Genomic DNA, 259,883 nt, shown 5'->3' on the forward strand with positions numbered 1-259,883 from the left:
AAGGGCCAGGATCTCTTCTCGACCATCCCAGAGTGCAGGACACGGACTAATGGGCTCAAGTTACAGGAAGCCAGATTCCGGCTGGACATCAGGAAACACTTCCTGACTGTTAGAGCAGTACGAGAATGGAACCAGTTACCTAGGGAGGTTGTGGGCTCTCCCACACTAGAAGCATTCAAGAGGCAGCTGGACAACCACCTGTCAGGGATGCTTTAGGGTGGATTCCTGCATTGAGCAGGGGGTTGGACTCGATGGCCTTATAGGCGCCTTCCTACTCTACTATTCTATGATTCTATGCTAGGAGCTTGCCTCCTCTCTCTCTGTCTCCCAGCCAGAAAAAAAGCACGGCTCCAGTCTTCCAGTTGCCCTGCGATTGAAGCGAAGCACACTCTGGCTTTGTCCAATGGACTGAGTGCTGCTGGAGGAGTGGATGTATGTTTGGGCAGGGCGTGTGCATGTGTGTTTTGTATTATCACAATCCATTGTAACTGACATTTGTAAACGACTTTAAGGGCCACTAGCCTGGAAGGTAGGGCTTGCATGTAAATAAACAAAACCAAACCAGTGCCACATCATCTCCTGACCATGACCCTACATTCTTGATCTGAGAGTAACCCAAGGCACCTGCTGTGAACCTTCCTCCCATTTTAATCTATTAGGACAGAAAGAGCCCAAATGTGTGTGTGTGTGTGGTGGGGGGACATACATCTCAAAACCTTAATCTCATTCCTTTCAGGTCCCACAGAAGCAAATTCTCTTCCCTCTGAAATACTTAGATAACCTGTGGCTATATCAGACATACATATGCCTCTGAGTATCTCTGGTTCCATGCAACAAATTATTATTATTGTCAGAATGGAGGTGGGGGAATCTGTATGGATATTGTAGTCAGGGTGTCCACATGATCAGAGTCTTAAGAAGATGTGGAGGAGGAGGGTTTGCAGACATTCAAATTCCATTTTGCTTAAGAAATGACTTGTTTGCTTCCTGGGAAGAGTAAGGTTTCCATTCAATTAAGTGTTTCATGATATGTTTAAATTCCTCTTTTAATGCCAGTGTTTAGGGCAGATGCTGCCCACTGTGTTAGTCATTTATGTATGTATTCATTTATTAAATTTTTGAGACAATTATCATCCACCTAGGTGGCTCAAGCCAATCAAAAAAGAGAGACAGGCCCTGCCATCAGGCTTACAAACTAAAATGGTAAGAGACACAAGGGAAGGGAAAGGTCAGGGAGGAAGATCAGTTTTTCGAGGCCAAAATTGGCTGGTGAGTTGTAAGTGGGCATTTAAATGCACTTCCCTTGCTGGTGTCGTTGCTTGAAGAAGGCTCTTGTTCTTTAGGCCGATGGATGAAGCCGGAGCGTTCTTTCTGCTTGCCTCTGCAGGCCCGCAAAGCAATAGATGTCAGTTTTGTTCTAGGAAAGCTATTGATCATGGTCTGAATAAATGGTCTTGTTTTGCAAGACAGGGCTAATTCTGATGTTGAAGTGCTGAGGAGCTACTTCCATCACTCGCAGTCGCCCCCTTCGGAACATCAGAACCTGCATCAAAGCGGCCTCCTCAGAGAGAAAGTCAGACTTGATACGGAAAACAATTAGGGAACCTCAAACCAGACAGGCAAAGATGGAAAAACAATGGGAGGTGAGTAAAAATATTTATTGTAGTCCAACACGTTTCAGACCCTAATGGTCCTTCATCAGGGAATATTGGAAAGAATAACATTTTGAATTTGGAGATGCTAATTCTTCAACCTCCTGCACTGGGAAGCAAGAGGTGCAGCCTCTTCATAGCCCTATATCCCCTGTTTGATGGCAGAAGCCAGAGTGTGATTCCCTTCTGTTCTCCAGTCTCACACCAGCAGTATGACTCATCTGGCCTGCTGATGGCTAGATCACCTTTGGACTCAGGAAGATGGTCCTGACCACCCTAGAGCTTAGATCTTTCTGAAAATCCAAATTGGGCAGAGGGAGGATGAGTTTGTTTTCCTGCTGATATCACAGAGATATTCCATTCTGGAGGAACGAGAAACAAATCTAAGAACCAGGTCCAGAAGGGAGACCCATGCCTAGAATCCTGTTTTCGCATACAGATCACTTTTACTGCATACACATATCCAAGAAGCACCTGGTTGTATTCTGAAATCCATTTCAGAGAGGCTCTCAGGGGCTGCAATCCAGTGCTGGGTGGGGCTGAAGGTGGAAGAGGCATGGCCAAAGGCAAAAGGGGTGGGACTAAAATACGCCCCAATATTGCCATTTTTAAAAAGTTTAAAGCTCTTACTGCCAGTAACCTAAGCTTTAGGGAAGGCATTTCAACCAATTAGAATGTTGAAAAAACTCATGAAATCCCAGACACCACTGAACAATTGGTTGAGGGGAAAGACTGGAACCCCAGGAGGAACAGAGTTAGGGCAGCCACTTGTGTATCACCAAGAAATAAGGCAAAAGAGCACACCATTTGCATAGAATTTTACATGTGCTCATTCCCAAATATAGATGCAAATTTAGAAATCATTATTATAATTTAAATAGAAATGCAATACATCTCAATGTAGCATGGAAGATTGTGGCCAAGTGACCTGCCCAGGTGCTGCTGATGGGCATTCCAAGGCCTAGCTCTTCCTCCTGTTGGTTCTTTGTCTTTATTTATTTATTTATTTATTTTATATACCGCCTCATAGCCGAAGCTCTCTGGGCGGTTTACAAAAGTTAAAAACAGTGAACATTAAAAAGTATACAAAATTTAAAACCATCAAAAATATAAAAACAACAGTATAAAACAACAGTATCCATTTAAACCACAACAGTTCTGGGGTCCATTAAAAACAAACTAACTTAACATATGTTGTTAAATGCTATTAAATGCCTGGGAGAAGAGAAAAGTCTTGACCTGACACTGAAAAGATAACAATGTTGGTGCCAGGCGAGCCTCATTGGGGAGATCATTCCATAATTTGGGGGCCACCACTGAAAAGGCCCTCTCCTTTGTTGCCATCCTCTGAGCTTCCCTCGAAGTAGGCCCTCGGAGGAGGACCTTAAATGTTGAGCGCAAAGTATGGATAGGTTCAAGATGGGAGAGACATTCTGTCAGGTATTGTGGTCCCAAGCCATATAGGGCTTTATAGGTTAAAACCAGCACCTTGAATTGGGCTCGGAAACATATAGGCAGTCAATGCAAGTGGGCCAGAATCGGTGTTATATGTTCAAACTTTCTAGTTCCAGTTATCAATCTGGCTAATGCATTTTGCACAAGCTTCAAAGGCTGCCCCACGTAGAGGGCATTGCAGACTTGGTCAAACCAGACTTGGTCTGGACAACCCTTCAAAGGGAGGACTGTCTTCAAAATAGAGGACAGTCCCCTGGCAGCCCTTCAAATAGAAGACTGCCCTCTGTAAAAGAGGACATATGGCCACCCTAGGATTTGCCCCTGGGCTTGAGGTTCTGCCTCCATGCTTTAATGAGAGTGTATATTGGCAGGGGTGTGTGGGATCTCCCTGCAGTTCTGGATCCATGCCATGTTCTCCAATGTGAAATCTATGGCCTTTCGTACCATTCCAGATGAGGCTTTTACTGGGCAATTACCCTGCCTAATTCACGGAATTTTACAGGGTGCCCGATTTATACCCCTTCACACCACTTCTTCCATCTTTTTTCTTACCAGAAAAATAAACTTTTAAGGAATAAAAGACAGAATAGCTGCACAACGCCATCTAGAATGTTAGAGTTCCATCAGACAAGCATTTTATTGCATGCTTGTTGCTGGGCACTCACAGATTTTTGCGGGTCCCTCTCATGTCATCGTCTGCCTCCCGTGTGCCTCTCACCCCTTCTGGCTTTCCTCATGCCACAAAAATACCCCACCCAGAAAGTCCAATATAGTTTTTTAAATGGTTGCTGCTCTCTCCTGCTGTGTGCAGGAGAAGCAGCGTGATCAGAACAGTCCACTGAACGGGCCATGTGCATGTTGTTTACTTCCTCTTTTGAAAAAGTATCAAGCAACGAAAGCGGGGTTGGAGAAGCAATGGTAGGGAAGTGTGATTTCTCCTCGTCTGATGGAGCTCTTAGTGTCAGCTGCCCTCCGTCTGAAAGCACCTTAAATCGATAGAGCAAGTAAGAGGCCAAGGTCAGGTTCTCAGAAGTGTACTATGAAGGTGGTGATGAGCAGTCTGGCATGTAAATCTAGTATCTAACTTACAAGACACAATTATTAAAATAACTACTCTCAGTGGGCATCTTAGTGGATTGAAAGGTGGTAACTGAAGAACAGAATTCAAATGATTTCCAGTATTATTTTAAATGAAGACATTGCTGATTCCCTTTAATGTTTGCCTCAGTGGAGAAAGGTAAAGGTTAAACAAAGATTTGACTGATTTATTTGAAATACCTGCCTTCCTTTTAAATCTATTGTGGTTTGTAGAATGTTCATAAATATCTTTCTATTAATGCATTATTTTTTTAGAGCAAGGTTTCCTCTTCTCATTTTGAAATCCTAGGGTCATTGGTGCTTTGCATCAAGTATGATGTCTCAGGCCATACTAGATATCTAGGGCTAGAATCCAACATAAGTCCTACTTAGAGTAGATGCATTGAAATAAATGGAACTTAACTTAGACATGACTAACTTAAGTCCCATTCATGTTAATGGGTCTACTCTTAGTAGGGCTTATTTTGGATTCTAGCCCTAGTCCAGATATCTTGCTCTTTCTGGTGCGTGGAAAGTTTCTATATGGGCTAGGGCTAGAATGGAGCAACTTGTACCCCTCCAAACATTGTGGCCTACAACTCCCATCAGCACTAGCCAATGCAGCCAATGGTGACATGCCCTGTTAGGACAGGCTGAAGGTACTTGGGATGTTCAGTCTGGAGAAGACTGAGCAGAGACATGTTAGCAGTGTTCAGGTATATAAAGGAAGCCACAGGGAAGATGGTCAAGAACTATTTTCCATGGTCACAGAAAGCAAGACCCAAAATAATGGGATAAGTTACAGCTATCTAGATTCCGATTAAAAATAAGGAAAAACTTCCTGACTGTAAGATCTGCACAACAGTGGAACGGTCTACCTATGGAGGTTGTGGGTTCTCCATCTCTGGAGGTTTTAAAGAAGAGACTGGTCAGCCACCTCTCGTGGATGGTTTAATTGGTTTTCCTGCACTTTGCCAAGAGTTGGACTAGATGATCCTTGTGGTCCCTTCCAATTTAACAATTCTATGCTTCTATGAGGGCTGATGAGACCTGAAAGCCAAAACAAATTGCCCACTCCCAGGCTTGGGCATTCTCGGCATTGGCACCAACACTTTTCTAGTATAGAAAGTTTTCTGCTCCTCTCGCTGAATACTAGGATATTTTTCTTTATTTGTGGCTTTATTACAGTGCTCCCCATTTCTTGCGATAAACTACTATTTTAAAGGATTCCAGTTTGGGGAGTCTGGTAAGCAGCCTTTTCACAATGGGAGACAGTCCCATAGCAGAGCCCCAAATTGCATTAGTCCATCCGTAGCTTACTTAACATGCTTATTAATACAGTCCGTGGCTTGGCAGTAATTCAGCCATATCATTGTTTCCCAGCGTACGTTTTCTCCACATGCTAGTTTGGCAGTACGTGCCTTGATTTTTTAAAGAACGTCTGCAAACTCCAGTTTAGCTCCACTTCCTGATACCTTCTCAAAAGCAAGGCTGCCCTGTGGTTCAATAACGTGCTGTTTGGCCTCCAGCTACTTCTGTGGGATCCTGCAGTATCTATTCTGGCACAGCAGAATTCATGGGAAATCAAAACTTGAAATAATGTCTTATTTTCTAGTAGTGTCATAAGCTGCATCCCCAACTGATAGGGAATGCAATTGCTTTGGGGAGGACTCAGATGAGCATACACAAGAATGGATTTCATAGCAGAAAAGGAACTGGGGGGGAAAAGCATGTATCAGACACCGGGCCAGTTTGGGGGAACATACAATGTAAATAAAGGGACTAACCATTTTTTTGCAACAATGCGCAATGCATTAGGTTAACAGCGAGTGCATATCACTGGAAATTAAACTGCCCAAACTGACACCAGTAACAAATTCTATTAAGGGTGGTTTTCTAACACCGTAAGAGAGGTCGAAGACTTTATTAGGGTAACAATGGAGCGGTGAATGGGCTGGAACCCTGTTAATAGAAACAAGATTTTGTATCATTAAGTCAAAAGTTGTTTTAATCTGTATTTTTTGATGCATCTAAAAAGACATTCTGCAGGGTATGTACGTGGGGCCACGTTAACATACTTCTTGGGAGAGATTAAACCGAGCTCCACCGTTTCTGCTGCTATATTCAGCCAGTCCTCGTATTCTACCCCAGAATCCACAGCATAAGACAATGAACACTCATGTACATGTGTGTAAATGATGTTGTACATATACATCCTGATAGTAGAAAAACTGGTTGGCACAAGGTTGTACTGGGTTCTTTATAATACAAGCTTCATTAATGACAGTAGCATTTATGGTAAAGATTTCTTCATGTGATACATCGTATCTGTGTACTTCCCTAGGCCATGAATATTTATGTTGGTTGGATATGTTGATCTCACCAAGGAACCTCCTCCCAATAAGGTGGCCACTTGTGAATTGTGTCCAGGGGGCAATCTACATGCCAATGAGTTCAGAAGCGTTTCCTGCTTTTATCCAGATTTTCATGAAATAGGCTTTGCTCCATTAGCGGTATAAGAAGCAACAAAAGCTGCATTTTCTCTACCCCAAAAAAATGCTTTCACTTGTCACACTGCAATTTAAACTGCTGTACTTTGGGTTGGGTGGGCGGAGTAGTCCCGAACTTAATGTCATCAACAGCATAGAGGATCTGCAGCCAATAGTAGAGGCTTGTTCCCACCCCTGTACAGGCTCCTGGAAAGTGTTATGATATCCTTACATAAGACACTGTAGTTTACCCCCTACCTCTCCCCTGGGAGATGTGAAAACACCAATATATACAGGGCTCTATCACACTTTTTTTTCCCCCTTCTGGGGGGATTCTACATGTCGTACTCAGGGCGCTTCCATCCGCCCCCAGTGCACCCCGAAAACGATCGTGTAATTTGCCTGTAAAAGAGACGAGGAAGAGGCGTCCTTGCCAGCGCCGCCACCCAACTCCCTGCCTTCTTCTGCCGAGCTCTCCGTCCCAGCCGTTGAGGAGGGAGTTGGGTGCCGGCGCTGGCGCCGGCAAGGACGCCTCTTCCTCGTCTCTTTTACAGGCAAGTTACACGATCGTTTTGGGGTCGCACTGGGGCCGCATGGAAGCAGCCTCAGTACGACGTGTGGAAGTGGCCCTGGTTTACCTTTGCGTTTTTTACCTCCGTTTCTGGCGCGTCAAGGGCTCCATCACACATGGTCCCTTTCATGTGGGTTTTTGCTTGTTTGCTCTTCCACTCCACCCTGCCCCTTCTCCTTCCTCCTCCAGTTCATTGGTTGTGGTACTCTGATGGGTGTGGGCTTTTTCCTCCCTCCTCTCACTCTGGCTTTGTTATCTAGTGATTACTGATTTAAGATTTCATCTGGGCTCTGTTTCTACGGGCAATGAGGGGTGGGTGTTGGAGCACTAAAAAGTCCGTTCAACCAACTAACAAGTCCCTACAATGACGTGCTGGAGGAGGAGAACTGCTCCGCCCTCCCCTTTCATCAACAACACTCCATTAGCGCACACACCCAGCAAAAGAAAAAGTGAGAGGGGAAAATAATCCAGACTTTCCCCACACCAAAATAAAACGCAACAAGGGGGAGAAGGGGCGAGATGAGTGCAGGACAGGGATGACATCATGTGAGTACCGTGCTGCAAATCCACATACCAGGCATGGCGAGTGTGATGGAGCTCACATACTATGCTTACAGCAGTATTACAGCAGGGATTACTAACTCTGAATGGAAAACCAAGGAAGCCACAAGTGCGGAGTGGTAGCCAGTAAATATGTGAAATGCACAGTAAAGGGGTGGGGGAGCAAAGATGAACACAGGAGAAGGGAGCAGCAGGGGAAAGTGCCTAAAGCATTGCACCCCAAGCACATATATACTGCAAAGGAAAGGAAAATATAGCACCACCTTGCAGTGTAGCTATTGCTATATACTGAAAAGAAAAAAAAATGAACCTAAGAGCAGCATAAAGGGGGGGCAGCACTGAGACCTCCCCTTTGCTGCTCCTCTGTGTATTCCGTATTGTCCTTTATAGCGCAGATGTAAACACTGCAGTCTTCCCAATAAATTACCCTCCACTCTTACTTTTTTAACCATGCTGTGTTATCCCACTATCACAGGATTGTGGTATCCGAATCCCAAGTTTCTTTTACTGATTCTCTACTTTGGTGTAATGATGGAAATGGAAACAAAGCAGCAAAGGGGTGCTACTGTGATACAAAGCGAAGTAAGATTGTTAACGTGACCAAGCACTTAAAAAGAGGAGCAGCAACCCAGGGAGCACAGTGGTGAGAGCCTGAAATCGTGCTACTTTCAAAGTCGCCCAACCGTGGGAAAAGAAAAGAAGAGTGAACTGTATCCCACAATAATGAAAATGGCCAAGGAAATTGGGAAGGGGACAACGACTACCCCTTCACCCAGGTCATAGCTAGGTCAGAGACACACCGCTAAGCACACCCAGACTTGGGCCAAATTGAAACCTGGAGGGGATCTACACTAGTACATGAAACATTGTTTTTACAGTCATTGAACGTTTTGTTTTTGAACGATTTAAAACGTAGCAGTTTTTAAAACGTTTACTTACTTTTCTCTTTCCGTGGGAATGCATTCCTTTTGGCCACACTAAGAAAACAAATCCATTTGTTCTTCCCCACCCCCACCGTCTGCCAATTTCCCCTCCCACTTCCTCTTCTCTCCACCAGAAAACAAACCAGGAAGCAGCCTCTCAAAACTGAAACTAAAAAAAGGCTGCAAAAAAGAGGCTTGGGGGGAAAAACGGCTCCAACTTTGGGCACGGAAATTACATAAACATGCCCCCAGGAATGCGATTGGCTAATTAAGATTTACAGGAAACCCATTTAATACAATGAAATCAGCCACATCATACCAAACAGAATGACTTATTTCAGAGAAGTTCAAAATAAAAAATGGAGAACAGACAACCATAAAACGTCTCAAACTGAATGTCATGTGGTGAAATACTACCAAATCCACACTTAAAAGCGATAAGACACGTTCTAACTTGACTAGTGTAGATCCCTTCCTTGTGTCATATCGATATAATCCCATCATGGTGACTCTATAGCTCTCTTGTGCATTTACAACTCATAGGACACACAGTGACATCTGTTGTGATAGTTTGGATAATACAGAATAATAAATGGGAAATAACACTAAAAAGGGGGATATGGAATATGTAATGTGCCCCAACACTTATCAGTGCATTTCAGTATTGGTCTGGACAGCTCTTGAAATAGAGGATGCCTTCAAAGTAGAGGACTGTCCCCTGGCAATCCTTCAAATGGAGGACTGCCCTCTGTAGAAGGGGCCACAGGGCCACCCTACCTCCCAGTCTCTTTAACAGGTGTAGCATTATTGTTATCAGTCTGTTTCAGCTCTAATGGATTCAGGCATAGTCTATTGGATTCAGGCACAGTGAATTAACTAGGCACTGTTCCCTAAGGCCCAACCCTGATTCCAGACTGTCATTTCCGCTTCTTCCCTTGGCCTAGGAAAAGCCCTGCTCTTTGGGGATTGTTTTAAGAGCCCTTCCAGGGCACTAGCTTAGTCAGATAATACACTAAGGAGTAGTTTTCTTAATCTCTACAAATCACAGGTAGGCAGTCCATGGGCTGTACGTGGCAGCCCTCAGCAGGGCAGTGGGGAAAACATCACCGGTCCCACACTGCTATTAGCAATCATTAACGGAAAGGTAGGATAGAAAGGTAAATAATGGGCATCTTCTTCAGAATAGTTTTATTGGCCTGCTGCCTGGTAGCCTTTTCCCATCCAAAACTATCAGGCTATTTTTGCCCAGATTTACATATGTGATATCACCTCTGCAATTATGCAGTCCTGTCTTATTCCATCTTGATAATGTACTAGGTTAAGAAATATTTTAATGCTATGTTTTCGTACGTCTAAAAAATAATAATAGGAGCAAGCCACATCCCATTGATGTGAATCGTTCTGGATTATCCCCAGTAGTAGGAAATGCTTGTCACATATTTAGATACTGTTAATATGGAAAGTATTTTTTCCTTTTTTTTTTTTAAATTAGCTTAATCACTATCTGCTTTTATTCATTTCCTCTGCCTTTGCCATCTGGTCTATGGCTCCCTGCTGGAAAAGAGGATAAGAACCAGGCCAAGATGATGAGTCATCATCTTTATACACCGCCACAAAGATCTTTACATCTTCAATAATCCATGGATCAAATTTCTGGATATCCTACTTTTAAAACTTAAGAGACCTTATATATGTCATTCTCAAACAAAGTTTTAGATGTTGTTATTGTTTTAAAAGGCATTGTTATCTTGTTACTTTTCAGTGTAATATAAACCATGTTTCTCAAATTAATGCTATGATACTTGCCCCAAGCAATGGCTAGGACAAAGGTGGCAGGTACAGAACATGCAGGTTTAAAGTCCCCTCATTCTCCAAGCTTAATCAAAGCACAGTCAGGCAGGGAAACAGCCCTCAACCCACAACACACTTTTCTTGCTGGTCCAGTCTCTGTCTCTAATGGTGGCCCTGAAATTTAGCATGGAAACTTTCCCTGCCATGGAGATACTAGTTTGGAAAAGTGTCACCTGAGGCACTTGAGGCACAGGTGAACTCAGTGGCAAAGAGCACCTTTTATCAGCTTAGGCTGATATACCAACTGTGCCCTTATCTGGATGGAGACAGCCTAGCTACAGTTATCCATGCTCTGATAACCTCTCGTTTGGATTACTGCAATGCATTATACGTGGGGCTGCCTTTGAAAACGGTCCGGAAACTTCAGATGGTACAAAACAGGGCAGCACAGTTACTAACAGGGACTGGCCAACGAGACCACATCACGCCAGTCCTTTTCCAGCTTCATTGGCTGCCAGTCCAGGTCTGGGCCTGATTCAAAGTGCTGGTATTAACATTTAAAGCCCTAAATGGCTTGGGGCCAGGCTATCTGAAGGAACGCCTCCTCCCATATGTACCTGCCAGGACCCTAAGGTCATCCTCAGGGGTCCTTCTCCGCGAGCCCCTGCCAAAGGAAGTGAGGCAGGTGGCTACCAGGAGGAGGGCCTTCTCTGCTGTGGCACCCCGGCTGTGGAATGAGCTCCCTAAGGAGGTTCACTTGGCACCTACATTATATGCCTTTAGATGCCAGGTGAAGACGTTTTTACTCTCCCAGCATTTTAACAGTCTATGCATTTTAACTTGGTATTTTAAATTTGTAATTTTGCATTGCTGCTGTTTTGATCTGGTTGAGCTTTTATATTGTATTTTATATTATGGTTTTATACTGTTGTTTTATATTTTGAATGGTTTTAATTTTTGTGAACCACCCAGAGAGCTCCGGCTATTGGGCGGTATAGAAATGAAATAAATAAATAAACAAATAAATAAATAAGCTGATCATATTTAACTCTCTTGATTGTTAAAGTAGCTAATGGAAGGATCTCATAACTTAGCAGAATGGCAAACAAAATTACAGATTTATAAAACCGCTCTTCATCTTGAGTACTATGGGCATTTCTGGCAACTATGATCCCAGGGTGTGGTTTGAGGGCATCTAATGCAGCAACTTTAATAAAGGTAAGCTGGTCTGGTCTGGTCAATGCTTGGATGGGAAATTGCCTGAGAACCTACATACACTGGAGTTCCATCATGGAAGAAAGGTGGGGATGTTAAATAAACAAACTTTGGGGTAAGAAAGAACTACACAGAACTGAACAAAACTGGAGTCAATCCAGAGTCCCCTGTCTTGACTGTCTATAGAACAGAAATGGCAGATTCATACTCCTTCGTTTTTAATTTTTTATTGGCAATCCTGAATGGCATTAAGAACTTGAATGACTTTGAATGAATGCCATTTAATGGACAGACCAAGGTATCTCTCTTCTGTATGTACTGTTGCGCTCTCTCTCTCTCTCTCTCTCTCTCTCTCTCTTAAATTTTTAAAATACGTTTTGCAGAAGATACATGTCATCTGACAGGCTCAAACAATACAAAAAAGTACAAAATAGCAGAATTTGGCTCAAAGCTTTTGAGAGCCATTTTAGGAACAAGTTAACTGTCACACACAGATGCTCCTTTGCACACAGTATTTTCATAGACCCAACATTAATACCTCCTAACAACACTCATGGCATACTCTTATGGCATAAATCAAAGAAAACGAATGATGCCACTATTTGCTTTTCCTATCGGGTTCTATCAAAGTGAGAATGTTCATACAGTTCTACTGGAACAGATGGCAGGTTCCCTTTCTGATTTGATTGTTCTGCAAATACCCCTCTGCCAACTTGTAGCATTGTTGTTTGTGTCTCTGTGATGATTGCTATGGAAGAATAATAATGATGAAGTAGCAGATGCACACAGTAAAATATATGGATGCCTGTGAGATCTATCTCTCAGTATGCCGGAGGCAGGATCCAACTAGAAAATATCCTTAAGAACTACATTTCCATAGATCGCAGAAATTGTTTTAAAAACAAACAAACACTTAATAAATATAACAGTCATGTAGCTAATGAGTCTTAATCCATGTCGTTCTAATTGCAGCGGGTGGAATCCAAGGGGAAAATGTATTTGTAGATCATTAGTACTGTTAAAAAATTGCCATAGTTTGCAATGAATATTATTTGCAACAAATCACTCAGCCAGCTCAGCTTCTAATGAATTTTTGTATGCCCTTAATCCTAATCAGGTTCCCATCCACCCACCACTACACACCACACACAATCTCAATTACATGGTGAGTCTTTCAGAGTGTATTCAACAAATAATACAGACATCACATAACACATACAGTGTGTCTTTCACCGTAGTCTTCTCATTTGCTTGTTGTCACAAAATATATTTATGGTCACAAAATAGACATTTTAACAAGACATTTTCAGATACTTGGATTGTACTCCTAAACTGCTATCTAGCCTGATCCATACAATAACAAAAGTAGCAAAAGAGTAAAATAGTAGAACTAAACCTGGGGCGGAGTATCCCCTCCTCTTTGTATGGAGGAGCATTTGACCTGGGCCAGATCTAACACCTTGTGTCCTATCCATATGATCCCATCATGGTGAGGCTATACCCCTCTTGCAGATTTATACCTTGTAGCAAACACAATGACATAAGTTGCGGCATTTTGGAAGCAGGAAATAATGGTAGAAAAGCAGTATATGGGATACATAATGTGCCCCAACAGTTATCAGTGCACTTCAATACCGATAAAAAGCACTAGTGTAGATCTTAGTCTACTGTCATTATCACCAGCTGCTATTACTCCTTATCCTCTTTCTCATCATTGCTACTTCTTGCTTGGCACCTGGAGAGAGAGAGAGAGAGAGCGCACAAGTAGGCTGTGGAATCTATTGCTCCTCTTTCTCACCACCACCATTTAGGCCAGAGAGAGAATGAGCAACTCCAGGGGGCTCCTGTCAGTGGCTAGGGTGACCATATGGAATGGAGGACAGGGCTCCTGTAGCTTTAACAGTTGCATAGAAAAGGGAATTTCAGCAGGTGTCATTTGTATATATGGAGAACCTGGTGAATTTCCCTCTTCATCACCACAGTTAGAGCTGCAGGAGCCCAGCCCTCTTTTGTATCTGGTCACTCTTGTATAGCTTTCCATTTGGTCACGCTAGCCATTGGGCCCCTACTGGGGTGCCGGCCCTCAGCAAGTCCCCAACCGTGTCTGGCCTTGACACCAACCCTGACCCTCCTAGAACACAAGTATAGTCTCAGCCCTCTGTATTTCCCAGCACCATCCCCAGGAGCAAACAAAGTGTTCCCTGTCCTCCATACCCCACCTTGGTAAAATCAAAGATACACATGTCACCTATGGGTCAAACCTCATTCATATTTTATTTACAGTTAAGGGCACTCTAGAAATACCTATAGTACAAAAATACACCAATGAGCCACACCACAAGGGAGATGAGGCTGAAATTTAATTACTTCTCTGGAGAGGAAGCACCAGCGGATGGAAGAAGCCCAAAGAGTTGCATACTTCTCTCTGTGGGCCTAGCTTTAACTAGAACTAGGTCTGGCTCTTTCATACTTGTTGACCATTTTGCTTTAAGCTGATACTTCTTCATTTATTCTATGTTAGAGCAGCAGCTCCTTCATGGAGGGTGGGGGAACAGACCGATTATCACTTTGCATTTTGTAGTTGTACATCTGATGAGTACACACACGTCTCACATGAAGGGCATGTCAATGTAAAATTGAAAGTACATCCCAAAGCGGAGCCCAGCTTCCATGAACAATAAAGGGATACATACTCAATTTTATGCACACACACACACACACACTTCAAATAAGTTGAGAAATATTATTTATTTTACTTTTAAACTTCCTAATGACAGAAATTCTGAGTGGTGTGTACAATTAAAAATATTAAATACAAACCTTAAACAAACATAAAAACAGCTCAGAATAAAACTAAGATAAGGCAAGCAGCAAAGGAATAAAACCATCTCAGCACATAAAGCCAAATTAAAGCCAGTGTATTACTGGTGTAGTTATAACAACATGTGTGTATTTTATACTTACATAGCCATACCCATGTACAAAATGTGAAGTGAGAACCGGCTGTCAATATGCTATACGTATTGGGAATTTTTATCTTACCAGTACTCACAATAGCTCCATGAGGTGGTTAATCTGAGAAAGAGACCTTCACAGCTGAACAGGGATTTGAATATGGGTTTCCTGAAACCATACCCAACATTCTTTTCAATACACTTCTCTGATCCTTCTCTTAAGCCTCCATTATAGCAGTATAATTTCAGCATTTGCTCTGTTGGATTCAACCGTACAGATGCAGCATCCCTTAAAGAGAGTTTTGAAAAAACACCCAACAACCACCATGGATCAGTTGAGCATAGCATTGCTTTTGGCATGCATCATTACCCTGAAAGACCCCTTGGGTTATTGGCAAGAGGACAGAGAGTTCCGTAATTTGCTGGATCCATGTAAAGCAGTCAGAGGAGGGGCAAAGCGCTTGACCAAACGACCAGATGACTCTATACTGGTTGCAAAGAAAAAATACGGTTTTGTTTTTAATTGCAAATAAAATTGTTGATTGTAGAAAAATATTACATTTCTAAGCTTCAGTGTCCGCATGCAGATGGTGAAGATACAAAACTGGGCAGCTAGAAAAGGTTTTAAAAATGCATCTTTTCTAATGCTAGATAACACTCACCTCTTCATAACCCTCTGTGGCTTAGGGTTATTTACTAAATTAATTTATATCCCACCTTTCCACTACAAATGATGCTCAATGCAGCTAATAACAATAAAATACAAGATAAAATACAAAAAGGATAATCAAACATTAAAGCCAATTTGTTAAAAATACATCAATAAAATAAGGGTTGCCTGTGTGTACTTCTATTAGGTATAGGACTGATGGGCAAGGTGTTTTGCTGGCTGAGAGGAAGTGTTCTGTTGTATGTTTCCTCCTTCCAGCACTGTGGGCATAGCCGGCCCTCCCAAGAGGCAAGGTGAGCCCCTTGCCTCAGGCAATGGAACAGGGTAAGCATAGGAGGATAGCGGAATGGGTGCACACACCATGCAACAGGCACCACCAGCTGTGCTGCTGGTAGTTACCTGGCCTCCTCATTGCCCAAGGTGAAGAAAGGCATATGGACCTGCCAGGCCTGATTGTGGAGCAGCTATCGGAGTGGCTGGCTTTTCCCCCCCCCTCTTCTGACTTGATATGCAAAGAGAGACAGCCAGACTGGTTCAGTGCTCCATAGCCTTCAGTCCCAGCTGGGCTGGCTCTCATATGCAGGCTGTGGAAACCCTATGATCCATGAGAAGAAGATGGCCCTAACAGCCGCCACTGTCTCCATTCCTTCTTTTTCTTCTTCTGTCCTTGCCTGCATCATAGGATGGGGAGCAGTAGAGCAAGAGCAAGAAGCAACCCACCAGATTTACCTCTCTGAGAAAGAGAACAAAGTTGTGCAATTGCTGTGACTGCGCTGTGGGGTGGGTAGGAGAGTAAGCACTGCTTGGCCAGCCACTGCTCCTCCTCCTTCCTCCACCTCATGCCACCACTTAAGAACATAAGAAGAGCCATGCTGGATCAGACCAAGGGTCCATCTAGTCCAGCATTCTGTTCACACAGTGGCCAACCAGCTGCCCACCAGAAACCCACAAGTGAAATAGCTCATGTTCTCCAGCCGCTGGTATACATAGGCTTACTGCCTCTGATACTGGAGGTCGCATACAGCCATCAGGACTAGTAGCCATTGATAGCCTTCTCCTCTAGGAATTTATCTAACCCTCTTTTAAAGACATCCAAATTGGTGGCCATCACTACATCTTGTGGTAGGGAATTCCATAATTATGAGATGAATTACTGCCTTGCATTTGTCCTGAATCTCCCACCAACCAGCTTAATGGGATCACCTCAGGTTCTAGTATTATGAGAGAGAGAGAAATGTCTCCCTATTCACATTTCATTCTCCACATCATGCATAATTTTGTACAACTATAATGTCATACTTGTGGATTTCCCACAGGCAGCTGTTTCACCATTATGTGGATAGAACAATAGACTAGATGGCCCTTTGCTTCGATTCAGTATGGCTGTTCTTATCACTCTTGAGTGAGGGCAAAACTTTGTGGACTGGTCAAATAGTTGTTGCTGGCCATTCAGGAGTAGGAGTGCATGACAATGCTTCCTAAATGGGTAAAATTTAGGTAAAATTCTATAACAATCCCTGAACATTCTCCATGGGGGAGGAAAGTAGGAAGAGAGATCTCCTTTTCATGCTGATTTGTCAGAATAGCAACAAGGTCTATATAGTCTGCATTCACAACAAGGCATTCGATTCAACATGTGTTAAGATCAAACAAATCTAAGTATTGCCTTCCAGTAAGGAGTCCTTAAGTATGCAGTTTACTTTACAAAAAGCAAGCCATTTACTACATTGTTTGTGTCAATTAGTGGTTAAATAAATCTCTTCATTATGTTATCTAGCAGCACTGTTTGTCTTTCACAGTACAAACAATATATATTCTTCTTTAAGTATTGTTAGCTTGGAGGTGGTGGAATGTAGAACCAGCAATCAGTGCACATTTGTAGCACAGTGTCTGAAACAGGAATATTATTACATCGTGTAATAATAAAGTCAATTCAAGTGGAATCTGTAAGAGGTTTTGCACATTTACTGAAGTATTATCTGTTAAAATATGTATATGCTGCCTTTTTGCCTGACAACTGGACTCCAAGGTAGCAGACAATCAGAGAAATGTAATACACAATAAGCGTAAGGCCTGTTGTTGCTTTTTAAAAGGATTTGGTTAGTCAAAAAGGCACCGGTGAGGCAATGATGTAAAGCAGGGATAGCCATTGTGATGCCCGTGAACAATAGTGCCCTAGCTAAGATGACCATATGTCCGGTTTTGGCCGGACTTGTCCGGACATGGGGCAGGCAAAACGTGTCCGGGGGAAATCCCAGTTCCCCCGTTTTGTCTGGGCATAGTGAGGCTCAGTTATCAAGTGTATTGGTTGTACGTATATGCAGTCCCAGAGGTTGATTTTTCTATTCCATCTGCCTATTTGTTTGAGGGTGATGAGCAGAATAGAGCTGTCCTATATCCAATGACTGAAAAATACACCAGCTGGTCCAGGATGTCTTGTTAAAATGTTCATTGGAAATAGAGTTGTTCTTTTCCCTCTAGTGTAGAAGAGCCTGTGCATGGTACAAAATAAGGTAAAGGCATCAACTACCACTAGGTTGACTGTGTGTTATGGAGGCTGAGGTAGCTCTGTACAAAAGTCTAGGGTCACTGTTTCCCAGGGTCCATTTGGAGTTGACACAGGAGGTACCAGGCCCTCTGCTTTTCCAGCATAATCCTTCACATGGACACACAATTCACAGGAGGTAACATAACATTGTGTGTCTTTCTTCATGTGTCTAACCACCAGAAGTCTCTGGTTATTCTGTGGAGTGTTTTAAAGAGTCCAAAGTGGCCTGACAGAGGCCATCCTGACAGAGGTCAAGGACCTGACAATGAGTGAGACCAGCAGGGAAACATGGGCAAGAATGCATAGATAGAAGCCCATCAGATACATAATTGCCCACAGGAGGGCTGTCATCTTCTGCCGGTGCTTGAAACTGCACTTGAGTGCAAGCATCTTTTTGCTGCCAATGGCAGACAAGGGTTAGCAAGTCGAAGTCTTAGATGGTGGCTGAAAAATTCTGTGGATACAAGAGGCACACCTGAGGCTTTCTACAGATCTTCAGGTTTCCAAGAAAGAGCATCAGCCCAACGGATTTGGCTGAGTGGAATGCACAACAGTCTGAAAGTTGATCAGTGGGAAAAGCAGAGACCACCGTATTTGTGCACTGGTTGAGTTTTTTAGCTGTTCGAAGGTGCTCAAGATTGCATGGATCAGTAATATACTCCTTCTAAACAGTGGTGCCAGGTTTTGAAGGCTCCCTTGATGGCCAGTAGCTCCTTTTACCAAGTGGTGTAGTTGCATTCCTGTGAAGTCTGTTTTTGAGATAGGCCAGCACATGGGTAGGGAGGTTCTGTGCCACACTTAATGCATCAACCATTTCTCAGGTAATGGTAATGAGTACTTGAGCTGTGATGAGCTGTCTTTTGAGATGGTCAAAGGACATCTGAGCCTGAAGGGTCCACTTGAAGGCTACCTGGGTTCACAATAGGTCTGCCTAAGGAGCAAGTATTCTCTATTGAAGGTCCATCTCCACCACGATTATCTTTGAAAAGATGGAGCATCCAATTGAAGAAGGTGGAGTGGGGTTTTCCATATTTTTCTCTATATTTGTTGACTTGTAGTGAATTTTGGTATTTCCCGTTTACATTGTGCTTTCCATCTTGGTCAGTGCTGGAATCTTCTTGCCTGCTTCCCCTCTTGGACAGGGAGGTTCTGTGCCACATCCTAGTTAATATAAAATGACTCCAATGGCCACACAGGATGCATCAACCATTTCTCAGGCCCATGGCTGCTGCTCTGGTGGGTGCCTCCCTCCTATTCAAGGCCACAAGGCACCAAGGGCTGGAGAGATAATGGCGAGGAACAAAGCAGTGTGGTGTGACATCACCTGCAGGGGAGTCCAAGTCCAGGCCAGCAAGGAGAGTGGGAGGGGGAGGGATTGATCCTGAAAACTGGCAGTAAAACTGCTCCATTGGGAGAGTAGAACCAGGGCTGAAGGTAGCAATGTTCTTGGTTGGTGAAAAAAGCAACATAGATCATAGGGTCATATCTGGTAAATGGAGCTTTGGTCTGATCCAGTATGGCTCTTCTGATGTTCTGATCCAGCATTAGAGGCACGAAGCCTTTGCACACCAGTTGCTGGGAGTCATGAGTGGGAGGGTGCTATTGCACTGTGTCCTGCTTTGTTGGTCCCTGGTTGATGGCTGGTTGGCCACTGTGTGAACAGAGTGCTGGACTAGATGGACCCTTGGTCTGTTCCAGCAGGGCTCTTCTGATGTTCTGATGTTCTTAAGGGGGCCTTTAGGGCTTAGCTCAAAGCATGCACAGGTCTCCCTAATGCCAGGGTTGACGATGGAGTTTTAACACGGGCAGCTTGAGGCCTTTGAGAAATCCTAGGGCACATTGAGCTCACTGCAGCCTTCCCTGTTGAGGTGAGATGTCTTGAAATGGTCGGGGATCTCTTGACAGGCAGACAGAGCAAGGAGATAGAGGCAGGAGAGAGAGGCAGACGGGCCAGTGGTGGTCTTCTTGTCTGTTGTGCCTTTTGCTTCTCAGGCTCCTGTCATGTGTTCCAGGCCCTTATTGACGGCCCTCGCTTCTGGGTCCCTGGCACAGGGAGACACTTTCGAGGAATCCTCCTTGACAAGGAAGAAACTCCACGGTTCCTTTCTGTTGCCCAGATCATCTACATCGAGAAGAGGTGTCCTGAAATTGCAGGAGAACTCTTGACAGGTGGGAGCCCTAAGGGAAACGCCTTGGGAACATGGGGATGGGTTGGCGAGTTGCTGTCCCCCAACTTTTTTTAAAGGAGATGCCTGGAGAGGCAGGATTTCAGCACTCTTCTCTGTTGCCTAGATAACTCCCTGGATCACTTCTGTAGAATCAAAAGGGATGGTTTTTTTAAAAAGAGAGAGAGAGAGAACAAGAAAGCCAGCAGTCCCCAGCAGTCCCAATCTTCAACTGGTTTTTCAAGTGCCCAGCTCAGCCCCAGGAAATTCCATTGTGACCTGCACAGCACAGCTCACAATGGCATGTGCCATTTCACAGCTCCCCCTTACTGACAGAGAAATATACATTCCGAAGAGGACTCCCCACCACTGGTTTTCCTCCAGTTGGTTATCCTACATTTCCTTCTGCCCTCAAAATGGGGGTGACTGACACCAATGCCAAATCCATCACCTTGCAAGCAATATTCTAGCTTGGTGAAAAAAGCAACAAAGATCATAGGTTCATATCTGGTAGATGGACCTTTGGTCCGATCCAGCATGGCTCTTCTGATGTTCTGATCCAGCATTAGAGGCATGAAGCCTATGCACACCAGTTGCTCGGGATCATGGATGGGAAGTGCTGTTGCACCGTGTCCTGCTTGTGGTTTCCTGGACAACAGCTGAAATGGTCAGAGATCTCTTGACAAGACGGATAGAGCAAGGAGCTGGAGGCAGGAGAGACAGGCAGACAGGAAGAAGAAGAAGAAGAAGAAGAAGAAGAAGAAGAAGAAGAAGAAGAAGAAGAAGAAGAAGAAGAAGAAGAAGAAACAACAGCAAGGGAAGCAGCAGCAGCAGATAAGACCAAGGTGTGTGTGTGCATGCATGCTGGCAGTGTGTATTCATGTCTGAATGGGGTGCAAAGGGTGTTTGAGTGAATGTATGTGTACATGCATGTGTTTTTGGAGTGGGTGATCTGAGTGTGTATGTGGGAGGGGTGCACGCGTGCTGGCAGTGTGTGTATTCATGTATGAATGGGGTGCATGGTGTGTTTGACTTTGAATGAATGCATGTGCATGTTTGCAGTGTGTGGTGGGGGAGGGCTGTAGTTTTCAGTGTGTGAGTTGGGAGGGTGATTTGGAGGTGATATTCCTATTAAATAATGCATTTTGACCTATAGACCTTCCTCTCCAATTTGTTTGCTATAATTGGCATGACATATATTTTGTAACAATGGCTGATAATTGTTCATCCTTCTTTAAAATCTTTTTTAAAAATTACAAGGTATCCATTATCATCATCATCATCATCATCATCATCATCATCTATCTCTCTTTTCTTGGTCATGGTGGTTTTTCTAGATGAACATGATGGGCTTTGCCAAGTCATGCTGACTTTTACTGATTCAGAAATTTCCTGACTATTGAACATGTTTCAAGTATGACTTCTTTCTGGATGTTGGTGTAGATGTATTTTAGTAGGCCTAGTTTTTGACGGTTTTCTGAATAATAATGATAATAATGTGATGCTGGTGACTGATGTGACTAATGGAATAATTGTGACTTTTTCCTGCTGCCACAGTTCTTTAATTTCTATAGCCAGTGATGTATATTTTCCTCTCTTATTGAAATCAATGGGACTTGTTTCTGTCGTTTCTTTAGGCAGTTTTCTTTGGGTCCCTGATTAGGATTTCTGTTCTCTGCACACTGAGTCAGCGTAAATTCAGGAAGTATTTGAATAAATATGGCTAATGAACCAGAGGCACAATGACAACTTTTTAGAATAGTTTCTCACTGATAAACCAGAAATTGAAAGAGGTGCTAGTGAGAAGTGACTGCAGCAAACCTTTTAGTCCATTTTGTTCCATGGCTAATGTTTGCAGGGTAATAGTATTTTATACTATTCCATGGATGTTTTTTGTCTAATGTTTGCGGGGTAATAGTATTTTATATGCTAGTTTGCTTGTTCATTGTACCAGATTTTTCTGCACTTGTCAACTGCTTCATTTGTTCAGTGGTAGCAGTATGATAAAACTATGAGTATGGATATGAGAAAGGTGATGGGCAAAGAGTGTTAAATGTTAGGAAAGGTTAGACTATGGTCATCCAGTGAAGGATTTGCAGTAAGAAAAGATATTTGAGGGAAGGGGGAGACTGTATCACACAGAATATAGCAAAAGGTTCAAAGTGCAGCAAAAGCTACAACAGTAGGAATGACTGTAGTTAATTTCAGATAGATTGAATGTCTCACTTGTTCTTTATTCCAATGATTTTAACATTAAGATGTTATGTAGAACAGGTTTGTCTTAATTGTGTGCTATGAAATCAGACATGTGACCAAGGCCATGTTTGGATGGGAACTCCCCCTTGGGGGCCAGGCATGTTGGTGGGCACAACCCCTTGGGGTGGCCATGTTGTCCTCCTTTTTGGTTGCCGAAATATGGTCACCTAACCCTCCCACAACACATTATGTTACTGGCAGCTGAGATCACTTTAAATCGTCTAGCTGCTGCCATCTTCATTTACCATGAATGCCTCTGGGCTACATGATGGGGCCTGTGAGAATACAAATAGATGGGGATGTGTAGTGGGTGTGGGTGTGGGTGTGAGAGAGCCCATGCATCTATGGGTGGATGGTGATCCAGAGAGAGGGGGAGGAATTAGTTGGCTGGCAGATAGTGGGGCAGGGAGAAGAAAAAGAGTTTGCCTTCCATTTTGTCACTGAAAACTGTGAATTCTAAATAGTTGTTTAGTGTGTTGGGGCTCAGACCACCCTTCCAATTCAGAGGTAGGTATTGAGCTACTGCCTAGCCTCCAGGAATACCAGTACCAAAAGATATAGGCAAGGATGGGGGTCAGACAAAAAATGGCTGCTTACAAAAGAGAGCTCCTCATGAGTAAAGGGCTCCTTATGAGCAAAGCTCTTTTCAGGAGTAGGGCCTCTTCCAGCATACATCTGATGATCTGCAGCTGAGCCCTGGGTAGGGCTTGGGTTGTTCAGGCTTAAAAGCTTCTGAGCTCCATTAGATTAGTGTTTTTTTGCACATTTGTTACTGGGCACTCACGGATTTTCATAGGTCCCTCTCATGACATTGTCTGTCTCCTGTCCTTTCTAGTCTTCTTTGTGCAACAGATAAACACCCCAGTAAGTCCGACTTATTTTTAAAGGCCGAAGTTGCTATCTCCTGCTAAGTGCAGGAGAAACAGAGGGATCAAAATGGCCCACTGAATGGGCTGCATGCAAGTTGTTGACTTCCTCTTTCAAAAGAGGAAGTAATGAGGGACAATCATGCAGGCAGAGAAGCAAAGCTAAGCAAACATGATTTTTCCCTGTGTGATGACATTCTCTGTCTCAAGCAGAGCATTGCTGGAACAATATGCAGTAGCAGAGCTAGGGCTGGAGCTCAAGTTCAGGGCCCCACTGAATGACAATTCAAAGAGCAGCAGGTGATGGGGGCAGCGCTGGGACCTGCCCAGGTTGCTCACCTTAGCATCCTTCTTCTTCTTAAACATTTTAGAGTTAGGAAGCAGTTGGTTGGGCATGTACGTGGTTGCAGGTACTACTTTTCTTTCTTTATTTTACTTTAAAAAACTATCATTTTCTACAACCAAATGGTGCTTATCTCCAAGTAATTGTATTTGGGATCAGGGCAACAGAAGCAAGCTGCATTTTATTTCTGGAGTTGAGATAATGCTGTGATTTAAGTGAGTTTTTAAAATGCAAAACTGCTCATGCTCAGAGTATTATTTTTTTAAAAAAATCAGAGTTGACCAACAGGTTTTTGTTTTGTTTTTTTTGCTCTAACATATCAGGAATGTAGAAGCAGTTATGAAGCGTGGAATGGCGGTTGGGGTAGGGAGACAAGACATGTTAGTGGTGTGCTTCCCAGTGGAAGTCATACATACAGCTATCCAAAAGGGGCGGGGGTAAGTTTGAGTCCATGGCCCAAAATGGCCTAGCAGCGGACAGTGTTTATGCAGCAGTTCCTGCTTGTGTATCCCCTGACTGCAAACCATGACTACATGGTTTGGGCTCAGGCTACCTGTGGGATCGCCTTCTCCTGTACAATCCGCCCCCCACACTCAGGTCCTCTGGGAAGAATCTACTTCAGTCAGTCAAAGTTAGGCTGACAAGTATTACCCAGAGGCCCTTCTCTTCTGCTACTCCCAGACTGTGGAATGGCCTGCCGGAGGAGACTTGTCAACTTAATAGTCTTTTAGTATTTAAGAAAGCTATAAAGACTGATCTATTCCAGCAGGCCTATCCAGTGGAATTTTAGGGTGTTTTTAGGATTTTTTAAAAAAAGTATACTATGTTTTAAATTCAGTTTTATGTATTTTATACTTATTGTTGTTCCCTGCCTTGATCCAAACGGAGAGGCGGGTAAGAAATAAACGTGTTATTATTATTTCACTGGAGCCCCTCTGTGCTTGGACTTTCTTCAGGCCTGCTTTTGGATTTTCCCTTGCTTTGTTACAATGTTCTCCGTTTGGACCCTGGACCCTGTCTACTCAGACCTCAACTGCCTTCTGACGTTGTGAACACAGACGCTTCTCTTATTTCAGTTTCAGGAAAAAATAGGGGAGGGGGTGTGAAACCTTCCCTCCCTGTGCACAGTGTTCCCAGTCCAAATTGGGGCTGTACATGCTTACATCAGAACAAATAAGAAGCTAGCCTTCAGCAACATGCTATGCAATTAGTGTAATGAGTATTTTGGCTCCAACGACTCTGGCTGTGTGAGTTTTTAATCTGGGGATCTCTCAGTACTGACAGATGTTATTAGTATCCTGGATAGAAGGGAGATGTTTTTATGCATGAACAAGTATAACTGATCTCATCGTTCAATACTTGGACTTTCTCCACATAGCCATAATTCTCAAGGGTACCCTGAAGACCCACCAGGAGCTTTTAAGTATGGAGATGTGACCTACTGTGATCTGAATCCTACAGTAATTGTCACCAACACAGGCCAAGCCACAGCTTTTAAATATATGAAAGCTTCCTTGGTGGTGGCCTAGGGCCAGCAGCATCAAGGTTCAGCCACCCCAGGGGTTGTTCCTCTTCTTCACCAAGGTAACTTCCTTGTTCACCTTCCTCTCACTCTGGCCCAAACAATGGGGGTGTGAGAAGGGAGATACCACTTCCTCTTTGTTTCCTGGATGTTTGTCTGTCAAGCAAGCAAGTGTTGGCAGTGATGAGAAAGAGGATGAGGAGCAAGAGCAGCTGGTGGCAATGGCAGTAAGAAGGTAAACACACTGAGGGAGGGTCCCCCATTGAAGGTGTCTTGCCCAAGGGCTCTCAAAAATCTGGAGCTGGCACTGAGGGTGCCCGCATGTTCTGGTTTTCCCCTCAGTTAATTCAGATTTATTTATTTATTTATTTATTTATTACATTTTTATACTGCCCAATAGCTGAAGCTCTCTGGGCAGTTCACAAAAATTAAAACCTTTAAAAACATAACAAGACATCCAACAATCTAAAAAACCCAAATACAAAATACAATATAAAAAGCACAACCTGGATAAAAACACACAGCAGAAATTGATATAGGATTAAAATACAGAATTAAAACAGCAAAGTTTAAATTTAGGTGTTAAAATACTGAGAAAATAAAAAGGTCTTCAGCTGGCGATGAAAAGAATACAGTGTAGGCACCAGGCGAACCTCCTCAGGGAGCTCATTCCACAGCTGGGGTGCCACAGGGGAGAAAGCCCTCTTCCTAGTAGCCACCTGCCTCACTTCCTTTGGCAGGGGCTTGCGGAGAAGGACCCCTGTGGATGATCTTAATGCCCGGGCAGGTACATATGGGAGGAGGCGTTTCTTCAAATAACCTGTTTTGGGAACAGTAATCCTACACTTACATCACACTGGTGTTCTACTGCAGTAGAAAGCAGGTTTCTAGTCAACATGGGGAAGTCACAGCTGGAGTTCTGGTTCCCACCAGCTAGGCCTTCAGGAAAGACAGCTCTATGTGTGAGCCAAATTAGAACAAGTTTAGAATGTTGTTTCAGACTCATACAATTCTCTATACAGCTATAGCTCAGTCTGAGGGGTTAGCTCCACTCCCCATGGGAGGAGCTCCTGTAGTTAAAAAGGCCTTGCCTACTTCACCAGCCATTGACTCCTACAGCATTGGGGAGATTGTAGTTCTCAGCTAGAGTCCTCAAAGTCAGAGGGCAGCAGTGTGACATCACTAGAGAGATGTTGGCGGAATAGCCTTCTGCTGTGCCAGAGCATCTGGGATGCTGGAGACTCTCAGGGCAACCCTCTCTCACCTTCTAATTCTTCCCCCAAGTTCATGGCCTCATCCCCCATTGAGGGGGTGTCAGATCCCTGAGTCATAACAGCCAGGTCTAGCTGCTCAGCCAAGAGAAGAGGTGAAAACACTCCATCAGAAAAGACACTCATGAAATTGGCATTAATGATGTGTTCAAGTTTCCATGTGTGTTGTTGTAAGATCAGGCTGTTCTGTCCAAAGTGCTCTCTTTTTGTACAAAAGCGTCCTTTCTTCATAGTCCCACCTGCTTTTGACTTCTCTGTGTGCATGACCAGTGAGATATACCCCCAGGCTACATCCACAACATATTAGGGAGGATGTGATGAAACTGACGCCTACTTTCGTATATGGTGGCTTTGCTTCTCAGTTAACTAGTTCTAGAGAAATGTCTTCAAAGAGGTTGAAAACCATCCAAAAAAGCACCACCACCCAAAAAATTAGCCGTATTAGCCATTTTCAAAGGGAAAATAAAATGAAAACCTTGCACATGAGGAACGTCTTATTTTCATGCAGGTGACTGCTAGAATGATAATAGCATCTTCATGGAAAAAGAACCATCAGCACCCTTTACTATATGGAGGAATAAACTCTGGTCTGTGGCATTGATAGAACAGCTTACAAAACTGGTCAAGCAGTATAGAGCTGAGTTACACATCAATAATTTTTATGGATTTGGAGTCATTTATTGACTATGCCAATAGCAATAAAGACATTACTGCACCTCCATCAACTCATGGAACATGCTGGAAAGACCTGTTAAGATAAGACTTCAAGAAAAAAAATGTTTTGAAATACTTTCTTCCAGTTTGAATATACAATTACAGTCAGTCCACCATGTCCCCTGATTAATTTGATTTGATGTACATTGTGTGTAACAAGTGTATTCCATGTTTGATCATTGTGTTCTGTTTAATGTGTGTGGCTGTTACATCCTTTTGTTAGAAATGTAAAATTCAATAAAAAAATTTTTTTAATAGATATACCCCCTCACTGTGCCCTATCACCTGAGTTATTGTCTCCCTGTGTGTGTGTGTGGGGGGGGTATACTAGTGGGAGTGCATTGTGATTGGGTGGTGAGTTACACCATATCCTGGCCTTCTCCAACCTGAATACCCTCCAGATGTTTTGGGCTTCAGTTTGCATCAACCCCAGCAAGCATGGCCAATAGTCAGGAATGGTGGGAATTATAGTCCAATATCTGGAGGGCACCAGATTAGGTAAGGCTGACATATCCTACACTATGTTGTGGTGATGTGAATGGGGAGGCTGTCAACACAGGGGCAGCTATTTCTTTTTATTATTATTATTTCCCTCCCATTGAACTCAATGGGGGTTAAATTCTTTGCTGGTGCAACCTTGTGCTGTCAATGGGGTTGAGGCATGGATTGAAGGGGTGCTCCTCCCCTGTGACACACACAACACACACACAACTTCATCTGGTTTGAGCTGTTCCACCAGAACAGCTTCACCAGTGGAGTGTTCTGTTGGTGTAACTGAGGTGCTCTGCTAGAGTAAATGTCATGGTGTCATATTTGGCATTTCACCAGCACCGCAGGGCTTCCACCAAATCCTATAGCCCAGGGTGGGAAACTTCTGCAAAATCAAGGCCTTAGACTAGGCTAAAATCTCCCCACTGGCTGCCAATTAGTTTCTGGGTGAAGTATAAAGTGTTGGTTATCACCTTTAAAGCCTTACATGGTTTGGGTCCAGGCTACCTGCGGGATCGCCTTCTCCCGTACAATCTGCCCCGCACACTCAGGTCCTCTGGGAAGAATCTACTTCAGCTAGCAAAAACTAGATTAACAACTGTTACCCAGAGGACCGTCTCCGCTGCTGCTCCCAGACTGTGGAATGGTCTGCCAGAGGAGATTCGTCAACTTGACAGTCTTTTAGAATTTAAAAAAGTAATAAAGACTAATCTATTCCGGCAGGCCTATCCAGTGAAATTTTAGGATGTTTTAAGGATGTTGTAAAGATGTATGGTACGTTTTTAATCCGTTTTTAATGTGTATTTTATATCATGGTTTTTATACTGTTTGTTTTATACTTTGAATGGTTTTAGTTTTGTGAACCGCCCAGGGAGCTTCGGCTATTGGGCAGTATAAAAATGTGGGGGGGGGTATACTAGTGGGAGTGCATTGTGATTGGGTGGTGAGTTACACCATATCCTGGCCTTCTCCAACCTGAATACCCTCCAGATGTTTTGGGCTTCAGTTTGCATCAACCCCAGCAAGCATGGCCAATAGTCAGGAATGGTGGGAATTATAGTCCAATATCTGGAGGGCACCAGATTAGGTAAGGCTGACATATCCTACACTATGTTGTGGTGATGTGAATGGGGAGGCTGTCAACACAGGGGCAGCTATTTCTTTTTATTATTATTATTTCCCTCCCATTGAACTCAATGGGGGTTAAATTCTTTGCTGGTGCAACCTTGTGCTGTCAATGGGGTTGAGGCATGGATTGAAGGGGTGCTCCTCCCCTGTGACACACACAACACACACACAACTTCATCTGGTTTGAGCTGTTCCACCAGAACAGCTTCACCAGTGGAGTGTTCTGTTGGTGTAACTGAGGTGCTCTGCTAGAGTAAATGTCATGGTGTCATATTTGGCATTTCACCAGCACAGCAGGGCTTCCACCAAATCCTATAGCCCAGGGTGGGAAACTTCTGCAAAATCAAGGCCTTAGACTAGGCTAAAATCTCCCCACTGGCTGCCAATTAGTTTCTGGGTGAAGTATAAAGTGTTGGTTATCACCTTTAAAGCCTTACATGGTTTGGGTCCAGGCTACCTGCGGGATCGCCTTCTCCCGTACAATCTGCCCCGCACACTCAGGTCCTCTGGGAAGAATCTACTTCAGCTAGCAAAAACTAGATTAACAACTGTTACCCAGAGGACCGTCTCCGCTGCTGCTCCCAGACTGTGGAATGGTCTGCCAGAGGAGATTCGTCAACTTGACAGTCTTTTAGAATTTAAAAAAGTAATAAAGACTAATCTATTCCGGCAGGCCTATCCAGTGAAATTTTAGGATGTTTTAAGGATGTTGTAAAGATGTATGGTACGTTTTTAATCCGTTTTTAATGTGTATTTTATATCATGGTTTTTATACTGTTTGTTTTATACTTTGAATGGTTTTAGTTTTGTGAACCGCCCAGGGAGCTTCGGCTATTGGGCAGTATAAAAATGCAAATAATAATAATAATAATAATAATAATAATAATAATAATAATAATAAATGGCCATTTGTTAAGCTGGCAACTGGCTGGAGATAGATATTTGAAAAAGGAATGGCCAGAGCAAGAGGGGAGGAGCCTAAACCAAAGGCATGTGGCCTTGTTGGGAGCAAGATCTACCAACGCAGTACAGCTCCTCAGCCAGTATAACTCAAGTATAGGATTGGGCCCTTTGTCTGTTTTCAATTTCTTGTTACCTGTGTCTGCTTGTGCACTCATTAGTGGTGGATGCAAGATTAGAATTACACCAACACACGAAACCCATATTTTAAATGTTGCCCAGGATCTCAATCTAATTCTCAATCCAACAAAGTTATTTTGGCATTGTCCGTACTAGGACTGGCACTGAGCCATGGTACCAGATGTCGATGTGTTTGTGCAGGGGTGGGGAGGGAGTTATTTCTCTGGGGCAAAAGAATATGGTAGTCAAAATGAAGATGAAAGGACTTAAGTGGGTTCTGTGGGGATTTGTCCCCAAAGCCTCTGATACTGAAGGAACACTCTCGGCTTCACAATAGGTGTATATGCAATGACCAAATGGAGTAACCTCCACTGATTACAAGAACTCTGACCGCTTCACAGGAGTTAATTCCTCTTTGAAACCTCAGCCTTGGGTCAACGACTTGCTATGTTAACCACCCTTTCTCAAAAGCGTGCTTAGTACTTCTCCACTTCCTTTTTTTTTTTTTTTTTTAATGAAAAGTAGGTATGCAATGGGAGGGAGTTTAAAACTCTTCCCCATCCTGTTTTCCCAACAAAAATCCATTTCCCCACCCCCAGCTGCTATTTTCTTCCCAAAGTCATGTTTATAACAAATAACACCTTTGAGGTCAAATAGCAGCTGGGGAGAGCAATTTTTGACAGGAAAATGAGGGCAGGAATGAAACATTAAACTCTCTTTTGACAGTCCTAATCCAGGCCACAAGACCAGGCTGCAGCTGCTTTTTCTCAAAAGAGAACATGGTTCGTGCTAAGCAGGCTTTTTAGAAAGCATCCTTCACGTAACATGTCATTTGACCCTTAATGAGACTTAACTGAAAATTCAGACACAGTTTTGCAGACCAGTTTTCATGCCCTGCCCTGTGAGAAACATCCTGGTTCTTCTTTATCAGTTAATGTCAGCTTACAGATTCTGCCAGGGGTTCCTTGCAAGACAGAGGGAACAAGGTGAGAAGTAAATGTAATAATAAATAAATTAAAATACGGGGCATTGATGCAGTTGAGAATAGATTATCATTCTGGAATCACAATAATTCAGGCAGTAACTGAACAATGCAGGGCAACTTTTCTCTCATGATCCAGAAATCACATGCTGATAGCTTCAAGCATTCTAAATAAACTGGGAAGGTGCAAGTGAGCTGTTTATTTAGAATACCCGAAGCTGAACTTGGGCAGTGGGCACACACAATCATAGAATAGAGTTGGAAGGAGCCTATAAGGCCATCGAGTCCAACCCCCTGCTCAATGCTGGAATCCACCTTAAAGCATCCCTGACAGATGGTTGTCCAGCTGCCTCTTGAAGACCTCTAGTGTGGGAGAGCCCACAACCTCCCTAGGTAACTGGTTCCATTGTCGTACTGCTCTAACAGTCAGGAAGTGTTTTCTGGTGTCCAGCCGGAAACTGGCTTCCTGTAACTTAAGCCCATTACTCCGTACCCCATAAAGAGAGTACAGGGCGTCAGGAGACAGCACATGTGCCTCCCTGCAGGAATAAATGCATCTTCTGTGTCTTAATATTAGTCTGATTTCAATCAACACCCTTTCTTCCCATAAATGCATATCCCCTAATAATGCCTTTTCCTGAAGTCTTCTATGGCAGTCTGTTGCAGAGAGAGGAGAGGAGACTAGGCTATATATTGTACACCTCTGTTATAAGTAAATTGAGCCTTCCCCTAAGGCCAGATTTCCTGCCAATTGCAGTGCCTCTTTGCAGCTACTATTCTGACAGTGTCTTATATTTACAAGAAACTCTGCCAGACAAATCTTTTTATCATATACTAGTGTAAGGCCCATGTCTTCATAGGTGCTTCTCCTTCCCACTTTTTTGCCCCTTTGTCCCCTCACCATAGAGGGGTTCATGAATAATGCAAATGTGGCTCATGCATAGTGAATTCCCCCCCTCCAAAATTTGCATGTGGTGCAGCCTCAGCCCCTCCATCCCATTCCCCCTCCTCACTGGCGGTGATAGCCTAATTGCCTGGCTATGAACAGAGCCTGCCTTTGCCACACACTGATTGGCTGAACAGGGCTGTCCACCATCCTGCTGGTGGAGGGGCTGCCCTGCCTGTTTGGTTCTGAGGAAATTAATTGCTATTACAGCTCAAGCTTTGAACTTTTTCAAACTTTCAACATTTTCTACACTGCTTAAGCTTCAGTTTAAAACAAAAATGAGCAAAATCAGTTTGGTAGATCTTGAGTAATAAGCCTTACACTATCATATTCTTATATAATATACCAGGAGTAGACAACTGGGTGCCTTCTGAATGTGCTGTACTACAACTCCCATAAACCCCAGCCAGCTTGACCAATGATGAGGTATTATGGGAGTTGGCATACAAAACATCTGCAAGGACATCAGCTTGCCTTCCTCTGCCAAAGGCTTACACTCAGGAGGCCTCAGGCAAGCCATTATGCTTTCAGCCTCAGAACCCCATAATAATACTGCCTTACTTTACAGGAGTATTGTAAGGGATGCGAAATGATTAGTTATTATTGGAATCATAGTTGGATAGGGGAGTTCAGCTCAATCAATACAACTCCACAGTCATCAATGATGCCTGTTGCATGCAAGGCTTGGCTCTGCTACAGATGGGCTAGCGTCCCACGGGGTCCTCCAACCTCAAGAGACTCGCCAGAGACACAGCTCATTCTATTAGAAAAGACTTTGCCATTTCTTTGCACTATATATATATATAGAGAGAGGGGGGGTATCCAATGTTAGTCCTTCTTAGCGTAGACCCATTGAGATTAATGGGACTTTGTAAGGTAGCGATCCAAGCTCGCTACAAGGTGAGCATTATGTGTGCACAAGTTTTGATCAACAAGCCCACTAATTACGAAATTCGGTAGCATCACCAAGGATGATAAGTTGATAGGTTTTGGAGGCCCCTTGGGCACCTTTAGTGGCCCCCTGCCCTCAATGGAAGTGCTCTTGCTCCTCATCCTCTTTCTCATCATGGCTACTACTTGCTTGTTTGACAGGCAGAGAGCCAGGAGGCCAGCAGGCAGTGGCATCTGCTGTTTCTCCTCATGACCACTGTTGACTGGGCAGGTGAATAAACAGGTGCAATGATGATGATTTATTATGTATGTATGTATTTATGTATTTATTTATTTATTTAAAATATTTATATCCTGCCCTATATCATTAAGATCTCAGAGTGGCGTACAGATAAAAACATACAGTATAAAACAATAAATATGCACAAAAACAAATTAAACTATGATCCAAGTTAAAACAATATATAATATAAAAGCAGTTAAAACAATGTGCCCGTAAGTTTAACCATCAAAGTCTTTGTTCAAAAGCTATGTTTTTACTTGGTGTCGAAATTAAATCAATGTTGGAACCAATCAGGCCTCCAAGGGGAGGGCATTCCACAGTCGGGGTGCCACAACAGAGAAAGCCCTCTCCCTTGTCCCATCATAGCGTATATGTTGCATTGGTGGGATGCGGAGAAGGGCTCCTCCAACAGATCTGAGGTCTCGGGCAGGAATATATAAGGAGAGGCGCACTCTCAAGTATCGAGGTCCCAAGCCGTTTAGGGCTTTAAACATCATTACCAACACCTTGAATTCCGACCAGAAGCATATAGGCAGCCAGTGCAGTTCCTTTAAGACCAGTGTCTTGATTATGATGATGATGAACTTCAGGGAGCTCTTGTCAGTGGGCCCCTGGTTGGGTGGGGGCCCTTATCAGGAGCCCAACCATACTTACCCGTGACGCCTGCCCTGAATGTTAGGACTTCCCCCACTTAGCTTCAGCTCTGGTTTGATTTCAGGAGTAACTAGAATGAAAACGGAGCAGATACTTTTGTACAAAATTGCTACTATCAGCCATTAAGACTATATGAGCATATTCCCAGATCTGTATGTCTGCCGTAAGGGCAGTACAAGATTAAGATCTATACTTTTAAGGCCAGACGTTCTAGGAAGTGAACCATGTCTTTTAAAATCCCTCCAGAGAAGTTTGCCAGAAGAATGTGACAGCAGCTCCTCTTAAAAAGCAGTCATATCAAACCTTAGTTTGAGGTAGTTGGAGTGTCAACACATAATTTAATCATGTCTTCTAGGTGGGTGGGGGGGAGCTACATTAATGTTCCATAGTGCAAGCACAAAGTATTACAAAGCGACATTGTTATGGCAAGAGGTTTAAAATTAGACTTATCAGCCAGGAGTTATCTGTTTGGATGGCACTTACAGATTTCCTCAAGATTCAAACAGCAATATAATTTTCTCTTCCTGTATATTTTTATCCATTGTTATCATGCAAGACACTCCACACAGAAAGATGCATCATGCTCCATTGTCTTCAGAACCAGGCCACCTGCTATCCTTGGCAAAGTACAGCTAAGAGGATCCTATTTACAGTAGAGTGGTGGCCAATAATAATAATAATAATAATAATAATAATAATAATAATAATAATTTGTTACCCGCCTCTCCCCCCGGATTGAGGCAGGGTAAAATACAAATGCAAATGCCATAAAATACATATAATTAAAACATTTAAAACTAATACATTATTAAAAGCAGCACATTATTAAAAGGCATCTTAAAATTCAACAGGGTAGGACAAAGGCCCTTCACCACTGCTTTCCCCAATCATCTCCCCCACATAACAACCACTTTCTCCCAATTAGAAGTTCTAGACACACATGTTTCTGCTCAAACAGTTTTGAAAGCTGCAGTGGGGTGGGGGAGAAGAGTAGGAGAAACAGGAGTCAAAGAAAGGGTTAAGTTAGGGACCCTCCTCCCAGGAACTGAGTTTCTCCTGGAACGTGTGCCCTTTGGCTCTATTTTGCAAAGGAGAAGTGGGGACAGCTTTTGAAGATGCATGTTGGAGGCAGAATATGTAAGTTCGTCTTTAGGTCCAGGCTTAATAATTTCAATACCCAAAGAATATTCTAAGACCTAAGTGAAGGCTTTGTTGGATAAGACCAAAAGCCTATCTAGTCCAGCATTCTGTTCCTATAGTGGCCAAGCAGAAGCCTCTGAGAAGCCCACAAGCAGGACATGAGTGCAACAGCACCCTCCAGCTCATGTTCCCCAGAAAATAGTATACTGCCTCTGATACTGGAGGTAAGCCATCTGGATTAGTAGCCACTGATAGCTTCTTCTCCAATTCCTCTCCCTGGCACCCAATGAGCTGTCTTCTTCCAGTGTGTGTGTGTGTGCGGGAAACATCTCCAAAACGATACCAGGGATGGAGGTTGCAAACACGGCTCCAAGGTAAAACTTCTCTAGGAAAATACTCAACATGTCTTTCGCCATCTTGGAAGCAAACCGTCTGCCATCTTGGAAGCAAACTGCACTCACACCATTAACCTCACCTTCTATTCTGGCCACAGTATTTAATCTACCATCAACACTATCTAGACTGCCATCAACTGCCCTCTAGGAAGAATTCCGAAGAAGAGAAGCAGATGAAGGAGACCTCAGGGCCTGTCTCAGCTGGACTCCCCCTGACCCCACAATAGGTCCATTAACTGCCCCGTAGGAAGGATTCCAGGAAAGAGGAAGGTAAATGACCCCAATCACCTGCTGATGTTCCAGCTGGACTCTCCCTGACCCAGAGCTGTCTTCCACCAGGGGAACTGTCCTGAAGACTTTTAAAAACTTGTTAATATTGTTTATTGTAGTTGTATTGCTTTTATGTTACTTATAAGCTACCTTGGTCATATCTGCATTCTGGAAGACAGCACAAAAATTACTTAAATAAATGCCATGGGAAGTGGTATGGGAAGTAGATGATCCTTGGCTTCACGTTGACCCAATGGTTCTTCTATTACCCAAATGTATGTTGCCATCCTGAAATTTCACCAAAACAGGCCTCCTAGTAGGGCTTTCATCTGGCTGATTGAAGTTTACATGCTGATTGTGACTGATGGGTTTCAAATTACCCTATTAAATCCCGCATGGAAACAGCCCTTCTTCTCTGACCTCTAGCATATTGGTCCTTTCTCCTTGTGTTTCTCTCTGCCAAATAACAACTGCAGGACTGAACAGCAACCCCTTGAGAGCTGAGCCACAGAGCAGCCTATAACCGTTTCTCCATTTGCACAGCTCCTATGTAAACAGGGTGGTGGGTGTGTTCCCACAAAGTGAAATCACACCCTTCTGTTCTGTTGCATAGGCGTTACTAAGGAAAACATGGTTGTAAACCCGAAGCAAACATTTGTCAAAGAAGCCGTTTGTATCTAGATATCCTGGAGTGCAGCCAAGAGCTACTGCATTGAGAAGGAGTCCATTTTAATGCTTCTGCGTTAAAAATAAAATACAGAACATAAACTGCCATTACGGCCAGCAGAATTGCTTGTAAAACATTTTATCTTGGTGTCCCTATATTTCTAGCCCGCCATGAATCTGCCCTGCTCTGAGAGTTGTACTTGACCGATTCCTCACAATATACTTTGTAAAGCAAGTGGCTCTCCACATCTCACAGAATCAGCCATGAGTTTTCCCGAGGAAGCCATTGTAAGAAGGGCTGCCAAGTTTTGATGCCAAAAATGCTGGCACTTGGGCAAAACCAGATGGTGGAGCTAGGGTGGGTGAGCAGGTGGGTAGATAGGCAGCAGTCAGAGCCCGGCAAACTTCAGTGGACCCAATGGCAAAAGCTTCCCGTTTGCTGGGAGAAAATGGAGGATGGAATTTGTGCTGATGGTTAAGTGTGAGTTGAAGGAACTGTGTAAGGAAGTGGGCATGAGAGCAATCCTCACAGTTACCATTGCCAAGACGCCATACTGTTCTTCTGATGAGGAGTGGGGGCAACCACAGAGGGAGCAGACAAATACACCCTGCAGTCTCTCCTGCAGCATATAAAATCTGGAGCTACAGCTGAGGTCAACAGTGCAGCATCTCAGGCCCCAGACAGATCTTACTTTAAAAATCTTTGACTAACAGCTACATCTTTTTTCCCCTTTAATTTTTCCTTTAGGGTAGGCGCAAGGCTTCCAAACCAAATCTTAAAAGGCCCTATCCTCATACTGTGGGCTTGATCCAGATCAGGCCTGCTATACTTATTCTAGAATTAAAAAGGTGGGGAGGGGGAGCATAGTTGCTAGAAACAGATTTAAAGCAGTGTATCTTTTGGCCTTCAGTGTATGTGTTCAGGCAACACACTGCAAGGATGCTCATTATGTGAAAATGAAGATGATGCCTTCTGCTAAAAAGAAACCCTCTCAGTGTCTATTAAGGACAGGATACAATGCAACATGAGTGCTAATGTAAATTATGTTGTGCTAGCTAGCACAAGGTACCTTTAATAGCAATAGCTGATGGAATGGATTTTCTATTGGCATTGTGCTGGTGGTCCCTTACGCTGGCACAACCTAATTTATAGCCTCGTATTGTATTATATAGCCCTAAATGTGTGTGTGTGTGTGTGTGTGTGTGTGTGTGTGAGAGAGAGAGAGAGAGAGAGAGAGTAAACACACACACACACATGATTTTTAAAGCATTAAACAGCACTTCAGATAAGTTCTGGTTCCCAGGATGTAGTTAGTCATATATGATTTATGCAGTCACACACACACACACACACACACACACACACACACACGTTACAACCAGCTCCAAATACTGATTATCATACAGTTTTGGCAACCACAACAAAATAGAAAGCACAGGCCAAACCATTTTATTCCTCCTTGGTCAGTTGGCAACATTAATTTCAAGCAGGATAGCTTAGAGACTATCATAGCAAGAACGAGGCCATGTTCCTCTCTCTCCCTGCTACAGGGCTTGCTGCAGGCTAACAGTTTCATGCTAACTCTTTTGTGCTGGAGTTTTGATTCACCGAAGGACAGGTTATGAATTAATTTCTTGCTTGGAGAATACACGCAAACACACACACTTACTTTTGTACAGGGGGTTGAAAGGCCCTGTATCAAATGCTGTTGTTTGAGGAGGCACGCACATCAGATGCAGAGTGTTTAAAGCTCCAGAGTCACTGTGACTTTTTCCAGGCATAAACAGAATTATACACAAGGTTTTAAAAGAGGCCTACTTAGATGTTCTTGAATTCTGTTCCCTCAGGAGCCACTCAGTTAATGGAGAACATCCTCCCTTTTCTGAAGCACTATCGCCTCTCAGCAATTAACCATGCTTCGTGCATCCAACGGGCTGTACATGAGTCTATTTTCTAATTCACTGGTAGGCATCCCCAGTCATAAGATTTTGAAAGAGAGCGCCTTGGCAAGGTGTTGCATGCCAAGTTCATTCATGGTTTCACCTCTACCAAACATGGAGAAGTTTTCACGACCCATCATATTTCGCTATAGCCTTTACAAACATTGTAGTCTTGCAGAATGAACCAATGTAAATAGGCAGGGAGGGAATGACATTGGCCTGGTTCGGACAACACGATAATCAACGGGGGGAGAGAAAAGGCAACTGTCCATTGAGTTGATTTTTATGTCTTGGGGTGGGGGACACACAACTCACAGTACGTTATTTTGTTCATTTAAACAATGCGGAAAAACAATGGGCTGCTCTGTCGCTTATCAAATAATCATTTGATTAAAATGTCATGTGGAGGGCTTCTAGTCTTGTTCCTTTCTGGGTCTCATCGCTCAACCTCCCCCACCCCCATCTTCTGGAAGCACCATTCATTTTAAACATTTAAATAAGCCAAAGCACCTTGAGCAGGCTTACGACCAAGTAACAAAAACAATATTGAAAACCTAAATCTCAAACACAAACAATACAAAAGGTTGGAGAAATTGTGATCAGCAAGGTTTATATATTCATATTATGCGGTGGTCATGTCCTGTTTTTGTTACAGATTTTGAACATGATATTTTCAGAAATGGCAAATCTTACATATTAGTCTATATTTCTTACACCAGCCTTGATTCTATTAACAATATAGGAAGAACAAAATGCAAACGTGGCATCTAAGGAATTAATCATGTTCATGCTGATGGCGGCTTGCAGGGTATTAGGGAAAAGCTGCAAAACTGAAGAAGTTTTTTAACACAGAAGACTTTGTACATGGAACTGTGGCAAATAGCCGTGGCAGAAAAATTGACTTACCAAATGAAAATAGCTAAAGTTGAAGCCAAAATACCTGTTAGATATATTTTTATAAAATATGACATGATTTTATTGTATATACATAGCAGGGTCATATGCAGCAATATTTCTCAAAGACTTTCCTTAGATTATGGAAAAGAGACTTAATAAAATTTGTTATTATAAAAAAACCTTAAAGAAAACTTCCAAAAAGTAAACAGCCAATTATACCACCAATATTTTTATGTGTAAAGTAAAGGGGGGAGTGTAATGTTAAATATACTACAAGTGAAATATCAACAATTAAATTTGATGTTTGTTCGTTTGTCATTGTGAATTTAAAAAATAACATACATTCATCTAACGAACAATGAAATACAAGTGGTGGTAATATTCCTGTCTCCAGTGGGAAAACATAAACCTCAAAACAGCAGCTCAAAGAGCCACATTCTCTCTGAAATAAAACCATCTTTACTTGCAGTCAGATGACTAGGAGTGAAGAAGCAGATTGCATTTTGTCTGGAGAGGGTACTCCAAAACTATGGGGCCACCACGGAAAAGACCCTGTCTGGTCTTTTCTCACAGTAACCTCTCCCTCCGCTGATATTAAAGGTAGTCTCTTCAGGTCACAATCTGTCAACCCTAGCCCCAGAGGAAAAGCTAGCTGCCTTCCTTAAACCATTTCTTTGGGAACTATTACAATTAGCTCAACATCCTGATGACTAAATAGTTTGACAGTGAATGTAGCCTCCTGGTTAAACCAGCTTAACACAGGGTGTTTCTGTACATTCTCTTTACTCCTATTAACACACACCTTGCTAACAGTTCTCAAGCCACACAGGAGAAGAAGGCACTCCTGCTGATTCACTGGAGCAAAAGAGACTTTTAACTCCACCCGTTCTAAGTGACTGGGGTGTTGCCATTTCAGATGACACAGAGAATTGCTCTTCGCACTAAAGTCCTGGCTAATGAGAATTGTGTGCAAACGAACATGTATTAGGAGCTTGGATAGCAACAGAAGTACCAAGGGAAAAGTGGGAGGGTTTCTATTAAATACAGTGTGTGCAAATACTATTCAGGAGGTGGGCAGGAAAGCCAGCTGCTCATAGGATCATTATCTTTTCATAGCAATGTTGTGCAAAGAAAAGATGATGGTGACAAGCCAGGGCAACTACGTATGGGCAAAAACACAAGAAAGAATCCTGTCTCAAGCTCACTGCTGGTTCCAGAAGTCAACGCTGAAAGGCATAAAGAGAGGAAACAGCAGGGGGCTAAGAACCACTAATTCAAGCATGTCATCCATGGCAATAGGACACATGGGATGAAGTGGGGAGCTACCCCACCCCCCCATCAAGCTCTGCAGAAGGAAGCAGCTGGCTTGTTCTGCTGGTAAAGGGTTCGATGCTTGCCAGTTGTCTAGGAAAAGTTGAAATCGCTTAAATGCAGGCTGGGATAGTAACAGGCTTTAGAAATGTAAGGGTGTGAGGGACAGGGAATATTTGGAATTACAGGCACTAATAAAATCTAAACATGTTTTTTTCTCTCCTCCAGAAAGGTTTGTGAGAGCCAGTGTGTTGCAATGGCCAGAGTGTTGGGCCATGGTTCGAGGATCCAGATTCAACTCTCTGCACAGCCATGAATCTCAATGTGGGTCTTTGAGCCAGCCTAACCTACCTCACAGGGTTATTGTAAGGATAAAAGGGGGAGGACTTGCTCTGAACTCCATGGAGAAAGGTTATGATAAAAATGTGTGTGTGTGTGTGTGTGTGTATGTGTGTGAGAGAGAGACAGAGAGAGAGAGCAAGTGAGAGAGAGAGGGGGGGGGGACACACCAAAACTTAGGGAGAAGCTTTGTGGGGTAAACAAGTGTATCACACCCTAACACCATATTTTCGAGTGTCATGACAAAATAAATATCTGTTATTTTTCTCATTAAAAAACAAACAAACAAAACTATTTCTCCTGCCTCTGAGCTAAATGTTCTTTTCATAATAATATCCATATATTTACATTTCATAAATATTATAAGAGTAATGTCTCACAGTGCAGATTATAGAATCATCATTAGGTTCCCACCCACACAAAATACTTACAACTTTAAAGGGAATTAATAAAATTTAAAAAAGCACGGGAGCAGCTTTAAAGCATCTTCCGACTGCTGTGATAAGAAAGATGACTACAATTGTGTGAACGACACCACAGCTCAGCAATTATAATCTTAATTAATAAAGACTGAGTGCAGTGCTTCTCAATTCAATCTTCTTTTGAATTCTGGGAGTTCAGTGAGAGGGCTAAATTGATTTTTTTTCAGGGGGATGACAAAAAATGTCTTTTTGTCAGTGAATGTGAATGTCATGGTTCAACTTACAGTACTGCTATGATATCAGTTCTTCACTTTTTGCCATTACCACTTGCTGCATTTCAACGCTATCTGCATTGGCACTGGCAAGGTCCCACACAAGATACCAGTCCTCTTGACTACTCTGATCCAGAGGACTGGCCCTGCTCCAGAGAAAACATGCTCTTTGCTTATATGTGCTACCTTTAATTCATCCCCATCCTCATTGACCTCCTTAGCCACGGAGAGAGCAACACAAAGAGGGAATCTACATGTCGTTGTGAGGGTGCTTATATGCGCCCCCAGTGCGCCCCCACAATGACTGTGTAGACCGAGAAAGAAGAGACGGAGGAAGAGGCGGAGGAGGCGGCAGCTGGGGAACCAGCTGTGTCCTTGCCGCCACCGCCGCCTCCCCGCCGGCCTCCTGCTGCCGGGCTAAGAGCCACCCAGGTCGGAGAGCTCGGCGGAAGCGGAAGCCGAGCTCTCCGACCCGGGTGGCTCTTACCCCGGCAGCAGGAGGCCGGCGGGGAGGCGGCGGCAAGGACGCGGCCAGTTCCCCAGCCTCCTCCTCCTCCGCCTCTTCCTCCGTCTCTTCTTTCTCGGTCTACACAGTCGTTGTGGGGGCGCACTGGGGGCGCATATAAGCGCCCCCACAACGACGTGTAGATTCCCTCCTGATTTGGATTAAGGATCACACTGGAACAGAAAAGTCAGAAGGGGGTTACTTTTGCAGGGGAAAGAGTCCACTATCTAGCCATAATGCATATTTGCATTAAGGGGAGCAACAGTCTCCCTCCTCAGTGAGAGTGTTCCAATTCCAATTCCCTGTGCAAATGCACTTCTGCAATCATAAGGGCAAAAACAGTGTGATCCTATTGAATGGGATCACACAACACAGTAACCCACAGTCAGTGGTTGTGCATGGGTTGGGAACTGTGAGTTGTTGGTGAACCTTGAGTGGTTGTTGTACCATGGGTTATTGTGTTGTCTGAACACAGTGTGTTAACCATGCAGTGTGGGTTATTTTTCTCAAACAAGCCACCTTGAAACTCCATGGTTTGTTGTTGCTTTGCTGAGGGTGATTAACAAATCACCCTGAAGAAAACGTGCTGCATTCAGACAACACAATAACCCACACTGCAAAAAATGCATTACATTCAACAACATGAAAGCTCACAATTCAGCAACAACCTATGGTTCAACAACTACCCACACTCAACCACTGAACATGGGTTGGTGTGTTGTGTGAACCCAGCCATTATTTTAAACCCGTGCCTATCAGCTACATCTTTTTTAAATTTATACTCTAGAATAGGTGAAGACTTAGGGCCTGATCTAAATTGGGACCCTAGTATGTGGAGGTTTGGGTTGGGATTGGGGCCCTGCACAGATGTAAGGTAATGTCTATTTTGGCCCTAAGTCTATCCTCCACAAGCACCAGGAAAGCAGTAGGGCCTAGGAGTATAGAAAGGGGATTATGCGGACTCCAGGATCAGCACACTGGGTCCTTCCAATATCATTGACTCATCTTGCTGAGTGCTGACCCTGTTCAAGCTCATCACATTTATCTGCATGGGATCAGAAATAGTTGAACATGGATTCCTGTGAGGATGGCAAAGGATGGAGGCACAGTATCCTATTCTTGACACATCCCTTCCTAGTCTACACTAGGCTGCATTGTGGTCCATGCAAGGATAATGGTGTTACCGCATTGCAAGCCACAAACTGATAACACTTGGCCTAAAAGTTAACAAGAGCCTTGTTATTAGCCTGCAGTGTTTGCCCAGGAAAACCAAACTCCACAAACTTTGTTATTATCACTAAAGCACGTGGAAGTGTTGGAGTTATTTAGCAATGTACATATTTAGACTCAGATGTTGATCTTACACTCCAGTTTGATGGACATACTCAGCTCTCCTAACAGTTTCAAATTAAAGACCCTGATGCTCAAACATTCCCACTGCACTAAAAATACTTTCAGTACTGCAAACCTAGTAGATATTTCCCACCTAGAATTTCACAGCAGAGGGCAGTGCAATGAACCCAAATCTTCTCCCAGCGTATCTTCTCATTGCTTTTTCAAGGACATGCTGTTCTATTCTATTTTGATTTTTACACCAAAGCTGTCACCATGGTATCTTCACTTCTTGGTGACTTCTCTACCCTTCATGGTAACATGTTCTTCCATGATGAAGAAAAAGAACAATGCAATGGGACCACTGTGTACAGCCAAGGAACCGATGCCAAGGCTTGTTACTCACAGCTCCCCAGTACAATGAGACCACCACATGTGGTAAAGAATGGAAGCCAAGACTAGCTACTCATAGCTCCCCTGCCTACCTAACTCCATGAGTAGGAATCTTGGTCTATTGCATAAAACAGGGCTCTACAGAAAAACTCTTACCAGGTTTCTGTTCTCCCTGACAGCTTCTGACGCATGCTCCACCATGCCTCTGTCAAAGTTACTTTGGGCATCCAGCTGACGGCTATCCTTTTCTTCCTCTTCGCCACTGTCCATCCATACCCAATGTTCCTTTCTCAGCTTCAGTCTCACTTATTTAGTTTTCAAAGGAAGTACAAACTGCCCAGAGAGCTCCAGCTATTGGGAGGTATAGAAATGTAATAAATAAATAAAGTTTTCAGCCAGAATAAAGGCTCCTAATTTCTTTGATCGCATTATTTAGAAATGTATAATGCCTGCTGGTCTAAGTAGTGAAAAGTTTAGGATCACCATTGGCAGGGTCACCTCCATCCAGAGTGGAGAGAGAGCTTTGGAGACTTACTATGTGTAGGATTCACCCAGAGATTCTATTTTAGAGGCAGTGGCTGCATTTGGATGTCATGGCAAACCAGGGTTTATTGTGACAAAGATGACCCTATGCGAATTCACACATGCCCCCTTCCTTCTCCCCTTCTACTAGCATAACTGGGAGGAAGACAGGGTCAGAAATATCTGCTTTCATGTCTATTATTATTATTATTATTATTATTATTATTATTATTATTATTTACTCATAGCTCATTATTTTGTTCAAATCTAACAAGCTTTGCTTAATCTTCAGCATGATTTGTTTGCAACAAGCCAACTGAGACCTCAATGATATAGGGTGGGATATAAATGTTTTAATGAATGAATGAATGAATAGGTTTTTGAAACTGATTTGTTTCAGATTGTTAGCCAGTATGGTGTAGTGGTTAGTGTTGGACTGGGAGTTAGGAGAACTGGTTTCTAGTTCTCACTTGGCCATGGAAACCCACCGGGTGACTTTGGACCAATCACAGACTCTCAGCCTGACCTACCCCACAGGATTGTGGTTGTGAGGATAAAATGGAGAGGAGGATTATGTATGCCACCTTGAGTTCCTTGGAGGAAAAAAGGTGGAATATAAGTGTAAATAAATAAAATTAAATTGTACGGCTGTTATTTCTAACCATAATGTAGTTTATAATCATAAAATTAAGCATCACAGTAAAGGACAGAAGAAACATGTAGATAAAAAAAATTGGTATCCTCAGAATGCTATCATATACACACTTGTGATGGAGTAAATCCCACTGAGGCTTATGTTGGAGTAGACATGTACAGGATTGCACTGTCAGAAGGTGAAATTATCCTTGAGGGTGATTTTAATGGGGTATTAGATAACAGCCATTATGCCATAGCTCTTTTAATTGAAGGAATTAAAAGAGCTATTAGCTGATGGACCTCTGAAGATATATCGTCCCAAAAAAAAGGTTGAGAAGCTATCGCTCAGTGGTGGAGTCCCTTCTTTGCATGCAGAAGGATCCAGGTTCGATCCCTGCCATCTCCAAGCAGGTCAAGAAAGACTGGAGAGCTGTTCCTATGGCAAATAGGAGCTTCAGGTGTTGGAGACTATTTACATCTGGACAGTGGCATGAGGGAAAGAGTGAAATACCCTCCTCGGTCCCAATCCTGATTCTACTCCCACCCTACCCCTGTGATTGCTGTTTAATTTGGGGGCAGGAGAAATAGATAAGTGAAATATATTCATGCATAATCTCTAGTTTGGTCCTCAGTACACATACATAGGATTGGTCTGAAAAGTGCTTAACAGTGCAAGTCCTATACATGTCTACTCACAAGTAAATCTCATTGAGTTGAATGGGGTGTGCTCCCCACCATGGGGATATAGAATTGAAGCCTTACTTTGGTTGGATCAAGCCTTGAGGAAACAGTCTTTAGAATGTTAATTTATGAGCAAATTCCACTGAACTCTGTTGAACTTGTTTTAGAGTAAACAATAGAGGTGGACTCATAAATCTATTAGGGTGCAAACCAATGCAAGTTTTTACAGCAACCCATGCTGGGGCATGCTGGAAGTTGTAGGATTTTTTTCCTGTCTAAATATGCCCTTAGTTGAGGAAAAGGACGTAGCAAAATTTGGAAAAAATAGAAGAGTGTTGGTTGTCCAGCTTCATAAAAGAGATAGCTTTTAGAAAACGGGGAATGAAATTCACATTTGTTAAGAGGAACAAACCTTTTGAAGAGCAAACAAAGAGAAAAATTAAATATAAATATTCTTCTAGTGTTTTTTATATATATATTTATTTATTTATAGCAAAGTTGGTATTTGCTTTGGCTTTACTCATTTAAAATGAATTTCCTCAGGGACTGGTTCACATGCAAACTCTTCCACAACACTCCCATTTTATCTCCTTTAACACTTAGTGTTCTTTCTTCATAGGCAGCCCACACAAAAGTCAATTGAGAGGGAGGCAAGAAAGTGGTGATAACTTTGGAAATATGTACACACACTTCTCTTAGTAATATGATCTCAGGCTTTAATATTTAATCATCAGTTCCATCCTAATTCCAAAGTGTGTAAAACCAAATAGTGGATGTAAATATGTAGTGCTGTGACCTTGTCACCAGATAAGCCCATCAATTTGTTTTGTACAATTCCTGATGAAGCACTTGACTCTTATTCCCAAACCCATGTTGGATTTGGTATTTTCAAAAGAGACTATTGAAAGTAATAGGGAACATTCAAGCCTAACAGCAGTCAGCCATGGTAAGGTTCTGGGTGAGGAGACATAGAGCCGGTTTGCATATAATTAGGCAGACCATATGAAAAGGAGGACAGGGCTCCTCTAATTTCAACAGCTGTAAAAAAGATTGGGGATTTCAGCAGGTGTCATTTATATGCATGCAGCATCTGGTGAAATTCCCTCTTTATCACAACAATTAAAGCTGCAGGAGCCCTGCCCTCATCATCATCATCATCATCATCATAAATTCATTTATTACCTGCCCCTCCCTCTGGATCAAAGGGGGAACAACACCAAACAAAATATAATACATAAAATTAGTTAAAAGAGCATATAAAACCAATACAATATTAAAATAACAATCACAGCATCTTAACGTTCTTAGGTTTAAAATTCATCTGGGTAGGCCTGCCGGAAGAGATACAAAAGAGGGCAGGGCTCCTGCAGCTTGACCAGATACAAAAGAGGGTAGGGCTCCTGCAGCTTTAACTGTTGTGATAAAGAGGGAATTTCACCAGGTGCTACATGCATACAAATGACACCCGCTGAAATTTCCTTTTCTATACAACTGTTAAACATACAAGAGAGCCCTGTCCTCCTTTTCATATGGTCACCCTACATATAATGGCAAATTATATGTCATTTGGAAGGATGCAGAGGGAACCCAGGAGACTGATGTATAAAAAGCAGGCATGAGAAAGAAAGAAAGAAAGAAAGAAAGAAAGAAAGAAAGAAAGAAAGAAAGAAAGAAAGAGTTACAGCGCTTCATATGAATAGCTGTTGATAGCTTTTCGGTTTTATTATTGTGATAGATATTTTGTGGAGTACGCAAGCCTTTGGAAAGAAATGAAGGCTCTGCCAAAACCAACAGTCATATAGTATTGCCTACTTTAGAAATAATGATTTAAGAGATGTCTAATATTGGGGCAGAGCCTTCTGGGTTCAGCAGGGCGGAACCCAGCTCAGCTGTTCCGGGTGTGGAGCCCAGAACAAAAGCTATTTCTTGACTTACAACTTACAGTTTTAAACACACACACACACACACATAACCAAGGGGTAATAAAAGGCCTTGACCCCTGATTTTCTGGCAACTGGCCTGAAAGCAAAGAAACTGGCCAGGCTGGATTTTTTTCCTGGTCTCTCAGCAACTGTAACAACGCAAGGATTTCCTCAGCTCATATGCAGCCCTACAAAACCTACGCATATAATTTTCTTTTAAATAATTAAAAAATGGGGGGGAAGTATTCAACAAGAGCAATGTAATAAAGTGCAGAGGGTTCCCATGTTAGTCTGCGTTGCAGCAAAAGCAACAAAAGAGTCTTTGTGGCACCTTGAAAACTAACACATTATGCCCAGCTTAAGTGTTCATGGACTAAAGTCCACTTCATCAGATTCATTATGTCATAATTATGATAAATTAATTTGTAAAAAAAATGGTTAGCCTTTCATAGCATAACCCTATGCAAGTTTAGACAGAAAAGAAACCCTACAACTCCCAGCATTCCCAAGCCAGCCATGCTAAACCTGCACAGGATTTTGCTCTAAGGTGCCAGGAGACTTTCTTGTGTGTGTGTGTGTGTGTGTGTGTGTGTGTTTTAATGTAATAAACAGTTGAGATAAGCCTAATAAACCACATCCAGTCCTAAACAGTAGGCAAAATAATTCTTAAGTGCTTGTAAATATCAGAAATCTAGAAGTTCCACAATTGGAGAATATATCAACAATCAATCCTCCTGCCACTTCATGTCAGGTATAACTCCCCTAATTTACTGTTCTGAGACCATATTGTTATGGCTCTAGTCAGCCATTCCTTTGTAAGGGAGATTGCTTGTTAATGGCCCAGGGTAGGTGGGTAATGTTTTCTTCATTAGACAGCAGCTAATATGGGAGATGCCTGGAGATCTCTCTCTCCTGTGTTAGCCCTCAGAGCTTTGAGGTTATTAGTGCCTCTCTAAGTTGGGGAGATGGAACGTAAGTTAAGTCTATGGGGGTGTTCAGACAATCATAGGGGTAAAAGAAGCCATCATGGCTTTGTAACTCTTATGGAGTAGATGGTTTAGTCCCTTGGGTGGGGCCCTCACTCAGAAGGAGGGTAGAGAAGAAACAACTAAAAAATCAGAATGAGTCGTTCTGCTGAAAGCTGAATGCTAGAAGATTGCTGTTTAATTATGGGCTCTTATCACCTTGGAGAAGGTAAATTGAACTGTTAATTGTGTACAGTAGAATTTCAAGGGGATAGGGAATCATTTTTTTCTGCATCCTTGATATTTGTCCTAATTATATTATTGCAGGGCTAATACTTTGAACTACAATGTTGAGTTACTGATTGGGGATTGCCCTGTGAAATTAAAGTTAAGAAAAATCTACAAAAGGGACTTCCGAAATACTTAGCGCCTGGAGCTACAGAACCACGTACAAGCGAGAGCTTTATTTTATTTTTGCACATAGAAGGACAATTTGCAGCATATTTCTGTAAATTGATATTTACTAAAGACATACTTTGTCCAAGCTACATAATCCTCCTCCTTTCCATTTTACCCTCACAGCAACAACCCTGTGAGGTGGGTTGGGCTGAGAGTCTGTGACTGGCCCAAAGTCACCCAGTGAGCTTCCATGGCTGAGAGGAGAATAGAACCCAGTTCTCCCGACGCCCAGTCCAACACTCTAGCCACTACTCCACACCACTTTTTATTCATGACTTATTCTAAGTGGGTGGTTCTCTAAGGTCCCTCAATACTGCATTTCAGCAGTCCTTGCATGTATGTGACTCTTTTATTTATTACATAAAACCAAATGGGAATGATACTAAATGCAACAAATGAATAGAAGAGAAATTATTCTCAGAACTGCCAAAATATATTTAGGCCCAATATGTTTTGGGAGCACAACTTCCTTTTCAGAAGCAATTGGCAACTTGCAAAGGCGACCTCCTTGGCTCTCCCATGTCTCTGAAAAAGGAAATGTTTCCGAAATGAATTGGACCTGCAGAAATTCAGGCACCTTTGAGAACAGTTTCTTTCCTGGTCATTTGTACTTTCATTTATTAGACAATTATATTTATGACTTTGACACTTTCTTGCATGTTTTGGAAGCAGTTTTTTCATATATCAAAGTAATAGTGCTGAGCACTATGAGAGCAGGGCAGGCTATCTTGAAAACCATCCGGTGCCCAGTGGCTGATGGGAAACCCTTGTCTTCTGACCTTGGCCTTGTCTTCTCACAGAAAGGATCTCCTTTTGCCACCTTCACAGGCTGTTGAGATTCAAAGGTCTCAAGCTAGAGGCTTTTGTAATTACAAGAGAAAGGTGAAACATGCATTCTGTGTTTGCAGGATACACCCTTTACCTTTTGTACAGTTGCTAGAAAACATATCAAGTCCTTTCTCCTCCAATTTATAGAAACAGTAGGCAGACTGTGGCCGCTGGTTATCATGCCATGGGGCAGGTCACATGTAACATCAGCCCATGCTTTGGTGCTATGAGTTCTGCAGGTGTCATTTGTATATATGCAGAACCTGGTGAAATTCCCTCTTCATCACAGCAGTTAAAGCTGCAGGAGCCCTGCCCTCTTTTGTATTTAGCCATTCAGGGCAAGGCTCCTGCAGCTTTAACTGTTGGGATCAAGAGCTATTTTTACCAGGTGCTGTATGCATGCCAATGACACCTGCTGAAATTCCCTTTTCTATGCAACTGTTAAACATACAAGAGAGCCCTGTCCTCATTTTCATATGGTCACCCTATGTAATATGTCTAAGTAAAGATGATTAAACCTTGCTGGAAATCTTGCCCATCCCTTACTTGAAATCTGAAGTGGCATCCCCTCTCTGTGTGTGCATGGATCATCCCCCTGCACTTGACTGTTGGCTCCCAAAAATCTACACTACACATTGTGCGAAGATGAAACATATAAAACAAAGAAGCAAAAATGCTGCCTTAACCCCCTCCCCTCCAGCTGTCCCCTTTTGCATTCTGGCAATCTCTGAGCGCCCCAGACTGTCAATAAAACCACCAAGAATTCTGGCAGTGATTCCACTGAGCTTGTCATGCAGGAGCAACTCTTAGTATACAGAATAAGATTCCCAAGATACATAAAGAGCTCTTGAAATCAACGGATTTGCCCACCTCTACCCTGCTCCCACTTTATGCAATACTTTTTAATGGTGCATAGTCAGAGACTTTAAGAGGAGGGAGAAAAATGGAGAGGAGACCTGTGCTAACTGTAATGAGAGATGTGCTGTCAAAGCAGCACTGGAGCATAAAATGTGTGTGCTGCCTCCTTTAATAAGAGCTCTTTCTATTTCAGCTGCTGCATGCCTTCAATACCCAAGCCTTGTACTTGACTTATGATCACAGCAGAAGCCTTTCATCTAATAAGCCCTATGTTTCACTCCATTTTCCATCTCAAACTTCTAATGTGACCTCAGGCAAGACACTGACACTTTCTGTACTTTAGCTTTCTTGTGTGGGGGGTGACAATAAAAAAATGCCCCAGCGGATCATTGCAGGCTTTAATTAATTGCTTAGTGATCAGTGATCAGAGTTGTCAAATGGCACCAGTATTTGCAGGAAGAGTCACAAGGCAGGGGCCACAATCCAGTGCATAATTATACACACTCAGTTGAGATCAGGTTAGTGAAGGACAGCGGAACATCACACGCAAAAGCCCAGTGGCTGCTTTTCACAGGGAAAATTGCTTTGGAAGCAATTACAAGTGAGCTGAATTTGGCCACCGGTCCTAAGGTTCAACATCCCTGCAACTAGGTGCTATATAGTTTTTATTTTATTATTTTTTTTTAAAAAAAGTCCTTGCCTGCATGCTTTCAGTGTAAAAAAAAACGTGAGACAAAACCAGAGAGGGTTAGGAGGGCATATGAGGAGAGGGGAGATAAAATGAGGCACAGCTTTTTAAGTGGTGCATATATATACCCCCTACTTATCAGATTTTCTTGAAAGCTGCTCAGTTCCACCAGATATTTTTCTCTAGAGCAATAAAACATACATTGCATTTCGTTTTGAAATAAGTCCTTTTCAAACAATGTACTGTGAAATGTGTATATTTCAACTACAAAATAACCATTTGCTAACCAGGAAGACAAATCCACCTTCTGATGGATTTTTAAAAATTCAATAAATTCCGTAGTCGTTCAGTGTTGCTTTCCTGGCCCTTTCGAAGGCTCTGTATTCTTTTGATAGTAGCACCAAATCTTTTGACAGTAGTACCAATGTATCTGTTGTTGAACACATGGTGCTGAATTGCTTGGCCACACGGGCAACAGCCAGAGAAGGCAACACCAAGTGGCTTTCGTATGGTGGCTTTTTACATGTGAAACAGCCCTCAGTGGAAAAGGCTATAATTCTGCATATAACCCCAGGTGTACTCTCTTTGTTATTATTTCACACACGTTCTAGGGCTAAAGTGCTTGTAGAGTAAACAGATCCTGGGGCCAGGGCCTAAGCTTTTTTTTTACCTCAGTGGTTCATGCCACCCTGTTCTTTGAAGTGCTTTCTCTGAAGGGCTTTCTCTGCTGTGGCACCCCGGTTGTGGAACGAGCTCCCCAGAGAGGTTCGCTTGGCACCTGCATTGTTTTCTTTCCGTCGCCAGCTGAAGACCTTTTTATTTTCTCAGTAAATTAGTATTTTAACACCTAATTTAACTTAAATTTAAACATTGCTGTTTTAATCTCGTATTTTAACCTATATTAATTTTTGCTGTGTGGTTTTATTCTGGTTGTGCTTTTTATATTGTATTTTGTATGTGTGTTTTAAATTTGCTGGTTGTTTTTATGCTCTTCATGGTTTTAATTTTTGTGAACCGCCCTGAGAGCTTCGGCTATTGGGTGGTATAAAAATGTAATAAATAAATAAATAAACCAAGATATCGTGCAGGTGTTCCATGTTTTCCTCCTCAACAGATTTTCTCTGTGTGTCTATGAGTGTGTTTGCTTTAAGTGTTAATAGCAATGGCAGAGGGTGGGATCATAGCAGGACAGTGGCACTGAGGAAAGAGGTGCAACTCTTTCTTTACCAATCATTTTCACAATTAACATTTCCACCTGAAGCTGTTCTGTGCCCTGTAACACAAAACACATAGGCACTCGTATTTATTTATTTATTGCATCTCTATCCCACCTTTTTTCCTCCAAGGAAAAAATCCTTTCCACTTCCATTTTATCCTTTCCCCCTCCATTTGATCCTCACAACAACCCTGTGAGGTAGGTTGGGCTGAGAGTCTGTGTCTGGCCCAAAGTCACCCTGTGAGCTTCCATGGCCTAGTGGAGACTAGAATGTGGATCTTCCAACTCCCAGTCCAACACTCTAACCACTATACCACACTGGTTCCCAATATGATGCTGGTATGTTCTTTGATCCTTCGTACAAATAGCAACCTTGAGGCAGATTTAAATTGGGAAAATAGTCCCAATCCAAATCTCTCTCCCCTCCCTCAAGTGGCTGCTATTTAAAATGGTGGGACATTCTTCTTGGGGACCTACGTCTTTCTTTCTAGTTAGTTTTCCTCAGAAGTTTCTTTAGAATGTATTTTTCATTATTATTTTTTTGTGCATTGCACAATTTAGAAAGATAGGTTTATAGAACAACCTTAAAATTAAACCTACTTGGCGACAATGGAGTCAAGGGGATTAAATTGGTTTTAATACAAGTATTCTATCATATCTGGGTTGTGGGTTTGACTACAAAGCATTTATTCTAAGGTTTTGAAGATTATATATTTTTAAAAGCCTTATTCAGCATTATCAAATCATTTCCAATTAGATTTTATTACAGAAAAGGGGCTCAGATGAAAAGTCCTTTTGTAATCTCACATTTCTTTCCTAAATATAGATCAAAAAAATGAAATTAAAGACACTGCAAGAAAGAGCAAAATATAAAAATACAGTGGTAGCCGGATCTTATGCATATTTATTCAGAAGTAATTTCCACTGAACTAAATAGCATTTACTCCCAAGCAAGTGCGTGTAGGATTTCAGCAATGCTATATCTTATTAGGGTTGAAATTATTATTAGTTGAAATTAGTGTATCTTATGTCTGAGTAAATAAGGAATATGCCATCAGCTGAAGCTGGAAACAGCGATAGCAACTATCTGGGGTTCCAAGCAAAGGTGGATCCAGAATTACCCTGAAGCTATGAACTTGGTCTTACAGGTTCCATCCAGTCTACAGAGTCTTCCACCACCACCACCACGTACACATAGATGTGTATATAGCATTATGATACTGGCAATTTTCTTTTTGATTTGGCAGTTTTCATTACGATTTCCCTTAGATAGAGAAGGAGAAATAAAGGTTTGGTTCACCCGTAACGCTAAGCCATGATGAGTTGCTAACCACTATGTGTTGTAGATTATGCCAGCTGCTGACTATGGCCATTCTGCAGAGCATGGATTCTCAGAGTGGAGTGTTTGGGCAGATTAACCCATCGTGAATGGTGAAAACATCCCACAGATGACACACAAACCCATCATGGGTTCCACCAGAAAATAAACCATCATGGCTTAGCGTGTTGTGTGAACCCAGCCAAAGCCAGGTATCATTAGCATTATTGATGATACCACACTCCATTTCTCTAGACAACCTCATCCAATGGCTTCATTTAGATTTGGGGGAGAAAAAATGGAACTCTAAAGTAATTCCCACAGATGGAAACATTTTATTACATTTCTACTGCACCATTCTTTCAAGGAGCTCATGAAAGCACACGTTGTTGATGTTATCCTCAAAACAATTTTCTGGGGTTGGTTAGGTTAACATTGGTTCAGGGCCCCATCTGGATTAGGACCCTATTATATGGGAGTATTGGGCATTTTAAAAACCTGGATTGTACCCCCCCCCCCCGAATTACACTAGATTATAAATGAGAACAACAACAGCACATAGGTGCTAGACACAAATTTATAGTAATGTTTCCTTTGGCCCTATGCAGCCATGGACTGATGATTCTTAGAGGATCTAATGGTTCCACTTCTTCCTGGAGCTGTCCAGGGCCAGGTTCTGGAGCACTCATGGGGCTTTCCTCCTCTTATGTAGGCCTGATAGTGAGGAGGCCTTGGACTGTTAGCCAGGCACTGCATCACTGGACCTGCTTTCATCACCGCACCTGAGATCCTGGAGGTGGGAGGAAGATCTAGAGCTGTGATGGCAGTCCCAACAAAGGGATTCTCACTACTGGAGTCCCCATGCGTAGGGTGTCTTCTGTGGAAACAGCCTGTGGCTTTGCCTCAGGGTGTATTGAGTTCCCAGAATCCACATTTGTGCTGGGAACCACCACAGGATCCTGCTACTCCCCCACCACCTTAGTAGATGTCTCACTGGGGCTGAAGTCTGAGTCCTGGTGGGTCCTGACAACAACTCTCTCAGGTTGGACAGATTGGAGACTGCTATTAAGGTTAGTAGGGTCTATCTTTCTTCCTCATTATTTCTAAGTGTAAAGCAGTAGAGAAATGAGTACATGCCACCCGGTGGGGGGGAGCAGGGAAAACATGCCCTAACATGAAGGAGCTCATTTGCATACAGTGTTGTGCATGCAACAGTCTCTTGCTGCAGAAGGAGGAGCTGAACTTTGACATGGTTAGTGTTGGAGGTGGTTCCTGGTTTGGGCCTACTGAATCAGCTCTCTTTTGCAGCGCACCCCAGTTCCTGGTTTGGGCCTACTGAATCAGCTCTCTTTTGCAGCGCACCCCAGTTCCTGGTTTGGGCCTACTGAATCAGTTCTCTTTTGCAGCGCACCCCAGTTCCTGGTTTGGGCCTACTGAATCAGTTCTCTTTTGCAGCGCACCCCAGTTCCTGGTTTGGGCCTACTGAATCAGTTCTCTTTGCAGCGCACCCCAGTTCCTGGTTTGGGCCTACTGAATCAGTTCTCTTTGCAGCGCACCCCAGTTCCTGGTTTGGGCCTACTGAATCAGTTCTCTTTGCAGCGCACCCCAGTTCCTGATGCTGCTGAATCAGTTCTCTTTGCAGCGCACCCCAGTTCCGGTTGCTGCCACCTACCATCCACCTTATTGCATGCCTGGAGGATCCCTATTCATTCACTGTCTCCTGAGCTTGTGAATAAGGCTAAAGGACACAGGCTTCCATCGGCCTACCTAGACCTTGGGAGGGAAATGTGTTAATCAAAAGGTTGTCTCCCATGTTCTATTTTTGTTGCTTGTCATCAAACTGAATAAATACCAGTACTTATACCTCAAGTGTGTGGGTGAGGTTGCTATTCAGACATCTCTAAATTGGTGTCCCAGGTTTCCTGGGTGGGGGCTTGAGCCTGAGCTAACCTTAAGGGAAAAACAAACAACCCCTAGACATAGAACCCGGCCCTGGGTACCGACCCAAGGGTTACATAAGTAAATAAATAATGAATAGAAATGTTGAGACAAATGTGTGATGCAGCAAAATTTAAATAGATGGTTGAGGAGTTAATTTATCTCTCAAAAGGAGGCTTGTAATGTTTAAATATGCATGTCTATGTTTCTATTTTTGTTTGCTTTAAAATTAAGGGATAAAAAACAACAGTGCAATCCTATGCATATATCTGCTCAGAAGTAAGCCCCATTAAGTATAGTGAGACTGACTCCCACGTAAGTGTGTATCTGAAACACACCTGGGAGTAAGCCCCATTGAACTCAATGTGATTTACTTCTGCTCAAACATTAATAGGACTGCAATATTAAGCATCTTTGAAGATGCCATATTTGTGTTAGGAAAAGAAAAAGGGGGAAGGAGGCTTTTTTTTTTAATGAGGCACAGAATGTTGAAAAGTGAAATAATGTGTACCAGGCATAAAATAAGTCCATAAACTATTGCTTGGCATATAAATTGATGAACCGAATAATATCCACATGGGCAAATAAAAAGAATGTCACAATGCTTTTCCCCCCCAGCAGATGCTTTTCACGCTCCTAAGCTTGGTTACACACAGTGATCTTGATCTCACTGCAGTCAATGAGAACAGAGCCCAAGAAGGCAATTTCCCATAAAACAAGTCAAGATGGGGTTTCTGAGACTTCCTGAGACACATATCCAAACAGTCTTGTTGGCATCACTCTGTCAGGGCACAGTTCCAAAGAGGATCCTAATGCTTCCCGCTTGTCACTTGTGAGGTGTTTCTTAGTTTATCTTGTTAATGTGCCACCGGATTTTGTGATGGTAATGATGACGGTAATGCTGCCAACCTCATGCCCATGGCAGCCAATTATGTGGTGATGCGCACAACATTACTTCAAAATTCCAGATGTGCCCACAAAGGTTGGTCTTTTCTACACCTAAGGTTTATCCCAGGAAAATGGAGGGATCATCCCTGCCTGTTCCCAGGACACACTGTGTGTCATTTGGATGCCCAGGGATGATCCCGGGACGATCCTGGAATAAAAGGCAGGTGTAGAAACGGCCGTTGCTTACTCCTGGTCTAAGGAAAGGAGGGGTGGAACAGGGGGTCAGTCAAAAGCAATGAGGACAAGATGAGAAAGCCAGTAGGAAGTGTCTGAGAGGGGAAGACAAGCAAACTGGCAGACAGATTAAGAAGCAAATAAAAGTACATTTGGAGTTCAGCTGCAAAGAATGCTGAACTTCAGGTATTGGTTTGAAAAAACTAGTCAAATACTTGGCAGTGCAGATCTCTAGATTGTTGCCTATGTTGCAACACCTTCCTTCTACCTTTATATGTTAGATAATGTAACCTGTATCTAACGGATGTATGGTGGCAAAAACAAGACAGAAACAAAACTCTAGGCATAACTTGTTATCAATTATAATCTATCAAATGTCATAAAGGTTTCGGTCAGGACCTGGTGAAATTCCCTCTTCATCACAGCAGTTAAAGCTGCAGGAGCCCTCCCTCTTGACCAGATACAAAAGAGGACAGGGCTCCTACAGCTTTAAGTGTTGTCATGAAGAGGGAATTTCACCAGGTGCTGCATGCCTACAAATGACACCTGCTGAAATTTGCTTTTCTATGCAAGTGTTAAAGATACAGGAGCCCGGTCCTCCTTTTCATATGGTCACCCTAGTTTTGGTTCCAGGTTTAGAATGCCTTGGCCAACATGTGGCTGCTGGTATACCTGCTCAGCTACCAGTACTCTTTCCTGGTCTTTCTGGATCTCCTTTTCCTATGTGTGTGGTTGGATGGTTGTACCTCCTCCTCTGGGGCACGTTGAGATGAAACCACAGAGATGAATCAATAAGCCATGTGTTGCAATAATGAGTGGTGGTGTGCCTTGGGCTTGTGTACTCCTTCATCCACTGCTTTATGTATGTAGGGAGGAGATTAGAAGCTTGAGGCAAAATGGAGCTTGTGCAAACAATACTTCTCAAACTGTGATATGAAAACACCACTTGAATGTTATCTGCACCCACAGTGTCTGTATTTGAATGTAGTGCTAACTGTCATTTAATGCAGCCTCATTTAGTGCAGCTTAACAAAATTGACTAAATGTCACTTGAGGCTCAGGTGGCCTCGGTGGCACGGAGTGCTTTCTACCAGCTTGGGTTGGTGGCCCAGCTACACCCCTATCTGGACAGGGATAACCTAGCTTCAGTTGTCTGCGCCCTGGTAACCTCCAAGTTAGATTAATGAAATGCACTCTATGTGGAGCCGCCTTTGAAGATGGTTCGGAAGCTGCAGTTTGTGCAAAATGCAGCAGCCAGCGTGATAACAGGGACCAGAAGGTTCGAACATATAAGACCCACTCTGGCTCGCTTGCATTGGCTGCCTGTCTGTTTCCGAGCCCGATTCAAGGTGCTGGTTTTAATCTATAAAGCTTTACTTGGCTTGGGACCATGATACCTGATGGAACGCCTCTCCTGACATGAACCTACCTGTACACTGCACTCAACATCCAAAGTCCTCGGTGCCTACTCCGAGGGAAGCTCGGAGGGTGGCAACAAGAGAGAGGACCTTTTCTGTGCTTTGTGCAAAGGAGGGACAGAGCACTTTATCTATTCTTTCTAGCTTGCTCATGCACCTGCATGGAATTCCTGGTCACCTAAGTCTACCTGGCTTGTGTTTTAATACAAATTTGGTTTAACATTACTTGTGTGAGCCTCCAATTCGTGATTTCCCAGCACAGCTGTGAGGAGATTGAAAGCTTACCTCTGATGCCACAGGTGCACCTTCATCATGATGGCTTGACATCACTGTGTGTGCTACTGGATTTCCACTTTCCTTTGGTGTCATTGCCTCTGCTGCTGCTGCTTGCATACCAGTTTCTCCTAGTCAGTTTGAACCCATGAGTAGGGGGAATATGTTCCTCTCTTCCTGGGCAAAAGAAGGGATCAGCAACCACATTAAGGCTGCAATCGAATATACACACTTACCTGGAAAAAAGTTCCATTGAACTCAATAAGAAAGACCTTACTTCTGAATAGCCAGGGATAGGGCTGCTAAACACTGTGAAGTTGCAGTTCTTTAGTTACTCACCTAAACAGAAGTCCCATTGAACTCACTGGACTTCCTTCTGAGCAGACGTGCATAGGATTTCACTCTTAGAGTAACTCAGATTGCAATCCTATGCATAAATATTTGGGATTAAGTCTCCTAGTGGGTGTCCCCAGATGCCATTTTTATGGCACCTGTGTGTGCCTGGCCTACAGTGTCTCATTGTGCTGTGCGAGCCCAGGAGGTGGTTGTTTGAGGATTAGACAACCCTCAAATAACCCTAAAACAAGCCATGGTTTATTTGAGGCATATTTAAGGATCTAACCCTCAAACAACCCCTGCCGCCTGGGTTTTCATGACATAACCATCCGCATCAAGCTGGGCCCCATGCAAAAGTGGCACTCATGAGTCCTCGGCATGATGCAACAACGACCACAGGAAAATTAAGCCATGGTTGGCGGTCATATCATGAGAACCAGGTCAATGTCTGTAGCTGTTTCTTTAAGATTAGTTTGTTCTGCAATAGTTAGCTGCTGATCATATTTAGTTCTGTCTCATAGAAGGCTTCACTGGCTCATTTTTGCATATCAAGATTCTGCTAAAACGAATGTACAAAAGCAGCCAGGCTGGGACAACCTTTCTCAGATATTAAGTGCTTTGGACTATTTAGAGCATATTTAAACATCTCAGCTCTAATAAATGCGATGGAAGGTCTTCCACAGAGCTGGTAAATCCAGTGAAATCATTGAAATTTCTCAATAATAATTTCGAGCTAAGGTCGTAACCTTTTACACCCACTGACTTGGGAGTAAGTTCCGCTGAACTCAATTTGACTCACTTTTAAGTATCTACACTGGGTTGCCTGAAAAAGAGGACACAGGTTTGCAAAACGTTTGTATATGCTGATTTATATGTATAGTTGCAGATTTAGAATTGCTATAGTTTAAATAGAAATATAATACACCTCACCATAATAGTGGGGGGGACTGTGACCCGGTGACCATATGGAAAGGAGGACAGGGCTCCTGTATCTTTAACAGATACATAGAAACTGGGATTTCAGCAGGTGTCATTGGTATGCATGCAGCAGCTGGTGAAATTCCCACTTTATTCCAATAGTTAAAGCTGCAGGAACCCTGCCCTCTTTTGTATCTGGTCACTCTAGTATAGCTCCTGCAGCTTTTACTGTTGTGGTGAAGAGGGAATTTCACCAGGTGCTTTATGCATAGAAATGACACCAGCTGAAATTCCCTTATCTCTGCAACTGTTAAAGATACAGGAGCCCTGTCCTCCTTTCCATATGGTCACCCTACCTGTGTGCCTATGCAGTCAGTCCGCTGTCCAGATGCTAACTTGATGGGAAATATCAAGGCCCCTGCTGCTCTCCCTTCTTGAGGTTCTTTATCCTTAAATCTCTGGACTTGGATTGGACAGCCCTTCAAAAAGAGGATGTCTTTAAAAAGAAGACTGTCTCTGGGAAATAGGAAATATGGCCACCTTGCTCATGGGACAGAGGAAATTATAGCATGAAAGGAAAATGGAGCATGTTTTACTCAATATTCTCAGACTGGTGATCGCATCATGCTCTCATTTTGTTGGCTAGATTTTTTTTTTATGCTACAATGCCGTTCCTGTATTTATGTAGGTGATTCGCCTGGATCTAGTCACGCAAAAGTCGATGGTGCAAACTGACAGCAACAAGTATGTAAACTGTGCAAAATCACAGCCTTTTTATACTAAGGGATAAAAAATTAATATTGGCAATGCTTGGGCTTTGCTATTTGCAATTGCAAAGTTATACAAAGCTTACTATAATGCAATAACCATTTCCATCAAACCATTAATGTAGGATTTTGCTCTAGCTTGAAAAGCAGAAAGTGAGGTTCAATATATAGACAAACATTTTGATAGGGCTGAATGCAGTATTTTTAGCTTCTCCCTATTATAAGCATCGACACCTGTGCTTTTTACAGTAACACACAGGGACAGGTGGTCTCTTGGAGCCATATGCACTGGGGAGGAAGCTGGGCTTATGTATAAAACATGACTTCATCTATTCTGCCGGGAAGCAGAATGCTTCATGGTCAAAAGCATTCAAGGATGGTGACAGGAAGAAGAAAAATTCTTCATTAGAAGTAAATTGTAACAGGCACTTGCCTGGCAAAATATATATACATATATCCACCTGAAGTGGCGATCCATTTACTTTAGAAAGTGGAGTGCAGCATATAATGCTTGCCAAAACTGTCTGTCTTAGGGCACAATCATATGCATACATAGTGGGGAAAAGGCCCTAAAACTCACAGCATTCCCCATCCATCCATACTTTTTTTGGTCTAAACATACATAAGATTGCACCCTAAGCAGCAAGATAACTAAGTTGTGGGCCAGTGAGTGAATGTCTTGTCTTGTTTTTATATTCCAAGAGCTGTCACGAGAAGACAACCACATCATAAAATGTGATAACAGTACAAAATTATGTGTTAGAGTAGCATTTTTTGTTTATGGATTCTGAAGAGGCACTTCGAATTCCAGCTGCCACTTTAATTCAGACAAGATCACCTATCTTCCTACATGGGGTTTATAAATGTTTCGGTGCTCTTGTTTTTAAACCACTCAACCAAATCACCATTATGCCCCCTTCTCCCCAGTAGATCTGTGGAAGACTAGGTATGCTAACTCAGCTATGTAGTAGCATTGCAGGAGAAAATTCCTTATCTAAAAACAAAATACTAAATACAAAAAGCAAAATAACCTTTTGTAGATGGTCTGATCAATCTGCATCTTAACAAAGGCCAAATAAGGTGGATGGGATAATGTCAGTTGGGTTGAAGCAAAATGAACACACTGGCCATATTTGGATGCCAAAATAGTCAATGGTGGGTTAATAGTCAACTCACTGATAGTTATTTTGAAGGTACTCCCCACACAATCAGAGAAATAACCAACTGCGAGTGGGTTATAAGCAACTGTGAGTGGATTATTAATCCATGGTGGCTGAGTTCGGATGACATGCTAAACAATGGGGAAGGGAGTTAATATGAACAAAATGGAAAACAACCATTGATTATCGTGTCATCCAAACTCCGCCGGTGTATTGACTAACTCGTCCCCCACCCGCCCTCCTCTCAGCCCTCCTGCTTGTATTCCATCTTCCCTTGCTGCTGAAAATAGAGTTCTGCCAGCTCAGGTAGAGTGGCAGCCGCTTTTGCCCAGCAACTCTGTAGCTGATGAAAATAACTAATGGTGCCCTCTACATTACATGCTAACCAATGGTGGTTTAAATGTATTGTATTATGTATGTATTATTGCATTTATATCCCACCTTTTTTCCTCCAAGGAACCCAAGAAGACGTACATAAACCTCCTCCTCTCCATTTTATCCTCACAACAACAACCCTGTGAGGTAGGTTGGGCTGAGAGTCTGTGATTGGCCCAAAGTCACCCAATGGGTTTCCATGGTCGAGTGGGGACTAGAACCCGGATCTCCCAACTCCCAGTCCGACACATTAGCCACTACACCACACTGGCTCTCACCACTCTGCACATTGTTGGTTATTTGCATGGGTTATTTCAGCAAAATAACCCACCATGGGTTAAAAAAATCCCACCACATGACACGATAACCAACCCACCATGAATAACCCACCATGGATTATTTAACTCATCGTGGGTTATCGTGTTGTCGAAACCCAGTCTATGACATACAGTGTGAATGTCATAAGTATTTCTTCCAATACGCTTCTCTTTTCTTCAAACATGATCAGCAACATTTTCTATATTAATGCAAACCCATTTTCCTGATATTTTCTTGCTGTTTGCTTTCTAAATGAACCATAAGGTTGCAAAAGTCTTTGTGTAATGATCATTAGTCTTTTTATAAGCAACGACAACAACAAAGTGTAAACATGTTAATTTCATGCTCTGGAGGAAAACAGATGATAGAACTCTCACCCCATTCATAATTGCTTGCCTGTCTGCCTACAGATGTGTGGTACATTGGATTAAAATCTTCTTTAACTTCATGGAGCTTCTCATTTCCTTTTTCAAGGTGATATGTTATTCAAGGTATATTTTATGACTGACATTATATCAAAGAGTTTAACAAGGAACTTAGTTGATTCACCATATTTATGTCCTGCGTTTATATGCAGAGTGATTTAAAAAAATTAAAACAATAGAAAAATAAAGCATTCAGACAGTAAAAACATAATATGAACAGAACACAAAACCAATATAAAACAAGGCATGACAGGCATTGCAGATTAAAAGCCAGCTGGAACAAAAAGTTCTTAGCTGCCTGCCTAACTGTAAGCGGAGAAGGGACCCCAGAGACATTATTCCACAATCTTATACTATTTATAATAGCATTTTGAAGGCTAATGTCATGATCCAATATTAGTTTGAAATTTTTTAATACTTTTGTTTTAACTCATAACATTTGTATCTATAATAGGAGGAACTCAGATTCGTGCAGACAGATCAATAGGCAAAGGTGTTTTACTAGCCCAATGTACTCTTTCTTTATTTTTCAAATTAGTTTGTAACCTGTTATATCAAAAGGAGAATCATGAATCAGGGGTTAGCTTTATTTTAGCAGTAATTCAGCCTACTACTTTTAAGTAATCTTCAGACTCTTGTCTCCCTGTTCTTAATTTGGCTTTCTTTTATAATTACTGTATTTCTAGCTATTTCTAATTGCTGGTCTATGACTGTAATTTTTTTTATAAATGACTTCAGTTATATCAGTATGACTTTTATTTTCATCAGTTATGTGGGTTTTGGATCAAAATACCCTCAGGGTTCAAAAAGTGAACTACGTGGGCGGTTGTAAAAGGTTTAAAAGCATTCTTAAAGTTCAATCTGATACATGTTAGGTTAGCCCATTCAGGACACATGAACAGTATAGTGATAAATCAGTATGAAATATTTTTAAGTAGCATGGCTTTGTCTCCCAAAGTATCATAGGGATTGTTGATTTGTGACCCTATTGTAAAATCTCTGATTGCCATGCTAAGGATCTTGAACAGAATTCTCAGAGCTTTAAAAAGTTACAGTTCCCAGCACATTTTGTGCCAATTTTCTTCTTTTGTTTCAGCTCTTGTACCTTTAACACCTGTAACACTGGGGTGAGCAACCTTTTTGGGTTGACAGCTATGTTGGTGGCTGAGGAACTCTGCGGAGGCCGCAGTGGTGGGGCCAGTGTTGTGTGATCCCAAGACACACCCATTCTCACAGACAGACACACCCACCCATTCACACACACACACAATTCACATACAGACATGTGAGCAGCAGGGAAATAGTTATCTTTTCTGCAAGAACTGCTGGAGTGGGGACTGAGATTAAACCCTCCCCCTCGTGAATCTGCTAAAGATAGCTGTTCCCCTGCATCATTTGACAGGCATATATATACACCCCAGTGGGGGCAGGTGGCTCCAGGGGCAGTGGGTAGTATCCAATGCTAGTCTTATGTGGAGTAGACCCAATGAAAAACACGGGATTTGTTAGTTGTGACTAAATTAAATCTCATTCATTTTAATGGGTCTACTTCATGCAGGACTAACATTGGATACTACCCAGAGAATCTGCTCTGGGTTCCAAAGGAGCAATCCAAGGTGCTGAACTGGATTTCAGACAGAATCAGTCCGAACTCTAGTGTTCCTGTAGAGTTCGGAGTGGTCCTGGCTGAAACCCAGAGCGGATTCATTGCTCCCATGAGATTGCAACCACCAGCTTCTACTGATATACACACGCTTCACACGTGCTGAAAGGGACCTTTGGTCCACGAAAAGTTATATGCCAAGCGGAAAAAACAATCTTTGAGGTGTTTTCGTTGCTTCGGCGGCGGCGGCAGCAGACGATCACAGCTACCTCTCTGCCAAACCTTGGCACAAACAGCAACTAAGGAGGAAAAGAGAGCGGGGGGCGACTTTCCCGAGGCGGAGGGGGCGGGGCTAGGCGCGGGAGGGGAAGCGCTCCGAGGACGCCATCACGCTGCGTCTGACGGAAGGCAGGGGGCGGAGTCGGGAGGCCGGGGCGGAGTCAGGGGACGGGGCCTGGCTTTCCCTCTTGCTGGGCTGAGGGGAGCGCTTCTTCGTGGCCCCGCCGCCGGTGTCTCGTCCGAGCTTTCGTCTCGCGGTCTCGGGAGCCGCGGAGAGGAAGACCCAGCGCTCAACCTGTAGACTCTTCAGGTAAGGCTGGGGCGGGAGGAAACCCCCCAACTGAGGCAGACGGGAGCGGGCGCGTAGGGCGTTCGTGTTATTAAACGCATCCTGTCAGTGTGGAGATAGTAGTCTAACGTGTGTGTGTGTGTGTGGCTGGGGAGGAATCTCAATCCAGATTGGAAGTCACGTCTGGAACGCCCATCCCCAACTCCACGGCGAATGGGAACTGCTTGAGGATGATAAATAAAGGCAATCTGCACATGGTCAAGGGGCTCTCTTCCTTTTTTAATTTCAAGAACGGAGTAGTAGCATGGAAAGATAGCTTCGGAAACACGCACTTAGTATCGTCCCCATTCCCTTTGCGGTGTGGCGCAAATCAAGTCCAGACTATTTTCTTTCTGTATCCAGAAATGCTGCTCAAAACTGGCCTTCTCCCTGCCGCTGCCCCTTCCCTCTGCATGTTCGGGGATAGAACAGTTATTTCTAATGTGGGAAGTGGTTGCCTGTAAACCATTTCACTTCTGGACCATGTTTTTACCTATAAAGCATGTCACACCTTTATGAAGCGTGTTAACTTTGTAAAACTTTTTTTTTAAAAAAGAAAAAAAGCCTTCTCATTTTGTCACATTTTTGCCCTCATTTCATCCGGTGCTCACTTCCCTCCTTTTGCCACAACATTGCTAGTAAGTCATGATCCTCTTGTTGTGTGACATATTTTTATGGATGGTTGCTGATGTTTATGACTATGAGTGTAGAACTGGGAGATGATGATAGATTTGTAAAGCAATGTGTACCGTGATGGCTGGAGGCATGCCCAATAATGAGTGTGATGTTTAGCATGTGTTTGTATACATCAGTGTAATTATCTTCTGTGTGTCCCTATCCTGCTGCCTGGGTCTGTTATCTGTTCTATATTCCGTAAGCGTGACATCATTGGAAATGAGGAAAAGTGTGTGGCACATGGGCAGAACATCTTTGTTTGCTTTAAAATCCAATATTGCCCCGTTTCAGTTGTATTAAAACATTTAAATGTTGGAATTGTTTTATAATGGTGATTGTGATGGCTTGGCTTAAGATGCAGCAGTACTTTGAAAACAGTATCCTCTTGCTTCCTAAAGGAGAGACTGAGTGACCTACATCTGCCCAGAACTTCTTTAAGGGGCTCACAACAACAGCCTCCCCACCCCCTGCACCGTAGAAAGCTTGCTTAAGCCAATTATCTGTTCTTATGGCTAACAGGAAAAACTCTTAGAATTACAGCCCAGTGCTATTCAAATTCATGTTTACTTGAAACCAAGCCCTTCTGATCTAAGTGGGCCTTACTTCTTTGTAAGTGTGCTTAGGACTGCACATTTGTTTAGTATTGTTTCTTTTTTAATAAGTCTTTTTCTAAACTATGTAATGAATCTTTTGCTAATGCTATTTTGAGAAAAGGTTCTGATAGAGTGATGTACACACACTGTTTGGAAAACACTATCTCGACCACAGTATTATTATTATTATTATTATTATTATTATTATTATTAATTTATATAGCACCATCAATGTACATGGTACATTGTAAAACTAATGTGGATTCTGGCATCTCTACCTTTTTTTGTTATTATAGCTCCAGTATCATACAATTTAAACTAAGGTGGCTAGGCCTTTTTGTATTAGAGGACAAACATTTTCTACCTTATGTGTGCACCCTAAAGTTATGTGAGGTAAATAGGAGTGCAAATTCAGCAGTATATTATTTTATTTATTCAATTTATTAATTCTGTTTTTTTCCACCTTTCTCGAGGGAGCTTAGAAGAGCTTATGATCGTCATCAGACAGGAGAAAATTGTGTTTCCTTACCGTTGCTTTCCTCCCAGCATCTGTCCCATGATACTTCCTCTTAATTCACACAGGGGAAGAAAGAGGAAGTAAAAAATGACCATGTGGCCCATTCAGTGGGTGTTTTTATTGCACATGAAATGGCGGAACATTTCATTTCTAAAAAAATTATAATCGGATTTACTGGAGTCTATTTTGTGATGGAATGAATGCCAGGAGTGGTGGATGCACAGAAGGTGGACAGCATCATTTAAAGGATGTGAGGAAAAACCATGAGTAGGCAGTAATGACCGTGTGATAAAACACTTGTCTGATGATGCTCTATATGGCTGCTGCATTTTTATCCCCACGACAACCCTGTGAGGTAGATTAGGTAGAGTTGATGGCGCAAGAGATTCATTGCGGAGTGTGGATTTCAATTGGTCTCTCTCTAGCTCTAGTTGACACTCTAACCTATACATCACACTGACTTGTGCCTCCTCTGCTGCTATACTCTGATTACTGATAATCTGGCAAATCATTGAAATAGGATTTGAATGTATATCACCTGAGTTGTAGTCTGACATAACCAGTACACCATGTAGACAGTGGGTGATATAAATCCTGAATTTCAGTTAACCAGAGGCCCTGAAGATTCCTTTCTTTCTTTTTTTAAGCAAGAGAGCCATCTATAATATTTTAAAATCCTAAGGGCCACAGTCAGACTCCTTAAGAGAGCAATCCTACCTGTATGGGGGCAACCAACTGGAGGAGTATGAAATACACCAGCTCCAGGGCGAATGTAGTTCTCCTCCTATGTTCGGAGCATGGGAAATCATAGCCTCTCCCTGAGCGCCCCATGAAATGTCACCTTTTTATGCCCTCCAACATTGGGGTTCCAATGTCGGAGAAGTACTGTCTACAGTCCTTTCTGCAGCCTTATGGAGGAGGCATATGAAGGCAGATCTTCCTCTTTGAGGGTGGAGCTCTCTTTCTCTGCCCTTGCAGGGAGAGATTTGAAAAACCCTGTGCTTCCTGAGATACACTCATAGGGACCATAGGATTGCATCTTAAATTAATCCAGTTGTACAAAGTTTTATGCATTTGAATAATCTAAGTTTTAACAATTGGATGTCTAAAGGGATTGAAACAGTCCCCCATTGACTTTTGTATGTTTGACTTAAAATACCTCTTTAAAAAGTATGCCACATTAATTTTATTTATTTATTTATTATTTAGAATATTTATATACCGCTCCCCATTGAAAAATTTCAGAGCGATGTACAAGGTAAAATGAAAATAAAAACAGAATAAAAACAGTTAAAACAAAATTTAAAAGAAGCAATAACAGTAATCCAAGGCAACATGTTAAACATCTTCTTGGAATAAAGATGTTTTCAGGAGGCGCCGAAAGGAGTACAAGGTTGGCGCCTGCCTGACCTCCAGAGGCAGGGAATTCCACAGGAGGGGCGCCACCACGCTGAAGGCTCTTCCCCTGGTGGATTCCAATCGGAGGATGGATCTATGTGGAACCACCAGGAGCAGGCCCTCGGATGACCTCAGTTACCGGGCAGGTTGGTAAGGGAGAAGGCGCTCTCAGGTATCCTGGTCCCAAGTTGTTTAGGGCTTTGTACACAAGTACAAGAACCTTAAACCTGGCCCGGTAGCAAATAGGCAGCCAGTGCAGTTCCCTCAGCAGAGGAGTTACATGCTGGAAAGGGGCAGCTCCAGACAACAGCCGAGCTGCAGCATTCTGCACTAGCTCCAGCTTCTGGAGCAGCTTCAAGGGCAGCCCCACGTAGAGCACGTTGCAGTAATCCAATCTTGAGGTTACCAATGCCTGTACCACCGTGGTCAAGCTATCCCTGTCCAGGAGAGGCCGTAGTTGGCGAACCAACCAAAGATGGTAAAAGGCACTCCGAGCCGTGGCGGCTACTTGAGCCTCCAACGACAGAAATGGGTCTAAGAGTACCTCCAAACTATGAACCTGTTCTTTCAGAGGCAGTGCAACCCCACCCAGAACAGGCAATGAACCTGTCTCCCGGACTCGGGAACCATTCACCCACAGGGCTTCTGTCTTGCCAGGATTCAGTCTCAGTTTATTGGCCCTCATCCAGCCCATTACTGAGTCTAGGCACTGGTCCAGGACCTGCACAGCCTCACCTGATTCAGTTGTCACAGGGAGATAGAGCTGCGTGTCATCAGCGTATTGATGGCATTTAGCTCCAAATCCCCTAATGACCGCTCCCAACGGCTTCATATAGAAGTATAACATTGGGGGCAAGATGGTGCCCTGCGGCACTCCATAGCTCAATTGCCAAGAGTCCGAGGACTGATCACCCAATGCTACTCTGAAAACAACCCCATAGGTAGGACCGGAACCACTGTAAAACAGTCCCTCTGATGCCCATCCCACAGAGTCGATCCAGGAGGATACCATGGTTGATGGTATCAGAAGCCACCGAGAGATCGAGCAGGATTAACAGGGTTGCATTCCCCCTGTCCCTCTCTCGATAAAGGTCATCCATCAGGGCGACCAAGGCTGATTCAGTCCCGTAACCAGATCGGAACCCAGACTGGAATGGATCTAGATAATCAGTATCCTCCAAGAGTGCCTGCAGTTGCTCCGCCACAACCCTCTCAAGTACCTTCCCTAAAAAAGGAGTGTTAGCAACTGGGCGGTAGTTGCCTAATACCATCGGGTCCAGGGTGGGCTTCTTCAGGAGTGAATAATTTATGTGCTGAATAAATATCTCAGGTGTATTTTCAGTAGCCAAAAGCATTAAACTAAAATATTTCAGCCTACAATATGGTTTAAAGCACACTTAGAGCACAATCCTATTGGGATGGCCATACACCTCTGAATGGAAGGAGCAGTGATCTTCACCTCCCCACTCCTCCAGTTCTGTATTTTAGCTAGACTATTTTCTGTTTAGGTGGAGCTCGTTGGAGGAGGAGGATATGAGGCTGGAGAGGCCTGGGGATACAGTATAACCCATCCTCTCAACTCCCCTCCCCACCCTCCAGAACAGCCCCTTTAGCCTCTCTCTGAGATCAATTTTGTGACCTCGGAGAGGCAGCTGGTACAGGTTTTTTGCACTGGCTGTGAGGGAGTGTGGATTCCATCAGAACCCAAAATATCCTATGCCCCCCCCCCCCCCAGCACTGTTTAAGTGCTATTGGATTGCTCTTGTCATGTGGTTTAAATCAGGAGAGAAGACCCTCAGGTTTTCCCTGATGACCACGTCCCCTTTCTCTGGCTCCACCTCCTTTCTTCCAAGCACCAGTCATTTGCTAGCTTCCTGGCTTTCATGTAGTTCCCCGCCCCTATTCTGAACAGTTGAAATGCTTCTCCTAAGGTTTACTTAGGGCAGTAAGAACTTTAAGCTAAAATCTGATGGCGCTTTTGGGTTTTTTGGCCCTGCCACTTTTGCCTTTGGGCCCCTGAGAGTTTCTACAAAAAGGAATTCAACCCTCGGGCTGAAAGAGGTTCTGCACCCCTGTTTTAAATTTTCAAATTAATCCAAAGCTTTACTTGTACATTATTTTTATTGGAATACTTGCAGATATTTTAAGACACAACAACTGAATAGCATAGATGCTCTTACATTGTTTTAGTTTTAAGGAAAATAATGATGTTAACATACTAATTTTAGCATACCCAAAGAGCTAGGTATTTTTATTTTATTATATATGCCTGTGTGGTTTCGAGGGGAGTCACCTGAAAAAAAATTAAATTACGATTTGACTGATATTTCATGTTTCTAATTCACGTTATGAAATGATGCATTTTTTGAAATGGACATCTTTCCATAGAAAAAAAATAGTGAATAGGTTCTATCATACATTACTGTGCAATATGGGTCACTGAAGGGAAAATTAGGTAGAATCTCCCTTTTTCTCCTAGGACAAATTAGGTAGAATCCCCCTTTCATGTGCCTTGGGGCTGATCTACACCAAGCAGGATATTCCACTATGAAAGTGGTATGGAAGCAGTATATAAAAGGCAGGAGCCACACTACTGCTTTATAGTGGTATTGAAATGCATGGACAACTGTTAGGAACCATGACACATACCATATACCGCTTTCATACCACTTTCATAGTGGAATATCCTGCTTGGTGTAGATGTGTCATGGGCCCCAACAGTTGTCAGTGCACTTCAGTACCACAATAAAGCAGTAGTGTAGATCCTGCAGTGCACTTCAATACTGCTATAAAGCAGTGGTGTGGCTCCTGCCTTTAATATACTGCTTTCATACCACTTTCATAGTGGAATATCCTGCTTGGTGTAGATGAGCTCTTAGTTTGAATAATTTGGAGTGATGTGTTCTAAACACATTTCTCTGCAGTTGTTCACTACATGTATAGTAGTGAATGATCTGCTGGTTTTGTATGAAGGCATAGGTTTGGATTATAGTTTTTTCTACATTCCTTCCCATCTCTACATTCCTTCCCAACTACCATTCCTTAGTAGTGATTTTTTTATGTTGATTTGAAAATGCTCACAGCTTGATTGATAAACTATTTACTTTTCCACTTTTTATTTTTCTAAAAAAATCCATTTGGGCTGCTGCTATTATTATACTTTTATTTATTTATTTTGTCACAGTCCACCATGTGCTGTACAGGTTAAACATGCTGAAAGTGTCTACATTTGCTTGTTGCAACAGCAGCTTTTACAGAGTGATGTCTTCTCTAGCCTTGACTGGTGATTTTCATTCCTCCAGAACTAAGTCTCTGTTCCTAGGGGCAGAAACATAGTGACTGGGTTTGGATTTATTTATTTATTTATTTATTACATTTCTATAACGCCCAATAGCCGGAGCTCTCTGGGCAGTTCACAAAAATTAAAAATATTCAAAGTATAAAACAACAGTATAAAACCATAATATAAAATACAATATAAAAGCTCAACCAGATAAAAACAGCAGCAATGCAAAAGTACGAATTTAAAACACCAAGTTAAAATTTATTTATAGACTGTTAAAATACTGGGAGAATAAAAAAGGTCTTCACCTGGTGTCTAAAAGCATATAATGTAGGTGCCAAGCGAACCTACCTTGGCACCTTGGATGACACACTAGTCAACAGTTCACATTTGCATCACCATTGATTATTAATGTGTTGGGCTTCATGGGCTATTTCACATGTCTACAGAGTCATGAGGCAAGAATGACAGAAATCCCTGCCACTCTTAATAAATAATAATAATAATAATAATAATAATAATAATAATAATAATTTATTTCTTACCCGCCTCTCCCTTTGGATCGAGGCAGGGAACAACTTTAGTATAGAATCAATACATCTTTAAAATTCTTGATTTTACATTGATCTGGATAGGCCTGCCGGAAAAGGCTAGTCTTTAAAGCTGCCTTAAAATCACATATAGAGTTAATTTTACGAATTTCCTCTGGTAGGCCATTCCACAATCTGGGGGCAACAGAAGAAAAGGTCCTCTGGGAAACTGATGTCAGCCTAGTTTTAGCTGACTGAAGTAAGTTAACCCCAGAGGACCTGAGTGTGCGTGGTGGACTATATGGGAGAAGGTGATCCCGCAGGTAACCTGGACCCAAACCATTTAGGGCTTTAAAGGTAATGACCAACACTTTGTACTTTGCCCGGAAACTAATTGGCAGCCAGTGGAGTGACTTTAATGTTGGGGTAATATGCTCACCCCTAGATGTACTGGTGACCAACCTGGCTGCCATATTTTGAACTAGTTGAAGTTTCCAAACTAGGTACAATGGTAGCCCTTTTTAGAGCGCATTGCAGAAGTCAAGCCTTGAGGTTACCAGCGCGTGCACTACTGTCTTTAGGTCTTCTGACTCTAAGAAGGGGCGCAGCTGGCGTATCAGCCGAAGCTGATAGTAGGCACGCTTGGCCGTTGCATCTATCTGGGCTGTCATTTGGAGCACCCCCAAACTGCGAACACAGTCTTTCAAGGGGAGTGTAGCCCCATCCAGAACTGGTTGACACACCTCCAAACCTAGATCAGAGCCCTTGACAGCAAGCACCTCTGTTTTGTCTGGATTCAGCCTCAGTTTGTTTTTCCTCATCCAGCCCATTACTGCCTCTTGCCCAGTGGGGCTCTGTAGGCATGTGTCAGCCATCCCGTCGGCTACACATGCACTTCCCAGCATGTGCACATGCTATTCCTGGGTGAGGTGCTGCGATTGGCAGAGCCCCACATGTTTCCAGGGACGTGCACTTTCCTTTGCCCCCCCCCCACTGCGATGCATTTGGATATCAGCTCGACAGGATAGAAGGAGCTCCCTCCATCCCCTTGATCTGATATCCAAATGGATCACAGGGCTGGGGAGGCGAAGGACGTCTCCCATGGCTTTCCATGTAACGTCAAACCACGGGAGATATCCTTCTGCCGATATTGGGGCGGGGTGCGCAAGCATTTCCTGCCACTGTCAAGGAGTTCAGTCCACCATGGAGTTCTAAAACCACCGTTGAGAAATGTGTTGTCTGAACTGAGCCATAATATTTGTATATGAGTCTGACAATGGTGCTGTGAAGGAGAAGCTTAAATTGGATAATATGGTCATTTGTATTACAAATGCCTCTCCACTGCATCCTCTTTGAAATTATCAGTGACATTAAATGTGTTAATAATGCATAAGTAGCTGGAGAAGAATCAGAGGTCATTTGGGCTGAAACCCTAAATACACCAGCATCTCCCAACCCATTACTCTACACTTAGCTGGGAGGAAATCCCACTGAAATTAGTGAGGCTTACTTCTCAGTAAACACATCGTGATACATCGGAAACTGCTTATACTGGGCAAACTAGTCTGCACTGCGTCTATTGTTGAGGAAGCTAACTTTTGGGAATAAAAAAACGGTGTTTCAATTACAACTTTATACAGAATAGAAGTGGTGACTGTCCTAATCTAATTAGTATTTGGTGTGGTTCTGTTGTTGCAATAGGTGAGGATGTTTACTATGTCATGATCCAACTTTAGAAGTAATTAAATGAGATAATGTGAAGAATTTCCTCAGAGTGTTGTAAATTCTTGTTATTAAGCTGGTGTGAAATACTTCACAACTCTCCTTTTTCAGAAAAAGCACGGTCACTAGATGTGACATTAATTTTTGTTACTTATGAGACTCAAGCCCACAATCTGAGTCTGGGTTCTTCTTGAATGGGGGTCTGTGGGCTTCTCAAACCATTTTAGCACCAAGTTGAAACAGTCTTGCATAGGAAGCTGCCTTATACTTACGTTGGTCCACCTTATTCAGTACTGTCTATACCACCCTTCCCATACCCGGTTCATTCCCGCTGTGTTGGACTACAATGCTTATTATCCCCAGCCAGCAGGCCATTGGGCATGCTGCCCGTGGTGGTGGGGTGATGGAAGGCACTAAGTTGGAGAAGGCTGGTCTACTCTGGCAGCGGCCTTCCAAGTTTTCAGGCAGGAGATGCTTGGGTTGAACTTGGACATTTTGTAGGAAAGCATATGCTGTACCATTGAGTTTTGTTCCTTCTTACTTAAGCCTCTCAGGACCAGATATACACAGCTTGATGCAAGAGTAAAGCCTGGTCTGTATGTGCTGTGAAATGAGGTGACATCCTGTGACGATAAAGCAGACTATTCCGCTTCAGACTGCAGCAGGTGGAGGAATCACATTCTTGTATTTATTTATTGTATTTTTATACCACCCAATAGCCGAAGCTCTCTGGGTGGTTCACTTCTCTAAGCAAAACAAACACATGCTCTTTGAAAGTAGAGAACAAGCACAGAAGGGTGTGGGCTGTTTGTTTGTTGTTGTTGTTGTTGTTGTTGTTGTTGTTATTATTATTATTATTATTATTATTATTATTTGCAGGAATTGTGTTAGCTTTAAAAAATGTTGCACCCACATCCGGATCTGAAACCTGCCTAGGTTTTTACTATCTCATTCTCCTGCATGTGTAGGCCAAGCCTAAGAACGCCACTCTTCTCTGGACTCCTGGCTGGCTTCAGCAGCTGGCTTGCTGGGATTTATGGAGCCTTAGTGCAGCTGTCGGGATTCATAACAACATCTCAGTATCTTTTTTCTTTTTTTTACATGTTAGGATCCGGCGCTGATGATAAAAGTGCTGGCCTAAGTTGTCTCAGCCATCTTAATTTCCTGTACATCCCAGAAGCATTCTGTGAAATTGAAATGGCTGCTATAGGAGAGGCTTCACACAGTGCTTTTCTTATTTGCTTTGGGCTACTTACTGCAGGTGTGAACATTTTGTGAACATGTCGATTTAGGGTGCAATCCTGGGTGTGTTTAGACAGGAAAAAGTAGGACTTTTTATGTTTAAAAATACATCGGATTGCACCCTTACTGGCAGAACCTGAATCTTTTATTTGCCATGCTTAGTCAGAAAATGGGGTATAGATTCTATACATTAATTACTTTTCCCCCCTGATCAATAATTGGATTTTTTTGCACGTTGACTTGGCTTGCCTCGGTGTAGTTATAGATAAATGCTTATCTGTTTGGACAAGAGGATAATAATGAGCAACAAATGCGTCATTATTTTTAAAGCTACAAACATAAAAAGATTCAATTAGAAGCAGTGATACATTCGTTAAATATGGAGGAAAGCATATGTGAAGGTTTCTCTAGATACTTTCGTTTTTCTTTTACTATTATAGCTTTATCATTTTATATTCATACTAGTTGTCTTAGTGCCAAACTGCTCAATTTAATAGTAAATTAGCTCTTTAAATTGAAGTAGAATTTGCTGAGTGACTCTCTAGTAAGTAATTATAATGAATTAATCTCCTTAAATACAAAAAGTTAGTAGCACAGAAGACATCTATTTCTTGGATTTGTTTTTCCTCTCAGAAGCAAATGATCTCAAGGAATAATGCAGAACTAATCCTGTCTTATGGCTGACACTGAAAAATCCAAAAAATAGCTATTTAGGCTTTTAATACTAGTTTCAGCTGTAATGAAAGGCTGCCGTATATATCCAGGAGAAAATGACATTCAAGTGGACAGTGATCAGAATTGGCCCAGTGTCCCAGAACTGGCATTTAACTTGTGTTTTGATACATGCTCCTTAATGCCTGGAGTCAGAAAAATGTATCAAGTGAGGGGTGGGAGGGGAATAAAAGCATTCTCGTGTCAAAAATTCCAAACTTCTGTTGGTTCACCAGTGTGTTGCTTTACTGTGAAATATTGAAATAGCACCAGGGATCTTAAGCCTTGTTCATGTCTTACAAACTTAGGTTTAAGTCGCTGTTATTGAGTGGGTGTGCACTGGGAAAGGTGTCTTCTCAAGTCCATAACAGACTCTGTTCAGTTAAAAGATTTAATAAGTGGCCCTGGGTGAAAAACAGGAATATAATCTTGGCTTCATACCTGGGGCTGACGCAGGTCTTAGGTGGTGAGTCCATGTGTATGATAGCTGAAAAATATCCACTGTGAGGTGGCGAAGGCATAGCCATCTGATGGGAATCAGGCCATTTATTAGATGGAGTGATGGCTTTCCAGGCTACATTGCCTTGGTTTCTGTTCTCAAACAAATGGAATTTCCCACTTGGTTGGAATTAATATGATGAAATATTAGCCTGAGCTCTGTCAGAGAAATTACTTGGGTACAAAATTTCATCTTCTTTCAGAAATCTAATTCAGATTAATAATACAAGTACCGTGGGTAATGTTTTATCTGGTGATGCTGAAAAAATGTCAACTTGAGTGAAAGTGGCAGTGAGGCAATCTCGGAAAAGACAGTCTGGGCAAGTTAACATGTAGCAAGAAGAAGCTGACATATTCTGCAAATATTATACCAAAGGCTTCTCTGTGCTGCGACTTCATTGCGCACGAATGCAGGTTCTATGTAGTTTTAATGTGCCTCTAACCTGTGGTACTTGATCAAAGGGGAATGAATACAGGCCTCTGCTCAAAACTGACCTAAATTGAAAAGAGGTTAAAAGCTTAGATTTCTTCCTGGAAACGCCACATGGGATTTGACCGTTGTGTGGATGTATCAGGTAGAGCAGATGCTGTGCTTGTTTGCTTTCCTTGCCTGTTACCCTGGTTGTGTTAATAATGCATTGTGTTAATAATGCACCCTCCACCAACTTTACAACTATCCATAAAAAACATCCATAAACCTGGTTCACAAAGTCTGTGTCTTTTGCTTGAGAGTCATGCAGCATCACTTGAAACTATTCCAGTTTTGTGCTGTTAAGTGTGGTTGCTAGATCTCTTTAAAAGCGCTCTAGCTCTGAAAGAAAATGCAGCCATAGCTTCTCTTGCCCTAATCCTTTCCTCCTTTTCACTGTAGGGCAGATAGAGTTGCCTTGTGCAGCAGGCAGAAATGTGGATTATGGGACCAGGGGAAGTACAGGGTGGATAAATCCACAGCTGCATTCTCTTTAGCAGCTGCAAGGCAGCTAGAGATGGTTCTCCAAGTAGTTCTCTGGCAATCTTACTAGTAAGACTCTTTTATTTGAAAGAAATAAAGGGGAGGGCTATCTGGAAGTTTGATATACAGTTATACTCCACCCATGCATTGTCTGCGACAATAGTTGGAGACATAGGCCATTGCTAGAGCAGGCTATATCCCAGGCTGATACCCAGGATCGCCCCTGTGCGTCCAGATGATGCACAGGGGATCCCAGGCTCAGGGAGGGATCAACCCTCCCTGGCCCCGGGATATAGCCTACACCTTTCAGCCCGATTTTTCCCACGTCTCCCGAGACAGCAAGCGTGTAGCCCGTTCCGCCGCTTTTCCCAGCTCTGTGCAATTACTCGCATGTAGCCGGGAGAAGCTGCGCCCGGCGGGGGGGGGGGGGGAGCGAGGAAATCTTTTTTTAAAAAAACAACAACCTACCTTTAGTCGTTCGTGTGCTCCTGCGCAGCCGGCCCTTTAAAAAAAATTTTTAAACAAATGGCGGACGCGACGAGTCTTTCCTTTAGTCCGTTGCGTCTGACGTGTAGACAAGGGCAACAGCCCACGATTTTAAGGTAGGTCTAGCAAAGGCCATAGACAACATTAGAAATGGAAACCTGAGAAGAAGCAAACAACAAAAGGTGAATAGACTACTTACAGTGCAGACCATCTTCATATGAAATACAATAGGGATATCCTGTGATATAGATAAAGCTTCAAAAATGAATGTGATGTGATTTAAAGAGCTTTGAAAAAACTTATATGGCTCTGCTCTTTGCCCTCTAATGACCTTTAAAAAAAACCCACTGCCATCTCTTTTGCCCATTTTTTTCAGCTGTGAGGACTAAAAATGTTTAAAACATACCTTTCAAGAGGAAACTTGTGTATGGTTGTAAACTAACTAAAATTATTTTTAAAAATTGAATGTTTAGTTTTTGGAATAAAAAAGCAAACAAAAGTGGTGAAAACTTCACTTTTAAGAACATTGCATGCACTGTGCTTGCCTGTCTACTAAAGCTAATTGGTTTGCAAATTCTAACTGAGATGAGGATGTATCTTTCCCAAAGTCTATCGCACACGTCTTCTAGTGCAGTGGAGCCTTACTGCTGATTAGCTCCCCTGGGTTCAGTTATAGTACAGTTATCATCCTCTCTGATCTGTCACTGGTTATGAGTATACAAAGGAGGATGGCATTTTCTATAGCAATTGATGCCGTATTAAACCTAGTGGGTAAATCAAAGTAATGCATTGGTTTTTTAAAAAAAATAAGATTAGAAGAGTGGCTGTAACTTGGGACATCTACAGTTAAAAGTAGTGGACCTGGGAAAAAATGCTGACTGATGCTTTGTGAGAGCCATCATCAGTCAGAATAGATAATACCAGGCAAGATGGATTATCAGATGCAATCCAAGGTACTCTTAATATGGCCAGCAATTAGATATGAGCTTTTTGTGGGGCATTTAGCAATTTCATCCTTCTCTTTCTCCCCACTCTTCCTTTTGTCCATCGCCGGCTGTTTATATCCCTGTACTTTGGCTTAAATATCTCTATATTAGAGCTACTGTAGAATCGAAGAGAGCTTTAGCGCATGGGCTTGGCGGCTAAGCAAAATTCTGTGATCATTTAACTGGGAGTCTCTTAACTGGGAGTCCGCAGTTTTGCTCATCATGCATGCCTTGGAGACTACAACCTTGGAGCTGCAAGGGGGATGTGGTGATCCCTGCCCTTCCTCAAGGTTCTGAGGAAGCCTGGGATTTGTTATGGCTATGTGAGTCAAAGCAAGCCTCCGTTCTCTTCTCCTTCCCCACCTGCTGGTCTGCTCCAATCTGGGTAATATGGGAAGAGATGGGGGTATCTTAGCTTAGCTCTATGCTACCCGGCTTTTCCAAGTGCCCAAAAAGTGCAGAGCGAAAACTTAGCCTTCCCTTCCCAGCTCTCAGCTGGATTAGGGAGCAGGAAATGGTCTTTGATCTTCTGCTCTTTTTCAGAGATCTTGTCCCTGACCCACTGTTGGAAAGATGGATATGGATTATATGGTCATTAACCTACAGAAAATCCAAGGAACAGTTCTGTTGTTTGGGGCATGTATGCATTGGCCGTATGCAGATACTCAGTGTGTCGGACATGTATCTAGCTTGCCCAGAGTTGGACAGGCCTACTTGGTGCATGGAGTGTGATCCTATTTTTCCACTGTGTGAAGATGTGCACACTTAGGGTGCAATCCTATGCATGTTTAGACAGAAAAAAGGCCTACAACTCCCAGCTATGTTGGTAGTTGAAGGAGGTTTTCTGTATAAGCAACCACTCATTTTTAAAAAAATTACAAATACAACAAGCTGAAACACAACAGCGTTTTTGCATTCTGGAAGAGAATTTTTAAAAGTCTTAGTTTTTTAATTCTTCAAAACCTGGATTCTTCAGTCCAACTATTCTGAATGGAACTCTCTCAGAAATCTCTCTGCAGTTGCCTTTGCTTCCATTGCTTCTCTCTCTTTCCTCTTCCCGTTTTGCAAATTCCTAAATCCCAGCATGAGGAAGAAAAGAATAAAGGCACGAGTCTCTTGCATTATTTTGAGCTATCTAGAAGTTTCCTCTTGATTTTGATGAGCACTGGACAAGTTTACAGAGTGAGGCGAAATATTGCAAAGTATGTTGGAGTGCAAGTATTCCCTAGTTTATAGAAAAAATGTCTGTATTTTATGTTGGTTCTTTACCAGCCCTGCTGGATTCATGCTGTTACTATCCATCATCGCCACCTGTGTTCCTGACATTTAGGAATGTATGAATTTAGCCTGCTGGAGGTTTCTCTGCAGGCCAGTGTTGATGACCTTTTTTAAGCCTAGGGGCCTCATTGCCAGTGACAAGTGCATGAGTGATATTAACCATAATGGATATACTTTCTGCCTTGCCTGTGTAGGCAAAGTCAGTATAGTATGTTGCACCCGAACTGGAGAGACACGGGTTCAAATCCCCATTCAGCTGTGACGCTACCTAGTGGACATGGTGCTGTTCCATCCCTGCCTAAACTACTCTACAGAGTCTTTGTGAGATTAGCTCACCACCAGTGTCCTAAAAAAAAGCTCCTCCCCTCACAGGCCAGGTAACCAACCACCATGCATGCTACCTTGAGCAACTACCATATTTCTTCGATTCTAAGACTCACTTTTCCCTCCATGTAAACACCTCTAAAAATGGGGTGCATCTTAGAATCGCAGGTATGTTTATTATTTCTTAGAATCAAAGCTTTTTTCCTGTTGGTTGTACTGAAATTAGTGTGCGTCTTACAATTGATAGCGTCTTAGAATTGAAGAAATACGGTAGTAACAAAGTTTGACACGTATGCAGTAAAATAAATATACATGCCCCTGTGCTATGCTTGGAGATACTGAGTTTTATATGTTAAGGACTTTGTTTTTTTCTTGAACTCAGGACATTTATTGTCTGTTTTATGCCTTATGTTCAGTTAATTGTTCTAAATTGCAATGGCCAATGGCTTGGTGCAAATAAAATTTGATTTGATTTGCCTCTGTGTTAGCATGGCTTAGAGTGGACACCAAAGGCTCTGCTCTAAAATATGAGAAGAATTAATGCAGAAGGCCTTGAAGAAGATGCTAAAGGCCTTTCCTTTTCCACGAGTAACCATAATTAGCCTCCTTGCATCTGATATTAAAAGGAAGCATTTGAAAGTCCCTTGGTACGAGTGGAGCCCTGTGCCTCGGCTTTGTTAGGAATTAACCCCTGTGCAAAAGTTTCTTTCTCTCCCTCCCCTCCCTGCAATCTCCCACTCTGCTTTCTCCATCAGAAGCAGCTTCACTGGTACATATACACATCAGCGATGACTTTTGAGGAGGAAGCTGCTCCTAGGGAGTGAGGTGCTCCTTCTTTTCTCCATAGCTTTCCTGCCTTTGGGGAAAGCCATCGGAGATGCTGCTTTGATCCGCTCCACTGTAGTGCATTTTTTATTCCGATCTCCGAGGCTGACCAAAGAAGGCTGTCTGCGGGAGCTGCAGTGCAGGGGCACAGGTCTTGCTGCAAAATAACGCAACAGCTGCTAAATGAGCAAGGAGGAGCTCCCTTTCGTTGCTTGCCTCTTAAGAAAATAACACATCCCTTCTGCTACTGGAGGGTGCTGACATTCTGGTAGTGTGCCCTAAGGCGGCGTCTCTAGACTTTGCTCAATTGACTGATTCTGTGCTCTCCCCAGGGTCAGCCCCTGTAGTGCTGTGCTCTTTCTTCCCTGCCTCCCCCAGAAGCCCACTTGTACTAATATATTTATCATTTCTCCCCAAATTCTGCCTGTGGTCATTCTACCAATGGTGAGCTTTCATAAGTTGTCTTCCCAGAATGTATAATTTTGTTTTGGTGGTGTTCTGCCCCCCCTCCCAAGCCCACCAGCAATAAACTGATTGTCTGGGCCACTGCACATGTAATGCTGCTGATTGCTTAACCATGATTTTAAAAAACAGGAGCAGCCTGCAGGATTCTTCCCCTACTGTAGTTTAGATTCACCCTGCAGGGCCTTACCAATGTAGCTCAAACATGCCATTGAATTCTGCAGTTAGTTAACCAGAATTCTGCTTAACTCAAGATCTGAAATCACAATTGGTTTCAGATCCTAACATAAGTGGGGATTTTGGTTAGCTCTAATCATGGTTAGTCCCTGCAGGAGCAAATGAGTTCTCTTGAAGGGAAATAAAGGAGAAGGAGAAAGCAATCCTGCAGCTTGCTCCTGATTAATAACCATGGTTAAGTAAATTAGTAGCATAATTCTGCACTTTGTCATCTATTCAAGGCAGTTTATTTATTTAGCACGTTTATAGCCCACCTTTCTTCCATCTGGAAACAAAGCCCTATGAGGAGAGACTGAAAGAACTGGGCATGTTTAGCCTGGAGAAGAGAAGATTGAGGGGAGACATGATAGCACTCTTCAACTACTTAACAGGTTGTCACACAGAGGAGGGCCAGGATCTCTTCTTGATCCTCCCAGAGTGCAGGACACAGAATAATGGGCTCAAGTTACAGGAAGCTAGATTCTGACTGGACATCAGGAAAAGCTTCCTGACTGTTAGAGCAGTACGACAATGGAACCAGTTACCTAGGGAGGTTGTGGGCTCTCCCACACTAGAGACCTTCAAGAGGCAGCTGGACAACCATCTGTTGGGTATGCTTTGAGGTGGATTCCTGCATTGAGCAGGGGGTTGGACTCGATGGCCTTATAGGCTCCTTCCAACTCTACTGTTCTATGATTCTATGAATTCAAGGTGGTGTTCATTGGGTTCCCAGTTAGTCTCCCATCCAGGCACTGACGAGAACCAAACCTACTTAGCTTTAGCAAGGTGGCTGCATCTGGTGCCCTCAGACCATGCTGTGGGACTCCACAGGTACTGTGCACATTATGACAGATGTCAACAATATTGACTGCATTGTTCCCTTGTGTAGACTTGCTACATATGTTTCTACATGCAAACACATTTTTGAAGTTAAGAAATTGAGTCTGCCACTGTCAGATAAAAAGCGCGTTCTAGAAACTTTTATCCGAATTGGTGACGGTCGTGTATTTTTCAAGCTTGTGTTGACATAGTTTGCTAGTGTTGACTTCAAAGGCAATAGGGGCTTTGGTATTATTGGAAGACTTAAGAAGTAATCTTATAAAGTGCAGAGCTGCCTGCCAAGTAGCTAAAGAGGCCAAGAGTGCATAAAGTATTGTCAGGCCTATGATGAAGAATGAGCAAATTGGACAGAGACAGAGGCCTAGTGAAAAGTGCTGCGTGCGAATAAATTCTTGTGCGTAAAACTACTTTTAAAAATAGCATCTTACTGACTAAGCTCACTGACTGCTTAAGAAACCTACTGGGTTTTTTTTTGGTTTTTTAAAATAAAAAATCTCCCTCCTCAGCCAAGAAATGCTGGCTTTAAAACAATGTTTTCCTACAGACATAATTAAAATTAATATCATTGGGTTCATTCAGCACAAGAAGCTGTTTCTAAAGGCGCAACTCATTCACATCCCTTCAAACCTAAAAGGTAGAAGAATGGGGTAGTGCTGGAGGGAAATGTCAGGGAGAGAGGCAGACAGATATTCAGTGTTCAGGGAAAAGGCCAGTATTCCAAATCTTAATGTAAAAGCTGTGAATAGTTGTGTTGCCCAACTAACGCCCTTTCCCCTTATAGAATGGCATGCAAAAAATGAGACAAATGCTGGACTCCAACATAAAAGCTATGAGAAAGGGGGAAATTGTGAGAGCAGAGTGAATTTGCCTGAAACAGAGGGGGGGAACCTATACAGTTTTAGAACTTATATGTAAGGAAAAGATTTGAGACCTGGCACAAGAAAATACATCTTTTCCTTACATATAACTTCTAAAACTGTAGAGGTTTTTTCCCCCTCTGTGTCTGAAGGAAATTCACTCTGCTCTCACAAATTCCCCCTTTCTAATAGCTTTTATGTTGGAGTCCAGTATTTGTCTCATTTTATACGTGCCATTTTATTTCAGATGTTTTATTTAATTGTGTATTTCTTCCTTTTACTATTTTCTTGGGTTTCTCTTTTTGGGTGGCTGACTAGAGCCAATGTATTTAAAGTAGTCTGTCTCATTTACACCAAGATCTTCAGACTGATTGTTAAAAAAAATACTAGGGCAGTGGTGGGCAACCTTTTTGGCCTTCCAGATGTTTTAGCATACAACTCCCATCAGCCCTGGCAGTACTGCCAATGGCAAGAGATGATGGGAGTTGTAGACTAAAAATCTGGAGGGCCACCCCTGTGCTAGAGGTTCTGTCAAACTTATATTAGTATTTTGATATGTATAGTCTTGCTCTTGGTTTTCAGAGACATTTTATTTATTTATTTATTTATTTATTTATTTATTTATTACATTTCTATACCGCCCAATAGCCGGAGCTCTCTGGGCGGTTCACAAAAATTAAAACCATTCAAAGTATAAAACAACAGTATAAACATACTGTGGTTACAGTAGTAGACTGTGTAAGTGCTCTTGGGTGATGCTAAGGCTAGGTGCAGATGTAATGTTCCCCCATCGCTTACATAAAGGTACTTGGAATCCTGCAAGCTTGCATGCTTCCTCCCCTTCTTTCGGCAAACTTTCTTCCCCATTTCAGCATTAAACATGGGGTAACATCACATTTGCATCAAGGTTAACACAGCCTATATTAACTTTTAGAACAGACTTTGGACCAAGGTTATAAGCTAGTTTTTAAAGCCTTATAATCTGTAGTGTTATCCTAGTTGCTGATAGTAATTATGGTAATTATGGTTAATAATGAAATGGGGAGAGGTGGCGATTTGGGAATGTGAGTTATGGATTGTGAAAGCCATTGATTGCTTCTGATTTCTTAACTATGATGAAGAGATTAGGAAGCCGTATGCCTACAGTGAGCCTGTGTGGCCTGGTGGTTTTATTTTATCTTGGAAATAGGGCATCTTCTGTTCAGTAAAAATACTTCATTCCAAAGAATCGGTAAAATTCCCTTGCATACTTTCAAGTAAAGCATTTCGGTAATCTGTGTATATTAGATAGTGGCGTTGTTGTTTTAAAAGGTTGGCACCTGTGGGTATTCTGCAAGATGGAAACAGAACGTCTCAGAGCAAAGGTGCTTACATATTCAAGTCATTATTATTTCAACCGTTTCCATTTTTGCAGCTCCCACAGGTGCTTCTTAAATAGAACGTTGTTTGCGCTTGGACACAATGTTTCCACAGTAAAAGCTTCACTTTTAAATACCATTTAGATCAGTAGCCAACTTCCCACTTTCCTTTCTACAATCATCTAGCCACAAACTAAATTTTGTTGATTAGAAAAGATGAGCTGCTTCTTCTTCTTCTTTTTTTTAAAGGACATCTTAATTCCTGGTGAATCATAATCTAGTCACATGTTGGGGAACTGAGCATTACTTTGAGCATCCCAAAATGTCTATCAGTTAAAAGTACATTAGATCAATAATTTTAGTAATTTCTGTGAAACTGCCCCAGTTTTGTGTCCAAATCTGGTCCCAATGGTAGTATGACTTACATTGAGCTTTCACATGCTTGGTGCTTATAACTGGGCAGTTGCCTCTGCGTTTTGCCCCTGAACTAGAGTGGTAGGTAGGTTCTGAAGTTTTCCACTTGCTTGTTTTCTGCTGCTAGCCAATGGTGGTGGTGGTGAAAGATGCCATTCTTTGTTTCTTGATAGGCACATGTTTTGGACTGTTGTAATCTTCATGTTGCCCTTCTCATTGTAGTCCTTCTTTTCCTTTGCAGGATGTTGCGTCTTCGTTTTCTCCCTGCCGTGGCAGGCTTAGCTGCCATTTCTAGGCGCCGTTATGGAACAGTCCATTCTGTCCATAGCCGACGCAGGCTAATGATGGTGGCTTTTGTAGGAACAGCAGCTGTAACGGCAAGCACTGGACTGCTCTGGAAAAGGTAGGTGCTTTGAACAGTCACTGCTCCTTTCTTTGTTTTTTTAACAGGACTGTTGCTTTAATAAGAAATAAAAATGTGTTTGCAGCTGTAAAGAAACAATCTTTGAATGAATCTTGCTTCTTGGTTGCATAATGTAGCTGGCCCTCATCTTTGTCGGAGATGAGAGGGAAGCAACTGAGTGGCAACGTTGGCTATGTTCCACATCCCCAGTAATTCTTAACCAGCCATCCTCTCCAAGATTGGTGCCTAGTGGCAATTTTTAGTAATACTTTATTTTATGAACACCCAAATAGCCCATGTAGCTTGAAGTTCTAGAATCTAGGTCATGTAATGTAGGATTGATGATTTCGTTTTTTACGGTTAATGACTGATTAGGCCATCTGTGCATTTGTTAGTTGCATGGAAGAGAGAACTCAGGTTACGCTTCAGCCAGCACTATAACACTTTAACAAACTTCTCCTTTCTGTGTGACTAAGGAAGGCACAGGAGCCTTATCCCATTGATAGTTGTGGGTGACCAACTGCTATATAGTGCTAATCTTGTGGTCACTTCTTTAAGTCCAGTGAATTCTATTTATCTGTCTAAAATGATTGTGAGGGTGTTGTTAAGGATGGAACCATAGGCTTTCCCAACCTTAATGGCTTGGGCAGGCCTGAGAAAAATCAAGTAAAATATACAAGGACGGTTTTAATAACATTCTGTCATCCTGTCATGTAGAATTTTGAAACCGCTTTGCAATGGCACATTGGGTCTATCCTGCAGACAAATGAGTTATACTATCTGAGTACAAATAGTGTTTGTTTTTATTTGAAAATGGCTTATTTTGTAAGTAGGCTGGGCAGGAATATGCTTACCTTAGGGATCACCAGCAGGAGGCCCTTGGCTTCTCCCTTGAGAAAAACTACCTAGTCCCAATTTCCAACTTGGAAAAGAGATGTAGAGAAAATGGCATCTCTAGCAACAGGACTTCTAGACATGGTGCCTTATTTGAGGCTTGGGAAGGGGTTGAGGTGCTCTTCCATTGCCCCTTGCTTTCTTCTTGAAGTGGCTCTGTGAGAGAAATGGTTGATGTTTATAAACCCCAATTACAATTATTTAAACACACCTTTTGCCCTGATCACTTAAGCCAATTTGACTGGAAGCCTCTTTCATCCTTTCTGGAATAATTTCGGCACAATTCCATCCGTGTCTACACAGCGTTCTCTGAGACTTATTCCCAGATAAATAAACTCAGGAATGCAGCCTCAGTGACTTTGGGCTTTGGCTCTAAGGGAATGGGATCCCATAGCTGCCCAGCCAATAAAAACACCTCCTGGTATTTCCTCTCAGTCCTGACTTGGCGTGTAGATGTTATCATTAAAAGGGCACTCCTGGTCAATCTTTGAGGTCATGATGGAAATCAAGGGCAATGGCACACCTCGAAACTACTGGGGTACCCCCCCCCCAATGGAATTCACAAGAATTTGTTTACACATTTGAAGGCAAAGTCCAAAGCAGCTCAAGGTTACATAAACTTCGGGGAGGGGGGATCCTTCTAATTGGTAACAGTAGCTATTTCAGAGTGAGGCTTTGTATAAATATTCTATCAGGGAAGCTTACCCACTGCAGAGATGATATAACACAATGCTTGTTTTCTCTCAATTAGTTAAGCAAATATGCTTTCATTGGTATATGAATCCTTGCTGTGCGGCAAAGCTGCAGGCTCCTGAGGGGTGGGAAGATAGTGGGTTTTTCTTTTTCAGAGCTTGCCGCCTGTGATGATATGTGACACTAATAAGGAGTGCGTGGCTTCCAACATTTTGGTTAACCTTGAATAGTCTATTTCTCGAGTTGTGACACTTCATCAAGAGTTCAATGAGAAGCCCCATTATAGTGATCCTTGTCAGCTGCAGGGGGGCAGGGGGTGGGGGCTTTGTTTCTGAAGATGAATTAGATTTGTGGATTTTCCCACAGCAGTTCTAATAGACTCTTCGGGGAATTGCTTCTTTTAAGTACACTGGAAGGTGCTGTGTATATTTATATGATGTGCGTTTTTTGTTTGTTTCTCAGAAGTTAGTATTACTTGTTAAGTGAAAGAGCATTCACGATAGAGGTTATCTTGAGTCACACGGGTATTTCCTCATGTTCATTTATTTATTACATTTTTATACCGCCCAAGAGCCAAAGCTCTCTCTGGGTGTTTTACGAAGATTAAAAGCCATAAAAATATAATATCGTAACGTAATATAAAAAACATTTACGTGCAGCATGCATACACAGACACACACAAAATTTAACCATCAACAATAAGAAATCTCAGAACCTGTTAAAACCCTTATCATATGCCATCAAATGCCTGAGAATAAGAGAAAGTTTTAACCTGGCACTGAAAAGATTAACAGTGTTGATGCCAGACAGGCCTCACTTGAATGATCAGCTACCAAGAAGGTCCTCTTTGTTGTTGCCACACTCTGAGCCTCACTCCGAGGAGCACTTGGAGAAGGATCTCAGATGGCGATCATGGTGTTCCAGTAGGTTCATACCAGGAGAGGTGCTCTGTCAGGTATTGTGGTCCCGACCTATGTAAGGGTTTATAGGTCAAAACCAGCACCTTCAATCAGGCTCAGAAATCTACAGGCAGTGGAACAGAATCAGGGTTATGTGTTTGGAACTACTGGTCTTTGTTATCAATCTGGCTACTCTGTTTTGCCCAAGCTGCAGCTTCTGAATCCTCTTCAAAGGCTGCCCCATGTAGAGTTCATTGCAGTAATCTGACTTGGAGGATAATCTATGAACATATTGTCCAGTCTCTGACTTTTGTGATCTCAGAAGCAGTCACAGTACCCTTTTTAAATGGCAGGTTGGATCCATACCTTATTTAGGGCAGATCCATTGAAATCAAGCCACTAAATTAGGTCCCATTAATTTCCAATGGGATTTATTTAAGCATGACTTAAGTCTGGCTCCAACTTGGCATGTTTAAATGCTTGTCCAGTTGGCTGGATGACTATCCTAAAATATTAACTTGAGAGAAGTGGGTATATCATATCTCCAATAGTAAGAGATGACAGTTGCTATGCTCATTCCAGTAACTTTTGATAGAAAAGCTCGTAGGAGGGAAGAAAAAGTGCTGCCTCAGTAGTTCTTTCATTTATACCTGCTGTAAAAAATGCTTGAATTCAGCTTTAAAAACCTGTGTGATGAGTAGAGAGAATGGTCAAGGTTACTGATTGGCCACTTCAGAAGCAATACTAAAAACTTATGATGCTTTTTCCAAAATCCTAAAACATGCTGCTGACTATCTTTACTCTAATCCAGTAAGGTAGGCGACCCTTGTGTTACCTCCCTATTCAAGTTGCGTTGTGTGGGCGGGCTGAGGCTGGAAAGTTAGTGGTCTTCAATAACCATAGGGGAGATTTGAACTGGTGACCCCCTCCCTCTACATTAAAGTAAAGATGGAGGTTTCATAGCTTTATGTATTATATTTTATTTAGTATTGTTCCCCGCCTCGATCCAGAGGGAGGGTAATAAATACATTATTATTATTATTATTATTATTATTATTATTATTATTATTTATTTGTAGTTAAAAACCATTGGGACTGCTGTGGCAATACGAGTGGTACAGTGTAGATAGTTATGCTAACTGAGCAACATACAGCATTAAACTTCTATCTTTTCAGCCCAGGACTATCTTTAGTCAAAATATGCATTTGGGAACTCATTTACTGTTTTGCTTTGTTTTTAAACCATCTATTTGAATGGTGGTAGTGCTACTGTTCCAACCCAACTTAGGACAGTCTGCAACTTAGTAGTGGATTCTAACCCACCCACCATTTGAAGACCAGTTGCATAGAGAGACTGAGCATGATTTTCGAGATATTTTTTCTAGATTTTCTTATATTGAAAGTCTTTTTCAAATTAGCAATAATTATGCCCCCCGCCCCCGGCTGTGGCTTGGTAAGAGTTCTGGAAGGCAGTTTATTATAGAAGGTTACTTGGAAGTATCGGAGGTAAGACTGAAGGTGAGGAGAACAAGCAAATAAAAATGTAATGTGTTAATAATGGGCTCAAATTACAGGAAGCCAGATTCTGGCTGGACATCAGGAAAAAAATCCTGACTGTTAGAGCAGTACAACAATGGAAGCAATTATCTAGGGAAGTTGTGGCTTCTTCCACACTAGAGGCATTCAAGAGGCAGCTGGACAGCCATCTGTCAGAGATGCTTTAAGGTGGATTCCTGCATTGAGCTGGGGGTTGGACTCGATGGCTCCTTAGGCCCCTTCCAACTCTACTTTTCTAGGATTCTATTAAGTTCCAAGATGGGTGTATTGGCAAAAGTAAAGGTGATATGTGGTGGTTGATCATCACCAGGTACAAATACGGAGCCTATGGAAGCTGTTAATAACATGACACTGGGCTATCCTGGACTTGCTATGCTTACTCTATCTAGAGAGAACATTTCTAATATTCTAGTTGGCTGAAATGGAAGTTGTCTTTCAGTAATAGAAATGCTTTTACAGAGATTTCACAATGCAGTTTCAGAGAGAGAGAGAGAGCCCCTGTGGGGCAGGGGGGGCGAACTTGGAGTTTCACAATGGCAATAGAAGTAACTATTGAAGAAGTAAATATTTCAGAGTGATTTATTTATATTTTTTACAAGAATGACAGAAATCCAAACCCAGTTATTATCTAAGCTACATAACACTAAGATGAGCACAATTAACTTTACAGTTGAGGACAATTTTTATTTTGTAAATGTGAATTAAAACGCCTGAGCCCATACACACTTACAAGAGATCAGTCTTGCATATAGCTTCTTCACTGCTTCAGTGCAATGTCTATGGCTGGAGTTTTCTACCATTCCCTAGCCTTTTCCCATCTCTTCTACTACTAGTCAAGAAGGCAAGAAAGAAAAGGTCTCACCAAGATCTGAGAGTGCAGCATCCTAGTAAATCAGAGACTTTTAAAGCAGTGACCAAGGAACATTTTTTTCTCAATGGCTTGACCACGTTCTTCCTGTAATTTTGATGCCTTGTTCAGATGTCACATTAAACCAGGAATCCTGTCTTAATAAATGACAATGTGAACAGGCAGTTCACTCCTACCTTTGTGGTGGTGAATATATCAACCAGGAAGTTTTGCATTAAATCTGAACTCAGGATTGTGGTTAAAGTTGTCTTCCAAACTTACCTTGTTTGGGCACACTTAACATTGCATCCAAGCCCAGGATTATGGTTAAGTGTGCCCAAACAAGCTAAGGGTTTTCTCTGTTGTGGCACCCTGCTTGTGGAATATCCCCCTCTTGGAGGCCCAACTGATGCCAACACTGGCTTTATTTCGGTGCCAAGTTAAAACATGGCTTTTTAATCAAAGCCTTCAAGGGCTAAATTCTCCATGGTTACATATAGTTTTCATTTATTGTAATTGTTTTATTGCTTTTAAAAATGTTCTACTGGTTTTAATTTGTTAATGATTTCATACACGTTTAGCTTTGTAAATTATTTATGTTTATATTGCTCTGATTTGATCTGTACGCGATCTTGAGATCCCAGTGATAATAGGGCAGGATACAAATGTTCTAATAAATAAATAAATAAATAAATAAATAAGATTGGAAACCAGTTTTAAACCTAAAGTTGTCTTAGGAATCCTGGCTTGTTTGGGCACAGCTAAACATAATCCCAGGTTTGGATGTAATGCAAAGCTATCCTTTGCTGGTTTGTTGACTTAAGTCTGCGAAGGGAGAAGTGAACTACTCATTCACATTGTAATTTTTTAATCCAGGATTCCTGATTTAATGTCCAAACAAGTCCTTTCACTCTTCTAGCCTCCCTTTTAGGGTTGGTGCACATATTATGCAGCAGGCGGGTATTCTTGTTGCCCTCTGTATGTCTCTTGGTGAACAAAGTTTCAAGGGGCAACGTTGTCCGATAAACACAGGATGGCATTCACTGGACATATGCTAGCATGATGTGATTCATCATGACTCCAGTGTGGGCCCAAAAGCTCCTTAAAAGTTACTAACCCACAAACATTTCTAAGTTGTCCAGCTGCATCTACTTCCATTGGTCCCTTCAGGCATGTAGTTGACCCCAAGAGTACAAAAGAACGAATTCTCTTCCTTCTTAGTGAAGCGTCCCAACCTGGAAGTGATTCTTGCATCTCTAGGCTAGTAGCCATTTATAAGCTTGGTTTACAGATACTTGTCTTTCCTTCAAAGACTGCTGTATGTGAACAGGCCCTTGTATGGTTATTCCCTCTCCCTTGGAATCATATTTCTTTAACTCTGCTAGCACACTCCAGATTACAGTTGATGACCACTTTTATATTTTTAATCCTATCCTGAATCTGCAGAGTCACAGCATGATCATTACTCTGAACCAGCCTTCTCCAACCTACTGCCCTCCAGATGTTTTTGACAGGAGGCCATGTTGATTGGGGGTGATGGGAGTTCAAGTCCAAAACATCTGGAAAGTACCAGGTTGGGAAAGGCTGCTTAGAGCTGAGCTGGTAATCTGGAGCTCCCTCGCAGCAGATGCTTATGGATGAACCTTGGGTAACTATTACCATGTGCGTCTTTCCCAAAATAAATAGAAAACCAGCGAGACGGTTCAAAATCTGTTGTCAACAACAGCAGCAACAACAAAAGCTCCTGGTTCAAGTTGTGCTGTACAGGTTCTTCTTGGCGCCAAGGCTTCAGAGTTTTGAAGGGCGTCCTGAAAGTCTAACATATTACTTGCAGGTGATTTGGCTTCTCTTATTGCTGTTGAATAACCGGAAGTAAGAGATTTGTATTTGTAGGGAAACGAAAGTCCTCCCAGTGTGTGGTGAAGTCAGTTTGAAGCCTCTGACTCAAGAGATAGGTATTGCTTAGCCCATTTCAGGCAGAGGAATTCTATTAGGTGTATTTGAATATTTATGGCTGTGCATGTTTTAGTGACTCATTATGAAATCACTAGAATAATTGGTATTTTATTATTAGCATGAGGAATGCTTTGAGGTGTGGTAATTGTTCCATGCCAATTTCTTCACCTGAAGCAGGAAACCACTGCAAGTAATTCTGAGATGAAAATGTTCATGCACTGCATATTAGCTACAAAGGAATTTTCTTAGCTCTTAAATGTTGCTTTTATTTCTGTCTATTGGTTTTTATAGAGCAGCATGGGCACCCTCTGGTGGATAACTTGGGTCATAGCTTTCAAAGTGTGATGTGTTAGTACATTCTAGTAGGAAGCTGAAATAATGCTAATACACTCAGTACATAAACTAAGATTGACCATGTGTCACTTCAGAAGACTTTGATGCTGCTTAACAAGTCTGTTTTTGGATCAAGTCTGAAAATTTGCTCTCAAAATATATTGGTCATTATTTTCCTTTTTTTGCCCTTCTTACATTTTGCTCCCTCCTCAATTCAGTATGCTGGTTTTTATCTAAATAGTAAGGATAGAGTCAGCTTGTTGCTCCTCACCTGTAGGAGATATGTGAATTGTCTTACTTTGCTATAGACATGCTAGGTAAAATGCTAGGTAAACATGCTAGGTAAACAGAAATACAACTTCTGCTTATTACAAGTAAATAGTGCACTCCTAGTTGCCAAGGGAAACGGACTGAAAGAGTCAGTTCACATGATCAGTTTGCCCACTGTGGCTTACTTAAGCCACGGGCAGCTGCGGCACCTGTGGGTGGCCATTTGGAATATTCGGGCTGCAACTATAGTTGCTGTAATGCCCACACCTGGCAGGGGGGGTTGTTGGCACAGTTATCAAACCACCCACAATGTAAAACAGCCCTTGGATTCAAAACTCGCTTGTCACGCGCCACAATCCACTCCAGCTTATAAGCCACGGTGGGCTGTGGTGATCATGCAAATGGAGTGAAAGTCTCAGAAACAAAATCTCTAGATTTATCAAAGCATAACAATCATGCAATAGCCACAGTAGGTAGTTAAATATCCTTATGTTCCATCAGTTTAAATGAATCTTGAGTGCTTATAATCAGACTTGGAGTTTGCAGCCAATATATGTGTTTCTTGGCTATTCTGCAGTTGGCTAGCATTCCTCTCAGCTGCATTGCTTCAAATGTCCCCATATACCCTCTTAGAAACTCGCTAACTTATTCTTTATTAGATTTCTAGTATATAACTGCAGAGCAGATGATAATAAAGTGTTTCCAAGTAAAAATCTGTATATCACTCTTATATATGTGAGTCTTAAAATTCTAATGTTTCCTTGTAATATAAGCATGGCTGTAACAGAAACTTACATTTAATCCAACGATGGACCTTAGTAGTTTATATTATGCTGGGAAAAAATCCATAATACTAAAGTTGAATCATCCATGTCCTGCTTTCTGCAATTAATAGAGTTTTTCCATGGCTTACATATCTGGATTTGGGAGGTTAACTGCATTTGTCCAGAATAATTCAAGAAATACTTGCAACGCATCATGAGTAACTACACTGCTCTTGCAAATAGTCTTCTTGCCTGGCTGGAAGGGAGAACAGAACAGAGTTCAGCAAAGCTAATGATAAATCTGTTGAGTAGGCCATCAATAATACTTGTTTAACGTATTAGACCTTGTGCAGATGTAATATTCCTCATCTAACTATGGCTAGGAGAGGCTGCGTGCTTCTTAAACTCCACTCCTCTCATGGATTCTTTTCTTTCTTTCTTTCTTTCTTTCTTTATGTGTGTGTGTGGGGGGGGGGGGAACCTAACATCTGCACTAACCCAAATTTGCAAACCTGCTTCAAATTGTGGTTTTAAGCTAACCGTGGGTTGTGTGAACATCAGTGCAGATGCAATTTTGCATTAAGATCAATGTCAAAGAGGGGAAAGGGAAGGTTGATTTATGCATGAGAGGGAAGGGAAGGAAGATACAAGCTTTTGTCACTCTTGAACCCACCCGCCTGGCTTTGCTCAGAGTTTGGGAATGTGACATTTTCTTTGGACCTCCCTGTCTTAATCCTTTTGACAGTAAAGCAGAATATTTAGTAAATGTATTGAACTACTTGGAAAACTTCTCACCAGACCTTCCAGCATTTCGCTCTTTAGCAGCCACGTTACAGATTCCTTTTCATAGGATATCTTGTCATCTTTCCTTCTCTGAAGATTTTTACTGAGGCATTTTCCATCTCTGTTTCTACTGTGACAACAGGTCTAAGCGTAATTTCTGATAGCTGGGTTTTCCTCTCAACAATATGTCTTACAATGTTTTTTTGTTTTCTGTTTCGGAGATGGGGAAAGTTTTCTGTAACCGTCATTTTCTAATGTCTTTGCATTCATTGTACTATTATTGTAAAAAGTTTACCCTTTTCAATCCAGTGCTTCTATGTTGGGAAATCTAACATTTCCCAATATAACATTTCACTCAACCTCCCCAAATTTATTTATTTATTTGGAGGGATGGGGGGTGGGAAGAAGAAGAATAGCATGCTTGATCATGTGGTTATAGGAGGGACATACTTAGCAATAGAGCACATGCTATGTATACAGAAGGACTGTGGCATCTGCTGTTAAAATAGGGGAGGGGTAGAAGCTCAAGCTCATGGATCAAATCCAACCCTCCTAGAGTCTCAAGTCTGGACCTCCAAGGTTCTGCAGATGGCGACGCCCCTACTGATTTTGGGGGGCTATAGTCAATTTCTGTGGTGCAGTCCCAGGGTCAAACTAGAAGGTAGTGGGGGGGGACATGTTGGCACCCCAAAATAGACAGATCAAGGGTTTTGATTAATCACACAGAGAGCCAGTGTGGTGTAGTCTGGGAGTCAGGGGATCCAGGTTCTAGTCCCCACTCGGCCACGGAAGCTTACTGGGTGACTTTGGGCCATTCACAGATTCTCAGCCCAATCTACCTCACAAGGTGGTTGTTGTGAGGATAAAATGGAGAGGAGGCTTATGTACACCACCTTGGGTTCCTTGGAGGAGAAAAGGTGGGATATAAATGTAATAATAGATAGAATAAATAAATAAAATAAACTTGATACATGGTTTGATACTACGTAGAGTTCCATTCAATTTTTTTGCCAGTTCTTACAACACGTACGTAAAACGTGCTGACCTGAAAGTATTTGATAAAACTGATCAGGACTTCAACTGGTGAACATATTCTCTAGAATTCTGGAGAAGTGAAATATGTAAACCACCCAAGTATAACAAAATTTTCAATGTGACATAAATGGAATGAGGAACAACAGTGAAATGAATAGTTTAATTGTAGAAAGAAGAAGTATAACATTCATTCACTGGCTTTCTTCCAGTGATAGTAAGAGATCGACCTGAAAGCTCTAGGAATGTTTTTTTTTCAGGAGCCAGCAAATACACACAACAAATATGGCAATCCCCATGTTAGCTACGACGTATCCTTTATACTTACAAAGTCTTCACGCTGTTACGTCACAATAATCCCACTCCAATGTTAACAATAATCCTGCCGTTGGATACTGTTGAGATATGTCACCCTAGGGAGAAATCGTTTATACCTTGAGGAGCTGAAATAAGGAAAGAGGATTTTTTTTAATCAAGCAGGCCTTGGTGAAGTTGTTTACTGCTACAACATCACTAATTATTGTGCAGGTGCATAAGCAAGGCCTTTCAGTGCAATTTCATAGATTTTTAAGGCAATGACATAATTGCATAATTGTTAAAGCCAGTATGTGTTCCATTGGGAGGGGTCTTATGCATCCAGTAATGACTAATGAGGTATGTGGCTATGTCATAGAATTGACAAGTAATAAATTAAGTCTTTAAATGGAAAAACATGTTCCTGTTCTAGTCAACTGAGTCCTGTACTTTACTTTAGAGAGTGTGTTCTGTAGGCAAAGTACACCTTGGCCAGATCTACACCAAGCAGCCCTGGATTAACCAATAATAATAACAATAATAATAATAAAATTATTTATTTGTTACCCGCCTCTCCCTCTGGATCGAGGCGGGGTACAACACAAATAAAAACACCATAAAATACATACAACTAATTCAAACGTTTAAAACCAGTGCATCATTAAAAGCAGCACACCATTGAAAAAGGCATCTTAAAATTCAACTGGGTAGGCCTGCCAGAAGAGATCAGTCTTTATGGCTTTCTTAAATTCTGGAAGACTGTTAAGTTGATGAATCTCTCCCGGCAAGCCATTCCACAAACTGGGATATAAGCAATATAAGCACGTGCTTAGGGAACAAAGGTAAGGGGGGCACCACCAAAATCTAAAAGTATGCTCTCGAGATCACATAATTTCAGTAGAGATAATACCAGATCTTATTTTGTCTTATAATCTTTTGGAGGGTGATTAAAAATTGTTTTCAATAAATTTTTGCATTTGCATTTCCCCCTTATAACAGCTTTATTAAAAAATGCATAAAACAGTGATAAAAATTTGCATTTTTTTCTATTGCCCTAGTTATAAATAAGTAATTGGCTTATATTGCTTGCTGCTATTTAGTGTTAAATAAATATAATAAAAAAGTTTATATTTAATATAGTTGTGTGTTCTGGCGTGGGGGATGGCCTTGAAGAAAACTGAGTTTTTAATGTCTTATTTCACCTTCAGCACTTACTGAGTCTTAATGTCTTGCCAGCTGAGCAATAGAAGGGCCAAAGGGGCGCCATTATTGGGCTGTGCTTAGGGCATCAGCTGGCCTTAATCCGGCCCTGACACCAAGCAGGATATGACACTTTGAAAAAGGTTTGAAAACTGTATATGCTGGGTTGCATCAGTTGTCACTACTGTTATAAACTGTTCTAAAGCAGTAGTGTAGATCCTACCCTTATTTCCTTTTCTTGTTTATTGTCTAGCATGTAATGCAGCCTTGCAGCTAGTCTCTTCTCTCATAACTTAGGGATTCTGCTTGGGTTGCTTGCCAGACCCACTGGTCAAGCTGTCTTATGACTCATACAACTGATTAATTGTGAATGGGTGTGGGCTCATGTGATGCGCTCTCTCCTTGTGCACCGTGATTCTTTTAACTCCTGGTTAGTACAAGTCATAATTGGCCATTCTATCTGAACTGGCAAATGTTGGTTTATACTTGACTTGTTTGAAAGAGTAAGCCAAGCTTCCAGATCTATTGAAAACTAATCTCTTTGTTAAATACTTTGTTATGCTTTCTGCATGGAGAGAAATCCTTATAATGGGGCGCTACCTCTCCTCTGGATCTCATGCAAAGATATGCTGAGACATCACTTGGGCTGGAAAATCATTTGGACTTATTTGCTTTGCTCTCCACAGCTTGTTCCGTAGTACTTTCTACCGCAAAAAACTGTGTGTGTTGTAAATCATCATTTGAAGTATTTAATTCTTGTGTGCAAGAACTCAAATCCACAAAAATGAAAATAGAGAAACTTAAGTGGGGAAATAGCTCTCGTCCTCTTAACCCCCAAACTACTAGTTTCAAATTTACCAGTTGGCACAGTTGTCTATAATTGTAATTCTTCAACTTTTAATGAATCTGGTGCTGCATAGTTCTGTAATGCTGTGCTAGTGCTCCCATCCCAAAGATGCACCTCATAAAAAGTCAATACCAGTGCTTGTTGCAAATGAATGTTTGGAAACCAGGGAGGGCAACACAGAGGTAACAACATAATGCCTTCTGTTGGGGAATAATGTTGCGGTTGAGGTGAGTTAGGAAGAACTTTATTGCTCAAGTGCCGATGGCTAAGCTTTTAACTTCCTGGCATTATTACATTACACCTAACTAAGCTGTGCATAATTATCTATGAGGTTGTGTTTTTTATCAGTTTACTCTGTATTAGCAAGACTAGGCATCTTTGTCAGCAAGAAATGCTTTAGAAATGGGCTAGTGCACATTTGATTATTTTTATATACCAAGCAAGGGGAATTTATTTTTACTACTAAGATGATGCAGATATAAGCCTTTGACTAAAATGCCTTAGTCTAAACACCTAATACTTTAAATATCCAGTGCACCTGACAAAATGGCCTAGCTTTTCTTTTCCAAAGGAATTGCATTTCAAGCATTTTCCATGTGCACAGGCAGGAATCCCCACCCCCCACCTCCTACCAGTAGTTATGTCTACCAGGAGTAGATTACAAATATCTCCCAGTACTCACTTCTTACTTACACTTTCCTGGATTGTTGAATAATGTTTCCAATGGCCCATTCCTCCCTGGTGCTTGTCTTCCTGTGTACTCATCGTGCCCAATCTCCCCCCACCCCCTGGTCATACCTGATTTGAAATATTCAGCTCCTTGTCAACCCCCTCCTCAGGGTTCATATGGTTTAAAATTGGAGCTAGTCCCTATGAAAAATAACCATCCATGCTTCCTGCAAATGAGTTTAAGACTCTTTTGTGATGCTGTCTGGCCTAGATTATTTTTTTTTTTTTTAATAATAATTTTTATTCATTTTCAACACTATATAAACATAGATAAACATTTCCAAAATATAACTGAAACAAACACAATAAGAAAAAAAAATACATCAAATATCTGCTGCATACATATTGAATAATTGTTGAGTACAAATATCAAAAACTATTACATATGCCTTATCACACTACAACATCTTCATTCTTAACATAAAAGTGCACCCCCCACCTCGGGATCATTCTTGAGTCCAAAATCTAATCATTTCTTCTGCTGGTGGTTTCCCACTTCCCTTAGTAAACACGAACACTAGGAACTGTTTCCAGATTCCTTCAAACTCATTTATTTTAGTTACGCCTTTTCTCCACTTAATATTGCATGTCAGTTTATCATTAATGGCTATGTCCCATACTACTTTATACCATTCCTCAATAGAATATTCCCCTTGGATCTTCCAGTTCCTAGCTATCATCAATCGTGCTGCAACCAACAAACTCGATATCAGCTCTATAGTTCCTTTTCCACACTTTATATCTTCAAATAGTGACAGCAATGCTATTTTTGGTGTTTGTTCTATTTTCATTCCCACTATTTCTTCAATTTCTGAGAACACCATCTTCCATAATCTTTGTACATATTTGCATTGCCACCACATATGTAAATACGTTCCTTTTTCCCCACATCCTCTCCAACAATTTGCTGAATGTTGATCACTTATCTTATTCAATCTAACCGGGGTTAGGTACCACCTCCATAAAATTTTAAAATAATTCTCCTTTATTCTTACTGATAAACTTCTCAACACTCTTTGTTTCCATAGTCCCTCCCAGCTCTGTCGCCCTATTTGTATCTTCAAATCTGATTCCCAAATCATTTTCTCTGTATTCTCTCTAAACTCCTTCTCTAACAATATTTTATATATTTCACTCATTAATCCTTTTGAAACTATACTACCTCCTTTTCCTTTCTCCTTACTTACTACTAATTCTTCAAACCTCGTCATCTTTCTGCACATTCTATTATCTTTAATCCACTTTTTATTCCATTGTTCTAATTGACCATATTCTAACCAAGATAGCTTCTTCTCCTTTAACAAATTTTCCATATCCTCTCTTGTTTTAATATCTCTTACCCAATCCTTTAATTTTATTTTATTTTTCTCTTTTAATATTTTACATAATCTGCCCTTTAGATCCTCTGGGAAATTCTTTAACATTATTATCGGTGCTAAGGGAGAGTTGCTCGGAAGCAGCTTCCCTTTAAATTTACTCCAAATTTCCCATTGAGTCCTCAGGAGTGGATTATCTATACTTCCAACCCACTTTCTTCCTCCATCTTTAAAAAAAACATTCTCCAGATTCATCTCTACCTTACTTATGATTTTTTCTTCCATCCAATATAAATCTCCTACTCCCGTAATTGCTTCTACAACATGTCTTAATCTATTTGCTACGTAGTATAATTTTATGTTTGGGAGACCCATTCCCCCCTTTTTTTGGCTTAGGTACCAATTATTTTTATTCACTCTTGCTCTCTTTTCTCCATTACAATATTTATTAATAATATTTTGCCAACTTTTTATCTCGGTTTCTGATATTTTTATAGGTAGCATCCTAAATACAAAATTAATTTTAGCTAATATCTTCATTTTTATCAAAGCTATTCTCCCAAACCAAGATAAATTTAATCTTTTATATTTCTCCAATTTCTCTAGTACCTCCTTCTTTAACCTCGTTAAATTTTCCCTTTCTAAATTCTCTAGATTTTTTGTAATTTTAATTCCCAAATATTTAATCTCGTTCTTAACTTTCAATTCCATTCCCTTAAATTCCCAATCCTTTTCTTCCTTCTTAGTATAGTTAAACAACATCATCTCTGATTTAGACCAATTTATTTTTAACCCTGTAATTTCCTCAAATTCCCTCAACTGATATTTAATTCTTTCTAATTTTCTTAATGGATTCTTAATGGTCAATAAAGTATCATCCGCAAACATGTTTAGCTTTATTTCCCTTACCTCTCCAATTCCTTCTAATTCTTTATCCTCCCTTAGTGCCTTCGCCAAAACTTCCATAACCATTACAAAAAGGACCGGCGAGAGCGGACATCCTTGTCTTGTTCCTCTGGCTAGTCGTATCTTTTCAGTAAGTCCGTCATTTACCACCACTACCGCCGTATTTTGGGAATATAGCTGTTCTATTACATTTTTAAATTTATTTCCAAATCCCAATTTATCTATAATACTCTTTAGTGCCTGCCAGCTCACACAATCAAAAGCTTTAAAAATATCTAATGCCATAATACCTGCCTTAATATTTGCTTTTTTTATTACATTTATTACATTTAAAACTCTACCCACTAAATTATGCATATGTCTTCCTACCACAAACCCACATTGATCTGCTCCTATATATTCTGCCAAAAATTTATTTAGTCGTTTGGCCATAATAGATGTAAAAATTTTAGCATCCTGATTTATTAAAGAAATAGGTCTATAAGAATCGGGATTAGTCAAATCTTTATCTGGTTTTGGGATCAGAATTATCACTGAATGTTCCCATGATTCAGGTATCTTCTCTCCTGATAATATCCTATTATAAAGTTCCATTAATTTTGGAACTAAACAATCTTTGAAGACCTTATAATATTCTGGACCCAAACCATCTGCTCCTGGTGATTTACCCACTTTTAACTTATCAATAACCTCTTCAACTTCTCTTTGAGTTATTACTGACTCCATTAACTCCTTATATTCTGATTTTATTTCCTTCTTTATAAACCTTCCAATATACTCCTCCACCTTTTCTTGTTGAATTTCTTTACCCTTGTACAATTCCTGATAAAATTCCTGAAAAATTTTTATTTTAGCTTTCATTGCATGACAATAATTCCCTCGGCTATCTTTCAACGTTTCTATCCCATTCCTCCCTTTTTCTTTTTGTGTGAGCTTGGCAAGCAACCTCGAGTTCTTATCACTGTTTTCAAAATATTCCCTTTTCATATACATTAAATTCTTTTGAATCTCTTCTATATTTAAGTTTTCTAATTGTTTCTTCTTAGCTTGTATTTCCACTAATTTATATTTATCTTTACTTCGCCAATATCTTTCCTCCAAGTTTTTAATTTCTATCTCTAACTTTTCCTGTTCTGCACGTTGTTGTCTTTTTAAACTACATGTTTCTCTAATACAGATTCCTCTTGCTACAGCCTTCATGGTGTCCCAAATGACTGACCCAGCTGTTCCTCCTTTTTCATTAATTTCCCATGACTCCGACAGTTCCTTCCGAATTTTATCTACTATTTTATTGTATTTCAATATCTTTGTGTTCAACTTCCATCTATATGCCTCTTTATAATCTTTCTTAACTGTAAATTCTAAACTTAACAAGGCATGATCAGTTACTTTTATTACCCCCATTTCCATTTTACAAATCCTCGTTGCAAAGTCTTTTGAAACAAATATATGATCTATCCTGGAGTATGTATGATGAACTGGGGAAAAGTATGAAAATCCAGGCCTATTCCCGTTAAGTAAGCGCCACGAATCTAAATAATCATTTTCTTTTACTAACTTATTCAATATAGTCATATTGTTCCTCTTTTCAGCATTAGTGGGATTTGACCTGTCCCTTTTATTATCCATAACCATATTAAAATCCCCAGCTAATATAGCATACCCCTCCTTAAATTCTTCTATTTCTTTAAACAACTTTATAAAAAACTCTCTATGCCTCTCATTTGGGGCATAAACATTAATCAAAGTATAGACCTTTCCCTCAATTTTACCTTTTAACATAAGATATCTACCCTTATCATCCTTTTTTACCTCTTCTAATGTAAACCCACTTTTTTTTGAAATCAAAGTGGCCACTCCATTTTTTTTTGATGTCCCTAATGACTTTTCATAATAGGCTAACCACTTTAATTTTATCATATTCGAATTCTCGGAGCCTTGGTGTGTCTCTTGGATCATTATAATATCTGATCCCTCTTTATTAAGCATTTGTTCTATTCTCTTCCTTTTCACGACTGCCCCTAAACCTTTAACATTGAGTGTTGATACCTTTATCTTTTTATCCATAATCACCCTTTTGAAATCTCTTCCGATCCCTTGTGCTCAGCAATTCAAACTTGCTTACATAAAAACACAAACTCCATACATAAAACCCCCACCCTCCTACCCCAATCCCTCCTCCCTTACCTTCCCCCCCTCCCCACCCCCCCACTCTAATCCCCCCCCATATCCCCGTGAGTCTAGTACTCCAGCCATCTACTTTAAAGGGGGAGGGGGGAGGCAGTGCTGTGCCTGGCCGGCAGGTTTCTATGTTAACATTTTTATTTGCAATTATCTCCAAACATAATTAACAATTCTCTTACTCTCCAGATGTCCCAGCCTCATTCCCTCCCCCACCCACTCCAGCCCCATCTGCTTCCCCATCCAGACCCAGCCTCTTCAGCAAATCTTTACCTTGATCCAATGAGGTTACTCTGTGTTCCCTCCTCCCATATGTAAATCTTAAAAAAACCGGGTAACCCCATGCATAAGGAATTTTATTCTTCATTAATGTTTCCGTTATTGGTTTAAGACTACGTCTCCAATTTAATGTGCATTGAGAAAGATCATTGTAAATTTGCACTGGTCTGCCTTTACACTGTATCTGAACCTTAGATCTCAATTCTTTCATAATTTGCTCTTTTTTGTAATAGTTACCAAATTTCACCAATACGTCTCTAGTCCCTTTGTAGTTTTGCCCCCCCACACGGTGGACTCGGTCCAGATCCGATCCATCTATTGGTATGTCAGGCATCAGCTCCTTGAACCAGTTCACGATAATTTCTCTAAGATCTTCTCCTTGCGTCTCCTTCAGCTGCTTTATTCGAAGCGAAGATCTACGAGATTGATCTTCCAAGAAAATCAAACGCAATTCCCATTCTTTAAATTGTATATTAATTGATTTTTCGAAAGCCTCTTGTTTCTTCTGGTCCAGATCCGCTTTAGCCTCTATCTCTTTGATCTTATCCAAATTTTCCATCGCTTTATCCGCAATAGTACGCATTTGTTTTCTGAATTCACTCATATGCTGATCCATTTTTTAAAAAATAATAATGTTATTTTCTGCTATAATAGCCTTGATTTCCATTAAAGAGGGAGGGTTACTACCACTTTCTTTTCCCCCTTCAGCCATGTTTTTTTCTTTATTTGGTATTGTATCCAAAGAGACTGGGTCTATATCTTCCTCTTCCTGTTCAACTCCAGGGGCTGTACTTTCCAGGAAGGAGAGGTAAGCCAAATTATGATTTGAAGGTTTCTTTTTTTGTATATTAAGCTTTTCCCAACTTTTGATCTTTTTTTTTTTAACGTTGGGCATGGGTCCCTTCTGGGTAGGGCATAAATCTTAGAGTCCAACTCTCTTCCTTAGCAACTTATGCTGGCTTCTCTATTATATAGCACTCACAGCTCCTTCTTCACGAGGAGGGGGGAAATATCCAGTTCACAACAGCATTCACTAGAGGGGATCAGATTTAATCATTCACAGTCTCTCAGCATCCCACATCTCCCTCACCGAATGCCAAATGCAGCTTTTTTCGCCCCTTCACCCCCCCTTCTCGCCACGCCAATAAATCCAATCAACCACTTCCACCTTAGAAAGCCAGCATTTCAATCGTTCCCATGTGAGATAAAGATGAAAGGTTATAACACAAATCAATGTCCAGCAAGCGTAAATTCCTTCTTTTTAAACTGCGTCAGAGTCAGCATTTACTTTACTTTCACTTTTGATAGAGTTGCCGTTTAGACAGACATTGCATTAATCATAGCTCATCTCACCTCCCTTGTTCAAATCTCTCCACTTTCCCAGCTCCTGTTGGTTTTATAATCATTTTCTGTCAGTTGCTCAAAGATTTATGCCCATTAGAAGAGAGATAATTGCCTTTTCCGGCAAGCGCCGTTCAGAGCCTCAGAAGAAACCCGCCATCGCTCAGGCTGCCAAGCTCCGCCCCCCCGGCCTAGATTATTTAGAGAAGCCTTCCTCCATTGTGCTGGTTGGGAATCATGGGAATTGTTCTTTCCAAATGTGTTGGACTGCCAGTTTGGGGAAGGCAGGTGTACACTCTGCATGCCTATCCAAATACTCATATGCCCCCAAATACTCAGCGTGTTGCAGGGATTTCACTGCAAATGCACATCATCAAAGAACTTCGTTTGCAAAGGGCTGGCTGACAGTTGAAATCAGTGATCTAAGAGATCTACTTCAGAGATGATGAAGGATGAGGGAACAGCTCATTGTGGTGGCTGTCACATTTAAAACATTGTTTGTACGCCATTCTGAGCTATTGGAGGATAGGAACTAAATTAAAACGTTCGTTGCTAGCAGGGGAAAAATGGCTTATAAAGTAAATACGGGAAGGAAATAATGAAGCACAATATATTTGTTTTTAAAATGTTCTCCAGTGGCGATAAACGCTCTCCAGAGGAGCTTCATAGCTAGTTCTGACGTTACATAAGGAATTACATATATATATATATTTGACACCAGGAAATTCTCCCAAGAATATGTACTGGAAAGTTCCTCCCATGTAAGCCTAAGCACAACAGATCCCAGGAGACAAAATACAAGCTGAATACTATCTCTTCCTTTTATGAGCTCTATTGATATGCAGCAGCTTTCCCTTGTGTCTGTCCATTTGTGTGGCAATTGGATCCATTGTGCTTCTTTTTGGAACTGCTGTTTTTATTTTAAGAATGGTCACAATTACCTTAGACACACAGCTTTTGAGCTAATTGGTTTTTATTGCTTTGATGCAAGAACACTTTAAAGGGAGAATTTACATCCTCTTTAGTGGGAAGCTGTGCAGTGTTCCTATTTAACCCTGGCACAAGTCTTAAGAACTTCTGTGGTCATCTTACCCTTTCTGTATATCTTGAAAAGAAAAGAAAAAGTGTTATTAAAAGATTGCAGAGGCCTGACTGGTGGCTGAACGCTCACTGTGTCTCATTTTATGACTGTTAATGAACTTATGTCAAAATGTAGTGGTTAAGAGACTGGATGGTGAACCAGATAGGCCCACATTTGCACCTCACCTCTGCCCAGGTAAGGCTGAAAGAGACTGACCTTAAGCTAGTCAATTTCTCTCAGCTTCCTATTATAATATAGGGACAATGGCCTGATTTGCACATGCCTTTAAGCCATGAATGGGCAACTTGTGGCCTTTCAGATGTTGTATTGCAACTCATATCAGCTACAAACCAGCTACAAAGCACAATTAGAAACCATGGTTTGTTGTTGGCTCACAAAGTCTGCCTTGTTTAAACAATAGCTTATTGTGATGTCTGATCTATGGATTGTTTGTGCTCCTGTCTACCCTGAAACAGAGGTTCCCAGCAAAAGCAGCATGAAAAAATCAAACTGCTCTGAAAGCTGGCAAACTGAGCAGGAGAGAAACAAGCTAGAAACAGGAAAAACAAGCCATGGTTTGTTTTTTTCTCTACAAGGAAGGAGCTGAGTTCAGACAATATGATAACTCACAAGTGTTGAGTGTGGGTTGCCATTGAACTATGAGTTGTCATTGAAATGTGAACTTTGTGTTGTCTGAAATTAGCCATGCTAACAAGCCATGGTTTGTTAACCACAAACAACTCACAGTTCACAACCCAATAACAACTATGGATTCTCTTCATGGATTGTTCGTGGTTAACAAACCATGGTCTTTTAGCACAGCTGGGTTCAGACAGCACAATAACCCCCATTTCAACAACCCATGGTTCAGTGACAAATCGCGCTCAACTCATACAAGCCTTGAGTGTGGGTTATCGTGTTGTCTGAACCCAGTCAATTTATAACTAAAACAACTGTGGCTAACAAAAAAATGACTTAGCATGTGCGTATGCAGCCAATATCTACTTGTATTTGAAGAATAACTAAGATAATGTATGTATGGAACACTTGGGAAGAGCAAACCTGTGGTCCCTGGTAGAGTGTCCCAGAGACAACAGGATATTGGATTTCCCTTCCCAAGGCCATAGACACTCTTATGACCTTGGGAAGGGGAATCTGAGATTGGGTAGCAGTGCTCCTTTGAGGTTGCAACAGATGCCGCAGAGGAGCTCAGAGAGGATGAAAAGGGAATGGGATGGTGGGTGGGGAGGGGCGAGGCAAGGTGAGGCCCCCACTCCCTTAGCTGGAGCCTTAGTGCCTACTAAAACTTGGAGAAGAGATTTCAGGGAAACAAAGATGTTTGGGGAAGTTCAAAAATCACTTTTAAAAATTGGGGTAAAATGCCCCCCCCCCAAGTCAGTGAAAAGTGTGCATGAATGTGCTCAGGATAAGAGGGGGAAGGAGCAACGAAAGAACATGTGTCCCTCAGGGAGGGCGGCTTTCCTGCTTGGGGCAGCTTTACTGTTTGACAAGGGGTGCTTTGAAGGTGCAGGTTGGGCTGACTCATGGCCAAACCTATGTTTGTTCGGCTGTCATGAAACAACCTACAAATGGGACATTTGTAGGTTGTTTCTCCAAACTGGGAATGGCTAGTGCTTCACCCACCATCAGTTAACCCACAGTTTGTCAGTGTGATGTACGAACTGGGTTTATAATGTTCAAGTCAAGGGATTATTCACATCCATAGAGTAATGCAGAATCTCTCTAGCCCTTTCTAGTATTCACCTAAGCCAAACAAATTAAAAAGGCGTTTATTCTGTTATTTCCAGACTAGTTATTGAATCCACATAAATATATAAATTTACACCTCCTGATCTTAGTCCCTACTGAATTATGAAAAGGAGAAGGCACCAGTACTTTTCCCCAGTAAAAATATTGATCATAACATGCTTCTCATATAAGCCTGAACATACTTTAAAATTTCTCTGCCCCCAAATAAAACCAGCAGTTAAAGCAATAAAGAAGGAACCATAAAATTGGTTTTGCCGTCAGAACTGCAGTGTTCACAACAAACAGCCCTCTTGGCCTCTGCTCTGTTGATTTATTTTTGATCCCCAACAAGTGATGAACTGGGCTGCATTCCTTTCCCTTATGAATCCAGAGAATTTGTAGTGCAAAAGATTGATGGTAATAGCAACTGAAGCTGTTTGTCTACAAAGTACAAAACCAGGACCCAAATGCATGGTGTGGGGGGGATCAAAGGCAAGCCTTGAAGGACAAGGTGGTCTCCCAGGAATGATGGGTTCGTGTCCAATACTTTACAAGTATCCCCTTCCCCATTGGGCAGATATGAATTTTAAACAAATGTAAGGCAGAAGAACAAATAAATAAATAAAAAAGGGGCATATGTTCAAAAGCGAAGGGGGGGGGGAAACTCCCCACAAGGCAACCAATTCTCTTTTTGCTAGCTCCTGATCAACCTCTGATAGCTATTGTATGTGACAGACTTGAAAGTACTAATAAATTCAAGCACTTCACAGAACACAAGGGAAGTACTAAAGCATGCAGAAATGCTGCAGGTGCCCTTTAAACAAAGTCACCGTTATGACTGAAAATTAACATATGCCCAGGATGTAAGGATAAAACCGTAAAGTATCTATAATAATGTAAATCATAAAAATCGATGACGCTTCTGCTGAGTAATAATGTTATTGTGCTCATAAAGCTATCGGGCAAAACAGCATAGGAAAACTTGGTTTACAGTGCAATCTTATGCAAATATACTTGGAAATAAGTTGCATGAGTCCCAAGTAAGTGTGCATAGGATTGCAACCTAAGGCTGCAATACTATAGTTTTCCTGGGAGTAAACCCCGATGAACTCAATGGGGTTTACCTTTGACTAGCCATAATATATAGTATTCATCACTTATATAAATTTGTCTATGCATATTTTCAGCATAAAGGGGCATGTTTACTGATGACAATAATTATTTACAGAGTGGAAGCTGTGTTAGTCTGTTGCAGCAAAAAACACAAAGTCTTATGGCATTTTAAAAATAGTACATTTATTACGACATAAGTTTTTGTGGAGTAGAGTCTCTTCAGATGCATTATTTAGAAATTTGTACTGTATAGCGTGCACAGTTTGGAACAAAAGAGCCTATTTCACCCTTCTCTACCCAGTGCCCTCCAGATATTTTGGACTTCAACTCCCATCAGCCCCAGCTAGCCTGGCCCATGGTCAGGAATGCTGGAAGTTGTAGTCCAAAAACTAGACGGCTGGATAAGCTGAGCCTAACTGAAGGAATTCACTAAAACAGTACTCTCATATGTGGTCCTGTCTCAATGCTCACAGTTGTATAAATCCTTATAAGAAACATGTAATTGAAAATATTGGGAAGTTATGCAATAAATAATCCATTTTAGAAAAATCTTGTATTATTGAATTGCCTACTGAACATGATTTATTTATTCAAATTGTTGCTTCAGCAAAGAAGGAACAGCATTTGTTCTTGACTCCAGCCTTACCACTGAGCAACCCTGATAATGACTTGTTATTGCCCTGTTTTGATCTGAGCATGGTAGGGCTTGACTCATTAATCACATCAGTAGAACAGAAACATATAGACTCTATAGTACAATCTTTACAGCTCCCATTTGTATCAGTTCTGTCCATCAGTAATAATAGAAGGTAAAGTATTTCTGCCATGTCATATAAAGCTTATGAACCAGAAATTATGACAGTCAACATCTTCTCCTTCACAAATCCTATAGCATTTACTATTTCTGATCTGAATGTCTCTCATCATCAACTGTGGGGAAAGACTGCTTATCTGACAGGCCATATAGAGATGCTGGAGAAATTCGAAATGGACTAAAATGAGGTTGGGTTTCTAAGAACCTGGCTTGCAGAATCTGCTGCAGATCAGCTTCCTTGGGATGTGCAGAGTTTGTGGACTTCTAGATCATTATTTTTTTTACTTTTCCAAAATTTATTTGTAGGAAAATATGGACGTTTCTGCTGAGACATATACCATCCTGAAAAATATATGCAGGGAAAAGTGGAATGGAATGGGGAACAATGCACTAAATGTTACATACTAACATAAATTGTTTCAAATCCTCTAACAAAATTATTTGCGTATTTTTCTGCATAACAGGGAAATCAAAATCATGTGTGCACTGATGATGATGATGATGATGATAATAATAATAATATTTCTAACCCGCCTCTCCATTCTGATTGAGGCGGGGAACAACAGCAAATATAAAATACATAAAACTGAATTAAAACATAATATACATTGTTAAAACATCCTAAAAACATTTTAAAAACATCCTAAAATTCCACAGGATAGGTCTGCGGGAAGAGAATAGTCTTAATTGCTTTCTTAAATGCGAATAGGCTGTTAAGTTGACGTGTCTCCTCTGGCAGGCGATTCCATAGTCTGGGAGCAGCAGAAGGTCCTCTGGGTAACAGATGTCAATCTAGTTTTTGCTGACTGAAGTAAATTGTTCCCAGAGGACCTGAGTATGCAGGGCAGATTGTATGGGAGAAGGCAATCCTGCAGGTAGCCTGGACCTAAACCATGTAGGTTTGGAGGCTCTTCTCTTCATCCAGGTGCACTTACTAATTGGATGAAGGGGCTGGTACAACATGTATTGCAGCAAGTGACTCTGACATGGTAATAGGTTAAGTTAAGTTGGTTAAAACTGGACTTTAAATGGAAAACGCTAAGAAATAAGTCAGAAATGGGATGCAAGTTGAAAATAAGCACAAGACCCTGCTAATGTTGGAAGCTCTGCATATTAATTCTGGTTAACGTCTATTTAAATGTGCTGAGGTTTCTTTCCTTGACAGCTTCTGTGAAAAAATGATAGCGATTTGGCTGTGAATCACAGTCCACTGATGACAAGGTTTGAGATGTTTATGGGCACATAGAATGAGGTTTTTACTTCCCTGCCAAAGTATCCAAGTTGTGCTAATTCTGCAAATGTCTTGTTCAATTTATAGATAAAATATTTTCCAGTGGGAATTTTGAATGACTTATACAATATTTCATTTCTGTTTCATTTCAGAGCCCATGCAGAAGCACCATCATCTGTAAAACATGATATAAGAGCAGAGCCTGGTGAGAAAGCGAAGAACAGAGATGAAGTTGTGAATGAAGAGAGTGATGACAGGAAAGCTGTAGAGTCAAGTGATGAAGATGCTCAGGCAGAAGGAAAGAAGAAGAAGCAGCGTTCTGGATTTCGGGACCGTAAAGTATGTATACTTGTTGCACTGGAATATTCTGTGTGAAACAGAGGGCAATCAACCCATCAAGGAACCTGAAAGAATTTGGGCCTTTCATTAGTGCAATCTACTCTTTTGCATACCCATTCTCATGACACTTTTAATGCAAGCATTAATAGGAAACGTTATCCCCGGTTTGTCATGGTACTGTTGTGGCGTTCTATAGTATTTACCACTCTGGAGCAATAGAAAACAATGGCTGGGCTCTAAAGAGCTATTTTAGGGCCTAAACCTTAGATGGTTTAGCATGCATGATTCTTGAGCTTTTGAGTTTCCCCTCCTTTTCCAGTGTGAAGATGAGAAGCTTTTGCTTTCATTATGAACAAACCAGGATTATTCATTACATCTGAACCTGGACAAAATGTAGTATTAACTATTATAGCTAAAATCTACAGTCTTTAGGGTAGAAGTGGGTAACTTGTGGCCCTCAAGATGTTTTGGCCTACAACTCCCATCACCCCTAGTCAGCATAGGCAATATGAGGAATTATGGGAGTTGTATACCAAACATCTGGAGGGCCACATATTGCCCACACCTGCTTTAGGGAACCAAGCCAACTTAAAACTAGTTCATGATCTGGACTTGTCAAGGGAAAACCTTTTTCCCTTGAGGGCCACAGTCCCTCAGAAGGAATTTTTGAGGGGTGACTTGCTGGCAGTGGGTAGGATCAGGGTTACAGCACACGCTTTCTCTTTCTCTCTCTTAAGATCATCACCCACACTGTCTTTTTTCCTGTCTTTCTCTCTCTCTCTCAGTGTGGACTGATGATCTTTCTCAGACACACCACTCACTCTCTTACTCTCACTCACAACATCTATACTTTGTCTCCTTTTCGTGCCACCCATACTGTTGGTTCACACACACACACACACACATGCGCACACGCAAGCTCACAGCTCTCACAACATATGCACACACACTTTTTGAAAATATGGATCCAACCAGACCTGTGTTTTCTAAGTGCTGCTCTCTACTGCTCACATGGGAAGGAAGGCTTTTGAAAGTGTGGGTCCATCTATATCCATGTTTTCTAAGTGCTGTTCTCTCCCTATTTGGGTAGGGAGGGGGCAGTCCCTTCCCACTGGGCAGGCAAGGCATTTAAAATGGGAGAGCCTGCCAGAGATTCTGCGGGTTGCATGAAACATGGTTGAGAACCACAAGTTGCCCACCTCAGCCCTAAGGCGTAGTTAAGATTTAACCACAATTTGGAGTACAGAAAGCCAGGTTAATTGAAAATGGAAGGTGGGCATTTCCAGTCTCCTTCTCCCAGTCACGCCAGAGAGGGCAGGCGGGAGTACATGAACATGAGGCTCATGTACATAATGCCAAAATACATAGCTGAGCATTATATTCGAGACAGATACAAGTTTCTTAGTGTTTCACTAACCAGGAACTATTAGAATGTTAGACTTTTTACCTTGAATAGTAGATCTTTGTGCCATGTCACAAACTCCCCTTAAGTGTTGCATGTGTGCATGTCCAAAAACATAGGAACACAGGAAGCTGCCTTATACGGAATCAGGCCCTTGGTCCATCAGGCTCAGTATTGTCAAGATTGACTGTCAGTGGTTTTCCAGGTTTTCAGGCAGGATTCTTTGCTAGCCCTACCTGGAAATGCCAGGGATTGAACCGGAGACACTTCTGCATGCAAAGCATGTGCTCTGCCACTGAACTACGGCCCCTCCCTGCCAAATCCAAATGCCCTTCGCCAGTTCTTTGGATCCTAGCCAAACTGTGTGCTTTTATCTATGCAGAGAAGCTTCTTGAATGTCCGGGCACTCATAGAGACTAATGAATTTATATGCAGAGCAATGTACTACAAACTGTTTTGTGATTGTGTGTATATCAATAAAAAGGCAGGTGTGGGGAAATGAGTTTTGTTTAAGCTTTAGGGTTTGGAAACCATTCCTATCTTGGTACCATTAAAGGCGGCAATTGAAAATAGCCTACTAAATCAAAGCTGACACACAAGCCATGTTGGAGTGTGAATCAGCATTGAAGGAAACTAGAATATAATAGATAAATCCCTGTGACTTGTTCATATACTAATAACTCGAGGGCTGTCAATTTGTTGTGCACCTGTGCAATTTGAGTGCTTGGAAGAACAAGAAAAGGAAAAGGTGATTAAGAGAGTGTATTTGTGGCTGAGAGTTAATGATCAATAAAAAGAAGTATGAATGGCGTGATGTGTACTAATACATTTGAAAAAAATGAAAAAGAAATAGTTTTATGCTGCAATATGACTCTTCTGCAATGTCTGGGGAAAGTTATTGGGTTCTCGCAGTATTGCTACACTATGACCACACAATCAAAACAAGCCACCATGGCTTAAACATGGGCTGTTCTGGGGTCATTTGAGGGTTGTTTAATCCAACAAGCCATGCTGCCTGGGTTTGGAAGATGTGATAAGCTTTAGCCAGGTGGTGATTATGCAAATCTCACCCATCACACATGAGATTTGCATAATCACCACCATGGTGGCTTGTTTTGACCATGTGAACCAGCTGTTGGATGTTCACATGTTTTCATTCATAAGTCAATTCCATACTGTTTCTGCATCAATCTGATTTTTTTTATAACTGCACGAAAAATTGCAGGTGTTTTTTTTTAAAAAATGTTTTATGTATTATGTCCTAAAATACCTATTTTTGTACCTATTTTAACTTATAGTATACATTTTTATATATGTTTCTGTATGTTTTTTGAGCCGATTATTGTACTGCAAAATTTGGAGAAATGTGAAACTGATGGATATTTATTTATTTATTAATTTATTTATTACATTTCTATACTGCCCAATAGCCAGAGCTCTCTGGGCGGTTCACAAAAAATACCTGCATTTTCAGCTGCATATTAGTTTGGGAAACGTGAATCAATTGATTTGCTTAAAAATGTGGATTGGACCAAATTCTTGAGCATCTCCACCTACATATCTAGTAAAGTGGGTGGGTGGGTGGGGGTGAGAGAGAGAAATAGAACTAGGTCCAAGGTTGAAAGTTAGGATCAAAGGTAGGTCCTAGATCTGAAAAGGATGAAGACAACTTACTCTAATCTGGATGTTTCACGCAACACTGATTTAGTCATTCCAACCAAGTTTGAAGTTCGGGAGTCTGGTGTATATGATTTATTTGGATCGTGTCTACTTTTAAAGATTTCCTTACCTGTGATCTTACATCTTACTCTGTTTTGATATTAAAACCTGTACATTGGATATCTTATTCCAAACTCTATTACACCCACATTCTTCTGCTGGGTAAGGTATTGATTGTATGTTAACCTTTTTGGGATATGGGAAAGAGCTAAAGGAATTTTCATGATTATCTTTTGTTTGATTTGTACCCCACCTTTTTACCAAGACAAATGGCACTCAAGGTGTAAATAGCACTTGACTGAAACAATAATAATAATTCATTTAAAATACAATAAAATACAGCAATAACAGAATAAAAACAGCATCCAACCCAATACAGCTGCTTACATAGCAAAGGCCTGTTTGAATAAAGAGGTCTATGCCTGCTGGTGGAAGAAGAGCAGAACCTAGCCTCCCTCAGTAGGGTGTTTTACAGCCTGGGAGCAGCCACCGAGAAGGCCATCACTTGCATTGCCACCAAATGCACCTCTGAAGTTGGTAGTATTGGAAAAAAGGCCTCTCCTGAAATCCTAAGACCCAGGGAAGCTCATATGGGAGAAGGCAGGTAGTCTAGTCCCAAGCCACATAGAGCTTTATAGGTTGTAACCAGCACTTTGAATTATGCCCAGAAACAGACTGGTAGCCAGTGAAGTGCTGATAACAAGGGAGTCACATGCTTCTTGTAATTGCACCCCCAATCAACAATCTAGCCAAAGCATGCTGGACCAGCTGAAATTTCTGAACCGTTTTCAAAGGCAGGGCCATGTAGAGTGTGTTACAGTAGTCCAAATGGGATGTAACTAAGGTGAGGGTGACCTTGGCTAGATGAGACATCTTTAGGAACAGGCATAGTTGGAGCACTAGCCTCAGCTGTGCAAACACACTCCTGGCCTCCAGTGAAACCTGGGCATCCAGGTTCTAGGTGGAGTCCAGAAGCACATCCAAACTGTGAGCCTGAGTTTTCAAAGGAGTGTAATCCCATCCAGCACAGGTTGAGTCCCTGTTCCCTGATCTGCATTTTGACTAACCACAGGCACCTCTGTCTTGTTTGGATTAAGCTTCAATTTGTTGCCCTCATCCAATCTATTACCAACATCAGACACTGAATTAGAACTAGAACAGCTTCCTTGGATTTAGATGGAAAGGAGAGATAGAGGTGGCTGTAATCGGGATGCTGGTGGCACCAAACACAAAACTCTGGACTATCTCAGTGGTTTCATGTATAGATTAAATAGCATGGGGAGGAAGATGGAACTCTGTGGGACACCAGAGGCCAACAGCAACAGTGTTGAACAGGAATCTCCAGTATCATCTTCTGAAATCATTGATACAAGAAAGACCAGAGCCATTGTCTAGCAGTGCCTCCTAGTCCCATCTCAGGCAGACACTCCAAAAGGACATCATGGTCAATGATGTCGAAAGCTGCCGAGATGTTCAATAGAGCCAACAGGGATACACTCCCCCGTCCAGTTCTTGGCATAGATCATCTACCAAGGTGACCAAATCATTATTAGCATTGTCTCTGTGTTATTTTGGCCTCTGCAGAATAACCCAGGATCCCTTTAAATAGGGACAAATTGTGTGCACTAAAGTCCAAGACCTTTTCAACAGTTTTTTCCCCAATTTCTGTCTTTAGGATATTTTTTTCTGCAATAGAACTCATGTGAGCTGTAGGATACACAATATTTGCAGGGTACCCTCTAGGTCTGTTGGCCGCCCTACTGCCTTTTGTGAAGAGGTTAAATAACACACTTAGTAGCCTTCAGTGAATGGCTCTTATAGGGGAAGATGAGTACTTATTGTTCATTTGTCTGCTAGGGAATCTTGTCTACCATAGCTGAAGTTACCATGGAGGAAACCCAGTTAAGCTTTCAAAGAAATCCTGGGATTCCCCAGAGCATTGTTTGAAAATCATTGCTTTAGAAGAATTATTGTCTGAATCATTGCACTGCTACTTTCTTATGAGTTTTCTGAACGATTCAGATGTTTTGTTTTTACAGCTGGAGTGACCACACTGTGACATGAGCTATCTATGACTCTTGAACAAAATGCCATCATCTTTATGTGCCATTGAACTGAATAAACTTGAAAAGATCATGTTTTGCTTCAGGGCACTGGGTTGCTCATCTAATTGTAGGAGAGTATATTTCCCTCCTCTCACAGACACGGGGGAAGGCCAAGTGAAAAGCAGATCAGGTTGGATCACTTGTGTTAGTTGAACATGAACCTATGGGTGTGTGTGTGTGTGTGTGTGTGAGAGAGAGAGAGAGAGAGAGAAATTCTAATGGAAAAGGGCAAGCAGGGATGTGAACTCCCATGGTAGTAGGAAGAGCAAAGAGGTACAGAGAAGCAAAAGCAGCACACAAAGCATTATAGTGTGGCTAGACATTGCACTGCATAAATAATGTGTGCCTTGTGGACCCTTATTCACAGGAAGATTTTGGTAGTGCCTTGTGGGGCTAGGGACTGTGGAGTTGATGTTCTAATATAGGCAGATACATATTCTTGCCTTTGGATGGGTTTGAAAGAGATAAACTAAGTCAACGTATACTACAGTTTTCACTAATAATGTCTTAATTATACATATTTTCATGAGCTATATACTTTATATAAAATCCATGCATCTATTTTTTGCATCCTGTTGATGTCTTCCTTTTGTCTCATCACTTTTTAGCGGCCCCTTAATTTCACCCTAATTTTGGACAGTAACTTCATTTCTGCTCTATACATTTCCCAAACTTCAATCTGATTTTAATAAGCTGATAACTTTTTTTATTATTCCTTGAGTTTTACATGCCACCTTTTCTTTAACTCACAGTCTTTAGTCCATACTTAGATATCCTTGAACTACCCAGTTCTGGGCCCTCCTCTAAGCCCATAAACTTTTCATTAATATGGGACTTTTTGGTTCGCCCTTGGTGGCTTTTTGCACTGTCTGTGTTACAGGAATTTGTCATATCAGATGCTGCAGAATAATAAACAATTGGATATATGGTGCATACCGATTGCATTTCTTTTTGTTGAGTAATTGGGCAAAGAATTGTATTATGAAATATTCTTGTAATACTCAGTACGTACAACTGTTTTCTGCTCTCAGTATTTTGTGTGTTAGAAAGCAAGTGCAGTTATTAGTATACTGCACTTAGACCACAGAGACCTGGATTCAAATCACTGTTCAGTCATGAAGCTCTCTATATGACCTTGGCTAATGTTAGCCCTCAGGCTAACATTACCTTATGCAGTCATTGAGAGCAGAAAATAGGAAGCCCTGACTTCTTTGCAAATAGGAAATCGTATGCTGCTCTGAGTTCTTTGGAAGGAGGGTGGGATACAGATGCAATCAATGACACAGCAAGAAAATGATTACTTGGGCTCCAGCAATATTTTGAATTGCTGTTATTGCATACATTTGTATTATCCATATTGTGGATGCCTGGCTTTTAATAGTAACTACAAATGCCATCTCTGAAGCTAGAGAGAGGTTCAGAGATGGCATTTAGTCATGAAATTGCTGTCTCAGCTTTTTTCCAGTCTTATTTTTTTAAATAATAATAAGATCTATGCTACATTAAGATAAACAGTAGGATGAGTATTTTAGTACCTACTTCCTTTTCCCGTTTATTTGTCTGACCTGAAACTGCAGTTTATTAAGAATGCAAAGGCTGGGAAGCTGACACAAGCTGAACTTTCAGCTTGTTTTGCTCTACTGCTATGTGCCTTGAATTGAATTCCTTTGAAATACAGTATTGATCAGAGGAAGTCTGTTAGATATCCCCCCTTTCTGTTAAACATTCTAGCACTATCACCCTGTCCTTAATCAGAGTTTGTAAAGCTAACGTAGGAATCTTGATGGAGGTGGGAAAGTGGTCATTTGGATAGTGCTAATTAAGAACTGATGTACCATAGTGGCTAAGAGGGTGAGCTGGAAAGTACCTGTTTCATATCTCGTACTGGCTTTAGGGAAAAAGCTGGGTAGCTTTAGGAAAAGAACTTCAATTCAGTCTCAGTTGCCTCCCCTTGTTCCCATCAATATGAGAATAGTAGTAATGATCTAAATTAAAGGGTGATTGTAAAGATCACAATATTTTCTAAATGCCACATTTATAACTATTTTTTATTTTAAAAAATAGCTAGTTCTGAACTTCATGTTGCATTTGAGTATGAAGGAGCACAATTGAAGGGGAGGCCCATTTTTGTGGCTGACATAGGGTAGAGATATGGCTGATGGTAAAGAGAAACAGGACCTTTTCAGTGGCTGCACAGATATTGCAGAATGCTTTGCCTGTAAAGTATGGGTGCCACTCCTTCTGGCTGTCTTTCACCAGTTAGTGGAGACATTTCTGTTCTGGCAAGCTTTTGTCTTCCTAAATATCTAATGCTTTATGTGTAATTGTGTTTTTCCTGTGATCTCTGCTTCCGCTACATTTTTATTTTATTCCAGTTGAATGTATTGCTTGTATGTAATGCTGTGATTTTTGAGTTGTTGTAAGTTGCCGAGTGGCCTTGGAAGGATGAGACAGAAAAAATCTATGTAAGAAATGAATAAAATAAAATCCTGGACACAACTGAGAGGGATCTGACCTGCCCCTAGCTGGAGACACTGGAGTTATCAAGAACAAGGAGCAGGTAGAGCTTCCAATTCAGGGGTGTTCCTGAATGCACCTATTTCTTTATCCCATTTAAGCAAATGGTTGCCATTTGCTCCTTTGGGGAAGAGTAAAGGATGCCTTTTAGAGATGTTGCAATGAGAGCAAAACTAGAGATCCACTGAATGGCCCGGCATTGCCACTAAAAAAAGATCCTTTGGGAGTGCATGCATATATGCTGTGTGTCCCTTTGTTCAGAGATGTGCTGCAGTGTGGTGTAGCGGCTAAAGTGTTGGACTGGGAGTCGGGAGATCTGAGTTCTAGTCCCCACTCGGCCATGGAAACCCTCTGGGTGACTTTGGGTCGGTCACAGACTCTCAGCCCAACGCACCTCACAGGGGCCATATTACTTATATATTACATATATGCTACCCAATAGCCGAAACATGGAAATTTGAGGAAGGGATGATGTTTAATAATAGCTCTTCCCATCTCTTCATCAGTTCCTTTTCTGTAAGTAGCAAATAAGTTTTTTTGAGTGTTTTTTAACTGATTAGCATTTTGCAGGGGCTGAATATGGAATTATATCAGTATGTCAAAGCAATGCTCATATGACTTAAAATTGGTAGTGGTTTTTGAATTGGGGAAATTTCACTTTCTCTACTTCTTTTTAGGTGATGGAGTATGAAAACAGGATCCGAGCCTACTCCACTCCAGACAAAATCTTTCGATATTTTGCCACCTTGAAAGTAATAAGTGAGCATGGAGAGTCAGAAGTGTTTATGACTCCACAAGATTTTGTGCGATCAATAACACCAAATGAAAAGCAACCAGAAAGTAAGTTGTCCTGTATACATAAATAGCAAGCATATGTGATTATGCAGGAGGGGAATCTTGGTTATTGCTTTATATCTAAAAGGTCAATTGATTTACTCAAGTCCTTAAGTTGTGCAAACTCAGGCAAGTCACCACCTTTCAACCTCTGTCTACCCCTCCCTCCTGCCCAATCTGCAATGACCTACCATGTGGGATTGCTGTAAGAATTAGATCATGTATATGAAGCACTCTAAAACAGCTATATAAATGCTCATTTACTGTTGTCTGGATCCAACCACCATTTTAGTTAAAACAATGTGGGTCGCTGATTTTCAGTTGCCCTCTCCTGAGAATTGCTGTCTGTGGGCATGACTCCCTATGGGAAGGCAGTGAGATAAACAGGTTCTCTGGGTGAAGTGAGAATTGATACTCAACTATTCCTCCCCCTTTTAAGCTTGAGGGCGAGGAGTTTCAGAAGCCCTTCTTCTGAGCTCTTTGATTCCAGCTCCTAGAGGCTTTGAGACTGTTCAGCATCCTCCCTGAAGCAAGCATTTTGGGATACTGATTTAAAGGCAGTCAAATATTTATTTATTTATTTATTTATTTATTTATTTATTTATGTATGTATTACATTTATACCCCGCCTTTTTTCCTTCAAGGAACCCAAGGCGGTATTCATAATTCTCTTTCCCATTTTATCCTTTCAACAACAACCCTGTGAGGAAGGTTGAGCTGAGAGTCTGTGACTGGCCGAACATCACCCAGCGAGCCTCCATGGCCAAGTGGGGATTTGAACCCAGATCTCCTGACTCTCAGTCCAACACTCTAGCCACCATACCACACTGGCTGCAGTTTAGGTGCACGAATCAGACTAAGGCCTTAATGGGGCAGCCTCATTGCAAAGAATATTTTTAAAGTTTGCACTCTCCTCGGGCAACCTGTTTGGAAACATCTGAGACCATATCAGAGGACTTCAGCGGTGTTGAATAAATGTTCACTGTTGTTCAATGTTAAATAAATGTATCTTCTGGAAGAAGATGGAGAGTTCAGTGACTGTGATATTAGTATTGTCGCCAGACGATGCAATTTCTCTGGCCATATGGTTAACGATGAGTTAGTGCAGTTGCAATGACATGAGTTAGTGCAGTTATAATGGCAGGCTTTACTGAGAGAATATGTACTGGAACAAGTAATAAGAGTAGAGGTTTGCTTATGGGAAGTAATTAAAAATGGTGAGAAGCTCTTTATTATGTTAAACACTGGTTGTTAGTGACCTCAGGTTACTGTCTGATGGATTTTGGATAACTCTTGTAGAAAGGTAATTACCAAGCAGTTTCTCTGAAACTTCCTGTTGATCTCCTCTTGACCTCTTCTTACATGTTTCTAACAGAAGTCAGGAAATTGAAATAGCTAACCATACTTCTTTTCTTTTTTTCTTTGCTTTTTTTAGGCAATGAAAGTGCAATATGCTAGTGTTGCATTTTGATTGAGATTAGGTTACAGGGTTGTTGTTTTTAGAAAAAATATGCATTTATGAATTATGTACATGTCTTATATGTAAACACAATTTTTGCTAGAAGTAGCTGTTTCGAAAATAAATGTTCTTAAGAACCTGTTTGACGAAAAAATACAGAAAATTAATTTTCTGTAGTACATCCCAGGGTACAAAGTGTTTTATGCCATTCAGTTGTTGATCCTTATAAATACTCTATTGGATATGTATCTTACTCAAATCCGAGAACATACATTAAACAAATGGGCTCTGCAACAAAACGTTATAGTGTGAAGTGCTTCTGTTGTGGTTACTCCTATTTCTTTCCCTATTCTCCCCCCCCACTTCGTCTGCAACTGTAAAACAGTATTTTGTGCACATTGAGCATGCTCAATTTTCATTAGGCTATTTTGTGGTGCTTTTTCCTCCTTAGGGATGATTGCTCGCTTTCCCTGGGATATCGCCCTACCTGGTTTTCCCGATTTTTCTGCAGTCTCGGGATGATCCCGAGACTGCAGAAAGTGTGGCCCGGAGTAAATGCGAGGAGCAGGGCATGGGACACATTGGGGTGGGGTGGGGGGAGCACGAGGTTTTACAAAACACATTTTTCACAGGAGTGCTGCTGTGCTCTGCTTGGATTTTAAAAAAACAAAACAAAATGGCGGCCGCAACATTCCCTTCTCCCTGGGACGTCATGCGCTGCGTGTAGACGAGGGAGACGATCTCGCGATCATAAAATTGTGACATCGTCGCCCTCCACCCCCCTCATCTAGATATGCCCCCTCTTGTATGTTAGGTTACGTTATGGCTACATAAGGACCTGTGCTCAATTGAGTTAGCTATTAGTATTTCTGATAATAAGGTTTGGCTGATGGAGGTGTTTGTTCACATATTAGAGCCTAAGAGTTGCCTACTGAATTAAACAACGATCTATGCAATCCAGCATTCTTTTTCCAACAGTGGCCAACCTGGTGTCTTATGTACTCACAAATAGGACGTAAAGGTGATGGGTTTTCCCTGTTGTGTGTCTCCACTGTGTAGTATTAAGTGGTATACTGCCTCTGCATGGGGATGTTTCATTGAGGTAACATGACAGTTAAAGGATTTGTCTAATACTTTAACGTGAAAAATATATATTTATATGCAACATTTTTTATAATACATAGAATACAAAAACATCCCCTCTTATAATTCCAACCGTACAGTGCTTCTCCTTAACTCCAGGTGGCCCAAAATAAAGTTTCCCATTGTTACTGTACATATATTTTCTATTATTATTATTATTATTATTATTATTATTATTATCATCATCATTTATATACCGCTTGCAACGACACAGGCTCTGAACACCAAGCCTGGCCGCGGCTACTCCCTGCTCAAGCCAAGCACCACTGCTTGATACGCCTGAGGCAAGGGATAAAAACCACCTTCCTCCAAACTATGTGGAGAAAGGGGTTTAAATGGAGAAGGATTTTAATATATAAAATAAAACACTGTGAGTTATATGTGCTGAGGTGAATGATTGTCAGAGTGGGTGCTAAATATGTAAACTTCAAATGATAAATGCCAAACAGACACGTGGGATTTTTGTGGTAGTTAAAAACAAAATAATTAAAATTTCTTTTTAAAAGTTCACAAGTTTTGTTTCAAATAAAACATTTAAAAACCTTTTTGAAACCTTTCATCCAATCTTTCACTCATTCACATACGCACTTTCCTTTTTCACACGCAATCAATCCTGAAATTTCTTTATTATCAGTATTGATTAATATACATCAACTACGTGCACACCACACTCCAAAGACACCACTCTCTACACTGACCCTCAAATTTCCCAGAACTTAAGTACCCTAAACACAGAGAGCACTAAAGACTCTAAGAGTACCTAACAAGTCCCTCTCAATCCCCTCAGTCCTTCCCTTATATATCACCCCTCCCCCTCCCCAGACATTCTAACTCCACCCACTCAGGCCAACATTCTAAACTCACCACAGACTTACATACTGCAGACATACATTTGGGAACTGACTTGTGGGGTGTAACGCCACAATAAAGTTTCCCATTGTTACTGTACATATATTTTCTATTATTATTATTATTATTATTATTATTATTATTATTATTATTATTATTATTTACATTTATATACTGCTCCATAGCTGAAGCTCTCTGGACAGTTTACAAAAGTTAAAAACATTTTCCAAACAAATCCAACCACTAAACCATACTAATTTACCATGAAATATAGTATGTTTTACACTGTTGCTTCTTTCTTGAAACCAGTGGCCATGTATCTATTTTGTATACATTTTTGACCATTTCCTTTTTTTTTTAACCTGTGGATATTCACACAGAGGGTCTCTCTTACGACCAACACTTGTGACAGTTTGTAACATTAACTATGGGAATACGGCAACCTGTGCTTTGAACAGTTTTTTTCTTTCCAGGATTGCTCCTTTCTGTTGCACTCTGCCTTGGCCCATCCCTGTACTCACAAAAACTAAATAGGAAACAAAAAATGAAATGCCTTTGACTGATAGGTAGAAGTAAGGTCTGATGGTTACTAGGAAAACTAGAACAATTTAGAGCTAACATTATATCCATATAATTTAATATTAACCTGATTATTGTGTATGAGAAAGGACAGCCCTCAGTACTGAAGGCCCAGTTTCGATTGGCTAGTCCAAGGGGACAGCCAATGTTGTCAGTACGGCAGGGGCTGATCATAGGCTCCTTGATATGGGGTCCTTTCCTAGGTTGTGAAATGCTATGTCCATAGAGAGCACTATATAGATGATGATGATGGCAATAAAGGTTAGTATTAGGCATAATAAAGGGCAGGATCTAATGCTGCCGACACAATAGCTGGACCACTAGTGCAACAAGAAATTAGTGGATCCTGCACCAATTGAAAATGAATGAAACGTTTGTTTCTGGAACAGGGATGGTCAGCAGAAGTTGCAGAAGGCAGCTTTGCTGATGTGTTCCCATTTTCAAAATTAGTGTGTACCGGATTACAGTTGAAAGTGTGAGCTGTTGTACAAGAGGTGGTGGGTCCTGCAAGCGTAACAGAACCATCAGGTTCGCACTGGCAGTATTGGATACTGTGCATTGTTAACACAAATTCATAGGGTGATATCAAGCCAGAGATGAGCACTTTCATATTGTATTGGTTTCAGTGGGAGAGATTTAAGAAGCTGCTTACCTCTGTGATTGACTTTAAACAGACTTAAAAGTGTGGGGTTTATCTTCTGGCGAGGAAAAGAACCCAGTATGCTTTTTGACAACATTATAACTTCCTTCCCTCCTTTGTGTTGCTGCAGTGGTTGTGGTGGTGATGATGATGATGATGATAGATGTTTAGTTCATTTTTTAAGGTTAAAAACACTGACAAAGGATTTTTATTGCCTTGGCTTAGGAGAGGCTAAAAGATAATCTGCACTGATTAATAACTCCATTTCCTGCTCCATGACCATTATGAACTTCTGAATAAATGAAAAGCATTTAATCATGTTTACTCATAAACAGGTGGCGATGATATATTCTCTGCCTTGCTGATCAAGGCTGTTAAACCACACACACACTCCTCTCATCTTGCCAATCTGAGTAATAAGATTATGCAGTGATTATTTAAAATCCCATCTAGTAACTTCTTTTTATATATGTGCTCTTTTTAGTAGTATAAATAAATACAGATAGGATGAATATTCATAATACTGAGAAAATAGGCTCTGGAACTCATCTAGTGCTATAATGATGGTTCCACAAATCTCATCCATTACAGATTTCATCCAACTATTATTAAAAGATCATACATCTACATTTCAGCTTCTTGCATGAATTAGCAAAGTAAATTTCTTGATTTCAGAGGTGTGCCAGAACCTTTCCAGTCATTGTTTCCTAATAGGAATACTTAATTTTCGATGTTTGACTAAAACAATTTGTGTGGCTGTTAATAAATCCATTATTTTCATTCATTCTTTGGCACTATTTGGTTGGTACTCCAAACCATATTCAGGGGATCATGACTGAGCTGCAGACTTGTTGTCCTTCCCATTACATGTGGATTCCCTTTCTATTTCCTGTTAACCATAATATGCCTGTTTGGATACTAAATATGAAATAGAGAAGAAGGAGAGGGGCACAGAGGTACAAGATTCATTTACAGTCCTCCATACAATGGTTTTACAGTAGGATGCATCTCATTACAATGCGTCTCATCCACACATTGAGACTTCTCAACTGTGCCTGTCTAGCTGGTCCTGCGCATGGAACTGGTAGCATTTCAGAGAAAGCCATCTTGGTAGTCCTGGAGTTTAACCTCCTATGTAGCAACCTAAATTTGGCTTCCAGGACATCTTGACTACATTTCCCCACATCGCTGGTACCAACATGGACCACTATGACAACTGACTCCACACCAGCACTGTCTACTATGCTATTTAGACAGCGCGTGATATCCGCAACCTTCACACCAGGAAGGCAATTTTCCATGCGGTCTATATGCCCGTCACAAATCCAGCTGTCTATGTGTCTAATGATTGAATCTCCCACTACCACAAGCCCCCCTCCCCCTGGAGGCACATCCTTGGTGTGAGAGGATATTTGCATGTCTCCTAAGGAATGGGTCCCTTCTAAGGGATCATTTTCCTCTTCCTCAGAGTGACACGCTCTTTCCTCGAGACCCTCATTCTCCCTGACTGCAGAGGAGCTGTCACCAAAGGAGTGGGACGTCACTGTTAGGTCCCTGAAGGTCTCATCTATCAACCTAATGAACAACCATAATCTGCAGTGTGTGTGAATCTGAGTTTAATGGAAATCATTTGCCATTTCAAGAATATGGGCCCTTTCCGTTGTATTATTTTTAAACTTGTAAAGTTTGCCCATCAGTTTTAAAAAGATCTTCACTGATTTCCCTTCTGCCCCCTACTAATAATAGATTATATTTTAGACCTAATTTGGGTGGGTTATCAAACAAGCATATTTTCAAATTCATTGATGTTGGTTCTCCTCAATAAGCAATGGAATTCCTGATCTGTAGGTGGTAATGAAAAGGTGGATTATTAACCTGTGTATTTTGAACCGCTGCACATTTTGCAAGTACTGGGCTTTTAAAATAAAATTATTATAATTATACAGATTGTATTCTTCCCATGTACTAAACAGACCACACCATTGATTTAAATTGAAATTCTTATCATATCTTATTGACTCAAACAGAGATGCTTCTGCTTTATCCTTACTGAATTGTTTTTTTTATTTTCCCTACTGGACCATATTCAAGTTTCCAAGGACACAGGGATTCCTTGCTCTTAAACCAGACCATCGCTCAAGCTAGTCATGTGGCCTAATAGCACAGCATTAAGTTTGGCAATTACACTTCTCCATAACTTTTTTCGTCTTTTACAGTATGTGAAGCTCAATCCTTGTTAGCATATCCCCCCTGACAAAATCTGATACTGTCCCCCCCCCCCAGCTCTTTAACAAGCTTTGAGTCTATAAACAGGAATAGCAGCTTAGGAACTGTATCCCTGTTAACAGTAGCTATGTAACCAAAACAATATGATTTCAAACCTTTCCCATCACTTTGGGTTGTATCCAGTGTTGTCATTCTGCTAGTGCAAGGGGTAAAATCCAACATAAGTGGCTCTAAGTAGGACTTCGGTTGGATTTTATTCAAAGTTTCTACTGCTTGTGGAAACACCATTTTTATCTTTGTACCAGTTTCGAATCTAATACTTTGATTTTACTTGAACAAGCTGTTGTGCAAAGCATTGTACAACTCATATGACTTCTTTAGATTAGGTATTGCTTGCACTTGTTGTACTAGTTCTTCTTCGTGGTCTCTATGCATTCACACATATGGGCTTTGCGCCTGCGCAGAGACCAGACCGGAACCTACTATAGCTGAGTGGAACGTTTTTGGCGGGAACCCCTCCCCCCACGCTACCGCGCATGTCCATGGGGTTCCCGCCCTTACCTCAGTTCTTCGTCGTCCGCCATCGTGCTTAGACATAGAACCAGCCTACTTAGCGTATTCTCTATTAAAATACCTTTTTCTTCATTCTTTTCTCTTCTCGTTCGCTTCTCACTTTAACTTATCTTCTTTAGCCTTTATTCTGTCCTATATAAAAAAAAAAAAAAAAAATTGTTATAGTTAGATTTCTCCTCAGCGACTTCGGTCGCGTGAGGCCTTTATGGCAATCAAAGCACCATTTAGAAAGTGCGTTAAGTGTGGAGCGAAGCTTCCTCCCTCGGACGGCCATTCTTTGTGTATTATCTGTTTGGGAGAGGGACATGTGGTAGAGACCTGCCACCACTGTATGTCTTTTACCAAGCAAACCAGAAAAAATCGAGCAGACCGACTCCGTTCGACACTCTGGGAAAAAGCTCTTAAGGCCACGGAGGCCCCTACGATGGAGAGAGCGGCGGTTCAAAAGTCTGTTGCCCGTAAGACGGCAGTTACAACGACTGTAACGGAAAAACCGCCAGACCACAGCACTGAAGTGCAGGCCAGAGCTAATAGGGCTGAGATACCCCTCACGCCTGGTCGGTCTTTATCAAGTTCGTTGGCTAAAAAGATCTCTAAAAAAGCCAGAACTTTGATACCTTCTTCTGAGCTGGAGAAGAAGAAGAAGAAGAAGAAAAAGAGGGACGCGGAGAAATCCACCATAGCGTCACCTCGGCTGCGGGAATCGGCCAGGAGCCATTCCACCCCTCCCGCCGCGCCGACCACTTCGATACCGAGGTCTCCTTCGGTATCGAGATCGATGTCGGTACCGATGGCCACGGTACCGACACGTCCTACAAGTCTATCCGAAGGCGAGATTCGGGATTCGGTGTCGGTGGCCTCCGCTCGACAACCTGTTAGACCCCAGGAGCTCCAGGGTTTAATCCCCGGGCAGCCCTCGCCAAGACATACTCCAAGGCGTGAATGGGACAGAGTATCTCAGTACTCTGATCCCCAATCCAGATACGGCTACTACCAGTGGGATCGTTACCGACCACAGCAGTTTTTTCAAGGTGGCCAGGAGCATTACCAGCCTGAGGGCTATTATGCACATCCTCCTCCAACATCGAGGGTATGCCAGTTGCCCTTGCCTCCTCCTTCCGAGCATCAAGTCTCCACGGTATCGACCCCTCGACACCATGAGCAACATGTGATACCGATCGCTGCATCGACTGCACTACCTACACAGGAAGAACGTTTAGACTTGCAGGTGGTGACGCTGTCCTCGCCAGAAGGGAACTATCCATCTGACTCCGAGTCGGCTCACTCTTTGGTTCCAACCGCACCTTCGCCGGACGATGCAGTCGATGATGCTGACCCTTCTTCTCCGTCTGATGATATGGTCCGGTTCTCAGACCATATGCTCAGAATGGCTAACGCATTAGGTCTCGACATTCAGCAGGCAGATGAATCCGTCATCGATCCTATTTATGATGTGTTCCAAACAACTACAAATCAACGCTTGGCCATTCCTATACCCCACGCTCTAAAACAAGCGGCTCAGTTGTCATGGAAGACTCCAGCAGTGGCTCAAACAACATCAAAAAGACTAGAGACACTATATCGCGTTAGAGAGGATGAGGCACAATTCTTGGTACAGCATCCTAAGCCGAATTCCATAGTAGTAGAATCGGCACAAGGACAGTCTCATAAAGCCCATTCTGCGCCTGTAGATAGGGAGGGGAGAAAGTTGGATCAAACTGGAAGAAGAGTCTATGCATCCTCCTCTTTGGGAATCAAAGCGTCGGCGTATGAAGCAACTATGGCGAGATACCAGATTTTCCTTTGGGAAAAGATGGGTTCCCTATGCGAGCATCTTCCTGAGGATAAAAAGGAGCTCGCAAGAGTCTTTCAGAGCGAAGCGACAGCCATAGCAAGACAACAGTTGTCCACCGCTCGACATCAAGTGGACTGCCACTCAAAGTCGATGATGGGTGCCATTTCTTTGAGGAGGCATGCATGGCTCAGATCAGCTAATCTCACACAAGAAACAAAGTGGAGAATTGAAAATATGCCATTCGTTGGCGAAGGTCTATTTAATACCAAGACCGATGAGACACTGGACTCCATCTATAAAGCAAGGACAACAGCAAAAAAGATGGGGTTTACTGCTCCTCCTCAGACCCAATACCGAACCAAAAGATGGACAAGGCCTCCCATACAACAACAACATCGACCACAATATCAGCCTCAACCTCGGCAGCAACAACAGCAGCTGCAGAGGAAGAGGCCTTACCAGGGCAGATACCAACAGGATAAGCGGCAGCCCGACTTCTCTAAAAAGCAGCGGGTTTGACTTTTCGGACCCAGATCCACCTCCCTTCGCGAACCGCCTAGCACCCCATTACCATCAATGGGAGTTAATAACATCAGACTCCTGGGTGCTCACTATCATCAACTCGGGCTACGCCATCGAGCTCGATGCCCTTCCTCCCTTTTCCGGCGTGAAGGTAACGACTCCATCCCCTCCTCTGCTTCTCGAGGTACAGACTTTACTATCGAAGGGAGCTATCTCTCCCGTACCTGCAGAGGAGCTCAACCAGGGATTTTTCTCCCGTTACTTCACGGTCCCGAAGAAGGATGGAGGTCTTCGACCGATCATGGACTTAAGACATCTGAACAAGTTCATCACCCCGAGGAAATTCCGTATGACAACGGTTACTTCTATTTTACAGCTTCTACAAAAAGGAGTTTGGTTCGCAGTGGTGGATCTGAAGGATGCGTACTTCCACATCTCCATCAGGAAGTTGCATCAAGCTTACCTTCGGTTTTCGATCGGTGCATCCCAGTACCAGTTCACCGTTCTTCCGTTCGGGTTGGCCACGGCGCCGAGGGTTTTCACGAAGGTCATGGCTGTTGTGTGCGCCCACCTAAGACAGGAAGGCATTTACATTTACCCATACCTGGACGATTGGCTCCTCGTAGCAGACAACAGAAATACACTCCAGTCGGACATACGAACCACCCTCAACCTCTTGGACTCGTTAGGACTGTGGGTCAACCGCGAAAAGTCCGTTTTGACTCCACAGCAGAGATTGGACTTCATAGGGGTAACCCTATCCTCTCAGGACGGGAGAGCATACTTACCTTCAACCAGGGCAAACACCTTGCAGCAGTTAGCCATCGATACCGAGAGCCGCCGAAAAGTTTCGGCATGGACAGTTCAAAGATTGTTGGGTCTGATGGCAGCTACTACGGCAGTCATCAGGTTTTCAAGACTCAGAATGAGGGTATTGCAGGCCTGGTTTCTGAGGACTTTCGATCTCAGGCACAATGCTCGACGAACTTACCTTTCGATACCGAAGCAAGTGAGGGCATCGCTGAAATGGTGGTTCTCGATGTCGACTCTTCTCGAAGGCGTTCCGTTTCAACAACAGGCGCCTTCGGTAACGATCACAACAGATGCATCTTTAGAAGGATGGGGAGCCCATTGCAACTCCCTTACCTCTCAAGGTCGTTGGCCTCGATCACAGAGAGAACAGCACATCAATCACCTCGAACTCCTGGCAGTAGAAAATGCGATAAAAGCATTTGCACAGTTGATCGAGGGCCAGAATGTCTTGATCGCGACGGACAATACTACCGTAGTGGCTTACATCAACAGGCAGGGTGGAACAAGATCTCACCCCCTGAACCGTTCTGCACTCAGGATATGGAACTGGTGCATAAAGAGAAGGACTTACCTGACTGCAATCCATGTAGCCGGCAAGGAGAACATCATTGCGGACTCTCTCAGCAGGTCCTTCCATGTCGACCACGAGTGGGAGCTCGATGTCGAAGTTCGAGAAAGTCTTTTTCGGTACTGGGGCCGCCCTGCTGTCGATGTCTTCGCTACCGAGGACAACGCAGTCTGTACCAAGTTTTGCAGCAGAGCAGGAAAAGGAAAGCGCTCTCTAGGAGACGCTTTCACCAGGACTTGGAGAGGAAACCTCCTGTACATGTTTCCTCCCTTTCCATTATTGACAAGAGTGATAGCCAAGATCCAGAGGGACAACTCCAATTGCATCCTGATCACACCGTGGTGGCCTCGACAGACGTGGTTCTCTCACGCCCTTCGGTTATCGAGAGGGGATTACATCAGGCTCCCGTCGACACCGAAGCTACTGTCTCGACACCGGGGCAAGGTTCGACACGCAGATCTGTCGACCCTCAAGATGACTGCATGGAGGATAGCAACTACTCCCCCTTCGGTACCAGAACTTTGACTGTGGACCACATTATATTGGCAGCACTAAAGCCTTCCACAAGGAAAACTTATGCAGCAAAGTGGCAAAGATTTCAGGACTTTGCTTCAGAACAAGATCAAACACCAGAATCTTGCCACTTATCTTTCATCCTCAATTATTTATTGACACTTTTCCAGCAGGGACTTAAGCTCGCGTCCATCAGGGTTCACCTTGCTGCGATTACATCTTTTCACCAAGGTATAGATGGGTTTACACCTTTTACCCATCCAACAACGAAGAAATTTCTAAGAGGTCTGAAGAACACGATACCGACTGTGAAAAGTATCGTGCCGCCATGGAGCCTGTCAGTTGTGCTGCAAGCACTGACACGCAAGCCCTTTGAGCCCATGGCGTCGACAGACCTTAGGCTGCTTACTTTAAAGACTGTCTTTTTAGTAGCCATCACATCGGCAAGACGTGCAAGTGAGCTTAAAGCTCTTAGGATAGATGTCCCGTACACTATTTTTCATAAGGACAAGGTTGTGCTACGCACAGACCCAGCCTTCCTACCTAAGGTAGTGTCAACTTTTCATCTGTCCCAGCACATTACTTTACCTGCTTTCTTTCCTAACCCAACTACACCTCTTGAGTCTTCCTTGCATACTCTCGATGTAAGAAGGGCTCTTGCTTTTTACAAAGACAGAACGGACAATTTTAGAAAGACAAAACAATTGTTTATTTGTTATGGGGAGCCTTCTAAGGGACTTCCTGTCTCCTGCCAACGACTGTCACGTTGGATAGTGGAGACAATTGAATTGGCCTACTCTATTTCTAAATTAGAGTTAGTGAAACCGGTGACAGCTCATTCCACCAGAGCTGTCTCAACATCGGTGGCCTTCACCAGAGGTGTCCCACTGGCAGAAGTCTGTAGAGCCGCAACGTGGTCCACTCCATCCACGTTTGTCAAGCACTACAGTTTGGACACCCGTGCGAGGCAGGACTGCTCATTTGGGAGGACAGTGCTTTCAGAGATCTTCAGATGATGCACCAACCCACCTCCAAAGGTATGTCAGCTTGCTACTCGCCCATATGTGTGATGCATAGAGACCACGAAGAAGAAATGCAGGTTGCTTACCTGTAACTGTAGTTCTTCGAGTGGTCATCTATGCATTCACACAACCCACCCACCATCCCCACTTGGTGGTGTGAGACTTATAAATGACACTGTTTTATTGTGGAATGTACTTTACTTTATTTACACTCATGTTTATGGGGGCACAATGTCGGACTCCTGTAAACTGAGGTAAGGGCGGGAACCCCATGGACATGCGCGGTAGCGTGGGGGGAGGGGTTCCCGCCAAAAACGTTCCACTCAGCTATAGTAGGTTCCGGTCTGGTCTCTGCGCAGGCGCAAAGCCCATATGTGTGAATGCATAGATGACCACTCGAAGAACTACAGTTACAGGTAAGCAACCTGCATTTCTGGGTTACATCTAACATCATGCTAACAGAAAATTACAAGGGTTGGTGTTTTCCAGCTAGTGGTTGCACAACTGCTAGCTCAACTAGTGCAAGCAACACCTAGAATCAAAGTGTTGGAGTTGACACTTGCACGAAGGTAAGGTGTCATTTAATTATTCCTCCTTTTACTGCATCTGATATATACTATATATTTTATCTTGCTAATCCCTTTTTTGCTGTATTTCATCGTGGAAGATAATAAGCTACTGTAAAATCTCTTGTGCAGTTATCTACTATAGCCTTCCTCAGCCTGGTGCCCTCCAGATGTTTTGGACTACAACTCTCATCAGCCACAGTCAGCATAGACAACAGTCAAGAATGCTGGCAGTTGTAGCCCAAAGTATCTGGAGAGCACCAGGTTGGGTAAGTCTGATCTACAGCCATGCCTCCACCTCCTACTATTGATTACTGTCTTCTCTCCCCCCACCCCACTTTAACACCCTGCAATGTTACCTTTTCTAAGTGTTTAGCTTGGAGTCCATAGAACAGCAATTGCTTTCAACTTGTGTAAAATGAATGTTACTTAAAGACTGATAGCCATGAAAGATTCTGAGATGTATTATGGTAGTTATCGCTTAAGGCAAGCAACCTGGTGCCCTTCAGATGACTGGCTTCAAGTAATAGGCAAAAGGAAGAATGAGGTTATTAAATAACGTAAAGTGGATGGATAGATAGTTAACTTGTGCATTAAGCCACTGGTGAAGCATAATCTTGGATGTAGTATGTATTGTGACATTTTAAATTTTGTATAGATAAAGAGAAGGCGTTATTACCCACACCGGTAACTATATAATAAGCTATAAAATAAAGCTACTGTTAAGTAAAACGTAACACTTCACATTTCCTGCACTTTTTCTTTTGGTTTGGTTATAGCTTTTCAATTATGCGTTTATAAAACTTGTGAAAAACACTCATAAAGTTAGGTCATAATGCTTGAGCAATACTACATAAATTTTTTTATTTTTTTTTGCAATTTCTTTTTTTCAGACTTAGGCCTTGATCAGTTTGTGGTGAAGCGCTATGATGGGAAGGTGAGTTTTCTAAACCAGTGGTTGCATGTTAATTGTTATTTTAACTACTAAGTGGATATTTATTCTCTCCCTATCCGTGAAATTCTGTAGTACTATGCAAAGCTGCATTGGGTTTGGAGGAGATCATAGTAGGTTCTTTATTTTTTATGGCTTGCTATGTTGAATGTAACCAAATCTAAGATTCTAAACAGCCTCTCTCTGCCTGCTTGCATAGCATTGAGACTGTAGAAGCAACATCATACTCAAACATTAAAAAAGCGCTCTTTCCTGCTCTTTCCAGGCCTCTTTATATGCATTTTTTCCTACTTAGCTGCAGCTTCCAAATACATATTTGCAGCAAAACTAATACATTTCTCATTCAGGTTAAGTTCACGTGTATTGTTCTTCATCATGTTTTGTGTCAAGATAGTGCAATGTGTAAAATGGCCCTTACTTCTCTCTTAAAAATTAAAATGGGAAGATGGGGGCCTCTTTTTTGTCATTTTAACTGTTCTATCACTGGATATCAATAACCTAATTCATGTTGATCTGTCTTTCATATATCTTGTTTAAGCTGCTGCCAGGAGGCCAAGGCTACATGTAAGAAAGAGATGCAGAATTCCAAGTTGGTTTTGCCTCCTTCTCCTCTTTCTCGTTCTTGATCTCATTGAGTAACTCCCTCAGGCAAAAGCAAATTTGCTTACTACCTTATTCTCCTGCTTTGTTTAATAACTGGCTGACTTGTCATTTTAATGAACTACAGTATTGCTGATATATTCTGAAGAGCTGACTCTTGCAATACAGCGTCTGTCACTCTTTCTCTCCTCCCTCTGAGACAGGCCCCCTCTGCTCCTTCTGAAGGTGGGTTGACATTCCCAGAAGCTTGCCTAGGGATGGGGGAAATTGATTCTCATGCCTAGCTGAACTGTGCATCAGGGTGACATGGACTGGGCCTCTAGTAATTTCCTCTCCATCCCCTGCTGCTCTTTGTACAAGTGGGATGGTGTTACCATCTGCCTCTCCTCCAATTCAGCTGGATGGGAGGTAAGGTTATTTTAATTTGGCAATGGCAGTAGTGTCTTGGACTGAGGGCCGCTAAGCTTAAGCTGCTGCCAACCATCACCATGATGAGAGGGGTGCAAGTTGGCCTGGAGAGCTGGGTGTGAATTCTCTCTGAATGGCCACTGACCTTAATCTGCATACCCTTATTCTTTCTTGGTCATTCCAAAGTGTGATCAAGAAACACAAGCTTCTAATGCACATGGCTAATGTTTGAATCCTAAAGTTGAATGCAGTTGACTAGGAAATACAGCCTGCCCTTCTATTTGTAATATCACTGAAAAGGATTTACCTTGAGGACACAGAGCATTTAGTTCAGATTGCAGCAATATGTCATGAGCCTATTTCCTTGCCTCTCTGTTATGGACTGTCTTTGACTGGTTGTCTGAAACGTCAAATCATGTTATAGCTGTGCTTTATTTTATGTGCACTTACATAGCCTATCCTGAGAAATCTATCCAGATAATTTGAATTTGTGCTGCAGAGTCATTTCAGATCTTTTGATGATCTTTCCATGACAACTGTACTCTGTAGGGTGGTTCTATACATATTTATCCTTCCACTCTGCTGTTGAATAACAGAAAACTCAAACTGTCAAGGACTTAACCTGAAAGAGATTTTGTTGCACTGATAAGAGAGCGTATTTTTCGTAAAGAAATGAACAGTGAGTTTCCTGTATTCCCTTGCCCGCCCTATCTCAATCATATAACTTCCCAGTTTCTTTTCCTGTTTGCCTTAGTAAATTCTGCTTTATAAGTACAGCTTCATATGCTGCATTTTGTAAAGTATGGTAACCAAAATCCATGTGTACTGCATTAGTTGTGAATAATGCAGGCATATATGCGTAAATCACTGCCTTTCCCTTTAAAATAGACAGCAAATTGAAAAGGATCAGCATGTGACGTCTTGCTTCAGTATATCTTAAAGGGAAAAGTAGCTATTTACACAAACGTGTATGGGTATCGGGAGCAAGGTTAGGTTTGGTGAGCATTCTTAGGCACTGTTGAGGTGATTGGTAACACCTGAGGCCCTCAGCTGGGAGTCCTGCGGCACCAGGTGATGGGATAAGATACCTTTGAGGCCAACCATACTCACTCAGAGTTTTGCAACGTGAGTGGGAGTGACATCGGAAGGCCTCCCTACCCCAAAATGGGAACCAGGATGGGTGGCGACATACAAGCACCACCTATCTGGATATGAATGGCTTGCCCGATCCCAATACGGCCTATAAGTGGCCTAGTCAGGATGCCCATTTAGGCCTCCAGTCCCTTCGCTCAACTTAATAAATGTGGCCCTATTTAAACCTAATAGGTTTGTCTCATTTCATTAGTTCGACTTCCACTTCCGCAAACATGCCTGTGCTCTATTCAGCACACGCCAAGATCTGATGGTCATGCACATTCTAATAGATATGTCCTCTAGGAAAACTCAGGCAGCTGCCTGTGATATATTTGGATCTCAGCTTTTAACCTGGGGTTAGCCATTAATATTTACCTGCAATGGTTAATTGTGTTATGCTTCAGTCACGATAGAGACGCTAACCATCAGGAAAGACTTATCCCTTTAACTGTAATAACATCTATTGTTAAGGGTTTATGTATGATATGTGACAGCCTTCCCCAACTTGGTGCCTTTCACATTTGTTGGACTACAGCTTCCATCATCCCCAGCCATCCCGGCCAATGGGGGAGCACACTGCCCCTTTCTTACAAAGTTTGCTTTATATCTGTGAACAGTCTGCCTTTTACCATTTCCTTGCCCTTGTCAAAGCTTTGTAGCATATTGGTTTTGTTGGCATAAACTGGAAGTATTTCACTAGTCTTGCTTTCCCCCTTTTTTATTTGATAACTAACTACTAATTTCAATTCTTTACGTTTTAGCAGGTAACTCTTAAATAGCACTGATCTTTCTCTGCCTCCCTTTATTTCTTGGTGCTAAGGTGTGCAGCAGTTTTTTCTTCCTGAAATGTTAATTGGTGGTTTTTGTTTTGGTTTTTGTTCCGTGGTTCTTCCTCTTACGATGTACTATTGTTATTCTTTTATTTATTTTTATTTTTGTAACCAAACCTTTGCTCATTTTCTTCCCTTTCTTCCTAACCTTTCCCCTTCTCATCAGGATTTTTGGCAGGTACTGACTTGTCAGCATGTGCTTCAACCAGTTTGTGCTTCAGATTCCATGTGCACTTCCTTTTAAAAGGGACAGTATATATTTATCCTTTCCCCCCATTACTTCAAAAGAATTTTGATTTTCTTCATTTGGAGTATAAAATGGCTTTATCTTAAAATATGGAAATGGAGTCTCTTTCCAACAAAAATGTAGTAACAATCTTCAGAGTTATGCCTTTTCATACATGACATCCTTGTTAGTTTCCTTCTCATTTTTGTGATTGTTTTACTAAGTAACGATAGTTAATATCCACTTTGGTGTGACAAAATGAAACAATGGCCTTTTTGTAGTAGATGAAATAAAATGTTCAGCCTTAAAACTGTTGACTATTTTCTACAAAAATGGAAGAGTTGGTCTATGGCCATATTCACATTAAAAATCCAAATTTTATATGTAAACTAATGCTTTTCATGCCTATGAAGTCTATCCACATATGCCTACATTGGCCCCATTCAGAAGACACATTAAACCATGGCTTTAACCATGGTGGTTAAGCCAGAAAGCCAGGCTGTGTTTGGAAGACACCTTAAACCACAGCTTTAACCATCGTGCATAAAGCAAAAAGCCTTCTTCAGCATGGTTAAAGCCATGGTTTAAGGTGTCTTCTGAATAGGCCCAGTATTAGGATTATTACGTTTTGTCATCTATCTGCCATTAAACTGTATAAAGAAGAAACAAGCGGCTGAAGGGATATATTCCACAGAATTAATGAGTGACGTAGGACTAATTTGGATAACTCGTTTCCCTGAGATAGGAACCTCTGGTTTGTGTGCATATTTCCAGACATTTATTTATTTATGTACAGTACAATCCTATATAAGTCTACTCAGAAGTCAGCCACTTTGAGGTCAGTGGAACTTACTTCCAAGTAGGCTCTTAATGGATTTTTAAAAGACTTTTCAGGATAAATTCTTCTCCCAGAATGAATTAATTCTCTTTGAATTATGAGAATGTTAACAATGCCTTCTAAGATAAGGTGTTTTTCAATATGACATTGAATGTCTCTTTGCATTTTTAAAAAAGCTGTATATTAAATTCAAATTAAATTATTAAATTCAAATACATGTCAGTGGGGTGGAGTGCTAAATTCCAGCAGTTGTGGGGGCAGGACTTGACCCTTTCCTTCCCTGCTGTGGTCATGAGGAAAATCCCCTTCTCCCAGAAGCTGGTGTTGAACTGGCAACAATGCAGGACTTTCTCCCAATGTAAATACCAGTTGCATTAGAAATATTTTCCTCAGTACCTGGGAGGAAAGGGTTGAATTCCCTCTTTCTGCCTGACCTTGTTCTGATCATTATCATGTCCCACCAGTTGATGCTATTTGCATATTTTAAAACCTGCATGTTGATCCAAGGTTGCATTTAGCACATATATACAGCGGAGCACCTTCCCCCCCCCCTTTCCCCCCAGAGTCATAGTTACCACAGCCTCTCAGGAACTGCATCCACACTGTTGTGCTAATGTCTGGAAGCCTGGAGTCCTATGGATGAGGCCAAATGTAGGATGTTTTTCCCACCTGGCCAGATGGCGATTAAATGGGCAAGACCCATGCAATTGGCCCCTTTCATGTGATTGTACACTTCCAAATGCTATTGGAAATAAACAACTCTGAGAGAACTTAGTTTTGTAAACAGGTATTTAAAAAGATATGTTACTTTTTAAATACCTAGCAGATAAATAGGTTACTAGCAGATAAATATGAACATGAGACATTTATGTAAATCTAGGTTCAGATTTATTGTGTAAAAGATTTCAAGACATGACCAGTAAGGTGTTAACTTTGCCTAAACCATTTTTTTTAAAGTTCTTCAGAATTAATCAGATATAGTAGGGGGGTTTCTGAACCCTGAGAGAAATGTTTAACTTGAAAGCGTGTCTACTACATGACTGAAGGGTGATCCAATCAGATATATTGATTTATCTATATTGCATATCTTATTCAGTGTAATCAATATTTCAGAAAAGAGTTCAAGGACAGCCCTCTTGAGATGAACAGGAGAGTGCTAAAGCCCCTCTGGCCGTAGAGTTAATACTTTAACTTATTAACATGTATTCCTTGTGCCTCTCACCTCATGATTTTAACTGTGAAAGGTACTGAGGGAATAGAGGAAAAAGAGGATAATGACAAAAATATGTTTCTAATTAAATGCAGTGATCTTTTTATAAAGCTTTCTAGCCTCTTACATTTGCTGATGTTTATGTCTAGAGTGCTCTCCTAATGCCTTAGGATATTTTCAAGAGAGAGGTCCTGCATGCTGACTAGTTCTCCGAAATAAGGCTGCATCATTTCACATTGCAGTAGTTCTGTGTTGAGTTGTCTCAGTTGACAAATGTGTACGTTTGTGGAAGCAGCAATGGCAGAACACTTCCCTGAGGAACCCCTATTTATTACGAAGGATTATGGGCTATGCAAGTAGGGCATTACTTCAGTAGATTTTGAACATTTTAAGAGGCTTCTTAAGAGGGACTTGTCAGTTTTCTGGCATCTGTACGTCTGAGCTGACAGGCACCAATTTTCAATTATAACTTAAGATACTGCAGGGAAATTGCCTTAAAGTAGTCTTAACCCCTTCAGCCACAAATCATTTGAGGGATGTTTTAGAGCAAATTCTTTTTCTTTTGTGTGTTTTTTAAAACAATGTTTAGAATTTATCAACTTTTGGTAAATCCAAAATTAATTCACTGATTTACATTTAATAATATTGTAAACCTCCAGTGCAAATGTTGGTGCAAACCTGTTAAAACAGTTTTTCCAAGTAGGGCTTGTACCCACAATCTTTGGAAAATCCTGATTTTTTTCCTGGACCATATGAATTTGGAAAAACTGCATTTATTTTCTAATCTTGTCTCTCCCTCATTTGTGGGAGAGAGGTATGACCAAAAGACTGAAGTACAGCATTCCTTTTATATATTCAATTACAGTACAATCCTAGACACGTCTACTCAGAAATGAGTCTCATTGTTTTCAATGAAGCTTAATCCCACGCAAGTGCATGTAGGATTTGTAGTCTTAGTAAAATCCTGACAAAAGACATACTGGTGGGTAAGAGAGACAGAGATGTGCTTCCTTGACCACTGTAGATGCTGCCTCCGGTCATTTCAGTCATAGCCAGATCCTGGGCAAATGCAATGTGCACAGCAAAACATATAGCATAATCAGTGATTTATGAGGTGTGTCCTAGTATGTCAACATGCTTTACTCAGGGAGCCAGCTACATCTGCAGCAGTCTGGCATGATAAATACAGTATCATCTCTACTAAAATGGAATGTGGGCTTCTTCCATGCTCTGGAACAGAGCACTGAAGATAGCTTGCTTAACTGTTATCAATAAATCCTTACCTCTCAGAGTTACATAAATGTCTTGTTCTTTTTCCTGAGATGTTCAGAGCTCAATAACAATTCTGTCATTGACCTTCTAGACTCTGGTGCATAAAAATACATTGCTTTCTGAAGAAATGATATGTGTAGTGTTCTCTATATTGCAAATGCCTCCATTGTACATGTTCTTTTAAAACAGTTTAGATTTAAAATAATGGTCTCTCACACACATACTTTGTAAACAAATGGAAGTGAATATATAATGAAAGAGTAAGCTGGTGATATGATGGCTCTTTAAATAAAATAACTGGTTAGAAACTATGTGCAGGACCCATTCTAAATCCTGGGAGACACCAGTAATGGGGAATGCAAAATATATTCTGTCCCTTTTTAAGAGGCATGTCCTTCTCGCTTTCTTTGCAAGGGTTCCTCCCTTGCATGCTCGGTTCCTGCTGCCTGTGAAGGGTCTTGGGACATTGGTGTCTTGTTTTCCTCTTGACTGTAGAATGCTAGTCTTGCATTTCAGGTGCGGCTTTTAAAAATGGTGATGGATACTTTTTCTGTTGCTGTAAAGGGGTACATGTACATTTCTCTTTCTAGCCTCTGAAGACCACAAATAGTACAAGTTCTACTTTAATCCTTCTGTGAACATAATTTTATAGGGAAAATATAGTGTGGAGTTCATAACGTGGACCTGGGGCGGGGTGTCTGCAAAATATATTTAAAAGTAGTTCTGTTCTAATGAGGATAAGCAAACTCCTCTGGGTTAAAATTATTTTATCACTGAAGAAAGACCTTAAAAGGCTGTGTTCATTCCTATAAATGTTTGTATTTTAAAATTTAAAAGCCCCTTAAAATTGATTTTATTGCTATAATAAAGTATGAATTTGCCTTAAATCCATGTGTCCTCCCCCTTGTGTTTGACAGTGTAATTCTGTACATGTCCATTCTGAAGTAAACCCCAGTACATCCCAGTAAATATGCATAGGATTGCTGCCTGAGTTTGGTATATAGTGTGATATGGGTAAAACTTTCGATGTGAAGAATATGAAACCTAATCTCTTCATTTGAGAGTCCCTGAAGATTTATTTATTACATTAGACCTTTCAAGCCAAGTTTAACAGCATCCTCTTGGCTTCCTTGAAAAAATATATATACTCATACTAACATAAGAGCATCAAGTGCATTGCAGTTACAATAAAAATATCTTGAGTTTTGATTTCTTAAAATTAGATGCATGGAGGCTTGATGCTGTGGTTCTGCCTCGCGTATCTTCAAGTCAGACATTTTGCGCCATAGAACCGTTGGTGCATAATTTCATAGGAATTTCTTGTAGACTTTCTTAAGGTTGAGCTTTGTCATTAATGAATGAATAACTCATGTTGAAATCTTATGTCCAGAAACACTGCTTCAATAGATCTTCAGAAAGAGTACTTGATCTGAAGTACTCATATTGTTAAATAAGCGTGGATTTATTTGGTCTTTTTTATGTCCTGTCTCTCCCAGAAAGATCAAAACTGTGTATTATAAAAACCAAAGCAACAGTCTGATAAAATAACAAGCAGAAGAGTACCCACTACAAACCAATAAAGCAGCAGGAACACATCAAGTTGTCCCTCTACTTTTTATCAGAACAGACATTGACCCAGTTTGTATGATTAGTGCAGCCCACCATGGCTTATTTAAACACGGTTGGTTGTAGAATGTAACAGTGGCCATCTTGAATATTTAACACCCAGCCAGCCATGGTTTGTCGTGTCATCTGAACCTGGGTGGCAGCAATTATTTGAGGGTTAAACAACCCTCAAAAAACCCATTGTCATAAGGTTATTTGAGGGTTGTTTAACTGTCAAAGAGCCCCTCCCTCCCGGTGTCAGATGACACAACAGACCACGGCAACTGCTCGCCAGGAATTGAATATTCAAAATGGCCACTAGCCCATGCTGCAACCCACCGTAGTTTAAATTAGCTATGAGGGGCTGTGGTGATTGTGTGAACTGGCCCAGTGTTTGCTTGCCTTTCTAAAGACAGCAACAGGGAAATGCACTTTCTGAACTTTTTAAAGAGCCTTAGGGACAGGGTTGAAAAGACCCCATTTCTCCCATATCACCTTTGATGAAGCAACTTTAAGTAGACATTGATCAGTGTTCATAGAGGTGTGCATTTCACAGGCAAGGTCTAGACAAGGAAGACAGGTGATATTAATTTAAAATGTTTAACTAACACATTTTAATTAACACTCATTAAAATATCACCTATCACAGCTGAGGAGTCAAAGGAGCTTTAAAAAGTTTCTTTCTCTTATCTGTCTGAACGATCTAACTGGTGATAAAATGTATTTAAAATATGTTATGCCGCATCGAGAAAACTGTCTTCCTTGCCTGAATGAAGTGTTTGCTAAATAGCAAGTAGAGATGGATGATGTTTCTTTCACAAAAAGATATAGGGGGGAAGGTGTAATCTCTCCTAAAATTATAGAAATTCAGATACTGCTTGCCCGGTAAGGGCTACCAATCCTGAACCAGCCAAATCTTTAGTTTTTAAAACATTATTTTGTCTCCGAGCATTCAAACTTTTCAGTCTACTCCTATGGATATTTACTCAGAAGCAATTCAATGAGAACTTATTTACTCCCAAGTATGGGCATAGGACTTCAACCTTAGCTGTAATGAAAAGGAAGTAACGTTGAATTCTGTGTGCATTGTGCAGTTAGCAACACAGAGTGGTCAATAGAGACTGAAAGAGAATGACATTACAGCAAATTCAAATACACACAATCTTAAGCATTCATTTCCCCCCTCCCACATCATTATGCAGCTTCTGTAATCCAAAATAATGCACAGAGTACCAAAATGTATCACAGTCCTAAATCTAAATTATTAAAGGATGAGGGGAAAACATATTTTCTGTTAAAAGTACAATTTTGCAGCTCCCAACCTGCAGTGTGTAGCGTTTAGATTTGGAGAAGGAAACTATGCAATGACTGCTTAAGATTATCACATTATAAAGAAAATAAGCATTGAAGCATAAGCATTAATGGCATGGATGATGTCACTGAACATTCACCTCCTTCCTTCATAATGCAATATAAATGGTCATTTACTTGAATTTCCAGAAGTATAGTTGTATAGTCTGCCTGAAGTGCCCAAATGCTGCTCATCAAGTTATTATTTTTTACTGTGTAAAATAAAATAATACTGCACTAGGTTTAACAAATCTCTTAATAATTGATGCTAGTGACTTTGAACTAGAATTGCTGCTTGCTTACAATTTTTATGTATTCATAGTTGGGGAACTCTGACCATAATAAGTTGAAAACCGATCGTTTTGGATCCAGACTTGCGCTCAGCAGAATTCTGCTGGCACTGGTGGAAAGGAGAAGTGTGACAATTTTCTCACATTCCCTCTCCCCACGGCAACCCCCAGGGTCACTTCCCATGGAGAGTTGGGAGATCCTTGGACAAGTCATAATCCAACCCATTAAGGACAGCACTATGTCCATATTTTCTCTGACAGCAGAATTTTGTGCCCAGACTATCATCAACCATGCCTTCCATTTGAAATATGGCTGTTAAGGAAAAAAGGAGGTAGCAATGGGAATACCAAGTATGCTTTTTAAAGTTAATAGAAAGTAATAAGGATATATTGTTAATTGGGCAATGATGTGATTGATTCAAAGTGTTCTCTTGCTAGTTATACCCATTCCGAAAGCTGATATTGCTGTGTTGGAAAATACAGACCTATAATAACCATTGGGCATTGGTGACCTTTTTTTTCTTTCTCAGTTTGCAGTCATTCATATAACTCAAACAAGATGGCTAACAACTGTGCTTGCATTAAGACCTTTGGGTCCTACTTGTTTGGTTCAATTTTTGAGGTAGATGACATCAGGTTAGAAGGTGGCGACCCTACTCTGACCTAATGTCAGCTTTGAAATCCTCAGACATTTTCTTGTTTAGTACACAGGATACTTGTACAGCTATATCTCTACACTATATTTCTTTATCCAAGTGGACATGTGTCTTATCTAATATCAGAATAGAATAATACTGCATCTCCACAAACTTCTGTTTGGCCAGTGAATACATGAGAATTAAAACCCTGGAGTGCCACTGCCATTCACTTTAGACTACCATTCTCCAATCTGGTGCCCTCCAGATGTTTTGGAATACAACTTTGAGAATTCCTGATCATTAGTTATACTGTTGGGAGTTGAACTCCAAAGCATCTGGAGAGCATCAGATTGGCGAAGGCTGGTGTAGACAATCATGGCATAAATGGACCAGTTGTCTGACTCAGTATGGTATTCCTTCCTTCTGTAAACATCTAGTTCTCGTTTTTATAGTGAGAGGAACCTTGATTTAAATGGTCCAGCCAATAATTGTATGGCTGTGATTTGCCCAGAGCCTGGGAGCATCCTTAGGTTTCTGGTATTGTGACAAAGCATTTGCTACCTGTTTCTTTGATCATCAACAGAACAATGGAGGGAGACCTCCCTGCTCAGGACACTTAGAAATGGGGAGAAACGCATTTCTTTCCCTGCCTTACTTCTCACTTCCTTTCTTGTGTCACAACTTTCTGAATTCAAGAGCATATTTGTGGAGGGGTTTTTTCTTGTGTTAGATGTGACTGTGGTGCTACCTTTCCATAGTAACTTGGAAATTAACACTTTGAGGTATTGCTTTGAATTATTTTATTTAACCCAATGGACAAAATGGATAGTCACAATCTTATTTGCTGTCATTTTGACAGATGAGCTGTCTTTGTTTTGTCTTAAGCTGTTCACTTTTCCTGCATGGTCCATGTTACAGCAACATCTGCAAGAAACATTGCTTTGATTGTTCTCTTAGCTGGTTGTCTAAATCCATTTGGTGGGAACTGAATTGTCCGCCTCTTCCACTGTTTATGCATATTCTTGCTTGTGTTGATATATACAATGAAAGGATATTCTACAGAAGTATGTGTATGTCCGTATGCTTGTCTTGTATGCTTGGGTCTAACAGGATTTCACCACTCCAGGAATATTATTGTAAATAAGCTCTATACTAATGGATTGCTCATTTTTGCATACTTAGCTTATGATGTGAACTTCAGGCAATGCTCCGAACAGGCTCTTTTGATTATTTTTTTGAAACTACAAAACTTTTCAGTGGACTAAACTGCCTTTTTGAATCATAGCCAGGGTCATTTTTGGAATAAAATCTCTATTTTGGCAAGGGCGAAGTTTATATACAAAAGTATTTAGTCTTTAATTTGACAGTAGAACTAGATTATCATTGAATGCTGGACGTTAACTTGGCATCCAAAGGGCCTGCAAAGTGAGGGTTGTCCTGAAGTTATTTAACTGACCATTAATCATACTGATGGCAGCGATAACTATAATCTGTCAGGAAAATGCTAGTATATTCTGCATTAACAAGATAGTGGTTACAGTCTTTGTGTCCATTGCCATTTGCATGTCGATTTTGCTTTCTAAATATCTTGCATTAGATTTCAAGAATAATAATGCATTGTGTAGCAAGCAAAAGAAGCAGGAAGGGTAATCAGGAGAAGATGGGGTTGAGATTTCATAAATCTGAATTTTATACACAGGAGAAAATACCTTTTAATATAGAGTGCTTGAGCGATTGATTTTATGCCTGCAGAATTAATACACTTTACAGAATTGTGAAAGAGATGAGGAATAGTTTCCACTCATTTTGGGTTGCTGAGGAAGTATTAAATTGCATCGTACGACTGGTGGGGGCCGCTTGTACAATGGAATTGGTGGGGCAGAGGAGAATTGGCAGACGTGGAAGTGCCCAGTTGGATTCTGTCCTCAGAACCAATTATACAAATATACATCTTGTATTCCAACCATGTTTTGGTATTAATTTTATATCAATTGCTGTTGCTCTCGGTGCAAGGAAAAATACAGAATTTATTCCAATAAAAGTTTGGCATAAGAATTCTTTATAATAGTTATGGGTGAGGTGTTCCCCCCCACCTCCCCAATCTTATGGTTCCCTAAGAGGGATTTAGCCTCCCCACTTACCCAGATGTATCTTTTGACGATATCTGGATTAAGAAATCACACCCTAATTATTGATAGATTCCTCCCTCTTTTGATTTCAAACGTGTGACCCTTCAAAACACCCAACAATATTGCTAAATGAGAAAAACCTCATTACAGGGGGAAAATCCCATTGGAATTGAGACTTGTAAATTGGGTGTGCTTATGATCACAGCTGTCTAAATTTTTGAATCGTTAACAGTATAACCCTATACATGTCTACTCGGAAGTAGTTCTCATTGGGTTCAGTGGGGCTCGCTTCCAGGGGAGTGCGCATTGGATTGCACCCTAAAAATATTAAAGTGGAGGGAGAATCAGAACAGAATGACATAGCGGGAAATCTACTCAGAGCCTGACCTAAGAATGCAAGGTCCAGTTACATTTTGTTGAAGCTCTGGAACGTCCAAAGCACACCCACCCCTTTGCTTAAACAAATGTAACTGGATCTTGCATTCTTAGGTCAGGCTCTGAGTAGACTCACCGGTGATCATGCTTTAGAGACAATTGCAGGGGTGCCGGGGGGGGGGGGGGAGACTAATAGATCTTGAGAGCTAGAATTTTTGGTCCAAATCCAAGGAACAGTTTTAGTTACATGTAGCCAAAGGGGGTTTGGATGAGTTTCTTGAATAGCAGTCTCCTATGCTGCATAGTAAACCTCGCTTCAAGTGGAAGGGAGCTTCAGAAACAGTTTGTGAAAAGGCGTGTGGTTTGCCATTCAAAGGAGGAGGGGAGGGGGGGTCCCCAATTCCCTTGGCATGCACAAGTGCTTGTGTATTCCTGGATCCTAGTGCCTGCTTTAAAATAACTCATGGGGTTTGTTCATAAATAGTATCAGAACCTTGAAATCCTGACACCTGGCTACTCATTTTAGGCACAATTTTCATAGTCTAGTTGTGTGATATTATGCATATATTTCCAAATATAATTGATAGCAAGTGCAAGAGTTGGCCATCTAATTTTGGTGATCTTTGATCTTAATGAGATCTTTGATCTTAATGAGCACATTGGGTGCCATATTGGTTACTTATGATGTTGTCGTGACATAATATTGGAGGGTGTTATGAAAGATCACAGAGATGTATCTGTAGGAAGCTTATGTTGAGAGCTAAATATTAGCATAATTAGCAACCTGTGGCTATTCTAAGGCTAGGCTGGGTAAAACTTTCCCAACAACGCTATTTATTTACAAAACAACCCCAAAATGGGGTGGATCAGGAGCAAACACTTAATCCTACTTATCATTAAGATGCATTTCAAACTTCCCTCAGTGTTTGCCCTAATAAATGTTTCTGATTCTTGTTATGATTTCTCATTTGACATTTTGACAATCTTGCATTGCCCAAATAAACATTGTGTACACATTTGTCTAAGGCTGGTAGTTTGCGGGGTTTAATTAGAAGTTATAATTTTGATCAGTGTGATTACTGTTTCTCATTGTCACTTTGGGAACCAGATAATGCCTAATTTTGTCTAAATTATTTGGTGGACTGTCTCCAATTTAAGTACAATGTATTCTACAAGACAGGAGTGGGATCAGGGCTTTGATAGGCATCTGAACCTCTGAGACAGTCAACAGCTCTTGTCCACATTTTTTAATTAAGAACATAAAGTAACAGGAGCTGTTTAGTTGCTCAAGATTTTCCTTGCTCTTCAAATGTAACAGATCAAAAGTTGCTATGATGATTTCAATGTGCTTTAAGTGTCATTGCTTAATAAATTGTCTTTCCTTTATCTTATATATGATGGGATCCTCGCTAGACAGAGGTAACAGATATGGGGCAGTTGTATAACTGGACCCTGGTGTGCTCTTGGTGGTGTCTTTTGTTCCCTAATACTGTTCCTAAACTTAAGCTTGCAATTTCTGTGCTTCTGTGCCTGCATGTTTTCATATACATTAACCACAACTCCACTTGATCCTTTAATATTTTTTCCCGTGTGCGTGTGCGTGAGTGTGATATGTCTTCTAATTCTTCTGAAGTAGTTCACCACTTTGAAAATTTAGAACCCAACCTCTAACCCACTTTATGCATCCTTTTCGGCCTTTAAATCTTCAGAAGACAAAATCATGTAGTGTTGTTCAGTTTAGTAATCAATCTAGTGTCTGTAGTGGCAGAGAGAGAGAAAACAGGCATGTGCTCTAATAATCAGAAGGGCTCTGTCTGCATTGCAGTTGCCATAAGCTTGCTTTATTTCATTGTGATCTGGTGCAGATGTTACGCTGCTAATCTTTTAACCTTGGCGTTGAGATAAGGAGTGAGCCACAGGCTTATACACTCTATCCCACAACTTCCTCCCTTTGGAGCACTCATGGTGTTATCAATGGTTTTGCTTTATATCTGCATTGACACAAACCATGAAACGATGGTCAGCAAACCTACTTCGAACTGTATTTACAATTTCTGATTTTAGGGAAAAGATGGTTAGGACTAACCACGACTTTCATCAATGTACATATTACACAAAACCATGGTTAACACCAATCTTACAACTTGCTTCAAATTTTGTAACCATAGTTTAAGAGTTGAGCAGCATTGACCTTGTTCAGACAACTCAATAAGCTACGGTGGTTAAGCATTTTATGCTAAAGATTATGGCTTTGTGTGTTATGTGAACCATGAATTAGTGGCTCATTTCAGACAAAACATTTCTCAATCGCGGTTTTAGAACTCTGAGGTGGAGTTTTTACACTACCGTTGAAAAATATGTTCTCTGGCAGGAAAACTCCATGCAATGGTGGAGTTTTTTGGGGGAAACGCTCCACACAGAATATCCACGCTGTGCATACGAGAGTTCCTGCACAACCGTTGTGTTACATGTTATGTGGAGGGCTCAGTGGAGTTTTCTGTTGTGTTGAGTTGACTTTTCCCACTGGCTAGAGAATTCCCTGGCAAGAGCAGCGAAAGGAGTGAGTACCGCTATAGGAGAGCAGCAATGGCTGATGGAATACCATCAGGAGGACTGGGGGAGGAGAGAGGGTGGAGGAACTGTCAATCAGACATCATGATGGATTTTACTCAACTCCATGGTAGCCCACAGTTACACAACGGTGGAGTTAGAACATATTGTGTGGGGAGTACCTCCTAAAAACTCAACTGTTGAGTGGAGTTTTCACACTCAACCATTGAATGGAGTTTTCCACTGCATTTACTAATGTGTTGCCTGGACTGAGACAGTGTGTTGTGTGAACCACTCCTATCCATGGTGGCTACATAACCATGGTTTAAACATGCTCACTAATGATTTGCTGCAAAAGGGTTAGCAGCCTAACCATGGCTTAGCTTGTTGTCTGAACAGGCCCATTGTGTCTGTACCAGACCTGTAATGCAACAGAAGTGACTGCTTCAGTGGGAAACTTCATTTGCTAAAAATAATTGTTATTGCATAGCATATTCGAAGCAATCACCCAAAAGTAAGCCTCACCATGTAAAATGGTGGATGCTCCCATATAAGAGTGCATAGGATTGCAGCCTAAGTGTGTTGTAAGATGCAGACAGGGATGGGGTACTTGTGGCTCTCCAGATGTTGTTTGGTTACAACTCTCATCATCCCTCACCTGTGTTGGCTAAGGCTGACAGAAGTTGCTGGCCACCAACATCTGAAGGGCCACATATTCCCTACCCTTGATGTAGAATAATACTTTATTCTTACCTTTTAGTTTTCAAGAAATATCTGACAGATTTAAAGGCTGGAAAGGTATCTAGAATGGTAAAAAAATGGAATGTAGGAAAATGGATGGTTAGGGGCAGCAATGTTTAAAGAGTAAAAGCTATGGTCCTATATTTACTAAATTTATTTTTCTTCTCTTGGGATTGTGGTGCTCTTGGTTTCTTAAATAGAGAATCTCTCAGGAACGCGAGAAGTTTGCAGATGAAGACAGCATATTTTATGCACTTGGAGAATGTGGCCTTATCTCCTTTTCTGATTATATCTTCCTCACTACCGTCCTCTCTAGTAAGTACATGTTTCCTTGATAAAATCTGCTATCACTTCAAGCTTTTCCTTTTAAAGTATGGCTGCATGGTTTGTTTTGTTCAAGTATACCAAATTCTTTAAACTAGAGGTGATTTGATTATTATGTATTGAATATGGTATTTAAAACTATTTGGCAAGGACATTTTCTGGTAAGTTTTTAGCGGATGTTATAGTTGAGTTCCATTTCCAGTATAAAGTTTTGATCATCAAATAAAACAAATCAACCCCCATCAAAGTGGTTATATATCAATAAATCCTTAGAAACATAGTTCTGAATTTGCTAGGTGAGATAATAGGCTTGTATAACAAATTAGAATGTTCACAGGTAAGATCTAACTTGTGAATATTTGATCAGCTGATTTATGTAGGTCAGTCACAGTTCACTCTTGATAGCAATCCATGTGCCTGGATTTAATTAAAAACTGACGTCTTCGAGTGTGTCCAATCTTCATTTACAGTTCTGTAAGCTGCTGCTGCAGCGGTTGCTATAGATTATGTTAATGTGCCTCATCTTTGTCTCAGTGGACATCAAAGCTTATTGGGACTGTTTCCAGAAAGAGTCAAGAGTAGGACCGTATGCAACTCCTCATTTACTCCCTCTCTCCCACCCTCCCAACTTATCAAGTTACCTTAAGGCAAAGCGGCTGCTTTCTACACCAAAGGGAGAGTAAGTCCCTGCTCATCTATAGTATGGAAAGAAGAACCATATCCTTGTCTCCTTTCCCCTCATCCTGACTGTGGTGTTAATAGCCAGAGCAGAGTGCAGCCACAGAATTCACAGAAAGACACAAACAGCAGTGCTAGTGGTAAGTCAGATACCATAAAATGCACAGAATATTTTTTTAATAAAAACTTTCCCCCCAGTCCACGACCTAAGTACGAGTTCAACCGACAGGGTGTCAACACTGAAATTATTTCTTGTAGCACACTAAAATTGTTTCTGCTGGCAACCAGAACAGAGCCTTGATGACAGTAGGAGACAATTGTATAAGTAGTTGGCAGATGTTTTTATTATTTTGTTTATTATTTATTGATTGATTACATTTCTATACCGCCCAATAGCTGGAGCTCTCTGGGCGGTTCACAAAACCGTGAATCTTCCCCAAACTCAAATACTAATAATCTGTCTTAGGGATTTTCTTTGGCTTCAAAATAACGAAGTTATTGGCAAGAAAGCCAATACTATAAATAGAAAACGTTCCTTCACCTTTTCTGCTGTGCACAGGGCACATATATTACTAGCTTTCAATTTCAAGGCAGCACTGAAGAATGCTATTCCATTTGCAAAATAAATTGAGGCTTTTAAAAAAAAAAATGGCGCAAAGATAACATTAACTTTTTCATGACTGAATGACAGTATGAACCCAAGCCTGATTTCACATCCTGGTGTGAATTCTGTGATTCAGCTGAATTCTCATTGCAACATTATATCCCGGCCCTTCTTGGACACAGCTCCTATCTGCCTTTTCTGTGTCCTGTCGTTGGTTTGTTCATGCTGCTGTTTGTTTGTTTGTTTGTTTGTTTATTTATTTATTACATTTCTATACCGCCCAACAGCCGGAGCTCTCTGGGCGGTTCACAAAAATTAAAACCATTCAAAGTATAAAACAACAGTATAAAACCATACTATAAAATACAATATAAAAGCTCAACCAGATAAAAACAGCAGCAATGCAAAATTACAAATTTAAAACACCAAGTTAAAATTTATTTATAGACTGTTAAAATGCTGGGAGAATAAACAGGTCTTCACCTGGCGTCTAAAAGCATATAATGTAGGTGCCAAGCGAACCTCCTTAGGGAGCTCATTCCACAGCCGGGGTGCCACAGCAGAGAAGGCCCTCCTCCTGGTAGCCACCTGCCTCACTTCCTTTCGCAGGGGCTCACGGAGAAGGACCCCTGAGGATGACCTTAGGGTCCGGGCAGGTACATATGGTGGTTACGACAGTGATGTCAACTCACCCAGATTTGCAAGGGGTATATGTTTGGTTCGTAGTTTAGGGCTGGAACAGCCATCACTGTGTCCTTAACCAAATCTGAATCGAGCCATTCTTTTTGTTCCATGGCTCTTATTAACTTGTTCTGAACCGTGGTTCAGAACCTACTTGGTTTCTGAAATAAAGTAATTAATTATTGCTTGTAATGAAGTAAACTATTTAAACAAAATAAATAGAATGTTAATACATTATTAAGTAATAGAATGCTAATGAACTACTTATGTGTAATCATAATTTCAGCATATTTAGTTGTTAAAGAACATGAATTAGTTTCAATACAAATATGCTTGGAAGATGGCTACATATTAAGACTGCAATCCTGTACATATTTTATCTAGGACTAAGGCCCATTGAACTCAGTGGGGCAAATGTTTGAGTAGACTGGCATAGGATTATATTGTAAGATACTTATTTTATCTTAACTAATAGAGTGAATAATGGTAAGTAAAACAGCAACATGAAATCTTTCTATAGATGGTGTGGAAAATGGAGCCTGTCACAGCTGTATTTAAATTTGTATTTAATCAGCTAAATTGCATTGATTTTAACACCACTTAGCACAACTATCCTGGTCTTTGAAACCTAATTACAAGCAAAGAAAATTAAATGCCAAATTAAGATATTTGATGTTATCTGCAGTCTTTATTCTGCCAACTCCACTCCCTTCTGTTTCAAAATGTGAGTACATCTCCTTCCGTTGTGACCCCCTCGTGATATTTTTTCTAAAATCCATGTAGGTCATCTCTAAATGGATATCTTATGCAATCCCAAGTGTAGAGTTATGAAGTATTAGTCCAATAAGCCCAAGAAAATGGTTACTAGCTATTCTTTTTTGTTATTACTGCAGTGCTCATCAGCTGGCCAGGGCTTAAATAAAACTCATTTGCATTTTACAAGCAGGGAGCTGTTTGCATACAGCATAGAAAATGAAGTCTGTTACCATATTTTATTTATAAGTAATTTACTGCTCTCATGCAGTCTGTTTCCCCAGTCCACTCTGTGCTTCTATGATTCCCCCCGCCCCCCCAAAAGAGCTAATAAAATAACATTTTAAAATGCAGCCATAGTTTCAGTCTTCTCTTAAAGAATGCTATAACAAAAATAGGTTGGAGGACACTGCACCAGTTTCATTGCTTCGGCTGCTCCCCCATTTGAATATTTATCAGTGCAGTTTGAATTTCCTTATTGATGAGATGCAAGGTTAAATGAAATGTGATAGAATTTCCTTTTTACCTCCTCAGAAATGAGGTGGGAGAAATTGCATTTGGACTGGCAGATGTATTTGTTGGGACAGCAGTTGTAGGAAAATACTATGGGAAATATGACACTGAGGGCTTCTCCACATGGCCATTTCTTCCTGGAACTGTACCACTGTTTCTGCTCCCTTTTTCAGCCACGGGCCCTTTACATGGCCTGGTTTTATCCTGGAACTTTCCGTTTCTTTTCTTTCCATGAAGAGCAGCAGCGTTGTTGCGACTCAAACCTTTATACGGACTTTTGACTCTTGCATTTACTTTTGTAGTTCATGCCCATTTTCCTCCCCCTAGCTGGTTATTGGTCACCCTATCATGTTTGACACAGGCTTCCAGTACGGGTGACCAGCAGCCCAGCCTCACTGTAAAAGGAGTGCAAGGGAAATCACGTTCTCACAGAGGTGAAGCAAATGGAAAGAAAGTGGCAAATTCCGAGGGAGAAGAGGGTAAAATGCTTACCTGCAACAAAGGGAGGCAGCTCTGACACCCCACCCCACCAAGAGCATCTCTTTAAGATCAGGGGGGCTTACATCCAAGGAAGTGTGCTTACAGACTTGCAGTGTGATCTTATGTCTACTCAGAAGTATGTCCTATTGTGTTCACTGGGGCTTACTCCCAAGTAAGTCCTGTCTTTTCTGGAGGCTGTGAAAAAACAACACAGTAACAAGCCTTTTATTCAAGATCTAAGAGGTGGGGAAGGGGGCTGCTGCACAGTTGCTCCTGTAGTTCAGCCTCCCCCCAAATATCCAGCACATCAAGTGTCTCTTGGTGGAACTTCATGACCCTAGTGGGCAGGAGGAGCAGCAGCAGCGGGGGAAACATGCACTCAGCATTCTCAGCCATCCTTGTTTGGCCGTCCTGCTGACCCGCCAACGCCGCTGCAAATGGCGGTGGGAGAAGTGCCCAGAATGGGGAAGTGGACGCACCACCCCAGTCCCAGCCTCCTCAGCATAACCACACCCCTCAGTCCTGCCCACTTGAAGTGACATGGAAACAACACATGGGCTAGCAATGCCAGTCTGATGGCGTGAGCAGGAAAAATACTATATTTTCCCTGCTTGAAATAGTGCGAGTTGGGCAAGGGGAAATAACGAGGAAGAAACTGTACAATGACGGTGTCATGTAAAGCACCGAGAAAAATCTGTGCCTGCGGAACGTCGATTGCACCACAAAACCATCGCGTAGAGTCACCCTGACAAAATCAGGAGGAACAGCATCCTTTGTGAGTTGCGTTTGCAGCTTATTCAAAACCATAGTTAATTAGAAGTAAATTCCACTGACCATAATCAAAGTGGCTTCCTAGTAAGGTAGTAGCGATGACAAGATAGAACTAAAGGCTTTATAATGTGATCCCCATCTTGCTATCCTGAGAAATTTTAGCCTTTTAGCAAAGGAAGTCTAGAAGAGCAATTTGTACAGTATTGGATCAAGACTTCAATTTGGGTATGCATTTACTATGGAAGTTGTCATCTTTGTGTTTTTGGGTTTCCCCCAGCTCCTCTGAAGGTCAGCCGATAACTGATGTAATGTTGCTAAGAGATAAGGCTTGTGCTCTCATCAAAATATTGTCTCTTATCTCTCCTTTGCAGTTTGAAAAGATAAGTTTAAATATATTAATCACCGGTGCCTTAAAAACAACAACTACATATTATCATTTATTTAAACACTTGGTATGCGCAAGACACTTCATGGTGTGCTATTGTTGTTTTTCAGTGTAGAGATTTTAATTCACCTAAAAAAACCTGTGTCTATTATTTACCACTAAATATATGCCAAATAAAAATATTTTACATTGCCTCCAAAGGGTGTGTGTGTGTGTGTGTGTGTGTGTGTGTGTGTGTGTGTGTAGCTCTGGTTAACTTCAGCATAGCCAATATATTCGCCAACAGGTAACAGACCCATAGCTGACTAGCCACTACTCAGGTTTTTCATAGACAGCTCTATCAAAGATCACTTTCATTAACCATAAAAGGTAATGTAAAATATAGGCAAAGCTGTCACCACAATTTTGGAAGATAATTTCTTGCAGAATTTGGTGTCTTGGTAGGTTTCTCGAGACTTTTCACGTGGCTTTGGGCATATACTTACCAGCTTAGGAGATACAATTTTGCATGTTAAATAGACTTGAGTCAAATCACACAAGGTATGCAGGGTTTGATTTGTGGTGCATGAGCCCAAAAGGTTGTCTACTAGTGTCCTGGACTGAAGTGCCCCATCATCTCTTCATTTTTCCAAAACTGCTGCCTTTTGACACAACTGTTCTGGAATTTCAGTTAGATCATTCTGTTCGTTCAATCTGCCTTAATCTTCCCTTTTCTACAAAGGACATTTTGCCTATAAACCTGAATGAGACAAATAATACCATTCAATTCATATTGGGTGGAATACTATAGCTGATTTTCTGTATGTCGGAGTGACGAGGATAATATATTTAAAGTTCCTTTTAATGGGTTTTTATATCTCATTGAGTTTATAAGTATGTGTTGTTAAGAAACAATTTTGTCTTTTTAGCTTTTTCCCATTGTCTGTTTAAGTTATAGCATGGCATTATGCATGCTTGTAAGCTGTTTGTAATATTCATCTTTTTCAAACCAGTGGAGTGTTGATGTGGTTTTGATTGCTGGAGTTCATATTTTGTTGAAGTGAAAAACCCTGACTTAAGTTACAATCTTAAATACATTATTGAGTCATCGGCCCTTGAACACAGTGGAGCTTTCTTCCGAGTAAACATGTATAAGATTGCACAGAAAATCCGCTATAGGTTCACCAGTCATCTCTAGCTACCTTGTATTTATTTATTTATTTATTTATTTATTACATTTCTATACCGCCCAATAGCCGGAGCTCTCTGGGCGGGTCACAAAAATTAAAACCATTCAAAGTATAAAGCAACAGTATAAAACCATAATATAAAATACAATATAAAAGCTCAACCAGATCAAAACAGCAGCAATGCAAAATTACAAATTTAAAACCTTGTTATTTAAAATTTATAGATTGTTAAAATGTTGGGAGAATAAAAAGGTCTTCACCTGGCGTCTAAAAGCATATAATGTAGGTGCCAAGCGAACCTCCTTAGGGAGCTCATTCCACAGCCGGGGTGCCTCAGCAGAGAAGGCCCTCCTCCTGGTAGCCACGTGCCTCACTTCCTTTGGCAGGGGCTCACGAAGAAGGACCCCTGAAGATGACCTTAGGGTCCGGGCAGGTACATATGGGAGGACGCGTTCCTTCAGATAACCTGACCCCAAGCCGTTTAGGGCTTTAAATGTTAATACCAGCACTTTGAATCGGGCCCGGACCTGGATTGGCAGCCAATGAAGCTGGAAAAGGACTGGCGTAATGTGGTCTCGTCGGCCAGTCCCTGTTAGTAAGCGTGCTGCCCTGTTTTGTACCAGTTGAAGTTTCCGGACCGTTTTGAAAGGCAGCCCCACATATAACGCATTGCAGTAATCCAAACGAGAGGTTATCAGAGCATGGATAACTGTAGCTAAGCTATCTCTGTCCAGATAAGGGCGCAGCTGGTATATCAGTCTGAGCTGATAAAAGGTGCTCTTTGCCACTGAGTTCACCTGTGCCTCAAGTGACAGTTCTGGATCCAAGAGCACCCCCAAACTACGGACCTGATCCTTTAGGGGGAGTGCAACCCCGTCCAGGACAGGGCAAACATAACCCACAGGCCACTGTGGGTTAATTAACCCATGGGATGTCCATTGTATTAGGGCTATGCAAGGGTTTATTTAACCCTCAAATAATCCCTGCCAGCCAGGGTTTGCTTTCCTGGGTAGATTAACCCACAATAGGCTGTTATGTCATGCAAGCTTGCCCACTAAGTTTTAATGGGGTTGGTAACCTTGTATTTCCCCCTGCCTACATAAATTCCAAGGCTTGCAGCTTTAAAATTCTTTGCCATGATCATCCTTTGCACTATAATGCAGTCTTGCAAACATTCAGAGCCATGGTGTGGGGGTGTCCCATTGGCCTTCTTGAGATGTCTAACAAATTTGGCATTATTTCATGCAGTTACACTAAATCAGTCTTTTCAACCTGGGTTCCTTCCGATGTATTGGTCTTGAACTCACATTGTCACTAACCAGCATTGGCCATGCTGGTTGGGGATGATGGGAGTCATAGTTCAACATATCTGGAGGGCATCAGGTTGAGGAAGGCTGTGCTGAACCATTACAAAATGAATCTTATGACAACACAATCACATAGATGGTGGCCCTTTGCTGTTAACCAGTGAATGGTTGAGTGGCTGCCGCAACAATGATGAATGGAGGTCTGCCCTTGTCCCTTCTTTCTGCTACTGGCGCTGATGAGAATTGCCCACTCATGTGATGTTCACTGCTAGGACAGTGGTGCCTTGCTCCAAGAAAAGGGTCCCTAATTGAGCACCTTACTATAGGGTAAATACTAAGGAATAGCCCGTCTCTCCCAGCCTGCACCACCACCACTTAAATGATGCTTCTTTCCAGTGCTTTCTTTTATGATTGTGTGTGTGCATTTCTATTCCTTTCGACAGCCTTTCTTACTATTGCATTTTAGTCACCAGATCACTTTTTCCATGCAAATTTATAGAATTCTTAGGCTACGTTTACAGGTTAACTTGGTAGCGTGGTCAGATCCTGTTGCCTGGATCATGTACACACTTCCCACACCAACTTTGGCAGTCCTGACAGAGGGGGCGGACTGGTTTAAGAATTGCTCACTTTACCTAGACAACTCACACAATGATGTACTTACCAATATGAAAGAGGACTCTACCACCAAGGAGTGGCAACCACGTTCAAAAGCAACATGTAAATTTTACCAAATATACATTTCATACACATCTACTTCAATCAAAAGAGTAACCTTCCTTCATCCTCATTGCAAATTCCGGAGGTTTTTGGTTATTTCTGCCCTTTGTTTTTCCTTGATGTATTCAACAGCTTCCCTACCCTTGTGATCACTTGTAGTGTATGGATTTTTCCCTGCAAAGTGTTTCTCTGTAGGAAATGCACCATATGTGAGGTGGCCTTTATCTGCTACTTTAGTTGTTGAAAATGCTATGATTTCATAGATACAGGTTCTACAATACCAGATAGATGAATTGTTGGTTCACATTTTGGGGGAAATGTCAAGGCTCTTCTTCCCTTTCAGTTACATAAATTTTAGATGTGACCTTGTGGAAGTTCTTGGTGAGCAATTTACACACTCATTCATTTAGTCTTCATGTTATACAAACATTGAACTCTTCAGTGCTATGAATTTCTACTGAAAATTGAATGCATTCTTTTCAGCATTAGCCTAGCTCTGCCATAAAGGTATGCAGCTAATCCTGTTTAAGCAAGAAATTTCATGGCTTAATGTTGTAGAGTTGTGATAGGAAAATCATGCCAGTGCCTCCAATATATATATATTGTATAAAGTAGGACTATGGTGGAATAATATTAACTCTGCTTTGAACTAAATTCTCTTCAGATATTACTTGACCTGAATGTCCTGTTTCTTCTTGAGATGCTTGCTAGGGAGGTTGTGATCATGGTTTAGTCTTTTCTTTTGTTGAGAGTCTATTAGCCTGTGAATGTGAATTAATATAATCAAATGGAAAAATCTAGCACAGCACACAACTTATGTTTAATATTATTGAGTTGTTGACTGTGTATATAGTATACCTCTGTATTCTAAGGTACCTTGTTAACTCCACTTGAGGGAGCATAGTGTATTTTCCCATGGCTCCTAATTAAATAAATCACAGATAATCTGTTTCCACCCACCCCGCCCCACTCTTTATCACTGGAATGATAATGTTTTCCTGCCTGGAAATACTTCTTAATAGAACTTTATATCCTTTCTCAAGATTTTTTTTTAATGGGAAGAAAGAATAGTATCTGTATACTCACAAATTCTGCATCACTCATACTGACTGCAAAGGAGCTCTTCCATTTCTCCGAGGCAAAACCAAGGAGTCACTAAGACCTACATGCTAGGTTCAGAGCAATATCTCGGGTATCATAACTGAGAGAGAGGAAATACATCTTTCTCCGCTGTGTTCAGACAAATAACCCTCTCAAAGACAAAGACCTCCCTTCTAATACATATTAATTTATTCTAAAATATTTATTGGTCCACATCATCAATTTAGATTATCCTCTTCCCAGAATGTTCCATCCCTTCTGACGTACTTGTTTATCTCAAAACTGGACATTACTTCTGCTTTTCATGTGGTCAGCTGTCTGGTTTAGAATCATAGGATAGTAGAGTTGGAAGGGGCCTATAAGGCCATCAAGTCCAACCCCCTGCTCTGTTCTTCTGGATTTTCTAAACCACAACTCTACCTTTCCATCACCCTGGGCCTTTCACCTAGTTCTTTTAACAGGAATACAGATACTCATAAGTCACAAGCAATGTCTTTGAGCAATATCAAATCATATTTCATCAGGCCTTATCTAAACCAAAGCATTTAACTCTTGATACAGTGTTTTGTGTATATGCCTACTTTCCCCCTTCATATTAAAGCATTATCTCATCACTTGTACATCCATTTAAACCCATTCTATGCCCCCAAAATGTTTGTGCTAACAAACCCTTACAACCCCACTCTTACACATATTCAGTAAAATTATAAATGAAGGGGGGGAATCCTTCAGCGTGACTGCCATTTGCAGTATTGGCATGTTGTCTGAACCCAGTGGGGAGGGCTTTACACAAACAATTTACTATTTTTGTTAAATATAGCAACTGCATGTTAACCTCATCATACTTATTACAAATTTAAAATTAGCAATTGCTTGCTATCAACTGGAAATATATATAATTTAGCCATTATTATGTCTTAAGATTCTATTAAGACCTGTAGAGTAAGCAACTGTCTATTAATGATCTACTATTGTTTATTAAATATAACAACTTCATGTTAAACTTTATTTTATCATAACTTTATTACAAATGCAAAATTAGCAACTGCTTGTCAAAACCTGTAATGCTTTCTATCAAACCAATTGCTTGTTAAAATTTTATGCCCACAACTGCATCCTCTGAAAGTGATTACATTCGTGTTCTTTAGCCACCTATTAGGTCCTTCTTTTGCTATCAGGGCAGGGGAGAAGCCATGATGGCTGCTACCCCCATTGCAATCGTCTGCACCCAGTCTATCTATTAGATTTGGTATTCCTAACATTCCTGCTATATAACACAAAAATGGGAGTGGTGAGATGTCTGTGGAATGGTCTAAAACAAGGAATTAAAATTTAGAATTTAGTTTAGTCCTCCATTTTAGAATGGCAGATGCTTTCTCAAATCCTTTTTAGGCCTCTTTCCAGTTAACTTTGGGAACAGTGTGGCTGAGGGGCAGTGCCTCTAGGCAATTCTCATAAGACAGAGAATTTGTAGTGCTTGCTGGGTCTGGGCATCTGATCCCAAAAGGGTGGGGGGGAATACGCAGCATTGCTGTTATTTTAAAATTTTAAAAATGCCTAGTGATAAACAAGTGTTGGGACTGGGTTAAAGCTCCCTGGTTGGTTTGGTCTGAAGCTAACCAGATGGTAACCCTAAGGCAAAGACTCTGCATTGAGGGATAGTATAGGATGACGGTTGGTGTGGGAATACAATTAACAGGTTTCATGCACACAAAATCTTAGTGGGCCCAATGTTTTCTTTCGCCAAGATATTCTCTGCCAAGGAGATTCACAGTTGTTACAGAAACATGTTTCCTTCATAGACCTGCTTTGCGCATAACGGCCGGATTTGGCAGGAAACCTTGGATTAATTATCCCATGATTTGTGGGGATGGGTGCAGTGATTGAACTGCTTCCAGTTTGCAGCAATAACGTAGTAATGCCCCATTTGTAGGTTGTTAACGTGACTTCCGAACCTTTGGATTGTTGGTGGGTTAAACAACCCAAAGTTACCCATGGTTTGTTCCTAATTAACTTTGGATTGTTTAACAGTCTCTAGAGTAGCAGTAGCAACCTGCTAATATGAACAAGTCCCTTCAAGGAATGTTTCCCACTTTCCCCCCTCCTCGAGTGTTGCTTAGAGAGAACTGAGGGAAGAACTTTTTATTTCTGTGTCTAAAAATCATAGTTTTTTTGTGTGTAATCCCCTAATGAGACTTGTGGGAGGAGTTGGCAGAGTCTGATCTGTGAAAACACTGATTTTCTGTGATCTAAGATTGCAATACTTAATTGGGACCAAGCTCCAGTGAACTCTGTAGGGTTTACTTCCAAGTAAATAGTAGTTAAAACTAGGTTGCCATTTTTTTCAGAGTTGCCAACTTTCCTTCATACGGCCTGGATAGACATCTTGCATGGTCCCTTCCCCCCATTTGCAGTCCCTTGACTCTTCTACTCCTTGGTTTCTATTCTCGGGGCTCAATTCTCTATCCTCTATTCACTTCCTTTGCATGGCGGGTGGGGTGGGGTATTGCATTTAAATGTTCTGTGGAGTGGGGGGAGCATTATATCTATATATAGAGGAGGAACATCCTTATGAGAAATATACTGAGGACTAGTATGGTGATATATATTAACATTAAACTACTGCCAGTTACACAGGTGTGAAGGGCTTTGGAGAACCCAAAGTCAAGACTTTCTAATCCCCAACTCAAAGCAAGTGCTGTTTAAATTCCAACATCTTTCCACAGCTAAAATGAAGTTTTATAGATTAGGCATTAGCTAAAGGAGGTGGAGCTAAGGGGGAGAGGGGAAGCATAAGACCTGGGAGTACTTGAATGGATCACAGATGGATAGGTAAAAGGAGGATCAAAGGGGTCCTGGAATGGAAGCATTGCAAGTGGATTGTCTTAAAATGATTTGGAAGCATAATATCCCTCCAATGTATATGAAGCTAATTCTCTTTTTTAAGCTGCATTGCCTGGGCTTTGTCCTGAAAAACAGCATACAAATATTGTAAATAAACAACAAAATTGCAGAAATATAAAAAGCAAGAAGTAAGTAAAGCTGCATTTTGAAACAATTAGATTTGTTTACAACGTTCAGCATTGGTACAGCCCTTAGACCAAATTTCTACTGCCGCCTTCTACTGATGCCTTCTACTGCAGCTTCATAACACATGGCTATGGTTATAATGTATTTCTTTCCTTCTAGCTCCTCAGAGGAACTTTGAAATTGCTTTCAAGATGTTTGATCTAAATGGTGATGGAGAAGTGGATATGGAAGAGTTTGAACAGGCAAGTTCAATTTTTGTTTTTCCTGGAGCCTTATTCTTGTAACACCAGTTGTGCAGTTAGTCTAGTTTTTCGTTTTTCGTTTTCTGATCTTGTGTGGCACCCTTTCATGCTCTGCTTTTAAGAGTGCATGCAAAAGTCATGACTGTGTGATACTTTGTGGAAAGGGTCTTTATTATACTGCCTGTTTGGTGCATTCTCTTACCCTCCTTATTGCTTTATTATGATTTTATTAGAATGTAAGCCTATGCGGCAGGGTCTTGTTATTTATTGTTTTACTCTGTACAGCACCATGTACATTAATGGTGCTATATAAATAAATAAATAATAATAATAATTTGTTTTGTTGCAATTAATTTGCCACATTTTTGTGCTTAATTTGTTTGAAAAACAAAGGGTTGGATCCAGAGTTCTGCAGAGTGATCCCATGGGAAGAAGGAGAGGAAGACAGTTTTGTTTTTGTTTTTTACAAATTCCCCTCTTCTTCTTGCACCCCCCACTTTTCCTAAAAACCTTCTCTGGAGAGTTGGGGGATCTTCCAGGACAGCATGTGAAGTGACGTTGGGGAGGAATTAATGAACATCATCTCTCCAGATCCTGAGCTCTCTACACTGACGGAAGGTGCGCTTTCGTTGGTGGAGGGGCAACTCTGGATCCAACCCTGTTTATAGCCTTTCTTCCACTACGTAATTACTCTTTTCGTGCTTAGACCATGATTTTGCGAGCAATCATATACCTGTTCACAAGAACACTTTCCGCACAGATCTGTGCTGTGAGGGCAGTGTGAAAAGTCATCCATAGTTGTGGGACAGTTGTGTGAATTAGCCCCAGGGACCATTTGAAAGTTATTTTGAGTGTAAATGCTTGCATCATAAAATATAAGATGGTAGCAACACATGGGAGGATGACGACTGTTCAGCAAAGATGTTATATTGGCAAGTAATATTTTCCAAGTACTTTTTACATTTTGAAAAACGCTTTTCTATGATACTTTTTAAATAAACCCATACAGACTTATTTACATCAGCACAGCCCTCAGTAGGCACCTTTTATATATGAATTACAATTTCTGTTTACTTTCTTTCTGAACAGCTGACCGTTTTACAGTGCTTACAATATTTACATTAGCAAAATCAGACAATCACAACAGATTTTCAGAAATCAAGTAAGATATGTAGCAAAATGTTTCTTTGACTGCGTTCAGATGACACGCCACGGCTCATTGTAGCTTTAGCCCACGACAAGCTACGGTGGCTGTGGGCACAAAATTGCACATGTAATTCCGACCGAGAGGCTGTCGTGTTGTGCGAATCCGGCAAGCGTGGGTTATGTGAGGGTAAAACAAGCCTTGCATAACCCTAAACAGGTGTGTGGTAGAGGGAGAAAGCACCACTGGACAGGTGATAGACGAGAGACAGGCTCTGGTGCTATTGAAAAGTATAAGATCTTTAATAGTTCTTTTTGTGTCAAAGGCTCGACGTTTCGGATTTTAACAAAATCCTTCTCCAGGATGCTAGACACAGGCTGCTGTAAAACAACTTGTTCTTGTATATTAGCAGATCTTAGGCCTTTCTTTCTCCAAGGAGTTCTGTGAACGAACCGCGTTGTGCTGAAGAGTTCTTTCTCTTGATAACCCTAAACAGACCATGGGATGATATGCAAGGTCTGTTTAACCCACACTCACTGGGTTCACATGACACAACAACCCCCAAGCAGGTTTTGTATATTCAAAATGGCAGCCGCAGGTGGGCTGTCATGTTGTGCGAAAAGCCCCAGTGCATTCTCACCTCCTAATAGTTCAGGAAGCCTGCCAGCCATAGTGTTCTCCAGCAGGCCATTCCATTCCGTTCCTGCACCCCCAATTTTCTGTTTCTTTGCAAATGACACTCAACATTCCACAGCTGTTGAGCATGCTAAATCCTCAATAGCTCCACAAGTAGTTGATAGCTTCCTCTTCTTTCTTAGTGGCCTCATTTTGGCTCCGTTCCTGTTAGCACTCACCATCTGAGTTTGCTGTTAGAAGGAGTGATTGTTCAAGTGCTGACAAAATACCTAGCAAAGAAAAAGTGTCACCACTTCTAATGACATGGCTAGTTGCCAAGAAAAACAAATATTTTATGTGTTGGTATGCAATTTGATTTATTTAGCTTTAATTTTTTTTAAAAAAAAAAACTTTTGGTTTCTCTTAAATGGTATTTCCTCGGCAAAATAAATGATATAAGCACTTTGAAACCCATAAAATACCCTTAATTGTGAATGAGTGAGAACCTCTGGGGTCAAACCTGCAAAGGGGTTGGATGGGAGGAGGGAGGGGGAGAAGTTAAAAGCATTTCAAAAGAAAAGGAAACTGTTAAGCTGGCTGCATGACAACACAGAAAGTTCAACCAAAGGGAATAGATTTGGAGAGGGGAGAAACAAAAGGGGTTGCTTACCTTTTGTCTCCGGCTGAGATATACTAGCATGAAACAATCTTATTCTATTATTTATAATTCTTGTGGGTTTGTGATCCAGTGGGTTTTCATTTGTTTTGAAAAGGCAAGCAGTTGAAAGTGCATTAAAAAGCATAATGAAGTATGTACAATTTAAACTGCATTAGTTTGATACTGCATCTTTATATTATTATTATTATTATTATTATTATTATTATTATTATTATTATTATTATTATTTCCCAAACACACTGTACTCTAGCCAATCTGTACTCTACAGATTTTGGCATTCCTTGAAAAAGGTGAAAGGTGTCTGGGAAGCACATGTGAAAAACAGTATTTTTTTAAAAAAATATACGCATAACGCATTATGCATCAGTATACTACATAGGAATGGGAGGGATGTTTATGTTGTTCATTATGTCCTGTTGAAGCTGTAAAAAGCATCTGAGATGTCCACTTCTTAACGTTTTTATTGGTCCTATATATATATATATATATATATATATATATATATATATATAAAGAGTGGGTGGTACCTGGAAATGTCAGGGATTCATAGAATCATAGAATAGTAGAGTTGGAAGAGGCCTATAAGGCCATCAAGTCCAACCTCCTGCTCAATGCAGGAATCCATTTTAAATCATACCCAACAGATGGTTGTCCAGCTGCCTCTTGAAGGCCTCTAGTGTGGGAGAGCCCACGACCTCCTTAGGTAATTGGTTCCATTGTCAAACTGCTCAGAAAGTTTTTCCTGATGTCCAACCAGAATCTGGCTTCCTGTAACTTGAGCGCATTATTCCGTGTCCTGCACTCTGGGAGTATCGAGAAGAGATCCTGGCCCTCCTCTGTGTGACAACCTTTCAACTATTTGAAGAGTGCTATCATTAATCAACAAATCATTATAGGAGAAGAGCAGAAGTCACACACACACACCGAGTTGTATTCAACAGATCCGTGGGTCCTTTTGCATGCCAAGCAGGTGATCTGCCACTGAGCTAAAGCTCTTCCACAGTTACAGCTGTTTTAGGGGCCACTTTGTGCCTTACACAGTAGGTGGGACCATGCATGCCAGTGGGATTCAGTTAGAGTCGCAGACAGGGAGACTTGAGCTCCTTGGAGGAAGGGTCAGGGCAGGGCTTGAATAAAGGATAAATATGTAGATACGAATTTTTGTGCATGTTTACTGTAACATATTGCCGCTAGCTAAGACCAGCAACATGCTTTTGAAACAAAGAATGGATAGTGTGGATATATGTGTTTTCTAGGGCTTATCACAAATATAGGCAAAAGTAAGTAAGTGGTAGCTTCACTGCTTCTGTAACATGCGAGTGGGCTCTTAATTCTTGCATCCTGTAAAAGTGTTCAGACAATGCACCCATAGCCTAGCATGAGTGATTTGTCTGTGTTTCTAAGATGAAAAGACATATGTAATATATCCTCTCTTCCAGTTCCTCTTCAATGTATTTAAAAGCAAACCAAAGTAATAAGAGTACTATTTCCTGTGGCATGTGTAGATGTCATTAATGACTAACAAGGGTTAACATCCCAAATTTGTACTCAGTTATTTGGAACAGAGCCACCCAATAACAGGGCAAAAGATTGCAGCCTAAGCCTATATGGTGGAGAGTTCTTGGCTTTTCTTATCTGGTAGATGTGAGCACTGTTGACAGTAATTCAGTTCAGATCCCAGTTCAATGGTTTTGGAGGTTGCCTGATTCAAATTGGGGCCAAATCTCAATTTGATTTAAAAATCCAAGGTTTCATGCCTTGGCAATCAACAAATCATTATAGGAGAAGAGCAGAAGTGCCCCCCACCCAGTTGTATTCAACAGATCAGTGTGAGGTCAAAATCCATCATAAGCAGTTAAGAAAACTAGCTGAGTTTGCAGGTGAAACATAATATCAATAATGGATAAATGGAAGGGACTCATCTTGTTAATGTATGTCAGAATGTAGTTTGTATTTTTTTAAAGTCATGCTTAATTTCTTATGAGGTTAAATTGATTGGGCAACTGCTAAAAGAAGGAAAGGCTTTTTGTCTGCCAAGCTCAGCAATGCTTTAAAAGAGAATTAAGAGAAAGAGATGAACAATGCAAATGGGCTAACTTACGTCTGAAAGTAGAAACACAAGCTTGTGTGTCTAGTAGTTCCTTCCCGCCCCCTGCATGTTATCCCCATCCTGCCACAGAGTTGTATAATCTTTCCAGTAGAATACTGTACTAAATGAAAAATGAATCCATGGGCATGGCTAGATGGAGCGATATCCCATGGATTGCTCTGGGATTGGTCCTGTGCATCCACATGATGCACAGGGCATCCCGGGAGCAGGGAGGGATGATTCCTCCTTTTCCCCAGGATATCGCCATACCCTTCCATCCTGCTTTTTCCTGCGGTCTCGGGATGACCTTGAGACCGCGGGATGTGTGGCCCGCCGTCACGTTTCCCCCCCCCCCCCGCTCCTCACAAGTAACCATGAGGAGCTGGGAACCATTGGGGGTGGGATGGGGGGAGCAGGAGGTTTTTTTTAAAAAAACAGCACTTACATTTGTGCAGGAGTGCTCCTGCACTCTTTTCCAATTAAAAACCAAAACCAAAATGGCGGGCGCGACATCCTCTTCCTCCCGGGATGTTGCACGCACGTGTAGATGAGGGGGACAATCTTGCGATCATAAAATCTTGAGATCATACCCCTCCACCCCCCTCGTCTAGACATGCCCCATGGCATTTGAACATTCAAAATTGGTAGACCTCTGATATGGAAGGTTGTATTTCCCCCTGGTGTGACGATACTGCAATCAGGACAGTAGTAGAGATATTTCGATGTTAGGATTGTCGCTTTCCCTTTTGTCAGAGACTAAGGGCGGTACTAGTCGTATATTGTGATGTTTTACTGCTGATGCCTATGTTAATAAGTGTAATATAAGAATTTATTAAGGTTTGCTGAGTTTATAAGAAGTACTCACTGTGTGTTTGTTGCAGATTGGTGAGTATGGTTCATAAAAGAGTTAATGAGTGCTGGATGGAAGGAGAGTGCTGATTAGATGTTTGTGTGGAGTGTCTAGATTGGCTGTGTGAGAAGGGGAGGAGTCGGAAGACCGTAGAGTATAAATAGGCTGCTTCTGAGAAGAAAAGGTATTGAATGCTTTGGGTTAGAGATAGGAAGGGTCTGCATGTTTTTTGTTTTGGTGGATTAGAGTGTGGGAATGAGAACAGAGTAGTTTAGAGTGGGGTAGAGTAGGCAGGAGTACTGGAAATTAAATATTGTGTAACATTAAAGTGAATTAACCTATGAAACCATTACGCTTTGTGCTATGAAATCATACGCTTGTCACTGAGAGAAACCAATAAGCTTTGAACCTGCATAATCATCTTGTTAAATAAATAACGTTTACCCTGGTGTGGACATTGGAGTACCTGGGGAAGGGTACAGGTGATGTTATGGTGGCAGCGGAAGGGAGAAGGTTGGGTCAAAAGGTGCTGATCTGTGCTGCTGTGGGGCCTAAGCAGAAGTAGGTGCGCCACAGGGACAGAGTTGGCATCTCTAGCCCTGATGCGTGCACCTGAGCTGTGTCCTTTGGACTCAATAAAGAAGTAAATTGATCCAGAAGTAAACCCAGTGGAAGGTGGACATCACAGGTATTGGCAGCAGGTGGGATCCAGAAGGGTCCAGTGTCATTGCAGACATCACATATATCATATAATAAAAAGAAACATCACTTTAAAAATCCTCTATTTGGACGCCTTAATAAACATAGGGTGCTGCCCGGATGTGGGGCATTGTCTCTGTCAGGGCTTCATCCTGATTACGTTGGTTGTTTCTAACCTGGTCATTTCTCCCTACTTCCATTTTTTTGTACTTTCTCAGTGCTAGATTAGTCATTAGTTTTCCAGTTGCGTATATTTTAAATTAATAGATGCAAATGAGTAGTAGCTGATTTTAGGGGAGAGGTTGTGTTTCTAATCCTGTTTGGTGACTCAATTTTATTGCTGCAGTTACCAAGGTTCTGCCCAGTTTGCCAGTTGTCAGGATTTGACTCTGACGTTTTGGTTGTTTGAAAATCTCATGAATATCTTCTGGGGCTTAATATTTGATTGAGACTTACCACCTCAGAGAAATAATAATTTTTCAAAAATTCTTCAGAAATAGGCAAAATCTACAGCAATGCCTCATTTCTTTATGTGTGTCTCGGTGACAATTATATTATTCTCTGCGTCCTCTTCATAATGTCTTCTGTGTAATTTTTATCTTCCTATATTTGAGCTTTGATTTTATTAGAAGAGGCAGGAGCTCTTAGGAAGCTGCTATGGGAGATATGTGCCCTTCCTTGACCTCCATCGTGCCTGTCCAGGTTTCTATGCCTTGAATAGACCTTGAGCCTAGTCTGCTAATCCTCTCTGGATAGTGTGAACTGATGCTCTGGGCGGATGGAACATGCTACAGTTGTTCTATCTACAAGGTTTTGGTTTCCCCGTGCTCCTCCTCCTTGGGCTTTTTCAAAACGAATTGCAGAAGTTTGAGCATGTGCATTTCTATCCCCCTTTCTTTTAAATCTGCCAGCATCGCTCAGCAGATGAGTTTAATTGTTGAGCTACTGTGACTTTGGGGTTGTCTACACGAGGGGAAAGCTCCAAGGTGGCTCTGCAGTGGCACTAGCTCGTTTATATGATGCATCAGCCTTTGCAGAGCCATCCCAGGGCTTTCCCCTGAAGCTCCGATCTAAAAAGTCGGGGACTTACCCCGACTTCTTTCTGTGGAGCAAGGCAACGACGATGCATCTCCATCTGTCACCTTGCTCTGAACTGGCAGCGGAGGTGTGTCCCGGCCAATGGCAACCCCTGATTGGTTGCCATCGGCCATACAGAGAGGAGGGGGTGAGCCAACGAGCCTTCCACACATCTCAGGGGAGAAGGAGGAATGCATATTGAAGTCTTCCCCCAACTCTACTCAGTACTGCACAAGGTGGGGGGGACTGGGGAGGGCCACGCTGAGGAGCAGCAGAGCTCCTGCAGTGGCATGGCAGAGCTCCTGCAGTGGCATGGCAGAGCAGCTCCTCCCTCCCCTCCCATGGTTTCAAACCCCCAAGCTGGCTCCTTGGTGTGGGGACAAATGCATGGAGCGCAAGCATGTGGTTTGGGGGCTTGCGGCGCCAATGTGCTATCATCAAGACAGCCTCTTTGTCACTCTGGGCAGGCTCACAGGTTGTTGACCTTTGACTTCGCCCCCTCAGGGCAAAGTTTAAGAGCTCCTGCATTAGAGCAGGTGGTGGCCAACTGGCAGATTCAGACACTTGAAGCACTACTGTCTGGCCCTTCCAAATGTTAATCTATTTACAGTAAAAAGTTTGCCCAGTTTGATTCCATCAAACCAAGAACAATGTTTTCAAGTTGTAGGAAATGGAGATACTCCACACTTTTTTACCACCTCTTTTGGCTTTTGTATTTGAACATACATATAATATGTAAATTGATGTATTTATATGCAACACTATGTTTTACATATCTGTGAAAACCTTAGAGCCAGGGTAGGTAGAAGGTAAATATCCAGATGTTTTGGACTTCAAATTTCAGAATTCCTGACTATTGGCCATGCTGGAAGGGGCTTATGGGAGTTGAAGTCCAAAACATATAGAGGTCTACCTTCTTTCCCACCCTGCCTTAGAGCTAAGCAGCACCAGCTATATTGACCCTGTTTTCACATAACGGCAGCAAATTGTGGGTTAATTAAGCCACGATGTATCAAACGTGTGCTGCTGCTGTTTTAAATTTCCAACCTTTGATCAGCCCCATTATAGGATGTTCCGTGATGTGTGTACCAAGACATTATGGGTTATTTGTGGATTAAACAACCCAAAATTAACATAATTAGTTCTTAATTAATCCACAATTTGCTGTTATTACATTATTATTATTAATATTTATTTATATAGCACCATCAATTTTCATGCAAACAGGGCCATTATGTAGGCTGATCACATGTGAGGAGAAGGAGATCAGTTTGTGTAGTAAAATAAGTTCTCCCCCCTCCCCCCCCCCCCCCGTTCACCTCCTTGGTGAATTGTCTAGAAAATAGAGTGGCCCCCAAGAATACAGAAGTTGACCATCCCTGCATTAGAAGATTTTTAAAAAAAACCTTCTGCAGCACAACAAATAGATGCAATAAATCACTTTTTCTTTTCTTCAGGTTGGTTCAATTATGATGTGAAAATGACGCCTTACAGGTCATCACTTATATCTGCCTTGTTATATATCTTTGTTTTCCACATTTGCAATCTGCTAGGTTCAGAGCATCATTCGCTCCCAGACCAGCATGGGCATGCGACATAGAGACCGTTCAACTACAGGAAACACCTTGAAGACAGGCTTCAACTCTGCATTGACCACATACTTTTTTGGGGCAGATCTGAAAGGAAAACTGACAATCTCTCACTTCTTGGAGTTCCAGCGCAAACTTCAGCATGACATCCTCAAGCTTGAGGTTAGTGTCTGATCCAGAAAGACTTTTGATTCAATCATTTATCGCATGCTTAGACCTTTGTTACATTAGCCAGTATTTTTGCTCTGGAAGCTTTAGTCACCTGTTCAGCATCAGCACATGACATCTTCAGGCAGCTGCTGTAGCCGCTGTGCCCCAAAGGCCTGCGCCATCATTCAAATTTCCTACAGTGCTCCAGAGTGATACCAATAGCAGGATTAAAGTAGGTAGATTCTGCAAGGATGGAGAGGGGATGGGATAAAAATATGTAAAATGAAGTTGCGTCGTAAGGTATGGATTTCTAATCTGCAGTGATGTTGTTAATAAGGCCTTTTTGTGGATTGTCTTGCTTTTAGTTGCCTCACCTGACCCCAGATCTCAGAGGTATCTGCAATCAATAGCTTCTCCCCCCCCCCCATGAGTTCAAAAGCCACATATATTTCTTTTACAACATTTTATAGACAAAGGGGATGTGTCAAGTTGAAGGTGGCTGAGAAGGGCTTTTTTGTTTGTTTGTTCATTTTTGGTTTCGTTACAGAAATCTATATTAATTCTGTGTACTGTATGGTTTATGTCTAAATCAATATTCACTTAATGTAATCATAAGTCTCACAGGGCCAAAAAGAGTATATGCTAATCAGATTTCAAGCAATAGATGGTAGTTATAATTTAATGCATTTTTTTGTTAATTAAAATGGGTTGTCGTGTACAACTTAGCTCATAATTGTCTGAAATTAATCTGCTTCTTTCTGAGAAATACTATCAAGCATATACTAGCTGAGCTCTCGATGCTGTGCTAAGAATATTATATTTCTATGAATTGTATTTGTGAAGGGGGAAAGTATTTCCGTAGGGTAGAAGTTATCGCATCAAACCATCTGGATGATCGTTCGACCTGCAGTAGGTTGTTTTTGCAGCCCTGGGTTTAGGTTGTGCGCTTTGTGGAGGGTTTTCAGACCAGAAACTTAAACTTGATATTACATTGGATGCCTAGACCCATTAATAATTCGTGCTAAATCTTGACTGTTTTCCCCAACAAACAGGAAAATGGCCTGAATATTGCAGTGAAAACCACAATGCATCTCAAGTTACATATCAAACGCTGTTTGTGAATACAGTACATAGTTTTCTTTCAAGTAATAACAGTTCTATGAAAATGGTAGAAAACTGACCTCGAGGACAAAATTATTATGACTAGGGGGAAAACTGAAATTGAAAAAGAAAGAGAGAGAGAGAGGAGGGATAACTGCAGTGGTAATGATGTTTATCATACTTTGCAGGTTCATTTATTCTTTTTGGTTTAGAGTAGAGCCAACAAATATCTTTTGCTTTGTTAAATGTGGAAGTCTGCTCAACCCGTGGTGGATTTAGGTTGGATGACAATTGTTTCTAGAAGCATCCTTGTAATGGTAGTTGTGCTTTCAAGTGGATTCCTGTAAAATGGATATCATTCAGTGCTCACTTGTGTTTCCCTTTTGGATTGGAGACATCATTTGAATGTAAACGTTAAACCTTACAGCTCAAGTCAACAACTACTTTAACACGGAGATCTCTGGACCAGTGATCTTCCTACTGACTCCAAACTGGATAGTTGTCTTGAGGTTTATATATTATTTATAAACCCTTTTGTTCACTATACCAGTGAACTAGCAGAATAGCAGCGGGTCTTAACTATGAAAGTCAGCAAAGACCAAATTAACTTCAAGACAGAGTCTATTTAGTTTGGTACAAAAATAAAGTATTTTACTGATAGAAAATAACACAGTTTATGGCAATACAAATTTACACCAACATACTCACACACTTGGTCATACAGATTACAGCAGGGCTCACAACAGCAGAGAGAGAATATTTTAATCTGATTACAAAGCTCCAAAACTCTCTTTATATACACTTCCCTGAACAAATGATGAAACCACTAATTGGCAATGATAAGACAATTATACTTTTGCATCATCCCAATAATTCAATAAAGTCCAGCTGCAAACTTGACCTTTAAGCTGATTGACTGATGCTGAGTCTTCAGTTTCTTCCAGGTTTTACAGGCTTGTACAAAGATATGGAAATCACAAAAAACCAGTCCTAATTCAGGACTCCCAACACCCCTTCTTTTTTGGGTTTTCCACTATTTCACCACGTTACAACATTTGTACAGTTAATCACATTTTTAGCCCTCCCTGAAACCTAACGTTTCACAAATCTCCCAATGTTTGATGGCTCCTAACGGTTTTGTAAAGACGTCTGCCAAATTATTCTGGGACTCACAGTAGGCTAACTTCAATGTTCCACTAGCTATGTGTTCTTTGACATTATGAAACTTGATAGCTATGTGTTTAGACTTTATCTTTAGGATTTCTGAATTCGCCAATGCAATTGCTGCTTGGGAATCACAGAACACAGTTACAGGCTTTGCAACATGGATTTTGAGGTCCTTTAATAATTGCAATAGCCATGTAATCTCACCACAAACATCAGACAGTGCCCCATACTCAGCCTCACATGAAGATATGGCCACTGAAGCTTGCTTCCTTGACTTCCAGGATATTGGGGCTTTTCCAAATAATAGAATATATCCAGACGTGGATTTTCTATCTTCCGTACAGCCTGCCCAATCTGAATCCACATAGCACAATAAATCTTCATCTGGCTCTGCAGATAAACTTAATCCGTGCTCCAAGGTGCCTTTTAGGTACCTTAAAACTCTTTTCAGGGCATTCCAGGCTGGTATTGTGGGCTTTGCAACAAACCTGCTCAAAATGGCGACAGAAGCTGACAAATCTGGCCTAGACCAGTTAACTAAGTACAACAACATTCCAACCACAGACCGATACAAATCTGGGTTGCTAAAACATTCACCTTGTAAAGTACTTTGTATGTTCAGTTCCATGGGGCTTTTCACCGGTTTGCAGTCTTGCATCCCACACTGTTCAAGTAACACCTCAATTTTCTGCTTTTGACTTAGCAGAAAGCTTCCGTCCTCCGTTTGTTTAACTTCTACCCCCAGGTAATTTTTCACTGGCCCTAGGGATTTCAAGTTATACTTACTAGCCAACTGCTGTGCTACTTTTTGGACCTCTGCGTCACTATAACAAGATATCAAAATGTCATCAACAAACAAAATTAAGGCTTTATAATCCTTACCACTCCCCTTCGTGTAAAGACAAGGGTCTGCAATGCTCCTAGAAAAACCCATGTCGTTTACCAGAGTGTTGTTTAAAGTTGAATTCCAGCACCTCGCACTCTGTTTCAACCCATAAATCGCCTTCTTTAACAACCAAACTTTGTTGTTGTTATCAAACCCTTCTGGTTTCCTCAAGTACAATTTTTCCTGGATTGGTGCGTTTAGATATGCTGTGGTAAAGTCGTACTGACTTATTTTCAACTTTTCTTTGGCTGCAAGGGTTAAAAACAAGCGTAAAGTCTCTGATTTTACAGTGGGTGAGAAAGTGACGTCATAATCGACGTCCCTAACCTGATTATATCCCCTAGCAACCAGCCTAGCCTTGAATTTAGTGTCCCCGTTTTCAAGCGGCTTGCGTTTGAAAACCCAGCGGCAAGTTAAAGATTTCTGTCCCGGAGGCAAAACAACTTCTTCAAAAACCTTGTTCTCTTGAAGACTCTGTAATTCGCTTTCCATGGCACACTCCCATTGTTTTCGTTCAAAAGAACTTAATTGCTTTACTTCCGCATAAGAATTAGGTTCACAGCTCACATTACAAGCGTGTATTCCAAGCCTATGGGGAGGCACGCCTTTGTTTTGTCTTTGAGACCTACGGGGGATCTGCACCTCCTCCTCCTCCTCCTCTTGCTCTTGTTGCTCTCTGTCTTCTGGCTCGGTCTGAGTTGCTACAGGCGTTTGCCTGCTAGAAGAATCTAAATCTAGTAAAACTGACGGATTATCTCTTGAAGAAATATCTTCCTCTCCACCTTGGCTCTTGTCCAGGATAAACAAACCGTTTTTTAAACTGGCAGTCCCCTTCAGTTCTCCATGCCTGGAAATAAAACATTTCCCCTCCTCAAAGGAGACAGAGAACTTTTTCTCCATTAGATTTGACACACCTAAAAGAGAATGACTTAAGTTGGGAACAAAAATAGCATTAGCAAAGCTTTCGTTAAGGACAGGAATATGGCAAATTCCTTCTCCCTTCACTTCCTGCTTTGAGCCGTCAGCAAGGAAAATAAATCTGTTAGACGTGACTCTGAAGTCCAGGAAGCTTTCCATTCTAGTAGAAATAACGGAATTACAAGCTGAGTCTATCAGCCAGATAGCTGAGCTTCCGTTTCCTTCCTCCTTCGACATCTTGCTCACTCCGGCTGTAACGAGCTGTGCTGACTTCTTTGAACAAGAAGCATTTTTCCAGCGATGCTCAGAAACTTTCTCAGGTTGTAATCTCACTCTACAGTCAATCTTCTTATGTCCAATTTTGCCACATTTCCAGCAAACAATTGTTTTTTGTGGCTTGTGCTTTTTTAGAAACTGAATAAGCAGATTCAGTCTCCTCCTTTTTCACAGTCCCGGTCTTAACCCCTTCAGAACCAGACCATTGTTGAAATGAGTCTGCCTTGCCGTTTGAGCTCACGGCTTCTCTCTTGGAATGTCTTTTCTGTTGTTCTTCTAATAATTTTCCACACACATAATTCAGGGTTAAATTACGGACAGTCACTCCCTCTAGGGTAGTCACCAACACGTCCCAAGACGTTGGTAAGCTAGACAAAATAATATAAGACTTCATTTCCTCTGAAAGAGTCAAGCCAGCCGATGCTAAACTTTGGAATATTTCTCTCAGCTCCTGCAAATGTTTGCCAATATCTCCAGATTCTTTTAGCATCGTCCTATACATTCTGCGTGTTAAATTTATTCGATAACCTGCTGTATCTCTTACATATACTTCACGCAATTTTGTCCAGATCACATGAACAGCATCCTCTCTATTAACATAGAATAGCTGATCATTCCTCATACAGAGGATTATATAGGTTTTTGCTTTCTCTGCATTTCGATTCCACTCTCTCAAATCAGCTGCACTTAAATCTTCATCGGGTGGGTCTGTAACTACTTCCCACAGCCCTTGGTTTCTTAAACTCATTTCAATCTTAAATGACCAAGTAATATAATTTGTGTCTGTGAGTTGTTCCATTTGTGTATTCATTCCTATTTGAAGTGCCATAACTGCTAATTGGTTGTTTTTTCAACCCTTTTGTTATTTGAATTTCCTTTTTGGGAACTGACCGGCTTAACAACCTCAGAATCCCTTTTCAAATTCAAAAATAGCCTTCTATCAGACAGCGTGTGACTTTGCAAGACAAAAAGCTTTACAAAAAAGCCTCTTCCTTTGTCTAAATCCCAACGTTCTTTTGAAAAAGCAACGCTCCAGGGCAATTAGTCAACGCATGGCTTCTCTGTCTTATCAGGTCCTACTGTTTCTCTGTTAAGAACTAGAATTATGTCCAGACTGTTACTGGGCCCATAACCTCTTGAGGTTTATATATTATTTATAAACCCTTTTGTTCACTATACCAGTGAACTAGCAGAATAGCAGCGGGTCTTAACTATGAAAGTCAGCAAAGACCAAATTAACTTCAAGACAGAGTCTATTTAGTTTGGTACAAAAATAAAGTATTTTACTGATAGAAAATAACACAGTTTATGGCAATACAAATTTACACCAACATACTCACACACTTGGTCATACAGATTACAGCAGGGCTCACAACAGCAGAGAGAGAATATTTTAATCTGATTACAAAGCTCCAAAACTCTCTTTATATACACTTCCCTGAACAAATGATGAAACCACTAATTGGCAATGATAAGACAATTATACTTTTGCATCATCCCAATAATTCAATAAAGTCCAGCTGCAAACTTGACCTTTAAGCTGATTGACTGATGCTGAGTCTTCAGTTTCTTCCAGGTTTTACAGGCTTGTACAAAGATATGGAAATCACAAAAAACCAGTCCTAATTCAGGACTCCCAACAAGTTGCCCTTGCCACTACCCCCTCCACATATCATTCGTCCCTGGCTTGGCAATTGGAGGGCTACTTGTGGGGCCTCCAATCACTGTGACATAGGGATTGGTGACAGATCATTTCACAGAAGCGCATAAAAGTAAACTGGAGAGTCAGAAGTACTAGTTGATCTTACTATCCTGAGAAACTCTCTCTCTGCTTCTCTCTGGGACTGCAGCAGAAGAAGTTTGCAGATGAAAGGGGATGTTGGGTACGGGGGTGGGGGGAATGCAGGATTACTTCTGGCAGACTAAGTTACTTTCATGCATGACTTGGAAGCTAAAGGTCCAGTGCTTCTTTACATAACCTTTTTAATTGCTCATTAAAGTTTTGGAAACTGCTCGTGGCTGCTATTAGTCCTATCACTCTGTTCCAGACTGCAGTGCATTTGCAAGGTCAATGATATGTCAAAAATATCTCTCAAACACCTGGCATCCATGAGGAACTTGCTATCACCAGGAGACATACTTTTTGCCCCAGTTATGGCCCATTAATTTTTTAAAATTGGTCTTTAGGTGCAGGGAGAAAATGTGGAAATATTGGAGATGGCCCAGGGATTTTTTGGCATGTTACTTCCCTCTCCCTCATCAAAACCACTTCTTGAGCAAAAACGTTCATTCAATCCCCATCCAGCCCTACTGCCTTTGCTACCAATTAGCACTTTCCTTCCTTGTCCTCACTACTTCTCATCAGGCCCCTAGTTTGTTCTGTTAGTCGGTCTTGAATTGTGTAAGCCAGCAATAGGGTTTTTTTTTCTTTTGAGGGTCACATGCTGGCAGTGGGCAGGGCTGAAGTCAGCAGTAGGTGGGGCCAGAGTTGAAAGTGGGCGGGACCACCATTTCTCCCCCTCCCCTCTTCTCTCTCTCCCTCTCTGAAGTTACAGGGGGGACTCCCCTCCTGCCTCCTCCCCCAATGCCCTGGTAGCCAAAGGTGGGGCTTTTGTGCTGTGGATAGTGGCCGGAGCAGAGCAGAGCAGGTCTGTAAATTAGGACATTTGGGCAAATGGCAAAAGCTTAGTCGTAAAGCACATGTTTTGCAAGTATATGGTCCCAGCATTCTGGAATCTTCAGTTAAATAAACTTGGATAGTACAGCTAGGAAATATCTTTGTATGAGAGTTCAGAGAGTTGCTGTTAATTAGACTAGACAATTCTGAACTAGATAAACTAGTGATCTGACTCAGTGTAAGGCGGAATCGTATGTTCATTTGGGGGTTCTGGAATCTTTCTCTAGGCTAATTAGAAAGTGTGGGAGGCTGGATGAATGCACTGCTTATAGACAGTGCAGCTGTGCGTCTCCTGCCTCAGAGCAATGGCAGCATTAGTTTGGAAGAAACAGGTTGGCAGAGAACTGGCCTCTGCTGTGAATGAAACCTGTGGCCCTCCAGATGATGATGGACTTCATCAGCACCAGTTAGCATGGACAGGGTAATGGGAGTTGTAGTTCAACAATATTTGGAGAGCCATAGGTTCTCCACCCCTGCTGCAAGGGTTCTTGGAGAATGTGGAAAGGGCAGCCATCCCTATGAAGTAGCTTATAAGGAGCATTTGTGACACTTGCGTTATGACTCTCCCCAGCTGGAAAGCTGCAAACATTTGCATCTTGGACTCTTTGTCATTGTACAACAAATATTGCTCTGTTGTTCCTTTCTCTTGTCACCATTAATAGAGCCATTTGCTACAGTGATGAATGTCTCTGGAATATCAAGTTGGTGGCTTTACTGGAAAATTCTTGTTTAATTTTTGCTTTCCCACATCACTATGCAGCCGGAAATATTGAACCCTTTTTCTTTTATTTCTGGGCAATCGCTTCGGAGGCTTCCCCTTTCTACCACCATAGCACAGTATGAGAAGTGACAGGGTGGAAAACCAGTTGCTTCGGAATGCTCCCATGAGGGTCGTTGAAATGTCTTGTTGGTTTGCACTGCCCGGCCCCCGAATTCTCTGCTGCTTTTGAGATCTGCGAAGCGCAGAATCCCAGCTGCCAGTTTGATGCCTCTCCAAGCAACTCTTTTTTGCTTTGCTCAAGATGCTTCCTCCCCCCCCCCCCCCGCCACACACAGACTCCTTCAGTCTTTTTATTGACACTATGGAATATAAAGCAAATTAAATGTCAGTCCCAGAATGCTATGTTGGGTTTCATCTTCTCACACGTAGCACCACATCTCCTGGAAATTCGGTTGTTCTCATTTGAAATTGGAGCTATCGGGGCAGAACTAGTTTGTTTTATAGGGTAGTTCTGATCGAAGCTATGAAGCGCTTTCCCTGATTTTGCTGTTTTATAATCATCAGAACAGGCAGGAGAAGTTCAAAAATGCTGATGCTTGCGCATCCAAACAGAATCCATCATCCTTAGTGCTTTTGCTGTGTCATTTCCCACCCCTTCAAGGCCCACTTCCTCTGACACCAGCAGGCTTCCCAGATTGTTCCGAACATGTCTTTACAATAAAAGAGGTTACACTTTTTTTTAACAAAATATGCATGCATCTGAAGATGTACGTGGGTCTTTAAATGGCCCTCTATATTTCTGGGTTCATTGTAGATAGGCAACAGGAGCAAAGGACAAATAATAAACGTTTGTCCTTTATTATGCTTGATAGTGGACAAGCATAATATTATGCAGGTATGCTTGATAGTGTTTGCAGCGTACATAATGTTAGGGCAGTTATTCCCCAATGGTGTGCTGGGAATACAAGAATGTCACAAGAAATAAATTTAAATAATAAAAGGCTCTCTTGAGCCCCAGGTACCCAACAGGCTGCCTGCTGTCTCTCTACAGTGGGGGTTACAGAAGGTAGATAGCTGAATGATTTTACACTAAATCAACAAGGGTTTCTGATTCCAGCTGTTCACAATAGCAAACATCGCCACTCGAAAAATAAGCTACTAAAATACCTGATCTGTAGTAAACTAGATGTGTGTGTGTGTGTGTGTGTGTGTGAGAGAGAGAGAGAGAGAGAGTGTGTGTGTGAGAGAGAGAGAGAGAGAGAGAAGATGGAGGAGGAGGAGGAGGAGAGAGAGAGAGAGGGGTGTCATTGCTCACCCAGTGCAGGAAGTATTTGGTTCTGAATCCTGAGCCACCATTTTAAATCTAGCTCCTCACATGACTGGTAAAAAACTAAGTAGTTCCCATTATTGGTCTGGTCTTGCCTCCTTCCAAGCTCTGAATAGGATATTTTTTGGGTTATTCAGTCACTCCTGATGGAGAGATGTAATAGTCCTCTGAGGAAGCTGCCTTTTGCATCTATGCATGAGCTGCTTCTGTAGGCTTCCTTCCTTCCAATCAGAAGGCATGTCCAAAACAATTATGCATACAGAAGCGTAGCCAGTGGGCTCCTTTGAGAAGCTCAGTTTCCAGACGTATATGTGTTACTCATATGCAGCAAAAACAGTGAAGAGGCTCATCTTAGAGACTTGACACATTTTTCTGGTATAAGCTTTTGTGGACTATAGTCCACTTCATCAGATGCATGAAGTGTTATTGAGAGTTTCAGCATATGTATGGTCGATACAGTACCTGAAGCTCTCCATAACGCTTCATACATCTGAATAAGTCCTGGAAAGTTTAAACTGGAATAATTTGTTAGCTTGAAGATTTCACAACACTCTTTGTTGTTTTTTCTGAGGCTCAATCATTTTTTTATGCTGGCACACTATAAAAGTAAACCTTTGGGGATATAAAAGTCGTGTGCCTTTGATTGTAATTCAGGAAAAGTGTTCCTCAGCTATCAGACATTTGAGAGAAAGTGTGCTGGTGTATAAAAGGAAGAAGCATTGAGTTCCGGCTTGTCATTTTGCTCTGTTTAAAGCGCCCTTGTCCTTTGGCTGCTAAGCACTTGAGAAAAGACAAATGCTTTATTGAAAAATATTGTATTTCTGAAATGATGTTTTAATACATGGATCTACAATGTGGCACCTGCAGACTGAAGCACCTGCCAGGCTATTTTCCTAGTTAAGCAAATGCAGAAATCTCTCCATTGCCTTGAACAGGGAGGGTAAAAAAAAAACCCACTGAAAATTGGCTGGAGGAAGGGGGCGCAAAGCTATCCCCCATCAAAGACCATTAGGGCAACAGGGTCCAAAGAGGGAGAGAAAAGAAAGGAGAGAGAGGGAGAGGGGGGCATCAGAGGGGAGGGGAGCACAGAGAAGGGGGGAGGAAGGAAGGAAGGAAGGGGCTGAGAGAGAGGGGAGAGGGAAGAGAGAGAAGAGCCAGACAGATGGATGGAAGGAAGAGAAAGAGAGAGAAAATAAAAGAAGAGAAAGAGCCAAAGAGAGAAAACGAAGCCATAGTGAATAGCATACACGCAGGGTTCACATCCATGCAGGGTTCACATCCATGCAGACTCACACAGACACAGATAAGAGAAGAACTCCCCAAAAATATTGATTGCCCATCCCCCACAGTAGCAAATATTTGGTAGTGCCCAGGGTATTTTTTCAAAATGCCAAATGTATCCACAGGCCCAAAAGGGTTGAAGACCTGTATTTTAATATAGTCAGTTCTCTGTCTTGGCTCATCACTGTTTTCTTGTGCAAAACTAGAAGGCTCCTCATGTCTTCTATTCAGTAGAGTCTGGGTGACTTTCAATGAAAAGGCTTTATCTCTAATCTTTACATTCTATTCTTTAAAGTCTTTGCTGCAAAGGCACTGCTAAAGGGGAAGAGTGTTTCTTATTTCAACTAGCTAACGTGGAAAACAAATAGGGTTTGATTATTCATGGAGGAGTGTTTTCCTTGGGGAAACTATATAACTAACAATTTTTATTAAGTATTTAAGTGCTTTTATGAAATATTTGCATACAGCATATTGAAGCATCATGTTCTGCTAGATTAATTTTGAACTTCAAACAACTCTCAGGCTGTTTTTTAAAGAATGTTTGCTTGCATGAAATCAATCATGGTCTACTTCTACTTCTTTCATGGTTTTTTCTTATCACCAGGGTCGGCAACTTGGTACTCTCCAGTGTTTCAGACTACAATTCCCACAATCCGTGACTATTGGCCATGCTGGCTGGGGCTGCTGGGAATTGTAATTCAAAACATCTGGAGGGGCAGCCTTAGCACAATGTTCCTGCCTTAGCGCAATGTTCTATTTGCAAAGTATGTACAGCATGATCCGAAGCATGTTCACCCAGGCCTAATCTGCACCAAGCAGGATATTGCATTATGAAAGTGGCATGAAAGCGGTATATAAAAGGCAGGAGCCACACCAAGCAAGATATAGCAGTATGAAAGCGGTATATGGCATGTGTCAATGGCCCCCACCAGTTGTCAGTGCACTTCAATACCGCTATAAAGCAGTAGTGTGGCTCCTGCCTTTTATATATCACTTTCATACCGCTTTCATAGTGCAATATCCTGCTTGGTGTAGATTGGGCCCCAGATCCTAAGGAGTCTGATGGGTCTCCACCCCCAGTAGGTGTGCTTATGATTTCAGCCTTCAGGGCACTTCATCCAAGACAATGCTTTACAGAACATATGCGTGTCTCTTTTTCAGTGTACTGTTGATAGAAGCCTGATTTGGGGAGAGAGAGAGAGAGAGAGATGCATGTGCATTCATCAAACATGATGGATGTGTGAGATTAATGTAATTGCCCTCATGGAAGGGACTTCCAAATAGGAAGTCTCATCTTGTGTGAAGCAGCCCGTAAGGTGAGATTCCATCTCTCCCAACTCCCTAAGGCTGGGTGAGACCACAAAGGAATTCACCTCCTGTCTATGGCAGATGACAAGGTGCATAAGACACCAGCTTAGGTTTCTAGCAGACGGAAATTCTACAGCTGGTGACAACAGAAGGGGAAGCCGGTGGGAAGAGTAGTTTTAAGGACAAATGATTATCTTTGCGAAGAATCTTCTTTTTCTTTTGGCTTGGATTTTCTTGTTCCCCTTGTCATGCTATCACAGACTTCCCTATCTGAAGGACAACAGTACATTCACTCCTACAACTGCGTGAAACCATCTGCTTTACCACTGTCCCTTCCTTGTCTGCCAGCTGTGAGTTTTGCCCGGTCAAGACCAAGTATAAGCTGGCACAGGTAACTTTTGTACTTCAGAGTCTGTGGCCCAGGGGGAATCCAGCAATGTCTACATCTTAATGTAGCATTGGCAGGATGCTGATATTCTACCCACTATGGAATTGTATGAAGTTGCCTTGTTCCCGTGTCAGACCATTGGTCCATCTAGGCCAATACTTCTAGTCTGACGGCAAGCAGCACTGCAAGGTCTTCCCTAGCTGTGCTGCCTGAAGTTCTTTAACCAGGGCCTTCTATATGCAGAGCAACTGAGCTGCACCCTCTCTCCTTCACCAAGCAGCGTTCTGGTCTGATCAGTCCCTGGTTGGGTCTGAACTTCCATAAACACTTGGGCATGTTATGGTGTCCCTTAGGACTCTTTCACTCCTTGCTGGAGTGGAACAGCATGAATTGAGGGTACAGGCAGAAACAGTCTGAGGCAGCTCTTCCATCACAGTCACAATTTATTTATTTATTTATTTATTACATTTTTATACCGCCCAATAGCCGAAGCTCTCTGGGCGGTTCACAAGGCTCGATCAGGAGTACAGGGGAATCCTACTTCTTAGCATTTATGCCTTTATATAAGGTAGAGGGAACTCAGCATATTAGCTGTCTTTATGCAGCACACAAAAAGGCTCAGATAAATTCTTAGATGTCAGATTTCTCTCTTAAAACATCTATGTTATCATGCACCAGCAAGCTGTAGGTATATGGTCAAAAACTCATTTTTTACATACCTGAAGCTGACTTCCTCAACCTGGTGCCCACCAGAAATTTTAGACTACAACTGCCCATTTGTTGTGATTGAAAAAAAGTAGTCGTCCAAAACATCTGGAGGGCACCAAGTTGGGGAAGGCTGATCTAGAGAATTCTGACCCATGGCAACTGTTAAGGGATTTTCTGGCTTTCTCCTGTTAAATATAGAGAACATTTTTAATGCTAATGCAGAGTACATAGGGTTTACCAGTTACGTAAGGCATAAATGTATCATGCTTACTACAGTCCTTTTCCATTCTGATGAGCACAGCATGCCCTTGCTCTTGAGTTTCTAGTGAACCTCTGTGAAATTTGGGAAACCTTAAATGCTGTCAGATCAACTGACAAATTGCAGCTGGTTGAATGAGTTTGGGTTATTATGCAGTCCTGTCTAAATGATGCGGCAGTATTCCAGAGAGGTTCTGACAGTATGAAGGAAAGAATCTATTTGAAGAGCAGCTTGTCAGTTAGCATTGGGCTGTTATATTTCTGGCGTTTATATCTTCATCGACATGTGTGAAATACCAATAGAAAACATTTTTTATGCTTTGGGACATATTCCTTTAGTTTATAGTTTAATGTAGCTGGGGAACTACTTTAAGTTGGGGGTGGGGGAATTGCCCCCCAGTGGGTCTTCCAGGGGGTCAGATCATGACAGAGGGCAGGGCCACACCTGCTGATGTCATGACCCCCACCCATCCATCTTGCCTTTCTTGGTACTGAGAGAGGCACGGAGTTCCATGCCTCTCTCAGCACAGAGAAAGGGATTCAGTCAGGCCAATCAGTCAGGTGTCTCTTTTGCACAACTCTCGTCCTCCAGTCGCCCATCAGAGATAGCAGGAGGCTCCACAGGCCAGATGGAGAACTTTCCCAGTTTGGATTAGCGCCCATGGGCTGAAGTTTCCCCATTCTTGCTCTAGGGCATAGTTACTTCCCTGCAGGCACTAATGGCCACACTACACTGCAGGCTGTTGTGCCTAATATTCGGCTGTTAATTAAAATGGGGACCACTAAAGAAAAACAGCATTTGCTGCTAAAATGTCTTTTCCTTGTCTCATATTTTAAGACATTATTAAAAAAAAAAAACTCCAGGGGCAATTTTTTATCCAAAATCTCTGTTTCAAAAGATAGGATATAATAAATACGGAAATCTTTCGGAAACCATAACTTGGTAGTGTGATTAAACCATTTTATCAGTGTATTTAAGGGCTGGGTTGCTTTGAGTAAATGTTATGAGATCTGAGAGATCTATAGATGTTAGAGGGAAGATGTGAATAAACTTTAAATCAGTTGGTACTCTATTAATTTATTTTTAAACTCAATCACTGCTTTTAAGACTCAGCTCAAAACTTTTCTTTTCCCTATAGCCTTCAAATATTGAGTTTGTTCTGACTTTACACTGTTGGTTTTGCCCTACCCTGTGCCTGTTTACACTTCCCTGTGCCTGTTTGCATTCTCCTTCCCTCTTTATTGTTTACTACAACTTATTAGATTGTAAGCCTATGCGGCAGGGTCTTGCTATTTACTGTGTTATCTGTACAGCACCATGTACATTGATGGTGCTATATAAATAAATAATAATAATAATAATAATAATAATAATAATAATAGGTTGCTTTGAAAAAATATTTCTTTCCCAGCCCACAGTTTTATAGTTTGACAACATTATCTTCAAATAAATAAAGCTGTGGATACTAACAGAGAGTATGTTTTTGTGTTTAAGTGTGTGTGTAGGCAAACTCTGAACAGGGTGCTCGTCTGTTACTGGTAAATTTGTTAAAAAGTGATAGGTTATTTCATAATTTGTGTGGAAAATGTCAAAATATGACATGCTGCTTGTCATATTATGCAGTTACTACTTCTTAACTACTGCACATTGCAAAGATTCTGAGACTGACTCAAAAAATGACAGTACAAGCAGATTTGGTGTGCATCCACATCTTCCCCTTAACAACTGAAGCAGCTATAAAAGATTCACTCACTCTCTTGCCCCCTCCCCTTGGGTCTTAGCTACCTGACATGTTCCTGTGATAAATGAGCAGTGGGATAGGCCATGCTGCAGCCTCAGATTTCTACCCAACCTCAGAGGGAAACAAGTCTCAGTCTAACATATCTCCTCACCTTGTTCTCTCCAGATAGGCACTAAGTCATGGCCTGCCACAATGCCCTGTTTATCTTTACCTGGGGTGTCCCATACCTGTTATCTATATCCAGGTTTCAGTATGGGCACATATGTTCACTGAGCTATCTGCTGTTGTATTAGGCTGTAGGTGTCTGTCCTGGGAGCACATGAGCCTAGGGCTCACTTGCCGCTGAGATATGGTAGAGCTCTCTGCGGGTGAGTGGTGGGTACAGGCAGGGGGGAATTTGGCAGTGGTGGTAGGGTCAGGGCACCCATGGGGGAGGGCTGCAATAAAGCCCTTGGAGAGCCACCACTTGTGCACCCTAATCTAAACTGGAAGCAATTCTGCAGAAGCACCCAGAGAAGGCATGGGAACAGATTCAGAGTCAGATGAGGAAGAGGGGGAAAGAGTAGGAGAGCTACCAAGGTCACAGGAGATAGAGCAGAGACAATGGCAGAGAGGAGTGATTCCAGATGCCCGCTAATCAGTTGGATCAAAGCCAGGCAGAAACCTCTCCTCCACCATGGGTATCAGGTGAAGAGGGAGGAGCAACTTCAGGAAGTGAGGTGGTCTAAAAGGCTGGCCACCCAAAAGAGGTCTCTAAGGAACAGCCACTCAGGTTTTCTACTGCTGGTGGACCAGTTTCATAGCACCATCCTAGCATTGTGCATTCAACACAGGGAACTTCTTGTAGTATAATTAGTATTGTGGAAAGCTGACTAGAGAACGTAGCTAACATGTTACTGGATGCTGATTAGGCCTGTAATCTGCTGTTGATCTGGCTGAGATACGCATTGAAAAAGCTATTTACTAAGAAAATGTCTTCCTGGCGGGGCTACAAAGGCGCCCGGAGGCTTGGCACGCCACATAAACCATGCCACCAAGCCTATATCAGAAGTTTTGAACAGTTCCTTTTGTAATAAGGCATCTGAAGGAATGGCCATTTCTTCACCCCAGCAAGCTTCTCGTTCAAAGCAGTCTGAAAGCCCCTTGCACATTAATATGTGTGGTGGCATTTTTCTCAGGCTTGCTTTTCAGGAGTGATGTATTGGAAAACTAAAGAACCTTCCCCCCCTAGAGTTTTAGCATGTGTGTAAATATTCAGATGCATTTAGAAACTGATTATAAAACCATCTTCAGTCATTAGTCAAGCAAAGCAGCTTTGGAGCCCTTTTTGGCGTGCTAATAATGCCTTACTTCCTGAAAAATACTGGACATTAGGAGAAAATAATTAGACGCATGTGTGCTTCTAATAAAGGCCTAATGGAGACTGTCCATTAGAAAATCTGGGTATAAAAATGGAAATCAACATGTTTATATGGCTGCTGGGAATTATGAAATCGTTGCTCATTTCCAGGCATATTTGAGAAATGTAGATTGCTTCTTTTTTTATATTGTAAGTGAGGATCAAGACTTCTCTCATTCTAGTACACCAAAAGTATTGTTGTTTTTACCAAGAAAAGCTGTTGAAAATTGTGCTTAATTGATGCTGATTACACAGCCTATTGCTCAAATTACTCCAACTAAATAAAAAATGTTTCTGTGTGCTTCACTTATCATACTGTAGACAGTCACTTGTATTAGAACAAACACTGGTAGACATTTGGGCTATTGCATGCTAAAGCCACTCCGGTATAGTTTGTTATACTTTTCTAGTTCAAAATAAATCACCAGGTGTTCATTTCCTCACAAAAGTGAGGAATTCGAATGCACAAAAGGAATTACTTAATATTGCCAGCTTTGATGTTTTAACTGAACTATTAGCACTTTTATAGATAAAAGTTGCTTATTTTTCAGATAGGCCTTTTTCTCGCCTCTAGCTATAATGCTAAAAGGTTTCAGTCACGTAACAGCTACATCACTAAGGGTAAAATTACACATTGTGGTAAGCTGATGTTTTAAATTGTGTGCCTTCAACTGCTCCCTCTCTTTCTTTCACAAAAAGCAGCTGGAAGCCCAGGGAGACGGTTAACCTTTTCTTCCCTGTATTGGTTTCTCACTGAAAATTGGTCTTCGCATTATTTACTCTCGAAAGTGCGATTTGCAGCAGATACCTTTTTTGGGTGGGGCTGACCTCTAAAAGCAAAATCTAGAGGTCAGCTCCCCCCAAAGAAAGTTTTAGCTCCCCCCACTCCTCTCCCTGTGCTTCTAATCCAAATTGAGGTGGTGGTCCTGGAACGACTCTTTTTGAAAGGAACGTTGTAGTTGTAAGCATACACTTTAAAGCAGGGGTGAGCAATTTGTGACCCTTCTGGTGTTCTGGTCTACAACACCTATGATCCCTCAGCATTGGCTATGTTGGCTAGGGTTGATGGGAGTTGTAGGCCAAAATATCTGGAGGGCCATGAGTTGCCCACCCCTGTTCTAAAACATTTCCTCATTGGAACATGTAGTTTGACTCTATCAAAATGTTAAGAAGATAATATTCTAAGAATCTTAAGATGGGGAGGAATGAAGAAGCCTGCCCCCTTCTCCTCTGCCCCGATACCATAGCTCAGAACACATTTTAGTGCCTCTCTTAGTCATTTCAGAAGCTCCCTGTATGGTTTTCATTAAATAGACAAAGAAATGGTCAAATTCCTGATTAATAGCCATATGAAAAGTCTAACATTAACATTAACCTAGTCTTAAAGTGATGCTCTTGTGGCTTGTGCCAAATCAGTATCTCTGATTTTTAACATAAAATCCCCTCAACAAATAACCTAAGAGGGCAGAATCCTGCTATTTACAGCCAGTGTGGGGATCACAAAGGGGGTTTCTCTCTTTCCAAAACTATGATAATGATTATCACAATATTCATATTCAATGAAATACTTCTAGCCCTCCTGATGTGGTTAAAAGCTTAAATATATGAGGAAAGTATGTTCTAAAGGCGGTCTTGAATAGTAAGGACCTTATTGGAAAGCTGGCATTAATTCCAGGTGATACATCAGGATTATGACACCCTCTCTCTCTCCCTCCCTCTCTCACCCTCATATTTCCCATGAATAAAACAGGTGAAGGGAAGATAAAATACACCAGCTCTTTTATGAGTACTGCAAATTGAAATATAGGCTACATACACACAATGCTAAACCATGGTTTATATTAGTATGGGATATTGAATCATGAGTTGTCATTACTTGTGAACCTGAAACTATCGGTTGTTAACCACCACCACCCCTCGAAGAGAACCCATTATTTGTTAGGTTGCGAACTCTGTGTTGTTCAAATCATGGGTGATTGTTACGTATGAACCCAGAATTGTGGGTTGTTCATGGGTTGTTTCACCAGGCTACAGAGATGGCAGGCAAGAGTGGTAAAAACAACAACAACCCCAAACCATCAGCCACTCCACATGCCAGAACTACAGTGCTGTAAAAGCATGTGGGATACAAGGCGGGAGTAGGCAAAGGGGGCAGGATTCAAACAACCCAGGAATTGGTGGGGGGGAGTTGTGGTTTGCTCAATAGTCTGGCAGATAGGTCATGGGTTAATTCTGGGCAAGGCAACAACCCATGAGTTAATTAAACCATGAATTGTCATTATGTATGAATCAGATTACAGTGATGTTGATGTTCATTATCATTAGAATTTCTTCTACCAAAAGCAATGTTTTTACTTGCCTGTATCTCTCCTGATTGACCTATCATTTTCAAAGTGAAGCAGAATTCTGAATAAATACTGTTAATGTCTTGGTGCATGAGACTGTGAATGTGAATGAATGCAGGGAATCTAGTCTTATTCCTTTTTTTCCCCCTTCCAGTTTGAAAGGCACGATCCTGTAAATAGCCGGATCACTGAGCGTCAGTTTGGCAGCATGCTACTGGCTTACAGTGGAGTACAATCCAAGAAACTCACTCTCATGCTCAAGCAACTCAAGAAGCACTTCCAGGATGGAGAGGTTAGTAGCCTTTTGGGCAGGGAGTTGAAAGGACTGTAATGTTTTGCGACGACAAATAATATTTGGCTGGATTATAGGGCAACATTCATGGGAGGAATAACCCTGTGGATCAAGAGGTGCTTCCTGATGGAGGATTCCTAGCTCTAACACTCAGAAGGCATTGTTCTGTCTTTTCCCTCCCTTAATTTTTTTTGCAGTAAGAAAAAAGAGAAGACACAGGAGGGCTTCAAATCAAACACAACAATGTCATTGAGACCTCCTGTGAAATTCCATGAATAAAGCAGTGCAATTCCACAGTAAAAGCCTCTCGTGGAAGCACCCGCCATCACCTGGGCATGCCATGCAATTGAAAAGAAAATAGAGGGTTACAAACATCTGGCATTTAATGTGCCCATTTTGGTCTCTCTCTTTTTGCCTGAATTAACCAGGGAGAGATGTATAACCCACTAACGTGACCTTGATTTAATTGCCCAATATGACTGGGTAATTTGTCATTTATATATTATGAACTTAGGTGGGGAAAATAAATTCTGGAAACTAGGCTCATAATTTTAAGGGGGAAAGAGGTTGGAGCCGCTGCAGAAGTTAATGCACACTAAGAGACCTTAAATAAAAACACTTAAACTGAAAGGGCATCTTTCTATCTGCTAATGAAAATACTTGGTTATGACAGTGGAAGAATGCCATGTCAGCTCCTTGGGAAAGTGATAGCAATCCTCTTCTGAGTAACCAATATCTGCATACGATAATTAAACCAAAATGAGAACTGTTTAAGGACCCCCCTTTCTGGAATTAGTAACCATTCCTTATTTCTTAATTGCTTTAATACAATTCCAGGTACAGAATATATTTTGTTGGAAGCCCACAATGGCTGTTTGATCATGCAAACCATGTCAGTGAATGGGGAGGCTAAGCCAGGGCATTGTTAGGGCAAATAGTTGATGGGACAGTGGGACCCACAAGCTGAGAGTTGAGGATATGGAGGAGTTAATAAATGCAATAAAAAAATAAAAGAAGTGGAAATTGCAGAAATCAGGGAGCGAACAGTATTAGCAGAGGCGATAAGAGGAGACAGTGCTTCAGAGAAAACCAGTATGTTGATAGACTGCACTGGTTTTAATTTTATGGTTTTCATTTATTTTATTTTTTTAAACACCCAAAGAATACCAGTTGTTGGGCAAGTAGCCCTTAGAGTGACTAAGGGTGGAAGTCCAAAGTTTCCAGCCAAAGGAGATTACGGAGAGAAGGTGATAGATGCTGATGTCATTAATAGTGCACTCCTATGCATGATTTATTTATTTATTTAAGGATTTTTATGCCGCCATTCAGCCAAAAAAGGCTCTTACGCGGCTTACAAAAGTATTTCTTGACAGTCCCTGCCCACAGGCTTACAATCTAAAAGACATGACACAAAAGGAAAGGGGATTGGGAGGGAGGAGGAGATAATGACTCAGAAGCAAACCTCTCCCTCCCTCACAGTGTAAGTAGGGCTTACTTCCAGGAAAAATGTGTGTAGGATTGCAGCCTAAAGGTTTAAACAAGGTTGGGAATTAGACCAAGGTAGTGCATTTCCAAAGTCTATGTTCCAGGGCATCCTTTCTTAGAATACCCGAAGAGACATGCTGGATCAGACCAAGCGTTCATCTAGTCCAGCACTCTGTTCACACAGTGACCAACCAGCTGTCAGACAGAGACCCACAAGCAGGCGTGGGTGCAACAGCACCCTCCCACCCATGTTCCCCATAAACTGGTGTATATATAGGCTCAGTGCCTCTGATACCAGAGGTAGCACATAGCCATCAGGACCAGTAGCCATTGAAAGCCTTCTCCAGGAATTTATTTATTTATTTATTTATTTATTTATTTATTTATTACATTTTTATACTGCCCAATAGCCAAAGCTCTCTGGGCGGTTCCATCCCCTTTAAAAGCCATCCAAATTGGTGGCCATCACTACATCTTGTGGTCATGAATTCCATAGTTTAAATTTGTGCTGTGTAAAGAAATATTTCCTTTTTTCTGTCCTGAATCTCCCACCAGTCAGCTTCATGGGATGACCCCAGGTTCTAGTATTATGAGAGAGGGAGAAAATGTCTCTATCATATCTCTCCTTACCCTCCTTTTTTCCAAGCTAAACAATCCCTGTTGTTGTAACCTTTCCTCATAGGGGAGATGCTCCAGCCCCCTGATCATTTTAATTGCCTTTTCCAGCATTTTTCTAGCTCTACAATGTATTTTTTTAGGTATTCTAAGTATTGTTGCACCATAGATTTGTTATAATGGCAGTGCCATTATAAGGAATGCCTGCATCCTGCAAAGGATTCTGTGATATGTTCTTGGACACCCACTCATTTTATTTCGGGCCTCATTAACAACTTCTGCTCACTGAGAGCACTCTGTGCCCAAACTCCCCTGCAATGCCGGTTTACTGGGCAAGTTTTTTCAGGGAAGCTTGTCCATCATTACTGCATTTCTCACTGAAAGCTCACTGGAACACAGTTTGAAAACTACCTAAGGTAAAATTAGGCAGCTGGTGCCCTCGAGTTGTTTTAGACTTCAGGTTCTGCCAGCATGGCCACTGGTTGGGGGTTATGGGAGTTGTAGTACAGAACATCTGGAGGGAACCACCTTGCCTACCCCTGACTTAAGGCAACCAACCCTACAGAAAGGCATGTGTTAACCATCCTCCTGAGGTCGGTAAAATGAGTACCCATTTAGCTGGGGGAAAGGTAATAACGGCCGGGGAAGGCAACGGCAAACCACCCCGCTATAAGGCCTGCCAAGAAAACGTCAGCGAAAGCTGGCGTCCCTCCAAGAGTCGGTAATGACTCAGTGCTTGCACGAAAGGTTCCTTTCCTTTCCTTTTCCTTGTTAAAATACCTTGGGCTATGGTTACATTGCCTAAATGACTCTGCCAGCACATGGTGCATTTACTGAACTGATGCAGATGCTACCAGAGTGGTTTTGGGATTGTCCTACGAAGCTAGTGGAAGCTAATGGTGCCTGAAATATATTCTTCCTGGCAGCTCTAAGCGTGAACTGTTTTGCAAGGAAACCTTCAAGACAAAAATGTGCTTCTCTAAACTGGGGCTAACCATCCTGACAGTTTGAAAGTGTCTCAGTGTCGATGATGACTTCAGATCCTCAGAGGCTCCATTTAGCTTTATGATATCAATAAAATATTTCTCGATTAATACTCTGATTCTTGGCACTTCACTGGAACACTGATTCATTAAATGCTTGTAGGAAGGACTGTCTCCTCCTGTGCAACTAATGCATGGTATTTCCAGGACTGACAGCAGTCCAGTGTGCTTTAGCTATGAATGCCTGTGTGATCTCATTCATTATCAGCTAATATCTGGATGTCATCCTTGCTATTCCCCCCCCCCCTCTGGTTTAGCCATTTCTTTTTCTCTGCTTGCTTTGTATCAGGAAGCTCTCACTGTATATAACTCTATTTGTCTCTAAATAATACTTAAATTAGTGGGGCAACTGTGTGCCTTATTTACAAAGCAGAGTTCTCACATGGTTCGAGCTTTTTACCCTCTTTATTGCTTCTTCTCTGCAATATTTGCATGGGGTGTTTGACTATGCTGATGCCTTCAGGGCTAGTGCAGTCATGGCCACTCAGTTTGGCGGTTCATTTGGGTTAAGATAATAGGAACCAGCACCTCTCCCCACCAACAGATGCATTAAAACTTCCTCTGCCCATTTACTGTGGTTAGATGCTGCATCTAAGATGCTTCATACTTTAACTGTATGTTTAGCAACCATGCCTTGGATTTTTTCAAATAATAATAGTAAGCTTGGGTGAGGGTGGGGTCGTAATTTTAATGAGGACTGCAGTACACCCGTTGTTGTTGTTGTTGTTGTTGTTGTTGTGTATCATAAACGGGTGGGAGGTAGAATTCCAATGTGAAGGAGAGGAGCTGGAGAAGCAGGCATGTGTAGGGTGACCATATGAAAAGGAGGACAGGGCTGCTGTATCTTTAACAGTTGCATAGAAAAGGGAATTTCAGCAGGTCTCATTTGTATATATGGAGAAGCTGGTGAAATTTCCTCTTCATCACAACAGTTAAAGCTGCAGGAGCTATACTAGAGTGACCAGATTTAAAAGAGGGCAGGGCACCTGCTGCTTTAACCGTTGTGATGAAGAGGGAATTTCACCAGGTTCCCCATATATACAAATAACACTTGCTGAAATTCCTTTTTCAATAAACTGTTAAAGATACAGGAGCCCTGTCCTCCTTTTCATATGGTCACCCTAGGCATGTGGCCTTGATCCCTTGACTTTAATTAATAGCCAAGTTCCATCCCTCATTGAAAGAAAGAAAGAAAGAAAGAAAGAAAGAAAGAAAGAAAGAAACAAGATCTTTTAAAAACAAAACAAAACATGGCATTGCAATTAATGCCAATCCTATCAATTTATTTAGTAATTACTGATCTTAATGCAGAAGTGCCCAGTAGCTCCATCACCATGTGTGCATGGGATAATACAGAATTTGCTGCTCACAAGAAAGCGCTTTATAAATTGCACAGCGTCCAAGGATGAAGAGTCATTAAATGCTCAAGGTTCTGTCCTAGAAGGCCAAATCATTAGTAATCTTTGGAACAGATTGTTCTTTAAAATGGACTTTAGCACATATAAAGGGGATGGACGAGTAGCAAGTTGTGTTTACCGTAACACAGCAAACTTTTGACAGCTCTTTGCAGAGAGCTATACTGTAACTAATTAAATTAGAGAAGCCATCTATTACAGATAGTGCTTGCTCACATTCAGTTCTTGTCATTCTACTTCATTGTCCGGATATGGTTGCCCTTGCAAAACTATTTTTGTTATCATCTGCCTTCTTTGGAGGCCTGTGTGTACAAAATGTTTGTTTAAATAGCATCTTTTATTTCTTCCTTAACTCTTTTTTATAAAATGCCCTTGAGAGAATCATTTTTAATTTCTTTTGATCTTACAAGGTCATTTATACAGCAGAGCGCCAGCAACATAATATGGTAACTATACTGGGCAGGTACATTTCTACTATGAATGAGAGAATTGCCTTCCGGCATGGTATCGAGTGCATCCATCAGATGCCTGAGTGTCTTGGCTTTTATTAATATTTTTGTACAAGAATGTTTCTTTGCTGCATAAGGGAGGTGCTAATTATTAAAAGGTGCAGGCAAAAGAATACTTCCATTTTTTCCAGTCTCAGAAGCCACTTATGGGTGGACTAGACAGTTGGTGGCAAACATAAGATTCCCAATTCTGCATTTGGTCTGCAATGTTCAATATAGGGGAGGGGGCTTTTCCAGGGGGGAAACAGTGAGCAGGTGGGGGGGTGGCATTATTCGTCTCTCCATAATGAGTTGATGTTTATAACTGTATTCTTGTTATAGAGTACTGTGCAAAAGTCTTAGGTCACCCAAGAAAATTATGTTTAAAGTTATTTATCAGGGCATGAAGTGTTTATTTGCTTGGGAAAACACTATCTAACATTAGAAAAAATACAAATAAACATGAATACAGTTAAAAAGTAGCACCAATTTCTTGTGTTTTCCAAAAAGTTACTGCTATATTGTGAGATGGCTAGAAGAATACAGGTTTGTTTCCCAGACCTCTCCTTGAGGCAACCCCAGCCATTCCATGTACAGTTTCATTCCATGTACTGTATTTGTTAAATTCTACCACCGGCACACCTGATTCAACTTAATAAGGTATTGATTAGGTGAACCAGGTGTGCTGGTGGTGGAATTTAACACATATAGTAGATGGAACCGCTGAGATGCTTTAAGGAGAGGTTTGGAAATGGCTTAGCTAACCCAATTTGACAGACAAAAACTCATAGTTTTGCATCAACAAGACAATTCTCAGCAAGCAACAGCCCACCTAACTGGATGTGATGTTCAAGCTTTCATAAAGAAATTTGAAGAAACTGGGCAAGTTGAAAACAGAAAAAGCAGTGGAAGACCCAAAAAGCTCTCTGCATCTGATGAACATTATTTAAAGGTCACTACCTCGAGGGACAGAAGGAAATCCAGTGAAGTGCTTGCTCAACATTTGGCAGAGTTATGTGGCACCAAAGTACACGCTTCAACCGTGAGAAGAAGTCTTACAAGAAATGGTCTTATAGGGTGTGTTGCAGCTAAGAAACCATTCTTGCGGAAAGGCAATAAGCAGAAATTGCAGTACGCAAAAGATCATAAAGCATGGAACAACAACTTGTGGCTGAAAGTCTTATGGAGTGATGAGTCCAAATTTGAACTCTTTGGTTCACAAAGACACCAATATGTCAGAAGAAGAGTTGGTGAGAAGTACACTGATGCCTGTCTGCAGCCTTTTGTGTAACATGGTGGCCAATGGTGTAGGGGATCTGAAGAAGATCTGCACTACTGAAGAATATCTACACTACTGTGTAGATAACTGTGCACTGATAACTGTTGGGACACATTGCACTATAACACTTTCATAGTGTTATTTCTAGCTTTTTATTCCACATTATCCAAAATACTGCAACAGATGTCATTGTGTGTCCTAAAATATATAAATGTGCAAGAGGGATATAGCGTTACCATGCTGGGTTTGTAATGATTTGACACAAAGTGTTGAACTGGCCCTGGTCAAAATCAGTGGAATTATGGATGCTGAGAAATATAAACACTTTGATTCATCATGGTGTACTGTCAAGAAAAAGACTGATTGGAAAAACCTTTATCTTTCAGCATGATAATGACCCCAAAAACTCAGCTAGCACAATTAAGACCTACTTAGAGCAGAAGTCTGGAGACAGAACACTCAAGAGTATTCAATTGACCACCTCAGAGCCCCAACCTGAAGTTGTGTAGGATGACATGGACAGGGTAAAGAACAAAAAGCACCCGACGTTTTGTTTAAAAAAGGTTTATGGCAAATCCTGCAAGAAGCTTGTAAGAATTTTACCACAGGACTACTTGAAAAAATTACACAACATTCTACCAAAGTGAATTACTCCAGTTTTGCATTCTAAGGGAGGTCACACAAAATGCTGATTTGTTTTAAAAAGCACAAGAAGTTTTTGTTACTTTTCATTGTATTAATGTTTCTTTGTGTTTACTTCAATGTTACTAGGGATGTGCTCCGCTTCTAATCGGACCGGAGAAGCAGGAGCGGAGCGGGGGGCTTCGCCTGCCCTTAAGGCAGAGGCGAAGAGGATTGGGGGGCCGGCGGAGCGTGGCGGAGAGGATCGAGGTGAAGGCGGATCCTTCGCCTCGATCCGGAGCTCCGCCGGAAAGGTAAGTGGGGTTTATCGGGCCCTGCCGCTGTCACTGTCGCCCATGCGGCGACAGCGGCAGGGCCCGGTAACCCCCCCTGCCCTCCTCTCCCTTACCTGCCTCCGTCCGCAGTCCGTCAGCGTCTTCAATTGAGCCCGTGGTTCCAGCAGGAAGTCTGGGCCGCTTGCGGCCCAGACTTCCTGGTGGAACTGCGGGCTCAATTGAAGACGGCGACGGATCGCGGACGGAGGCAGGTAAGGTCCCCCTCTCCCTTGGTCCCTTACTGGGCTCTGCCGCCGTCGCCGCATGGGCGGCGATGGCGGCAGGGCCCGGTAACCCCCCCTATGGGGGAGAACGGAGCTCCGATCCGGATCCGGAGCTCCGAGCGGAGCGGAGTGGGCACAGGCGGAGTGGGGGCGGGGCGGAGCGGCCCGATCCGAAAATGGCGGATCTGAAAGTGAAGCGGAGTGGGGGGGTCTGTGCACACCCCTAAATATTACAGAGTGTTTTTTTTTTGTTTCTGAACAAATAAACACTTGCTGCTCAATTAAATGGCTTCAATCTGCATTTTGCAGAGTGGCCTAAGACTTTTGCACAGTCCTGTAGATCTATGGGTTTGATAAGTATCTCTGGAGTGGGAATGGTGGATTTGCAGGTGTGAGCTGATTGGCTGAGAGAGTGAGAGAGAGGGGGTGAAGTGTGTGTGCGTGTGCTATATAAACTGGGTGCTTTGCCTGTGTGAGGCAGAAAGGGACAGAGACAAATGAAATAAGATGAGAGAGAAAGGAATTTGTTGCAAGAGGGGATAGATCAGAGCTAGGATTTAATATTGAGAGAGAGATAGTTAAGGATTCTGGAGTATTATGTATGAGAGAACCCATATTGATAGAGTCATTTAAGAGTTACTTTTTATTATTCAACAACTTATTGTAATTAATAAAGCTTTCTCTGTTTATAAAATCCTATGCCTTCTGCTCTTGGCTACATAAGGGGAGGTAATAAAGGGAGCATTACAAGGTTATAGCATAAAGTCCGTGTGTCCTCACAGTGAGAGGACTGAGTACAGGTTGTGCCTGAGTCTTAAAGTTCCTGGTGGCAGCAAAACCCAGAGTGTGTGAAAGAAGGTAGTTCCTGCTTGGGGATGAGAAAAGCCTTAGAGAGTGGAATTCTCATCAGGATAGAGGTGGGAATGCTACAGGGGGACCTTAACAGCATCCCATATTTCTTCTGCAAACTGTCTCCCCAGTCGCTTTTCTTTGTTTCCCAAGGATCAGTGCTTCAGATAGGTAGTTTTTGACTCTGAACTTAATTACCGTACCAGGTTGAGAGTGGGGGCTCTTTATATACTTCACTTAAAAAAAATGCTAAGCCAGTCCTGCTGCTTTTGGGTGTGTGTGTGTGTGTGTCCTCCTCCTCATTCTGCTGAATGGGGCCCTTACTATCTGCCTCAAAGTCCTGCCCTCATGGCACCACTGCCCAGGAAACACATTTAGGTATCCAGCTGAGTGGAAGGATTGCAAAGGAAAAATGGTAGATAACGGAAGGGTTGAATGGTGTTCTCTTCCTGCCCCTCTTTCAATGTGTAGGATGTAGGATTAGATGCTGAGCATCTAATTCTGCCCTGTTTCTCAAGTATTGCTCTCCAGTACCAGTTTGGGCCCGTTACCCCTCAACTGGAGTATCTTGTCCTATTTTAGTTTTTTTTTAAAGTTAGGTATTCTTCTCTGTCTTAGCTTAGGACAGTTTGTATACATCTTTATTAGATATATACTCTGCTTTACCCAAAATTTCAAAAGTGGTGAACATACAATATATCATCAAAACAAGAGTAAAATATTACAAAGCTGCACAACAATTAAAATATGAATCAACTATAAAACTGCATACTCTTCAGTATGCTATGGACCACTGCTTGCTGTGTCATACTTCAGGGAAACGCTGCGTGAAGAGATGGGTCTTCAGAAGATATCTAAATGTTAGAACTATGGGGGCCTGTCTAATCACAGTTGGCAATGCATTTCAGAGGATAGGTGTTGTGACACAAAACATGTTACTCCTGAGGTAAAACTCAGGAGCGTGTGGCACCTTCAAAAGTGCTTCCTCTGATGATTGCAAAGATCAGGCAGGGCAATACGGGATAAGGCAATAGGTTTTCTTTATAGCATAAATAAACCAGTTTGTATCCGAATTGAAGTAACTTAGTGGGATTGGCATCAGCTTGAATAAGTATTTATTGCTTCTGTTTCTGGGGCTTCTGTCTAGAAAATTACAATATTATTTATCACCTCTATTAAATCTTTTAATGACAGAATAAAAACAAAATGGAAATACACTAAGTCACTAAAATATAGTGAAACAATTAACATCACTAAAATCAGCAAGATAGAAAGTACAATATATCAACAGAATTACAGAGGAGAGGATGTATGAAGGCCCTCTTCACGTGAGGCTTTTATTGTGCTCACAGGATTATTATTATTATTATTATTATTATTATTATTATTATTATTATTTATTTATTTATTTATTTATTTATTTATTTATTTATATAGCACCATCAATGTACATGGTGCTGTACAGAGTAAAACAGTAAATCGCAAGACCCTGCCGCATAGGCTTACAATCTAATAAAATCATAGTAAAGCAATAAGGAGGGGAAGAGAATGTAAACAGGCACTGGGTAGGGTAAACAGGCACAGGGTAGGGTAAAACTAACAGTGTAAAGTCCAAACAACATCAAGTTTTAAAAGCTTTAGGAAAAAGAAAAGTTTTTAGCTGAGCTTTAAAAGCTGCGATTGAACTTGTGGATCTCAGATGTTCTGGAAGAGCGTTCCAGGCGTAAGGGGCAGCAGAGGAAAATGGACGAAGCCGAGCAAGGGAAGTAGAGTCATGGTCATGCATGGAAATTTGCAGGTCCTTTTCACAACGTTGTCAACCTCCAGTGCCTCTCCCATCATTTTTAACTTTTATTCCACCATTTTCTAGCTCGTTGAAATTTCAGTAATATTTCCTTAATCATGCAATATTTTACCACCATCTACTGGCTGAATAAATGGAACATATGGAACTTGCCCAACAAGCAAATGGCCAAAAAAGGGGGTGGAAGTATGTGCCAGTCGTAATCCTGCAAAGACTCTGGAAGGCAAAGTCCCCGTAAGGATGCAGATTTTTGCTTCAGTATGGAGAAGCCCGAAATCTTCAGTTTTACTTGCACAACATGTTTCAATGTGCAGTAATGATGTCCCTTACAATTCCGATATCATTTCATTTAACAAAAACAGCATTTCAAATAAGTACAGCAATTGACATAATTCTGTTTATGATCAATTTTCTACATTATCTTGCTTTTCAGGCCTTGGGTCGGTATCAAGCATGCAGTAGGCTTAAAGTCCCTGACACAAGTGTTTTCTCTCCTCATTGATTCCGTAATCTCGCCCTGTGGCATCCTTCTCTTCCTCTAGCTTAACATATCTGACCGGGGTTGCGATGGAAACCAGCTGCCTTTCTAACCTTCTTCCCATTCAAGGCTCAATATTACAGTGATAGTGTTAAAGCAGCAAGGGCTGGCAATACTCTCTTCTGTTGATCTCCTGGGTCCCAGAAAGTGATGCTAAAGTCACTCATCTATCTCACTACATCCGTTGCAGTAAATTGATGTCACTGCATTTTTGTAACCAGCCAGAGAAAGTGACAATAAGAGCACTTTGGAAGAAATGTTGAAGTCAGACCTCTCCATTTCACAGCTCACTAGATTATTTTTATGGTAGTATCTCCTTTCATCCGGGCCATTTATTTCTTCTGATTCAGTTATACCACCTAGAATCATGTAGTTAGGTGGCCCAGGTGGGCCTGCAGTCTCCAGCAGGGTGCATGCGGAGGCCTTGGAGACCTCTTTTGGTGCCCACCAGGCTGTTTTCCCCTCCTTATTATTTTTCTTAAGATTCTTTAAAATTAAAACATACTTTAACTAAGAATCTGGCATGCTGCAAAGTGAAGTTCTGCTCTCCAGTCCAGCACCTTCTTTATTTGGGTTCAAAAGAGGGTTTTGTGTTTTGGAGTTCAGCCCCCACCTCTGCCTGTACTTATGTTCTTGGACCAGTCGTTTTTCTTTTAGTCTCACTGTGTTTCGTGACTAGCCATGTCCGCCACGGTAGTCATTTTATGAATGGGCAAAACCTGCGGTAGCCATTTTGTGAGAGCATCCACCACTTTCTCTCAAAATGCCCAGTGTGGCATTGGGGACCCCTGATAAAGTTTAGCCCACAGTACTTAGTAAGATCCATCTTCACAGCTGCCCTCCCATGAAGAACTTGTGCAATTGCAATCTCAGTTTGTCAGAAGGGCTTCAGATGCATCACATTAACCTCCAAGTTAGATTACTGCAATGCCCTCTACATAGGGCTGCCTTTGAAGACGGTTCGGAAGCTGCAGCTCGTGCAAAATGCAGCGGCCAGATTGATTTCAGGAACCAGAAGGTTCGACCATATAACACCTGCTCTGGTCCGCTTGCACTGGCTGCCTGTATGTTTCTGAGCCCAATTCAAGGTGCTGGTTTTGACCTATAAAGCCTTACAAGGCTTGGGACCACAATACCTGATGGAACGCCTCTCCCGACGTGAATATACCCAGTCACTACGTTAAACATCTAAGGTCCTCCTCCGAGTGCCTACTCCAAGAGAGGCTCGGAGTGTGGCAACGAGGGACAAGGCCTTTTCGGTGGTGGCCCCCAGACTATGGAATGATCTCCCTGATGAGGCTTGCCTGGCACCAACGCTGCTATCTTTCCGGCGCCAGGTTAAGACTTTCCTCTTTGCCCGGGCATATGGCGGCACATCTTAATCACCCACATGTTTAGTTTTTTAACGGTTTTTAATGCTTTATGTGTGTATGTTCTGTGTTTTTGAATTTTAAATTTTGTATACTCGTTTTTATCTTAATTTTAGAATTTCTGTAAACCTCCCAGAGAGCCCCGGCTATGGGAGCGGTATATAAGTGCAATCAATCAATCAATAAAGGCACTTGCAGAGTAAATTGCTTCATGTTATTCAAGCTATGGAACTGATCCATTTGCCACATGAGAAGATGCACCAGTCATGTACTTGAAGAGAAGTCATCAAGAGGTTGTGGTTGTGGTTTTTAATATGCTTTTGGGGGGTTTCTTGTTACTTTGGAACAGATAGGAGTTTTTGGAATCTAAATACAACATTTAGTGTGGTCATTGCATGATGTGTATGATAAAAATTTCCATAGAATTCAGCATGTTTAAGCCTGCAATTCTAAACTTGCTGTGAAGCTAGTCCCACTGAACATAATGGGACTTGCTCTTGAGTAGGGTGCATAGGCTTGTGCATGCACGGTTTTCTCAAAGTGGAATGCCAAAAATCAGTGTTATTTAATTTGAACTGTTTTATTCTTTTGGGTGATTAAAGCTACTCAGAGTGTTCTTACGGAAAAATCATATGTGTTTAACATTTTGTAGCAGAGCGTCTGAGGCAAATCTCAAAGATCAGGCATCTCATATCACAGCACAGCCTTCCAGTGAGCTAAAACATATCTTTCCTTCCCCTCCTCCTCCTCCTCCTCCTCCTCCTTGAACACTGCTTTCTAAGGTGGGACTAAACACTGCTGTTTTGACATTTTTATCTTGTATTTCTCTAACTATACTCTGAAAAGGTTGAATAACTTGTATGAATTTTGGTATGGTTCTGTAACATTGCTTCCTTGTGAACATATGTAGGAAACCAGGTTATGTATAAATACTAGAAAAGAATAAATGTTTAGGCCTATTCATTTTATCTTTTTTCAGTGTTTGGAAATTTTATAAGAAGAATGTTCTTCACTTCTTTCTCTGTGGCTTTGATGGTCCTGGTTTCCATGTCTCTTTTTTCCTTAAAAAACAAACAAAAACCTTTATGTTCCACATCCTGGGGATTCTTTGGTTCTGATGGACGTAGAAATATTCTTTCCAAGCATCTATTTTCCCCTTTAAAAGTCTTATTAAGTGTTCCCTTTCTCCAGTAACACTTATAGTAACACTTTTCCTAATGTGGAAGCAAAACTTAAGTAGATTGATCCACCATTAAGTAATTGTGCCAAGCATATTAGTCTGTCTTCAATTAAGCTATCATAGCTGTCCAAAGCTATGTTCTTGGCTTCTAAACTAGCCATAGACAGTATATGATGTAATAGCTACAGGTTACAGCAAAGAAAAGATTCAGAGGGGTTAGACTGAGTTCCTTAAAGAGCCAGATACGTTAGATTAAAAAAACCCTGAGTTCTTTCAGACAAGTGCATAGCCCAGCGTTCCACTGTACACACAATTTGGCCACATGCAGATGCTGTCCCATTGCTTTCAGTGTTGCAAAATGACCCCATGTATTCCACAGTTGGGCACTGCCATTGGTTGCATGGAACATTCCCTAATTCGTAGAGAGCAGGCCAGCTCCAGCTCATGTACATTGTCTCTTCATGCTCATTGCAAAGACAAGATTTTGTTGCTGCATTTTAGTGACTTCTCCATTTTGAGCTCTTTTGCTCTGGATCAACCCCAAGGTCACTATATTTTTGTGCTGAACAAGAAAGGTTACTTTCATTATTATTTTTCTTTCCCTTTTCTTTCTGGATAAGAGATTGATTCTTCATGTTTCACTGGAAGCATTGCTGAACCCAAGTAGCTTTTAATTTGTATGTGTCAGATCACTTCTTTTGAGCTTGTGAAGAAAATAGATTTGATGATAATACAGTATATGATTTGAATGTAAAGAATTTCATTCTAAATGGTATTTCATAGATTGGACTTAATTCTTACCCTTTCTCCCCCCCCCCCCCCCAATTGCATAGCACATTGACGTCTAAGCACAGCATAATTAACAGGTTTTGAATGTTGAAAAATGAGGCTTTTTGAATTACCTAATTATTTCTTTGCAGTATAAAAGATTTGTGCTCGTCAGTAAGAATTATTAGCATAGTGGGGCTTGTTAGTGGGCTTTAAAAATGTTTTTGTTTATTTGACTTGCCGCTGAATAAAGGCTGTTCATATTACAGAAAACATTTCAGGCAGTGCAGTGGCAGATGTTACCATTAATGTGAAGATCTAAATTGAGCCCCCTTATTTTGACATGTTATTTTCCCCCTGAGTGAGAAGTCGCTGTTTCCAGTTACAGTTATATATTTAATATTTTGACACTCCGCTGCAGAGGGATCTTAACATTTGAGCATTTATCTGTATATAGATTTTATTGGTAGAGGATCACCTTTGAAGCTAATGGTGAGATTATGAGAGACAGAGCTTTTTCTTTTAATTTCCAGTTTCCCCATGCCAAGTTTGTGAATTAAGGGCAGTAAATTGGGGGCAAGGTCAGAATCACATTGCCAGTATGAATTTAAATCATAATAATCCAGTGACTTGGTTTGAGTTTCCCATTAATTGTCTTTGTTTAAATTCGAAGCTGAAGGTATTTTCATTCCCATTGCAGGGGCTGACATTTGAGGAGGTAGAGAACTTCTTCACATTCTTGAAAAATATAAACGATGTGGATACAGCTTTAAGTTTTTATCACATGGCTGGAGCATCTCTCGATAAAGGTACTGAACATGTTGTACATCTGAAATTCTTTTCTTTAAAAGAACGATAGACTTACTTGTTCATATTACCACACCTTTCTTAAATTATAAATGTTGCGCTGTTTTAGGGTATAAAAACTTCTAAAATCATTAGTAGATTTATATTAAAATAGGGCAGGGCAGAACATTAGTCATGATCAATCACTGGCCTTCTGATTCACCAGCAGTCCCAACTAGTGGCTACTACTGTTAAATAGTGTATACAAACATTTAAGCTTCCTCCATGTAGAGAACAGTACATCAGGGATAGTTTATAGGCAAGACATCTTGGTATTGTGCTAGTTTTCTACATGCAGGGAGTTCTCTTTATGTAGGGCACCATTCAGGAATGAGTTGAAAACAGATTTTTTAAAATACAAGATTGTTATATTGTACTATTGTTATTGTTATTGTACTATTGTTACTGTTATTGTACTATTCTAATACTACATAAACTGGGAATAGCAAAAACATTTCCCCTCGTACAATCTAAAGTGGTACAGTCCAGTAAGGATTATACTACATGAATTGGCCAGTAATTGTGATGTGCTACAGATCAGCAAGTTTGCGCACCTCACAACCCGGATTAAGAAAAACATTTCACAAAGCCTCTTAACACTCATTCTAATTTCTAACATCTTAAATATTTGTGCCTATCTTGGCTGTAACTCAGTCCTCAGCTTCTCCAGGCACGCTGGTGAAGTAACATGACTGTGACCATGTTGTCTCTGGGTTACGTTGGGGATGCTATATTTGCATACGTCTTCTCCAGTGCTCAGTGCAGTCATCAGTGAGCTCAGCTGGAATTTTTGTGGGGAGGATGTGTCCTTTTTTGTGTCCTTCAATTTGTCCTTCAATTTACGATTGAATGTAGTCTGTCCTAATTTCCCATCTTCAGTACCAGCCAAAATCACATACTGGCATACCAAATGCAGGCAATATTTGCAATAGTACTAATGAATAAGTTATGTCATTTTCAGCAGATTTAGTTAAATTTCACTGCACAGCCTTGTTCCCTGTGCTAAAATATGCTCCAGCAGACTTAAAAAATTCCCCAAGTTGCTGCAAGACTTTCAGACTGTAAAAGGGATATTATAAAGGAGGCAGATTATAAATAATATAAAAAACCCAATATTTGCATACTTCCTGCTGATGTAAGCATTAATTTTTTACGCTGCCCCAATTCTGTGCGAGTGTTCCATGTTGTCAGTGTATATGGATGTAACAGAGGAAAGATGGAGCTTTTGAAGATGGAAGATGGAGGCACTTTGGGCATCCTGAGAGGGGGATTTGGCTGCTGTTTTGGAAAGGCAGTTTAATATTTTGTGATCAGGATTGAGGCAGTTACATATGTCTAATGAAGATTAATAATACTATTATTCAGGTAGTTTATTCTCAGTTCGGTGACATAGTACATTTATCTTAGCTTATACAATGTGCTCTCCTAAACAAATAAGCAGCTCCAATCATGTAAAATAAATGCTATGGTTGCTGTTTCTCACACAAGTACCTAAATAACATAGGAAGGCTAATCTTCCCTCTGGTAACATGCTGAATTAGAAATGGATTGAGTGATTGTCAAAACAGTACCTTTATTTGATCATTAAATATAATCCAAACATGCAGAAGGCTCTGTTTGTAAGAAATTTTGTAAATGGGGGAAAAAGTGAGAGGTGTACAAAGCAAGCCGAAGGATTGCCTGTTTCCCATTTCCCTCCTTCAACTGTATTAATTAATTGCCCCCTATAAATAATAAGAGTATGTATAGGATGTATATAATGTGTGAAACTAGATTTAAAAATGTCTTTTATTTTAATTTCAAACAATGGAATAACCATTTAAAAACCATATCCAGCAAAAAGCAACTACTTTTGTTTAGCTTCTATAGTGCATAATGTAGTTTGATGTGTTACAGTACTAAATGTATGGTACCACCTTACCTTCTATTTGTTTATTTATTTATTTATTTATTTATTACATTTCTATACCGCCCAATAGCCGGAGCTCTCTGGGCGGTTCACGAAAATTAAAAACATTCATAATATAAAACAACAGTATAAAACCATAATATAAAATACAATAAAAAAGCTCAACCAGATAAAAACAGCAGCAATGCAAAATTACAAATTTAAAACACCATGTTAAAATGTATTTATAGATTGTTAAAATGTTGGGAGAATAAAAAGGTCTTCACCTGGCGTCTAAAAGCATATAATGTAGGTGCCAAGCGAACCTTCTTAGGGAGCTCATTCCACAGCCGGGGTGCCACAGCAGAGAAGGCCCTCCTCCTGGTAGCCGCCTGCCTCACTTCCTTTGGCAGGGGCTCGCGGAGAAGGACCCCTGAAGATGACCTTAGGGTCCGGGTAGGTACATATGGGAGGAGGCGTTCCTTCAGATAACCTGGCCCCAAGCTGTTTAGGGCTTTAAATGTTAATACCAGCACTTTGAATCAGGCCTGGACCTGGACTGGCAGCCAATGAAGCTGGAAAAGGACTGGCGTAATGTGGTCTCGTCGGCCAGTCCCTGTTAGTAAAGGGGCTGCCCTGTTTTGTACCAGTTGAAGCTTCCGGACCGTTTTCAAAGGCAGCCCCACGTATAACGCATTGCAGTAATCCAAACGAGAGGTTATCAGAGCATGGATAACTGTAGCTAAGCTATCTCTGTCCAGATAAGGGTGCAGCTGGTATATCAGCCTGAGCTGGTAAAAGGTGCTTCTAACTGTTACTATCTGGTGAATAACGTCCATGATCTAGAAGAGCAAAATGCACCTTGGTTTTTCTGAGCGATTCTTTCCTGCTACAGAACCGCCAGACTGCTCTTTAAATTCTGTCATTTGTCCCATCTCTGCCAAAGCACGACTTGTGTAAGGAGAAAGTGCTGCCAGTGCATATGATATTCTCTTTCCCCACTTGCCTGCCCACGCAAATAGATGTTCCTTTTACACGGTTCTCACACCATATTGCCAGAGAGGTGTGTGCTTTTTAATTCCTCTTTTTCTAAAGGAGACTGTTGAAGCAGTTTTCCAGAAGAAAATGGTCACAGAAATTCATAGCCAGCCTTTCTGCTCTGAAGGCGTTTGGTATTCTTTTCTTAACCACAACTCAGTTCTGCGTAAAGCACATGCAAACAATTTTTATAAGTTGTCTCTATTATACCTTACAAAATATTTCATTTTTTCTTGCATTAAGGTATCCATCACATAAGTGTCCTATTTTATTTGGAGACTATACCCAACAGGTTGGATGATTCATCATCGTAAATAAATAAAAACAGACATTTTGGCTTCTGGGAACTTCCCCCATGAGCATTTAAAAAATGTTTTGCTGTTGTAATTGTAATATGTCCGATGTTCAGTAATTTCCAAGATAAAAAATATGATGAACAGTTGTGGATGTGATTGATAATTGTGAATATCTGGTGCTTCCTGCCTCCACACTTTGATCTGTTGTTTGAAATAGGATTTCCCTATCTTCTCCCCAGCACGCCCGCCCTGCCAGGCCAGATTAGGAACTTTTCCATAGGACAAGAGGAGATAAATTCTGTTTTGCATGAGCCATTGAAGACTTTGCAGATAGGAAAGGCAAGAAGTATTTCTTGCTCCCACAACAACTGCATCATGTTCAAAGCCATTCCAGGGCAAAGAAGTGAAAGAAATTTTCACTGAGTTCCAGTTAGAATGTGAACCAATAATTTCTATAAATACCGAGTGAGGCAAATAATCTGTGTTTTGAATGTTAGGATGATTGAGTCTGAGAAAGGCAAGGATCTGGCCAGTTTCCCACTCTGCATCAATAGCATGCTTGATGTTTTTTAATGAAGCAGACCAAATGCTGTGTTGATTCATTACACACAAGGCCCTCTGCGATTTGATCCTGCTGTGATAAAATATGGCCTCCTTCACTGAAGCCAAGAAATGGCTCCAGTTGGACAGACTGTAACTTCAAGGAAGAAATATTAGGAACAATCTCAATGAGGGAAGGGTTCCTTGGAAGTCATCACTTTTGTTCTGTTGCTGCTATTTTTCTCTCCACTGACAAGATATAAGGAACTACCTTAGACTGAATCAGGCTGCGTCCACTAGACCAAGACTGGTGGTCGCTCTCGCAAGCATTGGCAACTGGCGGTCAATCTGCTGAGAATAATGGAAGAGTCAAGGGCCTGTATGTGATTTTTTTTTTTGGCATTTATTTATTACTTCTATCAGCAGCATGTTCTGATGTACTGCTTCTACAGTCCTGGCCATGAAGAGAACTACCCTGGGTTCCATTTCACGTTGCTTCTGCCTTTCTTGACCAAGCTGTTAGTGGAGAATGAAATTAGTGTTTCAGTGCACCCACCCACCCCAAGTCTTTGAACATATCTGGGGTTCATGAATGTTATCACAGAATGTGGCCTGCTTTTGTATCTGTACATCAATGCAGTATTCCATTGAGACTTATAATTGTCAATCATTGTTGCCATCTATGTTGTTGATTTTAGCTGTTTTGAGCAACTGCTCCCATAATTGGCATTGAGTAATGCTTTATTCTTGAGAGAAAGTAGTGGTACCCTGTGGAGGAATATTTTTGCCACAATTGCAGGATACAGGCAGAGCATACTGGGATTTCTGCCATCTTTAGCTCTAGTGAACATTGAATTTTAGTCACGACCCATCATGAACTGACAGGACAATTTAACAAGTCTGCTGGAAACATTAATGCAATCCTAGTCATAACTCATGTTCCTACAGCTCCTTTAGAGAGGAAGATGTAAGGTTTGGATTGAAGCTTCAGGGGACTAAGAAATGCTGGAGATATGGAGAGAAGATTGATGGGTAAAACCCTTTTTGGTAATACATTTAAAACGCTAATCAGTGACCTTGAAGAAGGTTCCTGTTAATTAACTTTTTCATAGCAAACTGAAAATGACTCTGGTAAGAATGTTTGCTCCCAACCCCATTCCAAGCCCCACCATCAATTACCAGTACAATACATGACCTCTTTTCTGTTGAGAACTGCATTCCCTTGGGGGTAATCTGTTTGGGGCTGAATGCCAGTGGTGGGTGAGGGCAGAGTCTATTTGGACAGGGTCACTCTTCTCTCTCTCCCTTTTTCTTCCTGCCCAGTGGGCTACAGGGAAAGGAACAGATAGCTCTCGACAGAGGTCTGATCTGATTGCATACAGAGCAAGGCCGGCCCTACCATTAGGCAGATGCTGAAGAGCAGGGAGTAGTGGTGAGGTGTTGGAGGACACAGCTATGTGCTACTCAGCCTGCAATGTGTCCGCTAAGCTTGCTTGCTGCCCTCAGATCCGGAGAAGCTGTCCCATTGCCAGTGCTAGTCCCATCAGCTTCTATAAGTGAAATTGGGGCGGGGGGGCACCATCTTGTCCTTTGCCTCAAGCAGCAAAAGACCATGAACCAGTCCTGATGCAGGGGGCTTTTGAAATTAGCCCTAGGGCTTGCTCATCCTTTATTTAAGCAGAGGAGAACCAAAACTGTATTTGTGACAGACCTTTTAAACCTTCTTTGTGTTGGTAGAAACATTTTTATGGTAACATCTCATGAGCTCAGTATGCAAGTGATATACACTATTGTGGCTTAGCCAAAACTACTGCAACAACTTTTGGCATAGGATGAATATGTCTTTTCTCCTTTTCTGACTGATTTTTTTTTTGGGGGGTGCACACACACCTAGCTCATTAATCCTTATCACAGCAAAATGGCAACATTTGATGTGAAAATCGTAGCATACAAAAATTTGCCTCTGCCTTCAACATATTTTCCTGTTTCAGGGGTCTTTCTCTCTCTGTCTCTCTCACTTTCTTTCAGAATTGGGTGTTTTTAAGTGCCTAAGGATGCATTCCTATGTATGTTTAACAGAAAAAGTCCTACATCCCAGCATGCCCCAGTCTGAACATGCATAGGATTGCACCCAAAATTATATATGTAAAAACTTGAAAATTCTGATTTATTTTCTGGTTTTTTGTGTGCGAGTTGATTTCAAGTCAAGTCAACTTCTCCAAGTTCACTTAACTGTGTGGTTGCCCAGAAATCTGAGAACTCTGGGTGATTTAGTTGTTTACCTCTGGGACCAAGGCTCACAATTTGAAAGTTTTGAGTAGTGAATATGGTGTAGTCTATGAGAGTATATTTTTCTTCCTAAATTAAAAAAAAAAACTTTTTCCAGAGGTAGCAAAAAGAAAACAGTGTTTTCTAAGGAAAGTGGTTTGAAGTCCACTCCTCATATGAAAATATAATTATTTTTATCACTTCTACTCCAGGAACCTTATTTGTCCTGAATCTCCTAGACACATCACTTAACAATAGTTTTATTTTCTCAACTGTAATTGAACAATATTTTGAATACCTAAGCCTAGTTAGGAGTTGGCTGCAGATCAGGGTGTGGGTTTGTTGAGACATAGCTTGCCCTAACTATGGCCCTGTTCAGAAGACACCTTAAACCATGGTTTTAACCTCAGTGAATAAGGCAAAAAGCCTTATTTACCATGGTTAAAGTTATGGTTTAAGGTGTCTTCTGAACACGGCCCAGCTTTCTGGCTTAACCACCATGGTTAAAGCCATGGTTTAAGGTGTCTTCTGAATGGGGCCTATAAAATGCTACATCTGGACCCAGAAACCATGGTTAAAGCAACCTCTCCTCTTGCAAGATAACAAACAAGCCTCTCTGGTGTCTCCCCAAACATACAGTCTGCAAGAAAAGACTTATCTAGGTAAAATAAACTACTGTTTCACTTTATGTTATCTTAATCTGGGTAAAAGCAACAAGCCATGATTAATGCTAATTAATCATAGTTAAGCCAAGCATGGATTTGAACTCTGGTTTTCCTGCTTTGACCAATGCTCAATCCAGCTGTAATTATTAAAGTGTCAGTGCTGGAATACCCAAACATCATTTCTAAAAACCCAATTCAGTTGCCACAACTCTGGTATTAAATTAAATAGCTTTATAAAAAAAAACCCTCTTATTTGGAAAAAGAAAAAAGAGCCCCCAATTTACATGGGAAGTAAACCTTTTTAGTTGTTGGTGACATGACCAGATATGCCAAGGGTGGGCTGAATTGAAACCCATAAGAAGATAATTAAAAAGATAAAATGGAATTTATTTAAGGAAAGCATCAGAGTTTGCATAGCAATAAAAGGAAAAAAGGAGAATAATGGCAAACGCTTAAGAATAACAATATATGCTTCCTAGCTTATGATGTTTGACCAATAGTGCTCTGTTTTGTTCATTTAAAAACAAACAAAAAACCCACAGATTCCAGCCCATGCCTTCTCAGAACAAAAGTATGAAGAAGCAGAAGTCAACTCATTTTAGAAGGTATCCTCATCTGATCTTTATGCTAAGAGGATGCTTCCCTCAGGAACTCATGATAGCTCTATGTCCTCCAGGACCAGAGGCCACAGCATGTCTCTGAGTACCACTTTCTGGGGAATAGGAACAGGAGGATGCTATTACCCTCCTGTCCCGCCTATGGGTTTCTCAAAGGCATCTGGTTGGTCCCTGTAGGAAAGAGGATGTTGAACTAAACAGACCTTTGGTCTTATCCAACAGGGTTTTTCTTACATTCTGAAAAGAAAAGCTCTCCCATTCAATTGGTTGGGCAGAAAGGGTTTAACTAGTGAGAGCAAGAATTGACAAACTGTCCCAAATGGGAAAGAGGGAATATTAAATTTAGAATGAAAATCTAAGAGTAATTTCCTTTTATGCTACTCCATTCCCTTTTCAGCCTATGTGATTTATGAATCCACACCTGGCTCAGAGGAAGGAGTTGGTGCCTTTCAAAGACCCAAAACTTGCATTCATCAGCTATCAGAATAACCAAGGCGGGGAGGGGAATTGGGGACATTTGCTACTGAGTGACAGAGTTTGCACATACACATCCAAGCAAACAGGCTCTTTCTAATGTGACCTTATAGGCTTTGGAAAGCTGAGATGGCCTAAAAAGTAAGAATGGGGGCAGGGGAGGAATTTGAAAGTGGTTGAGTGAGTTGACCAAATTTTAAAAATGGAGGTAATTTCCTCTTTCTACACCACACTGGCTGTCGGTGGGAATGTTATTATCAAATCATACTATTATTGGAAAATGTCATGCAGGGAAGGATGAATACAAGTAACTAGACTGCAGAAGAGTGGTATTGCCAAGTCATTCCCTGACCCTGAGAGATAAAGCACTACTGAGATTAGCAGCTTTCACATTGTAACTTCTGTTGATAAAGCTTAAGATCTGGCTAGACTCTTTTAATGCTTTTTTTGGTGTGTAGAGGACAGTTTATACAGTAGATTTGAAGCATTAGCTTTAAAGCCACAATCAGAATTTGAAGAAAGAAAAATGGCATTATGTGTCAATTCACAATGCAACTGGTGTAAAATAAGGTGTTACACATGTTGACAATTTTCAGTCAGTGATGGGAAATAAGTTTTAAAAATACAGGCTTCAGAACAAAATGTAAATAACATTAAGATTCTAGTTGGATTTGATCTGAAAAGACAGACATTGTACATTAAAAACCTTGAATATTAAAATCTTTGTTTTATGAGGGCACTTTCTCTAGAGAAACCAGCTTTTCTTTCTTAAGCCTGGAAAGCCTCTTTGTTTCAAGGCTGACTTGAATTTTATCTTTGCCATCAAGACTGTAGCATGATTTAGAGAGCATTCACAAAAAGAAAAAGAAAAAAACCAAATTGCTGTGGGATTCATTATTGCCGTTCCAAAATAACAACAACAAAGCTGTCAAAAAGAGTATAAATAGATGGGGAAAGAAAATAGGCAAAATATTATCTTGGCATTCAGTGAAACGTGGGGGAGACTAGAAGGATTTCTAGCAGCCTTAGAGTTAAGTACGGAAGCATGTCAATCAGTTAATATCAAAAGCAAGCAAAGGGAATATTGTATGGTTGGATTAGAGAAAGGTTGTTGTGATTGACTAAGGAAAGTGTTAAATTAAAGCTATAAAAGCCATGACTGTGAAAAGCAAATGAACTCACATTGGCTAACAACAAGAATGAATCAAATAGCATGTTACAATGTTTTGAGGGGGGGGGAATGACAGCTCAGCAGAACAAGTGTCAGTAATAATTAGTGGAATGTTATTCAGTTAATGCTTTTATTATGCTATATCAAATAATTTACAGCTTGATTGTATTCTGCATACCGTAATGATTGCAGGGCGTAAACATGGATGTGTAAAGGCAGCTGAAGTGGCATTCTGTCCCTGACAAGTCGGATAAGAATACTAAAAATCCTCCTGACCTCTTAGTATAGTATTTTCTGTCTCAACATTGCACAAACACAAAGGCAGCAAGACTGCTCTGCTGTCCCTTCAGATACGGCTCATTGGGTTCTCCATCTCTGTCCTTCAAAAGCTGTTGTCCTATATAGTTGGACTGGACTCCCTCAATCTTGGCAGAGCAGTGCTAACATTGCTGCTCCAGCACAGATCACAAGCTTAATTCATGGTGTAAAGCAAGGGCCCTGTATCATTAATGGTGGACACGCTGACTGGATTCAGACAATCATAGCAGGTGAAGAAGCCATTGTGGCTGCTCCCACCACCACCATGCGTGTGGTAACCATTTGCATTGTTCCCCACGCTGCAGCGTGGGTTGGCATGTCAACCAAACCCCACACACAACACAGCAAGGAGACATCATATCCATGCTACACTCCATGACGTGCAGTAGAAGTTGTAGAGTGGTAAGAAAAACTTCCCCCTGCCGCACGCCAGTTTCAGACAACATGCCAGCCCTCACTGCAGCACAGGGAATAATGCGGGGGGGGGGCAGCCACAATGGCTTCTTCCCCCACTGTGATTGTCCAAACGCGCCCACTCTACACAACAGTGAGAGATAACCAAGTCAAGATGGATTTGCTTTTGCTTTTCAGTGAGTAAATGCCTTGATTTGGGCGACATAAGCCATTGTGGTGTAGTGATTAGAGTATTGGACTGGGAGCCGGGAGATCTGGGTTTTAGTCCCCACTCTTATTATTATTATTATTTATTTATATAGCACCATCAATGTACATGGTGCTGTACAGATAACACAATAAATAGCAGGACCCTGCCGCGTAGGCTTACAATCTAATAAGTTGTAGTAAACAATAAAGAGGGAAGGAGAATGCGAACAGGCACAGGGAAGTGTAAACAGGCACCGGGTAGGGTGAAGCTAAACAGTATAGAGTCAGAACAGACTCAATATTTGAAGGCTATAGGGAAAAGAAAAGTTTTTAGCTGAGTTTTAAAAGCAGTGATTGAGTTGGTAGTTCTCAAGTGTTCTGGAAGAGCGTTCCAGGCATAAGGGGCAGCAGAAGAAAAAGGACGAAGCCGAGTAAGGGAAGTGGAGGTCCTTGGGCAGGTGAGAAGCATGGCATCAGAGGAGCGGAGAGATAGTGTGAGATGAGAGAAGAGAGATAGGCAGGAGCTAGACCGTGAAGAGCTTTGAAGGTCAGCAGGAGAAGTTTATATTGGATTCTGGAGTGAGTTGGAAGCCAATGAAGAGATTTCAGAAGTGGAGTGACATGGTCAGAGCGGCGGGCCAAGAAGATACAGATTCTCAGCCCAAACCACATCACAGGGTTGTAGTTGTGAGGATAAAATGGAGAGGAGGAGGCTTATGTACGTCTTCTTGGGTTCCTTGGAGGAAAAAAGGTGGGATAGAAATGAAATAAATAGTAAGCCGGTAGCTTTGGGTGAAATTTACAATTGTGTTGTCTCTCTGACTCCCTGCACTGAAGTTCTGTAGAACTGAGGAAGCCAACAAGAAGGAAAGGAAATTCTTGAAGTTTATTAAATGCCATGTATGTAATAACAGACATCTAAAGTCAGTTAAGGGTGATTTTTAAAATGCTTTATATCGCATATATTGATAGAGATGTATATTGTTAATATGCGCATTTTCATTCTGCTAATCTTCAGAATGCATACAATGTAATCCACTACTGAATGAAGACCCTTTGGGGCATTATACATCAATTGCATGAATTGAATGAAGCCTTTCTCTGGTGTTGTAGGCACTTATAGTTTTGATGAGGATTGTAGCATTGTTGTACACACTGATAAGAACTGAAGTGCAAAACAACTGGAGGACACCACTTTGGGGAAGTGTGGTTTAACACAATGGCTCCTGTTCTACAAATTTTCCTTTGAACTTTAATTTAGTTTTGTGAAGCAGAGCATTCATTCACTCACAGCAGTCTAAAAATCACAGTTTAGTTAGAATTATTTCACTGTTTTAAGCTTCAACCACTCCTCCCTCCCTTTTTTTATAGCAGAAAATAAGATGGTCCAGATCGGATCACCCTTGACATAACTGCTATAGAAATCGTTTTGAATCAAAGGCAATAACATGGATGTATTCTCCAAGAGCTGGTGCCTCTTCTCTTCACTTCTCCATTCAATTTCATTGCTGCGTTTTATTTATCCATTAGAGAGTCTAAAATTGGCTTGTTTTTCTACCTGCAGAAGCCAAAGTTTACTCAAACTCATAGCAGTGATATTTCTTCAGACCTTCTACCCCTGTTCAGGTTGCTTTGGCTTATGGATCCGTTCTCTCTTCCCACCCCAAAAGAGCAGAGATTGGAAACATTTTGAGTATTCGCAATATTTTTAGCACGAAATTCCGGTTGCACCCAGCTCGTGCCAGGTTTGTAAGGACAGTGTGCAAGATGAAGACAAGACAAAAATCTATCACTAGAGGGTGCGGCAATGGAATTCCAGTGTTGGTGAGAACAATGATCAAGCCAGCAAAAATCACAGACGTTTTTGCTGAGATTGCAACTGGGCAGGGGAGGCTAACATCCCCCCCTCCCGGTGCAAGCCTAGTATTAAATTTACTAAAAACGACATGATTAGTGTCATGTGTAGTTATGGTTGTAGGGCTGACAAGATGTGTATCATTAAACATGCCCATTTTGCCTATAAGGCAGTGGTGGTGAGTTCTACTTTGATACCAGAATGAACACATAGGGGAGAGGAGTGAGATCTGCTCCCTCCACCAACTTACCTCACCACACTCAGCTGCTTTAAGCCTTTATGTAAACCACCCAGAGAGCTTCGGCTATGGGGCGGTATACAAATGCAATAAATAATAGCTAGCTGTACCCGGCGTAAAATACACCAGTATAGCATATCTTAAAGTTTATTAATTAAATATCATCGCGGGAGCGTGGGCTGCTTGGAGGCCACCAATACAGCGCCGTCTGGCAGACCTGGGGGGCAGGGAGGTCGGGGGAGTGGGTGTCCCCCTCTCCCCGGGGTTCCTGTCAGCCTTGGGCCACCCGCCCGCCCAGCTTGAATGAGATTAGGCCAGGGCCTGGGCTCGCAGCAGGCGAGCGGCCTCCCACCCGGCCACCAAGGGCCCCGGCCGTGCCTCGCTCATGCTCCGGACCGTGGCACTGCCCCCTTCGTGGGGGGGGGCAAGAGGCAGAAAGGGAGGTAGGATTACCTTGGAAAGCCCAGAGGAGTTGGGCGAGGGACTTTGCAACCTGTATCAGCTGAAGCCTGTATGGAAACATACCTATAATAATAATTGTCCCCCTGCCCAGAAGAAGAACACTTGTTGAACATTTACCTCTCCTCCCCCCATCCTGATCTTGAAAGTGATTAAAGTTCACACCCAAACACCAGACCAGCAGCAAATGGGAGGACCGTGGGTGTGCTTTGGTTACATACAGATGTTGCAAAAGGCGGGGGGGGGGGACTTACAAGGATGTCCTGCAAACTGGGTTGTCAGAGCACACTTGCTGGGCTGTCCTTAGAAGAGCTATTAAGCATTAGTTCACATGATGACTTTCATAATTAATTAAAAGCTAACATCTTTTCAACTATCCCACACTAATGAGCTTTCTTTCAGGCATTCAGACAGGAGCTAGCATTCCAGGTTAGCCAATTTGGGCATGTCCTGAGAAGCATTAACAAGCAATGAGCCTGCTGTATTCTAGGCCAAGTGCTATATTAGCGGTTTGCAGCTTTCCTTTATTTATGGCAAGGCAAGCATCCAATTTGCACAGCTTCTGCAACTGCAGGATGTTTTCAAAACTTGCCAACTTGAAAATCCAAGTGGACACGTTACTTTACATCAGTAGTACAGAATATTTGCCGGTGAGTGGGGGAGGCAGATGAATCCCCTCCCCACAAGCCTTCTGCAGACTTGGGGCATGGCCACAACCATTGCTGGCAATGGGTACAGCCACAATCATTGATGTAATCATCTCACCCATTTTGCCTTTTTCTGTACTGGGAGCATGGAGAAAGGGACTTGGTTGGCATTCCCAGTGCTGGCTAAATCCCTGGCTTTGTCCAGCATGCATCATCTGCATGTGGTGATGCGTGCTGCACAAAGCCACTTGGCCAATTGTGCCCATGGCGTCGCATACCACATGCCATCCAAAGCCACTTGGCCAGTGCTGGAAAGAGCAACTCCTCCTCCTAGCGCCAGCCAAGTCCTCCCAGCTGTCCACATCTTTGCTTTTGGCTCCGACGAGAGATAATGGTGAATTCTTTCAGGGAACAGGGTTTGAACTCCAAGGCTCGCCCCTGGACGAACCCAAAGGAGCTCCTTGAGTTGGTGGTTCCGCAACCCTGCATTACCTGTTAGCAGCATGAGTAAATTCTCCTTGCATAGCAGACAGTTAGATTCTTTCAGTGGTGTTTAATTCTTGCAGCCTTGCTCTAGGCTGCAAGTTGATTAGTATGTATGTAGGCTACTTTAAATAGCACATTAGTGACCTGAAATTCATGTCCTAGACATCCCTAGATGGTACAGAGGATACCTGTCGAATGTAAAGTTTGAAAGCCATCCCAAGAGGAGTGGTAGCAAGTCTGTGCCAAGTTATTAGCTGTGAAAGGAGGCTCATCAACAACATTATGCAGAGGTGTGCTTGCCCCATCTGTTTTGTGTCAGCCTGGGCCCAAGATTCATTAGGCATTGGGACAATAACAAACTGTTTTTGCTCATGTACCCTAGAAGCACTCTGGAAGGAGGATCAGAGCATAAAGAACATCAATGCTTTCTCTGTTGTTGTTGGGCATGTCCTTATCAACTTTAATAGGAAGGTGAGGCCTGACTAGCACTCACTATTGCGTGACAATGTGTGCAAGAATCCTGGGATCAATTGCCTCGGACTACCTTATAGAGGTTAACAGGGTTGGGAAGGAGGTGGCGTGGAGAAACAAATTCAGCTGTTCTAATTTAATTATGATTCATGGGTATTTGAGGCATATACAAATAGGCTGTGTCACGAAAGGGCGTTGCAGAGCCCTTTTTGGGAGGACTGATTGCCTTCATCCAGTGCATCCATTAGCTTGAATTACAGTTCATTATCAAGTCAAATGCCTTGCATCTACCCAAATGTGATTTATGCCTGGGGGAGCAGTGCGATGAAAGGCATGTTTTCAGATACATCGGGTGCGTGTTTTATCATTTTTAATAGCTAAAACACTGGCAAGCTGTAAATGGACAGGACGTTTTCCCTCGATGTATCTATATACTCCTATACTCATTTTCTCCTTGAAACCTTGAGTGATGCAGCATAATTAACCATGTGGCTGTGTGTGAGTGTTGGTTACACATAATGAGGTTCCCCTGCTGTTCACTTGGCAAAAGACTGATTCACAATTGTTTAGCCCAGCTGAGCCAGGTTTCCGACAGAAATGACTTGGGAAATAGCTTCTTGTGTTTCCTAGAGCAAATTTTGCAACTCTCTCTGCCCGCTCACATGCATTCGCAGGCATCAATATATGGTACGAAGAGTGCCTGCGAAATACCGGGGATGTGCAGCGGAGTTTTTTCTGTGGTCATATATAAAGGAGCTTTGCCTGGGCATAGCGGGAAAATGTTTAGAGCATTAAAGCTATAGTTCCCTAAAGGTTAAAAACAAATACATCACAATGCAGTAAGTGCAGCATGATATACCCCTGAGGTTTTCTCCGCTTTCACCTTGGGAGTAAATCCTTGGAAACAAAGGTTTCTGCCAGGTCAGTCTGTTTTCCCATCTAGGCTACTATTGTCTCTGCTCACTGGCAGCTTCTCCCCAGGGTTGCCCCACCTGCTACCTGAGCCTTTTTTAACTAGAGATCCCTGGGCTTGAACAGAATTTCTCTGTATGCAGAACTCCACCAAGCTGCTTTCCCACCATGCGCTTTCATAGCTGGCAACAGGAATGCTGTGTATTTGTGGCCTTCTGAATTGCACTGAGTTTACAGGGTTGTGTAAATTGACATCCTCGGGGCTCTATCTTGCCTTATGTTTGAAATACACAAAAGCAGAAACAAGGGGCATGTCTACACGAGTCGTTATCCTGGGGATCACCCTGGGATTATCCCTGTCCGTCCACAAGGCTCACTGGGGATCCCGGGGGCACGGAGGGAAGATCCCTGCATTTCCCAGGATGACTGGGACAGCATTAATCCCGACTTTTCCCACGGTCTCGGGATCGTCCCAAGACTGCAGGAGGTGTGGGCAGCTGTCCCGGTTTTGTCCTGGCTCCTTGCAAATAGACACAAGGAGCCTGGCACGGAGCTCCTCAGGTGCTCCATGCCCATCGAGGGAGGGGAGCGGTTTTTTAAAATTTATTTACCTTCTTATTTTCGCTGGAGCGCTCGTGTGCTTTCTTCTTTCTCGCTTCTTTCTTTAAAAAAATGGCTGCCACGATGCCTGGGATGTCGCACAGCCGCGTGTGCACTGAGGGGGAGGATCTCGCAATCAGAAAATCGTGAGATCCTCCTCCCTCCCTCCCAGAATGCTGGGAGGTCTAGACATGGCCATGAAGGTCTCATATCTAAATGCAAATGTTGTGTTCAGTGGTTAAGATTGGAAAGACCCAGGTTCAAATCCCTGCTCCACCACAAGGCTCACTGGGTGACCCTGGACCAGTCAAACTCTCTCAGGCTTACCCACCTCACAGGGGACAAAATGTTGTGAGGACAAACAAAGGTTAGAAAATCCCAGAATTATGAGTGGCTTGCTTGGATGTAGCAGGAGAAGACGTCTGAATGAGTTGCCCATTTCCCCTGAAAACAGAAGTCTGGAGAAAATCAGCAATGTGGCTGTGGGATGTGTGTGTGTGTGTGTGTGTGTGTGATTTTTCCAGTGCCTGTGCTTTTAAATGTTAGTCTTGGTGCCCTTGGCAGATTAGGGCCTTCTGTTATATTGAACAGCAAATTTCCTGTTCTCCTTGTAACCATGCTCCCGTTCTTCAGGTCATTAAGCTCAAGGAAGACATTGGCCTGCTTTGCACCACTGAACATGAAGAAATCAAAGGGTTTAGGTCATGGCTGGCTCTGCAGGGCTTTACCTTTCATTGCGATGAAATCTGTAACGGGAAACAGTATTTCTGCAAGCCTACTGTCCTGCTTAGCACAGGTGTGGGTGGAAAGAAAATAATGAAGGCAATCATAGGAGAGCAAATAAAAAGTGTAGGTAGAAAAAAAATCTGAATAAGCAGTTCTGTAGATTTCCTTAACATAAGAGAGTGCAATTATTATTATTATCTTAAGAAACTAAATTGTAATTGTTTGGTTCATTCACCAACCATTAATATTCTGTAGTCAATAAATCTGGTGTTGAGGTTTCTTTGCTCTTCATAAAAGTAATTGACTAGTTATTATTTATTATTATTTATTACATTTCTATACCGCCCAACAGCCAGAACTCCCTGGGCGGTTACATTTTTTTTTTTATCACAGATAGGTATGTGATGACTGGTAGTTTTGTTCAGGGAATAGATACTTTGTCCCCAGAATTCTACCTGGAAAGACAGGTAGCCACATCCAAACAATCCTTGGAACTATTAATTCAAGAACCATGTCCATCCTTGCTCCATTGGGTGCAAGGGTAGGAGATTAGAAGCTTCTGCTTCTACCTAGCAGAAATACATCATTTGCCATTTCGTTGTCAAGCCAGAATTGAAACTGGCTTGGGATCCTATGAGGGCAGCAAGGAGTACTACTTAGGGCTGGTTCGCTAGGTCATCATAGGCTATTTAACCCACAATGACCCGCGGTGTGTGCTGGGACACATGCAGCCACCATTTTGAATATGAAACCCCTGATCAGGCTGATGGGGGTTGCACTATGTCATGTGAAGATAGCCACTGTGGGTTATGAGAGGGTTTCTTAACGCCAAAATAACCCACAATGGCTGGGTGTTACATACACTGCAGCTCATTGTATGTTAGGTCTTTTTCTCAAAACAACAACCTGTCATTCTTTCTGAAGTGATTCCCTCAGAATAGGCCTCAGGCCTGCATATTCCCTCCTGTTCCATTCCCTCCACTTCCCTCACAATCGGAAGAAGTGAATGAATGATGTGAGAAGCTCCCACATCAGAGTTGGAGAAACCATCCATTCAAACATATAGTATTCCTGACCCTGTGACTTGGATCTGTCTGTTAATTCATTTTTCCCCTCCCTTGAGGGGAGTGGGGGAGGGACAGCAAAGGAAGCTGGTCAGCCCATAGGCCGTCTCTTGATGTATATAATTCCAGGTGAGACATATTGTCTGAACAGGCCCTCAGTGAGGTGTAGAGCAAAGCTACTCAAGAATCCCACACTGTTTAAAATCAGCCCTTGTATAAGCACTGTTTGGGCATTTTCCACTCACATGGAAGATTCTAAATCATTCTTCAGTCCTTTACCCCACAGTGTTCGACCCTAACTCTCCCCCTCACATGATGTTAATTGCAGAGGAGGGGCAATAAGTACAACCACACTTAGAGTACAGTGTACAGTTCTGGTCACCACACCTTTAAAAAAGTGTATTATAGAGCTAGAAAAAGTTCAGAAAGGGGCAACTAAAATGATTAAAGGGCTGGAGCATCTCCCCTATGAGGGAAGGTTACACCAACTGGGATTGCTTAGCTTGGAGAAGAGGAGGCTAAGGGTAGACATGATAGAGGTGTGTGAAATTATGCATGGTATGTAGAATGTGGATAGGAAGACATTTTTCTCCCTCTCTCAAAATACTAGAACCCAGGGTCATCCCATGAAACTGATTGGTAGGAGATCCAGGACAAATAAAAGAAAGTATTTCTTCACATAGCGCATAGTTAAGTTATGGAACTCGCTACCACAGGATGTGGTGATGGCCACCAATCTGGATGGCTTTAAAAGGGGGTTGGATAAGTTCCTGGAGGAGAAGGCTATCAATGGCTACTAGCCTTGATGGTTGTGTGCTATCTCCAGTATTCGAGGCAATAAGCCTGTGTGCACCAGTTGCTGGGGAACATGGGTGGGAGGGTGCTGTTGCACCATGTCCTGTTTGTTCATCCCTGGCCGATGGCTGGTTGGCCACTGTGTGAACAGAGTGCTGGACTAGATGGACCCTTGGTCTGATCCATCATGGCACTTATGTTTTTAATAATGGCTGAATGCCCCCACTCTCTCTCTCTCTCTCTCTCTCTCTCTCTCACTCTCTCTCTCTCTCTCTCTCTCTCACACACACACACACACACACACACTTGTGTGTGTGTGTGTGTGTGTGTGTGTGTGTGTTTAAACTTAAAACCCTGTGGGTGATAAGTAGCTGCAGAGAAGCATGTTTATCCAGGCCCTAGGTATGCAGTCTTGTTTTATGAATGCTTATAAAAAAAATACTTATGAAATCTATAATGAATCTCTGTGTTTCTCATTAAACGTACTCCATTTATTACACAGAAATTATCCCCGACAAATTTGTTTGTGAAGGCACTTAGCCATATTTGGGCATTTTAGATCTCCGGTTATTACTAATCCTACAAATTGCAAACATGATTATGAATTCTGTTGACTGATTGCTCTCATTTCCTCAGGGATTACTTTTGTTCTTCCTCAGGGTTTAGGAAGAACAAAATGGGCTTCACTTATAATTTCTCATTTTCTTTATTATCCCTTGAATGTTTGGGGTGAAATTCTCTCAGCGGCTACCAACATCTAGAATTCCTAAGATGTGTGTTTTGGTTGGGGAGGGGGAGAAATCTGTCTTCGGATGGGTTTGTCTGTATAAGCACAGTAAATACACAAAATGGCCATTTGGAGTACAATATATTGCTTCACCTACGGAAAAGAGATTTAAAGAGTCGTAAGGGTCAAGCTCTTTGATGTATAGGCATTAATTCACCAGGATCCTCTCCTGTGCAACCCCCATACACACAGATTGAAGCGCTGCAAGGAGTATAGGTGTGCTCCCATTTTTTTCCCAGTGAGACCAGTCCTTCCTGGTGAGCTTTGCTTCTAGGACCAAGCCACCTGTATCCTTCCGAACATATGAGATGGTGGTCTTCGTTTTCACTTTTGCTGGGCCCACCCATCTCTCCCCCAATTTCTCAACTGCCTTCTCAAATGGGCTGTAATGAAATGCCCATCAGCAGAACGGCAGGCTGCATCTCTTATGATTGGCTTCAGCAGTGCAGTTCGATGAGAAATTACATGAGAAATTACACCTTTTACCCATCCAGCTACCAAGTGCTTTTAGTATTGAAGTACTTGTCAGTTCAGGACAAAGTTAGAGAATGGGTGGGTTGAGGGACATGATATCCCATTTCAGGTGTGTTTAGGGACTAAATCATCAGAAGTATCAGTAGGGTCAGTGTTGGTCCTTCATTCTTTAGTGGATTGATATCTGACAAGCACTGTATTCTCATTGTTCTTTCAGACACTATGCAGCAGGTAGCCAAGACAGTGGCGAAAGTGGAGCTGTCGGACCATGTGTGTGATGTGGTGTTTGCTCTTTTTGACTGTGATGGTGAGTATTGTCCATTTAAACCACAGGTTTTGAACTTCTTTCACCCTGAGAGTTGAGTTCTGTTTCTGAAAAGCTTTTGGAGCCGCATTCCAGTAGTGGGCAGGGCCGAAAAGTGGTGGGGTCATAAAAGCCGGCATATTACAGTATAAAGCACTTCCTGCCAGTAACTGGAGCAGCATTTTAACCTTTTAGAATGTGAGAAAAGCACACCAAAAGCCAGGAAGCCACTAAACGTTTGGCAGTTGGGAAAAAGGAGAAAGAGAGATCATTTAAATCGGGGGTGTTGAACCTCAGTCCTGTGGGCCAAATCCAGCCTTCCAGGGTTCTCCAGATGGCCATGCCCCTTTCCCCTGAGAGGAAAATTTGAATCCCAGGGAGGACAGATTTGGCCCATGGGACTGGAGGTTCGGCACCCCTGATTTAAGCAGTCTCTATTTCACATTGTAGTATAGTGGTTTGCGTGTTCAAAGAGGACCAGGTCTAGGACTGGGGAGAACGAGGTTCTCTCCTCTCTCAGCCATAAAGCTCACTGGGGGGCTTTGGGGCAGACACCATCTCTCAGCACAGCCTACCTCACAGAATGGTTGTGAGGATGGAATGGGCAGGGAAGATTCAAGTTTGTAGTCTTTCTAAGCACACACCACTTCACCGTCTTTTCGGTGCACTGTTGCTATCATGCACACATGTCATTGGGATAGATGGTGGATGCACTTGCATTGTTCATATTTTTCTTCCTCTTGAGCTGTGTCTAAATTCAAAGGGAGGCAGAGATGAACTCAATACTTCGATGCAACTAATAGGCATTGTCTTCCTCTAATATCTGACATTTTGTTTCTGCTCTGGTTTTTATTTATTCTCTCGTTGATCTCTGTCATCTTGCACTCAACAGTTTTGCAACATAGAAATAAGTTTCTTGTAGGAAACAAGTCATGTATGTCACAGCCCTAACAAAGTGGGCATTGCCTTAATAGCTATCTGTTCAATGGCGGTATTTTCTATTCCTGTAAATCTTGATGATAGGAATTTTTTATGTTCTCTGTGGTTATGTCTTTCCAGAGGTTTTCCCTGGTGTTCTTTTTAGGTCTGCAGATAACTGACTTCGCAGCATTTATTTTAAGTTTCTGAGAATGATTTTCTATGTCAGGGTTCTAGGTATAAGCAGCTTCCGCAGAGCAAATACGGTGTGATTTTCTACTTCATATGCTAAAGCTTACACACTTATTAGAGGACTATCAAGTGCCAGGATTTTATTCTTAAATCTCACGATGCACACAGGCCCAGTTAGGAGAGCCTTGTAACTTGTTCTCAAAGCGAAGGGCTAAACACACAAATTAAATTCCTCTGGTTTGTCTTTACCACCCCTAATCATAAACTTACCCTGTATTAGATTCTTCGGGATCATAAATATTAATCAGAAATCCACCATAAAAATATGGCAAATATCCTCAATCATAGTTGTGTTTCACACATTAGACACTTTTTCTTCAATCCTAATTGCTGTCAAGAGTAGAAAAAGCTACTTCATGGAACATTTCAGAAAAGGGCAGGATCTTGATTGGAGGATCAACACATATTTTCTTTTGAAGTGCTACTTTCTAAAACATTCCATACCTGAAGTGCTGTTCCAGTGCTTATTAACTATATAATTCATAGCATTGCTGTGAGGCTCCTAAAAGCAAATATAGTTGTTGCTAACCTATGGCAGGTCTGGGCATAATTAAATGCTTACAAACGTTGGAGTAAATTTTGAGCATCACCAGGGTCAGTGTAATAGTCCAAAATATTTAGCAGCAAGCCAGATCATTATAGATTATTCATTGACAGATCACATCTTACTTGCCGTGGAGGTCTGGTGTTTGGAAAGGAGGCTAGTAACAGGGATGGGAGGAAAGAAGCTTAGTTCTTCCTTTTTTTAAGTTATAGCAAAGTCTAAAGCAGGGATGGGGAATGAGTGGATCTCTAGATGTTGTTGGACTGCAACTCCCACCAGCCATCACCATTGGCTATGCTGGCTAGGGCTGATGGGAGTTGCAGTCCAACAATCTCTGGAGAGCCACATGTTCCCCACTCATGGTCTAAAAAAAGAATATCAGAGAGGAGGGGAATAATAAGGAAAGTGCTTTAACAGAGCAGCTGTTTGCTTTATTCTTAATTGTAGAGGGTCGTTTAATGGTAGACTAGAGACCCAAGACCATACGTGGCAAACTGTAGTCATCGCTCTTTGTTTTGCCTCCTGATTCTGTGCACCACTCAAAGTCTCCTTTCTGAGCTTCGCTTCCTCTGGAACTTTCCTTTCCCGCTCTTCGTTGTGAAAGAGAGAACAGTTACACTCTTCCTTTCGTAAAGCTTGTTTGCTTCACCTAGCCTGGTGCCTCTTCTGCTTCCTGGAACACCTCTTCCCTCAATGCCTTTGTGCTCCCCCACCCCAGTACCTGTTTCTCACTTGGCTGCCTGGTCTGTGCTTATCCTTCAGCCATCTTGACTCCCATGTTCCCTGTCCTTAAAGGTCCCTTCTGCTGCTCGGTATATCTGTGACATCAGCACAGCTCAGCCAATGGCAACAGAGGAGTCAAAAGGCAGTATCCAATGCAGCACTACCACTAACATAAACTATGCTGCTGCTAGCGTAAGTGACCTTTACTGCAAAACCGGTAGTGTTTGCTTGGCACGATGGGTTTCACTGGGAAACCCGTTGCGCTAGCAAGCACTGTTGGTTTTGCACTAGAGATCGCTTGCACTAGGGCAACATTGTTTACATTCGTAGTAGTGTCACACTGGAAAACGCTCCCATCTACAAAATACATTCCTCTTAAAATTCATGTCTACATATTTCCTGAAAATCATGCTTGCTCTTGTATCTGTAACCAAGCACGCTTGTGTAATTTCTACCCTCCAGCAGTGCAAACATTTTTCCGCTTCTTGTAAAGATGTCTGGCCTGTTTGTCAACTCAGGACATTCTTGGATGTTTCTGTGCAGAAATGGTTCATATCGTAACATCGTACTAATAATTTTACTGGACTTTGTTTATCCAGATGTTTGGAAGGATGGGTAGAGAAAACAAAAATGGTCTTTCTCTCCCACCACATTTGCATCCAAAAGCAATGCATGCTCATTGACAATCACAGCTTCTGAAACCTGCCGGAGAGCTATCTTGGGATTTTGCAGCACAGGAATGTAGAAAGCTGCCTTATAAGGAGTCAGACTGCAGATCACTCACTAGCTGCGGCTGTCTAAGATTTCAGGCAGGACTTTTCCAAAGGCCTACTTGGAGAGGCCAGGAATTGAACTTGGGACTGTCTATGAGTAAAACATATGCTCTAGCACTGAGCTACAGCCTATCCCAATTTGCTGTGGCTTTTAAAAAGAAGTAAATAAATTTTTTTAATTTAAAATTGGATTTTTGTAAATAATTACATAGTCTACCTAAGACTATTAGGCATAATTATTGACAATGGAACCTCCATATTAAAAGGCAGTGTACCATGGAATATCAAATGCTAGTGACAAATGAGATCTCTGTAGCTATCCTCCCTTGCTTGTGAAAGGGTGCAGCTAGCCATGTCAAGTTAGCTGCACCTTTTAGTCCAGGAATGGGGGATCTCCAGTCCTCTGTCCCAATTTGGCCTCAGGCAAATCACCTCTCTCCCCAAGTCTCACTCACTGAAGCCTACGAGGCATTGGGAAGGAGGCAGGGAGAGGAATCCCCTTACTGTGCTCCTACTTGGGAGGGGGAATGACACACTAAGTGCTTCACTCAGTCTGTCTCCTCCACAGTGGGGGAAGGCAGAGGGTTGGCAAAGCTCTTGCCTGTCTGTACCCAATGCAGAGTAAGACAGGAGGAGTTTCTCTTGCCTCTATGCAGAGAGAGATAAGAGCAATTGCTCCCATCTCTCTCTCTGCATGGAAACATGGAAAGAGACAGGAGCAACTGCTCCTGCCTCTTTCTGCTCAGAGAAACGGATGATGTTAGGGGATGAAGATTCTGGACTGGGGGCAGTCCCCCGACACCATCCAGCTGCAGGGGGCTGAGACAGGATGCAACCCAGACCCTGGGACGAAACAGTTCTCCGCCTCAGCTTTAGTCTGATCCAGAAAGGCAACGTGAACATTCTTCATTGGGTTGTTGTTCATGTTCCTGAATTTGGAGATATTACTTAATTCTGCCATGTTTGTAAACTAGTACAAAAGGAAAGGAAAGATCATTCTTTCAAAGATACATAGCTTTGACTTGCCTGTGACAGAAGCTGAAACTTACAAGCAATGGCTAGGTTTCCTGTGCGAATAGAATAAATGGATTGTGTTAAAACTGGCTTCCTTGTGAGGACAGAGTTAACAGTAAGGGTTTATTAGGATGTTGCAGAGGACTGTCTAGCTATTTGAAAGTCAATCCGGACTTTCAGCGTTGACTGAGTTTCTTTGGTCTCTGAATTCCTTACTTCCATCAAGCCTTCCTTGACTTATGTGTAGAGAGTGAGCAAGGGACCATTTGCTGCAAAGAAATAATTTGGAAAAGACAGGCTACTCTTAGGTGAGGCTCCAAGTGATGAGCAAGAAGCATTGGGATTAGAATTGGCACAAATTGTCTCTTCTTTCCCTGTCAAGAGGTCTGGTGGAAGCAAACATGCCTAGAAAATTGATAGTAAATTGGAGTGGGATTTCAAAGACCTGACTCCAGAGCAGTTTGCTGGATGACAGAGTCGATGCATAATGTGTCTGTCTTGTTGGTCACTCTCCCTTCTGCCTTTCAGCATTCCCCATCCTATCTTCCTTGTTAAAATTATCTGCAAGTAAAACTTAACCACGGAGCAATTCCCAGCCTTGGAGATTATTGAGATTAATACATGGTATATGGCTTCTGCCTCGTATTAAATTACTTTGGTGCCAGTTGCATCCCTCCTGCAGAAGCTTCTGCATTTGCTGTTTCCCATCTTCCATTTTAATAAACTGTCACCATTGTTGTATGACACCTTTTTCTTTCTTTCGAAAGCTCTTGTATAGATTCTGGTTTTCAGCTTGTTAATTCTTGCATGTCCAAGAGGCAGTGCTGCACAGGATACATTTGCGTAGGTCCAGTGGGGTGGAGATGATTAACATTTCAGAAGGAACCCAAGTTTTCATTTAATTCAAACTTCCAGCAATAGCTTTTTAAATTCATCTGAATTCTCAAAAGAATATTGCTTACACGGAACAGAAGAATTAGAAAGTACAACTTAATTCAGTTATACAAAGACGAGGTTGTTTCAGAAAGCAATGTCAAAATGGATGTCTGGTTTATATGTTGAAAATTGCCATTCCCTTCCAAAATACTCTTGTATATTAATCTTGTCCTGTTCAAGCAGCATCCTTGTTATGGGCATAGACTAGGGGAAAATGTAACCAAGACCTAAATAAATAATGAATTTGCAAAAAGATGTTAACAGTCTATTCAGCTCTGTGCAAGACAAGAATTCTTGTCATTTTCAAACAGTACCAGTAAGAACAAATACTCATACAAGATTATTACTATCTAGCTAGGGATGATCAAGATTTTTTTTCAGTCCACATTTTGAAGCAAAGTGATGTGATTCACACCTCCTGAACTAATGTGCATATTTATTTTATTTATTTACATTTATATACCGCCCCATAGCCGAAGCTCTCTGGACAGCTTACAAAAGTTAAAACAGTAAACATTAAAAAAGTATACAAAATTTAAGAATCATCAGAAACATAAAAACAACAATATAAAAACAACAGTTTTTATCAGAACGCCTTTATCTTTCTGACTTCGCAAGTTCTCCCAATTTTGCAATACAGTCTTTGGCTTTTAAAATTACCAAAATACATATAGAGGTGTGTATTTTACAGTAAAAATGCATACAAATGTGCATTTTATGTTAAAATGCATATAAAACGTGTACAAAAAAATGATATTTTACAGTAAAATATGTACGAATTGTTGTGTGGATCCCACCCCCTGAAATAAACATAGTTTAATGCAGACATAGGATGGAACAGAGTTGTGAATGAACACATGCGAAACTGACGTGGACCAAAAATAGACTGATCCATACATCTCTATTTCTAATATTACTCTGCCTAGATCAATCTTTTTCAAAATCTTTCTGTAGTTTAAACTGACATCCCTTGTATATCTGTCTGTAGCATGTTAAAGAACTGAAAGAGCACAGCTTCTTCTCTAACCCACCTTCCTCTGCCTCTCCCTCTCCCCCCATCAAGCTTTAGAAATCTACTCTCATTAATTCCATCATGGGATTTCTTCCCAGTTGTATTTGGTTGAAATAATAATCTAGGAAAAAAATATTCAAAAGGAATTTCAGAACAAAAAACCTAGCATTGGCTATGTGGAAATTTATGTGTGCCATAGTACAGCAGGAACGTTTTTCCGCTCCTGAGTTCCACCAGCACTAAGATAGCAAATCTTACTTCCTTCGTCATCTTGAATACACAGGTCTTAGGGAAACTGCTTAGGACCTGTCCAAATGGTCTTGATATCAGAGCTCATAGGTAGTAAGTGTTTCTGGTCCTTGCAATCACAGTCTGCGGGATTCAGCCTACACTGATCTATATCACTGAAAAGGGCTGGAATAGGACCAGCAAGGGAAAGGATGCTTTCTTCTCCCAGGAAACGCATTGATCTAATTGTTATGTGTTCCTGCACCCAAACAGGAATGTGGGGGCTGCTCTCCAAATGTGCCATTAGGACACCTACCTGTAGTACATGATGGTCCCCCACCCTGGTTTATTTCTGGCTAAGCAGAGCATCACTAAATTTTCAGTGAACTCAGTAAACATCTAAAACAAGTAACTGGATTTATCTTAGAATGGTGCTGAAACAGTAATTTGGGGAAATTATTAATGCTACAAAATGAATTTGCATTTGTTTTGCTCAACGTGCTGTCTTAAAAGACCATCAACTATATTGTATATATATGAGGGAAGAAGTTATTTTCAAACTTGTGATTTCCAAGCTTAGAAGTGTCAGTCACCATCCTGGTCTTGAAACTTCCACTTTAATAGAATGTTTGAGATATGGTTTTCTGTTGCAAAAAAGCACTCTTTCCGCCCTGCCCTTCTTTCTAGGAATTAGGATGGTTGTAAATTCTGCTGCCTTGGTTCATCATTTTTACCAATACTTTTGCTTTGCATCACCAATTCTTTCACGTACTTGTGATAGGAACAGAGAAATGCCATTTTTTCCCCTCTTTAAAATGTGAGCAACATTTCTTGTATCATATATGTCTTGAATAGAAGAGTGGTTGAGATACTAATAGAAAGTGTCAGCCAGGTTGGTCACCGGTGCACCTAGCGGTGACTATATTACGCCAGTCTTAAAATCTCTTCTCTGGCTGCCAATTAGTTTCCGGGCGAAGTATAAAGTGTTGATTATCACCTTTAAAGCCCTTCATGGTTTGGATCGCCTTCTCCCGTACAATCCGCCCCGCACATTCAGGTCCTCTGGGAAGAATTTACTCCAGCCAACAAAAACAAGGCTGACAACTATTATCCAGAGGGCCTTTTTTTCTGCCACTCCCAGTTTGTGGGATGGCTTGCCAGGAGAGATTCGTCAACTTAACAGTCTTCCAGAATTTAAGAAAGCCATAAAGACTGATCTCTTCCGGCAGGCCTACCCAGTTGAATTTTAAGATGCCTTTTTTAATGGTGTGCTGCTTTTAATGATGCACTGATTTTAAATGTTTGAATTAGTTGCATGTATTTTATGGTGTTTTTATTTGTGTTGTACCCCACCTCGATCCAGAGGGAGAGGCGGGTAACAAATAAGTACATCATCATCATCATCATTATTATTATTATTATTATTATTATTATTATTATTATTATTATTATTATTATTGTGGAAGTTGTCTAGTTTGCATGTGTGCGCGTGCGTGTGCCTAACTTGCCAAGTGTGAGGGATTTGGACAGTAAAGATGGAAAATGCAGGTGAATGAAGTTACAGGGCAAGTTCATGCCAGTCAGGAATTGCATGCACTTCTGAGTAGAGTTAGAAAATAAGGAAGGAGAAAGTAAACAGTAATTACCTTCTCCAATACAGCGATGACCTGCTGTGGCCTCCAATATTGTAATGACCTGCTCAATTATCCATTGTGGGGACAGTGAGCTCTAAGCTTTCATTAGAATGTAAGCCTATGCGGCAGGGTCTTGCTATTTACTGTTTTACTCTGTACAGCACCATGTACATTGATGGTGCTATATAAATATATAATAATAATAATAATAATAATAATAATAATAATAATAATAATAATAATAATAATAATAATTAATGAACTATGCTGCAGAGTAACTTTTGTGGAATAACATCTTGCCCATGTTTCCAGGCATTTGTTTGATTAATAGACTTGCTTAGATTTTAGTTTGTGAAATCGTAGCGCTTCACAGTTTTTAAAGGGGCAGATTCTCCTTGAACCATCTTGTGACCCTTATATCCTAAACATTTATTCTTTTGTCCTGTGACATCTTAGGGTTATTAGGGCTGCTGCTATGGTTGTGGGGCTTTCTTCGGTCACTCTTCTAAATAGAACTCTTCCCCATCGCACCCAGCTTACTATGAACAAGAATTGGACTGTTGCATGACACCCAAAGAGTTCCATCTTCATAAGAGAATTTTTAAAAGCCACATACAATGGAATGTAAACTTTTTAGACCAGAAGGAAGGGTAGTGAACCAGCACAATAGTGGGGGGATCTGATAGGCTCCACTTTGCCTAAAATGGCAAACAGCAGCATATTCTCTGGGTTACAGTAATATTTCTGTTAGATCTCATTGCTTTCAAAGAACAATTAGCCCCCTTTTTCAATCAAGGAAGGTGTTAAGTAATTCAGGGGCTATGCCAGTCCCCTACTGTGGGAAATCACAAGAAAGATGTGCATAGAATTAATGTTAAAAGTGGAACAGATGCTCAGTGTGGTGTCAATACAGAGAAGCCCTAAAATAATTTTGGTCTTTAAGCTTTGTGACTGACTTTTGTTTTGTTTTTTGTTTTGTTTTCTGGGACCATTTCTGTTTTTAAGACTCTCTTAACTGATTCCCCCCTTCTTCCATTAGGAAATGGAGAGCTGAGCAACAAGGAGTTTGTGGCCATTATGAAGCAGAGGCTTATGAGGGGCTTGGAGAAGCCAAAAGACATGGGGTTTACGCGGCTCATGCGGGCCATGTGGAAATGCGCACAGGAGACTGCTTGGGATTTCGCCATGCCCAAACAATAACTCCAGGCCAGAAGAGAAGGCCCGGCTGCAACGTACAGATGAGGACCATGGATTCTGCTGTGTTGCCTGTACATGATAGGTAGTCTTCATAGTAGATGCTCCGTGAATGAAGGCCTCCTCTGATGGAATAACAGCATTCATTGCTGCACAGAAAATCAAGCCCTGGAAGGCAAAGACTGTTAACAGCAGCAAATTTTCCTTTAAAATGCCTTTGTCTTTTAACTCAGCAACTATTTCCCTCATACACACACATACACACACACACACACACTTTTCCCCTGTGTTCTCCTTAGTTTTTCCTTTTAATCTCTCAGGAAGAAAACAAACCAAACCACCAGAATAATTAGCTTTGGATATTGTAGCTGCTTTCTCTATCTCCCCGCAAAATGGCTGAGCATGGATACTCCAAAGAACAATATTGCTTGCATCAGTAGCCGCCAGAATTTTAAGTATTATTGGGGCAAATATGCTCATCAGATTGACTGAGCACTTCCTCCTGTTCTGCTTCTGAAGTTGATATGGAGTTTTGAAAAAGGAGAGGCAGACATCAAACTTGTATTATTCTTTAAGCTGTCCATAAGTTTCAACGCAAAATATGGCCAGTGAAAGGGGTGGGGGCTGAGTGTGAAAGAATTTGCGGCAACAGGCCTGTTTCTGCACGAATGTCTGCCTTTTCTCAGCGGTAGTGGTGTGTACTGTTGGAGAAAAGTATGAATATGCAAGACTGGGACAAATCTGGTTTAAAGCATTTTTTTTGCTTCCTTCCACCATCCCTTCCTTGGGATTCCTCACTTGCATGTGTAATCCAATGTATATACTGTAATTTTGTCTCTTAATGAGAATGTTAGCTCATCATGATTTGTTCTTCCATATAGTCTTAAAGCTGCTCTTTACAGAGCTCTAGAGTGCTTGTAAAATATTACTTCAATTATAAAGGTTCCCAGCAAAACGTTAAACGCTCCTATGTCGTCTTTCTTTTTCTGGGAAGCCTCATGAATTTAACCAGGTTTGACTTTCCGTTGGCAGCAGGTCCATAAAATTCAGTTGTCTTGCTGCCAAATGGAAAAGGGGAGAAGGGGTAATTTGGGAGAGCTATTGGCTTTCTGGGTTTATTAGCTAACATTCCCATTTCCTTGCTACTTCAGAAAGACAGGAGACAGTGAGCTTACTTTTATATGTCAGCATCCCTGAAATACTAAAAACCCTACATAGAATTTTTATTTATTTTCATTAATTATTTTTGACGTGAAATAAAATACCTTGTATTTCTGCTTTTAGTCTTATGAAAAACTTGCAAAAGAACAAATCTAACCAGAATTAGTAGTAAGATTTATTGTCAAATGGGCTTACAGGGTTACAAGCAAGTTCTAATTTTTATGGATACAGAATGTGTCCCTCATTTTAAAACAGGGGTCCATACTAGCAGTCTCATGTTGAATGCTGATTTAGACATCTCAAGGGTTTCATCCAGCCTTCCAATCCCAACCTTCCTGCCCACTATAATAATCTGTCTATCATTCCCGTACTAGACTTGCTCCATGATTGAGACTCGTGGAAAAAATGTCTTTCTTCTTGAGCAACCTCCAGGTTGACATAGGGTTTTGCTAAAGAGCTCTATTGTCCAGGTACCTTATTACAGAAGCTTGGATAAGTGCTACAAGAAAGTCGCGCTGGAATAAATAACACATTTGTTTAAAAGCCAGGTGTGGGTGTGGGTGTTGCTTAAAAGCCGTGGGGGGTGGGGGGGTGGGGTGGGGGGGTGTATTCAGTTTGCCCCTTATCATTGATTTGTTACTGGGGATTTTTTTAATTCAGACACCACTTGTGATTGCTGAAATGTTTCAGGAGCTCTTGTCATTCATAGAAAAACTCAAGTTCAGTCAGTGACGCCTACACATGCTAGCAGCAGTACCTGGAGGAGTAAACATGCTGTGCAATACAGGCCTCTCAGCAGTGCCCTGAGTTTCAAAGAGCCCTTTCAGCTGTTCAGTTAAGCAACCAGACTACTTGGCAGGTGTTTCTTCCCCTGAGGGGGCACGTGGCCTCTCAATATACTCCACTGCTGAGATAGAAGATGGATGTTGGAAAGTGTTGATTTCCATTGCCCTGGCTCTCTCAATCATTACCAGTGTTAAGAAATAGAATATGTCACATGCAGATGCACCGAGTGCACAGAAAATGGAAAGGAATGACATGGAGGGAGGGGGAGGCAGGACTGGTGTCAGGCACCGAGGGAGGGGACTGTGACGACGCCACCTCACACACAAGGCTTTGATGCGCACACCTCCCTCAGGCTAAGCACCACCACTTAAATACCTGAGAAAGGAGTAAAAACAAAAGTATAACCTTTCCCTTATAGCAGAGGGAAAAGGTAAGGAGATTTGGAAAAGGCTTTTCTGTGAATATAGCAGGCTGAAGGTTTAATGTAATGTGTTTATTTATGAACCAATAGAGCAGGAGACACAGCCAAACTGACATGTGGTTTTATGGTAGCAAAATAAATGAAATGTTTATTGTTGTTTACAGTTCTCTTAGTTCCTTCAAATTCTATTCAAATCCTGCCTATTCTTAAGAATTCTAGTAATAACAATTCCAATAATAACAATCCTTAGTCCTTATGATCTTATTTTCACTCACTCCTCACACAACTCTTGACAAGAACACACACACAGCTAAACACATCTACCCTCCAAACCCAATCACCAACCGAACACACTTCAGACCACTCAGCTCCCCCATATATATATATACTACTCCCCTTTCCACAGCATCACCAGCCACACCCACTCAGTCCAAAATTCCGTACTCTCTAGACATATCCAGACATACCTAAGGGAATAGAAATGTGGGTAATGCCACAGGGACCTATTGAGGGTGTCTTGCCCAAGAATCCTCAAAAACCTGGAGCAGCACGGGTCCAGGGGGAGAAATTCTAACCTATGGCTGCGAGAGCTGGACCATAAGGAAGGCTGAGCGAAGAAAGATAGATGCTTTTGAACTGTCGTGTTGGAGGAAAATTCTGAGAGTGCCGTGGACTGCAAGAAGATCAAACCAGTCCATACTCCAGGAAATAAAGCCAGACTGCTCACTTGAGGGAATGATACTAAAGGCAAAACTGAAGTACTTTGGCCACATAATGACAGGATACCCTGGAGAAGAGGCTGATGCTAGGGAAAGTGGAAGGCAAAAGGAAGAGGGGCCGACCAAGGGCAAGATGGATGGATGATATTCTGGAGGTGACGGACTCAACCTTGGGGGAGCTAGGGGTGGTGACGGCCGACAGAAAGCTCTGGCGTGGGCTGGTCCATGAAGTCACGAGTCGGAAGCGACTGAACGAATAAACAAAAAAAAATATGCTTCTTCAAAAGACCCCCACCCCACCCTTCATAAAAATTCAAACATGCTGCAGATGTGGGTTGCCTTCAGTTGTCAGCAAAGTAGTGCACATGCCTGAACTCTCTACCAGCTGGGTTGGGAATTAGGCAGAAGGGAATCGTGTATCTTGCTGCTTGCTGTCCTTTAGTTTGAGGCCTGAAGTGAGGAGTGGCTTAGATCCTAACAACGTGCATCCTCTGGTGCATGTTCTCCCCATTAGATCCTTTAAACTACAGGGCCAGGAAGAGGGGAGGGGTGACCTCACTCACACTTTAAGCATCATGGGGGAGAAGGGATTAGCTCGGAAAGAATGTTCATCCTCCAAGGCCAACCACAACCCTCCCCACTGGAGATCTACAGTAACCCCTCAGCTGAAGCTGGTGCGCCACCTGGGATGTTGCCAACACAGTCGGATGTGCTTTGATTTGTGATTCAGCGCCATTGAGCTACCAATACTTCTATCATCACTCAAATCTAGCTTTCCTCTATTAAGGAAGTGTACCTATTCCATGTAGTTGCACTGAGCATCCAATAGGGAAAAGGAAAGCAGTGGTTGCTACAACTGCTGTCAGAGCAAGGAGGGGAAGAGAAAGGAAGGTGCTGTTTGTGCCCTCTTCCCACTCTACAAAAAGTCCTGTGCATCCATGCTTGCACTCTAAAACACTTGTACGTATCTATCATCAACATCTACCTCATGCACACATCCCCTCTTACGTACACTTCTTTGGGACCACAGTTCTGCACTGATTCCTACACCTGTACCAAAGGAATGGCAGCATTACAACATCTGAGAACGTTGTGGGAACTGGGAGCACAGGAGCAGTTGGGGAGATGCTTACCACGTGGTTAGCAGGCTGGAGCTATATCTGACTGCATTCTCCTATTCTAGCAAGCCATGAGCCTGCAAAGGGCTGAAGAAGGCCTCAGGGTCATACTTACGTGACATGCATGAGCACAGCAACAGCAAACCAGGTAGCTCAATGTAGAGATGTTTGTTCAAGTTTCTGTGGAAGAACACTCGCTGTGTTGTATACAGATGTCCTTTTGCTCCATCCAAGAAAGCTGCCATTTTGCTACAAGAGTTGACTTTGCACAGCACTGTTTGATAGCCACTTTTGATGTGAAAAATTAACCTTGTCCCTCACCCCACCAACCTATTCTTGGAGCAGTTTAGCTGATCTTTTTCAAAGGATTTCACTTTAAAATCAAAATTAAGTTTAAAGATGAACATTCACGGTGCGCTTAAAAGCAAAACAGAAAACTCAGCCCAGCCAAAGACTAGGGGCAGTGGCAACACAGACAACTGAGATCAGTGTTCAAATCACTGTGATGTGTGCATGTCGCAAAATATAGTGGAGTGGGGAGCCAGGCATGCTCATCGGATAGACAGAATCCGGGTACTTCAGCATAACTCCAGTTGCACCTCTCTCTCTCTCCAGCTGGGAGCTTACAAGGGAGCGAGCAGTCTTGGGCAAATGGAGATGAGAGGAACCTGTGGATACTGGCTCCTCATCTGATGAGTGAAAACTCAAGAACAACCAGGTGGGGCATCGTCCTCCTTTGGAAGGTCTGCAGAATCTTCTTCCTCAAGTTCGATCTACTTACATCCTGTGGAACCTCATAGGCCAGCCTTCCTCAACCTGGGGCGCTCCAGATGTGTTGGACTACAACTCCCAGAATGCCCCAGCCAGCTGGCTGGGGCATTCTGGGAGATGCAGTCCAACACATCTGGAGTGCCCCAGGTTGAGGAAGGCTGTCATAGGCAGAGCATCCTGATGACCCATCTCCATTGGGATCTCCCCTGAATCAGGAGCTCTCCTGAATCAGGACCACTGCTTAATACATCTGGAATCTGGGACATGTTCAACAGGGTATGTTTATGCCAGTTCCTTTCCAGGCACAAAGGGAATTTCAAATTAATGCATTCCGGCAGCAATGCTATGCATTGCCCTACGGAACACAGGGAGACCGGCATAGGATTGCACTGTAAACTTCCCTTACTTCCCAACCAATTTTCTTTGAAGTGACTTCTAAAAACTTCCCTATGTGCTAGCCAGTAAGACTGATCCCCCATAGCACAGTTCTCCCCACCCCACCCCGCCGGTTCTCCCTTTCAGTATGCATTAAAATGTCATGCTGCCTGAGAGAGATAGGAGACTCAAATCACACAAGTAACGTTATCGACTGCTGGAGTTGCCACTGCTTTAGAGCACAGTAACAGGGTTTAGTGAATCAGGCCAGTGAGACATCTAAGCATTCTGCCTCTGACAGTGTTTTTATCCCAAGATAGGGACTTGGAGTAGATGCAGATAATAAAGCAAGTGTGTCTGTCTGCCTAAGCATGGATTTCTGGATTTTCTCCTCGATATAATGATGAGATGCATATTTCTGTAAGGTGAGTCAATTACGTACAGCAAATTGTTGGCAGCTATCCGTCCAGCAGCATTGACCTTTGCAGGCCTCCTGAAAAGCATGCTGGCATTCTGCAGATAAATGTGTCTTTCAGCCAGCAGGATGCTGACGTTCTTTTGATATGCTAGTTTTGTCTTGTGTTTTGATGACATTTCTTACTACAGTTGACACAGTCGCCTATGTGTCGCCACTTCAAAAAGCTCCTCTCTAATGAGTTCCTCGTAATGCTAATTGATTCTGTTTCTTCTAAATACAGAAGCTCCCAGTAGGGTCATGCAGGCTGGTGTATTAACCATGTGTTAACTTTCAGAGAGAAAAAGCAAAAGTAGATACAACAGGGCTGTTGGATTCTAGCCATTAGATGCATACTGTGCTGTGCATATGGTTGCTGGACAGGGAAAAAGGATGAGACACAGTTTCATTAGAGGATACTGCAAACAAAACAAAGGAACCGTTATTAGACATTTTGATTCCGGAGAAACAAGCAGGTTCTCCTTCAGTACGAAGATCAGAAATGGCAGGGGAGCATCTATGTTGAAAGAGATCAACCGGGTTCACATGATCACAGAGGGAAAATAAGCCACAAGGTTGTCACGCCCCCTGAACCTGGCGAGAGTGGGTGGTTGGGGAATTTGTAACCACCACAGTCATCCACTCTTGTCGGGTTCACAGGTCACGACAACCCATGCTAGGTGAGGGTTATGCTAGGTTATGCAGACTAGGCAGCTTGCAACTGGCACACATGGGGAGAGAAGATAAGCCACCATGGCAAACCCGTCTAGCTTGTCCACCAGCACCAGACTTCTGAGCTAGGGAGCCAGGAGATATTGCTGACATACCATCTTGGAACCCAATTTCAGTATACACAGGAAAATAAGGCACAATAGGCTAGGCCAATAGTTCATGTGAACTGAGTGTATAAGCATTCCTTTTCCATGAATCTGCGATGTGTAGCAGTTCCTTGACAGCTGTGCAGTGTTGCTTTGGCAGGGGAAAAAAATAATGTGGAAAGCGATGTGATCATTGAAGTGGAATGTATTATTATTATTATTATTATTATTATTATTATTATTATTATTATTTATTGCATTTGTATACCGCCCCATAGCCGAAGCGCTCTGGATGGTTCACAAAAGATAAAAACACTTACAAACAATATACAAAGATTAAAAACCACAAAAACAAGCAAAATACACATACATGTAAAACCACTATAATAACTTTTAAAACAATGAGCCAAAAAAACAGACCCACAGTCATAACATCTTCACTTAGAATGCAATGGATTAATTCTAACTCTATTGGTTAATTTAGACCTTTTAATGTGCTCTATCCTGCCTCTCTGTTGGGAGAGCTGTACTCTTTACTTATTTACATTTTTATCCCAGTTCTTCTTTAAGAGCTCAGAGGTCTATGTCCTATTGACAGCAACAAAGGAGAACACTACTGCAGCAATCAACATGAAACCTTCTTTCCCTAGCATGTGTGTGTGTGTGTCTCCATAGAGATTCTTATCTCTGCACTATGAGAAACCATGGACTGATCATTAGGTTTAGTTGGTGAAACAATTCTGAGAAAATGGGTCAGTTAGCACAACAGTTATTTTACACATCAGGAGCTGTGGCATATGCTGGCCACCATTATAAATATGCAAGCCCCAGGTGGGGCTTGTTATGTCATTTGAACCTGGGTAGCAGGGCTTAGTTGAGAGTTAAACAACCCTTGCATTACCCATGGTCATTTTTATGGTTATGCGGGGGTTGTTTAATCCTCAACCCCTGCTCCCCAGGTTCAGATGACAATAAGCCAGGGCTTGCATATTCATAATGGCATATTCATAATGGCAGTGCCCCAAGGGTTAATTAACCCACGGCAAACTGTCATGTCCTCTGTACCAAGCCAATGTCCCAGAAAAAGAAAAACATTTGCAGCAGAATTATAATCCATCTCTGCAGGAAGGAACATTTTTATCCTTCCAAATCCTTAGGAGCCTCTGCTGTCACTGTTGCAAAGACAGCTACTCTCCTAGGAATAATTCTGTTTGCTGCTGCGTAGCCCCAGACTGGGATTCAGCTCAAAGTGGTGTCAGCTACTGTTTGAATTGTCATACAAACCACATTCATGCAGGTAATGAGGGGATGTATCCTGCTAGTTTCCCACTCACAGATGCCTTCCATCCCTGCACTTCCACTAGAGTAGCATTTTTTAAATGAATAATTATTCAAACTTGTAATGTACGGATGGTTCACTGGTGAAGTAAAAGTGACTATTGGTTTTTGCTTAAAGTAAAACGAACAGTTTCTAATAGGTCACTTAGCATCATTAGCATCACTTTTCATCTGTATGCTGCTTTCTCCACACAGTATGCCCAAAGCAGCTTACAATGCAAGAACACCAATTCAGAACCAAGAATTCATATCAATAATGTCAACTGCAATAATACATCATTATCTAACAACCCGAACAATTCATTTCACTAATACTGTCGTAACATTTTAAGTTATCTGGTCAAGAGGGCAGGGCTCCTGCAGCTTTAACTGTTGTGATGAAGAGGAAATTTCACTAGGTACTGCGTGCATAAAAATGATACCTGCTGAATTCCCTTTTCTACAACTGTTAAAGATACAGGAGCCCTGTCCTCCCTTTCCATATGGTCACCCTAGTAGGGATGTGGAAAAGGGCCTTCTCGGTGGCTCTCCCAGGTTCTGGAACTCCCTGCTGAGAGAGGCTAGATTGGTTTACTCTCTGTTGTTCTTCTGTAAGCAGGCAAAGATATTTTAATTCAGGGAGGTATGTGGCAAGCTGAGTCACATTTTCTTATATTGTTGTGTTTTTAATTCTGTTTTTAATTTATTTGTTTTATGTTACATTTTAATTATGTTTTTGTTTGAATGTTATTAGCCATTAAGCACCATTGTTGGTAGAAAGGTGGGATATAATTTTAATACATAATTATTTTGGATGTAGAAATGGAATAGAAAAAGGGGCACAACCACACCCTTCCTTAGCCCCCATCCATTATATTAGCGGAGCAGTTCTGACTTTCAGGTAACAGCATTCCCTAATTTGGCGCCCTCAAGGTAAGTTGGACTGCACCTCTCATCATTCCCAGTCAGCAATGACCATGTTGGATGGGAATGATGGGATGTGCAGTCTAACTTCCGTGGAAGGCATCAGGTTAGGGAAGGCTCATTGAGATAGAGAAAAATCTGTGGGGTTTTCCCAATTCTGCCCAGAATTTCCCTTCCCTGAGGGTGAAAGGTACCTACAGTGAGTCTTGCTTTGTAGGCTTAAAACACCTCAGTGAACAACAACGATTCTATTCATTTTAAGAGAGAGAAAGAGTGAGAACTTGCAAAACTGAAATTAGGTTACCCCCTCCTGTAATGGGCTTTGTTTATTCAAAATAAGTCCCCCCTGAGATCAGTCGGTGCGTGTGGGTAGGTGGGTAAATGAGCATATGTCTACAGCCTTAATGTCAAAAACTGAACAAATTTGGCAAGAACCAAACCTGTCAGGTTCAAAACGTTGGACAATTCCACATTTAAATCTTTCAAAAATTCAACATGTAAAACACCCTTTGTGAAGAAATGTCATGAGAGAGCAGTTGATATGAGGCAATACAAACATGTGACTTCTCCATCTGTAATCTAAAATGATCCATTCCTGGGAGCAGCAGTGTCCCACATGGTTTATCTGTATATGTATGGATTAGTCCGGTGAAACTGCATTATTCGTCATAATAAAACATACGCCCTGAATACGTGTTTGCACACCTGGTACTGGGCCAAGAGTGACTCACTGCATGAAACATCACTAGTAAAATAGCTTTCAAAAGTGAGCCATGGGTTTGAAGCAGCAATTTCCAAGGGTGGGGGGAAGAGTATTTTTAATTGCAAATCTGCCTCCTGTCGTGCACACACATGCCCCATGCATAACGGGAGACATCAACACATGCATACAAATTTTGTAAACTAAGTGGTTTCGCTTTATGTTAACACACGCTTTCTTAACCGTACTGCGACAAACAGTTTGTGCAATGCCAGGTGCACATTACATAAGAAGCAAACGACTGGGCAAAAATAAATAAGGATGGATATCTCCATAGTCAGAGAGTTGCCTGCACTGCAGCTAAAGGCCTTCTTCCCCCAAGGCTGTCAGGACAATAATACAGCTGCTGAAATGATCAAAAGTAGCCCTTGGAGCTAAAGGAACAACCCTGCCACCTGCCGGGCAAACAGACTTGTAGCAGCCACTTCTGAGGGGATTTTTGAGAGGATGGATTTTATGGGCAGGGGAATGGAGCCATGTTGTGAGAGGATGGGAAGGGGAGAAAAAAAGGAGTTTTAGAGGACCTGGAAACTGTTTGAGGCGTTGCTACTCCCCAAAAGGGGTAAAATTACACATTTGTCTCAGTGTCTCAAACCATTTCCAGAAGAGGGTTTTCTCTTCAAGCCATTTTAACTGTATTAAATTCATTTCCACCAGTGGGGAAGTCAGGGAGACATGAATTAGAAACTTCACGGAAATCCAGATTTATTTATTTATAATATTTCTTGGCCTCCTTTCAGGGGCACAAACCCTCACAATGTGGCATGCAATAGTAAAACTCAATAAAAAACTGACACAGTGATAAAAACAATAAAAACACTAATAGCAGCAAATGTTCTAAAAAACACTAGCATAAAACAAAACCTGCAGCTACAACCCAGTCCAATGGGATACCCTCTCTTGCCAAGGTCTATGACACATTCAGATAAGAATCACCAGGTTGAAGATACCAGGAAGATCTTGCGTTAGTAGTCCATATTGACTGGAATAGGGTACATTTTGTATAGTCATATTTTTATTTTATTTTGAATAATGGTGCCATCAGTTCAAGACATCAGGTCCAGGGCTCAGCAGAAGAAGCAGAAGGCCCCCAAATTCAGCAGGGCTTTCCACGTTCTGAAGTAAGTGAAGTAATACATATTGAAAGCCCTTCTCCCATAAGATAATTAAGGGCAGAGTCTAAAATTACCCACCTTAAGAACATAAGAAGAGCCATGCTGGATCAGACCAAGGGTCCATCTAGTCCAGCACTCTGTTCACACAGTAACCAAACAGCCATCAGCCAGGGACCAACAAGCAGGACATGGTGCAACAGCACCCTCCCGCCCATGTTCCCCAGCAACTGGTGCATACAGGCTTACTGCCTTAAATACTAGAGCTAGCACACTCATTTCCCACTCAATTTATAAACGTCGTATCAGCCCTTTAATGAAGGAAAGGTGAGTGGTCCAGCCCTATATATCTGTTTTAGCTGTGGCAGCACGAAGGGTGGCTTTTACTGCCACAATTATATTGACACCTTTCAACTTGACAGGGCTCTAGCATAGCTCTCCCTCCCTCAGAAAATAACCTCCGCTTTTCTCCCGCCTTCACACAGAAAACCAGCGAGGAGGTTGTCTTCGCGGTGCCGAGTTGTCACTGCTCCTCTGCCAAACCCCGTGGTATCACTGGTGCAGGATGGCAGCGAGTAATACAGATGAAGGGAGGCAGTAGCCATTAGGCTTGCTAGCCACACCTCTGCCACAGCTTCAGATTGAGGCTAGATGGCAGATGACACTGTACTCGCCTCACTCCTAAGAAAAAAGTTGAGGTGAGTCCCCAACTTTTTCCCTCTGCAGCTTTGCCAGGAAGCCCTGGGGTGGGTGTGCGGTGGCTGATGTGTCGTATAATCAACACAGCGCCACAGCGCACCTACCCCGGGATTTTCATGCATTTAAAGGTCCATCCCATCTAGTCAAATGCGCGGCTCCTGTCGCTTCTTCTGTCGCCGCTCCCACATCACTTCCTGAAAACGGGAAGTAATTAGCCCCATTCAGTCCGGTAGGAGAGAGCAGCAACCGGACTTAATGAGAGGTTTTTTGCAGTGCAATAATGGCCAGAAGGGACAGAAGATGCACGAGAGGCAGACAACGTCATGTGAGTAATTTGCGAGTGTCCAATAACGAGCGTGCAGTAAAACGCTCGTCGGATGGAGCTTTTAGACAGCCCTCAGGATGGCTGTGGATCTGTCTAATGTACTGGTGTTCTGAAATGCCAGACAACCAAACTCAAATACCAGCACTATTTGTGCAACACTCAATATTGCAGGCCATAAATCAGCGTCCCACAGACGGAGTTCTGTAGCTTATTTCCTCCCCTGGTATCTTTTCATAGCAGGATTCCAGTCTGGGTTTATAAACAAATACCAGCCTTTTTCTTCATCTGGCGCCCTGACGATATTACCGTTTTAAAAACAATGCTCTCTAAAGTCTCCCTTATGTGTGAAAAGGCAATTTAGGAGTGTTGATTAAACACAGTGAGCTGACTGAGAAAGATGGAGGGTAATGCCAAGAAATAGAAGTGGAGACAGGAGAAGGTGTAAGGTGGTGTAAGATGTAAACTTGTCTGTCGCCCCAATCTTGCCCCCTCCCCCCCCCGCTCCATGTACATCTCAGCATTGTGTTTCTGTGCTCAAAATGTTGAGTGCTTCCACATGTGTTTGATCATTGGGCTGGACAGGGAAGGGATGGTTGAAGCAATGGAACAGAGATACCCTGGTCCAGTAACATCTGGAGTGTCACACGTTCCCCATTCCTGCAGCATGGCAACTCCTTGCTTTTCCTCCTTCCAGGGCAGCTGATTTTTGGTGTCATGAAAGAATAGCAAATTGTGAGTCAATTTTTATTTTTTTAAGTATATTTTTACTGCTGGGGGAGCACATTTATGGCCTTTTCTTTCTCAAGTGCCAAAATCCCTTGGTCGGCTTTGGGCATAATGCCCATTGTCTGGAGTAGATGTGTATGGCGGTGGTCACCATTCGTTGCTCCACCTGAGGCAGCAAAATGTCTTAGGCCCTACCTCCTCCTCTGTCTCCCACCTTATGAGCGGTGCCAGCTTTATTATTTTTTTAAATTTATTTTATTGCATTTATATCCCACTTTTTTTCCTCCAAGGAACTCAAGGTGGCGTACATAATCCTCCTCCTCTGCTCCATTTTATCCTCACACAACAACAACCCTGTGAGGTAGGTTGGACTGAGAGTCTGTGACTGGCCCAAAGTCACCCAGTGAGCTTCCATGTCCGAGTGGGGATTAGAACCCGGATCTCCCGACTCCCAGTCCAACACTCTAGCCACTATACCACATTGCCTTTATTCTGCCTATTTGAGCCAGTGCACCACACTGCCAAAGGAATGAAAGTATCTTAAGGATCTGATCCTATACATATTTAGACAGCAATAAATTCTACACCTATCAGCATTCCCCTGCCAGCTAGGTTGGCTTATCTCTGTCTAAACATCTATAAGGTTGCACCCTAAGTGGATGTAAAAGGTATCTATCCAGGTGAATAGGTATCAGGTGAAAAAGAAGTAACTAGTGCTGCAAGCAGAAAGCAGGTGTAAACCAGAAACTAAGTACCTATCCTGAGTTTATAGGACATGCGTTGGAGAACCAGGCTCTTATAACCCAAGCACAATTTTATAGTGTGGAAATATCAAAGAAGGCACATGATACAGACATCTTGCTGAAGCTAGGTGGGTTTGGACATGTTGAGTACCAGGATGGGAGACTGTCAAGGAACATTAATACACTGCCTTGTGTTCTTTGATGTCTGGGATACTAAGTAAATAAAAATAAGGGCTGCCTTGCTTCATCTTACTCTGATTTAAGTTAAAAGATCTATACAATTACTGTCAGCTGCAAGTCAACTACAGTAGGATCAGCAATATAAATACTATTACTCTAGAGAAAATTACTTCAGGTTTGCAGCTGTTGTTCCTTGTTCCCTTACACCAGCTTTCCCCAACCCGAAGCCCTCCCAACATCTTGAATGAAAACTCCCATAATTCCCACAATTTTGGGTGTTGGGCTATGGCAATAACAGCTGAGCTCAGCTGCCTGCAGCTCCAAAAAACACTATCTGTGTGCAAAGCTAAAGTCCCCTAGCACCGAATCTAGTGATTTCTCCTCCTCCTCCTCCTTTTTTACAATTAAACCTATATCACCTTTGCACACTCCCATGCATCACACTGCTTGTCAAGAGCTTCCCTCTCAGAAGAAAAAAGACCCTTCACAGAAGTGATGGATGGCCATGTATTATCTATCGTCAAGCCTTATCTATACAGGTCCCATTATAGTGAGTAACTAGAGGCACTCGTATTACAGAGGCAAAATTGGTTTCCTTTTTCATATTTGGATAACTTTTATATACTGATAATGAGGAAGCAGCAGCCCATTACCCTGCAATAGGTCATTAGAATCATAAACCCCTCTCTGTGGCTTTTTAATGACTTTCTCTAAACTTGGAGACTTATTTTGCAGAGGCGATTTCCATTTCCATGCATTTGGAATTAGGGGCTATATTGTCTGGAAAAGCATTAATAAAAATCTGTCTTCTACCAGGTCCGACTCTCTGTGCATCTCATCCAGTATTTTGTGTTGCCCAGTCTGTCTGGCAGCAGCCTTCCAGGAACCCAGGCAGATAACATTGCCTTTAAACTGAAGTTACCAGGAATTGAATCCAGGACCTTCTGCATGTAAAACATAGGCTCAGGCACTGTACCGTTCATCCCTAGATGCTTCTGCTAAGATCATGGTAACAAGGAAAAAAAAACATTTTCTCTCTCCTTTTCCAGACATCAGTACACCGATATCTCTATTTACATGTCAGCTTCAAGCCACAGGTCATTGTGGTGTGTTTTATTCCACCCAATCCTCTTAGCCAGTATTCATGAGGCAGGGTGCCTACTGCATCTTAAATAGCATCTCCGCTATGCTATGCATTGTGTGGAAAGGTTATAACATTTGGGGATTTATAGGTTAGAAAAAAGATGAGCAAGGGGAGACATAATACAGATTTATAGAAGTATGTACAGTGTGGAAAAAGTGGTTAGGGAGGACAGTTTTCTTACGTCAAATGCCCTGTCTCTAGGAGAGATGCCTGGATCCCCCTGCAACACTGGAGGGTTTCTTTAAAGGGAAATCATGTTCGCTTACCAGCACTTTGCTTCTTGCTTCTCTTCTGCAATTGTAATGACCTGAATTACCTGGGCAGAGAGGGGCGACCACATGGTCTGTAATTGAAAAGTTTAGTGCTCATAGCAATGAATGGGGCAGCGCCCTCCAGCCGATGTTTTGTTGCACAACTTCCCCTGCACACAGTAGGAAATCCCAAGATATTTCAGAAGAATCGGGATAGCCAAGGTTTGTTTTTTAAACAGACTAACTGGGTGAAGGAACAGGAGATGTGCAGGAGGTTCATGCCGTCATCAAAAGGACCCACAAACTTCTGTGAGTGGCCTTATTGCACTTGTGTGAAGAAGCCCTAAGTAACGTTTGCATGTTATTTGTGCCACATACAAATGTCTAGAATGGCCTTACTTATTCGTAATGAGCAGAATCTAGTGTACAGTTTAACTCCTTGTTTATTTTCTCCAGAAGACCTTTCAAACACTGAAAAGCAGAAAGTACAGGCACTTTCTCAGATATAAATGAAGGTGTACAACCATATAAATGTAATTTTATCCTGTTACAAAAATCTTGGCTTTCAGTTTCTGCCTCCAGGAGTTTGAACATTCAGAGCTTATGGCTCTGAATAAGTAGGGGAGCCACCCCACATACATCATGTAGACCCTATACCTTCAGCAATGAACTGGAGAAGCTGTTTACACTCTGCTGAGCAACAGCAGCTCACTGCCTCCTCATATTATTATTATTATTTATTTATATAGCGCCATCAATGGTCAATAGTTATGTAGATGGAAAGGCATCTGTTTAAAGATTCTGGGATGATTTCAAGGGTAATACAAAAGAGACAATTCAGTGCCCTGCTGACGGAGTTATTTGTAAATTCTTGGTTAGAATACAGATTTAACTTGATATTTAAGCTGTCAGACAGATTTCTATCTGATGAGGAATGACTGAAAGTCAGTAATGGCAAAATGTTTATGTACACATCCACTTACAAAACAGAAGCCTTTAAACCATGGACATACTTTTTTTTTCTTTTAATCTCCTAGATTTTTTCCAAACAAACAAAGGAGGAGGAGGAGGAGGTTTGTAGAGCAGAAATTGTGTATATCTTACAGGACACTTTCAGTTCATTGATGTGTGGCCTATTCCAACCTCGTGGTCCTCCCCCCATCCTGCCCTGCTCCCTATGGAAAAACAAAAACTTGAGGTAAAACTGGAATGAAAAGTTTACTTGGATTTTACAGGAAGATGATTGGTGTGGATTATTCATTCTGACATATTGTTTCCCTGATATTGTTCTTCACGTCAGGAATACTGGAGGATAAGATTTCCTTTCATAAAGTGTTCTTATCAACACTGCCCCTGAGATAAAGCATACTTCTTCTAGGAAAAGCTGATATACTTGAGACCAGCTTTTCTTTTTTTTGTTCTCCTTTCTCCTCCTCCTCTTCTTCTCCTCCTCTCACTTCTCTTTAGCTCAATCATTACCATAGAACAACTGCTTTAGTGATTTCTTATTTCCTCCTAAGAATGTCATTGAAAACAATGGGAGCTGTAAGGTGACATTAGAAGCTTATCTTATTAGGATGTGAAAGTGCTTCACCTTTTCAACATGCTGTCACTGCATTATAGTCATTCTTTCATTTTCCCCACACACAAAATGGCATTATGGAGAAACTTGGTCAAGAACAAGTCTGATATTTATTCCAAAAGTCTGTATTTATCTGTCATGGGTAATGGCTATTTGATAAGTCTATCGTCCATGAATCTGTCTAACATTTTGAAAATTTATCTAAGTAAGGGCCAAACTGCACATGATCAATTTAAGCTGCATAAATCCTTTTACCTTTCTACAAATGCAAATAACATCTGAGCATGGGGCAAATAGGAAATGCACATGCCAGCTGCATGGTTCGGAGGGGGGGGAGGGATCAGGCTCAGGACTGCAGGGGAGAGGGGTTTAACCCTCCCTTCCCCCCCTCATCCCACTCCCACCCCGGCATCACGTTCTCAATGAAAATAGCAGGTTTGATGGGGATTTTTGTCAGGATCATGGCAGGAGTAAACACCCTCCCCCACTCCTGTGGTCTTGATCAGCACCATCTATTTGCCTTGTATTTGTATCTGCATACAGATGAACACATCTTAAAGTGCTAGCTTTGAACCTTAGTTTGTGGCAAGCACTACATCTTGTGGCAGGGAATTCCATAACTTAGTAGTGTCTTAACTGAAGTACTTCCTTTTCTTAGCCCCTAAACCTACTGCAAATCAACTTTAGTTTAAGTATTATATGAGACCAGGTATTTCTATCCACATGGTTTATCATTTTATAAATCTATTTTTGATGCCTTCCCTCAAGGGATATGTATGTAGGCTTCCCTGCCCGGCTTAGATGCCCACACTAAGGTGTGAACAGAAGTGTGTCTATGAGGGGTGGGGTCCTGGGGGACATGCATGCATGCGAAAACACTTTGAATACTTGAAAATGTTGTTGTTGTTGTTATTTCTATCCTAATAATGTCTAATGTTACTTTCTTTCTTCATTTTTCCCATGTGTTCATATGTTATATTGTATTTATTTAATCAATTTTAGACTGCGTCACTATATTTAAAAACACATCTCAAAGCAGTTTACAACATAAAAGTTTGACATATAAAATATCCACAGTTACAGCTTTAAAAACAGAATACAAAATCTCTTGGTTCAAAACCATTTTTAAAAAAGCATTTTGAATTAAAACATTTTGAATCATACAACTAATGATCAACAACCTAAGAAACACAATCCATGAGGGAAGGCCTAGGCTGGATCTACACTACTGCTTTATTGCAGTACTGAAGTGCACTGATAACTGTTAGGACACATCACATATTCCATATACCGCTTTCATAGTGTTATTTCCTGCTTTTTATTCCACATTATCCAACATACTGCAACAAATGTCTTGTATACTACAAGATATACATAAATGTACAAGGGGGATATAGTGTTACCATTATGGGATTGTAATGGTTTCACATAAATCTGGCCCTGGATTAAAAGATAGGTGTCTAACTGGCACCCAAAACATGTCGCCGTTGGTTCCTCCCACATATGGCCTCCTACCTCTGTGTCCTTGACACTTTTGAAGAGGATCCCACTCACACACAACTTCGGAGTGGAGCTCTTGATCAGAGTCATCTGCCTTGTCAGAGACCTTTAGTAATTAGCAATTAAGGGCAAAGTCCGTACTGGCAAAGGTTGTAGGACTGCTGATTACTTCCTAATTACAAGTGATAAACATTATGGGTCTATCAAAGCTTGAAAAATCTGCTTCTAAGTGTTCACAGCACCGTTAACAACCTGCTCTCGCTCTCTCTGCTTTGTTCATGGTAATAACCTTTGCTGACTGGCTCTAGGTATATCTCCTGACTTTGCTGCTCAAATACTAGGGATCGACCTCTGTCTGGCTGATGGGAAAGGGGTCATCTATCCTGGTGACACTACCTTTCTGGCAGGCCAGCCTGAAAAGGGAACTGTTCCTGTATAAAAGCATATTTTTCCTCCTCTTCTGTTAGCGTACCCAAGCCATGCTATTGAAAACGGTTGCTTGAGCAGGACAACATGTAACCCATTGAGCCACAGTGAATCCAGCAGTTGTTGGCTCAGAAACCATCCTCCAATGCATAACAAAATGTCTATTTTAGGACAACATATGTTTAGATTACATACTTGAACTTGGGTATCCTTCTCCTAAGTCGTATGCTGTAACAACTACTACGTCACACTGGCTATGGATCTCAGGCTTCCTCTGTGCCCATTTCTGTAATCAAAAAAGGCATGCTCAACTCTGCTGAAGCGTCGCCACTTGGGGAAGGGGGCAATATGACACCTGTATATGAAAGCACACTGACTGGTAAGATCTAGGATCTGTATTCTGTTGACAGAAGGGCTTTGTTCAGGGAGAGAAAGTGCTTCCCCCAGATTCTCCCCCTCGCCCCTCCCCTCCCCTCTCCTCCCCTCCCCCGCAGAGCTCACCCCATCCAGCAGATCCTCTGACCCTATGTATAGCGTTTTAAGGAGGGTAGTGGGGCTGCTGTGTGGAAGTACATTCTGCCAGCCCAATTACATGCAAATCAATCTGGATCCAGCCCTTCCTTTGCGGGAAAACATGAACTAAAAAACATTTTTTTCAAAAATTATTTGCTAGACCTGCTGCAGACTAAACTGACTCACTTTGTTTGACTTGGTGCATGTGAACTGGTTGTTTGCTGGGAGTAAGTTTATCTCTTATCATGTGTACAACGACAGAGGGCACACCTCTCCCTCCTGATTCAGGGAATGATTTCCCTGGGGAATTATTAATTTTGTGCTGTGATCCGGGCCACAATTGAAGTGGCAAAAATCCAAGCTATTGCCTCATTGCATTAGGGTGGCCAAGTCCTAATTAATCTCTAGGACACAAGAGCCTTGCTCGCTTGTTTTCATTTGCCATTTGGCCTCTATTTAATTCAGCTTAATAGGTTCTGAGCTTTGTCAGCTTTGGAATTAATTAACCTCTCTGATACAATAGCCACAAAATAAAGGTGCATAATTACCTTTGGCCTATTGCAAATATGGATGGTTGGAGCAGTGGACTCAGCATGTGCAATAGGTGACCTTTTCAGCTGAGGGAAATTAGCTTGTAAGCAAAGCCCAAAAAAGGCTCAACCTGTGACTGACCAACACACACAGAGGTGTATTCAGGTGATATCCTGCTGAAGAGACTATGCAAGTTTATGAAATAAATAAACAAACAAACCTCCATCCAGCCAAAATGGAGAAAGCAAACCCTATACAGGGCAGGATCTATTTAAGATGGTTTATAGCGGTTTTGACAACTGTTAAGCCCAGGACACACTCCATATACCGTTTTCAAAGTGTTATATCTTCTTGGTGTAGAGGTCTTATAGCAAGGTTTGAAAAACAAAACTGGATATTTACTGATTCTGGTGTATCAGACAGGCTAAGGAAACTTCTGGTATATTTTGCATCATGTGGATATTTATTATTTATTTATTTAATTTTTATACTGCCCATCAGCCCAAGCTCTCTGGGCAGTGCACAATAAAAGAACTGCAAGCCACCAGAACCCTTTATGCCACCCCTTTCTCCCCAAATGTGCCATTTCCCAGTTCGCAGGTTTAATCTTGAGTAATTTGTATTCCTACTCCCCCATTAAAGTCACTTTGCACCAGAAGTGCACACTTTAAAACTATGTCGCCCTTTGAATTCTTTTCTTCACTTGAAGGTTCATAGAAGCTAGCAGGGACCTGAAGGTCATTTAGCCTAATCACATACCTGGTTGAGCTTTGTGAGATCTGTTTTAAGAGCTGGCATGCTCATATAAGGGCAAATAGTGAACAGCTGAAATTTTAAAAATGGTGTAAAAGAAAAGAGAAGCACAGAATCGTTCCCACTTTTATCACACACACATACCTGCTCCTTACATCCAAGATACTTCCTTTTACCCTGCACGGAATAACGGGCTCAAGTTAAAGGAAGCCAGATTCCGGTTGGACATCAGGAAAAACTTCCTGACTGTTAGAGCAGTGCGATGGTGGAATCAGCTACCTAGGGAGGTTGTGGGCTCTCCCACACTAGAGGCATTCAAGAGGCAGCTGGACAACCATCTGTCAGGGATGCTTTAGGGTGGATTCCTGCATTGAGCAGGGGGTTGGACTCGATGGCCTTGTAGGCCCCTTCCAACTCTGCTATTCTATGATTCTATGATTTCATAAAGATTAACTCTTTTAGGTCACAACCCTATGCATGTTTAGAGAGAGAACAGTCCAACAAAAAGTCCCCAGCCAGCAATGTTGTAGGACAAAAGTCCTATAACATGGCTGGCTGGGGAATGCTGAGAATTGTAGGACCTTTTTCTGTGCAAAGTAAAAAGAAGTATCTTGGATGTAAGGAGTAGGTGTGGGTTCTGTGCTTTTCTTCTTTTTTACACCAAGTTTTTGTGCCCTTATCTTTCTTGCACTGCTTTTTGAAGGAGGTCGTGTTAGGACTATAATACATCTGATGTAAATGCATCGCTTGTAGTCCTGTGAATGTTCTTTAACTGATAAACAGCTGCCATGCTTCCCCCCACCCACCCATTAAGGTCGAGAGTAGAAGCATGATGGGAAGAGGCATTTAACACCTACCGTCTCTGCTGTACTCCTGGCAAAAATCATTCTCACTCCCATCCGCTATTAGCCGGAGAGGGAAGCTTGCATTGGTGCCCTGCAGCACCTCTTGTTTACCGTTAAACAAATTAAAATAATAGAGCTACAAATTATATGTCTAGCTCAGGAGTGTTAAACCTCTTTCAGCCCAAGGGACTAATTCGATTTCAGAGAAGCTCTTGGGGGGGGGGGGCATATTCCAGTGTTGCACAGGGCAGAAGGAGTGGAGTCAAAATTATCGAGATATTGTAGTTTAAAGCGCTTTCTGCCAATAACTAAGCCTTGTGAGAGGCATGTCAATCTTTTAGAATGGGGGGGGGGAGGGAATTGCACAAAAGCTAGGAAACCAGTGGTCAAGGGGAAAGTGTGTGAGGCCATCTGAGGAATCCTGGAGAACTGGTTTGGGACCCCAGGCAGATTCTGCCCCCTTGGTTTAGCATCATGTATAATTTGGCTTTTAGTCAATGGAACATAACTTTCCTTTTTTAAAATTTAAAGGAAGTTGAACAGAATGTTTAAATGCACAGTTAGGTTTGGCATATTCTGAATCCACAAAACCAGGACAATTTGGGGGTGGGTGGGTAATTTTTTAAAAACAACAACAACTGAGCAATATGTAAAGGTCTAGGGAAAGAAAGAAAGCTATCTAAGTTTTCGTTATCTAACAGTGCAATCCTATATGTGTCTACTCAAAAACAGACCCTGTTAAGTAGGACTTATTCCCTGGTAAGTATGCATAGGATTGCAGCCTAAAGTATTTAAGCACCTGCAAATAAATAATAGGTAAAGAACAGTTTAAGCAATCATGACACTAAATTACATTTCTCCACTAGTTCTCAAAAGCTAGAGGAGACTTCAGTACGGAGACTTACTCCCTCACACCAATCACCCAAGTAGTTACCATAGAATATTAATATCAAAAGATATCTTTTAACCCCAAAGTAGCCATCTACTTTGTGTTCAAGTAGTGGCTCTAGCAGAATATGTACTGTTCAGTGCCACTAGCTGAAGAGATAAAAATGAATTGTAAATAACAACAACAACCGTTGTTTTTCTTAGACGTATTTAAAAGGCAACACCCCCTCACACCCACACAACAAATTAAAATGAAGGCATGATCCAACCAAAGCTAAGCACTTTTAAGGCTGCAATTCCATGAATGCTTGCCTGGGAGTAAGACTCATTGAACACAGTGGAACTTGTGTCTGATCAAACATATATAGGGTTCTGCGATCTCATTGGTTTCAATGGGAGAATGTTAAATGCCTGCTTTTCCCTGCACCTTTACCTGGAAGCAAGCCCCACTGCAGACAATGGGACTTACTTCCCACTGAATTCTGTGGAAATTACCTCTAATTGCTGCCGCTACCACAACACTGCCTGGAATACCCTGTCCAGTGGATGCTGGTGGCTCCGATGTCAGTGGGGCACTCTAGATTTCAGTCAAAACCACGCAGAATTCTGAAGCTAGGGTGACCATATGAAAAGGAGGACAGGGCTCCTGTATCTTTAACAGTTGTATTGAAAAGAGAATTTCAGCAGGTTTCCTGGTGACATTTCCTCTTCATCACAACAGTTAAAGCTGCAGGTGCCCTGCCCTCTTTTAAATCTGGTCACTCTAGTATAGCTCCTGCAGCTTTAACTGTTGTGATGAAGAGGGAATTTCACCAGGTTCTCCATATATACAAATGACACCTGCTGAAATCCTCTTTTCTATGCAACTGTTAAAGATACAGAAGCCCTGTCCTTTTTATATGGTCACCCTACTGAAGCTGTCCATGGTACTGAACCTATTTGGGGGTAGGTTTCAGCACCCTGTATTGCTCCTTAAGAGTTCTGATTAAAACCCAGAGCGGATTCATTGCCCAATGACATCAGAGCCATCAGCCTCAACTGATCCTGCCCTCAGGGTCTACTACTGGCAGGAACATTGCTGGTGGTACATTTGTACCTGTGGAGCTTTCTGCAAATATTAACGGAGGCCAGTGGGCCAGAGGGGCATATCCACCCCATCCTAGCCCCTACGAGCCAAGGAAGCTGGGACTTAGGAATGCTATGTAAATTTCATTGTTTTCAGTGGAGCTTACTCCCAGTAAGTGCGTATAGAATTGCATGTATATATATTTTTCCTTTCAAAATTCTGATGATTAACATACGGCTAGGGGCTTTGGTGGACTAATAAGTTCTGGAGATCTATTAGCAAGCCTGGATGAAACCATTTGTACCAGAATGACCTGGATTCACATTTTGTTACAGATAAACTCCTGATGTAAAGCAGAGGCAGGCAATTTGTAGCCCTCCAGAAGTTTTGGCTTGCAATTCCCTTCTACCTTAGCCAGCATAGTCAATGATGTTCCAGTCCAACACATCTGGACGACCACAAGTTGCCTACCCAGATGTAGAGGATTTCTCTAAAAATCAACATTCTAAAAAACCTAACACTCCAGCAATATATCATATTTAAGAAGTTATTACACTCATATAAAGTGGTGTTTGCATTTGTGTTGTACCCCGCCTCGATCCAGAGGGAGAGGCGGGGTAACAAATAAATTTGTTGTTGTTGTTATTAAAGCACCTTTCTTCTTCTGAGAACCCAAGAGGGAGAGAGCATACATAAGGTTCCTGAACAGTTTCCCATCCAGGGTTCAGGTGCACACCTGCTTAGCTTCAGTAAGGTTGTTCTATCATGCATCTTCAGAGCAGGCCATGGGAATTTAGTATCTGAAGCAGCATTAGAGAGCCATCTTTTCCCCATAGCTTTTGTCATGTCTGTCAACTGCAAGGTTATAATTTAGAACTTAGTAGTGGATTACAAATGGAACAAGTTAAGTACCAGAAAGCTGTGAATTACAGGGTAATAATCCTGTCTGGCAATCACACAAAACATGAGAGGAAAACTCAAAATTACTTGACTACTTACACAGGTCCATAGGTCCTTATATCAAAATTGCTTTTGCTTTATTAGATACTTTCATTGACTGTTGAGAAAACAGCCGAACTGGAAGAAAACACATATTACTTTGTACTGGGAAAACAAGAAGAAATGAACAATGCACTCTGAGCCAGAGGCTGCCAAGTTATCATTCTTTAATACCCACTGACAGTTCTTCCTCTAGGTAAGCATGCTGGATAAAAATCGATGCTGGAAAACACACACACTTTTTTAAAAAAAGTTTCAGCTATATTAAGTTTCCCTTTAAAAAAACAAAACAAGAACAAGAACCTGGTTTAAAAATGGATTCTAAACTTATTGCAAAAATATAGGGCTAACTCCAATGTTGCGCTAACTGACGTCCACTAGCATGATGGGACTTTCTCCCTCTCTCCTCTCCAAGCCTCTGTGCCATCTGAAAATCTGCTCCAGAGCATTTCCCAGCAAATTAGCCCAGGCCAGGAAACCCTGAGAGGATTGTCGGGGGCAGGCCCTCCGCTACCTTCCCTGGGGCTACTTAAGACCTGTGAGTTGCTTGTGGAAAGACAGAAGAGGGGAGAAGCTCAGGAGTCCTTGAAGAGATCTTCAGATGGCCTATTTATTTATTTATTACATTTCTATACCACCCAATAGCTGAAGCTCTCTGGGCGGTTCACAAGAACCGCCCAGAGAGAACTATATTTTGGTAATTGGTAGGTGGCATGGGGTAACATTGTTTCTCTATTTTTAAAATGTAAACTGCCTTGGGCACATTGGCAAAAAAGTGGTACAGAAATTAATTAAATAAATTAATAGAAGGCAGGAATCAGTTTAATTCTTAGTCAGCAATTTGGTAAAATCCCACCTGTACACTTCTTATATATCCACAAATAAAAGGGTTAGAAACTAATTGCCTCATTCACAGAATTGTTTTCTGGGTACTACTTCTGTCTTTTTTTCTCACTGCAGGAAAAAAAAGATGGAATTGCTGCACATTACCTGCCCATTGGTAGTGCTAGGAACCCTACATCTGGAAGCACCAGCCTCAAGCTAGAACAACATAGGTTTATTTTTGTGTGAGAGAAAGCCTGATCACTCTATTAAAACATTAAAACTGATAAAGCATTAAACTATACCTACATGCCTCTGATTCTTTACTGTAAAAACAGGCCATAAAATTGTGGGTAAACTAATTTTAAAAATTGAAATATACCATGAAAGCATCCTTCCTTATGCAATCAAACCTGATCATATACAGCGTGCCTCTACTCCTAGGGTGACCATATGAAAAGGAGGACAGGGCTCCTGTAACAGTTGCATAGAAAAGAGAATTTCAGCAGGTCTCATTTGTATATATGGAGAACCTGGTGAAATTCTCTCTTCATCACAACAGTTAAAGCTGCAGGAGCTATACTAGAGTGACCAGATTTAGAAGAGGGCAGGGCACCTGCAGCTTTAACTGTTGTGATGAAGAGGAAATTTCACCAGGTTCTCCATATATATAAATGACACCTGCTGAAATTCCCTTTTCAATACAACTGTTAGATACAGGAGCCCTGTCCTCCTTTTCATATGGTCAGCCTATCTACTCCTGCTTTGTAAATAAAAAGGCTGCCTAATTTCTCTCACTGATCCACTGAAAAAAGGAGCGGGTGTACCTTGACCAGGATGGAAAACATTCCTGAGAACTGCTGGATTTAATAGTTTTCAAACTGGACGATGCAACATTCCTCATCCTACTTTTTTGCCAGCATAACCAGGGGCAGTAGAGCCCTCCTGTACCCATGACCTGCAGCCTTCCCCACCACACCTAGGACTAACTAATCTGGATTTGCAGACAATGTGACATCAACATCTACTCACCTCCCTACCCCGCCCGCTCCATCTTTTTAACATCTTGACTGACGAAGAGATATGGGGATCTCAAAAGCTTGCACAGTTGGCCTAATAAAGGTATTACTGCAGCATGGATTTTGGAATTTCACATAGTTTAATTATTCTTGATAAAGATTTA

The 259,883-nt window shown here is 41.6% G+C and overlaps 1 protein-coding gene across 1 annotated transcript; it reads left to right on the forward strand.

Annotated features, from left to right (window-relative positions):
* Positions 1–64,573: 64,573 nt before the first annotated feature.
* MICU1 (mitochondrial calcium uptake 1) lies at positions 64,574–235,248 on the forward strand. Its single transcript, XM_063132984.1, has 12 exons — positions 64,574–64,714; positions 85,141–85,302; positions 110,564–110,750; positions 119,171–119,333; positions 133,489–133,532; positions 149,944–150,058; positions 162,419–162,501; positions 171,208–171,405; positions 190,050–190,187; positions 204,902–205,010; positions 224,657–224,746; positions 233,817–235,248. Exons 2-12 carry the CDS (start codon positions 85,142–85,144, stop codon positions 233,975–233,977), a joined length of 1,449 nt encoding a protein of 482 aa, XP_062989054.1. The 5' UTR covers positions 64,574–64,714; position 85,141; the 3' UTR covers positions 233,978–235,248.
* Positions 235,249–259,883: the final 24,635 nt, after the last annotated feature.

The sequence above is a fragment of the Elgaria multicarinata genome, chromosome 8, assembly GCF_023053635.1.
Source record: "Elgaria multicarinata webbii isolate HBS135686 ecotype San Diego chromosome 8, rElgMul1.1.pri, whole genome shotgun sequence".
Lineage (NCBI taxonomy): Eukaryota > Metazoa > Chordata > Lepidosauria > Squamata > Anguidae > Elgaria > Elgaria multicarinata.

Bases quoted from the DNA above. Each gene is read 5' to 3' on its own strand.
- MICU1 (XM_063132984.1), top strand. From the start codon at position 85,142: ATGTTGCGTCTTCGTTTTCTCCCTGCCGTGGCAGGCTTAGCTGCCATT. The intron at 85,303-110,563 runs GTAGGTGCTTTG...GTTTCATTTCAG, and splicing joins ACTGGACTGCTCTGGAAAAG to AGCCCATGCAGAAGCACCAT. The intron at 190,188-204,901 runs GTTAGTAGCCTT...TTCCCATTGCAG, and splicing joins AGCACTTCCAGGATGGAGAG to GGGCTGACATTTGAGGAGGT.